The 288358-nt window shown below is 31.6% G+C and overlaps 13 protein-coding genes, 4 long non-coding RNA genes and 1 other non-coding gene across 39 annotated transcripts; 8 read left to right on the top strand and 10 right to left on the bottom strand.

The window, feature by feature from the left end:
• Window positions 1-2950: 2950 nt before the first annotated feature.
• LOC725093 (phosphofurin acidic cluster sorting protein 2) lies at window positions 2951-71293 on the bottom strand. 5 transcript variants are annotated; one of them, XM_026441005.1, is made up of 12 exons: window positions 71019-71293; window positions 18352-18655; window positions 16566-16850; window positions 15879-15981; window positions 15608-15787; window positions 13102-13203; window positions 8094-8362; window positions 7263-7468; window positions 6669-7007; window positions 5827-6224; window positions 5158-5274; window positions 2951-4798 (listed from the first exon to the last, which is right to left on the bottom strand). In XM_026441005.1, the coding sequence occupies exons 1-12, from the start codon at window positions 71120-71122 to the stop codon at window positions 4665-4667; spliced, it is 2541 nt and encodes an 846-aa protein (XP_026296790.1). In that variant the 5' UTR covers window positions 71123-71293; the 3' UTR covers window positions 2951-4664. The 5 variants fall into 5 exon arrangements, with proteins under 5 accessions (XP_026296790.1, XP_001120982.2, XP_006559851.1 ...); XM_001120982.5 differs by having other exon boundaries at window positions 13102-13206; window positions 71019-71288; XM_006559788.3 differs by having other exon boundaries at window positions 13102-13206; window positions 15608-15763; window positions 71019-71287.
• LOC107964483 lies at window positions 25416-33023 on the bottom strand. Its single transcript, XR_001703076.2, has 2 exons — window positions 32347-33023; window positions 25416-26031 (listed from the first exon to the last, which is right to left on the bottom strand). It is a non-coding gene; the product is annotated as an uncharacterized LOC107964483 (long non-coding RNA).
• Window positions 71294-71544: 251 nt separating the features above from the next.
• LOC551459 (protein YIF1B) lies at window positions 71545-73261 on the bottom strand. The gene is made up of 4 exons (XM_006559786.3): window positions 73058-73261; window positions 72673-72758; window positions 72259-72591; window positions 71545-72183 (listed from the first exon to the last, which is right to left on the bottom strand). Exons 1-4 carry the CDS (start codon window positions 73086-73088, stop codon window positions 71653-71655), a joined length of 981 nt encoding a protein of 326 aa, XP_006559849.1. The 5' UTR covers window positions 73089-73261; the 3' UTR covers window positions 71545-71652.
• Window positions 73262-74071: 810 nt separating this feature from the next.
• Window positions 74072-74143, bottom strand: TRNAC-GCA. Its single transcript has one exon. It is a non-coding gene; the product is annotated as a tRNA-Cys (tRNA).
• Window positions 74144-74509: 366 nt separating this feature from the next.
• LOC409678 (ankycorbin) lies at window positions 74510-88836 on the top strand. Of its 4 annotated transcripts, none has more exons than XM_026440861.1 (15): window positions 74510-74673; window positions 78511-78843; window positions 79117-79451; window positions 81138-81414; window positions 81730-81978; window positions 82763-83187; window positions 83598-83844; window positions 84025-85049; window positions 85455-86330; window positions 86386-86771; window positions 87040-87372; window positions 87470-87546; window positions 87616-87770; window positions 88064-88147; window positions 88289-88836. In XM_026440861.1, the coding sequence occupies exons 2-15, from the start codon at window positions 78638-78640 to the stop codon at window positions 88336-88338; spliced, it is 4725 nt and encodes a 1574-aa protein (XP_026296646.1). In that variant the 5' UTR covers window positions 74510-74673; window positions 78511-78637; the 3' UTR covers window positions 88339-88836. The 4 variants fall into 4 exon arrangements, with proteins under 4 accessions (XP_026296646.1, XP_016767946.2, XP_026296645.1 ...); XM_016912457.2 differs by having other exon boundaries at window positions 88077-88147; XM_026440860.1 differs by having other exon boundaries at window positions 86389-86771; window positions 88077-88147.
• Window positions 88837-89756: 920 nt separating this feature from the next.
• Window positions 89757-99404, top strand: LOC411507 (cyclin-dependent kinase-like 4). Of its 4 annotated transcripts, none has more exons than XM_394980.7 (6): window positions 89757-89991; window positions 96040-96229; window positions 97735-98082; window positions 98421-98687; window positions 98795-98953; window positions 99163-99404. In XM_394980.7, the coding sequence occupies exons 1-6, from the start codon at window positions 89924-89926 to the stop codon at window positions 99304-99306; spliced, it is 1176 nt and encodes a 391-aa protein (XP_394980.4). In that variant the 5' UTR covers window positions 89757-89923; the 3' UTR covers window positions 99307-99404. The 4 variants fall into 4 exon arrangements, with proteins under 4 accessions (XP_394980.4, XP_016767953.1, XP_006559848.1 ...); XM_016912464.2 differs by having other exon boundaries at window positions 89758-89999; XM_006559785.3 differs by lacking the exon at window positions 89757-89991 and adding an exon at window positions 92788-93021.
• LOC102656901 lies at window positions 99273-100325 on the bottom strand. Its single transcript, XR_408518.3, has 3 exons — window positions 100191-100325; window positions 99856-100113; window positions 99273-99289 (listed from the first exon to the last, which is right to left on the bottom strand). It is a non-coding gene; the product is annotated as an uncharacterized LOC102656901 (long non-coding RNA).
• Window positions 100326-100695: 370 nt separating this feature from the next.
• LOC724891 (DNA polymerase epsilon subunit 2) lies at window positions 100696-102656 on the top strand. 2 transcript variants are annotated; one of them, XM_006559781.3, is made up of 4 exons: window positions 100696-100808; window positions 100900-101443; window positions 101553-102236; window positions 102315-102656. In XM_006559781.3, the coding sequence occupies exons 1-4, from the start codon at window positions 100741-100743 to the stop codon at window positions 102588-102590; spliced, it is 1572 nt and encodes a 523-aa protein (XP_006559844.1). In that variant the 5' UTR covers window positions 100696-100740; the 3' UTR covers window positions 102591-102656. The 2 variants fall into 2 exon arrangements, with proteins under 2 accessions (XP_006559844.1, XP_006559845.1); XM_006559782.3 differs by having other exon boundaries at window positions 101562-102236.
• A 334-nt stretch (window positions 102657-102990) lies between these two features.
• On the bottom strand, window positions 102991-118561 carry LOC413929 (egl nine homolog 1). 2 transcript variants are annotated; one of them, XM_397368.6, is made up of 5 exons: window positions 118064-118561; window positions 117129-117829; window positions 106177-106296; window positions 104509-104719; window positions 102991-104125 (listed from the first exon to the last, which is right to left on the bottom strand). In XM_397368.6, exons 1-5 carry the CDS (start codon window positions 118458-118460, stop codon window positions 104094-104096), a joined length of 1461 nt encoding a protein of 486 aa, XP_397368.4. In that variant the 5' UTR covers window positions 118461-118561; the 3' UTR covers window positions 102991-104093. The 2 variants fall into 2 exon arrangements, with proteins under 2 accessions (XP_397368.4, XP_026296446.1); XM_026440661.1 differs by lacking the exons at window positions 102991-104125; window positions 104509-104719 and adding an exon at window positions 115573-115799.
• A 102-nt stretch (window positions 118562-118663) lies between these two features.
• LOC413930 (tetratricopeptide repeat protein 30A) lies at window positions 118664-123410 on the top strand. 3 transcript variants are annotated; one of them, XM_016912372.2, is made up of 9 exons: window positions 118664-118781; window positions 119699-119764; window positions 119839-120177; window positions 120242-120377; window positions 120448-120612; window positions 120686-120954; window positions 122266-122673; window positions 122761-123145; window positions 123228-123409. In XM_016912372.2, exons 3-9 carry the CDS (start codon window positions 119989-119991, stop codon window positions 123368-123370), a joined length of 1695 nt encoding a protein of 564 aa, XP_016767861.1. In that variant the 5' UTR covers window positions 118664-118781; window positions 119699-119764; window positions 119839-119988; the 3' UTR covers window positions 123371-123409. The 3 variants fall into 3 exon arrangements, with proteins under 3 accessions (XP_016767861.1, XP_026296445.1, XP_397369.4); XM_397369.6 differs by lacking the exon at window positions 118664-118781 and adding an exon at window positions 119257-119500 and having other exon boundaries at window positions 123228-123410; XM_026440660.1 differs by having other exon boundaries at window positions 119699-120177.
• LOC102656657 (nucleolar protein of 40 kDa) lies at window positions 121057-122154 on the bottom strand. Its single transcript, XM_006559780.3, has 2 exons — window positions 121862-122154; window positions 121057-121773 (listed from the first exon to the last, which is right to left on the bottom strand). The coding sequence occupies exons 1-2, from the start codon at window positions 121976-121978 to the stop codon at window positions 121093-121095; spliced, it is 798 nt and encodes a 265-aa protein (XP_006559843.1). The 5' UTR covers window positions 121979-122154; the 3' UTR covers window positions 121057-121092.
• Window positions 123411-123613: 203 nt separating the features above from the next.
• Window positions 123614-124637, top strand: LOC410128 (26S proteasome non-ATPase regulatory subunit 9). Its single transcript, XM_003249513.4, has 4 exons — window positions 123614-123754; window positions 123887-123986; window positions 124064-124248; window positions 124335-124637. Exons 1-4 carry the CDS (start codon window positions 123623-123625, stop codon window positions 124560-124562), a joined length of 645 nt encoding a protein of 214 aa, XP_003249561.2. The 5' UTR covers window positions 123614-123622; the 3' UTR covers window positions 124563-124637.
• A 107-nt stretch (window positions 124638-124744) lies between these two features.
• LOC113218789 lies at window positions 124745-125624 on the top strand. The gene is made up of 3 exons (XM_026440901.1): window positions 124745-124903; window positions 125000-125335; window positions 125419-125624. The coding sequence occupies exons 1-3, from the start codon at window positions 124886-124888 to the stop codon at window positions 125455-125457; spliced, it is 393 nt and encodes a 130-aa protein (XP_026296686.1). The 5' UTR covers window positions 124745-124885; the 3' UTR covers window positions 125458-125624.
• A 205-nt stretch (window positions 125625-125829) lies between these two features.
• On the top strand, window positions 125830-127788 carry LOC724742 (probable methyltransferase-like protein 15 homolog). Of its 3 annotated transcripts, none has more exons than XM_006559776.3 (3): window positions 125830-125990; window positions 126283-127197; window positions 127312-127788. In XM_006559776.3, the coding sequence occupies exons 2-3, from the start codon at window positions 126558-126560 to the stop codon at window positions 127716-127718; spliced, it is 1047 nt and encodes a 348-aa protein (XP_006559839.1). In that variant the 5' UTR covers window positions 125830-125990; window positions 126283-126557; the 3' UTR covers window positions 127719-127788. The 3 variants fall into 3 exon arrangements, with proteins under 3 accessions (XP_006559839.1, XP_006559840.1, XP_026296474.1); XM_006559777.3 differs by having other exon boundaries at window positions 126283-127413; window positions 127561-127747; XM_026440689.1 differs by having other exon boundaries at window positions 126283-127784.
• Window positions 127561-133718, bottom strand: LOC550749 (C-1-tetrahydrofolate synthase, cytoplasmic). 2 transcript variants are annotated; one of them, XM_026440687.1, is made up of 12 exons: window positions 133493-133718; window positions 132333-132668; window positions 131702-131794; window positions 131355-131496; window positions 131152-131263; window positions 130118-130683; window positions 129602-129905; window positions 129303-129520; window positions 128767-129230; window positions 128422-128674; window positions 128156-128341; window positions 127561-128090 (listed from the first exon to the last, which is right to left on the bottom strand). In XM_026440687.1, exons 1-12 carry the CDS (start codon window positions 133540-133542, stop codon window positions 128001-128003), a joined length of 2814 nt encoding a protein of 937 aa, XP_026296472.1. In that variant the 5' UTR covers window positions 133543-133718; the 3' UTR covers window positions 127561-128000. The 2 variants fall into 2 exon arrangements, with proteins under 2 accessions (XP_026296472.1, XP_026296473.1); XM_026440688.1 differs by lacking the exon at window positions 132333-132668 and having other exon boundaries at window positions 133493-133695.
• Window positions 133719-149004: 15286 nt separating this feature from the next.
• LOC113218770 lies at window positions 149005-154947 on the bottom strand. The gene is made up of 2 exons (XR_003304669.1): window positions 154531-154947; window positions 149005-153818 (listed from the first exon to the last, which is right to left on the bottom strand). It is a non-coding gene; the product is annotated as an uncharacterized LOC113218770 (long non-coding RNA).
• A 14702-nt stretch (window positions 154948-169649) lies between these two features.
• On the top strand, window positions 169650-187849 carry LOC100576603. Of its 5 annotated transcripts, XR_003304667.1 has the most exons (4): window positions 169650-170273; window positions 170508-171321; window positions 185707-185977; window positions 186872-187849. XR_003304667.1 is itself a non-coding variant. In XM_006559775.3 (3 exons), the coding sequence occupies exons 1-3, from the start codon at window positions 170021-170023 to the stop codon at window positions 185737-185739; spliced, it is 348 nt and encodes a 115-aa protein (XP_006559838.1). In that variant the 5' UTR covers window positions 169830-170020; the 3' UTR covers window positions 185740-186748. The 5 variants fall into 5 exon arrangements, 1 of the variants encoding a protein (XP_006559838.1); XR_003304665.1 differs by having other exon boundaries at window positions 169828-171321; XR_003304668.1 differs by having other exon boundaries at window positions 169830-171321; window positions 187048-187849.
• Window positions 187850-224220: 36371 nt separating this feature from the next.
• Window positions 224221-227192, bottom strand: LOC107964518. Its single transcript, XR_001703184.2, has 4 exons — window positions 226702-227192; window positions 225884-226624; window positions 225041-225432; window positions 224221-224959 (listed from the first exon to the last, which is right to left on the bottom strand). It is a non-coding gene; the product is annotated as an uncharacterized LOC107964518 (long non-coding RNA).
• Between the last annotated feature and the right edge of the window lie 61166 nt (window positions 227193-288358).

Below are 288358 nucleotides of genomic sequence, written 5' to 3' on the forward strand. Positions count from 1 at the left end.
GACGAGACATCAGCTAAGGAAAAGAAAAACGCAAGCGTTTATTGGCGAATGAATAAAATAACGATAAAAAGACAAAAAAAGGAAGAACCGAAATGAAACGAAGAGGAAAAAGGATCGAGGAACATTACGATATATAAAATCGTTTACAAGTTATCGTGGATTGAAAGAAATACCAGTTTGTCAACATACTTTGTTTCAATATAAATATGTTCGTAAGATATTATGTACAATAGATGGAAATAATATAGTGAGATTATAATTTAAAGGATTAATTGATGATACAGATTGACATAATTGTATTTAGAAAACATTTTATAAAAATGTCACAGAATATAACTTATTTATGAAGTATTAATTTAAAATTATGATGATTATAATGAAGAATAAAATTTTACTCGTGTATTTGATTTGTAAAAAAAATATTATAATCAATATTACAATCAAATATTACAAATTATAATGGCAATCTAAAATCTTGAAACAAATGTTATAATACAATGACAAATATATTATTAAAATATATTATTTTCGATTATTGTCCAAGTCAACAATATGTCAAATTACTCTTTTGACTTTTTTAAAATATGTTTGATTAACTTTTATAATCTCACTATATCATACAATCATACCACTATATGAACATTTAGTCTGCGTTTATAGTCACATTTCCGGTATTGTTCCGGAAGTGTTCTTTCCGCGCTTAATTCGTAACTGAATTTTCAATCATAGTCTCCACCAATACGTCTCAATTAATTCGGTGTTCAATTATTCGCTGTTTTATTAGCTTTAGTACGTTATTATTTTTGGCATTTGATCAAAACTATTGAAACTATCGAAACAACAAGGAACATTAATAAGAGACATCGTTTGAGGCGCTTGTGATAGAGAAATAACGGTATTGTGCAAAACTATGAAGCAATATTCTTAAATGCTTTTTTCAAATTGTGGGACGATACATATATAAGATGTTCCAAATTTTTTTTTTTGCAAAATATGCTAATGTTCCATGAGTAAAAAAGAAAGATATCTAAATATGAACTGATGAAATACTTTATTAAAAAATTATAAATAGATATATATCTATTTAATCATAACAATAACATCTTGATATCTTTTTTAATTAGAATTTTATCTAATGAACAAATAGACACAAATTTATATTATCGTATTTCAACATCTATTTTTTGTCATTTTAATAAATAAATGTATTTAAAAAAAAATCAATTCTTTGTTATTTAATATTTCTTGTTATAACCACTTAACAAAACATTTATGAGTTTACATTTACATGACATCTTTTTATTTTTACTCATAGAATATTCTATTACCTTTTTGAGAAAGAAATATAGGATATCTTGTATATACATACATGATATTTATATATATACATATACATTTATATGTATACGTATAGAAATATATACATACATCGTATGGCAGGTTCAATTACTGAATAACGATTCAGCATATGCTCTATGAAGCTGAGGCAGTTAATATCGTGTATACGTGTGCGCGTAACAACGTCTCTTTGTTGGCTTTTCATCGTCGCGTGCCCTGATAGCACAGTTTCGTTCAAACTTCTCACGTTTACCGCATTCTTATTTTTCCATGCGTACTCTGTACTAGAAAACTAGAACGGGTTAAAAAGTCTTTTTCAAGAATTGCGAATAAACGTTGATCGATTACCAGAGATCTCTTTTTGCTTGATTAACTTGCCTGTGTTCGATTATACAGTTAATTTTCCACCTTTATTTTTCATGACACAATTCAGAAATATTGATTTCTTTTTATTAAATAGAAAGAACTATCATAATATAACAATTATTATTCTAAAATTATACAAAAGTTACAAAAATATTGCAAAAAATAAACAAATATTCAATTAATCTTAACAATATACATGCAATATAACATTTTAATAATAATCTTATTAATATATACATGTTTTAATTAAATCAATCAAACATTAATTAAAATTTATAGAAATATATATATACAAATATAAAAAAAATAATAATAATTCATGGTTACCACAATTTCATTCAAAATTTTGTCAAATTGGAAATTTTTGCCATTTTTTTCTTTAAATTCTTTAACTTTTTCAATCATATCTCACAATATAATTGTTGCTAGCAATTTCTTTCTTTATCGCTCCCATTGTCACCTTTTTTTTCATTCTTTTTAAAAACAATTTAATCCACCTTGCGTTAAAGAATTAAATGAAAGCAATTCGGTCCAAACTCTATCTAGAACATTGTCACGTACACACGTTATCTCACAATATAACGCAAAGTACCTCATGCTATTTTTTAAGTTAACTATCTCGCGAGGAGTTTGCACAAAATGGGATATTGCTCTCAGGCATTAAAAGATGTAGGATTACGAGTTGTACAGTTCGATACTCGTTACAAACTAATTGCAGACTAGCAAAGAACAGGGATAAGGAAATATGTGTACTATGATTTGTATATGCAAATATGTATGCACGTGTGTATATGAATACAGGATAAATTTTACTGTTTTTACATTGGCAAAACGTAAAATCGCCACTGTTTGGTAAGGCGTTATTATCATATTTTTTTTTCTTTTTTTATATATATATTACATAGAATGCCTGCGTTCTAGAGTCTTTTTTTCTTTTTTAATTTATTAAAACAAATAATCGAGTAAACGATTCTTTCCTTTTTTTTTTCTATTTCTTCTTTCTGTATTTCTTTTTTCGTTTTTTCGATTTGGCATTAGGCAGTCAACGCGACGCATTTACATATATGTCGCTGAAATGATGAACTACAAATTGTTCTGTTGTTTTTTCTTCATTTCACAGTTAAATTAGAAAAAAGGAAGAAATCGAAAAGTTACGTGCAAATTATATTTAGTCACATATTTTCTTTTCAATTTTCCTAAGACAATATTAATTATTCGTTAGTTTCTATCGTTTCTCATGATATGACTCTTTTTTCTTTTTTTTTTTTTTTTTAAGAACAAGAAATATTATAAAATAATCGACTCATAACTCGCTTAGTGGATCATTGATTTATAACAGCGAATAAGAAGAAATAATTAATAAAAATAATAATAAAAAGAAAGAGGAAAACGCACCACGAATGTTTTGATTCTGTTTTTTTCACATACTTTTTCAGTTGTGTTCATCTTGATATTACGGGAGGGAAACATAGTCATTCGATACTTTTCTTTTTAATATCTTTGTTTATGTCTTTTTGAATAATTTCTATTATTTATTCACTTTCTCACACTTTCTCTTTCCCTAACTTCTAAATAATAATACGTAAATGAGTATATTACTGTATATTACATCGAAGAGTCAGGAGTCAGAAAATTGTCTCTAACGGGAATAAAATATTTAAATGATAAAGTCTGAAAATAGAGTATTTAAACTAGAGCAGCCTGGGGCTAAAAATCTATAAAATGGAATACAAAAAATATTTCGAAATCTTAAACGAGAAAAGGAGTATAATAACTATGAGCTATTCATCATTGTATATTATCATCGTCATCGTATTATTTTTTTTTTTTTCTTTTCCATTTCTCTTTTATTTCCCTTTATTTATTTTTAAAGAAGATATTTCCCTTCGATAATTCTCGTTTAAATCAGCGAAATTATACACAGTCATCTTTCTCTAAACAACATGTTTGTGCGCTAAGAGAAATGTTTGCCTGTATCACAGACTTTTTTTCAATAACGTCGCTCTATGCTCCATTGCTATATGCGATCGTATATATAATATATATATGTATATAGAATACACGTTAATTAAATAAATACATAATTTAACGCTTAATCTCTGCTCGCTACCTTGCGATTCAGACGAAGATCTATCTTAGCAAATATGTATATATCAGTTCGACTTGCAGCGAAACCGATCGATTTTTCTATTCTCGTCCTTTATAAAATCCTATATATACACGCGTCAACGGGAGGGAATTGGGAGAGATGGATCTGATTCGAACGAATCCTTTATATTAATCGCTACAATACGATTCATACATGTTTTCCCCTTTTAGAAAAATCGATTATTGTATCAGACGTGTATGCTTCTGCATTTTAAATATCATGTTCAAAAAGACATGTTTCCATTACTACGTTTGTGGCATTCCCATAACCAACGAAATCCATCATCAAATTATCTATATTAATTCTAATACGATATGTGTTAACCATGTCTACCATTGTTTCAATACACTTCAGTTTGAAGTAACAATTGCTACTCGCGTACTCTTGGCAATTTTTACGCAAGAAGAATTTTTTTTCTTTCTTTTTTCTTTTGGAGATTAAAACAAGAGATTTTTTTTTAGAAAAATAAATTCCAGATAATAAAAAAAAAACAGTAGTTAGAATGTAATTAAAGAATAAAGAGAAACAATAATTGAGGTAATTAAACTGAAACGAAAGGCAGCATTCAAATACTTGCCTGAATTAGCTCCAACGACTTCCGGTTTTAAAGTAGCAGATTGTCCACAGTATAAACTTGCATTCTATCGCGTACTATGTTTCTTTATTGTGATTTTTTTTTTTCAATTTCGAGGATTTGATGGTTATCGGGTATTGCACGATAAGCTAAGCTGATGATCCTAATTGGCAATATCCATGAACACAAACGAAATCTGGCAAAATGTCTGGCCTCTGACGGAAACGAGGAAAATATTTACGTGGTGTTGGGGGTTTGCTGCTGAGGACTGTATTCCAACATGGCTATCGGGAACGTCTTGATGTGCGTTTGCCACTGCGCCGACAGTTGGAAGAATTTCACACCGTACCATTCGGTACCATCGATACTCACTAAAAAAAAAATAAAAATTATTCATTTGATTTGAATGTTAAATACTGAATGATACATTTTTTTACGAATATTTTACATAATTTTCAAATTTTTATATTAATTAAAAAAAAAGAAATAAAAAGAAAATATTTAAAATAGATATTTAAAATAGAAATTAATAAATATATATTAAAAATTAATAATATTCGTTGTAAATATTTGTGAATATTTAATTAGAATTTGTATTATTATTTATATATATAAATAAATTAATAAAAAAGAAGAACACTTCAATTTATTTTATAATTTTTCACAATATGAAATTTTTAGACATTCTATACAATCGTAATAGCCTTAGAAAACTAGAATATCTTATTACCTCTTAATGGAATGTTGTGAGTCTTCGCAGAACATATAAGTCGTGTCACGCCTTCGACCGTTTGACTCTTTGGCTCATTTTCTTTTTCTTTTTCTTTCTTTTTACCCAATCTCATTACTGTAAATTAAATAAACAACATTTGTTAATAAATATTGTAATAATTATCAAAAAAGATTAAATATAATATATATAATTTAAATACTTTAATGAAGTTGACAAATCATAATGATAAGTTTATTTCTTTAATATAATACTAATCTGGACTATAAAACAAAAAGAAATTTCATTAAAAATAAATTATGTGCAATTATAAATTCAGATTTAATTTTTTTATATGAAATATAATATTTATTTAAATAAAATATAACAAAATTTCAATACAATGAAATTGCAAAATTAATATATGTATATGCTAAAATATGTATTATGCTATTATATTATATATTAGAAATAAAATATATTAGTACATAACAATATAAATGATTTATTTTAATAAAATTGGCCTTTTATAAAGTATACTAATATTTTTGTGAATTTTGTGGATGTTTTTCATTTCGACAAGAAGTTAATATATTCCTTTTTACCGTCAAATGTTAAAACTTTAAGCCAATACAAAGTAACTTTGAAAGGCTTCATTGAAATAAAGATTAAAGATAACTTTCCACATACTTTTTTGTTTTTTCTCCTTTGTTGTGTAATTCATGGATAAATAATGACCAGGAGTCTCTCCATGAGGCGGAAGTCTTTGAACGTGCAACGCCCTGAACGCCTGTCTCAATGTATTCTTGCCCTTTTCACCCTGTGTATGTTTGCTCCAATAATCGAGTTGTAACTCAACCGGTTCCCAGCCTTCCCTCGTCGGTTGACCAACGTTCGGGCTACTAGGTGGTGTTAACCTACCCGGAAGTGGAATAGGTAATCCAGGAGGTGGCAGAGAAGGCGGTGAGCCAGACATGGTCACATTGCTCTCTTCTAGATCGACCGATGCGGAGGAACTACTATCCGGACATCCCACGCGAACATCGTTTATGAATGGGATGAAGATTTGGCTGCTATCGTCTGTTTCTCTGTGAAATTAAAGCGAAACACCGTTTATTAACGTAACGAGACTGCGTCTCTTGTTTAAAATTAAAGCTTCCTGTTTCCTGTTTACACTATTTTGGTTTATTCTGGTCTTTCATGATGGCTATTAATGAAAAATAGAACTGGTCTTTTTAGCATTTGAAATTTTTATAAAGATAGAACAAAGAAAGAAGTTTTATTTTTTTCCTTGTGAAAAGATAATAATTTTCTTTTTTATCCCTTAATTTAAAATTTTAAGAATTAAAATAATTTTGATACGATAAAATGAATAATTTATTAATATACAAATGATAATTATTATTTTATTATTATATGATTGTGTTATAATAATAATTATATTATTAAATTGCTTTTAATTGTATTTAATTATTATATTGGAAATTTATTAGATAATAAAATCAAAATATATATTATGCGAAATATCGTACCTGTATGTAACCATGGCTTCTGCAATGGGTAGCAACAAGGTTGTACCAGCCGTTGCCAAATACTCCGAAACCCTAGCCGCACCCTCGCTTGCGCCACCACCCTCTCTTTCCAACAATTCTTTCCACTCGTCACCAAATAGCATCGAGTATTTTGCATCTATCGAGCTAAGGTACTTAGACAATGTATTCGAACCAAGAGGTACGACGAAGAATTTCAAATAATTCTGCGGTCGAAAACTTAACTGATCCACGTAATGGCGAAGCACTGCGTTTACGAAACTGTCTCCACCAGCGATCACCACTTTGATCGGTGCTGGTGGTTTAGCGGAACTGTTACAACTAAAAATAAAAAGATATTTTTTGGTTAATTTAAAAAAAAATGATGAAACTGCATGAAAATGAAGAGATTAAATAATTAAAATAATTTTTCATGATTCTATATAAAAAAAAGAAATTTAAATTGTTGTTGGTTAAAAAGACTGTAACTTTACAATGACATCTATAATGAATATGAACTATGATTCAATTGATTAGTTAAGATTTTCCTACATTTTCATGTAATTTTCTTTTTAAATAGAAAAAAACTACAATTACAATTTTTGTATTCGCGTGACTAAACATGTGAACGTGGCACGAATGTCTGCTGGAGAAGCAGTCGTCAGAACTCTGTGATTCCTTTCTTGAAGTCTCGTAGCTAAGACCGCCGCACCTGGATCAGCTAACGATACCAACGACACAGCATCCGGCAAACTGTCATCCGGTAAAACCCGGCTTAATTGCTCAACCAACGCTTTTCTTGGCTGGAAATGATATGCGTTCCACTTTAATATCCATCTTGATATACAAGCGATCTGTTTCAAGATCATTTTCAAGAGATCACATTCCATTATTTCTATATTAATGGAATATGAATTTAATATCGAAAAAAATAAAGTTAATAAATTGACTATTGCATATACTAAAATTATAATGAAATTCACATATATTCAAATTGGATTAAATTATTATACAAAATGATTAAGAAGAGAATTAAGTTAGGTCTAATAATATAAACAAAATGAAATATTCATGTTATAAGATACACAGGATATTAATATATTCATGAGATATCTTTGATCGGTTGATGTTAGAGGCGAGAATAAATAAAAATGTTGATTGAAGTTCATTTATTAAGTTACGAGCAATTAAAATTTGCATTAAATGAAGAAAAACATGCTTTATCTAACGCAAATTTAAATATAACTTTCAATGAATATATTAACATCTTGTATATTATAAATTCATTTAAAAAGATAGAATTATACATTATAAAATCAAAAAACTCATTATCCATTCAAACATCAAATCTATCTTAAGAAGATACTATCAAAAAATAATGAAGACTAGCCAAAGCAAAATTTCAACCAATTTGCAAAACTATCATACCTCGGAACTATTCAAGTCAGCCGGAGGTTTCAAATCCACGCTGAGGCTGTGCTTTTTAGACTTGTTGGTGCCTGGTGCACCTCTGTCGCGAGTAAAAAGCCTGCTCCTTTTATCGGAACTTTCGGTCTTGTTATGCTGTTCTGATTTCGGTGGGGAACCCGTCACGTAATTCGGAGGATCGTTCGCCTCGTGATCTGTCCAATTCTCCGGATGTGAATCGCTGTCCGCTCTTCGGGAACTATCGTCGCTTTGCCTATCCACTCCGCGCTCTGCAACGAAATTTCATTACTTCTCGTGTCGTTGTGTATCACATTTGGAGATCGTATGTATTACGATCGAGCGTAAATTTGAGACCATATATTTTGGTGAATTTCATTTTTAAAAAGCAACAATAAATACAACAATAATAGCAACATGTAAGTAAATCAATAATTAATAATTTAACTTCGATTAATCTTTAAATTCAATAATTCAGATTGTTAGGATATGTTAGGATATGTGTATATATATATGTACATATATATATATACATATATATATTTAGGAATTTCCAGAAATCGAATGTTATCGAAACGTATATTACAAATCAAAAGTTTGAAATCACTTTGTCTGTTTCAGAATATAATGAATTTAATTTTGTTATTAATTTACAATATCAATTTTGATATTCACAAAAATTTTCCTTAGATTGGTAAGAAATTTTAATTTTTTTTTCTTTTTCTTTAATTATTGGATTGTAATGAATGCACAATGATCCCAAACTTTTGACTAGCAGTATACATTCCAACTACCTGCGATTTCGGGAAATCCCGAAATAAATATACATCTTAATGCTAGGTAGGATCGATGAGATTTTGAGAGTTAAGTCACTTAATCTTAAAATATTTATATTTTTTATATGGAATATAAACTAAACAATATAATATAATATGATTAATCGATTGAATTTAAAGATCATCATCGTAATCAAAATAAAATTATTAAGTTAAATATGTTGTTATTATAAATGCAATTAATTAATACCTCTTGAATGATTGAACGATTTACTTTCCAATTATAAAGTAATGTATCAGAAAGATATATTAATTATTAATTTTAATATTGATAAAATTTTATTTAAATTTTAATAATATTCTCCATGAAAATTCTGTTTCATGTTTGAGAAATAATATAATAATTTAAATAAACCGATAATAGCATAAAAGTAAACAATTTATTAGAAGAATAATTTCTCTATAAAAAAGAAATAAATTGAAATAAAATTTAATCTTGTTATTTCAAAAAGGATAAAGTAAACATACTAATGAAATACGGAGTAGAAACTTCTGCAGTTAAAACTAGTGTTATTAAAAAGAAAAAATTGAAAAATGTAATTATCTTAATGTTTCTCTTTTTTATCGTCAAATCTATTTAACATTTAATTTACAATAATTGCATCATAATATTCATTTAAAAAAAATATTCTCTTCTTTAAAATAAAAAAATGACAGATAGACAGATAGATTAAATATAATATAAGCTATCGTTTATAAAACATTTTATGCGATTACGCTTTGCATTTTAATTATATTTTCAATCATAAATTATAACGATAATAATATCTTGCTATTATTATTTTTGTGATAAAATATTAGAATTTATAAATATCTATTAATTGTAAGAAATATATTTTAATATTATATTTTAATAAAAGAAATATATTTTAAATAATTATGTTTTTCGTTCTTTTAATACTTTAAATAATTCTAATACTTAAATATTTTAAATAATTATGATGATTATAATTTATCATTAGTTTTTAAATACATATACTTATGAACATATATCTAATGAAGATATGAAGTTATGGATCTTTTGATTAAAATTTAACAAAGTCATTTTTGTAATAAATTCTTCAATTATTAATTGAAAAAAATATATCATATTATCCATTATAAAATTCTATTTTGAAATTCTTTAATAAAATTATTATTCTTATCTTTAACACAGTCTTCTTTAAACACACATAATCTTACAAATTATAAATAAAAAAAAAAATTATGTTCAATCCATATTCTCTACCATTAACAACTGAATTTAAACAAATCAATTTGTTCTCAATTCAACAATTATGGTCTCAACTTTACAATCGATAATGTACGCAGCAATCGGGTGATCGATTAACTCGCAGAGAAATAAAGACACACAGAAAAAAAGATAGAGTGACAGAAAGAAAGAGAAAAAGAGATAGAGAAACGAAGTCTATAACGCGTTCAAATGAACGGTTATATATTAATGTACTCTATGCGTTTAATTGATCGACGCAATGGCTCGATTGAATACATTATATTATATGTATATAGGGTGTTCTAAAAGAAAATCAGATAGTTTTATCAGAATATTTTTTAAATCATTCAGAAAGATTATATGATATTTTGATTTATTGTTTTAATCTAAAAAAATAGAAATTCTATGTATAAATATAATTCAATAAATAATATAATTAGAATAATTAAAGTTACGATAAACAAAAAGAAGTAAAAAAATGAATTGAAAATATAAAATAAGATTTCTAAAATAAATTAGAAAAAGATTATTTCAAAAAAAAAAAAAGATCAATCAAAATCTATAATATATATAAACTTTGTGATTCAGATGATAAAATTATAAAACATTCTAATAAATTAATTCGATTCTTTTCATGGAATATATGCAAATACGTATAAGAATATATGAAAGAATTTATTAAAATGTACTAACATCAAAGGATACATTATATTGCGTACAAAATGCAATGGATAATAGATATTTGTGATCATGAATATGTTTATGAGTCGAGTATATTTTTACATTTTCATTTTTATATTAATAATATCAAAAGTCTCGAGAATAACTCGTATTCGCACTGATTAATCGAGACAGTGATCAGAGGAAATAAAAATAAAGACTTATTAAAAAGACAAATATATGTATTATAAAGTTTATAGTATAAAAAAGATAGATACGTACGTATAGGTAGATAGAGAGAGGCAGAAAGAGAGAGGCCAGCGGATTTTGATGTTAAGTTGCTTTTGATTTTATTCAAGTTTACTACGTATAAAAAGGCATATAACAGGCACACAAACACACGATATATATATATAAATATAATTCTTCTATAAATGTAGAACGATCGAGAGAAACTGAATTCCGTTCGAAAGTGTTGCAGAAGCAAAAATAAATACAAAAGAAATCAGATGCCAGATAAATATTTATTTTTATTGAATTTTACAAATATATTTCATCTTATTTATTTTAACATTTATATGAGATAGAAAGTATATTTTTTTTTTAATTTGATAGCTACATAAGGATAATAGAAATTTATAAAAATAGACATTAAAAATTTTATTCCAAAATTCATAATTAAACAAATCTTATCATTCATCTTGTTTTTATCATTCATCAATAATTTTTTATCGAAGTTCACATTTGAAATATATTACTATAAATCAAAAATTTATAACGAATAATTGTTTAGAAATAATTTATTTTTCTATTAAATTTCTTCATTTTGGAATCTATTTCCAAATATCTTTATTTTCAAATATTTATAATTTTATTTAAAATAATTATTTGTTTTTTTTTATTCTCTTTATCCTTTTTTTTTTCTATTCTTTTTAAAAATTACTTATTCCTTTTCAAATTCTATTAAGAAATAATTTCAATATATTTTATCCAACAAAATTTATTAAAAAATAAAAGAAAAATATAAAATACAATACAAAAATTGAAAGATGTCTCAACTTCGATTATCCTTGTTAGATAGCTCAAGTGTTATAAAGAGATCATAAAAGATGATCTATTTTTGATCATACTTACAATGAGAAATACATGAAATTGAACATTAAATCAAATTGAAAATTCATTATTAAGAACAATCTATCGTAAAACTATGAGGCATCTAATTACCAATTTTTATATCTTTGATCTCGAAACACCAAGCTTCTGCTGATTAGCAAGAGGTCATTCATGCGCTGGAGTTCCTTCTCCAATCTACAAAATTGCGTACATCGCGATATGTATTTCAGTCTCTTTCCTGGCTAAATTATTTAGTTAAATACTCGAGGGATTATCTAATTATTGTAATTATAAATAATCTTTTCTATTTTCTTTTATCTTCAAAACTCACGATATTAAGAAAAATGAATTTTCTATTGTTAGAATATTTCAAATGAATTTCTTGATGCTTGGAAATTCGTAGATACATTAAATAACAGAAATCTAATATATATTTTAATAAGATATTATTGAAGAAATATCAATTAATATTTATAATTGAATAAAGATAAAAAAAAAAATATTTTAATTAAAATAAATATATTATTTCATTAATTATTATTTAAAAGAATTCAAAAATATTCAAAAGAAAAAAAATATATATATTAATAAAATACAATAAATATACAAAAAAATATATTAATAAAATTCAAAAAATTAAATATTTATCAAATATTAAATATTATTAAAAATAAGAAGTATTTATATATATATAATAGAGTAGAAATTATTTATAATTATAAATATCAATTATTTAATTATATTATTATATAAAAATTTTTAATCAATTTTTAATTTAATTAATTTTTAATTAATTTTTTAATTAAAATAAAAAATATCCTTATATATTATTTCAATTTCCAAGCATCATTTTTAAAATCTTTTAGAATAAGATTTTAGAATTTTAATAAAAAAAAAGAAATAAAATAAATAAAAAATATACAATTAATTATTTCGAATCTATATATTTTCCAACAAGCAAAAAACCATCACAAGGAAGGGAAATCTCGATAAAAGAATAAAATATATCATGCTATAAATTCACGCAGCCATGCTTGTAGCGAAGAAGCAGATTCTTAAAAAAAAAAAAAATAATAATAAATAAATAAAAAAAAAAAATAGAAAAAAAGAAGTAAAAGAGAAAAAAAAATTATCTAAAGTTAACTTATCCTTTTAAATCATGATGATCTGGTAGTGTGCCTTTACATACCTGGAGTAGTGTGTCCGATACGATGTTTCTCTTTTGTTGGCTGACCTGCGCTCTGTTGACCTATGGCTGTCGCAGGAGTACTTCCGGTTTCCTCGTTGGTTACTACTACCGAATCGTAACATGCAACAATGCAAAGCCAACGCACCAGACTTTCACTTAGTTAAACAGATCTGAATCCATATTGGCAACGAAACGTTTATGTCTATATTTTATTTAACAGCTTATGTTATATTCTTTTATTTTCATTATTATCGTTATGTTATATTGTTATTATTGCGTTATCTATATAAAAAGAATTGCGAAGCATCGCAAATTTATGATAAATTTATAATAATGTTAATAAAAATCCTTTAACATTCAAATTTGAATTCAAATGCTCAAAGAAAAGAATTTATAAAAGTTTTGATATGTCCTTGATATTTTCATTTCACGTTAAATTGTAATCATAATTAATTGTATCATTAAATTAATAAGATAAATTAATTAGTGAGATATATTTTATTTAAAATTGTAATGTATAATGTATAATAAATTCTCGTGTATTTGATATTACAAATTTTTAGTTGAGATTTTTAAATAACTCCATTATATATTTGATTATGATCCAATATTTATGTAATTACTATAATAAAGAAACGAGAAATGTAAATTAAATAAATTTTGAAAATTTGGTAATATCGAAGAATATATTTAAATTTATTTGTAGACTAAATTAAATTCTATAAATTTTATAAATAAATTATAATTAAATGAAATTTTGCATAACAACTTTTACATTATGACATATATTTATTTTTATTTATATTTAGAATTTATTTCATTAGTAATAAAAAAAAAGTTCAGATTAAATTATAAAAGGAACTTTATTTTCTTCGAACAATACTTGGTCACTAGTTTTCATTTAATCCTACAAAAACTGGATGAGCTCAAGTGTAAAATCCTATTATATTCAACGGATTTATCTCCATATTCTCTACATTTTCCACTTTAACAATTTTCCATATAACCATATTTTTCTATTTAATAAGCAAATCGATATTACATTCAAATTTTAATAATTGCAGAAATTATAATATAAAAAAAATAAATGTTATTCTATTTTTTCAATCAATTAAATTATTTAATTTTTTCAAAAAATAAATATAGATATAAATTTTATTAATATTATATATAAAGTAAAATTATTATTATTATAAATTCTTTCAATAAAAGAAAATCATCTAAAAGAATAATGAATTGTATTATAATAAAATTTTTACTAGTCGTTCAAAAATTTCGTGATATCTTGAAATTCAATCATTAATCTTAAAAAAATTGACGTACATAGAAAGTATAATAGAAATCAGAATGCATAAGAATAAATTTCTGAGATATTTCTAGAAAACAAAGAGATTCAATATAACAGAGGAGTACGATTAAATCGTTTTAATCTTAAGTCATTGTATGCAGAACTAATCCAGATCAATACAGGATGAAAAATTTTTCTTTTTACTCTGTTTATTTTTTTTTAATATATAATTTCAATAGCGTGATATTCTTACTGAAAAAGAGGAAGATATACAATTTAAAATGCAATAAATATACATATAATAAAATAGCAAACGGCTATACAATGCTGCAAAATGTCAAATATGGCCAAATTATAAATGAAAAAAAAGAAAATTTTTGAACACACTTTCTACAAGTATCGAAAATATTTAATTTAGTTTAACTTTCATAATATTGACATGTCACATTATATTAAATTAATAATTACATATTCGTAATGTTGACATGTCTCGTTATATTAAATTAATGATTACATATTAATATACATAATACTAATATATAATAAAAATGATTATTATAAAAGTTAAATAACAATATTTCTTTAATTCTATAATATACAAGCAATGAATATCTAAATCTTGTGATAACTATGATATTAATTAAAAGTTTCTAATTTCACTAAAATATTTTCTACAAATTTTTCTATTTATTTAAACTAATATTACATATATTAATGATATATTCTAAAAATAAAATTAAAATAAAAATAATGGTATATTATTTTATGCAGATATCATTCTTATAAAAATTCTGAAAATACTTAACATATATAATAATAAAAAATCTACAAAGATATTTAAATTATGTATCAACAACTACAGTATTCTCGATGAAAATAAATAAATTTTCACTTTTGATTTGTAGAAAGTGTTTACTTTTTTCAATTGCACAAAATACCTCTTTTTCTTTCTAGCAAAAGCAAATTAAAAGATAATATTCATCAAATGACATGATAACGTTCCTTACCGTGTGCAATTTATTTCGACAGAAGGAATAATTAGACCGATTTTTAAAGTGGTCATAATGTTATTACACTTCTTTCATTCTTTCTTCCTCTTCGTTACATCGTAATAGTTACACCGTACGAAGCATTGCAAACATTCGTATTTGCCAATCAAGATTCACGTGTTACAAAATCTACGATACTCAACGATATAATAAAAGCAAGTTCACTTACCGGAATGAGGAGGAGCGAGGAGAGATCGACTAGAACTGAAGAAAGGTCGAAGGGATGGCTTGGGTGTGCTACTGACCGACATGGTGTCCAATTCTGGACCACTGTCGGACAAATCTTCCAGTTCATCGAACAGTTCTTCGATTTCCATCTCTGCGCCTTTAACAAATCCAGTTAACGACTCTATAAAATAATGAATAAGATGTTCGTGAAACGTGTGTATTATTTCTTTAGAATTTTTATATTTTTGGTGAAAGGATAATACGTGAATTACCTGAAAGCTTCTGCCCAATTTCCTCTTGATCTTGATCTAAATCCTCGGATACCCTGAACCGTCTTTTCAGCAGAGCTATGAATTTTTGCTTTAAATTTCTTTGCTGCAAGAATAAACACGAATTTATTGAACATTGAGTTAAAATTATTACAATTTTAATTTAATATAATAGTTAATCATTGCAAACTTGTGTTTCAAAAAATACATTTAAATTTCTTTTTTCTTATTATATATACTAATAAATTCTATAATAGTTTGGTGATGGACTATAACAGCAATAATTAAACCTATATTTTATTGTCATAATAATGTATGTCAAAAAAATACATATATTATCTCTTGTTAAATTTTTCAAAATTCTTTTCTTCTTTATTTTGAGACAGTAATGAAAATTATAATAAATAATATACATATGAGCTACAATTTCTGAACGCTTTCTAAACATTACAAATCTAATTATCTTATCATTTATCTCTCAATCTCCTTGATTCTTATTTTTATTAATCTAAAACTGATAATTATTAAAAAAAAAATATCTTCAAAAACAAATAGAATTAGCGACTCATTAATTAGCCAGTAAAGTACTACTACTATACGTGGTCTTTGCAACAATCAAGTATGAAAAGAAGCCACTCGATACAATAGGCAGTTACACTTAGCAAAGCGGAACTAATTCCTTTCACATACCCTGGCATTCGTCGGAATCTTTCCCCGACTCTTCCGCCTGTGCATCTCAAGAGTCGGCTCGCTGTCGCTGCCTTCCGCCTCACCTTCTGAGCTGAACTCTTCCTCCTCGTCGCTATATTCGGGACAGAGCCTCTCATTCGGGTCGTTCAGTCTTTTGTCCTGGTCGACCGGCTGAGAGCTGAGCGCGACGACGCTCACGCGAGCCAGCGCGACCGAATGTCCGCCATATTTCTCAGCCTTGTCCGACACCAGCTCCAACTCCAGGTCCATCTGCTTCTGGAGAACCTGTAAATACACGCAGGTGCAACAGAACGATGAGAAACGATTTCTTTCTTTCTTTTCTTTTTTTTTTTTTCTGCAAAGTGGTATGGTGCCGAATGGGTTTGATTAAGGTGAACGAACCTCTTTCGTGTAGATGATTAGGTAGGAAGGAAATAGGGATGCTGCAGAAATGAAGATTGAACGATTAGTCTCCTTAAACTTGAAAGATAAATCTGTATTTATGACAGTACTAAGTCATTAAATTAAAAACTCTTCTAGTTATTTTTTTTGTTCTTATTATTAATTTTTTAGAATATATTATTAAAAATATATTTATGTAGATGAATAAATAATAAATTATTTTTGTGAGTTAAAATTAATTAAGAAGATTAATAAGCAACATTTAATAATAATAATTTATTTAAATAATAAAATAAACAGATGAATCAAATGTGTATAAAATAAGATTGTTTTTAATGCCTTTTTATACATTTTAATAATGGAACATATTAAGCAAGAATATTAAATTAGATGCAACTCTTCTTTAACTCAAAATATTCATTCATATATAGTTCCTGTATGTCACAAGATATCCTGATTTAATCTAATGCATTGCATTTGCAATCCAATCTCTGGAGATTCAAACGCAGGTATAATAATAATGTAATCCTATATATGTACATCTCAAATTAAACGATAACCTTGTAGTAATGAATTAGAAGCAATAAATCAATCATTCAATCACAAATTATATTATTCCGTCATTAATTTTGATTAACTGTTATAATTTAATTTTTCATAATGAACTAAAAAAATTTAACATATTTATTTTTATTCAACAATTTTTATTTTCCACTTATTTCTAATATAATTTATTCCAAATTATTATTCATAACAGTATCTATTTTAACAAATTCATTGAATTGATTATATTTGGATAAAGAATATTTATTTTCTCAGAATAAAACATACAACTTATTTAATTTTATTATTAAAATTGGAAAATTAATATCAGCATGAACTTTATATTACATAATATTCTATTAACACAAAAAATTATTATACTATGTACAATTCCTTGAATTTAATTGAAAGTTTTTATTGCACGATCATAAAAATATAATGCATAAAAAAAAATAAAAAAATATAAAAGTCATATAATAACAATTTTTTTTATTATCATTAAATAATGAAATTTCATTAAATAATGTATAATTCAAATATAAACTTTTACATTTATTTTCAAATTTTAAATAAAAGATTCTTGAATTCCACTAAATTGAAAGACAAGTTTCACAAATTCCTTTTTTCTCCGTTATCACCTCATCCATCCCCTCACCAAACAAGCAGAATCTAACAAGACTCACCGCTGTGAGACTAACGACTAAACTAAATGTCAAGACCAACGACCAAATTGAGCGTTAACGCTACATAATCTGGTTTTAATCCTCATTTACCAAGAGGAAATGCATTCCTATATCGAACCCTATATCGAACAGTATGCTAGTAAAATCGATCCATTTACCTGAGCCATGTTGATCACTCCCTCAGCTAGAGTCTTGTATCCGAGCATGGTGCGATTTTTATAGCGTTTTCTCCTCTGAAGCTGTATCAGCAGTTTGTTGCCGTCCCTCTTGAGGAAATGTGGATACTGAAGAGCGAATTGGAGCTCGAGTTCAGTGTCCAGCATGCCACCGCTGGGGATGGCCATCTCATTTGAACGTAAAGTTCTCTTCGAGCTCTGCATCTTCACCGCGATGCTGATCGAGGTTAAATCAGAGCCTAATGGCCGTAAAATCACCAGACGGGTCAAGGTCAAGGAGCACAGCCTAAAGAAAATTTCAAAGATTTTTTCATTTTATTAGATTTAGATAATACATACGTTATTGATATGTGTGTTTTTTTAAAACTGTTTTTTAAATATATCAATTGTATAATTTTCAAGACAAAAGTGCAATATATAGTTTTACAATACAGAAATAGATTTCTCATATAAAAATTATTTATAGAATAGATAAGGAAAATTTAATCAATGATGAATGTTTTGAGTTGAAAGATTAAATACAAGAAAATTAGAAATTCTACTGAATTTTATGTATTTTTATCTTTTCTGCATAAGAAATATCAAAGTTTAATTAATTATATCTTTATCTATGGCAATTAATTATTGCAAGCCATAAATGATGGAACTTATTAGAAATATACGATGAATCATTACTTTTATTATCTTAATAATTAATTTTTTATTATTAACACTTTTAGAATAGATATAATTATTTAATGGATATTAAATAAAGTTAAAAATCTTAGAAATGTAAATATATCTTTTTTCTCTTTTAAGTATATCTCATCTGAATCATTCTCATCAATTATTTATTTAATATCAGTAATTTCATGCAGTATTTTTCTATTTTTATTATTTTATTTACTTTTTATTATTTTTAACATCATGCTTTTATTCAAATTTGATTGCACATGCTATACAAATAAATTTTTAAATTGTAAATTGCTATCATTTGACGTGAATAAATATAATAAATATAAATTGTATCTATACTATGTAAATATAGTTTTATATTATAAATTTATGATAATATTTTATTAAATATTATTAATGGCGAACATAACACGAATCCTATGAAAAACAGAATCACTTTTGAATATTCTGAATTCTATTCTATTCTCAATTCTAATTTATATTCATTTTGTGTAATAAAAATAATAAAAAGTCTTCATCATTAAAATAGGAAATAAGGATATGAAATAATATTAAATACTTCAAAATGAAATAATTCAAACTTGCAGTTGTAGCGACTAATCATTCAGCGATACAATAAACAAAGAGATGGAATGAATCATCAGAATTTATCGACTAACAAAGACATTCATCATGACGACAATGAGCCAAATCAGCAATACTTTATTGGAATATCGCATTGACGCGGGTTTGACGCTATTTGACGAGATTTATGGCGATTGACGGTGCTCGTTTTGAAGTGTTACAAGTGGACGTTTTATTGCCATTGGTAATCGAGGTCGTGTAGGATATTTAGAATGATTGATGCAAATTGTGAGTGAGATTTGAACAGAAAATGTAGGAAAAGAGGTTCTTTGTGAAATGAAAGTTTCACTGAACTTGTTCCTCTTTGTGACCGCGGGAACACACGAAATAATTGAAGTGTAAGATTTTAGTGAGACGTTATTATCGCAGCAGTATGTATATGAACTGGAGTTTTTATTTGACTTGAAAAAATATCATAAAATTAAAAAGTTGCAGACAATTGTAATTTTTTACTAAACTACTGTTAATTCAGAATTATATTATATCTACAATTTATTTATACTATATTTTGTACTTGTAAAATATATATCATATAATCAATCAGGATTAATACCTTAAATAAAATCAATTTTAATTTTAATTTATTTTGATTTGCAAAAATATTTATATTGAAAGTTTTTTTGAGTTTTTAAATAAAAGTTATTTTCTCAAATAAAATTGCAAATATTTTATATCATTCAATGTATCTTCTTATTGTCTAGAATTTAATTTTGCCAAATGAAATTTTTGTCAATCTCCTATCGTTTTAAAGAAATAGCTTGACCCAGTTATGTGAAACACCTCGTATACTGCGCAACTCCATTTATCTGAATCCGCCAGGGAACAAAGAGTAACACATAACACTGGAGTTCACATAACAAGAATTAACTGACTCTTCTAACCTTTGATTTCTCGTTTAACCTTTTCAGAGACAAATTAAGATCTTCAAACAAAGAAAATGAAAAAATAAACATTCTTTCAAAACCATTTTTTCGAAACCACATAAAATTTCAAATTCAAATTTTTCGAGAAAAAAAAAAATTAAATTTTATCTTATCTCTGTCAACTATACTGAAATTTCCTTAAAATAAATATTCAATATCAATAAACGTGTTTCCTGTTTCGATACATTTAAAATGAAATTTAATCCAATTGCCAAAATAAAATATTCTAACAATAAAAATGTTTATTCGCTTATTTTATTTTCTTTCTCAACTTTCATCCATTTTATTTCCACAATTGTTCAAAACCTCAATTGATCGATCGTCGAAAATTTATCGACAATTCGAAACCACATAATTTGGTGGTGGAACGAACGTCCGTCCAAAATTTCGCGAGTCGCTTCTGCTTTTCAGAAACAAGGACGTTCCGTTTCTGAAACAAGGTCGAATCGAAACTCAAAGCAAAAATGGTGGCGCACAATGGTATCGATCAGACTGTACGTAGACAACGATAATAATCATGTCCGTTTAAAGACGTCACCGCGTGTGCCGTGTACTATGAAATATGGATCCAATGTACATACACACGAGCGTGCATCGTATCCTTGCGGTATCTTCGTCATCAAAGACACGTTAGTCGTTACCCTTTGACACGAGCACGCCAGAGAACCACGTTTTAATCGCTTTTACTGCCAAGAATCAGGTTAAAGCAAAAACGTTCGCGTTAACGAGAGCAACGTTTCGATTAGGACAAACGAGAAGTTGCGAGTCCTTGGATGGAATATTCTTGATGAAAGACACAAGTTGGATTGTGCTGTCCATCAGTTAAATTAAATTGAAAGTGACTATTAATAGATATGTAATATGATTTAAATAAGAAATTATACGCATAAGCATTTTTCTTTTTTAAAAATTATTTTATGAATAAAATATATAGGATTTCTTAACAATCCTACATATATATGATATAATATGTCTTACGTTTTAATAAATTTAATAAAATTTTACTTAATAGAAAAATATTTGATATATATTTATAAATAATATTGTGAAATTTATAAAATTTAAACGAGCCATTTGTAGAATCTATGTAATATAATATTTATAAAATCTTTTTTAATTTTTTTCATTAAAAATGCACATAGATTTTTTTTTATATTCAAGCAATTTGTAAAACGCAGTAAAAAGAAATATTCATGGTATAAAACAATGATTAATGTGCAGTTCACGAAGGAATTTACTTAGATAATGTATGCATACATAAAAAATCTAAAATAGTATCATTTACTCGGACGTAATAGTTACAGTTATAGCTAAAAACTACCGGTCAATCGATATTCCATTTCTTGGCTTACCATTTGCAATTCTTTGCTATTTTTCCTCGTATTATGCGAATGCTTGATCTCTTTGTTTCTTCCATAATTCTGCAAATCAATAGCACTTCAAAACATTTATTCACTCCTCTTGTCACTAAGTGAAATTTTATTTTTCTTTTATGTTTTCACAATATAAATTATATCGAATAATTGCGGTTAAAAATGATGAAAAATAATCTGAATATTTATCAAAATAAAGAAAAATTTATCACTTATAAAAACATACGATAAAACTCACGATTATTTTTTTAAAAAAGCATGATTTGAGAAAATAGAATAACATTGAATTGATATAAACTTTAATAAAGTAACTCACTCTCTATGTTAAAATAAAAAATACAAAAAAAAAGTTATTTTAAAATCAAAGTCGAATCACTTTTTATCTTGCGTATGTGTTATAATTATTTTTTTCGATTCACATATACAATTTAATTCAAATCGAATTTCATCTTCACTCCCTATTCTCTTGACACAAGAAATTTATTTCTTCTCACAATTTCAATCCAATTTGAATAATAATCTCACACGATTCAAAATAAAATCACTTCTCAATGCCTCGATATTCTTTATTCCCCGAAAATACGAAAATAACAATCGAAAATACGATTAAATCTTCCATACGATATTTCAAATCGGACGCAACAACTTTAGTCGACTCGATTAGCCGCAGCTGACTGTGCAAACGACGAAAACCATAGGAAACGGGAGCGTAATTCTCGAGGAACCCCTTTGCTACACGCGAGGGAGGAAGGTAGTTATTTTTATTTATGGAAAGCTTCCCTCCACGGTTCGGGGGCGAAAGCGCTAACTATAGATCCACGGGTTTATAACTACAGGTGGTGTTTCAGTTTCTCTTTACGTCTTCGCCTAGCACGACCACTATACGAGCATGATTGTCGGTGAGTTGGACAGAGACACTGCGAACGATTTCTTCTTTTTTCCTTTTCTTTTCTTTTCTCTTCTTTTCTTTTTTTTTTATCTATCGACCAATCACGAATCGACGGGGGTGGAATAAATAGAAAGCAGACGTGGAACAGGAATGAGTGATGTGTGGAGAAGATCGATAAAGGAATGGCAATACTGAAGGTAAGAAAGTAAAATGATTGGAAAAAGGAAAAATTCCGTTCAACCGATGAGTATCTCCATTGAATTTTTATTATATCTATTATAGTTTTTGAGATATGCGTGTAGCATATGTAACGTGTAAAAAATGAAAAAAGAATATTATTATTCTGATATATCTATCTTTAGGAAGTTATTCATTTTTTTTATTTTTAATTTTTACGAATTATTGTAAATCTTTTGATCTTTTTGAATTTTTGAAGAATATAAATCAACATTTTTAGAAAGCTATTGTGAATTGCTGGTAATTTTTTACAATTTTTTATTCTCTTCCTATTGCGAGAGATAAAAATACGTTGAATAAAAGAGAAATGTGAAGATTGAGAAACAGATACGGTATTAAAGGACGGTAGATAATAAAGTAACGTCAAAATGAAATCGTTTGCTATACTTTTTTTTTTCTCTCCCTTTTGAAATATGTACATTTGTACGATAAAATATTATGAACAAATTATTGATGATGAGAGATATAATTTTTAAGATATTATTTTTTTCAAGATATAATTTTGAAACATGAAACTATGAAGGAAATAATATGTGTAATTTATAAATTCTTTGTTCTTAATAGAAAAATATAAACTGTAATAAATTGTAAATTATACTCAATTAATTTTAATTAATAGAAATCATTGCATCCAAAAATAATTAATCCCAAATTTAATTAAGGATTTTTATCACCCATATCGAAATCTAATTTCGAAAGGTCAAAAGTTGCACAGAAATAGTTTTAAGCTCCAGACAATACGTCTTCGTGCTTCATAGACAAATATAGAATAAGTAAAAATTAATTTTCGAACGTATAATAACAAATTTATGGTGATAGATTAACATGGTGTTCTATTGCAAAGGGGGTGCAATTCTACGAATCATGTCGTAGCACGAATGCATCGAATTCACCCTCTTTTGTCGCACGATGTCATTCATTATGCAATACACTTTCTTACCCCCGTTGGTAATTTTGTATTATTAACGCGAATTATTGATCCTGATCGCCTATCGCAACTTTGATGGAAAAAAAACGACGTATTCGTGCGATATCAAGAGTTTTCTGTCGAAGGGATATGTAAATGCACTATAATCCATAAGCATTTGGATATATTTCATAGATAAAAGAATTAGAAGATTTATATTGTGCTCTTATCTAAATATTTTTAAATAAAATAATTTTCAATTTATATTATTGATATATAGTACAATTTCTCGAGCCTATTTAAAGTTGAAAATTGATTATTTTGCATTATTTTTAAGATAAAATATTTATAAACGGTACATTACATAATTGTTACTACTGCCGTGATTTTTATCATACGATCTTTCATATTCTTCTTGTTTTTAAACTTTTAAAATAGATTTTTAATCTATAACCTGATTTTAAATAAATGTTTAACATAATCAAAGTTTTGTTGATATTTCGATGTTATAATTTAGTTATAATTTAGTATTATTACATTCCGTAAAAAGTTTTGTATTCAATTTAAATATTATTTATTTAATATTATGTATTATTCTAACTAATCATTTACATTACATTAATATTATATTTCAAGGTTTTTTTTTATATTGATAATAGTGCATGTTAAAGTATACTTGTTTCTTTAAAAAATTGCTCTTGATAAAACTACCATGAATCATCGATGATTCATAGTAACATGAAACAACATTGGTTGGAGTATATATCCTGCCGAGTGAGAAAAAAATGCGATAGAAAATCAAAGGAAAAATATTGAAGTATATTATTAATATATTTTGAAATTGTTTGAATATTACTGAAATATTATCATCGAATATAATATAATAAAAATATTGCGATACTCTAATGACATGCTAAAAATATAGTATAACAAATATTTTAATTTTTTTATTTTATATTACTATTTTATATACTTTTTTATTCATTTTATAATATTGATGAGTTTAAAATACAAGAAAAATAAATATTACTAAAAAAAGAATAAAAAATATATGAAATTAAAACTTCAAAATTCATCGCTTATATAAACTAATATTATCACTAACTATTTATACTGTTTTTTTTAATTAAAATATCTGATCGCCCGGAAAAGTTTGAGAAAACTAAAGTTTTATCTTTGAGTTATACACAAATAAATTAAACTTGATCTAGATCTTTACACAGTATAATCACAAGAGTCTGAATCCAATCCAGTTTTATTATTATTATTTTCACAAAGATAATCGAAAATCAGAAAGTGAAACTTTCTTCATTATTTTTCTTTCTAGCAATATTTCTTTGAAGTATCAAGAATCACGACCATACTATATTGAACGACATATCGCATCTATCTTACTTTCTCTAAACTCTAAACATGCATTTATTTTCCCCCTTTCGACTGCCTAGAATAGACTCAACTCGATCCTCCAAAATATCCAAAAAATCGAAATTATTATTAAAATCTTCATCTAAAAACCTGTAACAAGCTTAAAGATAATACAAACGAGAGTGTTCAAACGTGTGTACACGCGAAGAGAGGTCAGGCTTCTGCCAATATCTCGGTCGTAGGACAACTTTATGGAGGATCGATCGTATGGGATCGATTTGGAGCGCGTTGGCGTGCATCATTGCGGCGAAATCGGGCGTAAAACACGTTTCTCGTGGGCATCGACCGACGAGAGAAGCCGTGTATACACACACGCGGCTCGCGTGTGTCGCATGAATCACCGAACGTTGTCGACTGATGAATGAGCTCCACGTTAAGTGCCCCCGTGCACCCCTCCGCCCACCTTCGCTCGGCCATCCACCCCCGCCGCCTCCGAGCCAGAGGCGGACAGCCACGCGATTCGCGTACGCATCTTGACCTCGCTGCACCCTTCCTTTCTCAACGACGTCTCTAATCCCCGGGATTAACGATACTACACTTTTCCTCTCTCTTTCTCTTTGAAGATTTTTCGGTGCTGCGGCATTGCGGAGGATTATGAGGAGAACGTTCCTGGAATGTTTTTAACAAATGCTTAAGATAAAGTGACGCACTATTTTTAATTTTATTGCGATTGTGTGATTGCCAGTTGTTTGATTTTATGTTTATATATATATATATATATATATACATTGAATCTGCTGTAACAAGAATAATAATACTATATATCAATTTTTTTTATAATTCTAATTCAAGATACATGTGACGACTTGGTTTTCTCGGAATCAATTCTATTTTTGTATTTTATTACTTTAACAATCATTATTTCACTTTACTCGGATATATCTCAAAGTCCATCTTTTCCTTTTCTTTCAAATAAATTTAATTCTTCTTGTATTAGAATTATTTTTCTATTTTAAAAGTTTCCTTCTTTTGTTATATAAATTCCAATAGTATAATATTTATATATAAAAATAATTTTTTACAATTTTTTTCTTGATAAAAAATAAATTTACTTGTTCTTCAATGTATGCATATGTATACTTTGAAACGATGCATGAGATGATTAAAGTCTAATGCAGTTTATTATTTTCTCTGAAAGTTTATTTATTGCTTGTTTGCTTATTTTCCATTATGAACGCAATTTCAAAACTGTTGAATGTTTTAACATAATACATTTTCAAATCAAAATGTATTTTAACAAAAAGTAATAACATAATATAATATTTGCATAAAACTGATTGAACTTGTTTTCATTAGAATAATAAATAAAATAAATTTTTAAAAAATGAATAAACTATATATATATTATTCTATAAAATGATACAAAATCAAATTTAAATAAAAAAATTATTGAAAAAAATATTCTATATCTCTTCTATTTAACAATCTGCTAATCAATATATATATTTGCTTTTGAAAGAGTCAGTCAGCGTTTTATCTAAGTATTATAATATCTTTGCATGAATATTTATTATTCGTGATAAACAATGAACATTGTTAAGCCTAATGAATATTTTAAAATTTGAATATCGATATTAAAGGGCAAATACTTATATTTAAACTATGTTCAATGAATTTAATTATGCATAAATATTCGATAATAAATATTCATGAAAATTAACAACTATTCATTATGACAGGTATGGAGTTGGCGTGACGAGAGTTAAAATAAAATTTACAATTTGGCGACCTGATTTTTGAGGAAAAAGCTAGAAATTAACATCGACACGATCTGATTCAAATATTAAGAACTACATTTATTTTATTCTTAATGTAATTATTCTTCATGTTAAAAATAAATGTATTATGTAAAATTTGACTTTGTAATAAGTATCTGTTTGTCTATAATATACTATATATTCTCTATGATATATATGTATATCTTATAACATTGTTCACACATAAATATATGTTTATTATATACATCTACATGTATATTTTCTTTCAATAATAATTGTCAAAGAAGCTTTTAAGAAGCTTCATTATAGAAATAAAAATTATTATTTATATAAATACAATTTAAGATAAAGCAATAGTGCAAATAAAAAATGGAATAAAAATACTTAAATAATTATTTCTGCCTCGATGCCCAGTGTTCATAGCAAATTCAAATATAATACGACATTTAAATATTAATATACATAACTGTACATCAGAGCAAAAGAAAATTTCAAATAAGTTGAGAGAAATATCAAAATGAAATATTTGTTTAAGCAAAAAATATTTGTACAAGTTATAAATTTAAAATATCCGTATATTTGAAAGAATATTTTTTTATTTAAATTTTGAAAAAAAAATTATTTGCAAAGTTCAATATAGAATTAAAGAAAAAAAAATAAACATGTGTGAAGAATGAACTTAGCAATCTAGTGATGTTATGGTACATTGAAATAAATGAGATAGAGCGAGGAATACTTAAAAATGCATACAAAATGGATACACAGAGATAATCTCGGATATGTGATATACTTCGAAGAAGGGATTTCTGTTGATCATTGTTTCGCCTATAATTTAATTACCAAATGGTAATCAAATGCAGTGTTGACACAATTCTATTAGAATTGATCATTGTTCCGTGCATGCAAAATTCGATTATGACGTGGATAGTGATCTTTTGCACGCTAGACAGAGTTCTATGAATTCTGGCAAATTCTGATATGATAATCATATTCTCGTGTAGAATTCTATCGTGAAATTATAATAATATTTGTCACACAGCTATTCTATCTGTTCCATCAATATTGTACTAACCAGTTGGAAATAAATTTACTTTGAATTTTAATAAAGCTGAAAAAGTTTTCGTAAGTATTAAAATTTAACATATTCTACGATTTCAAAAGTTTCTTCGAATAAATTAAAATTAAAAATGATAAAGTTTAAATTTTGTCTGTTGAATAAAACTGAAATAAATTTTATAAATATTAAAATTTAGGAAATTCCATGATTTCAAATATGTAAATTTTGTCTGTGATATTATTTTTATGATCAAGTGTAATTATAATCTGATATCGTTTATAATTAATCTGTAAATAAGAAGAGAAATCAATATTATATTAACTATTTTAGCTAATATATTTTACTTTTACTATGTAATAAAAAAAATAATAATAATGTGTAGCATATGTTATCTCATCCTTTCATTTAATATCTAAACTTGGCAAGTTTCGCAAAGAAAATTGTGGATAAACTACTTACTTACGTTCAATATGAAGAAAAAAAAGAGCAAAGTAATAATTTTAGACTGCACGAGGATTTTCGTTAACGAAGTTCGTGTCCTATCTTTTTTATCGCCATATTCTGTTGATCGATGTTCTATAGAAACTCATAGTGCAACTTCAACGATAAATTTATCAATATTGGTTTTTCGTGAAAAGAAAAATAGAACCACAAGAAAAAACTCGTCGATACAATAGTTTTTTTAAATGAACAATTTTAAGTTTCCACATGATGCGTAATTTTGATATCGTTCGGATTCTATCATCTATCTGTGAATTCATTATCTATCTACCTCTCACAAGAGCATAATAATATTGGACTAGCATATTTTTTTTTTAAATTATTCTACAATTAATCCAATTAAATATTTACTCATTTTTTTTATAATTAAAATATGAAAGAACATGTATTATAAATTTTCTCTTTAATCTATTTAACATAAACTTTATACTCTATACGCAGAACCACGAAACATTTCACTCATTAGTATTCATTAATTTATCACAAAGTTTAAATTGGATACTGCAATTTTAATTGACGAATAAGTAAATATGTATTTTTATGAATCATAGAATGTAAAAAAAAAAAAAAAATGTTTCGCAGCAATTGATGATTTCATACACGTTTGATCTACCTTAATACCGTTACATCGGTAGGACCATGTTCCTATCTCGATTGCATGTTCCACTAATCTGCTTTGATATTGTCACAGATATTTCATGTACTTTTTAGTACCAGTAAAGATAACATAATTCTTTTATCGATTTCTCTTGACATTTTTATAATAGAATGTACTTCTAGGCAAATAACATAGGCAAAAACCTATTTTTAAATTAAATAGAAAATAATACTATGTTAGTAACTATTTTAATTTTAAATTCTATTAATTCTTTGTACGAATTTATAAATAAAAATTATTTTAATTAATTTTCACAAATTTGTTACTTTTTAAGAAATAGATTCTGTGCCAAATCAATTAATTAATATTTATCATTTTTAAATAAAGTATAAATAATTTGTAAAATAAATAATATTAAATAAATAAAGAAATTGTTACTTGTACGTGTCTAGTTTAATCAGATAATTATATTTTTACACACCAATCTTAAATCAATAATTACTTCCTCGTATATAAAATTCACTATAAAATTCAACTACCTACTACTACCTTATCACGACTAAAATTTTTAATACAACTTCTTAGTTACATTAAATAAATCTCCAATTTTCAACTTTCCAACTTTCTTCCATTTCCCCAAATACTACATCTCTTATTTTTCTTCCTCTCAATTCCTTCCTTCCTTCCTTCCTTCCAATCTGTTCGAAAATTCATACTTAATCCATGTTAATTACCTCAAATAATTCATGCAAATCCCAAATCACATATCCTCAAATCCATCGTATATCACCAATTATGGTCTAACGTGTTAAACTATTGTCCACTGATTTCCGGTTAATCAAAGGACAGAGTACACAGGAGGAATATGGATTTCCCTTGAATATTGAACAAATTTAAATGGTATAGGCTCGATTAGGCGATATGCCAACGAGATAATTATTAAGAGTAATGTAAATGCCTACTCGAATAAGTGACGAGGTTAGACTTAAACCGCGAATCCTGTTATTAAGGGGCCACTTAGGCGAGTGTGCGTCTGTTATGTAAATCGTTGATATAATTAAGGGATTTGGAAGCAAATTACTGTGAGTCATAGATTGTGTGGGCAGCATTATCGGATACGTCAGATACAGGCGCAATCAAATACATCGAATAGATAACGACGCATCGTGGAATGGAATCATACACTGGTCCGGGCAATACTTGTTTGATTGACAAATGTTTTAGCGCAGGAAAATCGTTTAAACGAGTAACAGACTTAGAGTTACGAAATTTCGAAGATAAAATAAAATAATTAAATAATTGGATAAAATTTGATTTATAATTGTTACTATAATAATTATTATTTGATATTTAATTTCTTATTCATTTCAAATGAAGCGAAAAAATTCCTATTTTCGATTAACTTTATCTGGATTTGATTCAAGTATCATTTTCAAATATCTTATCTTAAATCTCGTGGGAGAGAAATAAGGAGCAATGATGGATCAAGTAGCAATATATGTAGGAAAAAAATTTCTTGATGTGAGATATGAGAGGTATCATGATTGTGACTTTATATGTAGATACCATTTTTAATATATTATAGTATTTGATTAAATATTTCAGGCTAGATGTTCTGATCAGATAGATTTTATATTTTATTCTATCATCAATGAATAAAAAAAAAAGGCACAAAAAATTGAAATTAAATAACAAATAATAAATAATAATAAATAAAATGTTTCATTTAAACATCGTAATTAAATATTATCTATGTGATAACAAAATAAATTTATCTTGTTACAATCAAACATTTGTAACTTTCTGTTCAATCTCTTGTAGGTTTAATTACAAATCAACATACGTTAACAAATCAAAATACGAGCGTATTTTAACTCAACTTATTTATCACATATTTAATTTTATTTCTGTCGTACGAATTCAAAATAGTTCGGCCTTCACACGTGAAGTTTATCTGCTAATATAAGCCAAACTACTATCGTACTACAACTCGAACTAATTATATGTCGTGACCTGTTGGTAATCAACCATTTCATCTTACATGTTTCCTTTCCTTAAAATCGTATCGAATATTCGAAAACAAAATATACGATACATAAATCATTCGTTTCTTCGTTCATTAAACTTTCTTACTGGGAACAAAACATTTATAATTCTAAAATAAACGATTATAAATAACTTTGTTTGAACTATGTAATGTATAATTTCATTGCAAATATAATTCAGTATTCGTGTATTTCACCTTCGAAAATATATCGATCTTCTTCAAGGTCTGGTACATTATTTAGTACATTGGCATCTTTCCTCGAGAAAATCTATGCCAAAATATCGCTTAAAAGGAAAGTTGACATTGGTGTTGCACGTTTCTACTATCAGAAATAAACCAAATTTTCGTTATTAAATTGCGCAATACACCAATTTAATTAATTAAATTTCGACAAACTAACAAACTAAACCAAACTTAAATAACTTCAATCTTCGCCATCTATTCTGTGTAACATTTTTCATTATTTTCTCATTATTCGCATCCAAATTGCACTCGAAATAATTATTGTTCCCTTCTATTGTTTTCCCTCGTTTGATAATGTTGCTCATTCGCGTTAATTTCTCTGTTACGAAACAAGCAATTACCTCGGTTCGAAGGCGGTTTCTATTATCTGTGTTCGCATGTAATTTTCATTTAAACAGGAAATATAATTCCTTTGCACAAAAATACGAATTTTCTAAGAATATTGTAATTATAGTTTAAAATATATTTTATTTTGGCACCAGAATCTTTAAAGATTTGTTTCAAGATTTTACGTACACTTCATATTCAAAATATATTCATATACATATACAAAATCAATATTCGATAAATTAACATATGTTTGAAAATTACAAAATCTAACTTGTTCAAATCTTTTTCATTTAAATCCTTTTGCTAATATTTTGTTGTCAAATTTGATTGATAATTTGAAATAAATAAAATTTCAATTTTTCTTTTTAAGGACGACTTTAAGAAAAAGAATCGTAAGAATCTTGTAATAACCAAATATATATACACGTACCACAATTTGCACGTAGCATGATTTCAAAAGCAACTTCCACGCCTTCACACATACTTATCAGATCCATATTCTTTGACACCGTATACGTGACAGTAATGGCGAACGTGTCGCGCTACTCGTATATCTCCTGTTCGATCTCAAAGCTTTCAACCCTCGCGACACGCTAATACGCCATCTTCCTTTTCGTCTCGTTTTCGAGTGTCGTACGTGTCGTCTTTTGTTCCCTCGTCCTGGCGTGCAATCCACTCGTTAAAATAATCTACACAAGGATGCAAAGTCTGGAATCCGTGTCTCCCATTATGTCTCACATGAACATTAAATCTACGAACATTGAATTAATTCGAGCCGTGTACACGAATCATCAACGATCGAAATTGCAAAACCGCGCAAATTATCGTGAAAAAGATTGCCAGAACGGAAGTTTGCATGCGATTGATTGGAGGGATTGTACATACTGTATTCTATTATTTATCATTCACCAGATAAAAGAAAAAAGAAAAAGAGAAACAAAGAAAAATAAATGATGATGTTAATAACATAACAATGATGGTAATAACATAATAAGTTAATTTCGCGATGTCGCTACTTGTCTTGTTATTGTTTTGTTATTGATTTTCTTGATCAATATAATTTTAATAATAAGAGAGATTATATTTTTTTTATTTTTTAAATAATGTAAATGAAATTCTATGTAATCGAATAGAATATTAATGTATTTTTTCTATTTCGTCAATTTTTTTCTCCGTTATCTAGATTATACTTGTCATCATTAGATAAATTATATAATTTAAGACAAATATTATTACTGGAATAATAAGAGTCTCATTATTTTGTTTCGTTTGAATTATCGATTGCTTCTTGTTATAATTTGTATCTTTTTTTTCTGTATGATATTCTATAATGAAAAGTACGTACTTTTTTTTTTATTCACAAAAGATATCATAATTGAGATTAATTTTTGATCATTGTAATAATTTTATATAAAATATTAATTATTGGGATAATAAGAAGCAAAGAAATTGAAGACAAAAAAAAATGTCGATGAAACTTATTTGTTCTTTGATTTCTCTAAAAAATAAAATTTTTCTGATAGAATTACTTTCAAAAATCTCTACTGATTAATAAATTTCATCATGCGATAACAATCTTAATATCATATACTTATAAAAGTTCGTGATTCTATGTTTTATTTTCTGTTAGCTCGTAACCAATCTGTTTGCTCGTGAAATATATTATCGTATATTTTCTTCAAACGACTTTTCTCCGTGTAACGAGTCAATCCCATCGAGAATTAATTAAAATCGAAGATTTTTCAATTCTATATTCAGAGTTAATGCCCTCGATTTATCCTTTCCACTTTGCCTTCCGGTCTTTAAAATGCAGATTTATAACGAGATTAATAACAACTTCAGCTTCGTCGAATAAATTCAACTGAATGCAAATTGTGATTAAGCATTTTTATTAAGCGCGGTTTTTATTCTCTTTGTCGGGAATAATAATCGAAATAATAATATAAATAATTCACGTTTACGCTCAATTGCTTTGATTGAATTCGTGTAACTGAATAGGTTTCGATATACAAATTGAAATTAAGATTTAAATTACAATGTTGAATATTGTTTCTCTCGTTGCAGTTTATCGTTAACAGATGAAAATTTTACATTTAATTGAGAAACACGTTTTTTTTTTGTTAGACGTGAAGAGTTTATGAAAATATGTCGAGATACAATCGGCAAGTATTTATTCCGTTCATAATCAATACTGGCATGTATGATTAAATATAAATCATAATTAAGCAATTTTATTTCCGCCGCTAATTATTTCAAGTGTTTTATTTTCAATCAAGAATCTTGATTGAATGATCAAATTTTACGTTTCAATTTACTTTGTTTATTTCTCCCTACAACGATGATACTTATATCAGAATGTAGATATTTCCTCGAATAATTTTAATTCAAGATTAATGTTTGTATTGAAATCATAAGATACATATTTAAAATTTAAAGAAGAATTACTTCAAATAATTACATTGCAATTTGATCATTTTATTTCTTCAAGATTAAACTTTAGTTATAACATATATTTTTAAAACAAATTTTTATTCTGAATTGAAATTTACAATAATGCTAATATATATTAAGTTTCATAATATAATTATTTTTAAGAATCTCATCTTTATTTCATATTTCATTCCTAAAAAATAGAAATCTTTATTAAATATAAAATAATATTTCTTTCTTCTAAATTCTTATTTTTTATATTCTTCTCTAAAAAATATTCTTTAAGTATTGTTATAAAAAATATATCTTGCTTATAAATTCACAATGCAAATACAAAGATTCTTATATTAGTATCTATTATTATTTAAGAATTAGCCTCTCTGTATTTACTTTTATATATAATAATAAAAGTTGATAATAAATCATAATTTCAATATCTGTACAAATAGAATTCATTTAATCATTCACTTTTGAACTATATAATTTCTTTCTCCTTTGTTCTCTTCTTTTTCTTTCTTATACCACATCAAACAAATTGAAATTAATTTCCGATTACTCACACAACGAATCTATATTCCATTCTCAAAAACACGCTTATTTAAGCACGAAACAAAATACTATGCGGTACTATGTAGTAGTACACGTTGTGAAAGAGAATGAGACTCGTGTCGCAACAACGAATTTTCACAATGCACGTCGAAATGCTCGAGGTATGCAACGATGCACCTGTACATTCACGAAGCATATCACGAGGCATTGTGCATGCTCGTAAACAATACGCGGTTCGTTTCGTATAAAAGGTACGAAAATAGCTGCTTCATTGATGATTTCTGTCTATTTTTATTTTTTCTAGTTCTTACTTTTTTAAAGGCTAAATTATTTAAAGAATCCTATGAAAAATAATATGTTAAATATAAAATATAAAAAATATATTAAATGTAAAATATAAATTTATATTAGAATATTTAAATTAATTAAATTTATATAGAATACTTTGTTTTCTTACTTATTATTTTCAAAAGTTAAAAGTATTGGCATTGTCAGGTCATAAACAATGAAAAATTAAAGAATAGTATCAACTTTTTTTTTATCTTTCTTCTTTTTATCTCCATTTTTGTTAAGGAATAAAAATTCTATGAAAATTATATTTATATGAAATATAAAAGATCATATGCTATGAGCAAAAAATATATTTTATATATTTATACATATTTTATTTAAATGTTATTCCATTTGTTTTCCTTTTTTCCTTCTGAAATTGTGAAACTTCATATTTATTTAAATCTATAAAATTGGAATAATGAAATAAAATTCCTTTTAAATAAAGCATTAATATTATCGAAGTATCTCAACAATTCAGTCAGGAAAAGAAAATATACAAATGCGGAAAAACATATTAACATATTAAATACAACGTATGTTATACTTACAAGTCATATTGGTAATATATAACGTAAAAATACCTGTTCATTCATGGCTTCTGTTTGTTTTAGTTTACAAAGCCAGCAAAAATCCCTTTTACAAATTAATGTCTACAAATTAATAAGGCTTCTTACAGTATATAAATATAGTAGTTATTTTAAGCAGAAAGAAATTAATATATGAAAGTTCATTTTTTATATATAAAACTGACATAATTCCCTTTCTTTCTGCTATATAATTAAATTTTCTCAAATCGAAATATTAATTTATTTTAAATTAAATTATTTATAAAATTAGTTCTAAAAAAAAAAATAACAATGCTTGGAAGTTATTGTATTATGTCTCTAATTCTAACAAAATGTCTTTAAACAAAGAAAGATAAGTCAGAAAAATAGCTTTGAAAGTTGGTATTCACGAACTCTTTTTATATAAATATAAATAGAACAATTAAAATACAAAAATGAAGTTACGAAACTATTTTAATTAAAAGAAATTTCATTGTTTCCAGAAGCAAAGTAAACAAAGCTTTGATAACACACATAAAGCTAAGATATTATGCAAAAAAGCATTTTTGCATATAACTTTTACTCTAAAACAGAATTTCGTTCTCATATAGAATCTGCATAAATGAGTCATCTCGTTCATCCTCAACCTCTTTGTACGGAAGTACGATATACTTTTCCGATTCGCGTTCTCATTTGATTTGTTCTCGTTACATAAAGCAACGTATGCATGTACCGAAGCGTTAATATTGCGCAATGCTTTGTTCATGTGACACCTTGTTATACTGCGTTCTTCGATTTATCGTTGATTCAACTTTGGCTTTTGTCGTTTCTTTCTTTAACAGCCTTTGTGCTGGTAGCAGAATTTATTGCGCCATATTAAGATTTCAAAATTTTTATATTCAATTAGCATAAATGTGAAAATATAAAAATAAAAAGTAAATTGGATAAATTATATTTAAATATTAATCAATTTAAGAAAAGGGGATGACATGGTGTTTAAATGTTAATTAAAAAAAAATCCTATTAGCAATTTATACATCATAGAAGAATAAATATATATATATGCATATTTTTAATATTTATGATTTTTAATAACAAACAAAAATTATCTTCTATGGTAATAGCATGGTATAGCATAATTATTTCATTTCGATCGACAATATCTGTCATGCTTCATAACATAGTATATCAATGAAATGCATTCTTTAATGCATTAAAGCAGATCATGTTTCAACGGTATGAAATGATACCATGATCGATTTGCAAGTATGATTAACTCGCGTTTATATAAAAAAATTTATTAATTTATTATTGATCATTGCGGATAGCAAATGTTAACATAGAAATATATAATTGTTAATTATTTATTTTTGTTTTTTGTACGTAATTATTTTCTTTTTTTTTACATACAAATAAAATTTATAATTTATCGATATTTCATAATTTATACTACTTTACTTAAAAAAAAAAAAAACAAATCGATCCTAAAAAATTTTCAAAAACCGCGAAATATTTCATTTCCACATCCCTCTTTCACACAGAAACTTTCATTAAACTTTCACGAAATTTTGCACGCAATTTTGCGAATTACTTAGTTGAAAGGAATTCAAATTCACGCGAGTGAATTGAAAAGAGGAGTACTTGAAAAACCGTGAACAGAGGGAAATAAAGATAGAATACCGTGTAATGAGAATCGAGTTGCGCCGGTTCCTTCTTCCGTAAAATGTCGTGGAAGGAAAAAAATAAAAAAAATAAAAAAAAATTCGTGTCCGACAAGAGGCCAGCGTGTCTGAACTGTAATTACATCCATTTACAGCTACGAGTTTAAAACGGCGGCGAGGACGCGCAGCGTTTGGTTACTGTCACGCTTTCCGGATTGCGACATTTTAAAGCGTCGACCGCGAACGACATTTCCGTCAGGATTCGCGTGCAAGCTTGAGCGAACACGTGTGCGGCTTCAAGATATGTTTTCCACATCCCGGTGAATGTTCTTTCGCTAATTTATTTTGCTGAATGTTGATGGCCTTTCACGGAAATTTGTATATGCGAAATAGGAGCCGAAAGAACAGAGGACATACAGATAACTTGAAATCTGAAAGAGTATAATATAGTAATGTTACTTCCAATTCTTGTGTTTCATCACTTCGAAGAATGGGAAGGATGGAATGCATGGATATCTCAAATCTTAGAAGCTTATAAATTTAATATAATGTAATAAATAATGTAATGAATTTATTAAAGAATATTTCAAGATATCAAATTATAATATATAATTTATATATAATATAATTATACATAATTTATATATAATACATAATTTATGTAAAATATGCAAAATGTAATATGTAATATAAAAAAATATATATTTTTATAAAAATCTATAGTTTAAATATTATTAATATTTTATTATATCCCAAAAAGACGATTAGTTTATTAGATAAATGGTGTAGCATAATGATAGAAATCGATGAACTTTAAACTTCATCTTGATTTCTTTCATTATACATCGTAATTATGCCACGTCAGATGGATTCATGGCCTAAACAGGGATCTAGGATAGTAGAAAGTTTCAGGGCCATCGCGGTGAATCTGACTATACCGGAACGTCGATTTCACTTTCTGCTTCCGTTTCACCCCGATGGAACGGAATTCATTACTGGATGAAACTTTGAATAAATGTTCATGTTCGATTTAGCGAATCAACAAATTGATCCATCTTAAAAAAATATGAAAAATCTATCCTTATTATCCTAACATTTTTTTTATTATAATATAATATCATATGCATCTATAAGAAAATAATGGAATCATTATTTAATTTGAAATATATATTAACGTATATTTACTTTGTTTATAAAAAAAATTTATAGCATTATGACGTCACGATTTAATTAATTTATATTATAATTTATTTTATAAAATAGAATCTAATATATAAGATTTTAAGATAATCTAGTTTGAAATCTCATGTTGAAAAGACATTAGCATAAGGATATTGAACTCGTACGATTTTGTCAATTGACGATTATACACTACGTGCATAACCAATACTGCACAATTTCCCAATTAAAGATTTCCTCGTACAACTTTTAAAACTTAAAAGTTGTTCAATGTAAAAAAATTGTACGAGTCATCATTGTGTTCTCTTAATTTTCGATAAACTGTGACAAATCGAGTTTTTGCATATCGAAGAGAATGATCGATAATATCGTTGTTTATATCAAGTCAGGGCAAAATAAAATTCGATTTGAAAATTCATTTTCATGCGTCATCGTTTTTCAATGCTGTTTAGACAACTAGAATGTGCGATTATGGATCGATGCGGAAGGTTTAATGGATTGCAACGATGCGCGTTCGATATTTGCATTGCAAATGATGTACGCATTAATGCGGCTCGGAAATAGGACATCGACTGATTTCTACGACTTCGTTAGATATCGATTTCTCTGCAAATGTCGGAATCAAACGCGAAGAAAGTCGTCGTATGATAATTACATGATAATTACAATGTGAAGTACATTTTCCATTTAATTCCTTTATCCTTACAAAAAAAAAGAATGCCATTTTTCTTTTAATTTTGAATGAGAAAAGAAGATATTTTAATTGCAATTTTATATAACTTCTTTGTTTTTCATATAAATTTTACGAAATTCGAATAATAATCTTCTAAATTAATTTAGTTTTATTATAAATAGATTATTATTTTTCTATGAATGCATGCAATTCTTTGATTAAAAATTAAATTATTTTATTTAAAAAATAATCATTGAAATTTTTATTTGGAAACATTTTTTTTCGATATTTTAAATAATCAAATTATTTTGATCACTATATATTATAATTAATATGAAATTAAATTACGTATTAAAATATTAATTTTCTAGTTTTGTAATCAGATAAATTTATTATATGAAAATTAATTTCTTAATTGACTATTTAGTTATTAAATATTTTTAATTATTCGTTTCAATTTTCTTATCGCTTTTAAATATGTTAATATATATAATTAATATTTTTATAATAATTATTTCAATGTATTTATTTTCCCTTGAGACTTATGCAAATACAAATTTTCCACTATCGATATAGACAATTTTACACAGTGTAGCATAACCTGTTTGTACCTGCGATACTTTCCTTTCTTCCTAAAAATTAGAAGCAATATATAATACACGTTTTGAAAGTTGTTAGTAAGATCGTTGCTATATAAAAGATTTTCATATATTTCATATTTATATGTGATTATTTTAAAATTGTTATATTTTAAAGACATTATTAGAATTATAAATATCTATTATTGAAGATAAAATTTAATACATGTAATTTATTAATATATAAAGATTAATTTTTTTTCTATTTATTTAATCTAAACAAATTTGGATATCTTTTTAAAGAATTCTCACGAATAAAACTTTTTCCTAATTGATTATTATTATTAGTTTAACTTCCTATTAGAAAGATGGCCTATTGTGATATTAAGAAACCTTTTTAAAGACATTTACAATATTTACAATATTATTTTAGAAAATAATTTATTAAAATATTTTTTAAAAAAAGAAAAAAAATGACTTCTATTGATTCACATATAACAGACAGATCTAGCAAACAAATGTTACCTTCTTAGAAAGGAAAATAGGCCATATTCAACGAAACAATCTGTAAAAATAGCAGTAACAGTCACTAATTCTATTCAAATGTATCTCAAAAAAATGGGAGAGCCAACTATTAAACGTTTCACAGCATCTCCTTCTTCATTGTAATTTCATTCTAGGCAAGTGTATTACAACGTGGTGAAAGGAAATATAATTATAGTACATGAAATAATCGCGATTTCCTCGTAAATCTATTGATATACACAGATAATTATTACGTATAATCGACATTAGATATCGTAAATTAAAGAATTTTTATGATACATTTAGATATTTATACAATAGATATTATTCATAGACAAATTTAAAAAATAATATTGGAAAATGTTTGTCGTAATATATCGAAGAAAAAAAAAAAAAGAAAAGGAAGAGGAAAAATGGAAAAGAAACGACGTCAAATTACAGTAATTATCTTTCCAAACCCACGCGAAAGTCTTTAAGTTTAAAGATGGTTTTCATCGGTTTGCGAACGGCACAAGATTAAAGGATTACGAAACGAGCAACGCCGGTCGTGAACAGAACGTGCGATGCACACACAAGGCACGACGCATTTTAATAAAGGCCAGCTGGCGACGAGTTGATGAAGGCGGGAAAGCAAACGGTGAACCATCTTCGAGACATTCGCGTTTTTTTGTATATTTTTTTTTTTTTTTTGATAGATCGCAACGTGTCACATTGAGCAATCGACGATTGCATAATGATCACGATTCACCATGTCGTGCAATTATTACAGAAATGGATCGATCATGCTCGCCTTATGTTCAATTTCCATTCACGCTTTTTATAATTTGATTCTTCTCCCCCCTTTTCTTTTTAATAAATTATGCATCGTATCGAATAATTTAATCTTTCTTTAAATGAGCGTATTGAAAAAGGATTGAAATTTTTTTCGTTAAATTTTTTATTAGATATTGATCGTGTTTCTCTTTTGTTGTGTAAATAATTAATTTTTTATTTAAATGAATGTATAATAAGATATAGGAAAAATACAATGAAAATTACTTTTAAGTGAAAATTATACTATTACTTCTCGAAAAGAAAAATGAAGAAAATAAACAAATGAAATCGATATGATTAAAGTGATATATAAAAGTTTACACAGCAATTTACAATAATGTATGCAAACTGCATGTGTTATATGTCTATACTTCGCACTTGAAGCTTCACAAACTATTCTCGATATCCACAGCTATTGCTTAAAATAGAATAATTCTTATTTAAAATAATATTTAAAATATTTTTCCACTAAATTTTAATTTAATTTTCTCAAACCCTATGAATAAGCATCGATTCAATAACTAATTCAAAGTACGATGATCGAAATCGTTTTATCAAGAGCACGTTCGACTCAACGAAATTGTGGTTTATTATTTTCATCGCGTGAATGGAGACAGGTGAAATCGATTGCAAGTTACGTCAGCATCGATTTTGCGGGATAAATACATTTATTCTATGTGACGAGGAAAAGGAAGTTTATATATTGCTTCATAATAAATAAATTAATAGTAAATTTATTAATTTAATTAATTATGATGACATTTATGATACCACAATAACTTTCGTCATTTTGAATTTACAATCCTAATGATAACGTTCCACTTATAACAAGAATGTAATTAATTTCAAGAGAAAAGCGTATATTATATATTTTGTATGTATTCAATTTCTTTTCTAATTTTTTTTTTCTATCTATTTTTGATAAGTAACACATTACTTTTGTATTTTATTTGATTTACTCGTATAATATATTTTATGATATAGATATCTTTTATATTGAATAAACAATATACAACGAGAAACAAGTTTCTAGAAAAAATATCTATGTACAAATTATCCATAAAAATTACAATTAAATTAATACATGAATTTTAAAAGCATTAATTAACGATTAAAATAATCATCGAATGTATCACACGTCAAAACTTATCAGATGCATTAACAAAAACATAAAATTTCTTTCAGAACGATAATCATCGACAGAAAAATTTTTCTGGTATGATCAATATCTACGTACATATATATTAAATATTAATCTAAAAAACTTTCATTTCGTTGCGACAAGAATGATAAATGAACCCACTGTAATTGTACGTTCTTTTCTGAAAACGTGCTATGCCACTTTTTCGTGATGAAAATTCCATCTTTTCACTTTCGAAATCTTTTAATAAATGCTTCAAACCTTCTGCTCGCGGAGCAACGATCTTTAAAACTGAAATAAACGTTTATCATGGATCTTGAAGTATCAAAAGAAATGGTCACTGTCAAGGACAACTGTTGATCACATACATTACTACGTACTTTCCTGAGGAATTTCACGTTAATGCAAGTAATGAATTATCAGCTAATAATGATTAAAAAGCATAGAAGATAAATTTTTTGCATTAAAAAGTTTATACATATAAATAATATTTTATAAATATAAATAATTTCTTATTATAATGTTTTAAATTACAATTAAAATTGTAATTTATTTTTCAAAGAAATATTTACGAAAAAATAAAACTTTCAAAGACGAACAATAATTAATGATTTTAATCTTCAATATATATATATATGTTTCCAGCTTTCAAAATTATTTATATTTTTGTTGTACTATAATCATATTTGAACAGAGAGAAAAGGAAATTTGTAAAACCAATCATCCCCTTTCTAATTGTACCACTATTGCAGAGGCATCCTCCCTCTAATCGATCGGAAGTGATATTACTATCGAACTTGGGAGAAGTGGAGAAGTGGATGACTCAAATATACAGGATAGGAGAGAACTTTAGGAACATTGATTGCTATTCTGATGATTCAGCAACGAAATTCAATTGTTTCACTTGTTCCAATAACAAAGAATCTTCAAAGAAAGTTCTAGTATTAAAAAAAAAAAAAATATATATGCTGCTAGAAAAACATGGAAATTTTATGCATAACTGAATTCAAACTGCTCTAACAATTTATATTCTAATTTTCTGAATTAATAAATTTTAATAAAGCCAAGTAACAGAAATTGAAATTGATCGATAAATAATATATTACGCAATAAATAATAGTTATTATGATATTTAACTCATTAAACGAATACAGACAATATCAAAGAAAAAGAATATTAAATACACAGACTTTCACAGACTTCATTAATGATCGTAACGAACAAAAATTTTGTCAAGAATGTGAAAAAGATTTTTTATTTCGAATCGAGAAGTATTTTGAGCGAGAAGTAACAAAAAATTTCCGACCAAAACGAAACACGAATGGAAAAAGATGGTTCCGCGCGAGTAAGCGCGGGTAAAAGCGAGTAAACTTCCGAACGAGACCATGAAAAGTGTCTGTACCCGAGCAAGAGTTAGTATGCACATGCACATGGTGACTACAAACTGACTTGCGGCACATGGAAACTGGGGGATAAAGAATGTCCGACTCTTCCGTCGTTTATGACTCATCGTTTGACTATTTGGTTCGTCTAACGCCGACCAAGGAAGAAAACCAGACTGGATAAACGACGAGCTAGCCAGTCTTTTCCACGTTTCTTTTAAACTTTCCTTTTTCCCATGAAAATTGAATAGTTTGCTAGTGATAAAGAAAGTTCAAATATTCAAGGTGTTGGTATATTTGTGAGCAACTCCTTTTAAACATAATTATTTATTAAGTCATAAATAATTTTATTGAAAGCTCGAGTAAAAATCAAACATTCTAGTTAAGAAGAATAAAAACTGATTTCTAAATCTTCTTTATGCTTTCATTTATAAAGCTATCATATTATATTTAATGTGTAATTATAATACTTATGGCTAATCCTTCGTGTAATTTTATTTATCGAATCTTATATGGAAATAATTAATAAGAATTTTGCAAGCCACTTTTCAAATTAAAATTTAATTACGTCTATATGAATATATTTTCTGATCTCCTACTATGAAAAAATACAGAATTAAAAATCTTCAAACTCATAAAACTTAAGAAATATTCCCCTATAGGTATAAATCCTACAAATATTATACGTAACATTTTTGTTTCTTATTTGAAATATTCTAAGCAGGCAGAGTTATATATCATGAATTTATAAGCCATTTTATGAAAGGTCTTTACGAAGTCTAGGCTCAACAGCGAGACGTGTAAATTAAATTGTCGAGACGGAAAAAGAGGAATGCATGGCACGTGAGTAACTCACGTGACACGGTTTCACATCTTTCAAAGACACGGTAAAATTCATTTCTTTCGAATATTTCACGGTTGAACACGAGTAACACTTAGTAAAAGCTTACAAAGAAATTTGCTGTTTAACTCTTTTAGACAATTTAGTGATTTACAAAGACATTTCACACGTTTTTATTTCAATGTTTCGCGCCAGAAATACTTTCGTATAATTTTCACAGGTGAGAAAATATTCATATACATTATACATAATTATATTACATACTATTATTTTATATTTTTAATATAATGTTTTTTATTCTTATTATTCTTATCTTTTATTCTTATATATTAATAATATACCCCTTTTAACTGCTTCTTTTTACAAGTCCAATATATCATGAATAATTTGATAAATATTTGCTGGCAACACGATAATAAATATGTGCACTTTTGGTACATATTTACTTTCAATTTAAAAAAGTTTTAATAATTCAAATATTAACACAAATATTTTTCTGCCTGTTAAATAAAATTATATTAGTAACAAATATACTAATATAAATCGAAAATACGTATTAGAATGATTAAATAATTTTTTACAAATGTTCTTGAAATCTTAAGATAGAATCTTAAGTGAAAAGGTGATAAATCTTTGATAAATTTAACTTGTTAAAATTATTAATCATTATTTAGATAAGCACATTCTTCTAATACATAATTATTTGGAATCAATACACTCGTTAAAATATTTAAAAAATAGTAACAAAAAAATTTTTTTTTTAATTTACTTACCTAATAATCAAATACGTTTAATTTTATTTACTAAAAACTAAACTGAAACTAAAAATATATTATTATATTAAAAAATGCATTTTTATAGTTCTTTGATTTATATGGATGTAAATGATTAATTTATTTAGCTCATTTATTTAGCTTCTAACTGACGTTGAATACCTATCATGTCAGTTTCTAAAATTGATCATTCAATCTTATCTGACTAAAGTGGGTTAGAAAATAAGTATCAATATATCTTTTACATCAAGTGATAGTCATTTATAAATTGAAAAGATATTATACAATTATAGTTAAAAAGAATTATTTTTGAAAATTAAAGTGTAAAAATTAATTATAAAAAATTTAAATATTAATAAATGTACTTAAATATTTGACCACTATTCATTAATTAAAAATTGGTTATTTTAAATTAATAAATCTCTATCTATCATTCAACTGATTTCTGTTTAAAAAAATAAAAAATGACTTTAAAAAAATACAAGTGATAAAGAAAAAACATAATCATCTTCCAAAATTGTTTAATTTTTATCTGAAATATTTTTTATTAATATCATTATATTTAAAACAATTATATAACATATAATGATATAATTAAAAAAATACGCATAATATTATAATATTAAAAATTTACTGTAATATTTATAATATTATAATAGTATTTTTGTAATTTGAAACATTTATCATTTTTTTTTTTTTTTGCTACTTCGCATTTAAGTAGTGATAATAAATGATGCTAATTTTAAAAAATGTGCGAAGTAAATTTATGATAGATTTAAATTCACGTGTTTGTTCAGGTGTTTTATAATGCGTATTTTTTTATTTATCTTTTTAAGACAATTTTATCTTTTTGTGTATTTTAAACCATAATTTCATGTACTATCTACATATTTTTTTTTTATTTAAAGAAATTAAGATTCAAAAAAAAAAAAACAAAATAAAATTCACTATAAAAATATTATGCATTATTTCTTAAAAACATTTTCGTATTTCAATTAGATTCTACATCCAACAAATTAAATTAATAATAATTTCCAAACGTACCTAATATTGTATATTTTATGCCGCTTATTAAGCTGATGTCTGAAGCATATAAATACCTGCAACAAAAAATAATTAATGTTAATATAAATGAAAAAATGACACAAAAATATATCAAATAAAATATCCTCATTCTATTAACCAAGTTCGCACAAGTATAGTATTTAAATGTATAAACATTCGAATTCCCTTCAAAATCAAATAATCCAATTCGATTCGATTGCTCTTAATTTTTTAGAATTTTCTTAATCCCATTTCATAATCCAATTATGAATTACAATCTGTACATTCTGTATAACATTCGGCCACAACTCATAACCATTCAAATTGACTTTACGTATGAGTAGCCAAGTACATTAACAGCGAGAACAATGCAAGTGCACGAAGACGAGCGTGATAGGAAGTGGAGGAGCAAGTACAAGGTGAAATATTCAATGCAAATTACAGTGACCGTAGTGGAAGGAACGAGTCTATGTCGAAAGTCGATGGGCGGTCCTCGGCACTTGACCTTTCTGCTCCCACCTTTAAAGCCTTTCATCTTGAGAGAATGATCTTGATTACTTTCGACCCACTCAGACCTGGTGGTGTCTCTCTTCCAAAGATCTCTCTGCCAATGCCATAGATCGATCTCCCTTTCGAGTTTAATAGGGAAAACAATGGAAATATATATATATATATACACATTGTAATACACATCGATATTTCCACAGACAGATCACCCGTATATTTATCATTTCGTACTACCCTTATTTTCTGATACGACGTAACGATCGTGTTCGCGCCCTTCATCTTTTGTGGTTTCGGAATGGAGGTATCATCGAACACTGGCTTCGCACTTTTTATTCCCCCTCGACAATGATAGGGCTCTATGAATCAGGCTTGCTTTTGTTAAGGTCTTCTCCTTTTTCTCTTCTTCTTTTTTTTTTTGTTACACGAAAGAATAGCGGGTTGGCTGGTGGAACGTGATAAGTCGGAATCAAGAGTGTTCGGTGATAATGAAAGAACATTGTGACAGGAAATTGAAATGTTTCGTGCTTGTTTACCTTATATTCCCTCTTTTAGGAACGTGTGAAACATTTCACATTTCGTTTCGTTTGCGAGATGATAATTCTTTTTAACTTTTCAATTGTCGAATCTTCGTTTGGAAAAAATGCAAAGAAATATATACGTATATTTAATTTGAATTGCGTTTAAATAGAAAATATTTTTCTTTTAATTAGATTATATATATGTATGTATTTTTTTTTATTTTCCATGGAAAAATTTCTTTCGCAGCAACGTATTATCGATTTTCATTGTATTACACTTTCCTCCTCGGTTCTCAGCTCGCATATTCGTCCAAACGAATCTTCCGGTTTATCGATTTTTCCGGATCGTTTATTTCCTTTCTACGTCAAAGTCCACGTTGAATTTCCCACAAATTCCCTGCCAGTCGCTCCACCCATTCGCAATTCCTTATTACGTGAAATTTCCTTGAAATGAAATTCTTCTCTTGCTATGGAGCACAGGTGTGAAAACTTCTTTATTTGTAAGTGTGTAACGAGTGTGGCTTAATTGCGCGGGAACCTGCAGTCTCTGACTTTCTTGAAAGATTATTAAATGTCGAGAAATGCGGATTTTTAATTTTCAAAAAGAGAGAGAAGCGTAAATTTCGTTTAGATTTCATATAACAATGATTCAAGATATGATATATATATCTTTTCTTTTAATTAGCTTTAAAAATAACTTTTTACAAGATTCTCTATTTAAACATTTATAAATATTTCAATTATTATTGAGAAAATCTTTTATAATTAGTTTAAAAAAGTATTTGATAATCTAATGATGTGTTTTCAATGTGTTAAAGTTTATAACATATTTGTATATAATAATTATAATTAATTTTCTGATGAGGTTTCAAGATATTTCAATCAAAATTTTCAATTATAAAATGAGACGAAGTAAAACAAGACAATAGTGACAATTAAATCTCGCGCTTTATTACAAAGTATAATTTTTAATAAAAGTCGAGAACCTTGTAAATAGTTGCGCGCGAAAACGCATTTTAGAAATAATAAAATTAGAATCAACAGCGGAGCCAGCTCTTAAATAAATTTCGCACGCTAAAATTAAACCAAAATATATCGAAGAGGAAACAACAACAGTTATCTGCTGAAAGTTAAATACTCATTACTATGTTTGGCCATTTGCAAGGAGTAATTTCGATGTTTGGATATCTTGTAATTTTAAATCATTGCATAATTGTATCTCTGTTGGGCATAAACGAGATATTGATTTACATATTATGCTGATACGTGAATTTAACTCAAATATGAAATTCTGTTAATTGAGTCATTACTGTTTACTCTGAAGATCAATATTAATTTTGATCAATGTTATACGATAGATATTCAAATGTTTAATCAATATGCTCAATCTAGTAATATTAATTTGTATTTACAAGTAATAAGAAGAAGTTAATTTTAACTCCTTGAGCAATTTAAAAGAATGATATTGTAAAATATTATATTACTTCCAAAATAATTAAATTTAAAATGCTTATCACATATTACTAAATATTTTATTTCATTCACTCAATTATATTTTAATTTAAATTCCATATCATTTTATAACTACTTAAATCAATCATTCTTCATCCTCGATAAAAGAGCAAATACAATTAAACAATTTTCCTCTATCGTATAAATTCTTTATAAATATGCATTTAGATAACTCTATAGTTTACACGTAATTACAAGTTCCATAAATTTCATATTCAACATGACAAATTTCCATATTCAATATCCCGCATATCCCTAACGCTCTAACGATTCATTAAACGTGGTTTCATTATCGCTAAACGTTCATAAGCCGGCAATTTGCATCGTGTAAGCAACTTCATCTGTCGAAAGCGACAATTGTCTACGCGATACACGAAGCTCCTAATTATACAATAGCGCTTACAGTTGATGGCATTCGCCCCGTTCGTTCTTTTTATTCGAGTGTGCAAATCCAGATGCAACGATAACAAAAAGAAAACTCGTCATCCGCATACAAAGAATTGTACAAAAGTTTCAGATGTGTTCGAATCGATTAAAAAGTATGTGGATATTATATACTGTATCAAATTGTGAAACACAAAGATGAATATATATTTTTATAAACAATATTTTAAATTAATTTAATATTAAAATTTTTATTACTTTTTTCATCATAGACGAATCTTCGTTACTAATTGTTCATTGAATTTTATTTCAATAGATATTTATCTGTAGGCAGATATATTTGAGATAGAAAATATATTTATTGCAAAAAAAAATATTCTTGAAATATTTCAATTATTTATAAATATTAATCAGAATGTATGTATATACGTCCAATATGGAACAATATTAATAATTAACTATATTAATATAACATAATAATATCTATATATATTTGAAATATATATAAATAATATATATAAAATATATTTGAGAAGATTCGTTTAAAAATAGAAAAAAAAATGTTTTAGTTTGCTTTGAATTTCATTTTTTGATTTCTGAAGAATCGCGTTGGTCGATGAAAGAAAATGTGCATGAAGAGCTTTTCATCGAGAAAGGAAAGGAAATGGAAGAAATAGAAGAATTTGATTTTAAAATCCAAGAGAGATCAAAGATGTTAGACATACATAAGACAAGAGAGAAAATGGTATAGATTAAAATTTAATAAATCTTGAAAATAAAATCACGAAAAGAAATAAATAATAAAATAATATATTAAATTTTTATTATATTTAAGTTTCATACGTGATATTAAAAAAAAAAAAAGAAGATTCACATTGTATGTGAATGTTATTAAAATTTATTAAATTTACTATACGTGCATGTTCTTTTTATAATATCTTTAATAATTTTTTAAGTAAACAATTGATCATATAAATATCGCTCGTTGAAAGAGAGGAATGTACATGCCATTAGGATCAACGACCTGTCGTATACGACCATTCACGATCTCAATGATGTAACAGAGTGAACTTGAAAATATATCCCATAGACACTATAAAGGCCTATTGAAATCTTTTATTCAGATCTTCAATGTAGAAAATACAAATACAATATTTCAGAATATATTTTTCCTATTACTTTTCCCTATATATTTCTTATTCTTATTTTTCTCTTATTTTAATAATGTTCTTATACAATAGAATTTCCATTATACAAATACTTTAATATCTTTAAATTAGAATAAATATCTATCATTAATCGAAACAAAATCGTTCCATATATCTAAAATAAAATACGATGTCTATTTAAATCATTCTTAAAAAAATTTTATTTATCCAATCTTCAATTGGCAATTACGATTAAGTTTCAACTAATAAAAGAAATTTTAGAACAAATTTCTGATCTGATTGTTAACAATCCTTACATATCTGCTTATCATTCTGTAAAAAGTGCTCTATAATCTCATGTTTCAACTCTATTAGTAGATGACACTTCAAAGGAAGTGTCCTTCAAAGAATCGTGTACCAAGACCTTCCCTTATTATTAGAAATTTCATCGATTTGCCACGGTTCACAAGTTGTTTAATTTCCCGTTATCGGGGTCTTTGTACATACTTTGAGTGGGCTTTTTAAAAGTAAAGCATCGATTGAAAATTTAGAGCGTTATCTATACATCTCTTAAGATCACATTTTTTTAGGATACAGTTGAAAGTTTTGATAAGAATCGGTATCATGGATTAGAGGAAACAACATGAATGTGAATTGGAAAGATTATATTGTAATGTACTTAGGACAGTAGATTACTATATCTTAGGTTTATCTTATCTAGGATTTTGAACTTTCTGTTTGCAGTATCGTTTTCGATTTGCATAATATATCTAATACTTGAATAATTCAAGTTTTAAAATTTAATATATATATATATATAATTTGCAATTTTAGTAAATTTTACCGTTTGCTCATTTAACAATGAACAAATTCGAAGATTTCACATTTCTTTATAATATAAATACCTATATAATTCCAAAATTGAACATTAATGGAAAAAATAAATTTTAATATTGCGAAAAATTAAAATTTCTTTAATATTATATATGTATTTTTTTTTTTTTTGTAATACTTTTCAAGATTTTGAATATCAAAGACAACTTATGAATTATGATTCTTCAAAAATAGAGATTTACGAATCAACTTGTGTTTTCTATGTATACTATTTTCAATTCCAGGAAACTCGTGTGTGCAGCATATCTAAGAAATTCTGAGAAAAATAACAAACAGCAAGCAATTTCGGAATATGAATATTTTAACAGCTTTGAATCGTTATATCTTCACTTTATCTTAACTATACACAGAATATATGATGAATTTTAAGAAAAATTGTAAATTACTATATGTGATTTGTATTTTTAATAATGTTATTATTATTAAAATAATAATTTAACTGAATAAAACAATCGTGCAATCTCTTTTTTCTTACTTTTTTTCTTTATCATAATTTAAATTTTAAAAGTTAAATATCAATTTTTAAGAATTGAAAAAGATATAAAAAAGTTAAAGAAAAAATTAATTTCTGCAAAGTAAAGTACAACAAAAATATCAAGCTAAAATTTAACAAAAAATGAATATTTCAAGATCCACTTAACTTTATTTCCTTATCTAAAATTCATCAGAAAAATAACTCAATTTTTGATCAAATATTCTATGTATAGAGATAGAAATGGGAAGCAAAGATATCTGGATTCAAAAATATATATTTGTATAACAGATTCTTGGAATATAAAATGATATCATTTGGCGGGAAAATCTTAGAACATCTTATATTTTATTTCATCTATTTAATATGTAAAATGTTGAAAAATAAATCTATAATTTTATTGAAATATAATAAAATATTTTTAAACAGTTAATTTTACCTTCTAACTTTACTTAAAAACCAATTTTCTAAAAAATCTCTAAAAATTTCATTATAAAAAGAAAAAAAAAGATTAATTTATGCTAAATTTGTCACTAAATCACAATATCAATTCTTTATAATTCATTATAAAATTAAAAAATTCTAATTGAACATTACAATTACTAAAATAAAGTGAAAAATTGTTGAAAAATTATAGAATTTAATCAATGAAAAATGAAAAAAATTTATTCGTTTAATCAATTCCAATTACACACCACTATAATATTCTGTCTCATTTCCCAACATTTGCACTTGTACTTATGTATAATTTCGCGATGGAAGGGTACAAAACGAGGCGACGTAGTGTCTCATTGGCTCGAAACGCATACAATTGTATCCGCACGCAAAGCCTTTCAATGACTTTTTGCACACATCCTCCGGCAGTGCCAGATTAGGCATATTACGATAGAGATAGGTGAACGGTAGGCGTATCAGACTCATTTGCATAATAACGACGCAGCTGGTTCGGGCGAGAGTCCGCAAACTGTGTCTCGTTATTACTTGATCGAATGATAAGGCAAAACCACTATCAAAATTTAGCGGATGGACACAATTCGGAATGATTCTCAGGCACGAATAAACGTTGACAATCTCCGATTGTTAAAGCGGATCGTCAAACTCGTTAACGCGAAGACATTACCCTTTGAAACGACGAGCTTATGCGCTATGAGTATAATTGATTGGAAGCACGAGGAGCGATTTCTTTTCTTATTGAAAAATATAATATTTACTTTGATTTAATTATTTCTGAGATTTCATTTGTTTTAGAATTTCTTTTTACTTTTATTATCATATAATTTATGTATAACTCCTGCATTAAAGACTAAGCAATGAGATAAGATAAATATATATACATATACATATTTATATCGAACAATTCTATTCTATTTATAGGCCCTTTTTTCCAAAAATCTTGTAAGTAATTTCCATTACGATAGAGAAATTTCCATAAATTCGACGTGTTTTTAACAAAAGAAGATATCCACGTTCGCAGCCACCGCATTGCACCAGATCGGCGTTACGTCACTGTTTCACCCTTGCCAGCCAGTTAAGCTTGGTTCTCCTCTTTAAAACCGAATTTCCCAACACTGCGTCGCCGGCAACAGTTGCACGCCACGATTAAGAAAAACCTTAATTGCATCGAGCGAATAATTTTTTCGTCAATATAAATGCAAAGCGAAAATTAACGAGAACGAAATGTAATTTTATGCGCCGATGAAACCCGACTAATTTTCGTTCGTAGGTTTCGAATGATGCCATTACGAAAAGATAAAAATCGATGATAAAGCTTAGCTTGGCAATATGTTAGATAATTATCAAAAATGGCACGTCATTGCGTGTGGTTCGCCATTATTACAATTTATTAGATTGATAGGATGATAATAACGTCGATTTTATATATATAAAAATAAATCAATCTATAATGTCAATATCAGTTTTTATTAATGAGCTACGTATTAATAAATATTTTAAAGAGACATTTATTGAGAATTTATGTATATTTACTATAAAACTTTTGAGAGGTGAGTTTACTTGAATTTAGAAATTGAAAAATTTGTAATTAGAACTACATCTGTCTCTTATTAAAAAAGTTCTCTAAAATTATTAATTTTTATATATTTAAATTTGATATTCAGCAATCCTGGTTGCTATAAAACTAAAAAACTATTATGCATAAAAGAAAAATAATAGACTACGTATTGCTATTTCGGAAATTAAAAACGAATACGTAAAATATAATGGATTATCAGAAAGATTATTAAAAGTTCTTATAAATACAAAATTATATTTGCATAAAATCATTTAATTATTGTATAAAATATGCTATTCATATTTTATTTTGTAATAAATAATCCTCTTTAAATCCCCCTAAAATATTAACTACGAAAAATGTTACAATATTTTCGTATAATATATCGATCCAATTATTAAATATAATTATACATTAGTTATTTTTAAAAAACATGCTCACTCTTCTGAAAGAATGGACAGCTTCGTGCCGGTAGAGATCACAAAATAAAATTATTTCGCAATTGTTCTTCTGGAAGAACGATATGGCATATCTAGATTAAAATTAAAATCCATAAAATGCGAGATAAGTCTATCTTTTTTGTTGATTCTTTTATTTTTGTCAGTTAAAAAAAAATATTTCAATAAAAATACTACAAAAAAAAAAAGAATAACTTATTCCAAAGATTTTACAAAGAATCATGCACATTGTTAGTAAAAAGAAATAAATTTTTTGATGTTTTATATAATTTATCAAAATGATAAATTTTAAAACTAATTAAAATTTCAATAGAACAAATAAATTAAAAATTGTACTTTATAAGTAAATTTCACATTTATATTTACTTTTCAATTATATTAGATATTATAATGTGATATATATATATAATATCATCATTATAAAGCGAATAGTCTATAAAGATATTTCAGACTATTCATATATCGTAATTATAAATTGATGTAAAAAAATTATAAAATATATAATTTAATATTCTATGTAATGTATTTAATTTATTAAAAGTATCAGTTTCTAGGGTCTCAAATTATTGAAAGTGGCGTTTTCAATGGTCTTTAAAATCTTTAAAATATAATTTCCACTCGGAAACAATTATTTCGTATCTTTGTCAGAAATATACCAGGCAAGACGATAAAAAATGCTTTAACCAGTATAATACGACCTTGCATGTCCAAACGATTCGTGATTATCACGCTAATGTACTTTTTGCTAACAATGCGCATAATTCTTAATAACATGGAAATTTTCGCTTTATATTATTCGTCAATTATTATGCAAGAGATTTTCGTTATTCTATTTCATAAAAAATTATAAAATTTTGAAAGAAAAATTTCAATTTTAAAGATGAATTTCAATTGTACAGACTTCATCCACGGAATTATAAAGTTTCAGGTTTATTATTATAAATTAAAAATTTTTATATTTTCTCAAAATAAAACATATCATGTTTTTATTCTAAAGAGAAAATTAATTGAAAATTTAATTTTATATTCTTTTCTATCTTCAAATGACTTTTAAAAGTATAAAAATACACGAAAAACAATCGCTTCGATTATTTAAATGATTAATATAATAATGAACTCGTGTATTTTTTACACAATATTGATGAATAATAGATAATAACATATTTTAGGAAAGAAACGTTTAAATCAAGAATGAAACGAATCAAGAATAACAAATAGCAAAATTGACTATGAATCAAGCATAGCATAACTTAGATATTCAAGTTTTTCGTTCAACTCCTACAAGTACTAATCAATATGCATACATATAAATGCATGACATATCATAGAATAATTTAAAAGAATAACTGGATTGCCGGATTTAGCATCTATGACTATTTTCCTTTGTTATTTATTAATTAATAATATAAGAAAATTATTTGCTTGGAAAATGGTAAATTAACGAGATAAAATATAGATCCTTAACAATTTTCGAAATTAAAGGATGAAAATTAATTTCTTTGAAAATTTTCCCAAAATGTTTTGCATATTTTACATAGAATCGACTGAAATTTATTGTAATTTATTTATTTCACTTAAACGCTAAGATAGAATAAAAAACAATCGTATTTTTGAAACAATAATATGCATTTATTAACCTTATGGTTAATTAAATGATATTTACCAAAAGTATACACACGTAATAAATATTTCTTTCGTATATAAAATAATTAAATGTATATAATAAAAAAAATCGTAAATATTAATGAAAATTATCATTTTTAACTATTTTATATATACATATAAACAAAATATGTATTGCTTTTCGTAAATTGTATATTCCTTCGCTTTATAATATTCTAAAACTCTTTCAAAAAAATAAAACTGATTCACGGTTGTCGGGAATATCTGTGTGAAGAAAAATTTCAATGTTTCGTGCAGTTCATCGAGATTGACTAAAACGAACGTTTTGTGATACTTTCTATATCTGCATTCACGTGCTTCAAGAACAAAGAACGGAGAAAAATTCAGAGTTTTGTAAAATACCTTTGTAAAATATTCCATTGTTTCAATGCGTGGTATGAATCTTGTAAAAGTGTCCGAGCTTCCGTTAATATCGTACACTTTGCTCGATAAAAGGAAAAATGCGTGTAATATCTATTTCTTTGTGACTATTAATTCCACTTTAATAACGTTTCATCAATCCTTCTCATTAATATTTTTATCATTACGACAATGGAATAATGAAAGATGAAATTTTTCGAAGAAAAATACCCAAGGAAATTTGATAAATTTTTATAGGAAAAGATTTTTATATGAATGAAAAATAAGGTGAAAAATTTATGGAATGCGTTATATAATAAATATGCGTTGTTTCTCTTTAGACGTGAATTTTTATTAATTTGAAATTTTTTATAATTTCAAATTTGAATTAACAAACAAAAAAAAAATAATGAAAAAGAATTTAGATAGAAATGAATATTACTGTTTCGAAATCTTTTCTTGTTATTACAAATTATATAATTATTACTAAATATAAATGATAAACTCAGAAATACTTAGAAACTTATCTTATCGAGTTTATTGAATGAAATGATTCACGAAACATCATAAAAATATTTATATATAAAGTCGAAGATATATTAAAAAAGATTCTAATTATTTCTAAATATATATAATGAATATAATGATAATGATGAATATAAAATGAAATAACTGATCAATAAAATCATTTTACTCAACATTATCTCATGATAAAAATCATGTTTTAAATACGATTACATTAATTCTACAACAATAATAAAAGAAAAGAGAAAGAAAAATTTTATTTTTCAAGAAAATTTTTGTTCATGATTGATCATTTGTTGAAATCGCCATTAAATATTACACGATAATTATATAATTATATAATTATGTTTAATTATAATTATATTTATATTTTATTTTGCGTATTTTATATTTTTTTATTGATGAAACATTACCTATTAGAAGCATGAAATTGCGCACAAGATTATGTGATTTTTTTTTATCTTTTTATCAGCAAAAAAAAAGATAGCCTGAAGCTATAATGTATACAAACCGTTATGTTGATCTTGCACAAACTGTTTCCAGAAAAAATAAAAAAGATTAAATATTTGGACAAGCAAAGTGTCCGATTATCAATAAAAATGGATATTATTTACTATATTCAATTTCAGAAGAAACTAAAACAAATTGAAAATATCATTATAAAATTATCAATCATTATCAATATTTTTAACAATATTAATAATGTGTGTAATTAATAAAATCCATATCTACTTGTTAACAAATTGACTCAAAATTTATAATTTTTTATTTTTTGATATAAAAAAAATAATTTTTAATTTGTGCTTTTTACAATTTAATCTCTATAATGAATATCTATGCATGATTCAAATTCGTTTCTTTTAATTGTAATTTTTAAGTGATATTATTGCAAGTATATTCTGTTAAATACATAAATCTTTTCGTTCATTCTATTATTCGCGGATAATTCATGAAAAACCATACATGGAAAAATCAAATATTCTGGATAAAGAATATTTTCTATTTCTATGTACAATATTTTTTTCATTTTGTTAACGATTGGATAATAAACACTTTAAAAGGAAATTAAGTGAAGAAAAACTCTTCTGCAAAATCTTATCTGTTTGGATCGATATTCTTATGGAAATTCAAGTTTCGAGTTACTTCCGAGCTTCTTTTTGAAACGCGATCGATACACTGTTTATAAATACTTTGAATAAAAGCGTCTTGGAGAAAGAAATTTTACCTACTTGAAAAGTTTAGACGCTGCTACGAAAAAATGGCAAAACTTTTCAAGAGTTTTGAATGAGAGCTTCCGTTGGGATAATTATTGAGTGAGATATAAATAGAAGATGAAAAATTTTGATCAAGAAAAATAATTTGATTAAGAGAGAATAATAAAGATTAAGAGAGGTAAAATGAGATTGATAATTAAAAAGAAATAAATCTGAAATGCAAATTAGGAAGTAAAATTTGGGATTGAAAAAAATTGGATTTTAAAGACATTAAAGATTTCAGATTTATAAAGAAACTAATAATAAGAATTATTATAATTTTGACAGAATTTTTACAATCTATATTGCAATGTTGCAATATTTAACAAAGTCGTTCATAAGAAAAAAAATAAAAGAAAACGACGATGGAATTAATTTATTTACAAATATTATATTTTACTACTTTATTATATAACAAATATATATTTAATATCATAAGATAAATAATAATCGAAGCTTCAAATCGTACAATTATCATGTTTGCTCACTAGCAAACAACGTATCAAAATGAAAAATACATTTCCTCGTTTCTTTTCCACCTAAATTGCAACACGCAATTACTTGTTCACGAAATATGAAAACCGGAACAAGAGAAAAAGCGAAAAAAAAAAAGAGAACAGGAAGGAAAAAAAGGAACAAAAGGAACGAACGTTCGCTTAGTACGTTTTCACGATGAAATCAACGGGATGGACTTGTTAAAGCTGACAAAACTAATTTACCTCCACGAGGTGAGATTTTTAGTATCGCGCCCATCAACCGGAAATTCACTTTTGCCTCGGCGATAAAAATTTTTCTCTCGATTGTTTATCGGTTCATTCGTTTGACGAGAAATTTGGGTACATTTTTTTACACGAATAACTTCACAGATCAAATGGCGAAATGCGTCATTCCTGTAACGAACTGCACTAGTACGTACTGTAAATTCCAATACATGTGAATTTTGTATTAAGCGAATGTGTATTGAACGTCGTATATATTCTAGCTTTATTAAAAATAAAAATCAACAAGGATAACCTGGTGTAGATTATCTTGAAAATTTTTTCAAAAATATATCAGATAAAAAAAAGATATGGAAAAAATAAAAATTTGGTATAGCAAAAATTTTTTAAATTAGAATCGATCGATGGATTTTGTCGAGTAAAATATTACTTTTAATTTTAATATAATATATCAAAAAATTAATGATACATCTTTAAAAGTATATATCATTAATGTGCATATATTAATGAAATGTGATTATACAGATGAATATGAATATTGTTTATAATGACAATAAAAAAACATCAAAAGATCATTAAAAATTAATTATTATATTATTATATTATTGATGCACATATGCTAATGGAATGAATCTGTGAATATATTCGTATCATTTATATGATAATTCTCTACTAATTCATTGATAAACAATGGTTTCTAATTTCTAATATATTTTAAATGAGATATCAGTTGTTAATTAAATTTATATTTGCTGAAGTTTGATAGATTGAAGATTCTTTGATATTTCTCCTAATAACAATAAATCTTATCCTTACAATAATCTCTACTTTTAAAGATTTGAGATATTTATTTATTAGACTGAATAGTAAATCATAAAAATATAAAAAAAGATAGCTTGATTGACTCACAGAGACTTTTTACCTGATAGAACGCGGACAACTGAGGAAACGAGAAAAGTACACTCCGCATACTCACACTGTTCTCTTAGGACTGGATTATTTCTCGCAGAAGGAGAATTTGATTGAATATGACAACAAAAGGTAACAATTCATAACAAATCAGGACAAGGATTCACAGAAAACATTAAATATAACATTAAACATTAAATATAATTCTTAATTATTCATATTATCTTAGTTTCATTAAAAATCTATCAATTAATAGAAAAATAGATAAAAAATTTCTACTTTAAAGAAAAATTAATTTTCTCCTATCTACAATCCTTTCCAAAAAATCAAATTTTTTTAAAGAATATGAAAAAAATTCTTGTTTATCAATTATCAATAGTGGAAAAAGATTTTGTTTATATTTTTTATAAAGAATTTTTGAAATATTCGTTTAACTTTTTAATAACTTCGATAAATTTAACTCTCTCTTTCAAGTATTAAATAATTTTCATAATAACTTAATAACTACTTAAATCTTGCAAGTTTGAAGTTAAAATCTTTTTAGTCAACGTTCTTCTTTCTCAAAAAAAAAAAAAAAAAAAAAAAAAGAAAAAAAAAGAAACTTATCTAATCAGAGATTTTTCTACAATATATACAGAGGAGTATATGTCGTCAAACAAAAACTCATGTGGCTCATTCATTCTGACTCACAGTCACCCACTACGCGTAATCCAGACGCTCGTACCATGGTTCGACGACTTCAACTATCGCCGCGAGATAAAGAAACCATTCATTCGAGCGGAAAAAACTAAGCAAGTAAATCGACGGGATTAATCGATAAATCGGTGACCCGAATCGATCCCATTGGCGACGCGTTGATTTTTCATCGTTCGAGAAGCCAATGCGCAACGATATTGCTTTTCCGCTCGAAACTTTCGATCCTCGTCGTTTTTCCTTTACTCGATATACTCGACTTCGCCTGTACAATGACTAATGAGAATTTTTCCCAAAAAGTTTCTTAAAATACGCGTTGCTAAGAATAAGAATATTTATAAGCTTACTGATGATTGAATATAAATTGGAATTCGCTTCACGACTGCGATAAAATTTATGGGGAAAGTAAAGTTTCTATTTTTCGTAATAAATTGGATAAAAAGAAAGAATTGCTTATTAATACAATTCTTGAAACGATAAATATCGAGATAAAGAGATATTGATATGCTGATCGAATGTTGAAATTTTACGATTTATGATTAATGGAGATTAATGGAGATAGATTATGTGAAATTTAATTTAAATACGATTTATATATGATTTCTTTGAATTACTAATTGATATTATGAATAGGAGATAATTCAGAAATTGTTTAAATTTAAATTCTATTAGAATATTTTATTGATTAAAAATATGAAAACATTTATGGCAGATAAATTTTCCGGATGTTTACTTTTAATTTCGCCAACATAATCTTTCGTTTCACACAATGTGCCGCGCAATTACTTTTTTTAATTAAAAAAAAAAATAAAGTTATTAATATACCCACACAAGAATAATATACCCACTTAATCTGCCAATTTTATTTGGCTATTAAAAATCAAAAAAAAAAAAAAATAAAATAATTAAATTATTTAAGGCAGATTTTAATTTAGCATTATAATTAAAAATAACAAGATTTTCACAAAATTTTACTCAATTGAAAAATTAATTATCTAAAAGTAATTAAATAATCACTATGATTATTGATAATAATTCTATCATATCATATCGATTCGAATCACAGAAATTTATGTCAAAAAATATAATTAACATCAATATCCAATGTACCAAGCTATATCCACAATATCGTTTACAAAAATAATTCTTTAAAATTATCTTCAAACGACCCTGATCACCCATCCCTCTATGTTCTCCTATTCTCATCTCATCGTTTTATCCTCATCGATTGTAAAATATACAATCATCCTATTCATTTATTGTTTTAACATAGATTTTAATTTAATATCAAATAATTGGATATTTATTCGTTTTCATTATATATATATATAAATAACCATTATTTTTTAATAATAAATATAACATAATATTCTATGTGTCAATTAAAAAATTGATGAAATTCCTAATTCGAATTTCGAAAAATTGTAATCTTATAATATCTGACACAAAAAGAAATTTCTTTCAATAATTGAAAAACCTGAATTATATTAATCGAAGTACAATTACTTACTATATTTTAGAAAAGTTATTTTTATTAAAATAAACTATAAATATTATTGTATATATGTATCTAATGCCTTAATAATAAAATATCTATTAATTTTTTTTGGCATAAAATACAACAATAACATTTATAGCATTTTATTTTAATAAAATAATAATAATATTATAATGTTAATAATATTTTTAAAAAATTTTAATAATATATTATTGATTAAAATATTAATATCTTAATTCCCTTTTATAAAGCTATTAGGTGTAAGTTATTATATATATATATATATATTAGTCACCTTGAAAATTTCTGCAATTTTTAATGCGTTTACTATTTATACTATATGTTTAAAATTAATAGAATAATATCATTTAAATAACTTTCACGAAAGCCAATGAATTTGTCATGAAATTTTCCTACTATCGTTAAGATTTATGGAACTATAAGATTTTATTATGAATGAAATTATTTTAATTATTTTATAAATTACATTTATTACTTTATTTTATTTTCTGAATTTTATTTTATTATAATCTGTAAAATTATTGTGTAAGAAGAAATTTATATAACTTCAATATCTATCTTATATTTTCAATATTAGTTTCGAATAGTTTTTACTTTATTTAATTATTGAATCAAGAAATTCTCCTTTGAATTATTCCCTTCCCTAAGTTGATTTTATTTAACTATCATTTAAATCCTTTCAATATTATTTGTCATTTATTATCCATTTTTAAACATTGAAAAAAATGAAAAAAATCACCGATAACACTTTATTGTATCAAAATTTTTTCTTGTTTGAAAGATTAGATCGATATTTCAAAAAATAACTTTATTTTTAAAAAAAAAACACTGATCTAACTTCTAAATTTAATATTTTTAAAATAAATTAATAGAAAATTAAAGATATTGTTGAAAATTCAACAAATTTTATCCGTAACGATCCGATTGTAATATCGTAATTCAAAAATTTCCACGAGACATACAATGCAACAGAAGAATATAAAACATAGATCTATGTATGGACCGATACTTTTAAATGTTTGTTTTGAACGACAGCCAATACAATTCGATTATTGATTCTAGCAAAACCACGGGCTGTCACGTGCAAGAAGGCTCGAACACGCCAAAAACAAACGAGTTTACAATGTTCATCCGTGTTACACTATAATTTATTATTAGTATTTATCGTGTATCTCAATTTGGCCTACGTTTTAATACAAATTCGAAAATTCTTTAAGACGTATTAGCCTTCGTTTGACTATTTGCCAGGCTATCGAAAGAAATTGTTTCATCTTCAAAGAAACGTTATCTGACGACTCGAAACAATAAATCTCCTAGAAACGATTATAAACGCGCGACAGGCCGATAGTCTTTTTATGAAATATTGGCTATAAACGTTGCTATCAGGGGGCCACATTTTCAAGGAATATCATAGTGGTAGGTATTTATTACTATCGATAACGAGCATTTATCTCGTTAATGGTTTCTATATGAGAATCCAAAAATATCCCAGATTTTTCATATAATGAAATATAATACAAAGGAAAAAGTAATAATTATGTGAAGTGTGATTAGTCAAATATAAAAATATTATTGAATCAATTACCTGACGCATATTTATATTTATCGACACGAGTGTATCGAATGTATGAATTTCTCACGGATTTAATTACACATGAGGAATCCATGCGTGATGATAAATTCTAATAATAAACTCTATTAAATTCTATATATATATGCGCAATAATAGATTCATACCAATACAAATATTCAAAAATTTAAGGGATATTTTTTCAAATTAAAATAAAATGAAAATCAAAACAAATTAAGTTTTCGACATTATTTATTTCGTATTAAAATTTTTAATTTTTAAAAAATTTTACGTGGATTCAAACTGATGTCGAATTTGATGTCAACTGTATATTATAAATAATTTAAACGATGACGAAATTTATAAGTAACCTGGCGCCAAGCTATACGTAAATATATTTCCTTTGAAATCTATGTATATAAGTATATTGCGCACATATATATATATGTATATTTCAAAAATTAGCAACGATGATATACCGTTGAGATAAATTATAAAAATAAACCGCGCAGAAATTCGTTTAAGCATACCGTTCCACTGATATAAAGACTTTCGGCAACGTTATCAAAAAACGAATTGATGAAAATATAATTACTTTTGTTGTAATTGCATTTTGGGATCTGAATCATTTTATGATCAATTTATGGAAAAGAAAGAAATTTAAATCGATATATAATGTACATGAAATATCAATATTAATTTTGTGATTTTCACAAGATGTAAAAAATTATGACAAAAATTAATTGATAGTTTTAAATATTTACTTATTTATCATTTATATATTTCCAATAAAGTTCTCGAATTTTTCAATGAAATTTTCAATCAATATTTCAAAAAAAAAAAAAAATAACTATAAGTATGTGCAACAAAGTATAATATCTTAGATATTATGTATTTATAATATTACATGTATTACATTATAATTTTTAATAATAGAGAAAATGAAAATTTCATTCATAAAACTCTTGAGAAATTTTTTTGAGAATGCTTGAAAACTATAATTGAAAACAGAATGCGCAAAAATTTTATAATTTCAAGTGTGATCCACGGCAAACTCGATATTTCATGTTTCAATTTATGCAATTGTTTATTCTAGACATCGGATTAGATTTGATTAATTTTAACACAGCTTTCATTATTATAAAATTGATCCGATTAATCCCTCGATTCATCCCTCGTAAAATCAATAAACAGATACATCCCCCATTCACCCCATGCAAACAACAAATAACATCCAACTCAAATCCAATTCTCTAATCCAAACACCCTAAGAGTACTTCCTCCTCAATTTCCTCCACCCAGTTCCTAAAAAAAAGATTCAACCATTCTCCACGATACACACTTATTTAAAAGCCACCACTCCTTTGCACCCTTCCCATCTATCTCAATTCAGTTACCACTGTGCTTCCGCGTTTTCCTTCCAACTTCCTTCCAGGGGCAAAAACCTGTCATCCGCATGAAGAAGGGATTCGTGTCGCGAGTATTGACGTCAACCACTAGCAGGGAACAATAGAGGAAAGACGGAACGAGTCTGCACGTTCGCCGCCACAACGATGGCGAATCGATTCGGTCGCATCGAATCGTATCAAGCTGTTCCCATCGAAAAGGTCAAGTCACGTGTCTATTCGAGTAAAAGTATCGCAGATCACTCTCGAAAGTGTTCCTCGAGAGTGGACATTGCGTCTGAGAATGACTGAGGGCCGCTCTCAGACGTGGCTCTCTCCACTTGTGAGAAATATCATTGAGAGGAACTTGGAATAGTTTTAGTCGTCGATAGATTGAAAGAGTTTCGCGCTTTCTAAAGTTTAAATAAGAAATAAGAGCGATATGATAGCGGAAAATTATATGATCTTATTATTAAATTATCCTATATATTATATTAAAAAGTAGAAGAAAGAAAAGTTACTAGATCAAATCTTGGATGTGCAGTAGAAAAGAATTAAGAGTATAATGGACTATTTTAGAAAATGTTTTCAAAAATGGAAAAATTGTAGCAAAAACCGGACAATACAAATATTTATTCTCCTACAATTAATTCTAAACTAATTGTAAATAAAGTAAAAGACTGAAATTTGATGTAAAATATTTTTTGGCAAGCTTTCATTTGGTTCATTATACTAGATAAATTCAATTCAAGTGCACAAATCATTAATTTAGAAATTTAATTTATAATAAACACAATTGAATTAATAATTGTTTAAAAAGAAATTAAAAACAGCTATTTCTACTTAATAATTTTGTAAATATGAAATTAATCATATTGATCGTCTTATCCAAATAATCATTACACATTATCCTGTAAAAATTATTACTTATTTTTGTCTACCGTGTTCAATAGCAACAAATGTAAGTCGATATTTTATCTGATTATTATATATACGAAATCTTGTGCCGATCCAGGTGTTCATCCTATTATAATATGCTAAGAATATATAAAAGAATATCAAAGATATCTTAGAAGAATGGTAGTTGGAACATTTCTATACCCAATAGAAATCTGTATATAAAGAATCATTGAAAAACCTGTGATCGTGTCTTTTCCTTTAGAATCGTTTTAGAATCACTATAGTTATTGTTAATAATTTTAAAGAAAATCCTCAATATCATTTTCGAGTTATTCAAATAAGAATATTCTCGTGATAGATGGAAGATATTTCGAATCTAGAGATAGAAAAATTTATGATTATTTTTTTTTAAATCATATGAATCTATCCATCCAAGAGCAATTTAAAAAAACATTTAAAGAGTACTTTATAAGATTCTTTCATTCTGAAACGCAATGTATCCATTTGCGAAAAACACTATTGAGAGCAACTTGCGATACTTATACTCTCAAATGGATATCGTGGTCAGAAAGCAAGAAACAGGCCGTGCACTGATATTTCACAGGCGATCTGCATAACGGATATCGCGTATCCCCTATATCGTCGGATGGCGATTTGCGATTAGTACACTCGTCCGGTCTGGGTAAACGTAATCCAGAGGCGAGGTCGCAATGTATTCAATACGAATTGCTCTGTGCTCCGAATCGACACTTAGGGGGAAAAAGAGAGGGCGAAAAAGTTCCCAGGATGAAAGAAAACGCGCGATGCTTTATTATTTAAATGAACATAGATGTAGATTAAGGGTTGAACGTTCTTTTTTTTTTTTTTTTAGACCTTCTATTATATACGTGAAAATTTATGTACACTCTCGTATCGAAGAATTACAAAACAATGTACTGGTTGATTAGAATTCAGATGGAACATCAGATCCTAATAGCGCCGTTCGATCACGAAGAAGACGACCACGATATGTAAGCTCTTTAAAATTTCCATTAGAATTGTAAATATTTTTCAGAAGAACGTATGTGCCGCGTGAAAGCTGAAATCCGTGAATAATTCAATGAAAAAAACGACACAGAAGATCGATCTCACGAGGTTAAACGCGAGAAACTCGACGCGTGCACTTTCATGTTGGAAATCTTCAATCTTCCAAGTTTATACGCGACATTTATACGCGTGATTTCACGAATCTTTCACGGAGATACATCTCTGCCACAAAAGTGCAACTATTTGCAAGATAAGTTTAAGAGCAAATACATCGTTTCGTTTAAACACTCGCATCTGTTGTTGGAGAACAACAGGTGGACTCACATTCATTACGCCATTGGATACGGAAATGGAACGATGTTTCACGAGTCTTGCAAAATATTCATGAAACTTTGTATATCGATAATTCATTTGAACGAAGATAATTGTAGTGGACGTTCTCGAGTAATTTGCACCGCTATTAATTAAGACAAGACTTAAAAACATGTTTAAAACACATTATTTTATTATATAGTAACTTGAGAATTGTCTATCCACTCGAATAGGCTAATTAATATACTTGAAAATTTTATGCGTAGTTACACGAGACGTAAATGTAGCAAATAAAACAATAAATTAGTCATCCATTAAATAAAATCACCTAGAATAGACGAGATATCTTGATTCATTGTAATCGTGTCGCAATTTTTCTTTTCTTATGTACGGATGAGGTTTCTTTTATTATAAGACAAAATGAAATATTATAACTCAATTTCAACAATGTAATTTCTATTCGTTATCCATTATTTTTGAAAATTATATGTACTATTTATTGAATCAGAGATTTTTTATTTTTGTTGTAGATGATGTTTTATTATATTTGATACTTTCTTTAAAAATATTTTACTTGAAAAAGAATAAGAATGTTTCGTTATTATATTTCATTTATTACATATTACGTATTACATTTATTATTATCAACTTTAATTCCTTTCTACCAACAATGAAATATCTTATACATCTATAAATAAATTCTTTATTTCAAGTTTTCAGATGAAACATTTCTAATAAAAGATCTGAAATATCTCGTTTAATAACATTGGCATCATAGAGATATTTCGTGCATTGTATTTACGAAATCGAGATATCTTGTCTTCGATAGAGAATTGAATAGTGAAATAATAATAGAATAATAATACATTAATTATTATTAATTCGTTTTAATTATTATATATATTTAATATCGGGATAAAAATAATCGATTTCAGCGATTAAATGAAGAGTAATAATACATATATATATATATATGTGTGTGTGTGTGTGTGTGAAAGATTGTAAATTTTATAGGTATGAAGATACTTTGAAGAAATATAATAATATTTATATATTTTACAAGATATAATTCTAAGAATTTAGAACAATAATTATATAATTGAATCTTACCTCAAATCCTCTCAATGAATTGTTCAAATTCATAATGAATAAAATTTAATGCAAGAATATCACACTTGAGAAATATATTTGGCAAAGTCTCCTATTAGAATAACAACAAATAAAGTAGAATTGAGACGAAGTTTGTAAGAATCGTGGATCACATTCGAGAAACAAGCACGGATTATCTATAGGCGATATTTGGAATAACAACAGGAGATCAAATAATTCCCAATAAACGTAGGAATAATAATAGAAATAATTCGAATGATTTCCAAAAATATGTTTTTAGTTAGCTAAACTAGAATTTACAATGAAATTTTTATTAATTTATATTTTTTTTATAACAGTTAATTTCTTTATAAAATATTTTATTTTGAAAAAATCTATTTATATTCTATTAAATCCAAAAGAAATTTAAATTGAAGATTTTTATCCAATAAATGAAAATATTTTTCTTAATAAAAATTCAAGTAAAATATATAAAAGAAAAATATTTTTGTAACAACAATTTCTTTTTCTAATTTAACAAATTTATTCAAAAAATAAAGCAGAATAGTAAAGAAAGATCGAAGAATATCTCATACTTATCGATATGTGGATTCGCTTCAACATTGAAAAAATAAACTCGACGCAATTACGCAGATATAAATTACGTCTTAGCGAATTGCATATCTCACTAGTACGATACAATGATTGATACGCAATAAGAACTTTATTGGAAAGGGTTGGCAATAAGATCCGGAATAGCAGAATGTCGCGTAGTTAAATTACTAAGTTATTGGATATCTTCGATCGATTACCTTCACGTCCAAAATATTGGATAAAGCGAACTGTGTTTAAGATATATAGTATATACCTTGTAATTTTCGAAGAGAATTTTAAATTAAGAAATTTAAAGTACATTTGTAATCGTTGATTACAATGTACAAAAAAATATTTAATTACAATTAATAAAAATTTCTAATGAATATGCTTCTACATGAAATATTTAATTATGTGAAATATAAAACTATATATATATATATATTTCTTTTTGCTAATTGAGAGTAATTAGTATCTTATTATATTAAATTAATTAAATTATTGATAAAATTTTTGAAATATGTAAATATTTTCTATAATTTAATATTACATAATTTTATATTAATATCTAATAATCTAATAATAGATATATATATATATATATATATATATATATATATATATATATTACTTATTTAATTAATTATAAAATAATATAATCAAAATATCCAAATGTAAATTATGTAATTGATATAATTATGATTACACAACAATTAAAATTTTTAAAAAATTGATTTGAAATTTTAATTATTTCATATGTAATGATAGTTAAATATTATAATAATTTATATTTTGATGTAATATTTTCTTTTCATTATAAGTATTTCCACATATATTAAAAATTCAATGTTAAATTTCTAACAATTTTGGAAAAAATAAAATTAACATATAAATATTCTTATAAATAAAATATCTATATAAAGATTTGTAATTAAAGAAAAATATACTAAAAAATTGTTTCTAAAATGAAATTAAATTTTTAAATTAAAAAAATAAATTTAATTTCTTTTCAAATAATTTATTCTATTAACAAAATTTCTTTCTTGAATTATTAAGATAATTACTAAATTATCTTAAATAAATTAATCTATATAAAAAATGTATTTTCCATTGTCATAATTAAGATGCATTTTTTAAAATAAAAAATGTTTTTTTCGAAAGAATTAGACCGAATAAATGAATTTCCTCAGAATTAAACGTTTTTGGTAACAGAACGAAGGATTCATAACAAAATTTCTCTATATCGCGATAATTAAATTTTAATTAAAACCTCAACGCCAGCTGGAGCAAATAGAAAATTAAATTTCAAAGATAATCGTTTAAATTATATGTCACTGAAAGAATGAATTAATTAAATTAATGTAAATATATTACATGTTAATGAAAATTTCTGTTTATGTCTTTCGAATATTATGAAACAAACAAAAAATGAAGAAAGAAGTGATTCAACGCGATGTTATATTGCGATGTATGAAACACAAGCTAAGGTCGAATTAACGCGCCCATGAAAACGGACAACCATGACATTCGAACATGATACCCTATTGCACGAAAGCGAGAACTTCGGCGAAACGTATTCTAACCTAACGAACGTACACGCACAATCGACATACGATGTTTGACTTGTCGTTTTTTCGTTCGCGCCTAACCATCTACTATTATAACGTCGCAATAATTCTTTCATGATACAATACCGATAAATCCAGACCAAAATTTTTAATTATTCTTTCATCCTTCTCTTTCGAATTGTTTTTATTTACACATCAAGTTAAATTATCGAACATAAACAAATGAGAAAAAAGAGAAAATCGCAGGCATTAGAATGATATCGATTGAATACCGGCGAGATAAAACTACTGTGAACATTAAAATCAAGATTATGATGCACGTTCCGTGATCTGTCACATCCGATTGACAGGTAGCATCCTACAATAGACAGTGCGCGCCACGCAGCCCCAACCTGACACGCATCTCGAATAACCTATGATGCGTATGTTATAAAAGAAACACGTTAATCCGATACAAGGTCAAAACAGTACGCGAAGATTGATGGCCTTGAGGCAAGGGTGCGAAGAGAAAAATGCGAGTGATCGTGGAAAAAAGGGCGTGTGAATGTCCGTCGAGTGTCTGGCGTCCACAATGACACGAAGTAACAACGCCAATATCGTATGTAATACGAAAGTTATTCAAGAATCTAATATTATTTATTGGTTACCTGGGTATACAGTTCGGTGCAGTACAATCCACTTCCCAAGTGGCAAACAGCTTCATAGGAACGGGCCGGGTGGCCGGGGCTGTCGTCTTCGTACGCTCCGCCATTTTTGGCCCGTCGGCCCACAGAAACACTCACCACACCTTCAGTTCACCGCGGCTCGCGGCTGACTGACTGAGTAATCCCGCTCGTGGCGCCATACGAAGACAGTTTCGTGAGTCGACGAAGAATTACGGAAAAGTATGAAGACACCTTTCGGAAAGTAACGGAAGTAAACGAGCACGGATTATGTATCCGCTATGGAATCACATTCGCGAAGCAATGTGAATATAGTCGGTAATGTTTTTCGAATGCATTCTATAATTCTATAATATTTTAATCAATATAAAATTATATAAAATTAGTAAAAAACTAGTAAAAAATCTTGACACAATTATAGATTTTTTTGTTTATACATAGAAGTATATATACTATTAGAGTATAGTAAATACAAGAAAAAATAATAGGTTCATTTAATGAATAATGAATAATCTTTTGAAGAAATTTTTATTACAAAAATGCACATATGATGTGAATAATCAAATAAATATACACATTTCGTTTTCTTCAAACGTATTTCAATTTATGTAATTACCAATTAAAGCAAATGATATGATAACCACCACATTAGTATAGGTTGAATGCCTGCTACAAATAGTATAAAATAGAGTCTCCTTTTATTACCAGAAGCTGTGTATGCACCCTGGTTTTGTGGAATGACCTTCAATTTTAATGACCGTATAAGAAAAAATGCTAAAGATACACTGGTATATAGCCAAACTATATAATAACCAAATTTTCGAAATAATAATGAAACCAAAAGAGCTGCATTAATACCAACATACTTATAACCACAATAAGCTAATATATCTAAAGTTGAAAGACTTGTTTCGAGATTCATCACATAAAGGCTTACAATGTGTACAACTAATTCTATGACATCCCACGCAAGAGCAGAACTAGCCAAAATACTTAACTGTTCTGGATTAAAACGTTGCTGAGTTCCTGAAACTATTCCAGCCAGAACTATATATGTTAAGAATGCCATAGTTGGAATATATAGGTCTGGTGCATTCTTTTCGTAACGTGGTTGTTGTGGTACTTCTTGTTCGTACTTCACAGACCAGTCCTGTTAAAAATAATTAATTATTTATATTATTTGTTTAACAATAATTAAACTCATTTCCTATTTAACAAAACTTACTTTATGAGTAAAAGGAAAAAATAATAAAGACAGCTTTGACATAACATAATCTGTATCAACAGCAAAATAATATTTCAAAGCTGTAACTGGCACATATCTTTCAAAATGTTGTTTTCCAGAACCAACTAAAGTATTTCCATATTGTACAGCCATATTTGTAACTATTGGTTGTGCTAATAATTGTGTTGCAAATTGTGATGATGAATAATCATCACCATGACCTTCAGGAGATGAATAATGTTGCATTGGTACTGTATTAAATCCATATGGCGGAGGCTGTTGTTCTGGTACATTGAAACCATATTCTGGTATCATACCATTATCCATAGGAATCTATAAAATTCATAAAAACATTGATTTCTCATAACATATATTAATTTATTTTTGTTTTTTTTTATATTTATAAAATTTTACCTGTTGATTATACATATATGGATTCTGAGGTATTGATGGTGGTGGAGATAAACCAGCAGATGGATCAAGTAATCTTTTTGGTTTTCCTATTAAATGTTTTTCACTTAAACTATTTTATATAATAATATATTATAATAAAATATTATAACTTATATTCAATATGAAAATTAGAAATAATACTTATTAAATAAATTAATTTGTAACCTTAGAAATCATAACCTCTATATAATATTGCACGATATTACATACACGATATATTTTAATATATACCAGTAAGTACAAAATATGTTAACAAATATATTTCTTATCAAAGTAAATGATAAATATTAAATCTAGGCTATAATTGAGAAAGAAATTAAAAAATTATATTCATAGATTAACTTACCTCGTCGTGAACTGGAATTATTATAATTCATGATTTTCTAATTAAATTTTTTAAACTGTTTATTAGAAAACACAAAATAACAAAGGAAGTTTTATTGCTTTCGGGCTCAAACCCAATTATTTTCAAGAAGAATATCAAAAACAATTCATGTTACACGTCGCCATAGCCCATCAATCGTTGCGAATTCTCCCACTCCAAGAACTTCAATTAAATACGTTATGATGTTGTCATTTACTATTATACATCAAATTATCATAATTAATTTATTTTTCTATTATATTGATAATTATAATTTAATTATTTATTTACATTTTAAATTTTTATTTAATTTAAACTTATTATTTAAAAATTTTTTATAAAAATTCTTACTTTGAATTATTTAATTAATTCATTAATTGTATTTATTATGAAAATAAATTAAATAAAAAATATATAATGATATATATTATATTTTATAAAATATATAATAAAAATATAATTTATAATATAAATACATATGTTTATATGTATGTTTTTAATATGTATTCTCAAAAATAATTCCTGTAAATTAAAAAAACAATATACACGATATTTATATATTCATAAAATATTTTTAAAAAATTGATTTTAAACAATTTCAACAATTGATTTTAAAAATAATATATAAAAATATCGATTAAAATTTATTTATTAAATTATTAAATTATAAGCTGTTTAAATTCACAATAGACAAAAATAAAATAAATTTGTTCTACTTGTATTTTATTAATAAATAAGCCTTTTTTTACATCTTTCATTTTTTTATTGTACAAAATAGATTCTTTTCCAGAATAAATCTTCAAAAAATAAATATATTATTAACATTTGTATATATGTGTTATAATATATTTATAGTTATAGTATAATATAGTATAATAATTACATATTAAAATATATTTACATTCAACAAAATATAAAAATCAAAATATATTTGTGTGATATAAATATTAATACTTAAAAAAAATTAAATTTTGAATAAGAAAAAAAATTATGGTCAGGGGGCACCCGGGTTTGAACCGGGGACCTCTCGATCTGCAGTCGAATGCTCTACCACTGAGCTATACCCCCTGTTGAAGTCTAGTCTCTAGCAATAAAATTTAAATTAAATATTATATAGATATTTTTTATTTATTTATAAAATCTTTTAATAGATAACTTTTCTAAATATAATATTAAGTTATTTCTTATTAAATGCTTTAAAAATAAATTTATTTTTAATTTATGCTTTTATTTTATATTTTATTTATATCAAGTTTTTATCGTTATGTTTTCATCGTTAAAAATATTAATCAAAAATTAAAATAAGAAAAATATACTAAAATTAAAAAATATTAAGATTTACTATTTAATCGTGAAAAAATAAATATTTCTATTTTTGTTGATACGTTACTGAGAAAATGGTAACTAGGCAACACTTACATTAACTAGTTGCGGCATCAAAGAGATGTCAGTGCGCGTCCCACCCTCGTGTGGTGCACTTCATAATCCTTTACATATAAATATAAACTTCGTGCACAAGATTAGTAATAAATATATATTTCAAGAATATATCTCACGATGGAAGATATTCAAAAACTATCAGCACAATTTGTCAGAAAGTAAGCTTCAAATCAAATAACATTTTTCCATGTTATACACTTTTTCAGCACTATGTATCGAATTCAAATAATTAAAGCTTACAATAAAACGCACGTGTAATGCTTGCATTAAATATGATTGTCTCCTTTCTTGTTTTAATATATTATTTTAATAGGATAATTTTATAAATTTTCTCATACTGATTATGAAAATTTTTTTTTTTATAAATTAAAAAATAAAATAAAGACAATATACATAATTTGTAATGAAACAGTTGTTATTATATTAATAGACATAATTATTAATCTAAGGGACAACTATTTGCTATTTAATAAATACATATTTTAATATAAAATAACATTATGTACAAATAAAATTATGTAAATGATATTTAATGTAAAATAAGAATTTATATTAAAAAATTAACACAAAAATAATTATTTAATTATATCCAATTATAATATACAGTTATATTTAAGTCATGTATTTTTAATTTCATTATATCATACATTATACGAAAAAAATATGTCAATTTTCTCAAATATTTTTTTCAAAAATAATATTTCATTAATTATATAATCAAATTTTTTCCAAATCACAATACGTGTTAACCAAAACTTGAATAAGATTCATATTCATCAATGAAATACGCTTACGATACAACGCTTATCTCAAGAAGAGCTATTCAATTTACTTCAAACACGCTAATACTATTCACTCTCACGTCTAACTCACATTCATTAAATTTTCTTAAATGAGCATGAATATATGATGCACACAATGAAGGAAACGACCAGCATCATTAAAAGATAATTCGATCGTGGACTTTCCTTCTTATTTCAACTCGATTTTTATAGTTATTCGAATCACTGCGATTCCTTTCACGCTCTGCTTCTGATCGACGATGTGATCCGAATGATCGACTCGATCAACAATAAACATATATGTTTATATAACAATATATATAATAAATCAAACGTTCTCGCATTGTTACTGCGCAACACACGTAATCTCACGTGAAACCGGAGATGTTATCATTAAATATTAACGATGCGCCATCACGAAGGAACGAAGGCCTCCGCGAATTATTAACGGAGCAATAACGATCGACGTGCAGTACGGTGAATCAACGAAATAACGATTTTCAGTCATTGCTGCTTTACGGCAACACGTGCACGTGGGTTCGTTGTACGTGTGCATTATGCATAGATATCATTAAACGTTCATTAGATCACTTCATTAGATCATCATCATCATGTTGATTTATGAGTAGAAACATTCTTGGAATTTAATTTGGAATGCACTTTCTTTCAAATCTCAGCTATCGTTGTCATGAATGTCATGTTTCTTATATCTACTTCCTACATTTGCAACGATAATAACTATACTTCCGGTAAGACGATGCTTTGTGGCGATTTACTTTTTATAGATAGGAGAATCGTGTCGTGAAAAGCAAAGGAATTATTCTACGTCATGAACAATTATTATTATCGTTATAATTTAATTAAAAAGTTCGAGATATTACGATTAAAGCGTTATCGATATTTTTTATTTTCAGGAATATTTAAAAAAAGTTTTGTTTATAATTTCTTTATAATAGTTATAGATCAATTTAAATAGAAATACATTTTTTTCATTTTTTTCATTATTTTGAAAAATCAATATGTTGCAATTTATTCAATGTTAAATATTCAGGAGAGTAAAAAATCGTGACGATAATTATTCCAAGTTACAAGTTCTTACAGTTGACGTGCCATAAAGAATACATTATAATGTATGATAAATATGATATCCTATAGTATTATATTTTCAAATATATCAAGTAAGAAATGTTTTCTCGTAAATACTCAATCTTGAATTATCGGATTAATTCAAATTGAATCGCATTAAAATTGGTGCAAAATTTTAAGAAAAGATAGATCTTTAAAACGGTTTGAAAACCTCTATCGATTTTTCCATACTATTACATATATTATAAACTGGCTAGTTCCACGATAGCGTGACACGTGACGGGAAACAGTCTAAGAACGTAGACACTGCTGTTTAAGAACGATAGTAACACCGTTTACAGGTACAAAGAAAATTGTTTCGATGATGCATACATTATGGAACAATTTTCTGCATTTCAACAGATTTCAATTTGATCAAAATTGCGAGAGAACAAATCTGTTATAGCTAGAAATAATTTGACGAAAGTAAATAAGAGAGAATGTTAAAAATAAAGTTAAGAAATTTAAAATCTCATATATCATAAACTATGTGTTGAAGTTTCGATTTTCAATGACTCATACAAGAGTTGGATTATTAAGCCTGTGATTCTAATCACAGGTTCAGTAATTCGATCGCAATTTGTAATTTTCATAGTCCACTCGAATTAGACTCCCTTATTTCACGGTAAGTCTCAAGGACAGTTGTCGACACGGCCGATAGAAGTAATTTGGTTTGGTGCTACTGTGCCAGTGGCGTGCACATAGCTGTCCGCCTCTAATTTCTTATCAAACTTCTTTTCCCTTGAAAATCAATCGATTCATATCGCTCTATTTTCCGTGAGCACATATTCTCCCTCACCTCTACGCCAAACTTTCAAACTCGTCATCTCTTATTCATTGCTTCTTCGAATCTTATATCATTAAGAGAGAAAGAATTTCTTGTATCACATAATCATGAAGAAAATAAGCATTATTTACATCACGTTGGATATCGAACACTAAAAACACTAATTAAAATTTTAAATTTTAATATTGATTATAGTATTACTTTCTCGTATGATTACGATACGGTAAAGTGAGAGAAATTAAATTACTTTTTTTTCTCCCCTCATTTCTACATAATTTCACAAAAAATATTACGCTATAAATCTTGTAAAAAATAAAAACAAGATTATTTGAATTTTTCTTCATAATTTTTTATAAATAATACCAGATGTTTTATCAAATTTTTGATAACTTTTAGACTAGTTGTACAATTATCATGAGTTTCAATTTCATTAATCTTAAAGACAATGATACACGAAAATTAAAGATAAGTCGACCTTGCCATGAAACTCAGCATAATAGTTCTCGAAGAATGATAGGTGTTGTGGCGTTAGGTTTCTATGGCAGCGAGTGACCTGGTCAGTCCACCACGTGGTCAGTAACCGAGCTTTAAATTCGGGTCGAGTTTAGTGATAAACTTCTGATGGGATCTGCGATTGTATCAGTTCTTTCTCGTGGGAATGAGATCTCGGTGTTAATCAATTAATCATTATCCAAATTACACTTTATTTTTATTTATAATACAAAATTTGTACGGAAGTTTGCCCATAGTGATCAATATTGATGTAGTTTTAGAAATAATAAAAAGAAAAACGTATATACGTGTATAAATTTGCATGGCTTTAGAGATATACATTATTTGTAACTGTTGAATAGATATTTCTTATTTTACTTCTAGCTCTATCTGAAATAAAATAATTTTGTAAGTATTTGCCTCTTATTTTAATTAAAACTTTTTTATTTTTCTTGTTAATAATTTATACAAATTTTAAAATAAAGACAAATTGATTGTAATGAAATTTAATCATTTATTTTCAATTAATAAATTAGAATAAATTAGAAACAAATCAGGAAAAGAAATCCTTGATTGAAGACTAATTCTGTAAAAATCAAAACTTTGAACATAAAGCATTGAATCTCCATAAATTATATCTACACATATCAAAAGTCTTTAAAGCTTCATTTCTTCTATTCCATATTCTATCTTACATTATATTCAATTTTTTTAGAAAAAAGAAGAAGATAACAAAAAAGATTTACCGTACTCTTTTAAAATTAATATTTACGCCAACGAATAAAGTTTACATTCAATCTTTTTCGAAGGGGTGACCCAGTTCGCGGGTAAAGGAACCGGACATTCTCTTCGGCGCGATGAATTCGATCCGCCGAGAGGGCGAAAGATGTTTCCACGCGAGGTCAGACCAGTTGTGAACCGGTGCCAGAGACGGGCATGGACACTAAGACTCCACCGATCCCGTTGAAGGTCCAGGAGAAGCCAAAACCGAAGCACCAAGAAAGTGTGGCCGATGTGTCCTTGCCCCCGCTGACACCGTACAGGAATCATCGTCAGAAACAAAAAATCCCTGGAACACAATGGTCGCATAATGTACCAAGTGGTATACGTTATCAGGATCATCAGAAAAAAAGGCCTTACAGGTAACACTTTCTGGCTCGATCGATCCACGCATTCGTTTAACCATTGTTTAGAGTAGGGTCTCACTTCTTACGTGCAAGCTTTAAAAAATTACAACACGTTCGTATAAAATATATTGTGAAATCATAAAGCATCGAGGAAAGAAGAAAGTCGTCTTCGAAAAAAGTGTGATAAATTTTAATTAGTGAATTATGAAATAATATTATAAAATATATTTTTCAAAGTTAATGAAAACTTTATCTCGAGATCTGTAAAATATTGTTTCACTCTTCTAGAGTGCTTCAAATTGGCGCGACGCCTTTGATGCACGCTTGCCAACAGGGTGACAGAGCAAGAGTTTTGAGATTATTGAAAGAGCAAGAGGAGACTATTGGCTATAGAGATCGCACTCTAAGGAGCGCTTTACATTATTGCATGGATGCTGGAACCGGAGGTGCCGTCGCTGCGGCGGCACCGGAACTGGTGAATGCACCAGACGCAGAAGGACACACGCCTCTTCATCTGGCTGTCATCGCGGGTGACACTCAATTAGTGGCTGTCCTATTGGCGAATGGTGCTGATGTAAATGCCAAGGATCTGGAGGGACACAGTGTTCTTCATTGGGCTACCGGTATCTTTTCTCATTATTTCTAATTAACGAAAAACATTCATAAATATAATAAACGCATCTGTAATAATTTAAATTAAATATTCAAATATTACTTGTTTAAGTTTCTAAAATGAAAATTATATTTTTTAACAGCGTTGTATTTTATATAAATCGGATTTAGTCTAATCGGTTACTTTATCTTTTCCATTTTTGTTTTTGAATATTCGTAATTTACATTTAATGTATTTATCGCATGTTCTTTTCTATATACATAAAGATATTCTATAAGGCATTTCATTTTTATCGTCTAATAAAATATTTTATCATTTAATGAATCTAATAATCAAAATTTTATAAAAATATTTTCTAGAATAAAAGAACAATTGCATGATTTAGATATAAAGATCAATGGCAATAATTATTATTCATATCATTATATATAATATAGTAATATTATTATAACTATATAAATATATAAATACTATTTTTAAATGATTAAAAATTAAAAACTCAAAGATGCAAAAAGTATATAATGTTAATGAGGAATAGGAATAAATATCTGAAAATGTCAAACTGTTTCTAAAGCTAATACTTAGAAATTTCTTATTGCTGTTGATTTTTAACGCTGACGACATACTCTGCATGTAAATTCACTTTACAATAACTGCATTTCACATGAACGGTAATTTTACGGTTAGAGAATACCGCCCACAATCAAGATTAAACAAAGTATCGTTTAAGATCTCAAGAAAGAAAAGTGAGCGTAAATTGACTACTTATAAAAAAAGAAAAAAACCAGTTTTCCTGGATGAAAGGTCAAACCGTGCTCATAACGATTCCTTAGAAGCTGCGGAAACTGTGAATTAACGACCGTATCTTTTCTACCGATCTCCGATAAAATAAAGGTGTATTGGTCAAGTAAGGTTAGTGGGTCAGTTCTGATGACGTCATTCCGGTTCGTCAAGGAACACGCGATACCCATACTGAGATAATCCACAAGATTGACCATAGTCGTCCTTGGTATATTCAAATGACCGTAGATTTATTGTAGCGCACTCGCAATTGCCCGGTTCTTACATTCGTAAGTCGGATTTACGGTATGAAAAAGAAAGTTCCTTATCGACGAATCGTATTTAAAGTAAACAAGCAAAGACGAGAAAAGATACGATTCAACGAAGATCACTTGTTATCAAATAATATTTCGATAATATACTTCTTGTTCGATGTTATGTACTGAATCACGATGATATCTTAATTATTTGAGACATTCAAAACTTTGTTCGTGGGATATCTTTATTAAATCTAGATTTACATGATGACATTTAAACATGAAAAATAAAAAAAGAGAATTTTTCTTTTAATTATTATTGTTGGAAATTTTAATATTAATTTATTTTTAGTAATAGACTTGTGTTTTTTATTACTAATTTATTTACGAATTTTAAACAGCGTTCTCTATGAATATTAATAGCTAAGTGTGTAATAAATTTAAATATAAATATATGAATATGTATAACTTTCCAATTATATGGCATTATGAAAGATTAATAGTGTCTGAACTATTATCCTTTCCTCTCGACAAAATGTTATTAATTAATCATAACTTAAAAATAGTATCTGTACATGAATATTAAATATATTTAAACAATAATTTAAAAATCTATAAATATATAGATATAAGAACAATGATTTGTAATTTACATTTAGTGTGTGGGGAAGCAGAATGTGTTCGTCTGGTATTAGCAGCGGGTGCTCATCCATCGACACCCGATCTACGCGGAGGATCTCCTCTTCATTATGCCGCTCAATGTTGCGGTGCAGCTGCAACTGCTGAGCTTGCTGTACCTAAGAAAGTTGGTTTAAAAGTTCTTCAGACTCTCTTGGAATTCGGTGCCGATGTAAACGCGAAAGACGAGGATGGAAGGCAGCCAATTCTATGGGCAGCAAGTGCTGGAAGTGTGGAAGCTGTGTTGGCATTGGCTAGGTAAAGTTTGATTTTCGTTCGAATACATGTTCTTGACTGTTAATACGGAAAAGTAGTCTTGTTCGGGATAACTTTTTGTAGTATAAGTATCAATAAGTACTTTAGAAGTAAAAGATATTTAAAAAAATCAAAAGATAGAGGAATTTTTTTTTAAAATGAAACATTATAATGAAAAGTTTTAATACTTTCTTTTCATTATTTATAGATATATTTAGGAGTTAATTCTTTATTTTCACATTCAAGATTTATTCTTCCGAAACAGAAAAATTTCTAGAAAAAAAATGAATGAATCTAAAAACAATAATTAAAATACAGAGCCGGTGGTTCAGCTGCCGCAGGAGCTGCAGACAAAGATGGTCTGACAGCTCTTCATTGCGCTGCTTCAAGAGGTCATGCCAGATGTGTCGAGGCGTTAGTTAATCTCTGTGGTGCTCATCCTGATCACGTAGACGATAATGGATGTTCGGCTCTACATTATGCTGCCACTCTTGGCCACGCTGATGCTACAGCATTAATTTTAAAGCTAGGAGCTGATCCAAATCGTCAAGATCGAAAGGGTAGAACGTAAGTAATATAAAATTAATTTATTCAATTAAAATTATTCGATAGCAATATTCTTTTCCTGTTTTTTGTGAAAGTAGATTCGATTTTATGTCATTCAAATTTCTTAGATATTGATATTGATTATTCATAACTATAAATATTCGATATGATTTATTTCTTATTTATCTTCATATTATGTGATGAAAATAGTGATACAAATATTTTTATTTCTAAAACATCTTCGATATAATACCATATGTCTTATGTCTAACATTGATTTTATCACGTCGATAATAGAATTTGGAATCCATAGGTCAGGAGGTACATTGACACTATTATCTCCATGTATATACAGTGTCCATATATAGCTATATGATACTAGATATTTCATGTAGATGCTATAGACAGACTATCATTATCAATAATAATATGCATTTCTGATACAATGTAGATGTTGCCTATTCATAGACATAGTTGAAGAACAATAGTACAAATAATTCATACAAATAGTACAAATGTTAAGTCTAAGTAACTTAATTTTTTAAGAAAATAAATTGAAAATAAAATATTCGTATTAAAGTAACATTATGAATAAAATTAACAACTCATAATTCTTAAAATTCATGCCAAATATATGATTCCATTCATTTCTTTATATTAATATTTTTAATATTTCTTAAATATTCTTCCAGATCTGTCAGAAATTTCAATAATCATATACACGTAAAAATCCCATGAAAAATTTCCATTTCCACGAATATATGCATATAGAATATGAAATCTAAATTGAGTGAAAATATTTCAGACCAGCACTTTGCGCAGCAGCCAAGGGCCAATTGGAGACTCTGAAGATACTTGCTCAACACGGCGGCTCTCTTTACGCGAGGACGGTACGTGGTACTGGTGTTGCCCACGAAGCTGTCGCTTCCGGTAGAATCGAGTTGATCAAGTGGTTGGCGAAAAAACGTCCAAGCACTTTGGACGTGGCCACACACGATGGCAAAACACCGTTGCACGTGGCAGCTCTCCATGGACATTTGGACGTGTGTAAGGTCCTTCTGGACAATGGAGCGCGAATCAATGCCCTGCTTCGAACAAGCAAAGGCAATTTGATGACAGCCCTGGATACGGCACTTTACAGAGGGCACAGGGACTGCGCGAAATTGATCCAAATGCACGGTGGTACCACGGCACAGAAATTGAGGATGCAGAAAACTGTACCGAATAAAGGTCAGGTTAGGTATATACATATTTACAAAAATTTCTTTAAAACCTATAGTTTGATAGTGGAGAATGACAGGGAAGTAAATCTTTCGAATTTAAATTCCCATTTTTCATTAATTACTCTTTACAAATAGTTAATCTTATAAGTGTGTTGTCCAATAAAATTAAATATAAAGTATTTTGAAATTGACACTTTATGCATCATTTATCAAATAATGAAATTATATAATGAAATAATATTAAGTCTATCTCGTCCATGCTATTTTTTTATTTTTGTATTTAGAGAAAGAAATTTAGATAGAATTAGAATTACTAGTAAATGATGACTAAAAATAATAAAATAAAATTAAAATAATTCTTTATATTACATAGTGAAAATTCATTACAATTTTTAATATCTATCGAAATAATTTCAGTGTTTGCACAGAAATTACGAATGAGGCATATGGATAGCAGTACCGATACAGAAAGCAGTCCTCGTAGGCGAAGTCGTAGCTATAAACTTCCGGAATTATACTACGAGGAGCAATGGATTGAGAAGAGAACACGACGAAGAGGAAATTTGAGGAAATTGACACGTCAGGATAGCCGGAGTTTCAGCGAAGAGGAAGTTCGATCCTCGAAAAAAGATCATCAAAGAAGAACTCGTAGCGAATCAGCACGGTGATCACATTTAAAATTTAAACATCATGGAACTAAAATTTTAAGTTTCACGAAAATAATTTCTATACCATTTTATCTATAATCAATTATAATGATTATAATTTATTTTTCGATTCATTTGCATTACATTAAATATTCTTAGAGACATAAATCAAATAAGTAACTGAGAAAATATTGCAGGTACGAGGAGGAGGATACTGATCGAAAATTGAGAAGAAAAAGAAGTAAGAAACGATCAACAAAGTCCAGACACGATTCGAGCGAATCTTCTATAGAATCGGAGGACAATTCGAAAAAGAAATTTGATTCTCGAAAGGAAGAGAGTAAACTGGATAAGAGTAACGGAACGGAGAGCCGAGAAAATTTGAAAGGGGACGAGGATGACGAAAGTGTGAGTGACGACAGCCTAGAGGTGGTGGTGGTACGAAAATCTTTGGAGAAGAAATGCGAGAAGGTGATATCTGGAAGGAGATCAAAGACGCCGAGGGAAAGTTCGAAAGAGATGAAATTGACGAAGACTCACAGAAGTACCAGAAGAAGATTGAAATCCAACAGGTCAAGAGCATCTGACAACGGTGAGAGTACAACGGACAGAATGCATTCGTTCGAAAAAGAGCAAAAATCGAAAGAGGCCACGGTTCACAGCCGACAAACTCCTAGAACATCGATAGATGAAGATAAAGAGAATAATAGGGAGAATGTTATTGAATGTCGATATCGGAGGGACGTAACCGATAGCACTAGCCAAGAAACGGTTGAACGTGTCGTCGTGACAGCGATGGTCCACAAAGATCAAGGTCCAGACACGCCAAAATCCGTGGTCGAAACGTCGAAGGAAGTCACGTTTGACGATAGATTAAGAACAGAGGTGATTGAGATGGAGGAGGTGTCCAGGGAGGCTGGTTCGAGCAAAGTCGATGATATTTTAGAGCAGAGCGATGAATCGCGCAATAATCTAGTGCAAAAGGCTGCCAATTTGAAGAAAGATGTGGAAGAAATGAGACAGCAAGGCGCGCAGGAGAAGATCCAACAGGAGGACACGAAGCAAAGCCAAGAGGGGAAAAAGGAAGATGAAAAGGGCATTGTTCGAGATGTGAATAAAGAAGATGTAAAATCAGATCAAGATAAAGAAGGTTTGAAAGATGAGGAAGAAATTGAGACCTCTTTAATCGAAGGAAATCAAGAGAAAGATGAAAGTGAAAAAGGTAAAACTTTAAACAAAATAATAATTAGTGAATAATTTAAATAGAGAATTTAAAATTTTGATATACACGAGGTAGATACACATAATTTCGGAATATTAATTTTTACAGCATTTCTAAATATTCATTTAACGAAGTGATTCATATTTTCTGAGAAATATCAAAATATATTTAACTTCTCAAAAATTAAATGATTATCCTCTGAAATATAAACTTAAAAAAAAATAAATCTGGAATATAAACTTTAAAATACTTTTTAATTATTCTGAGATAAAAACAAAAGATTGTAAAACAAAATTGTCACATAACAACAATTCTTGATCTATTAAACACATTGGCGAAATTATGCGCGTCTACCTTACATTAAAGAATGTTTTCTGTCAATTTTCTGCAGAGATCTCTTTCCAGGCAGGTTAGACGCACACGAGACGACAGAATCTGAAAATTCTGCATTGGATTCTCAGAAGCAGCATGAACAGGAAAGCAAGTTCGTTTCCAAATCCGATGGAATATCATCAGAAGGAAAATCTGGCGAGAATCTCGATAAAGAAACTCATAGTGAGAAAACGGATGTATCTGAACGCACTTTGGAAAAAGATCACGAAGAATCCGACAAGACGAGCAAATCTGAGAGTCCAGTCAGTCAAAAGGATGTACGAAAGGAGACCACGCCGAGAACAGCTGTGGAAGATGTTTTGCCGTCGGAAGAGGAAGAGAAAAAGTCAACATCGGAGGAAGTCAGAAGTAAATCTAAAATCAAATCTGGAACTGTAAAGAGGAGACCATCATTCGACGACAGAAAATCGAAATCCTCGTCTTCGAAATCGGACGAAAGTCCTAAAAAGAGTGGAGGAACCCATAGAAGGAAAGAGTTCGCGAAAAAACGCGAATCATCCGCTAAAAGAGTTTCCATGAAAATTACAGAAAAAATGGACAAAGAAGTTGAAAAAGAAACGTCAGAGATGGAGGAAAAAACCGAAGAAACGGACGTACAAACGAAAGAAACGTCGAGTAAGACGTCAAGCAAAGAATCGCCAGATCGAAAGGGACAAACTCGTAGAAAATCGGTCGAGTTTTCATCGTCCAAAGACTCTGCGTTAATGGAGGATTCTGAGGATAAATCGTTAAGTACGGACACGTCAACTGCCGTGAAAAGAAAAATGACTGACGAGGAAGAAACCGTTCGAGACTTATCTCCGACGAAATCTAATTTGGAAGTTGAGAAGGAAGAGGATGAAACTAAAAAAGTGAAGAAACATCCTGGCCAGAGCGATCTGGCGACAGGTGAGTATTAAAAATCGGTGCACGAGTGTCTTTATGTTGTTTCACATGGTTTTAGAAGAGGAGAGCTTTCGATATATCGATGAAAGTTCCTCGAGCTCTCCGAAATCGTCGCATACCAGACGCTCGAGACCGTCGACGGGAAAAATTAAGAAAACTGGGCGATCGACGGTGAAAAAATGTTTGTTCGAAAGTTCAGAAGAGCGTTCTCCAGACAGGAGCGCCATAGTTGCGGTGATCGAGAGTCCGGAATGGGATGAAGAGGACGAAGAGGAAATCGACAAAGAGATCAGGAATGCTATCGGTGAAGACGAGGAGCACGAGACGGAACCTGACGACAATGAAATGGGTGTCATGAGGGTGCTGCCAAGTACGAGTGAGGAAGAGACATCTCGAATTGGCCACGAAGTTTGCAGAACTTCGGCGACTGACTCGTTACCTCAAGTGAGTAGATATTTTAAGAATGGTAGATGAAAGATAATAGATTAGAAAAAAATTTTATATTTTTTTTTGCTTTCTTATATCGTTTGTGAAATTAATATTTTGATATTATTGTATTTACATAGTTTTGCTATGTATGAATAAATATATATATATATATATATATATATATATATATATATATATGTTTATATAACATAATAAAATATTCATATCATTTATTTCCAAATTATTAAATAATATTCTTTTAAATAATATTCTTCTTACCTAGGTACCTACGCGAACTCGTCTGACACGAGTTCAAAGTCCTCAGGAAAGTCGAAGCAATCGATTGCAGGGGAAACAACGTCGCGACAGCGGTGGCAGAGATAGTGGGATAGAGCCTAGTCCTCGAGTATCAAGGATACCAAGAAGAAGGATTATGAAATGCTGCCCGAATACCGATAAGCAACAAACTCTTAACATGGACACCATAACCAGGGATGTACAGATCACTCTACGACGATATCATCTAGAAAGGAAGATATTTTTTCAATTAATGGAATTGAAAAGATTGCAAATACGCCATGGCAGAGCTAACGAACAAGTTTTGATTAAAAGACAAGTAACAATATTGGAAAATAATATTATAAAATATAATTATATTACTTATCTGTTATTTGATTGCATTAATTATGTTATGATAATATAATTTTCTTTAGGTGGATGCCTTCCATAAAGCGGGAATGTCTGGTCCAACGCTTGGCGTGGCGAAATACGATCAACCTTTAACATTCAGGTTTATTGTTTTTTAAAGTTTGAAAAATATTTCTTGCCAGAAAAGAAAATAATTAATATTTCTTACCAGACATTTTGAGGCTTTCTTGTACGATCAACTCAGGAAGCTTCAGAAAAGGCCAGCAACCCCAGATTTCTGCACGGAAGCGAAACAATGCACTCAAAAAACTCATCGCTGTCATCACGCTACAAGCGCTTACACCTCCTTCCCTGTGTACACATATCGTACGTTATTATAGTGCATTGCTATATAGGAAATAAATTTCAGAATTCCATTTCAATAAATTTGTTGCAATTGAATTTATTTTATCAAAGATATAGTGATATTGAATTGAAAGAAATTAAAAAATGATAGAGATAAATTTTTCATAAGAAATTTTTAACAATATGTGTCTATATTGAATGAAAATGAAAGCCAAAAAATTTTAGTGAATAAAAACTATGAAATGGTATTCTGAATAAGAAAATTCAATCCAAAAGATTTTCAAAAGGAATCAGTTTCCCTATTGTGATTGTAGATTATAATTGCAGTAGGTGGAGGCGGCCAAGAACAAACGGATCTTCTTCCGAAGATAGAGAGTCGTGGAAAGGGACAGATGACGGTAAAATGAAATTGTTTATATAATGTATTTAAATATAAATATAAAACAAAATTTTTGAAGTATTTATTTACTCAAAAATGTAATGTAATTAATTCTGTGTTGCAAAAATATACGTCTCTATAATTTTTACTTTAATTGCAGGTGGAGGTAACGCATGGAGAGGAAAAACAGATAATAGCTCTTCCAGCTGAAAGACTGGATCGTTCCAAAAAATATTATGTAACGTTTACTGTCAGAGGGGAGGCACAACAGGAAACCGAAAAGCCTAAATCATCGGTTGGTGTCCGAAGGAATGCCAAAAGTGTTTAGAAAGTCTTCGAATCACATTTGTTATATCTTTCCATTTTAACAATTCCGGCTACAATTTTCTATTTGGCGCAATATCAAAAATGTTTCTATACTTTTATATCTTCTATCAATCATATTTCATAGATATAATTGTTTTACACGTGGGGTTTTCTACATATTAAAAATGTATAATATGTTTTCTACGTATTAATTGTATAAATTAATTTCACGAGGAAACAATGATTCCCTATATATTGAATTAATAATTTTATGAGTAAAAACTGCCAGAGGAAACTGTTCACGTGTACAGGAAAAATATATTCTGTACAAATTCCATTAATATCACTGTAAAAATTAAATTATATTATATTATAAAAATGTAAAATTGTATAATGAATTGAATCAGAATGTATTTTATGTATGAAATTTAAATTTTATGACATATAAATTGTATTTAATTGATTCAATTATAAAATCAGATAAAAGAAATAATCTTTTATTAAATAATCTAATTTGATTCATTAAAAATCTTTTAATTTTATTTGATAAATCGATTTAATATCGATAAATTGTATTTATAAATTAAATTTTAAAGAAATACAAATTTAATGATAAAATATATTATGTTCTTGCAAAAGCAGAGATCACAATGCATAAATGTTCTGTATATTTGTGTAAAGAAAGCTAATATGTAATTCTGTGTAAAATAAAAAATCTTGAATCATATTATAGATTATATTGATTATATATCTAATTTAATATATTCAAAATGCTATTATGTTAATCATAACAAACTTGAAAGTTGAAAGAATAATTATTATTATATTTTTTTAAACAATGTTTATATAAATCATATAAAAAGGAAGGAAGGAAGTTTGTAGGAAGTTACTCTTTTGTACATCTGTTTTCTTTTTTCTTTTTTTCCAATTATACTATATTAAATTTTCTATCATTGCAAACAATAGTTTATATTTCTATTCGTTATATTATTAAAGAAAATTGAATCATTATTTTAAAACAACTAAATATTCCACTGCATATTCACATACACACAAGAAATTAATATTAATTTATAATAATTGGAAAATAATTATACTTAAATAAAAATCCTAAGATGATATCATAGTATCAAATAAATTATCAAATAAAAATTCTTCTCGAATATTCTTCAGTTTATAATATATATAAGTGGAAATATCACGTTGAAATATCGTTATTATAATATCATATAATAAATAAATAGATAAACATAAGTAAAATAGTTACAACAGATTCAACTAGCAACTCATAGGAATTATCGATCAGGCATAGTGACGTAGTTAAACAAATGGTAGTTGAACGTTTAATCAGTTCGGTTTACTGGTGAAACATACTGCTGCCAGTAAATACAGTGTTTTTATCAATAATGCCGACAATAAGAATCAGATCAACGACGATGTATCTTGAATATTCTATGGAACAAACAAGATTTCTTTGAGAAGCTTTCGCATGGACAAATGGCTCCAAGATAGGAAGCTTTGGCTTTTCGGTAGCACGCTACCTTTGCTACCAAGGAGGTAAATATGTATGTGTATTATCTTTTTATAAGTTTCTATGAAGATTTTTAAAATATAATCACGAAACGTAAGAAAATATTTTTTAATATGAAAAAAAAATTATTTTTTTCATGTAAAAGTTTTAAAAATTGAGTTCTATCGTTTTGTGATGAAAACTTTATTTGTTAGGAATTAAATAAAATTTCTTTTCCTTTATTTAATAATTGATATTTTACTTTTTTCAATAATAGAAACTTGTTTAAAAATTATAAGAAAAATATTATTGCAATATTTCTTTTTTTAACTTGTATTCCAGTCAATATATTTTTATCTTCTTTTTTATTTTGAATATATTTTAATATAACTTTATAATAATATTTTGTAATAATATTTTTAATCAAAAAAAAATTTTTTTCGATCAAAATTATATGTAGGAGAAATAAATTATGTTTGTTTTTATTCTTCAATTTTATTTTTGGTATTAAATTATTTTTTTCTCTTGAGAATGAAATTAAAATGAGTAAGAATATGTAGAATACCTAAGAAATACCGTAACCGGAAGATTCTTTTCAGGATACGTGACTTTGACATTGAATTGAATTGATCAATATTTCTTACATAGTTTAAACACGCAAGATATATTATATGCATGATATTGTAAACGAAATATAGAATAGATTTAATATTTATATTTTTTTTCCGAAAATTAGAATTTTAATGTTATTCTCAACAAAGAAATAAAATTATAAATAAAAAAAAAATATTCTACTATTGAATATTTAGATATATATAAAATATTATATTTTATATATAATTATATATATTAACTATTATGAAACAGTCCATGTTATTATATTTTTATTATTATTATATTTATATTATATTACATAGTATCGTTTTCCGATAAAATCAGTTCTTTAAAATTATTTCTTAATCCTTTTATTAAATCAAACTTCAGATTTTATTTAAATTCTTTTATTTATATTTTTTATATTCAAAATTAAAATATATCGCGGTTTTAAAAGAGAAATGATGGAAATATATTGAATTGGAATCTTATATTTTATCTGTGATTACGCTAAAAACAATATTAGTATTATAAATATGAAAAAACAAAAGTATATATGAAATATAAAACACAAAAATAGATAAAGAGAGCGAATAATAGAAGAAAGACAGAAATATGCTAAAAATTGAACAACTAACGCCATCTCTTTGTCGTAAATTAAACTAACTAAATAAGGAAAGCAAATAATAAGAGAAGAATAAAAATAATGTAAATGGTATCGGTGGCGCCATCTCTTCATCGTAAATAAAACTAACTAAATAAGGAAAGCAAATAATAAGAGAAAGATAAAAATAATGTAAATGGTATCGGTGGCGCCATCTCTTCATCGTAAATAAAACTAACTAAATAAGGAAAGCAAATAATAAGAGAAGGATAAAAATAATGTAAATGGTATCGGTGGCGCCATCTCTTCGTTATAAATGAAACTAACTAGATAAGGAAAGCAAATAATAAGAGAAGGATAAAAAATAATGTAAATGGTATTGGTGACGCCATCTCTTCGTCGTAAATGGAACTAACTAGATAAGGAAAGCAAATAATAAGAGAAGGATAAAAAATAATGTAAATGGTATTGGTGGCGCCATCTCTTCATCATAAATAGAACTAACTAGATAAGGAGAGCAAAAAATAGAGAAGGATAAAGATAATATAAAGAATATTACTGGCGCCATTTCTCGAGTATTAAAAATATTTCTTGAAAGATAAAGTAACATAAAGTAAGAATTGAATATGAGCTTCATCTCTTTTAAAAATTTTTAGAAAAATGTCTTTGATACTCGAAAGATGACGCTGATGCTTAATTCTTATTCTATTTCTATCTTTCTTTTATTATTTGCTCTCCTTGTCTATAAGTTTCATTTGCGGCACTCTGAAGATGGCGCTGATTTCCATATTTTTATTTTGTTTCTGTCCTTGTCTCGTACATATTTTGTGTCATTACATATTTCCTTCTCTTTCTTCTAACTCATTCTTTTTCTTAATCAGTATCTTACAAGTAATTTGATCATATGACATCATAAATCCGAAATTTCTATTATATTAATAACTCTTAATAATCATTTGATTCATCAATCATGTTAAATTCCATTTCTATAAAATCACTTCTAGATTTATTAGAAAAACTTTTACAATCCATAATTATTATAGATTTATTAATTCTTCTATTTTAAGATAAGTTTCTTATAAAAATTTATAATTCTGTTAAATATGTTTGGATTATATCAAATGATATCATGCATACGAAATATTATAGTTGATTTATTAATTAATAGTTGATTAAATAAAATTTAAAATAAATATTTATAAATTTATTGTCATTTTTATATTAATTTTATATAAGTTTTATTTTATCTTTTTAAACTAAAAACATAATTTTGATATACATAATTCTAATCAATATTAACCATGCAATTATATATAATTACAATAAATAATGAAATTTTATATTCTAATAGATAAGACTTTCATATGATTTAAATAATAAAATATTTTTTTTTTATTTTTAATCAAATATTTTCTATTGCTTGTTATTGCAATTAAATCATTAATTTATTTAAAGATTCTTTATTTCATGAATAAACTATTCATTAAAATACATCATCTTGTTATTAATTATAAATATCTTATAGATATTTTTATATTATAGATTTTTTTCTTGTATATGTGTATAATCAATCAATAGACGGAATTTCCTTTAACTATAAATTCTCTTTTCGTATCTTTAACGAAATTGTTAAAGTTCACTACACTCGAAGAAATATTACATAACTTTAGTCGTTTTGTTATTATGCTAAAAACAATCCAACCTGGTTCATGATCATTATTTAAACATAGACAATGTAGGAGTTTAATATCGATTGTCAATAATCAAGAGTTCAACAACAACGCAAAGTAATCTTTCATCAAGTTTAGTAGTGCTCGATATGTTCAACGACAAAGGTGCTTCGCCATCGAAATCTCATGAATGCTATTCTCGGATTCTTGTACGTATATAAAAATTAAAAATAAAAAATAATATAAAAAAAACATTACACAATTATAAATAATTCTTTATAATTTTGTTCTTCACAATTATGTATTTTATTTTCAAAATTATGTATTATTATGTATTAATTAATCAATCAATTAATTTTTATTTTATTACATTGCACAATTATTGCATTTAATTATTGCATACAATTATTGTAGCATTATACAATTTTTTGCACAAGAATTTGTTTCATATCAAATTCATTAATATTCATTTCATTGTTAAAACTTAATTATCATGAAGTTTAAATTATTAAATTGTTAATTAATTAATAATTTGAATTTCATTCTCATTATGATATTAGTTACTTTTAATAAAAAAAATACATAACATTTTCTATGAATTATTTTCATTGATTTTGAGAATGTTGAGATTATAGATTCGTAACAGACATTTAAAATATATAGAATTCAAAATATAGAATAAAATATATAGAATATATAGAAATCAATATATAGAATAAAATTTATATTTTATGTGGAAAAAATATAATTGGAAAATAAATGCGACATGAAAGAAAAGGTCAAAACAATCATGCACTTTTTCGAGAACTTAATTTTCAAATATTCCAGGCATTCTAAATCAATTCAATTATTTTTCACTCAATAATAACACGCAACTCATTTGATGAGAATAATGGCAATAGTATTCACTTTATTGTTTAAGTAGGCCATAGTTGACAACGTCATTGATATTGACGTAATTTGAAGGTAGAAATACTTCTTTGAAATAGAAGTTTGAAATAGTTTTGAAAATTATATTTAATAAAATTATTTGAAATAATTATAAAATCTAAAATTTTTATTTCAATTGCAAAATAAAATTTTTTCTGATTTAAAAAAAATATTTACGATTCTTCAATTTTTTTAATTTTATAAAATAATCTACAATACATATAATTAATAAATATAATTATATTCCATTGATTTGAAGTTGATAGATATTCGATTCGTGAATTCAGTTGCAGATGCAACTGAATGGATGCAATTGCAGAGCCGTTGAAACGTTTTTAATTAACACCTTAACCTTTCAATGGTAGCGATGCATTTTCTGCCGATTTAAAGTTGATACCGTTTTAAATGTTTAATGATAACGCTGCTAAATTAACAAATACCTGAAACCATTGATTTTGGTTATATTAAAAAAACACGAATATGCTGATGAAGTGCTTCCACTTGTCTCGATATGGTCAACGATTTAAGATTCGCAAATTATCGGCAGCATGTACCACTTTGGTAAGTTGCTTTATAAAATTTTAAATATTCTATCAATTTCAATTCTATAGTTTCAAATTCCTATCAACGATAAAGGTATAAAATGAAAAAATCTTCATTGAAAATTTATAGGACTTATATACAATATGTACAAAAATAACAACATAAATAGTGACTCTATCTAATATGAAAATGAGTTAAAAAAACAAAAAAATTTTTTCATTTTCGATTAAATTAGATTTTTAATTTTTCAAATAAATTTAACTAATTCTCAATATAATTAAATATATAAATAAATTATCGAATATTATTCTACATATGAAAATAAATGTAAAATAAAATATTTTTATTTAAAATTTATTTTTATATGAAATTAAATTTGAAAATTGTTTGAAATTTGAAAATTTTCTTGAATATACTTTTTAACTACTTATTTAAATTCAATCTTAATTGTCTTAAAAATAAAACTTTCTTAAATATCAATGTAATTAACATAAAAATAAAAAATATCAATTATTGTATAATATATGTATATAAGAAAGTAGAAAAATTTATTGAAATATTTATTCATTTTAAGAAATAATGAGAGAAGCTTTTAATATAAATACTGGGATTATAAAATTTATACGCAAAATAGCCGACATGAGATATTCTTTCTATTCTAAGAGCGCTTGCGCTGCAAGTTCCGATTCAAATAAAGGCGAAATAGGGGAGTTTGACCCTTGGTCATCGTCGAGAATACAGTGTGGTTTGCAACCTTTATAGTGATAGCATGCTCTTTACGCAGCAGTTCACCTCTTTGCCATGCCTTGCTAAGTATAAAAAGTGGGTACGAATCTAAAATTTCACTAGAAATTTTGGTTTTATTTACTTTCCTTCTCAGAAAATTTCAAATATCGCAAAATATATATATCCATCAACAATTATACAAAGTTATACATATCTTAGATTGCTTTTGCTTCTTTAAATTCAATTATATTTATAATTGAAATTATTCTTTTTTATTTAAAAAATTATTTTTACTTTTTTTTTCAATTTAAAGAAACATTACTAAATACTAAATATACAATTTGCGTTTTTTTCTAAAAATTTCTTTTACTTTATTCTACGATAACAATGAAATTATCATTAATCTCGTCTTTATTCTCATTCCAATATGAATTATTGGAACTGAAAATTAGCAATTATATTAGTCCATATTAATCCATGTGAAGGATGCATCCTATGAATCGCGATTGTCATTACATTTCAATGGGAACACGCGTGCATTCACGTGTCATAGTATATGAAGATAACATCCGTATCATACTTATAACTGTGTCACATATCATAATATAGAGCTGTTGATTTTTCGATATAAAAAATATCCACGATGTTTCAATACTTTTTGCTATTTCATAATTCTTTTGATAATGATGCATCGTGCAGTAAGCAGTATCTATACAATCTATATAATTAGTGACACATATGTATATCAAGTGAAATGTGTATTATGACAAAAAAAATGTGGATTTATGTACATTGTTTCCTAAAAATCGGTTTTGAATAGATATAATGAAATAATTATGTCATATTATATGTATAAATATATAGTCAGCAATTCTATTTGTTGCCTAATGTGACCAACATCATTATTGTAATTAATATTTAAGTACGATGTCATATTGAGTTATATATTTATATATCTATAAAATTATATTTCGTGATCAATTTCACAGAGTGATTATTATTTATAAAAGAAATTATTTTTCTCATAGGTCACGCGCGCCGAGCAAGGCGATGGAACGATACGAACGACTAGCGCGTCTTGGAGAGGGTAGCTACGGTGTAGTCTTCCAGTGTAGAGATCGGCAAACTGGAAAATTGGTAGCTGTAAAAAAGTTCCAACAAACAGAAGATGATCCTCTTATACGCAAAATTGCGCTACGTGAAATAAGACTTCTTAAGGTCAGTGATTACTTCGTAAATAAAAAAAAAAAATAAACTTACGCTTTATACAAATATTTATAATTGAAAAAAATCTAATTATATTTTAATAAAAATATATATCTATTATCACATTAAATATTTTCTTCTTGCAATCACTGAATATTAATAATCACTATTGTTTGATTTATTTATATCATAGTACATATATAAATTTAATATAGCTTTGAAATCTCTGTATCATATATAATATCTTTTATTGTAAGTATCATTTGAAAAAAGGAACATATTATTATTTATTGATATTTGATATATATAGAACATATTTATATGATATATTTAGATGATAAATAGATAGGAAATAATCGAAAATTGCATAATACAAAGTTTCAATATTTAACATTAAATTAGAAAAAGAGAGATTTCTTTTCTATCAAAAAAAATATATATATGTTTGATAAAAAAAAAATAAACAAAAAAAAGAAGAAAAGTTAGACATCATAAAGCTTTCTCATCTTATCTAACATGCCTTTAATTCCTTCTTCCTTTAGCATGACTCTAGCCCTCTCCTATATATTTCCTAGGTGAACGACCTTTTGCAGCTTAAAGATACTAAAGCTTCTATTCGTTATTCGTCTCGAGTTAAAAAAATTTTACTTTAAAAATATCGAGAATCTATCATATTATTGATCTTAATTATGATGTTTGTTAAATTTTTTAGACAAATAATTAGGCAGTTCATAGAAAGAAAACTTATAATTTTATATAACAAAGTAAAAGCATAAATTCCTTGGTGACTGCAAGAAATGGCCAACGGTCAATACCGTGGCGGTCAATATCTTAGCGTGTTCTGAGTAACCTAGCCTTATCGAAATAATCGGAAGGTTCTCTCCCAAACATATGCACATTCAAACGAGCCTCCATTCTGCTTTGACATTTCGTTTCAAGGATATTTTCCTTCGTGTACACAATAAATTCAGGACGTGATATTAATGATTTTCTTTCCATGCAACTTCTAATAGCAAAGAAAAATTACAGATATAGATTTTATTCATTTATTCTTATTAGGGTTACATTTTCATATATATTATCTTTATTAAAATTGCCTTGTAAAATATATTTTAACAAATAGCATTTTTGCAATTTTATATATATATATATATATATATATATATATATATATATATATATGTATTATATGTATAATTATATATATATATATATTTTATATATATATATTATTTTTTTGTATTATATATCAAATATTTCAATCTTTATAACTTATAATTTTTTGTATCTTAAATATTATTATATTAAAGTATTTTAAAAATATTACATAATCGAGTGAAATTGATTATTTCTAAAATAATTTTGTGATTTATTTGTATATTTCTTACATTTTATAATCATTTAATACAATAATGATTTTTTATTAATTATTCCATAATTTGATAATTCTAATTTCCAAGTTTTTTATACACTTTATAAACCTAAATTCTTTGATTGTAAAGATAAATGATTTGCAGAATCTTAAACATCCAAATCTGGTCAATCTTCTGGAGGTCTTCAGACGGAAACGGAAATTACACCTAGTCTTTGAATATTGCGAGTATACGTTATTAAATGAGATGGAGAGATATCCGAGTGGGTGTCCGGAAATCACTACAAAACAACTCACATGGCAAATACTGCAGGGCATCGCATATTGCCATCGATTGGGTTGTGTTCATAGAGATGTAAAGCCGGAAAATATTTTAATCACAGGCGATGGCGTGGTAAAATTGTGTGACTTCGGTTTCGCTCGAATGCTCAGTCCTGGTGAAAATTACACAGAATATGTTGCAACTAGATGGTACAGAGCACCTGAACTATTGGTAATTTTTTTTATATAATATTTCTACATTTACTTGTTAATAATTCATTAATTTTAATTATTAAATTTATTTGATTATATTTTATGTGAATAGCTGAATTAATTAAAATAAAATGAAATTAATATAGATATTAATTTAATAAAACACATTAATAAAATTATTATTCTACTCTTAAATTATTTTTCTAAATATACTTTATATAGAGCATATTTTTGTTTAGGTTTCATATATTTTTACATTTTAATAATAAATCATTTTTAATTAGAATAATAAAACAATAGATAAATATTTAATATTTAATATTTAATATTATATATTAAAAAAATACTTTTCAACAGGTTGGAGATACTCAATACGGTACACCAGTCGATGTATGGGCAATCGGTTGTGTTTTCGCAGAACTAATACGTGGAGAAGCACTATGGCCAGGAAAATCAGATGTGGATCAATTATACTTAATTCGAAGAACTATCGGTGACTTATTACCAAGACATTTAGCTATTTTTCAGCAAAACGAATTTTTCGCTGGTATCATTTTACCAACTCCTCAAACTCTCATCCCTCTCGAAATTGTTCTACCAAAGAGAGGCAATACAATTTTACAAGTAAATTTTTAAAATTTCTTTATTTTAATAATATTTTTTTATTTATAATAATTATATAATATGATTAAAAGTTTGAAGTAACAAATTTTATTTATTGAATTTAACAGCTTGACTTTCTAAAAAAGTGCTTGGATAAAGATCCTGATGAAAGATGGTCCTGTGAACAACTTTTACAACATCTTTATTTTGAGAATTTTCACTTCAAAATGCCTGAAGCAGAAATGGAGGAATTTGAAAAACTTAAAAAAAATCGGGATCGATCACAAGTATGTATAATTGCAAAATTACAATGATTAATTAATTAATTATGATTAAATTATATAAATATTTACTATAAGTTACTATATTTAATATTTTATATAAGTATAAATATATTATATAATATAATAAAAATATTTTAAGTATTATGATATAGTAAAAAATATAGTAAATTAACAAAATTATTAAACATATTCTAATATATCTTTTATTATAGAATAATAATAGCAATGAAATGGTATTACCACAACTTCCTAAAGCTGGTGCTTCGGTACACAGTCAAAATGAAAATCGGCCGAAAAGCTCCTCCATGAATTATCAACAGAATTTTGATCACCTGCCTACTATTAAAAGGTTCTAATTAAGCTCCTCTGTGATTGTAATATATTTATATGTATATATATACATATATATTTATTTATTTATTTATTTAAACTTTATAAACTTTCATTATAAATTAATAATTGTTAATATATTTTATTTTTATTTTGCACATTTGTCTTTCTAATTTCTGAAAAGATTTTATTTAATTAATGATTTCCATATATACATATTTATTGTATGTATGTTACATATTATATGTACATCTTAAAATAAAATTTTTTACAAAATGAATGTTGTATTATCATATTTAATATATATATATATATATTGTAATGTTTTATAAAATAATTATAATTTAATAATTAATGTAATTAGAAAGTATGTAATAAGTACGTAGTAAGTTTATAGGAAATGATTAATTTTATTAATTATTATTATTTGTAATTATTACTTCAAAAAATATTAATTTCAATTTCAAAACTATAAATTCTTCAATATTTATAACATTTATTATATATTATTACATTAATAAATATTTAATATAATTATAATAATGTTATAATTATAATATAATTATAATAATTACAATAATGTTTTATTTATTGTCATTTGAATTTATAAAATTATTGTATAATTCTATAAAAGGATGTTTACGTCGATCTTTTTCTGGTCTATATTCCTGTACCATATTCCAACCAACATGAATAGCAGTAATACCAGTAAGACATATTAATATATGAATATTATAATTCATTTTTGTAGTAATTTTACGTAAAATTTTATGTATTTTATTTACGTAAAAAAATATCCACTAATCCTTTGTATGCGATAAATGTGTTCTTTTCTTTAAAAAGTTATATAAAGAAGTTAAATAAATTATATATTTTATATTTTACGAAGGTATATTTCATTATCACTTACAAAATTTAATATCAATATAAAATTAATTACAAATATCACACTGGTCACAGATCACGATACAATCTATTACTTGGTTATGTTGTTTATATAGTATTTAATTTTGTACCAATAAATGTACTTTAAATTGATTGGTTAATCATATTTTATATGATATATCTGAATTTTCTATGAATTTAATTTATTATTGCATAATATTCTATTACATATTAATTCTATATCACTCTATAATTAAATAGTTATATTTATAATATAATTAAAATAAAAAAATTAATTTTCATGAATAGAATTTTTGGATGATTTTAAGAAAACATAAATTAGCTATATATAAGTAAGCTATAAATAATAAGAAGGCGGGAGATTTTTATGATAATATTCTTTAATAGTAAATATTAATATCAAGAAATGTAATTATATAATTTTGTATTTTTATTTTTATAACATTATTATATTTTTATATATTATAACATCTTATGATCTGAAATCAAAAAAATTTATTTCTATCTAGAATATATAATACGTGTGTTTATAATATAAATATCTATTTATAATTATGTCTGATGAAAAATTAATAAAAACAATACAAAGTACTTTCTCATTATATGGACTTGTACTTTCAAGGTATATTGAATTTTTATATATTAGACTTATAATATTGTATAAGTATATAACATTTTATCGTTTAATTTCATAAAAAAAATTTGTTATATAGAAAACTTAGTTTTGCACTTGCTAAAGAACTTTTAAATATAGAAGAAAATGAACAGGAAAATTGGCTTACACAAATAATAGAACATGTTTTGACTCAAAATTTAACTGATCCAAATGTAACTATTGCAACTCTAAAGTTAGCAATACAAGAATATATAAGACCAAATACATTAAAAGATACAGAAACAGTTTTAAATGTTATAGATGTATTTGATGTACCTAAAATCAAATATGACTTGTCTAAAAAAAAATTTATTTTGGAAAATATTTTACCAGATTTATATGCTGAAGCACAATATAAATCTACAATTTTTAAAGATAGATTTGAATTACTTTGGTATAGAACTTTAAGACATGAATTATTTATACCACCAAAACTTGGTGAAAAAAAAGAAAATTGGATTGAATTAACATCAATTGAATATCTATTGAGTGAAACTAAAAAAGGAAATGTTTATGTTATGGGTCTTTTAACTGAATTAACAGAGGGACAATATTATTTAGAAGATACAGGAGGTTTTATAAAACTTGATCTAAAAAAAGCAATATCCTTTTAAACTTATAAAATAATAATTATAAATATAATTTTTAATATATCATATATATTTATTATCATATGAGCATAATAAATATTAATCCTTAATACTTTTATACAATTTTCAAGATGGTTTAATTATGGAGTCTTCTATTGTAATAGTTAATGGAAATTTTCAAGAAGGTGTTTTACATGTAGAAAATATAGGTTTGCCACCAGCAGAATCATCTAACAATGCACGTGTAGATTTTGGTAATTCTAATACATTTGGTGGTTCTCATAATTTATCTTTGAAGTTTTCAGAAAAATTAAAAATTTTTGAAGAAAGTAATAAAGATGGAATGATTGTTTTTGTATCTGAAATATGGTTAGATGATGTAACTGTTTTACGCAAATTTAAAACTATGATAGAAGGATATTCTGAATGTCCTCCTATAGCTTTTGTATTATGTGGACATTTTTTAAGTTTTTCTACAAATATATCAAGCAAACATAAATTGAAAAAAGGACTTAAAAATCTTGCTGATATAATAATACAATATCCAGATATAAAACAAACTTCCAAATTTATTTTTGTACCTGCACCAGATGATATTGGATCACCAAAAATTTTACCAAGATCACCACTTCCAAAACATCTTACAGAAGACTTTAGAAAAAATATACCTGGTGCAATCTTTACTACTAATCCATGTAGAATTCAATATTGCACGAAAGAAATTGTGGTATTAAGAGAAGATATATTAACAAAAATGTGTAGAAATGCACTTCATTTTCCAAGTCAAGGCAATATCTATGATCATGTAAATTTTATTATATTATTAATTGTTTATGTATGTTATTTATAAATTATATAATTTTATTTTTTGTAAATGTTTCAGTATGCTAAATCAATCATCTGTCAATCTCATTTGTCTCCTTTAAGTCTGTCAATAATACCAATATATTGGAAATACAATCATTCTTTACAAATATATCCTACTCCAGATCTTATTGTGGCTGCAGATAGATTTGCAGAATATGAAACTAATTATTCTAATTGTCATGTAATTAATCCTGGATTGTTTCCAAAAAATGATTATTCGTTTAAAGTATATGTTCCAGCATTAAATTTAATTGAGCATTGTGCTATTCCTAAAGATAAGGATGATGTCTAATTATAAATTGTTTTTAATCTTTGAAAATAAATAAAATATTAACAAATAAAATATTAGTCCAAAATATTTTATAATGCAAATGTTTACAAATTCTATTCCTTTATGAATATTTATATATTTATTTTATTTATAATATTTATTTATATATAAATATTAATATAATATTTATTTTTATACTTTAATTCTCATCAATTTTATATAATAATTTTTTATAGTATTTCAAAATATGCATTTTTTAGTTCATAATTTAATCCATAAAAATGTTTATTATTAAAATAAAAGCATGTTAAATTAAGTTTGATTATTAGAAAATAATTTAATAACTCATGAAAATACTAAGTAATTTCTTTTTTATATTCAATATAACAAAAGAGAATTGAAAAATAATTTAATAACAACATCCTTATGAATATGTTTAATATTATCAACATAATATACCTCAGAAATTTAACACTTTTTTTACTTTTTTCTCCGATTAACTAACAAAGTTGATCGGATTTTCTATGTAGGACATAGGAAATACATGTTTATTTCATTTTTTTCGTGTTTTTTTTTTTTTCTTATCGATTTATATAAATAGATACATACAATATTAAACACATGTTTCTACCTCTTCGCAATGTACATAACAATATTACAGGTACAGACTGGGCCCCGGCATATCTCAATTCACTGCGCTGGAAGCATAAGTCAATTACTGGCCGTTTAATCAAACATCAATATAAGGATTATAACTTTATAGAACAACGCGTAATATATGAGATGCAATAATAAAACGTAATAGTACGATTCACAAATATTACAATTTCATATTAATAACAAGCTGAATTGTTACTAACAATATCAGCTATACAGAAGTTAAAGGGAACATATGTAGTTAATAATAAGACAGAATTTTTGTTTAGCAAATTTAAGATAGAAACATTAATTTCATTATTTAAATCAATCTCTTTCTTTAACATACAAACTTTCACTCTCATCCTACACATACATTTTATGTTCTCTCGTCCTTTCTGTACACTATATAACTTTAGCAGTCGTATACGAATTACGAATGCCGCAAAAAATTTTAATGCTTCAAATATTGAAGCTAAATATTATATTGATATAACGAACAAACTTACAATCGTGGCAAGCGAATGCTAAACTTTTACAAACGTTCGATTACAGTGTGAGCATTAGAGTGTTAGAAAAAACAGAGATTAATGATTAATATGTATAATAATGAACTGTAAAGGCTACGCGCATTTACTCATCGAAATATATTACAATGCCATCATATAAAAAAAGAACGCGCTTATATATTTATTGCACATCCTTAAATTTTATATACTCCGATGTCCGTACCTCCTACAATCTCAACTATATCATAATACAGAATAATACATAATAGTTTATATACCAGTGCTTTCTTCGTATAACTATGTACAGGTGTATAACTTTAACTAATAGAGTTACAATTTCAGTCGACGGACGGTGTAATGGTCCTTCAGACTCCATGTCTCACGAACTTTCATTCTTCACATGTAATTCTTCTGGAAAATAAATAATTAAATGAACTATTGTTCAAAATTATTAAAATTATTTCTCCAATATTTTAAATCTGATCATATTATATTTAATCATTTTTATTATTTGAAATATTGAAAAACAGCTAACAATATATAAAAAATAAAATTTTAATAATATGATTTTTAAATTTAGATTTATATACATATAAAATTGTAAATTGAAAAAATTCAAAATCACAATCTATACATCTTTTACTCTGTACATTATTTAATTTAATACTTTTTTTATTCAAAGTTTCTTTGTTTTTTGAGTAAATATATGCTGCATTTTTTAATAATAATATTAAAATGTGTTTTAATTAAAAATTTGCTATTAATTAAAACAAATTTTTTTGAATATTACGTACTTTCTTTTTGATATCTTCGGCAAGCTTGATTTCTTTCTTCTGCATCGAAATACCATAGAGTGATTGCATATCTTGTTTTATATGCTGGCTGAACCTCGTGCGGATTTCTCCTGTCTGACCAGAAAAACAGTATTCTGTCGAAAAGAGGCTCAATATCTGCTACTTGATCACGCCAGCCTTCTGGAAATATCCTCAAGAGACCACCGTTTTTCTAAAAATATAAAAATTAAATATAAATTATTATTAGAAATAAAAACTCATAATTTAAAATAGCATTAAATTATTTTTTTAATATAATGGATACAAGTGAAAGATAATGGATACAAATTTTATAAAAAACTTTATTTGAATAATATAAATATTGAATATACAAATTTTTTATCTTTTAAATCCTTAAAATTCTTAAGCTTGTTTTTTGTCTCCATTGATTTTCTATTTGTAAAAAATTTTTCAATTTCAAAAAAAATATAAGAATTAACATATATAACTTTTTAATATTCATTGTAATTTTAAAATATTCTTTTTAAGATATTAAAAATTTTATTTAAATTGATTATTGAAACAATGATGAGATTTAAAACAATAGTTGAAAGAATCGTCAATAATAATATTAAGTCTTCAATGATATTTGAATATATTTAAAGATAAAACAATTTCAATTTAAAACTTGTTCAAAAAGAGATCAATGAATGTAAATGTTATACAAGTTCTCTCATCAAATTTCTCTCTCTCTCTCTCATCAAGTTAAAGATATATTAATGCATGATTAAAAATAATAAATATAATGTATTTTATATTTTATATTATAAATATAAGACAACACGTGTTTAAATAAGCTTATTTTTTTATGTAAATTATGTAAATTTATGTAAATTTTAATGTAAATATTACTTATACGAAACAGAAGCGTTACATGGGACAACTCACGTAGGCTCTGAATGCCCTTCGTGTTCTTTGCCCTTTATGATACAATATCTTTACTTAAAATTCAAGCATTTATGGTCGCATATGCAGGATGAATGAGAGATAACAAGATAACTATGAAAAAAATTTACGATGAACATAGATAATGTAGAAATTGAGTATTTTTATTAGTATTTTTTATAATTTTTATTTCTTTATGTTGAGACTTAGAATATTTAATTTTTTGTATATTTTATAATTAATAAATGTAATAATATGCATCTAAAATTTAAATATATAGAATAAAAAATCACACATCAACAACAATTTAATAATAAGTTAAAATAAAAAATTTATTTTTAAATGAATTTATAAAGATTTATAAAGAGATTTTGCTAATAACTATATTTTAATGTCAAATAATCATTTCCTCACTAATCACTAAATATTTGTTTAGCAAATAAATATAATATGTATAGCAAATATAATTTAATATATCATTAGAACAATCATCAAAGCAGAATGACCCTGTAATGCGATTATGTCAGGAAACCAAGTTTCAAAGTATTACACGTATAAAATATGTGCGTGAAAATATTAATAACTATCATGAATTTAAAATAAAAACTCAGATTCAAAAAATTTTCATATATTAAAATTAAAAGTCTTCTTAATTCTTAATTTAGATAAAAGAATAGAATAAAAGTTTAATAAAAAAAAAATTGAAATGGAATATAAAAATGAGATGATTAAATTAATCTTTACCTTGATATCCCAATTTTGATTAAGATAATATATAGCCGTGATGCATCGTCCATCTCGATTAGGATTATCCACGTGTTTCACGTAATGCGAACCGTGACCAGGATAACAAGCCACCATCGCCTGAAAAATAATGCATCGTACTTTTAATCAAGGAAACCAATGTCCTAACAAACTGGTTTATTATGAATTCATGATCTTTAAACAATCATCGAGAATATTGACTTCATCGTATATCATATCAGAGAATTTTTAATATAATTCATTTTTTTCTTTTTTATTCTTTTTTTCAAATAAAAAAGATAATATAATATGATCGCCAATATAATATAATATAATATGTATGATAAACATTTTAAATAGATTTCCGTTCTTAAATATAAATTAATTTTTAACTACTTATCAACGATGGACACTTTTTTTTTTAAATTAACAACAAAAATGAGAAAGATAAATAGTCTTGGAGATGCAATAAAACAAATGTATGACATTGTAAGTAATAATCTGATAGTATCGCAAGTTAAATAAGTCGGTACCGTATTTATAAATATTCAATATGTACAAAATATTTGTTTCCGGTGTGTTATAAACGGATATGACTATATGGTCAAGTACTTTAGAATAATAGAATATTTTCTTATATATTAATTGATTAAAAAATCAATTGTATTAAATATTTAGTTAATTAAGTTTTTCAAGTTTTCAAATTAATGAATTAATAATCAATTAATTTGAAAATTAATTTAAATTTTACAATTTTGTTTATATTTCTATGTTGTATAGTAAGATATATAGAATAAATCCTACAATGTATTTTTTCGATAATAAAATTATCATACTAAGAATATCATAATCAAAATATAATGATACTTTAAGAATTTTAATCAGAATTGATTAACTAAACATAGATAATAACAATTTAAAAATATCACAATCGAAATCATATTATAATATCTATAATTCTAATCAGCTTTTACAATTATGCAAGTTTATATTATAAAAATAAATAAAATTATATGATGCAGTTTATCATAGTACTTATAATCTTTTTTATTTCCAATTATTAAACGTACCATGAAGTCGTTGGTCTGAATACTTATTCAGCATAATAACTTAAGACAATAATCAACGTGACATTAAATCAAAACGAAATGTTCATTCATTTTTACACATAAAATGTATGATTCATAAGTTGCATGCGATATTATCTTTCTGCGTAGATTCATATCTATCAATTAAAAAATTTTATATTTGCATGTATGCAGAGTTTTATTAATTATTGTAATAAAAATTAGGAACAATTTAAAATGTTTTATTTATTAATAATAATTGTCAATAAGAATAAAAAAGAATAAATATATAAAATTATAAAATTATATTAAAATTAAAATTATATATAAAATTTTATCAATTTTATATTTATATAAATTTTAAAGTTTGATATATAATTTTGTGCAAAAAAAAATGTATATTATCTACACTATCAATTTATGAAAGCCAATATATAATATTATTAAAGATACTAACTCAAGATTAAATCTTTCTTTGCAAAATTTTATTTTCAGTTTCTAAGGAAGAAAGCAATTGGAAATGCTTTCTTGTATAAAATTTTATAGACATATATCAAATCTCAAGAAGGTGAACAAGATTAAGAATTCTAAGAATTCTGTTACTTAATATTTTATTTTATTGTGTTATCATATAAAAATTATTTCAACAAAAATTTTAGAAAATTATTATGAGATATACTCTTTGACTTTTTTCTTGAATTTTGTTGAATGATTCTATATCAATTTTCCACTAAAATATTTAACAATATTTTAGTGGAAAAAATATCTTACATATTTCATCTTTAATATTTTATTTTATTCTTTTTTTCGAATTATGTGATAAAAAATTGGATCATAATATTTATATTTTTAAATATAAGAAAATTTAATTTTATAAACTATTTCAGACTTTAATAATCCTATTTTTATATACATTAGTATACATATTAATTATAGCTCACATTTTGTAATATTCTTCAAAAAATAACACAAATCAAATAATAAATAGACTTGTTAATAGATTACAATTATAATGTACTTTTTTTTTAAATATTGTTGTATTCGTTAAATTTTTGTGATAAAATTATAATAAAAAAATTTATTACATTTATTCAACTTAAAACATGTTCACTATAAGATATATAAGGTAATTATATAAATTATAAAGAAAAAGATAGGAATATGAGATAGGATAAAGTAGAAATATGAGCATCAAGGTATTTTTTTGATTTGTATAGCAAGAGCTTTAACAATGATTAAAATATAATTATAATAACTTTAACAATGATTATTCGCTATAAATTAATTCTTTTTATTTAATGAACATCTATTATTTCCGTTACAAGGATGTTTTTGCAAAATAATCATAGTTTCAGATAGAATATGGATATATTTAAAATACATTGTATCTAATGAGAAAATTAATATAATATATACTTGAAATACTTTATTTTACTTTATTTGAAACTTATTGATAAATAATAAAATTTATTCATTTTCATTTTCATTCATTTCAACAAAAAACAAACTTGATAAAAAAATAAAAAATTAAAACGTAATTATAGATCCAAACTTTTATCATGCTTATTATAAATCTATTATATAAAATGAAATTTATTTTTATAAAATATATATTAAAATATTATATTAAAAAAAAAAATTTTTTTCTTAACATTTAATCAAATTAAATATCATTTTTATCAAGATATTATCACTATAATTAAACAATAATGGAGTCAAAGATTCTTAACTATGCGCACATGCACAAGAAGGGTTCAGATATACGCAAAGGTTCCAGCGGTAAAATACATGAATAGGGATCACATTTTAGCCTTGACCCAATAGATCTCTAACCTTGGTACTACATTCGGCAGCGTGTGTATTATCACGTAATCCAATATATATTTTGAATGATTTCTTTTTCTTTTTTTATTTTGTAAATATCGATATAGAAAGACCTTTATGATTTAAGAAATTCACGAAATATATAATTTTATTATAAATGAAAACTGAAAAAATATATTTTCATTTATTCATATCTCTGAAATGTATCAACATATTCATAAATTTTTTGAATTTATAGTTTTTTTATATTTATATTTATATAAAAAAATATAATAATATAATAATATAATTAAAAAAAATATTATTATTAATTTTTATTATTAAGAATTTATTAAATTATTAAATTCTTATTAAAAGTATTGAATCTGATAAATAATTAATAAATTAAGTAAATTATATTTTTAAAAATTGGAAAGCATACTGTTAAAATTGTAGCTATAATTTTCAATTTCAATTCTCAAACAAATATAGCGATGAAATCATTAATACATTTTATAACAATCGAAATTTCTTATTTTTTTTCATTTGCAAAATTATCAATGAATAGAAATACAACTAACAAACGATACAAATCATTTGATAATTAATTAAAAAATTGTAAATTACAAAATAAAACTTTTTACAAACTACACTTTTACACACTATATCTATTGAGAGATTTGTCTCAAATTATACATAAATATGCGTTCTAATTCAAGTAAAACACTCGTGTTACAAGTTCTCTAACAACGATCCAGAATGGCAAATGCCTTTCACTGTGCTAGCTAAAAAGTAAATGATATCAATGAAAAACTATTTAATAAGAAGGAACAAGTTCCTACTACGTACATAATATGGTCCGAATAGAAATATTTTTTTTTCCTCAAAGCATATCGTACGATTTTACCACATTCAATATTGATATCGATAATATTCAATAACTATTGTGCACTATCGAATCAGCTTGAGAGACGGACAATTGATACTGAGCTCGACATCGAGCACGTCGTTTTGTTTTAACGCTAGACCAGCGAAGAAACATTCTGTATAATCAGTTAACTATTATCTTTCTCGATTTCCGTCGCGCCATACGACGACAGAAATTGTTCGAGCAAATTAAACGCGAAACATACTATTCTTTTCATTAAATCAATCACAACCGCATTATTCATTGCTTACAATTGTCCGATCTTCCGGACGTGTAAATCTTGAAAGGTATTTCATATCTTGTTTAAATCTGCTTTTCTTTTTATTCTTTTCCTGTGTGCTCGTTTATCTTTAAAGATAATTGAATTTATTATAACTGGCATCTACTGATACGATATAGATAGAATGCAACATCAAGACAAAACGTTCGATATCATACACATTACGTGCAGCTTGTCACGTTGCTAAGATAACAGATACGACTTGTCAAAAGTACATTATTAAAATAATAAGATTCATTACCACTGATTACGAACAGTCAAATAAAAAAAATTGCTTTTTTTGACGCAGAAAAAGATAAAATTCATTGATATAAATGTGAAATTCATATATGAATATTATCGTATCTATTAAGCCGGAAGTCGAGTGGCTATACCCAATTGATGTCCTTTTATTTAATATAAGATTGAAAGGAGAGAAAATGATATTTTTTAATTCTAAAAAGATAAACTTTGTGTAACTGGTTAACAAATTTTGGTTGATTTAAAGAGATCCGTTTCTTTTTTAGATTTTAAAATATTTTTTATCATTTTTTGTTTTGAATTATTATTTAGCCTGTGAGATAAAATAAATTTTTTGCTGAAATTTTTTAGATCTTTTGAATTGATTAACATATTTCATTTCAATTCATTCATATTTTTTTGTTTGTTCTTTCGTGTCTATTTTTTAATAAATTAATTTTGCTTTTTGTGATCAACTACCAATTAACAACTATTAATATTCAATATACAATAATTATTAATTACATTCAATTATTTTTGATCATTTTCGTAATATTTATAAGTGAATACAAAACAATCAAAATATCAGGAATAGAGAAATATTTTTCAATATTTTTTTTTTAATTATCGAATTATCTTGTTTTTAATTTGAATTAATAGTAATATAATAATGTAATGATCATAAATAAATTAGAAATTAAGAAATCTTATGTACATATGCTTTATATAATTTAATAAATGTACTGGAAATATATATATATATATCTATTTTTTATTTAATTTCTAAATATTGTGTGTAAATGCGAATGAAAAAAATTATAGAATTGAATTGTGAAGAATGGATTATCGATCGCTGCCAAATACATAAATCTGCCAAAGCCATATTATGAATGACGTAGCTCATATTTCTTGTAGATTAGTCATTGGAAGAGTCTTCTCTCAGATTCAATCAGTTTGTAATATAATAATTTTACACTTTTAAAAATATTATATCGTATCTTTCATTATGATTTGATTATAAAATTAAGAAATATTATATAAAATTAATAGAAATCAACTAAATCAAAAATTGAAAAATGTTAAAATTATCTTTTAAAATTATAAATATTAACTGTTGACATTTTAAATATTAATAGCTATTTATTTGAAAATAATCTAAGTTATATTATTTCTAAATCGTGCATTGATATATTATTACAAATGTAAATTCGAAACACATAAAAACTATATATAAACGAAATGTGCATATATAAATATGATAGTTGAACAGTTTGTATAATTGTTTTACGTAGATATTTCACACTTTTTTACATTACTCACTGTAATATTTATAGCTGATTTCGAATCTTTAATTATCTATATGCTATTTATATGCAAATTTTAATCTACGAATTGTTATATACATGAAATCTACAAAGTATTAATTTATAAAAGACAATTTTTAAATATTTTAAATTAATTTCATAACTATTTATACATGCTATGAGCATTGAGCAACATTTTACAGTATATCTAACTGATTCAGTGAAAGAAGCATAGCAACATCCAATCCTCCTCTGAATTCGCATTACTCACAATATACAGAGACTGCGTCACAATCGGATTTTTAGCATTTGAACAACGTCCAAGAATTATTTCAAAATCATATTTTATCAACGACTTTTATGCGTAATTCAATTAATTAACGACAAACGATGCAATGATAGAGAGAATGAGAAAACATCAGTACATTGATTACCTAAATGCAATAAGCGAGAATTACGCGATATTTCCGGGGGAAAACTGTTCTGCTAATGTTATTGCACGTGTTTCATAGAACGGAAAGCAAAACATATGCGTTTGTTACAATTGTTCGAATCTGAAAAATATTTCTGCAATATGAGTCATTGATTGGAACTATACAGTTGTTGTATATTAGATATTGGTACTTTGTTTTACAAATAAGTTATTGCATTTAATATAAATATTTGAAAAAAAGTTCTTTGACAATTCTCGAAATTGAAAAAAATGTAAAATTTATATTTTTTCGTGGAAGCTATTTATTTGAAAGATACATCGCATATTAAACAAGGAAAATTATTCTTATCTACGCTGAATTTATTTCATTCTCTTTCCTCTTTCTATATTAGCATTTTCACATATGTCAATGCATAAAATTTTTTAATTTTTCTAATAATTTTATGTATTAAATTTCCTTATTACAACGCTATTATAAACATAATAATCTTTTATGCTATGATCAATGATCATTTGTTTCAAAAGTGGCAATAAAATGTTCACTAATTCTATTGTTTGAAAGCAATAAATCGTGTAGTGAGGAAGCGATACTTTACTACATCATTTAAAGATAAGTATATTTATCGCAAAATTTTCTTATTTTTTTTACTAAAATTTATATAAAAATATATACATTCGCTTTTTTGAATTTATATCTATATATATAATTTCTTTAAAATAAACATTTTTAATTAATATAACAATCAAATTTTGAAATATAAAGGAAAATATCATAAAACATTATATGATCATTACAAATCGCACAAAAGATGTATCGAACCGATCAGAAAGTCAACAAGTCCCGGTAAATACCCTCATGGAAACATCACTATAAAATCGTCCCCAGACACGATTGGCACGCTCTCAGCCATCTGACTATATGCGTAAATGCATATGTATATGTATATATCGTACCTCGTCGATTCTTTCACCTTCACGAAGGTTAAAGAGCGAGATGCAGTTAGCCGTATGTAAGGATTTAATCGAAAGTGAACGGTCTGACACGACACATAAGCCACAATTATCAAAACATTTACTATACAAATGCACAATTTATCTTAAAAAAAAAAAAAAAAAAAAAAAAAAAAAGATAGTTTGTTGTATTTCTTCATACATATTCCTATAATATTTAATATTATTCCTCAATTGAGAAATTTCTCAATTTTATAAAAAATTATTGTATAATTTATGGATCTTTTAAATATCTTTAAATAATCATCTTTGAATAAAAATATATAATTAATTTAGTTAGTTATTAGTCTCAGTTTTCAGTTAGGTCATCTTGTTATGCCAATAACTTAAAGACATAAATAAAATTTAATTTCTATTAAATATATTTATATTTTGCACAAGAAAAATAATAATGACTATGTTTAACTTGATATCATACTTTTTTTATATTTCATAAAATATTATATTCCTATTAAATAATAATAATTTTAATTAAATCAAAATATTCTTAAGATATTAATTGAAATATATATTATTTCTGAATTTAAGTAAAAGATATTACAAAATTTTTAATAAATATAAAGATATGTTATTATATGATATTCATACAATATTTTTTATAAAATTTTATAAAAGGATTTCTAAGAATTTCTTTTCTAAGAATTTGTATTCTTTGTATTAGGAATTTAATAAAAATGACTTCATATTATATATTCATATTGTATTCAATAATATAAATATATAAATTTGATAATATTATTTAGAAAAACAAAAATATTGTTAAGATATATTATTTTAAAAGCTTTGATTTAAAACTTGTATAGCTTAAAAGAATAAAACTATTTCTGTATATTTAATTTTAATTTCAGTTAACTTAGTCAAACAAAATTGAGCTGTATTTTAAATTTTGTTACATAACATCACATAATTTTAACATATAATTATCTAACGAAATTCCTTTTAAGATGTTAAACTTTCTCATTTTACAAATAAAATATTAATAATAATCTTCTACGATAAGTTCAAAAAATGTTATTTTACCATCAACATATAATATTGTACATTTATTATCAATGAATCAGAATTCATCACAAATGTATGTGTTAAGAACATATTTGGTCATTGTCATAGTTTTCTTCTTTGTAGTTTATTTAGGAAAATATTATTACGAATATAACATTGAAATAATATAAAAATATGATTTAAAAAATTAAATTTTTTATTATCAAATAGCTTTTTCATTTTCTTCATTTTATTTTATTTATATAATTTCTGATAATTTCAATTTTGCTAAAAAGATACAATAATAAACAATAATATGTATTTTTTAAAATTAGGAAGAAAGATGAAAAAGAAATTTTAAACAGAATGGTATTGCGTGAATATTGTTAATTGAGCGTTCTAATTAGACAGTGAATGTTGGTACGGGACAATAAAAGAATTCGAAGCGTACTGAATATCTTTTCACGAACTATAAATGGCAGCAGTGACAGAACTGTGTGAGATTTGGTTCAAAAATATAGTTACAATTTGATTGTTCTTTTATTTTATATCGAAGAATAAAAATGTTGTTTAATCTAACAGAGGAATTAACTGAAATCAAACTATGATGAGATCAAACTTTTTCTTATAAATCTTATATAAGTTGTAAATTGTATAATTTCAAAATCACATTCTTCACTCTTTTTTTCAGTTTTTTTAATACATATATAAATTTCTACTATATTTCAATCTAAAAAATAATTCACTAATATGCTTCACTTCAAATAATATTTTATGATAAATTAATTTAAATAAATAATACTTAGAATATTCAATATATTTGTATATTAAAAAAGATCAATGAAAAAAAATGAAAACCACTATCATATTTTGAAAAAAAAAACATATATATGTATGTGTGTATGTGTATATATATATATATCATCAATATTTGTAATATCTTTAAAGATTTATTCAAGAGTGTATTTAAATTAAAATAATTTATTTTAAAAATATCTCTAAGAGTTATTCTTCAAGATTAATTCACTAAGTTGCATAATTTTATTAGAATAAAAAACAGGTTAAGATAACCTTAAAATCTTTATAACTAATAATCGTAAAAAAACCAATTCTATCGTTTTGTTTCTTTTAAGTAAGATTAAATTTATACAAATAAGGTTATACAAACAACTTTGTATCCTTTATTTAGCAAATTACCAAATATTTGAACTATATAACATGAATAAAATTTTTTCAATAGTTACACTTTTCAGTTGCAACTGACCATTGATACTAAATAAATAGTTTTCCTAACACATCGCTCTGTTTCATTCCGTAATTTATACGAATTTGTTTACGAGACGGGATACGTAATCGAGAAGAATACTTACATGCTGCCTACTTTCTGGCATAAGAGACGAAAGGGAGAGTCAGTGAAAGACAAGGAAAAAAAGATAACTAACAGCGCGCCAGCTATACGGCGTACGTGACCGACTGCACTTCGTGGGTTACCACTCTCGTTTTGGTTCTTAGTTTGGCGCCTGAGCCGAAAGATCGTTGCAATTTCGGGATCCTGACCTTCTCTGCCTACCATCACTTCTCTCTCTCTTTTGACCGCCTACGAGATTAAACACCGATGCTTGGAGAGATACAAGAAATCTTTTTTTTCACAACGCATATTATCGATATTATTTATAATTTACAATTATTATTTATACATTTGAAGTTTTATAATAAATCAGAAAAACTAGCATATTTGCAACTTGATGATAAATTCGATTAAATATTTGATTATAAATATTCGATTATAACTCGATTATAACTCGATTATAAATATCACGCGAGAAATCGATTTCTTTCAATATTATCGATATATATATATATATATATATATATATATATATATATATATTTATATTTTTTGACGGTATTCAAGAATAATTGGCTAATTTTTTTATAATAGTAATTCATTTTTTATAATATATAGATTATAATTGGAATTTATTTTGATATTTGTTTAAAATTAGAAAAGATCTATTATAATAATACTGTTACTTGATAATTTGAAAATTTAATTTAATAAATATATAAATACACAACACATGTAATGTTACGTATTTATTATATAAATAAAATATATATATAAATTTTATAAAATATATAATGTAAATATAATTTTTTAATAAAATTTTTAATTATATTGTTATTATATAAATTATTAAATTGTTAAAACGAACTATTTGTTTAAATATTTTAAATTACTAAAATATTGGAATTTCTATCAATATATATAGTTACATATTTATATACTATTGCAATTGAAAATGATTTAATTTTAATAAATATTTTATTAATTTGATTTTATGAAATATATTCAACATAAAACAATTCTTTATCAGACTCTATTCCAAATTAATAAACATTCAATTATGCGTTCGACGATTTAATATTTTACGCATAATTGCCAAATATTAAATAAATTTATCAAATTAAATAAATAAAAAAAAAACTTTTGTTCAAAAAATATTCTAGGATTAATTAATATCTTATTTCATGCATAAAAATAAAATATAAAAAAGAACATACAAAATTAATACAATCTTCAATGTATGTATATATTGTATATTAAAAAGATAGTATATATGTATATAATTTTATTAAGTCCTATTCTTTTATTTTTATAATATATTAACAGAATTTAATATATTAAATAATGAGATGTTAATATAAATCTTATTAAAAATATATATTATATTTTATAAAAAAATATATACATAATCAAATGAAATAAACATAAATTTTGATAAAATTAAATTAAATATAAAGAATAAATTAAACTAAATAAATATAACATGTTTTTATGTAATAATTAATAATTAATAATAAATAAACAATATTATATAAAATATGTAAATATATTTCAAATAATAAAAATATATATGCTTACCTTTGTCCTTCCATTGATTGTGTACTTTCCCATTTTTCCATTATTACACATTTTATTTGCCCTCATAATGACTGCATCAACTTGAGATATGAGCATCCCAATATTTTGACATTGTTTTTCTTTACCATCAAGCCACGTTATTTGATCACCACGAATTGTCTTTAAGTCATTTGCACCTGCTTTATTAGAAACCAATTGTCCATCCTTAAATAACCCAGCACTGTACATATTTAAAACTTCTTTTAACACTGCACCACCTTTTTCCGTTCCTAGAAAATTATCTACCACACACATACCATATTCATCCATGTCTCTAATCACATTTCTGCTTATATCGTCTATTAATTTTTCAAGATTATTTTTATTTTTATGGAGAAAAGGTGGTAGAAGTTCTTCTTCACGAGTTAAATGAACCTCTGGAAAGTTCTTCATACCGTTATGATGTTGAGTAGGCATATCTAGTTCATTGTCTTGTAGATTATCAAGAATTCTTGAATCTTGTAAAGCAGGATTCAATGATTCTGTTCTGGCACCTAAGATTGTATCTTCAGAACTTCCTTCATATGTTATTGGAGAAGTCCATCCATCTACTCTGTTAGTACGAGTACCTTTTGTTTTAATATTATTAGATTTTCTTTTGGAATTTTGGCTTTCCTTGTGATCTAATTGTCCTTTTATTTTTTCTGTCTGTTTGTTGATTCCTGTAAACAGTAGAATCATATAACAATCTTTAATTATTATAAAATTAAAGTTATATTTATTTTATGCTATTTACAGTATATAATGAATATTCATTACTAAAAATAATTTAATGATAAAATATCATTCCATTTTTTGTAGAATAAAATATACATTATTAAATGTTTACAGGAATATTCTAATATTAAACAGCTTTGTAAGAAAATCTGACGAAAACAAGATTTAGTTTCATGTACCTTCAAGATGTTTCACGTTATTATGTACATCTGGAACAGCGTTTGATCCTCGCGTTCTTCCTAACACTGATTTTTCGCTTAGGTTAGAAACCACTGGTGCAGTTGAAATCTGGCAGTTCTTTAAAGATGATTCTTTTTTATTAGATTTTAGAATGGAATTTTGACTAGTAGCCGAAACTGTATCTGATACGATCGATTCCATAGAATGAATCGCACAAAATTCTTTGTGACGTTTCCAGTCCCGTTTCTGGTGTTCTTTAGTACAATAAAAGACGGCCTTGCACCGTGAACACCTTAACAACTTGTCAGTCCTATTACAGACAACACAACCCACTGTTATACCTATTTGAACATCACCGCCGGGTGTCTGCGCACGACTGACTATCGGTCCGGACATGTTTCGTCGTTTATTTAGCAGCCACGAGTGCCGACGACATTTCTCCAATGAGGGAAGTCACACACGCACTCGATCTGCGTATGGTACTAGCGTGCTATTGAGACTCTGCAGTGCTTATACGTACGTTCGTCTTTAGATTACATACTACATATATGTTATCGAATCTGCAAAACACCTATTGGTGAAACGACGATCAAAACACCGATGCTTAATGTCCATTAGTTTTTACTATACATATATATAATTGCGCATACGTATACTTATGCATCGATATATCAAATCGCACTGCATCGAGTTCTTTCTTTGAAAATTCATTTAAAAGTAAGGTATACAATTACTATCTTGATTGTTCATCGCCCTTAAGAGAGCGCCACTTTATAACCATATTTTTGCAATCATAAAAATAATTCATTACATTTTATAATTCAAGAAAATACTTTTTAATTGTATATTTATGTTTTAAATATTCTTTTATTATATTATTCAATAACATATTATTTATAGTACAGGAAGTAAATTCAATTTTATATAATTCTATATAATTCTAAATAAAAAATTATTAATATAATTTTATATTAAGTTTGATTGCATAGAAATGATTATACAATAATTTGGTAGATTATTTTGACACAAATAAATATAATATGATTATATAATGTGATATTGTAATATAATATAAATTCAATGTACATGTAATAAAATGTATAAAATCTAATAAAATGTTTTCAAAACAACAAATATTTCTAAAACTTTATTTATTAAAAAAAAGCATGTTATAAATAATGTTAGATTTTTATATTTCATATCAAATATATGAAATTTTGTTTCTCTTCATAAAAAAGCAATGTTTCCATAGTTACGATATTCCTCTTGTATCATAACATTACATACTGTATGTATTGTATAGTTAAATAATTCAAATTTCAACAAAATATTTTAAATTTTATGAACAGAAAGAAACTTATTCTAAAAAAATGACTACTTTTATACCAAATGTGCATATTAAAGATGGAGAATATACAAAGACTATTTACTTAATGGTAGAATATATTTATATATTACAAATTATAATATTTTATCAATTAATGTTTAAATATAATTAAATTATTATAAAGAATTTTTTAAATTATATTAATATTAAATATTAATATTTACATAGTATATATATATTAAAATTTTTTCTTAATTTTAAAGATATATGAAAAAATTATATTTTAATATAAAAATCAATTTTTCAGATTAAAGAACAACGATATACAGAAACAATAAAAATATTACTTACACTTTTAGATTTTTATCCCATTGTACGTATGATTATATGACAAAATATTAATTTTTTTATCAATAAATAATTTTATGATAATAAATTATTTTACAGTCCAGACCCTGTTTGTCTCTTCTTGCTCATTGTTATTTTTATACACAAGATTTTATAGCTTCTGCACATTGCTATGAAAAATTAATTCAATTATGTCCTAATGAAAGTATATATAAATTATATCATGCTCAATCTTTGCATCAAGCATGTATGTATCAAGAAGCTTGGACAATATGTTCAAATATTATTAATCAAAGCAATTTAGAATATAAAGTAAAGAAACTACAGGCAGCCATAAAATATGGACAAGAAGATATTGTTGCTGCAAAAAATTTAATTGATCAATGTTCAATAGATGATATTGATACAGAGATTAATTTAGGATGTCTTTTATATAAGGTATGAAAAATATTAAAGAAATGTATATAAAGAAATATATATTTTTTTCTGTTTTTCTTTTTAGGAAGAACAATATGAACAAGCTTTAAAAAAATTTGCAAATGCATTACAAATTATAGGTTTTAAGCCTCATTTATCATACAATGTGGCACTTTGTTACTTTAAATTAAAAGAATATGCTGCATCATTAAAACATATTGGTAAAGATAATATTTATATTAAACTTTATATTTATTTTATATATAATATTTTAATAATTTATCATTTTAGCTGATATTATTGAGCAAGGAATAAGAGAACATCCAGAATTAGGAGTGGGTATGACAACAGAAGGTATAGAAGTACGCAGTGTTGGAAATACATTAACACTTCATGAAACAGCTTTAACAGAAGCATTTAACTTGAAAGCAGCTATAGAATATCAATTACAAAATTGTAATTATTTATATATTGTAAATTTAATTTCTCATAATTTATCTAATATATTTTACATTCTTTATTTATTCAGATGAATCAGCGAAAGAAGCATTAACAGATATGCCTCCTAGATCTGAAGAAGAACTTGATGCTGTTACTTTGCATAATCAAGCTTTAATAAATATGGATACAAAGCCAAGTGAGGGATTTGAGAAACTTCAATTTTTATTACAACAAAATCCATTTCCACCTGAAACTTTTGCAAATTTATTGTTACTATATTGTAAATACCAATATTATGATTTAGCTGCTGATGTTCTTGCTGAAAATGTACATTTGACTTATAAATATTTAACACCAGTAAGTATGATTTTTATTATTATATTGTTATATATATCTTTTGCAAATTGTGCATTAAAAATACTTTAATTATTTAAAAAAATATAAAATTAACACAAAAAATAATTTTGAATTTTAAAGCTTTTATATTTTATATTTTCACTTATCAGCATATTTAGTTTTTGAATGTTTACATTTCTTAGTACGTTTTTCTAAATTTTCTGAATGCTTTCGTTTATGAGCTTTCATATCATGACTAGAAACACTATCACTAGAACTTTCATCACTAGAAGAACTATCATATTTTTTCTTTTTTTTCTTTTGATCTTTAGAATATTTCTTCTTTTTCTTTTTAATTACACTTTCATCAGAATCACTATCAAGAATATCTTGTTTGATTCTTTTAGATTTTTTTTTCTTTTTTAATTTCTTTTGTTTATGTTTTTTTTCTTTCTTACTTATATTAGTTTCTGTTTGAACATCTTTTTGTTCTTCTTCTTTCTGTTCTTCCATTTCTGGAATTAGTTCATATTTTTTTCCATCAGGACTCATAAAACAATCATTAGATAAATGACCAGCAGTTCCACACTTTTTACATGTAGTATTAAGAACTGCTTCTAAATGTATAGTTTTGCGTTCGTGCTTTTCAATAATCTTTTTCTTTTGTATATCTCTTTGTAATTGTACTCCATTTGGATCTAAATCTGTACCATTTCCTTGATTTACATATTTCATAGATAATCCTATTTTTCCATCATCTCCAATAGAAATAATTTTACACCAAACACGTTCTCCTTTTTGCAAAACTTCTGTAACATTATCAACATGAACACAACTAATCTAGAATTATAAAAATTAAAATTAATTGCATCATAAAATATAAATAAATAATTTGTTTTATTATATGTTTTATATATGTAATTAATACTTGTGATCTATGTATTAATCCTTGCACAGAACAACCTGGGATTCTGATAAAAGCACCATAATTTTGTACAGATGCAATTTCTCCAAGAAATATTTGATTTAATTCACAATTAGCCATTTTTAAAACTTAACAAGACTATTTTATTATAAGTTATATGATTAACATATGTAAGCAGAAAATAACAATAAACAAACGTCAATCAAATTTCATATGAAGGTTAGGTTTATTCACGATATTAAATATAGGACTGTAGTAAGCAAATTAATTTGAGGGTGCAAGTAGTGAAAAATGAATTTACATTTATAAATTTATATTTTATTCAATAAAAATTTTAATTTATTAAAATTAAAAAAAAATAAAATATAAAGAATTTTATTGTAATTATAATAATATTTATTTCTCAGTATTTATATGACTTTTTGGATGCATTAATCACACAACAAACTTCACCAGAAGAAGCATATCGCAAATTTGATGATCTTGGTAATAAACATATGGAAATATTACGAAAAGCAACAAAACGAGTTCAAGAAGCACGATTAAATCATGATGACAGTGCTGTTAAAAAAGCTGTAAATGACTACGAAGAAGCTTTAGAAAGATATGTACCGGTTTTAATGGCACAAGCTAAAATTTATTGGGAACTTGGAAATTATACACAAGTTGAGAAAATTTTTAGAAAAAGCGTAGAATTTTGCAATGAACATGATATATGGAAATTAAATGTAGCACATACTCTTTTTATGCAAGAAAATAAATTCAAAGAAGCAACAGGATTTTATGAACCAATTGTTAGAAAAAAATATGATAATGTTAGTTTCATCTTTAATTTGCATTTTCAATTTATTTTGATCTGAATATATGTTAATACTTCAATTATTAAATATTAAAAATTTCAGATTTTAGATGTAAGTGCTATAGTACTCGCTAATTTATGTGTAAGTTATATCATGACATCGCAAAATGCAGAAGCTGAAGGATTAATGAAAAAAATAGAAAAAGAAGAGCAAGTAGTTTCACGCGAAGATCAAGATAAAAAATTATTTCATTTATGCATAGTAAATCTAGTAATTGGAACATTATATTGTTCTAAGGGAAATTACGAGTTTGGTATATCTAGAGTCATGAAAAGTTTGGAACCTTATAATAAAAAATTGGGAACAGATACTTGGTTTTATGCGAAAAGATGTTTTCTTTCTCTTTTAGAACAATTGGCTAAGCAATTAGTAGTTTTAAAAGATACTACTCTTCAGGAATGTATACAATTTTTAGAACATTGTGAAGGTATATATTTTATTTTTATAATATACACAATAATATTTATACACAATTGTTAAAATATTTATATTATTTTTTATTTTATTAGTTTATGGAAGAGACGTAATAACAGTAGTAGAACAATCTTTTGATATACAGGATATGCTTGCTATTACTCCACAAGGCAAGCAAACAGTTGTTTATGAAGCGCGATATTTAAAAGCTTTGTTTTTGAAATTGCAAATGTCTTAATATCTATTAACATATGTATATTTCTTTTATCTTATATATATTCATATATGAATATTATATATAAAACATAAAAAAATATTTATAAGTATTAATTAAAAAAATTTAAATGTATAATATTATTTTTAAACAATTAAATATATTTTTTATATGTATAAATATGTAATTTCACAACATTTTTAAAATACATTGGAAATTTAAAAATATTTTTTTTAATTATAATTTAATATATAAGTACACATTTTACGATTTACTATGTACGTCACTGTAGTGAAAATGGTGGTCGACATGGAGTTACAGGAAGCTAAAGATTATGTTCTTCAACTTATGAAAGATAAAGATAAAATTGAATCAGATTTGAAAGCTTTAAAAGAAATCTTAGATATTGTATGTATGTTAATATTTTAGACTTGCACAAAAAGTCTATTTAATTATATCATCCAAAATAAATATATTTATATAGAATGAACTGTCAAATTTTCGAAAAAATTATTCAATATTTACATATATAAATTGTAGAATCATGTCGGCATGGATGATCCGCTGGTGGACTGTGAAGGATATCCACGAAATGATATTGATGTTTATCAAGTGAGACATGTGAGACATAAAATAATATGTGCGTTTAATTACTATGCAATTTTCTCTATGTAATTTTATTAACTTTAACTTATTAGTAAATTATTAAGTGATTAGGTCTTAGAAATGATCATAAAGCATTGATGAATAAAATAGAAGAAGGTTTGCACAGAGTACATGCCTTAGCAGGAAATCAAGCAGAATGTTCTAGTACAACTGCAACTATTATTCAAGACAATGCACAATTAGATCCTTTCTTAAAGGTGAATTTAGTATCTCCAGGTTCTCCAGCAGAAATAGCAGTAAGAATTTCTTTGAATTTCCATAAATAGTTATAAATTCACAGTATAATTTATTTATAATTCATTTTGAATAATAAATTATATAGGGAATTCAAGTTGATGATCTTATCTTAGAATTTGGGTCTATTGATTGTCGGAATTTTAAATCATTAACAGATATTGGAACTCTGGTACAAAATAGTAGATATAAGACAATAAATATAAAAATTAAACGTGGATCTAATATCATTGCTTTGACTTTAATTCCACGTCCTTGGATTGGTAATGGTCTTCTGGGTTGCAATGTAATACCTATAGAGACAGTTGAAAGATAAAGTTTTTGAAATAAATTTTTATTTATATGTTGATTTTGTGTGTATATTATCAATAAAGGAATATTTATAAAAATATATGTTTATAATTATTATATTTATAATATATGTATATTTTTTTATATAATATACATATTTTTATGTAATAACCTTGAAATTGGCTTTAAATAAATATTAAAAAGTATAATCCTAAGACTCTTAGATTTTGAAATTCAATACATATAATCTTTCAATGTAAATTCTCATTTGAGTATTTAAAGTGATAGACTTGTTATAAATTCAAGCACATTCTAAGAAACAGCAGTTAGTACTGGAAAACTAACAAGATGCACTTCCCATTCATTGTAAGTTATAATTTATATTATAACTTATATAATTTATATTATATTTATATTTTATATATATTTATTTATTTGTTAGTAAAAATATTCTTTATGTAGATAGTATTCAGCTTAATTATTTGTGGATGTCAAGTACTAAGTCAAACTAATACTTATAAATATTCTGATCAACATCCATGGTCACTTGTTTATACCTTATATCCATTTTATAATTCTGAAACACTACTGGAAGTGTGGAAAGGAGACAAAACTGTTGATATTTCAACCAATGTAGTAACTTTAGCTCCACATGAACAAGAACAAACAGTTTTATTATCTGATGATATTCAACATAATAGTACAAATTTAAAATCACAAAACAATTTATCTTATTTTTTAAGTGAAACTAAAAATATAAATAATGAACAATTATCAAAAAACAGACTTTCCAATTATGTAAGTATTAAATCATGTTTTAAATTTTATTACAATAAATGTATGTTTATATTATTGTTTATAATATTTATTTTAATATATAGAGAAACAGACATAAAGATACAAATCTTCAAAATGAGTAACAAATTTGGATAATATAATAATATTTGGATTTCAACTGGATTTTATGATTTAAAGGATTCATATATGCATAAAAATATAATTTTAGATATTAGTATTGCTATATCTTGCATTACATTGTGAAACATGTGCTTGTAGAAAATTGTATTAAAATAATTTATATGCAGAATTTGAATATTTTTATTTCTACCCTTCTTAAATAATAACTTAATTCTTCTAAAGAATAACTTATTCGATTTTTGAAATTTATATTTTTTTAAATATCTTATTTAACCTATAAAAGATTAAATAATATATTATTTACGAAATTTTATATCAAATATGTATTAATTTTTATTATATTATTTTAATATATAAATAAATTCTGTGTAAAAAAATTACAATAAATTAAATAGTAACTTAATGAAATAATAATAATGATTTAGTGACTAAAGTTTTGTAAATTGGTATTTTTACATACTATTATCATGGGTACATATAAAAACTATATGAAATTATTGGAATCTTGGCCGTTAGATAATACAAAACCTGGCAGGTAATTTTATTAAATAAATCAAATTTAAATTTTTTTATATCTTAATATTTTTATTATAGATATAATCATATTTATGCTAATATTTTTTAATTTTGCTTATAATCAATATTGAGGTTAAATTAACGTTTTAAATATTTATGTTTTCGAATATTTTTATATTGTATAAAATTAATTATATATTTTATTATATCATATCATTATTATATTAATTTAATAATAATTTTATGCCTAATAATAATTATTATTAATTAATATGAAATATAATTTATAAAATAATTTATATGTATTTCAGAGATTTGGCTCAACATATTCGTGATCAAATAAAACTTGCATTTGCAAAAGGTGAAGCTAGTGAAATAAATCGTGAACAATGTGATCGTTATTATACTAGTTTAAAGAGAATTTGTTCTAATCATTATGGACAAATTTATATTCGAAAATTTCCAAGTACAGCTAGTGGATTAACAAAAGAACAGTGCAATTTAATTCTTACACCAGAAGCATTACAATTTTTTGAAGAAAAACAAGAAGGAATCTTTTCACGTACATTTTCAAGATTATTCAAGAATGTTATTAAAAAAAATGAATAATATGATTCATATATATAGATATTGTAGCATGAAATATTTAAGTAGAAATATATATTATTTATTTCGGAAACAAAATGATATAATATACTTAAAAAATAGTAGAAAATATAGTAAAATAATAAATGAAAATGATAACATTGAAAATACATCTCACATACCAGTAATGGTTAATGAAGTATTACATTATTTAGAACCATCACCAGGAAAAATTTTTGTGGATATGACATTTGGTGCTGGTGGACATTCTATGAAAATTTTGGAATCCTCACCTAATATAAAAATATTTGCATTGGATAGAGATCCTATTGCACATCAATTTGCATTAAAATTATCAGAAAAATATCCTGAACAAATAATACCATTATTAGGAAGATTTTCTGAATTACCACAGTTGCTTTGTAAATATAAGGTAAATGTAAATAGCATAGATGGTTTTTTATTTGATTTTGGTTGTTCATCTATGCAACTTGATATTGGTGAAAGAGGATTTTCTTTGTCAAAAGATGGACCTTTGGATATGAGAATGGATGGATTTAGATATCCACAAGAACCTACAGCTGCTGAAGTTTTAAAAGAAATAACAGAAGAAGATTTAGCTTTTATTTTAAAGATTTATGGTAATGAAAAATATGCTAAAAAAATTGCACGTGCCATTATAGAAACTCGATATACTTTTAGAAATTTAAAAACTACACAAGAATTAGCTCAACTCATTGAATCTGTGATTTCAGAAAAAAGATTTGATCAACTTGGTAGATTTACTCATTGTGCAACAAAAACATTTCAAGCATTAAGAATTTTTGTAAATAATGAATTAAATGAGATTAATTATGGTATTATTATTGCTGGATTTTATTTAAAAACCAATGGTCGTTTAATAACAATATCTTTTCATTCTCTGGAAGATACTATTGTTAAAAGACATATGTCTGCAAATATAACAGAAACTGTAGCTAATAAAATACCATTAAAATTTTCAGATTATGGCAAACATTATACTCTAACTGAAATGAAAGCTCTCAATCGAATTCCATGGAAAATGTTACATAAACATGTAATAACACCTACAGAAGAAGAAATAAATAAAAATCCAAGATCACGTTCTGCAAAATTTCGAGCAATTACTAAAGTGATTTAATTATTAATCAAATTATTAATCAAATTATCAAAGTTTATAAATATAAAATATAAACATTTTTTATCTCAAACATTTTTTTTTTTTAATTTTAATTTTTAATATAAAATAATATTTATTATATCCAAAGGTATGTGTCTCATATATATATATATATATATGTACATTTATTACATATAGAAGGAAATTAAAATTATTATAATGATTAATACTATGTAATTTAAATGTAGATAACATAGTATTATAAATCATAAAAATATTTATAACATTTGATGTTTAATATATTCAAAATAAGCCTTCTATTTCATTTGTTTCATTATTCCAATCCATGTCATAAATACTTGGCCTTGTAGATAGACCTGGCATCATCATTATCTAGAAATATAATATTATAATTACAAATTATATATATATAAATTTCTATAATTTAAAATACTTACCTCTCCTACCATAGGTACTATAAAACCTGCTCCTACAGATACAAATATATCAGTAATATTAAGTGTGAAATCAATAGGTGCACCTTTAATGGATGGATCACCAGTTAAAGAGTTTGATGTTTTTGCCATGCAAAGAGGTAATGTATCATAACCTAATTTATTATATTTTTCGATTTTTTTCTGAACCTATTAATAATTGTTAATTTTACATAATTATGCAAATTTTATATATGTATATATAATATATAAACTTATTGAAAGTTTACCTTATCTGCAAGAATAACTTGTCCAGCTCCATATATTTCTTTAGCAATGATATTTATTTTTTCTTCAATATTAATATTAAGATCATATAATACTTTAAAATTATAATTTTTATTTGTGGCAGCTATAACTGCATCTGCAAGTGCTGTAGCACCTGCACCACCTTCTGCCCAATGATTACATACAATTGCATCAATTGCACCACTTTTTATTGCAGCTTCTTTTATTAATTCTAATTCAGATTGGGTATCAGTACTAAAATAATTTTGAATTTATTTTCTTTTATATAGTAGTTTAAAAAGTTATAGTTTGCTTCAATTACGAGTTATATTTTATATAAAACTTACGTATGAACGTTAATGGCAACAATTACTGGAATGCCAAATTTAATTCCATTACTAATGTGCTTCTGAAGATTTGGAAGACCTTTTCTAATTAAATCAAGATTTTCTTCAAGATATTCTTTTCTTAATGGAGCACCAGTTGTTACTGGAGGCCCACCACCATGCATTTTTAATGCTCTAACAGTTGCAACCAGCACAATAGCATTTGGTACATGTCTAGATGCCCGACATTTAATATTAAAGAATTTTTCCATTCCAATATCAGAACCGAATCCAGCTTCGGTTACTACGATACCTTCGGGACCAACTAATTTTAATGCAATAGCATCCGCAATGATAGAACTACAACCGTGTGCGATATTTGCAAATGGCCCAGTATGAACCATTACTGGTGTTCCTTCTAAAGTTTGCATAAGCGTCGGTTCAATGGCATCTTTTAATAGAATTGCCATTGCTCCAGTCATACCCTAAATATATATTTAATATATTACTGAGAAAAATAAAATATTTGCGATTTCATAATTACTTAATATACTAACAAAATCTTCGGCAGTTAAGGGTTCTCCATTTTTGTTGAAAGCAACTACTATATTACCAAGTCTCTGTTTCATATCATCGACATTAGTTGATAATGCAAGTATTGCCATTATTTCTGAACCAACAGAAATGCAAAATGATGTTTGTCGTGTTTTACCTTTCTCAGTTGGATTTTCACCAATTGTAATTTTGCGTAAAAATCGATCATTTATATCAACCACTAAAATAAATATATTTTATTAATATTTTATTTATAAAAGATTTCTTTTATAAATTTTATATATGATAATTTTTGTATTACCTCGAGTCCAAGTGATATTTTCTGGATCGATATCTAATCTTGCAAATTTTCTTTTTTCTTCTTCAGTTAAACTATTTGGATCAGTTTTTGTAATACCTAGTTTTTTTAAACGTTTCAATTGTATTTTTGAAAATTTTCTTTCATTTTTAATTGTTGGTACAAGACGATTATAAAGAGCCTCATCGGTTTGAGTACACTCGTGAAAATATCGAGCATCGATTTGTGCTGCTAATAAATTATTGGCTGCAGTCACAGCATGAATATCACCAGTTAAATGTAAATTAAATTCTTCCATGGGAATGACCTAAACATATTATATATGTTTTTTTATTTAATAACACATAATAATATAATATTTTAATATAATAAAAAACTTATATAATGAAGAAGATGTTTCTTATAATATGTCATAATTTAGTTTCAATTTTTTATATTCTAATAATTTATGTAAATGATATTATGATTAAGCTTGTATATTTTTGAAATATTTTTTATAATAATTTCAATACATGATACCTGCGAGTATCCTCCACCTGCAGCTCCACCTTTCACTCCAAATGTAGGTCCTTGACTAGGTTGCCGTAAAGTTACAAATGAGTTTTTATCTCTGTGTGCAGTTAATGCTTGCACTAAACCTACTGATGTCGTACTTTTACCTTCACCAAAAGGTGTTGGTGTGATACCAGCAACCACTACGAGTTTTCCATTTGGTTGATGTTTCAATCGTTTTAAAACATTCAAGCTAATCTTTGCTTTTTTACTTCCATAAGGACTGATTTCATTAGGGAGCAAACCAATTTCTTCAGCTAAAATCGTGATTGGTTTAGGTTCTTGATTTCTTGAAATTGTTATGTCGCTAGGTACCGGTTTTTGAGGGTTGATTTTTAAAATTCTCAGTTTCCATTTTTTGTTTAATATTTTTTCAGCTGCTCTTTGTGCAGATATTACTGTATTTTTCATCAACATAGCTACAGTCATTGGACCAACGCCTCCAGGTACAGGCGTAATATATGAAGCTATTTTCACAGCTTCTTTGTAATCAACATCGCCCACTAAACGTTGTCCATTATTCTTTGTAGAGTCTAAAGAAATTCTTTAGATTATAATACTATTATTGACTATTATTATATAAATTTATTATGTTTTTTTATAATGAATTTGTTATTTATTACGCTAAATATTTTTTAGAATTTTATTGAAAATGAAAAAAAATTAAAGATAAAATTTGTGAGCTTGAAATTAAAGGATAATTAAAAATAAAATTTTGCTAAACAAAATGAAAACATTTAATAGATCATTTATCTTTTGTTTGTTATTTGTTTTATTATATTTACTATTTCGAAACTTTAGTTTTACATAATGAAAGAAAGAGCATATTAAACATAAATACTGATAACGAATGATGAAACTAATATTTTTCAGTTTTTCCAGTTGGAGAATCATAACATTAAGTTTAATAATTATTTTAACTGTTTAACTATTTATTTTAAATTGATAATGCGTAATTTAAAAACTAAAAACAAAAAATTAATATATAAAATTAAGATTACCTGGAATAGAATTAATTCCACAATCAATTACAACTGCGCCCGGTTTAATCCAATTTCCTTTAACCATCTGAGGTTGCCCTATACCAACTACTAAGATATCAGCTTGTGAGACCTTTAATTATAAATACAGTTACATTTATTTTATAATATTTTATATTTTATATGTAATTTCATAATATTTCAGTCATAGTTTTAATACTCACAATTTGTGGAAGATTTTTTGTTTTTGAATGGCACACTGTTACGGTTGCGTTATGCCATTTCAAAAGTTCAGATATAGGTGTACCAACGATTTTACTTCTACCTAAAACTACAGCTTGAGCTCCTGCGATTGGTACACCGCTCCTGGAAAATTTCAATTATTATATATATATATTATATATTATATATTTTATATAAATACAAATTATTCATTATTCCAAATACTCAAGAATTAATAGTTTCATTTTAAAAATTATTTCTTTTTTAGCATATCCTATTTTGCGTATTAATTTTCCAAAAATAATAAATTATATTATTATCTGAAAAATGTAAAAACATTTTCAATTACTTTTTGATTAATTCAATACACCCATTTGGTGTGCATGGTAAAAATCCCGACATATCACCAATTGCTACTCTTCCTTCATTAATTGTATTCAATCTAGAAAGATAATAAAATTTTATTTTAATATTTTAATTATAAATGCTTTAATTTATTCTTAATTATTTATTTTAAAAATAATTAGTAAAATAAAAATTAATGTTTTAAAATCTTTTAATAATGCTAATAAAAGAGGCGTCATTTTAATGAAAATATCAAAATATTTTAATGAAGAAATAAAAAATGATTATCATCAACTTTGCAAGTATTAATCGAAAAATGTTTGACTACATTCTTATCAATTAAATTGAGATATTTTGCATTAAAGGTCAATTCTATATGTTAATATACTTTTACATTATATTAATTTAAATAAAATTTTTAAAGTTATATTATTTCTTAATTAATTTTTATAAAACAATTCAATTAAACATATTTTTACTATTTGTATATTTTTATTTATTTTATATTTATGAAGATATATATTATGTATCTATATATAATAATGTAGAGAAATAATATATGTATATTATATATACATATATATATATATATATATATATATATATATATATTATATTTATTTCGCAAAACTTACCCATCTACATCTTTTTCGGGTAATACTAAATCAGTAATCATATTTGAATTAATTTTATTGACAGAATCAAGTGGCATTTGTACAATAATACCATGTATATTTGGATCTTGATTTAATTTATTCACTTTGTTTATTAATTCTATTTCTGTGATAGTATTTGGTAATTTCACATGATCTACAATAATTCCAATATCATTTGCTGCTTTTATTTTCATTCTTATGTAAACATTTGAATCTTCTCGACCGCCTACTTGAACGATCGCTAAATTAGGTACAAAGTTTGATATTTTTTCTTTCAATGCTTTCACATCTTTTGTTATGTTTTCACGAATTTTCCTAAGAAAAATAAATATATAAAGAAAATAATAATAGAAAATTCATTATATCGCTTTTTTTTCAAAAAATATTTTGTAAATTTAAAATATTATTATTATAAAATTATTTCTTTTAAAAAAAATAAGTTAATTAAATTTAATTAAATTTATTGAATTTATTAAATTATTAATTACATTACATTAATTAATTACATAATATATTTATTTTTATATTTTAAAAAATTGTTTATTTATTGTAATATTTTTTTTTTAATATTTTATTATTATATCTATAAATATTTATGTCAATATATATAGATATATTTCTGATATCATATCTTTCGAACATTTGAAATTGGCGCATTGTAACGAATATGTCATATGTTTTCTAAAAAGTAAATACATGAGTAAGTAAATACATATATTTAATCTTTTTAATAATCAAAAATTTTATTTTTAGGATATATTTGTACATTAACAAGTGTTCATGACTATATAATGTAATTTTAAAAAGTATACATAACCTCACTCAAAAAAAAATATATACTTTTATGATGATTTATAAGAATTTATGAAAAAAAAAAATGAAATCTTAAAAATTAAGTTTGATTTTAATAGATACTATCGACCTCTATAACTTTTAATCACAAAATTTGAATTGTAATTGATATTTGAAAAGTTTTAATTTTAAAATTTAATGAAATAGATATTGATTAAAAATCAATAATTTATTTTAAAAATTCATTTTAAAAAATCTAATACAATCAATTTGAAATCAATTGAAATAGTTTAATATATATATATTAAATTTGTTTCTTTTATATTTTAAAAAAAAATATAACTTACTTTGCTAATTCAGTGCCGGATAATACAATTCCTCGTACATCTGTCGACATAATTCTATGAAAAAATCTACAAACACAAGAAAAATAAATGATGTGTTTTTACTATTTTTATTAAATTTTTTTAAGATAATCAATTTTGAAGAATGTAAATTACAACGTATAAATCGATACGATCAATATGAATGAACAGTCTTAAATGAAGCATCCGGTTTTCAGGCAAGTAACTTGAAATATATATGTATATATGTATATGTGTGTATTTATTGAGATAGAATTATATGAACTGTTATTATGAAGAATAGTATTCCATCATTTAAACACTTATACTTATGCTCTTCTGAAACTTACACAAAATATTAATAAACAATCAATATTAATAAATAAATATATATTTCTAATTTACTTATATGTGATTTATCTTTTAATAAAATTTTTTCATGTTTTAAAAATTATCTATAATTAGATAATATCTTTAATGTTATAAATTATAAGAAATTTATATGTATTATATGGAATATAATTGGAAAATAATATATATATATAATATATGTGGTATAATTATTTGCAATATTTTCTTTAATTTTTTCTATTTATTATTGATATATCTCTGATGATTTTCAATTATTGAATAAATATTTCAATTATCAATAAAACAATGAAATTTGGAAATTTTGAATATTATAAAAAATATAAATCTTACTTGAAAGTTTGCAATATTCGTGTCATTTATATTATAAACTAAATTTCTTTTTAATCTTTTTGTAAAAAGATTACAAGAACAAATTCGTTCATTAACAAAGTTAATCTTTATGGGGGGTATACAAGAAAAATATACAAGAAAAATTTTTATTGACAATTCATGATGACATTTTTGATAGCCAAGATTGATAACCTTTGATATTTTAATTATTATGAATTTATTATGAAAATATTATTATACAAAATTATACAATATAAAATGCAAAATATTTGTGAATAAAATACACATAAATAAGTGCAAATTTATATATTTGTTATAAATTAATAATTATTTTTATATAAAAATTGAGTATTTAAATGAAATTAATTGAATTGCAACGTTAAATATGATTAAGATAAATAGTTTCGTTATCTATTGCGACATTACTTTTCTTGATAAGTAAATAAGTTTAAGTAATGCAAATATTGCTATACTTATTTTCAATGAATAACAGAAAAAATGAATAATTTTTAGTAATGAGACTTAATAAGTATATGAAAAATGAAAAAAAAAATAATTTATCAAATTTTATCTTATGTATGTTAAAACTTCGCAATTAGTTTTTCTAATATATTTCTTGATCAAACTACATAATAATTCATTTTTGTGTCACACAAATTTATTAAATAAAATGCACTTTGTGTAAAATTTTATAATATTTAAATTTTATAATAAAATTTTAGAATATATTAATAATTAATTATATAATTTTAATGATTTATGCTTTATTAATAATTTAATAAACAATTTTATAAATATGATAATTTTGTGAATTTATATAAATTTTAAAGAAAACATTATATATTTATCGATATATGTTCAAGGAATTTGAAGTGGTTCAAAGTTATTTATACTGAGTTTTGGAAATAGTTCTTATAATATTCTCTAAAACTCAAAAACAGTTTGTTTCCTCATTTTATGCTTTAGAATTCACAAGTCGATAAGCTCATTTAATTTATTTCTAGATATTTTCTAAAACTAAATAAAAATTGAATTTAAACTATTTTATAAATAATAATTAATTTTGCAATTGTAATATTTATATGATGAAGTTTTAAGAATTAAGTAAATAATAATAGTTAATACTCAAGAAATGGCGCCACCAATATTCTTTATATTATCTTTATTCTTTTCTATTATTTGCTCTCCTTATCTAGTTAGTTCTATTTATGACGAAGAGATGGTGCCACCAATACCATTTACATTATTTTTATCCTTCTCTTATTATTTGCTTTTCTTATCTAATTAGTTCCATTTACGATAAAGAGATGGCGCCACCGATACCATTTACATTATTTTTATCCTTCTCTTATTATTTGCTTTCCTTATCTAATTAGTTCCATTTACGACAAAGAGATGGCGCCACCGATACCATTTACATTATTTTTATCCTTCTCTTATTATTTGCTTTCCTTATCTAGTTCGTTTCATTTACGACAAAGAGATGGCGCCACCGATACCATTTATATTATTTTCATCCTTCTCTTATTATTTGCTTTTCTTATCTAGTTAGTTTCATTTACGACGAAGAGATGGCGCCACCGATACCATTTGCATTATTTTTTATCCTTCTCTTATTATTTGCTCTCCTTATCTAATTAGTTCTATTTACGACGAAGAGATGGCGCCACCAATACCATTTGCATTATTTTTATCCTTCTCTTATTATTTGCTTTCCTTATTTAGTTAGTTTCATTTACGACGAAGAGATGGCGCCACCGATACTATTTTCATTATCTTTATCTTTCTCTTATTATTTGCTCTCCTTGTCTAGTTAGTTTTATTTATGAGAGGGAGATGGCGCCACCGATACTCTTTACACTATCTTTATCCTTCTTTTACTATTTGCTCTCCTTGTTTAGTTAATTCTATTTAAAGAGATGGCATTAAGTGTTCAATTTTTATCATATTTTTATTTTTCTCCTATTATTTGCTTTTCTTATTTGCTTTTCTTTTATATTTTTATGTTTCGTTTCTCATATATATTTTTGTTTTTTATTTTTGTTTTTATTTTATACATATTTCGCATATATATTAATTATATATTAATATAAAATATATATTAATATATATTATATTAATATATAATATATATAATATATATTTTTATATATTAATATAAAAATATTAATATTTATATTAATATTTATATATTAATATAAAATATATATTAATATATATTATATTAATATATAATATATATTAATATAAAAATATTAATATATATATTAATATTTATATATTAATATAAAATATATATTAATATATATTATATTAATATATAATATATATTAATATAAAAATATTAATATATATATATTAATATTTTTTTATAAATTTCTTCAATTTCTTAGATTTATTTATCACAGAATTAAAGCGATATATATGTAAAAAATAAATATTGAACAGATAAGTAATTAGATACCAATAAATAATTAGATATAAGTAAAATGATGAATAATTAATTAAATATTTCCGAAATTATTAAATGAGTATATTATACTATGAGTATAGTATATACATATACATTTGAAATATTTTTCACTCATCGGAGAAAAATAATAAATTAATTTAATAATACCGGAAGAAATATAAAATATATATGACACGCAGAATCTCTAAGAAAAGCTTCTTAGAGGTTCTTTTAGAAAACCAACGACATTATTCTCTAAACAACAAACACATTTAACATGACTCTCAGTGAATAAGTTTCTTAGTATTCCGACAATTCGAAAAGACTTTACGTCCGCTTCAAACAGCTCAATGAAATTAAGCATAGCATGTTCCATGTCCTTTATCCGGTCTTCGCGCTGATTGGGGGATCTGTAATGTCGTTAGACCGTGGTTTTCAACCGGCCGTTCTGCCGTTTCGGCATTCGAGGTCGGAGCAACCGGCGAAGATTAGTAAGATTAACCAAGATCCTCCTTCTACGTGGCTTTCCGCGTTCTCAGAAGGACGGAAGTCCGACAAAGGAGCGCGATTCGTGGTCACATCTCTGATGCTCCAGATTCCCTTCCGTATTCCGACCAAATCCGTTTTGCTCCCTCTTTATTCCCCCCTTCTTATCGAGTTCAATTACGTTTCCTCCAAACCTAATTTCTATTGTGAGCTACTATGATATATCGTTAATTTTCTTAAATCTAGCGAGAAAATATCAGTAGCAAAAAGTTTGCTTGAATTTTTAATTTAAAATATTCATGATTTGTGAAAGATTTGTGAATGAAAAGAAAAAGAAACTAGTTCATTATTTTTCTCTTTTATAATACATTTATTAAAGTATGTTTATTCTGTATTATGTGAGCAATTTTTTAATTATGAATTCTAATCATCATATTACATTCTTTGAGTTGAAACGTTAATTTTTACTATCAATCAAAATAATTATTGGCAATTTCGTACATTTCCATGTACATAAATTGAAAAATTTATGTCAAGAAATTTATGTCAAAAAATAGAAATGATTTTGAATTCTTTCCTTTCCTTTCCCCCAAAATATCAATCGAAAGAATGGAGATCCATAAAATGACCCACTATTCTCATTTTAACAGGAACAAGAACACTATTTCTTCCCGTTAGTCGACAATATTCCATGGAACTTAGAAGCACGTAAACGTTCGGATCGCTAACTGTTTAAGTACACTTTCAAGGCAACTCCCGAAGGACCTATGCCCGCGCAAGGTCCAGAATCTCGCGGGTCTTCGTAGCTTAAAGTTAATTAATATTTGACCGACGGTAGCAAGGTCGAAGATCACGTGGAAATTGGCGGTCTCCGTGAAATTGCTGGATCGATGCAGCAATCGGCATCTATAATTTCTCCACGATGTAGATTTCCGCAATCCAAAATGCCCTTCCCATAAACTGCTTACTATCTTCGTCTATTCGATCAACTCCTCTTCTTCTTTCATAACCTAACCCGTTTCCCTTCTCGAATACTATTTCTACAAATCAATCTTCGATTCACAAGATATGCCTCGGGCAATCTTATACCGAATTATCGATATTACCCCAACTTTCATTTCATCCTTCATAAGGTAAGAAAATACATTTCATCTTATACATATACGACGTTTAATTTTATTTTTCAACGTCGAGTCTCTATATATGAAATTACAACTTATAAATATTAATTATTTACTTATTTTAGAATCCCGTCAAAATTAAACGATATAAACAATCAATTTTTATTTAAATATTCAAACTTTTGGAAACAAGCCAACCTTCTCTTCTCTTCTCCAATTAAAGATTCACCTTTAAATCATCGATTTAAAATAATAATAATAATAAATGGCGACAAGCATTATCTCTGAGACTCAATGAATCTCAGAATGAAACGATCCATTTCAATCTCTCTGTTTCACAATCTGTGCCGTGGTAAGTAAACGTTGTCGATGGATATGAGGTATCGATTAACCACCTCGCCCCTTCTTTCTCCAACAGTTAATACAGCTGGAACCGGTGCCCGATCGAGTTTTCAAGTCGAAACGAAGGGTGCCCGTTGATGGGAGTGGAGTGGAGGGGATGAGTTTGTAGCGCTCCGTCGTGGAATAGGTACGTACAGATTCCAACTTCTGCGGATAGTTAAGCTTAAGGGTTCTACGGAGAAACTAGCCTTGGGGGTGACTGGGGCCACGGATGATCAGGGCTGAAGTAAACTGGCGCGGGAGGGGGGAGAAAGGAGCGAGGCCGAAGGAAAGGGGGCTGGATTGGGTGTTATAGGGTGGAAGATTTCTCCATCTCGGATAGCAAAGCAACTTGGACCGCAAATTCCTTTACGCGGTTCGGCTTCGAAGTGCATCCACTGTTACAGTAGTCAAGGAACGAACTCGATTTCGTTAATAGGTCGCGTTTAACTTTGTGCATTTTATACGTCGGGGATAGTTGGGGAGCTTTTGGCTTGTTTCTCGGATAGAGACTGTTGGCGCGTAATTGAGGGAAGGAATGAAGTAAATTTGACTTTTTTTATAATATAATTTCGCGCGTGATGATCTGTTGTGAGTGAATTTTTTAGCAAGTTTTTATTTTTGTAGTTAAATAGGTATATTTGATTGTAAGATAATTGAATGTACTTATGTATGAAACATATTTTAATACGAACTTCATGCATTTCTTTATAGAAATTAATTAGATATATTCTATCAGATTATATTCAATTTTAAGTTATAGGAAATTAAAATTTGATCCAACTTTTTTTATCGCGAGTGAAAAATAAATTTTATTAATGCATTGTTACGTATGCATAATATAAATCTTATAAATTTTTTGAAATAACTTGAAATGATTTGATAAAAGACTAAAATAATAGAAAATTCGTGAAAGATTATTATAATTTTATTCAGAACGTAGGAAGTAATAAATTTATCGAAGGAAATCGCAGCTAAGATAGCGTTTAGGCATCCCTTAAAATGCAAACCAGTCAGAGACACAAATTACCCGATGAATCAAGTGACTTCGGGAGCCACTTGTAAACTGCCGCGGTCGTAAACCTACCATTACCTGCACTCTACATTTAGTGTCCCTCCATAAACATTTACATTTACATTTATATTACGCTATCCGAATGAACATGACTAAATTTCACCCAGTGTGTATCAAGTGTGTAATTGCATTTTTCTATCGACATGTCATAATTTTCATATTTATTAAAAATTCACGTTTTATACTCGCAACGTTTTGATGTTTGAAATTTTTTTTGTTTTAATATTTTAAAGTTATAATATCAAATTGGGGAAAAAGTTCTATATAAAGTATATAGAGCAAGATTATTTTAATTTTTATTCTGATAAGAGTATAATGAATATGTAGATATCATGGAATATGAAATTTCATTTATATTATCTATTTAATTTTTTTTTAAATGTAATTTTGAGACAAATGTTTAATACAAAAATTGATATAGCAATATATTCGCAAAATTTCTCGTTCAACAAACATTTTTCAAATTAATTTTAACATCTGTTATAAGGAAAAATAGAACAAAGTAGAATTCAGTAGTATATTTTTTCGTGTTAATAAAAACTAAAGGGCAAAAAGAACTCTAGAAAACACTACAACTTTTAAATGAATTTTATAATCATGGAATAAAAGTTTTTCTTTTAAGAAATCATTTAATTACGAAAAAAACGTAGTCACTTCACTTTTATTTTAATTTATTTCGATTCATTTAATTTATTCTAAACTATTTCAATCGAAATTTAATTTAATTTAACGCATTCTCATTTACATTAAATCATTTTAATTTATTCAAAAAATAAAAATATAAATAAAAGTGTATCTTCCTCTCAGTAGAACAGTATCTCTTCTACATCCAAAATTCCTCATTTTGCCCCATTGAATTTATTTTATTTATTAAATAATAAATATTTATATTTCTCAAGATCATTTATCCAGACAAAAATTTCTACTCTATTAAACAATCTCTACAATTGCAACGTTGTAACATTATTAATTTCACACAAATCATTTGTTCCATTTTATCTCGTGTTTTGCTTTGATTGAAAATCCTTTTTCAATCAAACAGGAGATATTGCTAATCCTGAACTATCGTGTGATTCGAGTACTTTCGCGTGTAAAGCTGGAGTACGTGTTCTAATACAGGTGTAGGGCGCAATCCTGCTTCCAATCAAGGATCCTTAGAAGAGACTAATCAAAATTAATAGCCAGTTGCCACTCCTTCGCATCTAGGCGATACCTCGTGGAGACGGCACGAGATTGGATATGTCGGCAATAAATAGACGATTGAACGTAGTCGTTCGTGTTGGATGGCGGAAGGGATATGAAATTAATACAACTCCATCCTGCAGGCCTGTCATGGAAGGCGCTTCTGCTTTCACATAGGTATTTCTGGCATCCTTAGGCTCCTCGACCGTAAGGACCCTTCGACGTGAATATCAAGGAAATTAGAGACGCTAGTAGATAGGCCTGAATTATCGACGGTCCAACGAATCACCGTTCCTTGGTCATCAAGATTTGGCCGTTTCAATGATTATATATGATATTAATGTCGTATGATTCAGACAAGGACTAATCTTCTGATTGAAATCTGAATTTTATTAATTATAATTATTTTTGTTAAGAAAAAAACGATGAAATAATTTAATTTTTACTTTCCAATTATAGTATTCTGTTATAATTAAACAAGTAATTGTGAAAAATAGTATAAGAAAGATCATTGGTATACATCACTCTCAAAATTGAAAGAATGTTTTACTTAAAGTTTTTCATTCATGATAAAATTAATATATCGATGATGATTCTTTACTTTAAAATTATGTAAGATATTAATTTGAAATTATATTCTCTACAGATTATTTTTAAATTTTTAAGATGATTAAATATATATATATATATATATTTTTAGTTTGGCAATATAAGATAGAAAACTTTACTTTGGTAACAAACAGTACAACAAAAGTTTTAAAGTTTAACGAGATTAATAAAATGTAGCATGGGTACATGGGAGTGAGGTAGAAGTTTATATGAGATAACTTTGCATTCGACTTCTGGAATGGGACCGGTATTATCGTTTCGAGCTTAGGTACTCTTGTTGATTAGCTGTGGAAATTCGACAGCTTCGTAATCGAAAGCATTACTCTAAAATTATATAAAAATATATAATACACATCTCATACTTGGATATTCATTTCTCGTTTCGTATTTTGTATATACTTAAATTCTATTTTTTAAACAGTTCAAAATATTTGACTGTTGTAAATTCTATTTTGAAAAAGTTTTCTTTATAAACTTTAAATTTTTTAAAGTATCGAACATCGTATTCCTCTGTTTGGACGACTAAAATCTCTTGCTCTCCCCCTCCAAGAACAAATATCTCATCGGTAATTCTAAATATCTAATCGGCGAAGAAGATTCAATCGAAACATGAAATTCATATTGCGCCTTTCTTAGCAGACCAAGTGCCGATTGATCGTGGCAATGGTCTCGAGTGGTTCGGTCAATAGTTGGGAATTTCGAGGGTGCTCTAACTCTGCTCAGGGCAGGGACAAGAAAGATAACTTTGTAGAGAGGGTAAGACGCGGCTTGCTGGGGGTTGATTGGGTGACCCCTCACCATCTCTGCTCACCGTTTCTAGCATCACCCTCCCTTCCCAGCATCTTGCTTTCTCTGCGATCAAAACGATTTCATCCCCCTCCCCACCGCCATAAAAATATGGCCGACCAGACGCGGTTTCAAGGGGTCTCAAATCCATCGTCCTAAGAGATTTGACGAGTTGACGAGTTGGAAGGGCGGTTGGCTTCTCTTACACGTGTTTACTATTTTGTAAAAAAACTTTTGTGAAACATCTTTTTGATCTAATTGATAACGAGGAAATAATGAAGTATTATTTTCCATGAAAATATTATATTTGTAGAGAGAATTGAAAATTGTCCAGATTTCTGCATGCTTCGTTATCATGAATGATGATAAATGATATTTATTAGCGTAATCAAGGTTTTTAAATTAATGTGTAACGCGGAGAAAATACATGTAATTTGATCGATTCATATTTATGTACGATGTAAAGAAATTGGTATGGGAATAGTGTGTTCAACAGACATTGATTGCCTTTGAATGAAAAAAATGAGGGAAAGGATTGACTACTTATTACGAGTTAAGAATTATAAAAGAGACTTGACGAGGTTTAACGATCCATAAGTGGAGAATTCATTGATTGGTGTACGCATCTCTGGTCTGTCGCTGAGAAAAGTATCAAGCTGTGCGTTGGTTTTTTTTCATGAATTTTTTGTAATATTATAAATATACAGCTGATATAATTTTATTTACTTAATAATTCTTTATATTATTTTTTATATTTATATTATTTTTAATTAAAAATGATTTTTATTACTTTTACATAGATATAGATATTTCATAAGTAAGAATTCAATTTTAATAAAAATATGATAAACTTGTGCTTATTATTAATCTATATTTTCCATTTTCAAAGCAGATATTTAATTTCCTTAAAAAAATATTGTATCTCAATTAATATTAAACATTAATATTAGAGAATTATAATAATAATTTATTCTTTTCTATCATTGGTTTTACTGCAATTGTTTATTTATTAAAATTGCATGCTATCTATTTAATTTTCATCATAACTTTGATAATTTTATATTAAAATGCATTACAATTATAATAAATCATTATATTTCTTTGCAAACGATTCTAGGATTGTAGAAGAATAAAGAATTAATATTGTTTACTTAAAAATCCTATTAATAAATAAATTATTTTTTTACAGTATTCTATTAAACAATTATAAAACAAACAATCCTTTCTTAAAATCTTTATATATGTAAAATCAATTTACATTCTTCTAAAAAAATGAGATGCGTATAATACAAAAGAATTAATCATTGGATATACGATTCATTGTAACAAGTAGCTGGGTAAAGTTTGTCTAAAGTTTAAGGAGTATCGGTGCATTGAGGCTGAAGCATCGAGATCTCTTGGCAGAGAACAATGGTACACCCCGGATTCTCTTCTTAGATAGCATCTGTATCGTAGACGCGGGGTACAGAAGAGAATGAGTAGGAAGGTCTTGCAACCCATTCCCAACCCCATAGAACTCCGCAGCCCAGACCGTTTCGAAGTGCCTACCATCTTAACAGCCATATTGAATTATGGTTATTACGACGTCCTGTCCTTACGATATTTCCTACCCTTTGAAGTTCACGGAAATTGGACCTTCGAAAGTTATACGTTCTTTTTATTTGAGATTCGATACTTATTGGCAAAAGCTATCATCAATAACGTGCAAGTTGTAATAGATAATATTCGATAATGTTAATTTAAACAAAGATTAAATCTGATGCAGTTGTAAAATAATCTATAATCAATCAAAATTTTGAATGCAAAACTTGAAGTTATAATTTGAAATTATAGTGTTCATTATGTAAAGTATTTAATAATGTAATTGAAAGATTGCATTAATGAATAATTTTAATATTTTAAATTTAATTAAAAGAAAGGATCTTGTAGTTAGATGTAAAATTTTTTCAGAATTTTTGTCTTGAACAAGGAAGAATAATAAGATTGAAAATTATGAGATGTTTTGTTTTGGTAAGCTATCGTAGTTTGATCAAAGGACACAGTTCTTGCTCCCTTATTAAATAAAAACAGGTTTTAGAGAAAAGAAAAACCTGTTTTACTTGCAGAAGAAGAAAAAAATTAATCGTTATCCTATAAAATAGTATTTCTATAACTTTGATATTTTATATTATTCAAAATTTACTGACATCCCTTTTTTCAACAATTTCCATTTTCTAAATAACATCTTTCTTTTGATAAACAAATATATCTGTACTCGTGACCAGCCAACAACGCGTTAACACAAAGGGTTAACGAGCAAAAGGGCGATCGTGCATCTTCGCGGTTCCAATTTATGAAAATCTCGGAGTAGTGGGGGAGGGCTCGCCTTGATCAGGAGGAATCTCGTGGGCACGATCACTCAACTGAGGATATCTTGATGCAGACGCCCACGATATCGACAGTGCATCCCTTAGGCCCGGAACTCTCTCCTTATCCACCTTCCTGCGTACCTCCGAATAACCTTAGTTACTTTGCTCGACTGTTAGGTTGCTGAAGCCAGCGCGCGCCCCGAAGTATGAAACTCTCGGCTCCTAGGAGAGTCCTAGGTAATCACCGAACTTCGCCTCTCCCTCAGGAACGGGCCACGCCGTATCACCCCTCCCTTCGTTCTCACCCCTCTCGTTTCACCCCGCGCCGCTAGTATGGAGCCGATATAACTTTGTTCCTGGGGGTGCAGTACCGTTCCACGAGCCAACGCTGCCTCGTAGTTATCGCATGACGTTGGCTTTCCTCGGCATGGAAACATTTGCGTTCTTGCGATGGCCGCGGTTCTCGTATAAGTATTTAAATTTATTTTTTATATTGCTTCGTTCGTTATTGAAGAGAGGGTTGGCAACGAGGTGTTGGATCGAGATTTTTTTCGTGTTTTTTGGGGTGATGGATATAGGGACGACGAAACAATTGATGTGATGATATTTTTTTTTTGGGATTCGTCGTTTTAACGAAGAAGTAAAGATAGAATTAAATTTTTACTTCTAACTATGAATAATAGTTCCAGTGAATCTATCTGGTTTTTATTCAATAGAGGATTTTTTATATTACGAAGATTATATAATTTTGATTGTGGAATAATTCATTGATAGAATAGAAATATAGAAATAAAAACAAATACATATATGTATTTGAATTATTCTATTTTGAAAATTATACGAATTCCCTCTAATTACTTTCTTCGCGATTTCAAAATTTGACATAGAATTTTATTCCATTACCTAAACTCCTGTCGCTATTGTTAGACATTTACAAGATTTAATGAGATCTCTTCGACGCGAGTTGATGCACGTTTAGTGCTTAATGTATAGCTCGCAAATCCACCTGGTCCTGAAAATCCTAAACAAGCCGCCCTCTGTCCGGCTTAATTGGGTTCCTAGAAAATCCTGTAATTGTACGTTAGTACGCGTTCAAGTCTATTGTCTCTGCGCTTTGGCGATACTGCTTGTACATGGATAATCGTGTCACTATGTAACCATCTATTGTATTGAAATACAAAAAAATATCAAGATGTATAAAAAAAACAATAATTTTTAAAGATATCTCTTTCTTCTTTTAAGTTTAAAATTATATCATTTCAAGGGAACTTAAAAAGAGTTCTTTTCTTCCATTTTTTTTTTTATCTATAATTTTTGTATCGTTTAATTTTTTTTCTAATTTTAATATAGTTTTTCTTTGTAATATAATTATATCTATTATAACAAGTTTGGATAGTTGCATTTTTGAATTTATATTTCTAGTTACTTTTAATTTGATCAATTAAATATCATCAATTAAATTTGATTAATAAATAATTTTTCATTTCTCAGATTATACTAAGAAATACACATTCTATTTTATATCTTTATTTTATACTTAAGACATGTCTATTTAATTTTAATATTTTTTTAATTAATCAATAAAATCCTTTAATCAGTTTTAAAAACTAATAATCCATATCATTATTATAATTATAATCTTTCAAAAGCAACAATTTTGAATGCATATATCCTGCAACATATTTCAAATATAATTGCAAAGATAATAGAACAAAGATATTATCCATATCGTACAAGAGTTCATCATTTTTCTATCAATCGATCAATGGTGAATGATCAGTTGACCTACAACTAAAATTTTTATATTCGACATGGTGGATAACAGCTTGAAAAACAATGGTCAGATCGAAGAGGACCGTTGGTCCACGATTCTGCGAGAATTTGACTCTTATCGCGAATATTCGAAGCAAAGCGGGTCGATGGACAATAAGGTCGTTGGACGGATCCACCTATCTCAACAATGGTGGCTTATTATCTCGAACAAAAGCAGAGTTCTAGCAGCATTGAGGGGGTGGTGATGGCCACCCTAGGAAAGATGCCGACGCCATAAGCCTACTAATGGATTCCTTCAGCAGCAGCTGTCGTCTTAAGATTGACCGACTTCAACTAAATTAATCTCGACGTCTATGCCATGCCACTTTCCCTGAATCAGGAGCCGAAGAAAATTTTCGCAGCACAGAAAACAATAATCGATATTAAGTCCTGCGATTTTAAGTGGATTATAAGTATATTTTTTTAAAATTTAGAAGACTTAAGATCTATAAGATCGATAATGATAATATAATAGAATGATTTTTATCAAATTTTGAAATATATTTTATATATGAATATTATTTATATTAAGAATTCATAAATAAATAATAAGAGATCATTAAGAAAAGATAAAATTATAAATTATAAATTATAGATTATAAAGTATAAACTATTTTATTTTACTAAATCATTTATAAAAAATATAATAAAATTGAAATATTATTTTTAATTATAAATATTTGATAAATAATGAAATAATTGATAATGAAATAAAATTTTCATAGTTTAAAAATTAACAAAAGTACTATGACTATTTTCGATGTATTATTTAGTTCTATTAATTACTTTCAAACGAGAATATTAAATTTTTTAAAATAGATATTTGAAAAATAATTGTTATTGTCTAAAAAATTTTTGTTATAATTTATATAAAGTGCAGTTGTTGGTTAAATCAGAGTAACGGAGTACATTGTCCAACGATTTTCTAAGAGATGGCGTACGCTGCCATTTTGTCAGTATATTCCATGTGGGGGTGAGTAAATTATTGATCAAACCAACCCCATGACTTACTAGAGCCACCTACGTGAGAACAGAGCAAGTTACTAGGTTTATTATTCCCAAAGGGATTGATCAATGAAGAAATTTGTCGGTAATTGATTCATACCTCTCTTATTTATATTAGAAATTAATTATTAATTAATTGCTCCGAACTATTCAAAAATTTTCTATTTCAATTATTCGATATAATCGATACGTTAAATTTAACGTGTATTTTATAAATATTTAATTAATATTTAATATTAATATCATTACTGTAAATAGACATGTGCTTCCTATATTCATAAATGAATTTCATCACTCTTTGCAATCGTACATAAATATGCAATCTAATCAATACATATTAATAACATATATACTATTTCATTTACATAAATACTTTGTATATTTTAATTCTTCAATTTCTAATCTAAAGTTTTAATAATTTATCAATCAATCTTCTAAACAATGAATTCTAGATTATCTTTTTCCTATTTTATTATAATATTTACACGAATAATATTTAAATATAATATAATAATATAATATATAATATAATATAATAAATCTTGATTCTTCAAATATCATAATGTATATCTATGTGTCTTATTATCTCATACAAGTACATTCAGCAGATAAATAATTAAATACCTAATATAAACATTCACAGTCTATCTCTCACTATGTAACACCTAATATAAACATTCACAGTCTATCTCTCACTATGTAACACCTAATATAAACATTCACAGTCTATCTCTCACGATATCAACATGCGTAAATCACTCAGGTTGGAAGAAAGAAATAAAATTTTCCAATTCTTTCACACCAAGAAAAAAAACAACAAGATTACTTACCTCATCCGACAATGTTCATCATCGTTCCCATTCACGAGCACAATGCAGACTGTTCACGTGGATCACGCGAAGACGCGACGACACTCAAAGATACGGTTTTTGAAAACCAGTTCTCTTCCTTTGTCGAAGAATGGTTGGACACGATCAAACCGGTACTGGGCGAACTGGTCAGAGAACGAATTCTTCCAGCATCCTGGTGGACCAGTCGTGGACCGGTCGTTGGCGAGCAAAAAGGAGAAAAAGAGATAGGCGATATTCGAAACTGGACATTACGCGAGATGACCAACCGGTCCGGCAGATGTTGGTCCAGCTGCAGTAGCCCGATTATCGAGTTTTTTAGAGAAAGAATACTATAGTTGGGAGGGTTGAATCTTGTGGATTCTTTGTGTTAGAATCAGTTAGATTATTTTTATGCGTCTTATACTACAAGTTAGATATTAGAATTTTTATTATTTAATTTGTGGAAAAGAATGGAATATTGAATGAGAAAGATTGTTGATCTTTCATGTTTTTACATTTTACAATTTACAATTACAAATTATTATACTAACTTTTTAAAAATTATATTACTTCATGAACAAAACATTTTTATAATTTGATATTTAATCATTAGACAATTATTGGAATATATGCTGCAACAATAGGCAATAGAAAATTGCTTTTTAATTTCAAGAAAAATAATTAAACAGTAAAAAATTACTGATATAAAAGGTTGAAAATGAATATTTCTTGTTTCCAAAAATCTTTATTGAATTTTTCTTCTTTGGTATAGTTGTTCCAATTTCGTTTGATATTGTGTTATTTTTATTGATTAATATTTGCCAAAACGTTATCGAAAATTCATATTTCGTAAAATATTAGAAAGCAAACTGAACCAAGTGCGGTTAATTTGTGCAAATTGTGCGCGTATAACGAATATTACAAAAATATGTGGAAATAGCGTATCGATAATATAAAAGGTGTTGAAATGAAACCAAAAGATTGTTGCACAAATAATTAGCTGCGCGTATGATCGGAAATAAATATTAATTTTTAATCAAATAATTTCTGTACAATGATACGGGTTTAACGCGTACGCCGCAAAATTTCGCATTTATTCGCAGCCACGAAATATTTTACCTTCCACTGAGGAGAACGACACGCTCATTAATGCTATTGAGTTTGTTTGAATGAACGAGATATTCGCGCTTCATAAAATTATTAAAACCGTCCCATCAATTAAAGCATTAATTTCCCTTTCGTTGACACAGCCACTTTTAATTATTTCCACTTTCATTCAATTGCCTCCCGCATCAAATTATCGAAAATAACAGCTCAGCGAATAATTTACATTCTTACCTTCAATTTTCCGATAGATTCACGCGGTATTAATATTCCGCTATATATTAATATCTACATAAAACAATTATTTAATAACAGTAATTATTTTATTAATAACGGGCGGATTTAATTCTCTCTTCTTTTTCACCGATTATTGTAATCTTGGCCGTGAAATTTGATTTCCACATTAATGAAATTATTTTTGGATAATTGATTCTTTATCGGCGAATATAATAATATACCAATTTTAACTGATGGGCATTGAACATTGACAAAAATACTGTTTCGAATATACTGTACTCTAACAGGTCAAATATAATAAATGTTTGCCAGATTTTTATGACAAAAATTGTGCTAACCAACGGAGTCCACATTTCATATTTCACAAGTTACTGGAAAATGGAATTACATAATTTCGCAACTTTTTTTTCACATCTATTTTACGATAAAAATTAAAATTTCCAAAGTACCAAAATTTTTAAGTTAATAACATACGACAAAATAAAAATTATTTCAAAAGTACAATATATTTCAGTATAGAAAGGTCTTAAGTTGAAACCCAGAAAACTGTAGCGATATTCAAAGTTGGAAATTAACATTGAATCGTAGTCGAACGTCGGCACAAAGCGAATTGCGCGCAGTGGTTTACAGAAATGTGGCGAATAGTCTGCGCATGAATAAAGTATGGCCGCGTGTCGCGGTGTCGTTTAAACTCGGCGGAAGTTGTTTAAAACCGTGGGTCCGCTGATTAGCGCGAAAAGGTCGGGCAGCAAAGGGCCGCTTAGTAAACAATTAGTCGGCCAGGTAGCCGGGCAATAGGCGGCATGCTAATAGGGCCGCGATAAAGAATGAAACTTGCCATGGGAGAGGGGAGGGGAGAAGTATAATCCGGCGGAATGAACTCGGTAAATAAATAATTAAATAATTAGCGGGCCGCATGCCGGAATTGTCGACGACTCCGCGCGTTTTCTCGGTTTCTCGCCGCTTAAGAGTCGCCGCCGTTGAAGAAAAGGGGAGAAAAACGAACTGGCGGCTGCGAGGGTGGCGGCCGCGAAACTTTTGACCGGTCGGCTATCCCTCCTGCGAACCGTGAGCCGAGACACTGTTTTTTCGACGTCTTCGTGGCGTGAATTTCTCGCGAAGGGTTAAAAATACCGAGCTCCTCCACCGCCGTGACTCTCAACCCTTCATTTTCCAGGGGAGAGAATGCGAATCTTTCGTTTCGAGACGAATTGATTTTTGCTAATAGTCTTTTTGAGTTGCCTTTTTTCACGAGATGAGACGAGATGATGGAAAAATGATTATGTGAATCGATCTATGGATATTTTGATATTTGTTTTTCTGTTCTTTGGTTCGATTAGTGTTGCCTTTGAATGAGTTAAAGTAATGATTGAATGTTTTTTGAATGGTTCTAAGAGAGAATGAGAACGATGTACGGTTTTTGTGTAGTTTCTTGTAAGAATTCTTCGAATTTTGATCATGGTCCATTTGATATCCAATTGTTTGATATGGCAAATTCTAATATTGCAATTTGTAATATTAAGATTTCTTTATTTTCGTTTCTTGAAATTTATTTTCTTTTTGGAATTGTAAATTTATTAAATATATTATTAGATTACGATATAACATCTCCAATTACATTAATTTTCTCGATCAAATCAAAAGTTCAACGACATCTCTACTACATTTTTAGATTACACAATTGTATCTCTTTTGCATTCCACATTCTAAAAATATATGTATCGTTTCATTCTTTCTCCTATCTTCATCTTATCGCATCAATGAGATACAAGAGATCTTCAAATAATGAATTCTATATTGTGAATCGAAGGTATCATCATAAGTCGAAGAAAGTATATTGTGAAACGGAGAGAAATTTTGAGAACCACCTGCAGTTAGTCGGCGAAGTGGCAGAGTGTCGGAGCAGCGCGAGGAGAGCATTATAAACTCTTCTTGGCCGTGTTTCTGCCGTTTCTACTTTACCGCTTTCTACCCTGCCGTGCGAGAAACTAAAATGAAAAAGAAGTGGCTGTATGTGTGGGTGATATACACGTGCCAGCGGCGTTTTATCGCGCGGTTTATGTTGCACACTCGCCACCCCCTAAAGCCGACATTTGCCTGCAGCGGCAGGAGTAAGAATGCTAATTGGAAAGCCGGGGCCATTTCTTTCTTTCGTCTTGCCTAGGGAAAGATATTTCCTTCTGCCGCCCTTTTTACACCGGAAATTTATAGCGTGCGCCTTTTCAAATCCTGCCAGAGATGAATTTCGATGCTTCCAACTGTAAACTCCTTCGCCGTGTTTAGAATTTTAATTGGGACCGTTTTTTAACTTTAGATTATGCAAAATGGATTACTTTTTGCAATGTTTGCGTTGTCGAATTTCTAGCTTTTTCGCACTCTCTTTTTATTTGTGTTTCGATTGAAATTTTTAGCATGCTTGTTTTTGTTCCCTGACCATGCTCAAAATTTTGTGTTGGTAATTTTGTTTGTTAGTTAGTTTAGAGTTTGATTTCTTATTGAATATTTTATAGTAATTGATGTTTAATAATTCTTTTCATGATTTTGAAGTATTTTTTGTAAAATCGAATAGATTCGAAACATGTTATTATTTTTATATATTTTCATTCTTAATTGTTACTTGAATTATTTATTGTTTAATAAATTTTCAATGTGAACGTGCTTCTTCCAAAAATTCATCCTCAGTGAATCAATTCTTCTTATCTTTATCTAAAATAACAAGATTTTGATACGATTAATAGATCAATTGAAAATTTTGATATCGAATATTGATATTTCGATTAAAAAATTTGTATTGTTCTCTACTATCGCTCTGTAGTTTCTTTTTTTGTTTGAGCTGCGAATAAATTCCAATTTGTTCAACGAATGTCTTCAAAAATTTATTCTCCAAAGTGTCGATTTTATTGCGAAAAACTTGAGAAAATTTAATGGAGAAGGCCGCAATGTGGTAATTTCGAGATGGCTCTGTTCCACGAAAGAAACTTTGTCAGGGATTGTACCAGAGCCAGTTTATGAAACGGAAAAAGTTCTGACCGTCAAAAGAACTTTGAACTTTGGACGACCCTGGATATAGGGGACGGGGGAAAGGAGGAGTATGCGATGCACATGGGAGCTTAAAGGGTTTATTATAGGTGGTGTCGGAAGTTAAGGTTGCAGCACAGGGGCGTGGCAATGCTGAAAGTAGCACAACCACATTTATGTAATGGCGTTGCGTCAAATAAAATTTTTCTCTTTTCAATAAATATCATCATGAATTTTGCGAAAGGTTTTACACGTTGTTGTTTCTTATTGTTTCGAAATAAAAATTTCAAGTTTTTCCTCAAATTCTTCTGTATATCTTATAATTCGAATCGCGTTTTGTAATTTAGAATAATTTTATTTCGTCGTTCATCATTTGTTCCAATGATTGGTTCGATGTAAAAAATCGTTTGTTAAGATTTTCCCTTAATTTTTATTCGAGGATAGATTTATTTTTCGTAACTTTTCTTTATTTCTTTATGAAAACTGCAACGGTACGTTGTAACACGTGTCTCTTTCAATCTTTTTGAATTTTATCATTTTCCAGTTTTATCCACAATTTAAAAGCTTTTGCTTCCTCTTCTATTTACTCGCATTCTCTATTTTTTCTTTTTTTAAATTTTGTACGAGGTTTTATGCTGACGAGACATGAAATGTATTATTTTCTTTCTATTACAATTGAATTTCTTTTTTTTTTAAAGAAAATACTTTCGGAAGATAAAATATTTTTCCTATTAAAATGGAAGACAAATTTTTTTCTTTTTTCATATTCTTAGCTCGATGAAATATTTTCAAAAGCAGATAATATCATGATAAAGAATGTCCAAGGGAACACGAATTATCTTATTTTCTCGTTACTATAATTTCTGTATCTTTTAAAGAAAATTTTCTCTCCACTATCGAAACTAAATAAACGTTTAATCGTCCCTCTCTTAACGTTTATCTCTCTTTACGGATCTATCTTCTTGACTTGACAAAATTTTTTCAAGAGTATAATATCGACAAAGAATGCTTCTCATCCCGTGTTAGGGTAGGACGTGTCTGGCCAGGTCGCCGTGGATAATTTTCGGAAGGGTTGGGCCGCAGAAAACGCTTGAAGTGGCTCCCACTTTTGCGCGGGTTTATGCTTTCCGGTTCCTCCGTCGCTATTATCCGGCCTCCTCTGTTCTCCGCTCGCGTTGTGCCTGAAACAATAAAACACGTTCATGAATGAAACCCTTCTCTGCACCCTCCCTCGCCCCTTCTGACACCCGCCTACAATTCCACACCCTCGCCGGCCTTCAGGAGTAGACTACCACCCTCTTTTAACGCGCTTTATCATCCTCCTTCCATTCATTCGTAGCTTCAGGTAATAAACTTGGGGTACGCTGAGGGAAGAACGGCGGAAGATCTTCGCTCGGTCACTTCGCCACGCGTACAAGCGTACCAGGAAGAGTTGCTTCCTCGTTTATTTTTAAAAACGGAAGGGTGGATATATCGTTATAATTACCGTGGGGAGTTCCTGTTTCGAAGGTCAGCCGTGATTTTCAAGGGCGAGCCCGTGAAACGGTTCGAAGGGTAAAGGGAGAAGGCGTTAATTCAGAGATTTGCATTTGTGTGATTTCGAAGTAGTCGAAGAATGTGGAGGTGAATTTTTCGTTTCGATCATTCTATATCTTTAAGATGAGTGATCTTTTTTAAATTTCCTTCAGTGAGTTTTACAAAAATTATATTTTATCGAATAAATAATTTGATCAATTATAGAAGAAATAAAAGTAATTTTTAAAAACAATCTTGAAAATTTATTTGAAGAAGATATAGGGGAAAAATCAAATATCATTTTGATGGTTCAATTTTATAATATAATGTTAGCTACGTAGATGACCGGTATAACGCAGTTATTTGCTAGTTGCTTACGTGTAGTTATAGCATGTTGTTTTGTTGTTATTTTGCCAAGCATTTTCCTATGTTTTCTTGTTCTACTTGCCGCTTCCTATAATAAACTCCTAGATGTAACGCAAACGGGAGCGTGAAGAAGTCTCTTGCTTGATTTTTTATACACATGAACGCCCGATCAAAGCTTACATAATCTGTTATTTATAACGAAGGCTGGCTACCTAGGATAAATAGAATGCCTGATCTAAAGGTCACTTTAGATCTTCTCCTTTCTCCTGTACACCATGGAACCGTGAGACGCTATCTAGCTTGTTTGGAGTATCTTTTTATTCTCTTGTGATAACATCGAATTAAAAATAGAAAATTTTCAAAGAAACATTCAATCGTGAAATTATTGCAGAGTATTTGCTTGTGTTTAATTAATATGAAAAGTCATCCAGAAATTTGTTTGTAATGAAGACATGAAAATGATATGTAGCAAGTATAAACTCAACCTTACAGCAATCAGATTTTCGATTTATTATCATCAAATTGCGGAACGATGTTTAAATTTTAATTCGATCAAATTGAACAAAGAAGAAACATTCAAGAAAAAGGAAGAGAAGAAGGAGAAAGATTATCCTTCTCGATTTAAATTAAAATCGTATAAAAAGGAATGGTATCTCGGAGGAAACGAACGTAAATGCATTTAATTGTTAAGTCAGTCTCGAGACGAGACGAGAGAGACCGAGTGAAATGGATCGGAGAAAGATAGAGAGTACATGCAGACAGATAGAAGAGACAGACTGAGAAGGCTCCTCATTCGTAGCACAGAGCTAGAGATCGCAGTGGGCATCCATTGGCCGGAACTATGGGGTGGGTTGGCAGCGCTATGGGCTACTATCGGCTCCTTGGGGATGTTTCCACCCCTATTTCTACCAACTACCCCCCTTACAGTGTACACCGAATACACTGGTATAGTTATACAGACTCGTATATGCCGGGCTGTTGGGGTATTGATCGTCGTTGGCTCCAGAACACCACGTTCTACCTACTTCTCCTTCACCTGCAATAGCACGTCCTTACACATCCTTGCCGCTCCTTCTATGACCGGAGGTGCATCCCCCTTGGTCCACGTCCGATTTCTATCTCGTTGCTGGTCACGGAGTTCGGACTGAACTCGGTATCAGGATTCGTTGAGGGATGATGCTGGTATATTCTCGTTATCACGAAATACTCTTTCGTCAAAGTGAAGTAAAAGTGGATCATTCGTTCGAAATGTATCTCTGGAGGAATTTTTTTTTCGTTTGTGTCGAGAAATAAAAAGATTTGGATAGTTAGAAGTAGACGCTTTTTCAGTCTTAATGGCATAAATTTTTATAGTATATTAATAATTTATAATATATTTTTTATAATTGTACTTTTTACATAGATATTTAACAAAAGAAACTCGTTCAATTTGTTATCTTCCTTATTAAGATGAGGAATTTAAAATATATTGTAAATTGTGATAGAAATATATCACATGAAATTTTAAAAATAATTTACCACAGAAAAAAATCTTTAATTGGTTTGTCAAAGTAGACAAATATTTAAAAAAGAAACTTATTATCCTAGGATTCAACGTATCACATTTTATAAATTAGATATTTACTTAATTGCGATTTCAAATTTTATATATATCTGTAACAAAAGATTCATTAAATTCTCGTAGACTTATCTGCGGTGAATACCTGTGGAATACAGAAAAACTGGAAAGAGACGGAGTCACGAAGCGGAAAGAGAGAACCCTATGGAGAAACGGAGGGCGCGAAAACCTCTGGTAATCGAAGACTCTTATCTTTATTGCTGAAATTCCACGTATCTTTGGGAGCGAAAGGACCGATGGAAATGAGGACATTCCGTTCCCCGGCCGGATTGGGTTTCGACGATTAAGGATCCTTCTTCTAATCCTTCCAACCTGACATTGTATTCCGCTACCACTATTCCTCCACTTTTCCTCTCTCACTCTGCCCCGTCCACGATCTTTCTTCATCCGTTCGTGCACATGGGAAAGTTGCTTACATTCGCAAATAAATTCAAATATGTGGTCGACACTGACGAGTTGCGAAACTATTTCGAGCTGTTCTTCGCTTATCCAAATGTAACTGAAGTTAATGTTTTTGTTAAATTATAGACATATTATTAACGTATATAAACTTGGAACTGCTATTGGAATTATAATCGACACCGCTATTTTAGAGTTTGAAAACGATTAATATTTATTTTTCTTTTCTATTCTGCAATTTCGAACGAATATATATATGAAATTTTATTATTGCTGGAAATATAATATTGATTTTTTGACACTTTCAATATTCTTCTTCGTTTGAATTATTATCTTTCGTGTATTTTTATTTAGAGATCAATTTGAATCGAATTTATTACGTATGATTAACGAAGGAAAATTCAAAAGCACGTTAATCATAAAAATTTTTAACGAATAAATACATGATAAATAGTCAGATAATTATAAATGAAATGCATGTGAAGTTTTAAAAATTAAGTATATTTTTTCAAATTTTAAATTTACTTATAAATTGGCTGATAATTTATACATATAATTATGATTAATATACGTATAAATTTATTAACGTATTAAATTTTTCGTTAAAAGCAATTTAATCATTGTCAAAAAGTCATAAAAATATTACATACATCCATTAAATATTACATCCAAACAATAGATCTATTTGAAAGAAGCTTTTATTGTAAATAGCTTAAGCAAAATTACGACATTTCGTATGGTATAAACGAAGCAAAGGGAAAAGAAAAAACGGAGAAACAGTACAACAACTAAAACGAACGCGAAGCTTTTAACGTAACATTCGAGAAAAGTTTCCGATACGGTACTGTTTACATTGAGCAGAGCGTATCGCGATTCGGTCGTCGGATCAGCGGCAGACCTTTTTCTACTTATTCGATTTTCGAGCCAAGCGATCGATCAGCACGACGAGACAATGCACATGAGATTTTATCGCCGTAGGTGATTTCAACGATGCCCGTATTTCCACGAGAGATTTTCTCAGAAAGGAAAATCCACTTTGCGATAAGTGTATGAAAAGTAATCAAAGGGAAGAGAGTTCGTTTCTAGTAATCGAGATACGAGACTTTACGAGATGAGTTAAATGGTAAAAGCTCGTTAACCTGTTGAAGGAGGAATTATTATTTTTTCCTTTTCGACAGAATTTTTATTTAATATTATATTTATGAATATTAAATTTGAAATTGAACAGATTCCAAATATATACTTGTATAATCGTTGCGCAATAATCTTATCTAATTGTTTCTTTATAAATATATTTTTGCTATTATTAGAACTTTTATTTGAGAGATAAAAGATACGAAGAATTTTAAACATTTTAATATATCTTAAAAAAAAAATGAACTAATCAAGGAAAGTATATAGTTAGTTAAATTAAGATATAATATTTGAATTAAATTATACACATACATTAGTGTATAAAAATTAAAAAAACTAAATAACACTTTCAATCCTCTAAGTAGTTAAGAAATAACTTATTAATTTACAATTATTAAAATTAAGAGAAAGAAGTTAATTACTTTTCCACTTTTTTAAATGATCAAGCGCTTTCTTTTCAACTTTGCTACCTTTTTAAATACTTAGCGCGTTTCCAATTCCTCTTTTAGCCGATTACATTTGATTCCAGACTCGTTTACGGAAAGTGCATTTCTTATCCTTAAGAGGGAAAGAAATTTACGAAGTGGTGATAATGCTTTTCCTTTGGGTGGAGGGGATAAGTCAGAATGGTGGATGCAGAGGGTGGGGCGAATGGTATGGGGAACCACGTTTTCCAGAGAGGGTAAGACGGGGCTAGCGGTGGTGGCGGTGATGGTGGTGGTAGTCTAACATTTGCAGGGGAATATGAAAGGGGTTTTGCAAGGAAAGGCGGGGTAACAAGATGGCCGCGACCACCGACGTAGGGGAAGTAAGACATTTATCTATAAACAAAACTGTGCTAGCTTTTGCTTCCACTACGCTGGAAAAGTAACTAACAAACATCGCTTAAGGGTTTATATCATCTTTCTTAATAATGTTGAAGTATATTTCGCGAGTTATATTAATTTAATTCGTTAATTGTATCACTACTTGTATACTGTAAAATGAAATTTTATTATTTCAAGTTAATGGGTTAATCACGTGTCATTAGAATTAAGAATTTTTAAGAAGATAAATAAAATTATTTTCTTGATATTTTTTAATAATTCTGTAAATTTTAGAAATATTATTTGAGACGTATCAATTGGTTAAAATATACTGAGTAATTATTTAAGATGTATATTTCAAGAAGAATGATAAAAATAATTTTTAAACAATCTTCTTAAAAATTTCAAACTATCTAATATTAAAACAAATATATATCATTATTTTAATTATTTGCAAGTCAATTTTGAAATATCCTATAGACATATAGGGCGCATCCCAGTTGTAAGTAACTCTGTGGTCAACCCGACACACGCTTCTGAATTAACTCCGGGGTCTATTCTATTAATTAATCTCATTACTTTAATATCTCTACGGATCTGTGCTTTGAAATTTATATCTTTTCCCTCCTAAATATCGAAAAATATCAAACAATTTATGATTAATCAGAAATGGAATTCCAGTCTATTGATTATAGTATATTTGCCAAAAATATAAATATATATATTATTATGTAAGAAATCATGAAGCAGTCTCTCAAATATTTGACCAAGTTTCCTTCAATTATTATCAATATATTAACCATTATATCAAATTGTACTTAATACTACCTGTTTGGAATCCTTTATTATGGAGTGAAGAATAATATTAACATAAAAACTATAATAATTTTGCTACTTTTAATACATTATTTATAATATTGTAAAGAAACTCCATATATCACAACCTCTTTGATATTTCATAAAGTTGTTTCTCATTATATTTTCAAATCTTTTTTGATTTTATTATCTGCAGATAGATTATCATTCGAAATATCATTTATAACCAATAATTTATTTCTACTAAGATAGATATAGATATTGATATAGAAATATATTAATCAATAAATTAATCATCTGCCTTTTTCGCCAGATAAGTAAAGCAGTCCCATTAACACTTCTCTATAAAAATAAAAAATACGGGATAAATAACCACAGCCATGACTCTTCCACGATGATCACGATGAGTACTCTCGCAGCACCGGTATCGCGACGGCATTCAATTTGCGTCGGTGCGAAGATTACGCGGCTCATTAGGCGATTACCGAGGCGACGAAAAGTCTGCTTAGAAGGTAACGAAAAGGAATCGGTCGGTCTCTCGCCTTCTTTTTTTTTCACCTTCGAAGCGAGCGATCGCAAAAGAGGCGGCTGGTCGGCACCACCGATCGATCGATCCAGTAGTAAAGTGCCACCCGGTACTCGGGCGGAAAATAGCGTTCGGTGGATGTTGACTACCACCGCTCCTACCCCTTCGACAACTCGAACGAGAATGCCCGTTGGTTGGATGTATATAGCTTTACAGGAAGTCACTCTGTACCTTCGTTGAATGACCAGTACACACGCTTTACGTACTGCTACAACCGTTCGCGAGCCATAAGTATATAACCCGATGTCGCTGTGTCTTTTGCGTGTACCCGTTGTCCCTGTGTATCCGAGGTCTGTGCTCGCGAGAGTACGCGTGTATGTCTGTGTACGTGTGTGTATGCGTATGATACGGACGTACGTAGGTACGGATGGACGGGCAGGCTGGACAGAGAGGGTGGTAGCTGCCCGGACAGAGAAATGAGAATAGTGTCGGTCTACGAGCTGAGTGGAGTTGGTGAGCAAATTGCTCAAAGTAATTAATCGCTTTTGCCGGGTTGGCTTGCCACGCTGCCGGCTGAAGCTCATCCAAGGGGTGGCACCAGGTACCCTAGGAAAAGCTATCGAGGGACTCGGCTAAAATGGCTGACTTAACGAGCCTGCTGTCTAGGTACACCTACAAAATTTTCGAATTACGATTATAGGGGGCCCAAGGTGTTTGTCGGCTGACACCCTCGAACGCTTCGCTTCCGGGATGCGGAAGAGTTCTTGTCGGCTATCTTTTCTTGTAAAATCGAGACGTTACTTTGTTTCAGTTCGATGGAACTTTTTCTTTGAACGATAAGAATATTTTTTACGAAATTATTTCGACAATTCAAGAGTTATCTTTTGCATCCTCCTAAAATTAAGAGAAGGTCTCGATATTAATTTGTTTCTCTTTAATTTTCTTTTTAATTCAGAAATGTTTCAAGATGAGATTATTTTAATAATTTTTAATATAGATATACGTTGGTTTACGCTGATATATCGAATATGTTATTTGTTATGTATTTATTTTAAGAGCATCGCGCTATTGCGAATGTTACGCGCAAATATTGAATCGTTATAATGTAAAATTGGTCGAACGTTATTACAAATTCACCGGAAAAGCGATTACACGCGACTGTGGAAATAAATTATGCGGCACGATTATTAAATCTATATACCGCGGGCGCACTGTACCGTACTTATAAACCATGTACTCGACAGAATACCATATTAAAATATTTCGCTTTCAAATGGTACTTCCGATCCGTACATTTTACACACTACTGTAGTTCGGTAATTGTTCGTTTTAATAAACTTCTGGATCATTGATTATTCTCTTTCGAAAATTTGTTACAAGAGAATTACATTAGTCCAGCTCTTCCATCCTTGAATAATGTTTCGAGCGTGCCTCAAAGATTTTTCGCCGATTAAATTCATTTTCATTTTCGTATCCCTCATAAGATCAAGTCAAAAATTCCCTCGAAGCAAAAGTTCCACGAGTGGACGATAGTTTTCAACAAGCAGATGTCGACACTCTTCGGAGGGAACATTCCATAAAACTATGCGCGTTCTCTGAATTACCATATCTCACGAGATTGTTTCTCGTGAGAGATTTTCGACGTTATATATGTGTATATTGCACCAGAAACTCAAAGAAATTGCAACTAGCGGCGCTTGCGCTCCGTTGCAACGAGAGAGAACTAGTGGAAAGGGAATGAAAGGCTTGAAAGAGAGGAGTGTAGTGGTACGGCGCGAACGGAGTATAAGACAGGTTGTTTGGATGGGGGAGAGGAGGGGAGGGGAGCGACGAGAAGGAGAATAGCTCGAACGAAGATACGAATTCCTCGTGCGAGAAGAGGGGAGGACAAAACCGTCTCGAAGGAAGAGGACAAGGACGGGTTTTTAAAACAGAAGCGTTGATGAAAGATGGATGGACAAACGTCTGTCGAACAAAGACGTGGCGCAGTCAGTGCGGAAAGATACGAATGGGGATAATAAGAGACAGACAAATTTGAAGGAGGAGCGCAAAAGAAGAGGACTGGGGAGGACAAGGACGAATTATTGGGGAGGGAAGATAGTGGAAAGCATGAACGGGAGAAAACAAAAGACGAAGGAGGAAGAGATAAAGTGATAGGGTGAGGCGGGGATGCAAGAAGGACAGGGGAGCGTTTAACGAGGACGATGCTGTTCTCGAGAGCAAGTGGTAGCAAAAGAGGAAGACGCTTTGGTGGAAGGGAGAAGGGTGGAGAGGATAAGACGCAGACAGATAGTCGAGACTAAAGGGTGAGGGTGGTCGATGAAAGGAAGACGCAAAATAGGTGCACGAGGGGGTGAGCGGGTTGAAATGGGACGCGAATAGCCAGGCTTAACGCGAGGACGAAGGGTAGGGAGACGGCGGAGAGGGGATGAGCACGATGTTTACGGCGAAAACGAGGAAAAGAGGGCCGAAAAGCTCCCCACCACTGGTGGAAAATCTCGGCCGTTCAGAAGGCAACCGTCAGGAGTCGACGCCGCGAGCTTTTACGGCCGCCTCGAAGAAGAAGAAGAAGAAGGAGACGAAGAAACGACTTTCCACCCCCAGAAGGCGACCGCCTCGGGTCACCACCACCACCACCACCCTGCCTAGAGCCTAGAAAAGGGGTGGGTGCCTTCATCCGCGGAACTGGGCGCGACTAACCTCTATTGATCGTAAGAAGACTTGCACACCTACGATCCTCACACTTTCATGCAGCGGTCTATACCGGGTGGCCCGTGTCCAAATAATTCGTTAATATTTTAAGACGTTAACGATTGTACACTTTATCACAAGTGTATCATGCATCCAATCAATACGTTTATCCTTTTATTAGTTTTATTACTTTTTTTACATTGCTTCATTAGATCATTGAATTTTATAGATACATCATCTTGTACGACATATCAATTTTCCAATCATAAAATTGAATTTCGAACTTTTTTTTAATTAAATTACACGTCCATTTCCTTTCAATCAACCACATTTCTCTTCGTCAAATTCTAAATTTTCTATATTATCGTTACTGCAAAGTCACCCGTTAGGTTCCGGATTCAGCCCGGCGGGGTTTTGCAGGCTCGTGGCTTCGTAAGAAGCGCAGCTTCGGCCGCGACATAAGAACATCGTTGGTGGTGGTGGTGGTGGTGGTGGTGATACAAAGGGGTTTCGTCGGAGGTTGCCAGAGGGGGTGCAAGGAGGGGGCGAGACGGGAAACTAAGTTGTATTGATCCTAGGCTCCAGGGGTGGAAAACCAGGCAGGGTTAGTACGTGTTCTTAATCGCCAAGTGACCACCCTCGCGCTTTCTCTCTCTCTCTCTCTCTCTTTCTCTCTCCGTTCCACTCTCTTCCATCGTGGCTCCGTCTCCTCTTCCTGTTTCTCCACCTTCCAACTCCCCCACTCCCCCCTGGAGCAGCACTAACATCCGACCAGCTAAAGGGGTCTCGGTTCTCACCCTCGAGAACCGTACCGTCCAACCACCTTCCGAAATCGCCGACGCCATTCGGCCGAGGCATTGTTTCAGGATTAGGTAAGGAACTGCGGCATTGTTCCCTCTTGTGTGATGCATCGTTGCCGACGATGAAAAATCATCCTCTTATCGGATCGTTCCGCCTTTCCGCATCTTTGTTCTCGGCTTCCTTAAATACGGAAATTGTTTAAGCGATTTGGGGTAACCGTGGAGGATTCTTTCTTCTCTTTTCTCTTTATCAACTCTTATCTTCGTTGTTATTAAATTGATTTCAATCTGTTCTTGTATTCGTTAAATCGTATTTATTTATTTATTTAGATTATTGTTTCCTTTAATCCGACAAATAATATTTTGGGTTAAAATAAAACCGGCATTCCCTTAACGTCTTTATCAACACAGGATCCGTTCACAACCTTTCGACAATTATCGTCTGTTCCATTCTATTTATATCACTTCGAGCTTGAAATTCTTGTGCGGGGGTGTGACGGGTAAGAAATTCGACGGCTAGTAGACAATTTCATTACAGTATCCCGAAACGATGCTCGGTTTTCCGTTTAAGGGTGGAAATAGTCGGTAGTTCGAGAGGCTGACAGAGCGTGTCTGGCAGCATATTATGTCGCTTAAAATTCAAAATGGTGAAAGACATCCAGTGAGGTGTCAGCATTAATTGGATTCTCTTGAAACTCGTATGTTACTGTCCGTGTCGACTGGAAACGTATGAAAGGAATGATGTGTACGGCCGAGGGTGACCAGTAGTGTCCGAACTACGGAGGGGGGAAGGAGGGGGGGGGAGGAGGCATGGGGTGGCGGAGAGGGGGCCGAAAACACGATTAACGAATACGCTGGCCGCTTTGCTTAAATTTCAAATTGGCGAGGTCAGATCGTAGGTGAAATTGTGTACAACCGCGGTCCGTTCGGTCGCCAGTCGGAGTTAATTATAGAATGAAAATTTGAATTATGGAACGTAATTAAGCTCCGCTTTTATTCGTGCACCGGGGGGAACACCGTGGACGATATCGTTATGGGTATTCATATTAATGGACACCGAAAATGAAACGATTGTGTTCGACCGAATAATCGTCGGGATAAAGACACTTCTAATGCCGAAACAGGGAATATTATCCTGTTAATATATAAATAATATTCAATCGGTATTGCCGAAATGTGCCGAATTTTCGAATCGGACGCGAACGAATATCCCAAGATATTCAAGACATTGGATGGACCAGTTCCCCGAAAAGGAATTCGTCCCACGACCTTCGAACCCTATGAAATTCTTCCCCTCTCGCTAAGAGGAGTTACCCTCTTCGAAATCCGGATTCTGCGGTCCAGGGATTCCGGTAGCAGAAGGTGTCCCGTGGGATTTTCGGATACGCGCGGGTAAGACCCGTCGATTTCTAGTTTTTGTGCACGCTCCTCGAGGATTCTGGTTTCTGGCATTTATCCATGAGTTGGAATCTTTGCCTGGAGCACGAGAGCCAAAGATATGCTCCATGTCGAAGAATTCTTAATGGCGTAGCTTGTCTCTATAAAATTATAATGAGATTATTTTCCCGCGTTTTTGAAATTCTGGAAATATAATTTGAATTTTTTGTTTTTATTTTACTGGATCAATGATTCCAGATATTAGACAAAGAAATCTTTCACTGATTTTAAGGAAAGAATGAATGTAAGGAAAAATTAATTTGATATTTCCTTCCGGATTCAATAAATTTATCATTTTGAAATAATTAATATTTTTAAATTGTCAGGATATGTTGCTAAATATATTAACGGAGAATTAATTAATTCTCTCCTGTCAAAGTAGAGAGAGAGACTATTCGAGATACTCATTTCATTAATTAAGCTTTCATTCTAAAGTTCTCTGTGATTATTGTTTCTGATTCCTCTGATGGCTTTACCGGGTAAACGAATCGTATGTATTGTGTTTGTCTTGTCATTATATATGTTTCTCCAAGTTGGCATTTCTAAACTTGTATTATATTAATTAATTATATTTCTAATTTTGATAAAGATTTTTGAACGTATGCATTAATTTGATGATATATTGTAGATTTCTTCAACAGCAGTTTCATTTAGACATTTTCATTTATTAATAATTGTCTAAAGAATAAAATTCATCAAATTTTATCATAATATTAAATCTTTCTTAAGTCAAGTTCTTGTACGAATACGTACACAATATTGTACCATAGATTTTGGAACAAGAATTGAGACGAAGAAATACACGTAGCTTAAAAAATCACTCTTAAAAGTAGAAAAAACAGGACGAATTGCAAACACTTATTGGATCAATTATTAAATTCTTAATCACTAATCAAATTTCAATTCTTCGTTCTTCTTCACTTCATTCTCAATACCCTATCTCGTAGCTCCTCTCTCGAAAATAATTCTCAAAAATTCTTGACGCTCTCGAATAGAGTCTTGCATCCTTGAAAATCTCGCGATAGTTGGAATTTTTGATTTGAGAAAGCCACGAGCCACTCTCCGCGTCGTTGGATTCGCAATTCGGTTCAACGTTACACGATCCGGCGGCGTTACAGTTACGCTGATTGTGTAATTTCTCGCGTTGCTGCGGTAATATTTCCGCGCTGGCTCATTGGGAGGCGCGGCCCAGCCGCAAACAAACCCCGAAACAACAATTGATTCCGGCAAACACGTCGCGTCGAGGACGCGTGCAAAATAGCGAACAAGGGATTTTCTTGCTCGGTATTGGACAGGGGGTTGGCCCGGCCGCGAAATTTACGGGATTGTATCCGTGCGAGAGGCTTTTTGCCCTGCCACGACACGACTTTGCTTCGTCGTTAATTACGCGCTGATAAGTTTCCGACCAGTGGCGACAAGTTTTTACCGGAGATCGCGGGCCAAACGGGTTCTTTGGCAAACTTGTTGACCTCCTATCGACTACGAGTCTTTTCTCTTCGCTTTTCTTAGTTTTACGATTCATGGGGATATTGAATATTCGAGAATATTCAAATGAGACGAATTTTTGGACGCTGGAATTATTTTAGGAATTCGAATTAATACTTTACGTGACCGGATTTTAACTCGTGCTCGAGTATGGTATGATTCATCGTAATTACATATTTTGAAGGAAGAAGAAAGGTAGATATAGAATAGGTATGAAAGAATTATTATTAGGGAGAATTATATGAATTCACTTTCTAGATAACAAATGAGTTTTAAGGAGAGATTTTGAAATTCGAAATATTATTCCTTATACAAAGATATTACGAATAATTAAATTTTTATATTGTAATTTCAAATACTATATAATCAAATATTAAATAAATCTATTATAATTGTAATCTCTCTTTTATTTTTTTGTTAAAAGAAGATTTTACAATTAGTTTTTTATGTTCTAAATTAAATTACTTAATGAATCAACGAAAAAAAGAAAAAACGATAAACATAATTCTTTGCACAATTTCTAACATTTTGATCGAGATGATGTTTTTAATTTTAATGATTGTAAAAGATTGCTTTCAATTAATCTTCTGCAATTTCTTTTTTTTTTAAGATGATTGTATTATTTTTATTGGAGTATAATTGGATTTATATTCTTTTCACGCAATCTAGAAGGACTACAGTGTAGTAATCCGATGGTCGTTTCGCAGGTAATAGGTTGAAAGAAAGCTTGCTCCGTTCGAGGATCGTTGAGCGTTAAGTAAAAGTGCAAATGTGCTTGCCGGAAACCAAGTAAAACGAGTTTCCCAGTAGGAAATCTTTTCTTCGCCGCGAGAAATTTTCTCTTTTCGCGATATTTAAACGCTTATCATCTTTAAAAAGCATTTGGATGTAAATTCATCTTTAATTTTACGACGTGCTCAAAATTAATTAACAGTTATTTATTTACCGAATCATTTTGAATATTTGCAGTGATACTTATTATTATTTTTGAAAAATTTATTATTCTTTAATATATTCCTGCAAATAAAGTTTTTATTTTTAATAAACAATAATAATATTTTATATTCAACAAATATATATATATAATTGATTTTGAATGTTTCTTTTTAATTTTTTCTATTTTCTAAATAGTTTTGATATAATAAAAAATACTCAAAATACTCAAAGTTTCGAATGTTATCGAATATTAATGAAAATGAAATTTGATGATAAATATTTAAGAAGAAACTTTAAAAATGTTCGATACAAATTATTTTCGAATCGTGTAATTGGTCATCTTGCATTATGTGAGCAATTGCCACTGTATCAAATAGAAAGGGACATGGCAATTCGCCTTTTACGTACCCATAACAATAAAAGCATCGCATTCACCGTTTAGATTGCAAATTGTACGAATGTACGTTTATGTGGTTCTTAATGTTAACACAAAGTACGAAATAGTTGCTTGAAAAAGACTATTTCCATGTAATACGTTTCCTGATTGTTATGTAATTTATGAAAAGCCGAAGAACTTTCGCTTTAACGATGTGATATCTGCATTTATGCGTTTGAAATTCTTCGAATTCATTCTCTCTAATAAATTCTTCCTACAATTTCATGCTTAAACGGCATGAAAGAGTTTTTAAATAGCCAAATACCTCCTTTCTCTTAAACGAACAAAACTATTTCTATATAATTTATCGTAAGACCTATATCTTGAAATAGATAGAAAGAAAAAGATTTTGACGAAGATTTATTAGCTTCTGCTATTACAAATTAATATTTCTTTAAATTAAGACAAATTTAATAAAATTCGTCTATAAATTTTTATGAAATTATAGTCTCAAGCAATTAAATTATCCATCGTTATAATGAATCCGCTTCCTTCGCTCCTAATCTCGACACACGTAAATCTCTGTCACCCCCTTACACCCTCTCCATTTCATTATCCCTAATCTAATTACAATTCGTCAAATTTACCATTTACCCATTTTTCCTCCCCTTCCTTCTGCTATTTCTCACCTCGTGTTCGACACCCGAAACCATGAGTGGGCTCCGGATTTCCAGAAAATCTCATTTTCCATCCGAGCGTCGGCCGAATCTTAATCGGTCGACGGAAATATGCTGCGAGATGTATAATGCTCCGTAGGAAATGACGTCATCACTCAGGGCAACGTTAGAGAGAGACAGGAAGAGGTGGACAGCGCGGAGGAACGGAGGGGGCGCGAGGAACCGAAGGGGTTCGGCACCACGAGGGAGAACGGCCACCGTCGAGGGGAGGAATGGGAGGGGGGGAGGTGGAGGAGTGTGCGGAGAATGAAATAGACAGAGATAAATAGAGGTGGAGATACGTGTACATACGTATTGCGCGAGGAGAGTGTACTGGATGGAGAAGAGGGAGAGAAAATGCGTGATGCGTGTCACAAGAGAGAGAGAGAGAGAGAGAGAGGAGAGGGGAGAGGACGGGGGTAGTAGTCGGAGAAACTACTAGCGTAGCTCCGACAGAGAGGGAGATTTTCGCGAAATCCCGGCAGGTAGCCTTGGTTGAGTTATGCTCGTATTTCCCGTCAACACATCCGATGATGTCTACGGTAATGTAACCGAAATGTATGAACGTTTCGTACTGCCACATTTGCACGTGTAAATGCCTATCGTTGCACGGACCCGTTCCCCCCTCCCTCCGCGATACCCTCTCGCTCTCTCTTTGCCCTCTTTCTCTCGCGCACGACACAAACACGTACGCGCTACGCCACGCACGATCAGAAGTCCGTGTCACGAATCGTACGATTTACATGTCGATAAGCTCGTTGATTACCTTCGTTGTACTAAAGTTTCCATAGGGGAACCGCGTGCGCTCTATGCTCGTTCGTATACGTTTTTTCCCCTGTTTGACGGGATCCGAGAGGCAATCAACGCGGATTCCTGTTTGCCAAGCGGTTTGGTCTCGTTGTTTGTGATCCATTTGTTCAACGGCACGGCACCGCCGTTATATACGGAGTTTTGTGGAACGATTTCGGCTTGTCGGGGGAGAGGGGGGAGGAAAAGGGAGGAAGGGGGAGGCATTTTAGCGATTAACCGTATGAAATGTTTATGGCGGTGTTTGAAAATAAACTGGGATCTGCTTGGGAAAATAGCTCGAGAACGAGAAGTTTCTTTTCTTCTTTCTGTCTCGTTTCTTTTTAGATATTTTCAGATTTAAGATGAATTTTTTCATAAATTGTTTCATTGTTTCGAATTGTAATGATCGTTGTATCTTGATCGTTGTATTTTTATTTTATAATTTCGTTATGAATTAAAAAGAAAGAAATCCTTCGATATCGGCGGAAAATTTTCTATAAAAATCCATTATCTTGAATCATTTAAAAGTAAACGATTTAAATTCATCCTTATTTGATACTTTCACGTTGTTCAGGAAACGTGAAACTTCGTTTAACGTGATTCTAGGTCACGTTTATTATTCCCTTTTTCCATGATTTAACGGCGGATCGATAACCGATCCGCGCCCTCGGAGTTCCTCGAAATAAAACCCGAATCGAGGCCGCGGGACGAAGGGTGGAAAACAAGCGGCTCTAGTTCGATTCTCTTTTCATCCCCACTTCGTTCCTGCTGAAACGCCCGCATGCGCCGTAAAAAAGCACGGCTGCCACGGGTTTTACTCTTCGAGCTTCGTCTACCGGTTAGCCGATAAAAAAGCTCCGCCGCGAGACTCGTCGTTGGACGGTGTTCCAGGCGCGTTGCCGTGTTGGTTTCTGTTCGTGCTGAATTTCATCGTGACCGCGTTCTCTTGGTGCGAGAAAATCCAGTTCAGTGGATGTACGAGAAGAGACGGACGAGGGGTCGAAGGTTGGAAAGGTTGGAGAAAGAAAGGAAGGATGAAGGGGAAAGAAGAAGAATTTCGACCGCCCGAAGAAGAGGCAACAAGACGAAGGGGAGAAAGGAAATTTTAAGGATATTGCCACGGTTATCTTCCACGATCTCGGCATCTGTTCTCGTGATCGTTCTAGTTGACGTCCATGGCCTCCAACGGTCGGCTATAAGGGTTGCTTCTCCGTGGAAACCCGGGGGTGAGAATAGGAACAGACCACGCCTCTTGTCTAAGGTTACCCCCACCTTGATCCTCGAGCAGTCTCCCTCCGCCACCGTGCGGGAAACCTAAGATTTTTCCACTTCACCCCCTTCCATACCACTTGCCGCCAGTATCCTCTTGGCTGCTACCCCCTCCTTCGCTACTCATTCACCCCTTACACCCGCCCCTTTCCTCTAGGAGAGTACCAACCCCCCTTCTTCTATTGATCCAGGTCTAAGGTCGTTTCTTGCGCTCTAGGAGCTGGCTACGCGAATCCCGCTGGACCGAAGGAAACCCCCGCCTTTCAACCCTTCCTTTTCTTTTTTCTTCTTTTCCCTCCTTTCTTTTTCTCTTTTTCTCGCGTAACCTTGAAAACTTCTTTTTCACTCGACCGCGAGATTTATGCCGGCCTTCAATGGAATTCCTCGCACACATTCGTTCCATGTATACGCGTGCTGTGCATGTGTAAGCAGCCACGCACGCCCCTTTGATAATTATCTTCAATCGTTATTTTTCCAATTAACAATGATTCGTTTATTTCGTTTGATATCTATGTTCCTTCTATTTTTATTTATTTTTAATTGTCTTTTTTTTATTATTTGCTCTTCATTGTGAAATCTTATTAAAGCTTATTTAAAGTTAAATACGTCTCTTTAATTACCGCAAAATAGAAAATTTTATATTCATTGGGAGCATTCTCTTTACAAATACAGTGAAAAAGCACGAGAAATCTCGCGTTTTCTAGCTAAACGAGAGAACTTTCACCGTTAAACCGCGACCATGTCGGTCGTTTCTGACGTCATAGCTGGAACAGTTTTATAGAATCTCCTTTAGTAGTTCTGTGCGTGTATAGAATGTAACACCCAGTCCACGTCCCATGGTGAATGAACGTGGTGGTTAAGAGAGCGCGGGGGTGAAGGAGCGGCGCTTTAGCCGGCGGCTGTTAAACACGCCGGGTCTTATCGGTAAAACTGTTCTGTACAGGGCTACCACGTTCAGCCATTGGCCACGAGAGTATCTGTAGCCTTATACTCGTTGTCTGCCAGGTATGCATGTCAGTACATTATACAACATTAATGCCGGCTCGCTAAAATCGTTCATGCAAGAAATCCATGGCGAATCGTTAGCGAATCGTTAACGACGTACACTTTACTTACTCGCTCCTCCACTATTCAGGTCTCGTTAATTTCTAAAAACTAATAATCGATTTAATTTTCCGTGAAATCATTTTTTTCTCCCTCTTTTTTTTTTTTTATATCACTACTTTATATCAACTTTCAGTTATCTCCAGCCGCTGTTTCTAATTTCATCGCTCTACTTCAATTATTCCAACTTCGTGTCGTCCATTGTCTGCCGCATCTATTCGATACTCGTTCGGTACATTCGACTTCGAGGGGAGTCTCTCGTCGAGGAGAATACAGTGCACGCGTTGAAGAAAGTTCAACAAGTTTCCGACGAATTGTTCCAGTTCGCTCGATTGTGTTTCACTTCGACCATCCGATGCTCGATACTTTGCCCAGTCCTACACCCATTGTTTCCCCCTTACCAACGAGTAATAAATTTTTTAAATTTTGTCTCCCTTCCTAAATTCTCTCTTCTCATGAGATTTCAATTCTCTTTAAGATATTATACTTAAAAGACAGAATTCTCTGTAAAACGTTAACAGTCTATTGTCGGATCTTTAGAGCGTAGCATCTCCAGGGAATAGAGAGATCATTTAATTTGCATCGATATTTGCTGCTTCCCGGTTCTGCCCGATAGATAGGCTGCACCGTATGAACAGATACATAGGAAGGATCACTTATAAGCCCGAAGTACATATGTATTCGCGGCAGCCTTTCTCGGCATTAGGTAGCAAGGGCCTTAGAGGTCTCCTGGCAACCAAGCCTATCAAACTATCTTACGGTCTAACCCTTACCAAAACCTTCCTCAACCCCTGGAATCTCACTTAGAGCCCTTAACGACTGACCCCGCGGGAGACACTGCGAAATTGAGAAAATTATCCAGGCTCCTCGCTATGTTGTGCGGAGACGATGATTGTACGGTTCTCACGTCCCCTGATTGTAACCCCGTGCGACGCCACCCTCGATTCCAGAACTTGTACGCATATATAAGAAATTCTGAAGGGGCAGTGAAATTAAATGGCCGACCGGCAGGCTGCCATCTTACTTGCGAATTAAGGAAAGGGTGGCTGGCCGACCCTAGCGGAAAGACCCCTGCGAACTGTCCATTGCAGGGGGGATGTTTCATTATGCTTAGTCTGGAGGCTTCGCCATGATGGAGGTTATAGTAACTTGGCGTATTTTTTTTCTTTATATTCAACGATATATAATGTGTTTTTTTTCTTTTATTGCTCGATTATTTGCGTAAAGATTTTGTTCTTTCTTCCTTTTCGCATATTTGTTGATTCATTGAATTATTTCAAATGCAAAAAAGATTGACTATTCCGAGATTTGTATAAAATAATAATCATTACTTTAGATATTTGTTATCCTTATCGTTGCAAATATATATTTAATATATATTTATTTAAATTTCCCATTTTGAATTTCAATTATGTATCTTGAAACAATTTAATACGTCTTCAATCATCCTGTATTTCCTTTCTCAACTCAGAATCTTCTCTTCGTCGAACGTTTTCGACTAGAATAGCCAAAGGTTATATTGTTCATCAATGATTCACGCAATTTGAGATTTTCAATCACAAATCGTTCATTTCGTCGATCCAAAGTCGTTCCTCGTATGCATATAAGCGCGTAAGTAAGGGTGCAGTGTGAGTTGACATAAGTGTGCGGATCGTAGAGGGACACCAACGACCAAAGGGTCGGTCTGTCGTCATTCTAGTACGGTTACAGCGGCCACGGAGCTTGACAGAAGTTGTAAACTTTATGGTAAACCGTGGCGGCGGCGCCGGCCACGTCCAGTAAATGGGGAAGGTGCCGGTGCAGCCGTGTGCTTAATCCAATCCGGAGTTTGTTCTTTCGACGATCGACGTAATCACCGGCCGCACGTAGTTTCCAACCTGGCTTGACCGACCTAACACTTCGTCTAAGGTTCAACCCCTCTCCACGTATGTATCTAATTTGTCGATGTTTGTCGATGCTCGCGCTTCCCGCGCGGCCTAATTGCATCTGATTCACGACTTTTCCAAAGTGTCGATTCAAGTTTCTTTCGTCGATGTGGCTTCGCGTCTTATTTGGCGGAGATCCACTCTCTTAAAGAGGATTATTCGTAGATAAAGGTGAAGCAATGATTGAAGCGTTATTAGATTTTTAATAATATTTGAAATATATCCAAAAAGAAAAGAAAGAATATATTATAAAATTTAATTTTTTATAATAACAACTTCCTTTATCAGACAGCAAGAAGAAAAAAGAATCTCTATCGTTTCTCATCATTCTATTTCTCTTCTCTTTCTCTCCCCAAAAAAGATAAATCTCAAGAAACTTAAATGTACTTCAAACGTTTCGAAGAAACTGACAATCATATTTCAAAGAAATATGATTTGATATACACGGTTTAACTATATATATGGGGAATCTATTTAACATGTAGTGACAGGCTACGTCTATTCGAGGGTGTTTCGCTTGGGACACGATTAATTATTGGGTTCCTTTTGGGGTTGCGAAGCTCGAGGCTTTGAGCTCAGTTGGGGGTGGTCGATGGTATGGGAAATATAAGATACGTTCACGGCCGACGTAGACACTCGGCTTAGCTTCCTCAGAGTATTAGATCAATAATTCTAACCTTAAACTGGCTCGGTCACGAGCATCGAACACGGTACTGCATGTAACGTGATATTGCTTTGCGTCGAATATTACTCTGAAGCACCTTTGCTCCGTTGGAATATAATGTTTCGATGGAAATTTCGATATTTCGTTTCAATGAAGTTGCCCGGCCAATTTCTACGCCAAAGTGGCGAATTCAATTCCCTGCAATTCCATTTCTTTCTTTCTTTTTTTTTCTCTTTCTTTTTATCTTTTAATTTCGTTCGATGGCTAACCTATATGGCTAAAGTTATTTCATTAGGATAAGTTATTTCATTTCGCGAAAAAAGTTTGCGGAGAAAGTACTTAAATTATACGCCTCAATTATGGTTTTTGCGGCTAATTACATTATCGGCCAAAAGTATGAGATTGTTTTAATTTGGTTAGTGGATTCAAAGTTATTCCTGTTTTACGAGAAAAGGAAGTTTCAATCGAAATTTAATCAGATTTGAAAAAATTAAATGATAAGCGCGATTATACGGATAATGTTACATAAATTAAAAAAAAAAATTAATTAAATGTTTAACTTAAGCGAGAAAAAAAATTATAATTAAAGAATATAATGACATTTTATATTACTTTATAGCGATATGAAAATTTTCATAAATTCTGTTATTAATAATAACAAAACCAACAGCTTTTTTTTGTTAAATCATTTCAAAAATATCATAATTTAAATCGATAATAGTTACATAATTTTTTAAATCACTTAAAAGAAGAATTTAAAGAATACTCACCGAAATATTACAAGAACGAAGACATGGAACGATCATTGAAGTCACTATTTTTCTACGAAAACGAACAGAGCCATAAAATTTTATTACACGTTATTTTACGACCGAACACGTTTGAGAAACGACTGATTTTTAATGCGAGACACATAGAGAGGCAATAAAATTATTTTACTGGCCGAGAAAGATACTTTGGAGCGCGACGGTCGAGAACTATTTCATTGGATCGTGAAAAATTACTTTACGAGATGAAGGGATGCTGCATGGAGCGCAGCATCCCCGATACTGACCGACAAACCCAGATTTTCGTCTCTTGAAATACGCGAAACCAGTTCTTTGCCGTTAAACGCGAACAATTAAGAAGTGGAATTTTCTTTTTCAAATTCTAAACATTCCCCACCACGTGGAGACTTGCTTCTTTATTTCTCCGGTGCACGGAGGATGACCATTGGTCCACGACATCGTGAGAACACAGGGTGGTCCAGCTCTTAGTTACCCTTAGTCGCAAGAACAGGTTATTTTCTATCTTGGAATCTGGTATATAATGGTATAGTATTGATGCTTCCTTTTCGAATTTCCGAAACAAATTGTGCGTTTTTATCCTTCTCTCTTCCATCTTCTTCTTTTTTGGTGGATAACGGGTAATGCAATTCATTCAGCTGTTCATGCGGACAAATGATCGAGAAATTTTGCAATGTTCGTGGTGGAGTTTTTGGTAGGGTTTTTTTTGGGAATTTATGAAAGCAGTTTTGTCAATGTTTTATTCATATCGACGAGTAATTTCAATTATAATTTTGGGATTATAAATCATAAGAGATTTATAATATCTGTTAGTGCGTCAATGTTGGATTTTATATTTGTTTAATTATTAATTTATTTTTAATAAAGTTTTATTATACATTTTATTTCTTATTATAATTCTTTTCTTATTATTTATATTTGAAATAAATATTTGACGTATAAATTATAATAAAGTATAAGATGATTCTCATAATTTTTATGTTTTATTAGTTATCAAAAATCTTAATTATTCATTTTATATCTTATACTTTTTATTATAATTTTTATTATAATTTTATACAAGCATTTCTATCAAATAACATTTTTAAATTATATAATAATTAATATCTCATTTAAATTAAATAAAATTATTCTAGTAGAATTTTTTTTACATATATTTCATTCTCTATGTATGCTTATATGTTTATAGATATTTAACAATTAATAATTATTAAAATGTTTTAAAAAATAATACAAATCAATATGACATAAGAAAAATGTATATACTATCATATGCAAAATTTTCTGAAGCTGTTAAATCTGCCCTGGCCAGTTTCATCCCTTCTAACTCGTCTAAGGGTGGATGTATTCCACGCATCTCTCGCGCATAAGATGACCAGTGGTCAAATGCCGTGAGAAAACAGCGCGGTCCAGAGCAGCTTTTCGATAGAACAGGTTTTCATCTTTTCATTCACATTTTCAAATCAGTTACTCTGTGAACAGATCTGTAGCTGTTTTCTCATCTTCTCATGAACTTGTTTTGTAAAATTTCTTTTATCTTGTATGCAATATATATAAATATTTTTGAATAATTTACAGTTATAACAATTTGCCATCACGTTCGTTAATTTTTCATTCATTTTTCTTAATTTATATCCAATCTTCGTTTCTATTTTTAAATTTTTAGAAATTTTATTATAAAGAATGAGTAAAAATAATTTGTAATTTTATTTCAAAATGATTTAAATAATTAAAATAATAATTTATTAAGTAAAAATTGATTCATGAAAGATATTTTTATTTTTCTTTTCTAAATTTGTATCTTTCTTGTATATTTAAAAGACTATCAATTATATTATTTTCACTTGCAAACGATAATTAAGATAAACAGCGTTTCTTCTGCAGATTCATCGATTAAACGATTACACGAAACACAAGGGGTTGCTTTGTCTTTCTCAACTTTTCACCTCCACCACTCTCTCTCTCGGTCACGATCCTTACGGATTATGCGGATCTATCGTTCGCAAAATCGCATAATACCACGATGGTGCTTAGGCATGTAAGGGTTGAGACATGGGTTTAGGGTGGGTGTGTGCCGTAATGTTCGTATCATTAATCGAGCGTCAAATAACTTCGTACAAAATGGACCCCTATATTCAATGGAATTTTCCCTACAGACGAGTAATTCTGTAGAAATGTTATTGAAATAGAGTCCTGCTCTTCATGTATATTTTATCTGATTGAATAAATTTCTTCTATGTCGCGTTACGTAAAATTTCAACGTTGACAATGAATATAAGAATATTAAAAATAAAAAGAAAAAAATTAACGAAAAAAATCGCAAAAATTTTCCACAATCATACACACGTTATAGAAAAAGTTTAATTTAATTTAAGTATACGTAATTTATTCGTTTAAGTAAGTAGGTACTAACGGTTTGAAGTTAGATTTCTATTTCAATATCAGGGGGTAAAAACACGTGCGTGTAATTGAATCCATCGCGACTCTTGAATTTCATTTTAAAATTAATTTCGACTTCGCTACCAATTGCCCGGTGGTCTGCGCGCTTAGCTTTTCATTAAATGTCTTATTCCACGATTATGGCGGTCTTCGTGATTGCATAACTTCAACTACGATTGCACACGAATTCCATTTCGAGTCGATTGCAGTCACGACGCAGTAGCAGCCATATTTGCATGGGTTAGGAATGGTAGTAGCAGAGTTCGTTGATTTTCCGAGAAATTCGCGCAGAGAGGGGATTGGTTGAAGACACAAACCGCAATTCCGTTTGTCGATATACGTTGTTTGACTTGAAGAATTCGATATCAATAACACGCTCTATGTTTCTTCTTTCGACAAACGGAAGTATGGTTCGTTGTTAAACGAATTCTTCGCAAGAATATTTCGATGTTTATTTTTATTTTCAAGAGTTTGTATTATCGATTGAATTTGGTTATAATTATTTTACAGAGAAGAATTTTATTAGAGATATTTTTACATTTCAGAAGAAAGACAGCGTACGAAATATTTTTAATTTTACATTACATAATTTTTAAATTGTTTTGTAATTTTATTTTTTATCCTTCCATACTTACAAAAGAATTTAAACGATATTAGACTTTTTACTTAACAATCCAATTTTTACAATTTTTAGAATTTAGTGATACTCAACTTTTTTTTCAATCATCATAATTCTCTTACATCTTATAACAATTATATATAATTATAATATTTATATATAATAATATTTATAATATTATATATAATTATAACAATTATATTTAAAATGCATTTAACAAGATTAAAATTTTTTTTAAACAAAGAACAAAGATAACTATTAGTCTTATAAGTACAAATTAACTTATAAGATGAAAAAAAAAATAGCAAAATAAAAAAAAATATACATTTACTTGTTGACCTTTCTTTCAAATCTAAAAAATTTGAAAAATATTATTGCTATAAGAGTTCTTCCTCCTAATTTCTTCCAAATCGTTAACATATCGTCCCTCGAAAATCATCGAAGTTCACAAAGAAGGTTCGATAAAGTCGTAGAAGGTAGCTCAGAGGTCAGAGGGGGGAGTAACAGTGGGGGCAACGATGTCGGCAGAGAAGACGGGAATGGAGGTGGTGTTGGAGGCCGTGGTGTTTGGAGGTTAGACCGCAGTTACAATATCGCTTGATTAGAAATGTACATAGCGTATATGCGCGCGGGCCGCATATCCAGATGGTAGGGTTGGGTCGATGCCTGGGCAACTCCATAGTTTAATGCACGAACCGTAGAACTTGCAATAAGGAAGGGTTGAACGGTGGAAGGGGGCTGAGGCGGAGGTGAATAAGGGGGGGAGGTAACTCCTGGGGGTGTAGGGGGTCTCTGCATGCACACGTACACACACGGTTAACGGGAGTTCCAGTCTGCAACATAACGCGATCGCACTACTTGCTCCTTGCTTGTTGGCCCTCCAGAGAGAATGCTCGTGGTCTCGTATACCTTCGTATACCTTCAAATTCCCACGAAATGCTTCCGTGGTACCGTTCTGACGTCAAACTCCCAGGGACGTTTCCTTCGAATGCGTTTGGGTCAACAATCTCTCTATCTCTCTCTTTCGCGATGTTTGATTGCATTCGATGGAATCATTCTAACTGGAATTGATCTAGAATGTGGATTCACTGTTCCATAGTTCTTCTCTCTCTTTCTCTCTTTGTTTTGGATTTATTTAATTAGATAGAGAGATGTTTTAATCTTGTCTATCTAATCAATTAATATTTTTTTTATCGTTGTTTCCTTTTTCTGGAATTAATAATATTGCAAAGTTTTTTAAAGAATCATTTATATATAGATAGTGATGTAATATAGATAGAAATGTTTTATAGATAATTATTTTTGTAATGTATTTATTTAATACATTACAACTTTTAAATTTTTGAAAGCAATACACATTTTTTTTCTTTTATTTGCATAAAATATAATGTTTAAAATATTTAGCAAAATTTTCATTATCATACAAAAAAAATTAACTTTTTGTATGAATGTACTTTATTCATTATGTATAAAATTAAAAGAAGAAACACCATACTTCTTTTTCTTACAATTATTATTTATTTCTTCCTGTTAAATAAACATCTTACATAAAATACAGTCAGAACTTATAAGGGCCAAAGAGACGTAAATAATTTCAATAAATACTCGCGTGTATATTCTGCGAAAGGCGCATTTATTACGTTTGTGTATGTACTCTGTGTGTTTGTGTGTGTATGTACGTAGCAAGATAGCTCTATATTAGCGTTATACCTTAGTTCCTAAATCAGCGTACGCTTAGACGTCCGTGTTACCAGCCACTGCAGCTCCGTCCTCGAGGAATATTCAGCCATTCCTCCTGCTTTGCCCTCAGCTTTCTCGTTGCTCTCGTTTCTCTTCGGTTGCCGGTTCTCTTCGTCTGTTGCTCTATCCTCGATTCGCCCAAAGTTTGGAGAGCTCGCGCTTGAGAGGAAACGCTGAACGTCACTGCAATATCGTCTAATGTTCTCGAAGAAGATGGCGGTTGTAACGTTTGATACGTTCCCCACGTACACGGAATAGACATGATTTTCCTTTTGATGACGGTTGGCTAAATTGAAACTGAACATCAACGAGAAATCGGAAAGATTTGATTTCCTTTAATTTTCTAATTTTCGAATTATATATGCTTAAGCCAACACTGGTTTTCAGCCAAACAGTAATTAACCGACGCTTGGTTTACTTGGATCCTTGTAATTTGTACCAGGAAACATCAAAGCATCGATCAACTAACTATCTTTCATCATATATTTACTTATCGATATTAGTTTGCACAAAACTTTACCGAAAATTTCCACTAACAAACTTTAGATTATAATACGATATCGTAATCATTATTTTGAAAAATATTATTGCAACAGAATTTTGTATACAAGATTAAATTTTACGTAAGAATGTTCGAATATACGTTGATAAAGAAAGTATTTGATTCGTAGCATATCCTCGATAAAATTTAAAGCGTGCAAATATCCTTGTCAATACTAGTGCAAAATTAAAATTAATATAGATTTAAATTATACAAGAATATTATAAACCAAAAATATTAATAGAAACAAAAATAAAAATCAACGAAAGTAAATAAAAAAAAAGAAAATGAACAAGTTTACGATCTTAATACTTTTTTTCTTCATCTTATTAAAAGTTCCACGAACAAAAAGATCCCGTTTACGACTCAACATATATTAAATATTAAACTTAAAGCAACACAATCACAATTTCCCGCAACTTAAACATTGCACGCGTTTCCCACGCGAAAGTTATTTCATTTGATACGCGAAACTTCAATATCAGTGAGCAGCGGTAACGCGGGCAAGTTGAATCGTGTAGATTCAACCGTGAAAGCTCTCCACTTCGTTCTTACCGGCGTCTAACTTATATACGCGGGCAACTGGAATAAGCCAGCCTTGAGCCTACAGATCCGGCAGACCGTAACGACGGCACAGTGTCTCAGAGCGGAGGCGCAAGACAAACGACGTTGTTTTCAGGGAGATACCGAAAACACCGGGAGAAGCGGTTCCTAGTAGTTAATTAGCTGAATAATGCAGCGTTAATCTAGTCAAAATTGCATGCATCCAGACCACGCACGTAGTTTCGTTCTGGCAAACTCACTGGGAGGGGGAGGGGAGAGGGGGGCTTCGCTGTTCGCACGCCAAAGTACACGTATGCACGTGTGCGAATGCACACCGACAAGTTGAGGAGGATGAGGGAGGGAGGGAGGGAGGGACGGAGTACACCAAGTTGGATTCGCTCTGGCCGGGTGCGAACAGCATCTTCCGGTGTATTGAATATTTTAAGGATACCATTTGCCGGCTATCTCGCCGGTTGTTTCAAGACACAACCGGCTCGATACATCAACCCCTACCCCCTCCACCTATCTCACCTCCCCTCCGTTCGGGATACAATATTTTGCTGTAGTTTGCATAGTCTTCATTATTCAAGTTCGGAGATTAGTGGACCGTTACCAGCAGGTGTTTGCCAGCTTTTGCATGCCGTGGTTAGTCTCTCGTTGTTGGAACGAAGTTTAAGGGAATTCGTGTTGTAACGTTGAAGATGTGTTGGGAAGTTGTTATTTTTTTATGGTCCGTTAGATTCCGGATTTGGTTTAGGTGTCGGTAGGTTTGCACAGTTTTGTGTATGAATGTATAGTTTCATCCTGTAATGTTTATTTTATATTTATTATAATTTATATTTTTCGAAACAAAAAAAAAATGTCAAGAAATATACAAGGAATATTAGAAATTAAAGAAAAATGTAAATTTGTAGAAAATTGTTTTAAATAAAAATTAAATTATGAATTTTTTTACTAAAAAATGCAATACATATATATATGTATTGTATATGAATAATTTTGTACAAATAAAATAATTTTTAAATTAAATTCAATCTTTTGTCATTAATTTAATTTTGTATACAAAATAATATTCTATGTGACAATGAAAATTATATATCAATAGTAATTTTTTTGTAATTAAAAACAATTCTCTAATTAAAAATAATCAGCTATTGTAGTAGTTTGGTGGGAAATAGAGGGAGGTCAGGGGTTCTATGCAATCTCCTTTATTCCATAGTCTCGAAATTCGTGGTAGAAGCAAAGCAGCTGCACTGTGATCGAAAGTAATTATATTAATTGCATTGCACATCCCCGCTGTTGCATGAGGTATTGGTTCATCGCCTCATCGGTTAACGCGCTCTCGTGTGCGTGTACCACCCACAATATTTGTGTGCCGAGGCTTGCGTGTCGGGCAAGTGTCGAAGGAAGCTAAGTGCGCAATTAAATGTTAACGAATTAACGTCTGCTCGAGACGTCGTTGCGGAGGAATGACTTGTTAAATAAATGCGTCCTCTCGCCTCGAGTGAAATTCGAAGACTGAAAGCAAAACAAATTTATACGAATCGAGTCAACGAAACGAATTAACCTTTTCGAAATTAATATATATTTATACTTATACTTTTCGAAATAATAGGACATTATGTTTCAAAATAAATATTATGTGAATTTTAGAACTGATTTATCGAGACGATATTAAAAGTGAGATTATTAATTTTATTTGCAAATTCAGATTTAATTTATTATTTTTAATTGTTATTATTTTTAATTAGTTATTTATTATATTTCGTGTTTTATTTATTATTTATTTATTATTTATTTATTACAAAAGTTCAAATAATTTTTGAATAATTTATTATTTATCATGGTTATTGTAATTTGTTGATGACCATCTGCATTATTGATGAAGAAATTTTAAAAAATATATAGCGTATGATCTTAAGCTTGATATTTTTATAATATATTTCCAAAATTATTCGATTGATAATTCGTATATATTTGTTTCTTAGAAAAAGTTTTTGTAAAATTCTAATTTTTATTAATTATTTAAAAAAAAAGTTCCTCTCAATATTTCTATATCGTTAATTTAACATTTTGTTTTCCCATAATTGGCATAGGAGTTTCTCCCACGTTCTCGATGCTCTATACGATATTGCAGTATTTCGATTCGCAAACAATGGGAAGGGAAACCGTGACCAAAGAGAACACGAATCCATGCACGGGTCTCAATGTTGGCCACCACACAGGCAACGCCCGTCATTTCCTTATAATTACTCTATTTCCTCCTGCGCCTATAGTTATGTCGTAGCAGCCAGTAGGGCGGAATCGATGGTAGAAAACGGCAGATATTGGAACGCAACGTACGATCGTGTGGGCGAAACCCGGAGGAGGGGCACGGCTCGTTCGTTTCAAGATATCGAGGAAATGAATGGGATTGGCTGCTGGGCAAAATTGCACTCTGATAATTACCTATTAGCTGCACTGTCCCTGGCATCGTTCTCTATCCTGAAGAACAATGCCTGTCATCCAATCGTGCGAATAATCACCGAGATCTTTCGTCCAAGACTTGTGATTCCAAATACTTACTAGATATTCATACATGTAGATATTTTATATGAGATAACGTAATTGCTTAGAACGTGCATAAGATAAGGTAATGTAGATTCGATATAAGATTCGTTTTAAACGATTATCTTAAAATTATTACTTATTAATTTATATGAAAATTTTATTATATCACTTCTCTTTTACAGTTTAGAAATTATATACAATTTTTCATTTAAATTAAATAAACATATATAAAATATCTATAATCGATATTAAAGAACAATTTCTTCTCGACTATATTTTAAATTCTAATAATTTCTCCTTTAATAAATCAAACTTTTTGTTTCTTGTAATTGACACAGAAATTTATCTCCTAGCATACAAATTATCATATATACACCTAATAACTTCTCTTCGCATGTCAAAAATTCGATCGTCCGAAAGATACATCGTTGCGACAAAGTAAATGGTCACGATCGATTCGAAAATCTCTGGAAAATCTCTCTCTCTCTACCCATTTGCAAAGAGTAACGGAGAACTGGGTCGTGGACATCCTTTCCTCCTTTCCATCTTCCATCCCGTGCGATGGAGATTCCGGTCGGTGGTCGATGTTTATGCGGCCCATCGGTGGGATGAGTGTGTGCAGCAACAGGGTTAGTTGGCGGCCGCTCGAGCCCGAGTCTTTCCAGATAGAGAGACATCTCTCTGAGGAGAGACTGGAAAGCCGCGATCCCTGGTGCGGACCGGTCGAAATGCCTGGGGGTTGATTGATTAGAGGGTACGTACGAGAGAGAGGCCGAGTCGAGGCAGAGTTATACGGTGCGGGTTAGTTCGGCAGGGAGCGTAGGTTATTTGGGCGGTGTGGAGACGCGGCGTTGGTTCGAGCCGGTTGGGCGAGGAGAGGGCGAGGGGAGGAGGGCGAGGAGGAAAAGTAGGTGGAGGAAACTGGTGGGCACCCCCGGGGGAGGAGGTCAGAGGGGAGGAAGAGAAGGAAGGAAGGCTGGAGGCGGTAGTTCGAGGTGCTACAGTTTATAATAGTTGCCACCGCCCTCGGGCCAACCGACCCTGTCCGCAACTTTCACAGAGTTGCTTAAACCTAACCTCCCCTCGGCCGTTGGACGATCAAGTCTCGTCCACCCACGATCCCAAAGAATCGAGGTTATTCGAGTTGCTCGTTGCTAACTCGTCCCCCGTTTGCGAAGATCCGTTTCGATTGTTCGGATGGGTTTCCTGTTTGGCCAGGCACGGCCGCGGATGGGGGTGTCTTCGCGCGATATTGGGGGCGCAAGTGTTCGGTTACAGCCAATAGAATAGCGGCCGAGTCGGGCACGTGTGCCGGAGATTAGTTTGTAGTTCGTGGTCGAAGAAAAAGCGGAGTTATTAGCTGCGGTTAAGGGTCACCTGGCGGAAAGATGACGAGGTCAGGTGGGCGAGGGTCTGACTCTCGCTCACCTTCTCCACTTTGACGTCTGTCGTTTTTGATCCTTGTTCTTTTGTGCTATTAATGGATAGATGGGAATTTTCTTGTTTTTTATTGAAGGAGGATTGATGAGATCAGTTTATTACACGTAATTTTTTAGGTATTATATAAAAATAGTATTTGTACGAATTTAAAGAATCAAAATTTAGAATATTGTTGCATAATTCATGTTTCATTTTCATTTTGCTTGCATATTATTTTATTTTATTCTTCTATATTTTTGTATATGAACGATTTACATAAATATTTTTTAATAATCTTGTAGTTTTCTTCTTTAAGATAATTTCTTAAAGATTTTCTTCTTTAAGATAAACTCATTCAGATTGATCGTTTGCTTCTTCTTCTTCTTTGCGATACAATTACGGCGAAAGAAGCAATTTATATGTTCGCATACTCGAAGCTGTATACCGTGCAGTTTCTCGGTCCCGTGACAGCGGCCTCCGTTATAATTCTCCGTTATCTATGGAAATTCTAAACCGTACTAAACAACAATATATATCCCAAAACTATGTAATTCTCCGTACGTGTATACACAATATGCAATATGCGCTAGCAAGAGCTGCGATTCGACTACGATCTCGTTCGCTTTCTTTTCCTCATTTCGTTTCTTTTCGATTCGTTGATGTTTATTTTTTTTTCCATTCCCTTTTGAAATATAATTTTTTCCATCGCAATTTCTCAATAATACAACTTTTTAATTTTCGTATATTTTTATATCAATTGTAAGAACAGAATATGCAAGTTAATTATCGAATTTTGAATTGAAAATTTAAATCTAAATTATTTTTTTTATTATCGACGAAGATTTTGTTTCATAAAAAAGAAAAAAAAATCAAAGAAAAATCCTAGAAAATCCCATCTCCTAAAATATTCTCATCGTCCATTCATTGCGAAATCTTTCCGTCCATTGAAGTTATCAATTTTCCAAGTCGGTTTCCTTCAAACGGTCGTGAAAGATTCATCGTGGATTTCTATTTATGCTGGAATGATGACATTATCGAATACACGATCTCTAATTAAATAGGTATCTAGAAACGGTGCATCGTGCATGCGCTAATCAGCCGCCCCGAAGAGTTTTCACGGTAACTGGAGCACGGTCGGTCGATCCGGCGCGAAGAGGGGCAAAAGAGGTGAAGCTCGCAGAGACAGGAAGATGGATCGTTGCTCAGGTCCCGCAGCAATGTCCTTGGACGCTGTCTGTGCCTTAGGACAGCACGTAATCATACCAGTCCGCTATTACTTCCTATAACGCTATCTACGCCAGGAAACGCCATTGCTCGCTCGTTCCTACGTAGGTACGTGGTCCAGGGACGCCGAGGATGATGAGATCTGCAGGCTTGCATCCTGATGAGACTATTAGGATGGCTTGATAAGTCCATAATATTCTGGTCGATGCCGGGCAGCGCCGTCGAGTCCACCCGGTGTCCTCGCCAAACCGCTGCACCCCCCCCCCCCCCAACCCCTGACAGCCCTGTACCACCGACACCACCCCACACTACAACCCTCTCCTCCCCTCCCCTCCCCTTTGAACCCCTCCTCCTCCACCACCCCTTTTACGCGGAGATATATACGTGGACTACCTTCGGTCAGATTGACGACGAGATAACTGATGCTTCCCATCGACTTTGTTAACCTCAAACTCCGATCATTCCTCGACCCAGGAATCGTAGCTTTTGGTCGATGAAGGATTTTCCGCCAGATTTCACGCCAATCGTTCCTTTGCTCCGATCCTACCTTAACCCCTGTGACATTCTACCTCTGCAACACGTTCTATTTGTGGTCCTTTGAGCTTTGGGGGATCAATGTATCTTGTTAACGACACGTGTTTTTTTTTTCTTTTTTTCTTTTTCATCGTTCTCGCATCGACGATCTCTAATAATCTCTGAGGTCGAGGTATTTTCCCAGTGAGGCGAAAATAGGTGACTGAGAAATTTGGAAGAGAAATTGATATCTCTTGTCTGAGTGAAGCAGTTTTAAAATTTGTTTAACAATGGCAATAGGGGTCATAATTAGTTTTATCGATGGTTTTCTCATATTATTAAGCTTTGTTTTTTTTTTCATCTATATTAAATTTATATGTATCAAATTATTCGTTTATTAAATAATTTATAAATTGAAATTGAATATAGAAATATAAATTCATCCAAGAAACGATGGTAACTATTTTTAATGAAAAATTGTTTTTTTAGATTTTTAGATCATCTCATCTTCTAGTATGAATAAGTAAGCATACTTAAAAATTCACAATTCCTTGGCTGATGTTCTCGATGAAGTACGATCATTCAAGGTGTTCCAATGTGTGGGAATAATTTTTTAATTAGAATAAAATTTACATTGACGATAATTTCTTGAAAAATTGTTTCAGAAGGATGAAACTTGAGGAAGTGACGGACTCTCTGTTCTATCCGTTGCGGACGAATGGTCTGTGTCACCCTCTCGAAGCGGTTGGAAATTAACTTTGAGTATTACAGATGTCGAGGCGCGCCGCGGCGAGAAGCTAGCACCTTGTTAGTCTGACAAATTCGGTCCGCTTCCCCTTCCTTCTGTCCTCCACTTTGCCGTATAAGCAGTTAGTTCCATTCCGCGGAGAAACACCGAGCCTGTTACTTACGGGACTATCTATTTGTAAATTATATTTTCCTTCTTTGATACAAGCACAGGGATCTTTGCTTGATCCGTTTAAACGAAGTCCTTATCTTGTCCTGTACAAATTCTGCTCCACGCTGAGTAAATTAGTTGGCAGCTTGATTAAATGTAAACTCGACTTAATATACCCTTTTTCCTCCTCTTTTTTTTCCCTCGTTTCGCGTTAAAGGGGGAAGTAATTTTAAAAAGAGTTTAATCTAAAAGAATGTATTAAATGTTTTTTCATAATTTAATATATTTTTTAACGTATATACTCGGTTTTTAATCCTCGGGATTAATATAATTTTATTGAATTAAAAAAGGATAAAGCGAAGAGCAGAATATTTTTCCAATCTTTCTCTTATTAAGATGGAAAGTGTGTAAAAATAATGAAATAACAGAACTTTCTTCTACTATAAAAATTAGATTTATAAAGATATTATTATATTATCGCTATAAAGTTTTCAATCTTCTTAATGAATTTGTTTCAATACATTCCATACTGAATTCGAATCTTGAAATAAAGAAAAACAAAAAAAAAAGGAAATATCTCAATCTTAACTCTCGATCAACGAACGATTATTCGTTAATTCAAACGCGTGGGGACCACCCCTTCGAAGGAAAAATCCCCTAATTTATTCGAATTGATGCGTTGGAGGTAGGTGTCGGAATGCCACAGGCAGCTGGTGTCCCGGCTGCCCGTTCGAAATTGGCGAGAATGGAATCTCGAGCAGTTCCAGAAGTCACCATCCTTGCGGAGGGTGTCGATGGTTGGCGGGACGGTGTTTGCTCGCTTAATCGGCCGACCCAGGGCGCCACCCCCTCCCCTCACACCCTATCCCTTTCCTCCCACGCTTTCCTGTCACGCCGAATGACTATCGGAAAGTGATATCGAGGATTTCCACGGGTACACTTCGGGTATTGCACGATTCCATGCCACTTGCTTTGTTTCGTGCCCACCTCGAAATCGAGCCTTTGCCACCCCGAGCCGCGAAAATGGGGTGACTGAGGAGCGGGATGAGGAACGGCCGACGACTCGATACCCCTCACCCTCCTCCTCCCCCGTGAGGGTAATAGAATTGCACGGCCGAGGAGTGCCAATATCCGGCACGGCCTTGTCGGCGGCGTTTAATTGCGTTAGTATTTCATCGCGGAACTCGATGGGAGCCGACCAGACTTTTCGATTTCGACATATCTGGATGGATGGATCTTTGGACTCTGGATGGAATTTCTGGTTGCCAGCGGGGATAAGATCTATCGATCTTGGATTGTCGTACCTTTTTTAATTTGTTAATAGTGAAATGTTTAATGGTGAAATGTTTTGGAAAATTAGTGGTTGAATTAGTACCTTTTTGATGAGTGCAAAATTTAAGATTTTGATTATATTTATTGTAACAGTATAGTTAGATAATATATATTGTTACAGGGTTTTTTAATTTGATTCCAAAATATTGAGACAAAGTTTATTTTATCATTAAAAAATTATATTAATTCTATCTTTGTTTTTTTTAAAATGTATAATATATATTATCGTTCAAGATGATTTTGTAATAATTAATTTTTTAGAATATAGTGAGATTTGCAGTTTTTTCAATTTGTAGTTAATGTAAAAAATATTCGCGTGAACTTTATATTTATATTTCAATAATTTTTATTTAGAATTCATTTGCAACGAAGCAAATTATTATTAAGGTACAAAGTACAATAGAAATAAATTTATTGGAAAACTTCCATCGACGTCTCTTGCGTTCAAATATAAATTTAAGCGATCGCAACGCTTGATTCACGTTCATCTTATCCGATCGGAGGGAAAATCAAGTTACGTTGGGCGAGATTCAAGGCTGTGCAGAAAGCATCAGCCGAGGGTTACAATCCAGAGAAAATGATGTGAAAGCTTATGAAATGGTGGTCTAGTTCGTCGAGATACCGATGTACACTGTGTTCCCAGCTAGCGTAGAGATAATAATAACCAGGGGGTAGTAACAGTCGGAGGTTTATCTTCTCAGAACCATAAAACTAACCCGTTCTCTACATTTGATGACCAGCGTACCGTAGATGCTCAAGTCTACAACTTGTTTCAAATCTCGTATAGAATACTCTTTTTTCTAATAATAGAAAATAGAGAAATCTTTAATATTACTTCGATTACCGCACTTTTATGCCTTGCAATTTGTTGAAGATTTTAATTTTCATGAAGGAAAACCCAGATGTTAAATGGTAAAATGTTAGATGACAATATATAAAGTAAGTATTTAAGGTAAGGATTTAATTTTTTTAAGAGATTCTTTTAAAACTTGTATAATGATGATTCGATCCCTTATTATTTGAAAATTTGTTTGAAAAATATTAGAAATTTCAATATGTATGTTTAAGTTATACTACTACGTTAAATTGGTTGTTATTAATTTGTAATTAATTATTGTTATATTATTAATTTGCATAAATTAAATTAAATTCATATTTATGTAAGAAAATAACGTTTTACATTTATTATCGTAGAATGTTCAATATACAATATGTATCTATATGTTTCGTGTTATGAAAACATGTCTCGGCAGAGAGGAAAGTTATAACGTAGTTAACTATGAAATTAAACGGATGATATGTTTAGAAGTTGAAAAACACATCTGTTATGTTATAATTATAATATATGAAATATAATTACATAATATAAAATTATTGGATTGTAATTAAAATTTTAATTTTTAACTCCAATATATTATTTCATTCATCAAAATTATTTTATTCTCATAAAACGTTAAAATTCTTCTTCGTTTTCCAAAAATTTCCAAAACTGTTCGTTTCACTTGTCATTTCATTTGTTGATTAGCTTCAAATTTATTCTAACGATTGTAAAAAAAAATATATTCTTTTATACAAAATTGATATTAATATCAATCATAATATTATTATGATATATTTAAATATATTTGAGGATACTTATGTATAACAGATTGGATTCGATTGATTCTAAAAGCGACAATAAGATGTCCAATAAGGCGGGATTCCTATTCCTATTGTCAATGGCGATGGCTGGCGAACCTTAGACAAGGTATCGAGTATCCTTTCGAGGCAGGTTGATATTTCAGGGGGTGCGTGTACAGGGCGATCGTAAATTGTAAAATCTATCAAGACCAACGCGGTCGACATAACTCAGGGGGTTGCTATCCTGGTGGTATGAAGCATGGCGGCCAGACTCGGCATAAATACCCGGTAGCAGAACAGAGCAGGAGCAGAGAGCAAGCCCAGACCCGTTGTGGCGTGGCAACATCATCTATCTCGAATAATTTATTATCGCGCGACTACCGCATCCTCGAAATCCGGACAAGAACGCAACTATAGGAACTGCGAACCGGAAACGAGTGTCGTGCATCGAGATCCTGGACGCGGCTGGCTTCGAGATCCACGAGATCTCGCGTGGAAAACCTTAACGGACTCGTCTTGGATGTTCTATTATCAACGATTCGAAGTGTTCCATTATTGTGTTTCGAAGAGATTATTGTCAGGTAGAAGAAAAGAATTTAAGAGGAAGAATTTGAGAATTTGTTGGTTACTTTTTATATTGATTACTTTGTGGATTTTGTTGGATTAAGAAATATTATATAATTATATATGTATTTATATATTTAAAGTAGTTATAGTGTAATTATAATGATTACTATAATAAATTATGGCAAAAAAGAAGAGGAGAAATTTTATATAGATTCCTCGAAACTATATAATAATATCTTCGTACTATCTGTCCTTTTTTTGTCTTTGTTGCATAAATGAATATCTATAAATATTAGAATTACGTAAGAATATAAACAAAATGTAATTTGCACGATGAAAAAGTTTAATTATAATTTAAGATTAATCTACCTCTTTAGAATTTAAATTATCCATAAATTGAAAAATACTTATTTTGATCAGGTATATTTAATAATTCAAGAGATTATCAGGTCCTTCTTCCTCTTTCCCTCTCTTCCTCTTTCCCTGTTTAAGCCATGAAATTGGGTATTAAACGGTGTTAGGAACCGAACAAGACCGAAATTTAGTAGGATTATAACCGACGCGAAAGATTGTGCAATAGCTTGGCCAGAGGAGCATCGGGATTTCGAGACGTTCATCGAATGTAAATTAATGGCAAAGGTCGTAGAGCTTCACATAGTAAGTAAAGAGACTATCGATGGTGAGTCGAAACTCAATTTGAATCTAGATAAAAAAAAAATGATATTTTATTTAAAAGATTTTGGAATATTAAATAAAGGAGACAAGATATTGTATAATTTTTTTGCGAAATATTAAAATTTATGTGAATAATATGTGTTTTAAATTACTATCCCAATCTCATAATTAAAATTTTTTTATTATTTTATAAATAAATAGTAAGTTATAAATAAGAATTGAAACATAATTGAAAATGAAATGAATTTTGTTAAAGATTAATAGTATTTTTTGTTTAAAATGAATATTTTAAATGATTATTTCATGATTACATTTGAAAAAATGAAAAAAATATAATAGAAATATAAAGCATTCTAAAATCTAAATGCATTAAAATCTAAAAACAACTTTATTGTTATTTACAGTTGTTCTTTAATTCTTTTATTTTTAATTTCTTTAAAGAAGATTATTATTTGTTATTCATCATCCATAATTATCTGGAAATTTTGCAAAATATAAAAACAAAATTGAAAAACAATTGGATAATTAATTATATTAAAATTTTAAAGTCTTCCCAATTTTAAGATACAATAATTCGAATTCTCATTAAAAAAAAAATATATAAAATTTCAGAATATTTTTGAAACACTTGTTATATCTATGTTTTATGTTTAATTACAAAATTTGAGTTTTTCGTATTAAAATTTCACTTAAAATTATTTTTAACGTCAATTCTATTTTTTTCAAGTTTTATTATTTATAAATTTTAATTTCATGTGTATCATACGATCTGTCTGATCGTTTACCGTCCCATACTACTGCCGTTTAATACCGTGTAGCATTGGAACAGCGTCACCATCTAGGAAATTCACAGAAGAGCAAGGGGCCGCACTAAAGTCCATCGTTACACGTTCATCGTAAAAGTTAGTTAAATGCCTTTCTCATTAAAACTTTGTTAATTTCGTTCGACATCGGTGCACAAAGCGTATCTAAACGACGACGTATAATTTTCGATAAAAAGTTATCTGTACGAAATTTAAATAGGCGGAATTTTTAAATATTTTTTCGAAAATATTTAAAAAAAAACCAAGTATTCAAAAAGATATTCAAATCTCGGGAATTTCAGGCTTTTATCATTTTTTCTCACGTCCGTGCTAAGTGCTGCCATCGCGCGGAAAATCTCGGAACCTTCATACACTTTTAGGGGTTGAAGAATGTCTCGTATGAAAAAATGTCGACAGATGGCGGTAACTTCCCTTTTCAAAGCCAAAGTTACTTCTTTCTTTTTTTTTTTTCTTTTCGTTTCTTCCAGCAGCCATGTTTTTTTCGCGGGGCGCGTAACTTTTAACTTTTCAAACTTTCCCATTCTATATCCCGCTTTTATCGGATCGTATCGTCAATCTGCTTTTTTTTAAAACTCATTTACTCATTCCACACCCTTTCTAATAGTTATATATTCGCGATTTCGTATATTTTTTTCAAAATTTGATACGTCGATAGTGAATAGGTTGCCCTCATTAGCTCAAAATTCACGGGGATTCATTGATTCGAGGAAAATGGCGTTGGCCGGGCTGGATCGAACGAATCCAGAGCAAAATGGTATATACATAGAGCATCGTTCCCCATCTTGGTATGCGGTTCAGGTGTAGATACGGCGTGCGAGGGGGTAGGAAGGAAGGGGCAATGCCACGTTGGCGGGTAGATTTTCAAAAAACTGTAGGGGCTGCGCGCGCTTCGCCTTCATTGATCGGAGGGTTGTGTCCGGCGGCCATCCTCTCCGCTGCGCCACGAATGCAAACTACCCTCTTGGTCGGCCAGCGGCCGAAGAGGGACTCGTTCGGCGTCGACTTTCAGGGCGGAGCCCAGGAATCTCCGAGGACCTCATTTTCGGTGGCAAAAAAAAAAAAAAAAAAGAAAAAAACGTGAAAAATCTCCTTTTTTTTAAAAATCACGAAAAAATTTTAAAGATAAAAAAAAAATAAACGAAGGAAAAAAAAAAGAAGGGAGCAAAAAAAAAAAAAGCGGAAAAATTCGTAAAATTTGAAAAACTCCGCCATTTTTTCCGCGACCCGCGGGATTTCAATTTTTATTGTCGACAAATTCCCTCATCGGAGGGAATTTAAATAATGATCGAAAGAATATTGATCTTCTCTTAAATCCACGATTATTTTTCATTCGATCGTAAAGACATTTAGAAAACACATTATAACGAATCGTCTTCTCTCGACTAACGTTCAATGAACGACATCGTTCAACCATTATTATTATCTTTTTTTCTCCCTCCTCCATCTCCATTCGCGGAGACAAACGGACAAAGGAAAAATAAACGGTCGCCGAGATCGCGCATGCTTGAAGACACTTGAAAAAAAATTGAAGCCTATTGAAGTCTCTGCCTCGAGCGGGACGTCGAGCTTCTCTCTACGCGTTTCACCCGTTGAACACAAACGACCCCATTGTTTTTCCTCGCCGCGCCGCCACCGTACATTTTTCAGTCTTCCTCCTGCAGGCAGGGAACCGTCAGGAAAATATCCTGCATAGAGCGAGGTGGCCGCGTTCGTCCAAATGGAATTACACGCGAGAGCCCCTTCAGAGAAGACGAATAAGGACGTTCTCCACGTTCCAACAACGCGTTGGAACACGTTGTACGTCCACGTACACACAAGTTGTTGTCGCGTGAGTTGGCGGCGTCGAGCGAGATCGGCCATCGAGTTTCTCATTACAGTTTCGGTAGGATTTCGAAAAGGACCCCCTCGTCCGGTAACGGAGCGGGTATACCGCAGCATTTTTCAGTCTAGGGGACCAAACCCTGACAGGTTCTCTGGGTTCACTCGAGGGAGAGGATCGTCCGGGAGAATGGATATGCCAAGGATCGAGTAAAAGAGAGAGGGGTGTGAGGAGCGGTGGTACACGTGGAACGAGACAGAGGTTGTGGAAGAACGAGGGAAGGAAGAGGAGGGACGATCGAAGCGGGAATATTTGAGACGGAGAGAAAGAGAGAGAGAAAGTGAAAGAGAGAGAGAGACTGGGAGGGAGGGATGGAGAGAGAAGAGCTCTAAAGAGAGGAATAGGAGGAGAAAGAGGGAGCAAGTGGAGGGAGGGAGACAGTGAACGCATTAGAGAGGGAAAGAGGGTTAGGAGAGGGAGAGAGGGCGAGTTAACCTAACCTCAAAATTCCAGCATCAATTCTGGAGCCCCTCTAGTGTCCCACCCAGCCGGTGCAATTAGGAACTACCCCTTCTATCCTATTCTGCCTCTATCCTCACTTCCCTTCGACCTCCCACCCTGGAGAGTGGCGGGACCACGTGATCCGGCAACTACACTCTTGTTTTTAGGGTGGCGGCCCAGGTGTCGGGGGGGGGGGTGGTGGAGGGGTGCCACAGTGCCGAGGAGGAGGTGGAGGTTTGGAGGAAGGGGACGAGTTGCCGGGTAGGAATACCACGTCCGCGTCGCTATGGCTACCGTAGGGGGTGGTTTATACTTGAAGGGTTACCCCCGCGGTACAGTCTCTGCAAAATCGTGAAAACTAACGACAAACGGCGGGCCTCAGAATCGGAAAAAGTGTCGGCTGCGGTCGCCGTACTTTTGCCCATGCTTTCACCCAGGGGCTTTCCCTTTCGCGACCTCCGCTGTTTACATCGCTTAAACGTCTAAGACAATTAATGACCGGGTTTTCGGGGCTTTCCCCTGGTTTTTCATCCCACCACCGTCATCTCTTCCTCTTTCTCTTACTTGCGTGCCCAACCTCGACGTCTGAGGTTCGGCATGGCGCGCAAACAAGCACGGTAATTTTCTTAATTTTTCTCTAATTATAATTGCAATTCTTTTTGAAAAGTTCGCGCTTAAGATTCGCACGTATTTAAACGATTCTTAAGAAGTTCGTGTAGGAGGAAGGATTTAAGAAATGTTCGTTCGCTTTTTCATTTATTTTTTTTTTTCTCTTTTCCTTTTCTCTCTGTTTTTGTTTTCGAAACGATTCAATTCCTCCTAGGAGAATTTCGCGGCGTATCTTTCCAGAGCAAAACCTCGGTTTTCCGCTTGATACGATTACGAAAACGATTATGTTTATTGCCCACGAAAGTAATAGTAAAAATGAACGATATCGCCCTCGGTGTCGACATTCGCGCGCAAATCGTACACACCGTGACGCCAATATTCATTCGAGATAAGGGAAACGTTGCTGAACTGAGAATAAAACGTATCTCTCTCTCTCTTTTTTTTTTTTTCTTTTCTTGACGTCCAAATATTACGATTGTGAACGAGCGCGGAACACATCTGTCTTTTATATCGTCGACGATATAAAGAAAATGAAGTGGCGGTAAAAATTTATTGCAGAATTGCTTGTTGTATATTATAAGAGATATTGTACACATATGAATATTTGATATGTACAAAGGAAAATCGTTTTTTTTTTCTTTCATTGAGATACACAGCATTCCAATTGAATTTTTAATCGAATCACGTGATCAAGTTTCTCTTGCAATTATTATGGATCAATATTATTTGAGAAAATTCATATTAAGAATATTTATATTTACAGATTAAAACTCGTTTCCCTATTTGAAAATAAAGGAAAGATAAAATTAAAAATTAAAAGTAATATTGTAAAAAAGAGAAGTTGATAATCTTTATCCTACTTATTAATATTTAAATTATTCTACAAGAAAAATTAGAAATAATCAATTATCGAAATAAAATAATTTCAGGACAGGGAAAATTTCAATTCCCAATTTTATCTTCCAAAAAGGACATCGATCCATTGCTGCGCTGAGACGTCATCAACAATTTACTCTTCTTCCATTAGGAACGCACTAATTATTCTAAAACTGACGGCGAGTCGTCTGTTTTATTCTGTCGGGCTGTAATTGCAACTTGCTCTTTTCCTACTTGTCTCTTTTACAACCACGCTGGAAATTGGGAAAATTTATCGGTCCTTTCCAATGTGAATTTCGAAGAAAAAAAAAGAAAAAACGAAAAAAGAAGAAGAAGAAGAAGAAGAAGAAGAGATGCACAGGCAAAGTGCTCGATATATTCTCCCGGGTAATCTCAACTGCTTCTAACAGTCGTCAATTATTAGCGAAGTCGGACTCTTGGTCCGCCCGCGTTTTTTAATCAAACTTTCGCGCCACGCTCCACCTCGCCTCTAATCGATTTTCATCGAACTTTTGGAAAGAGCTTTTTAAATACCCACTACCAATTACGGCTAAGTCGCCTGCTTAACTGAATTATCGATCGATTCGTTTGCCTCTGGCATTTTCTTCGTATCTAGCCCGTGTGTTGAAAAGTTCTTGATTTGATTTAATTTTTTGTTTCGTTTTCATCTTCCACAGAGAATGTAATTGTTAATCGTTAATTAATGAAATCGAATCGAAGAAAGATTTGTCAATTTTATTCCTTTTTTGTGCGAAGGATCATTTTTTTAAGATTTTGCGTACGATTGTTGTGAAAATTATTAATTTGCTTGTATATTCTTTTTTATTTTTTTTTTTATTTATTCAATTTGTTTAATTGTTCATTTCAAAAGGATAAACTAAACTTTCCAGATATTCCGTGAAACAAATTGCCCGTGTCATAGCAGGAATTAATTTGAGTATTTTTTATGCATTGCTATATAATATATTTTTTTAAATTTTCGATCTTCTTTTTCCCGGTTTATTTATATGTCAATTTAACGGTGAAACATGATGTTATTGATACATGATCGATATCGATATTTATCAAATGGTAATAAAAGAAACAGGATTAGATTTATTCTCAGAAAATTTCTCATCAATTTAATTTTAATGAAAAACAAAGATACATAATTTTAATCGCAAGTAAACGTACGTAATAATATAATTTTTATAGTTATTCTTTTTATACAGATATGTTTTCAAAATCAATCATTCATTACAATTCAGTAGTAAATTATAAATTCTTAATCACATTGTACACAAAATTTAAATATTCTATAATAGTTTATGAAATAAAATTTAATTTTTAAAAGCAGAAAATTTTTAATCTAGAGCATAAAAAATATTGATTTTCATTTATGTATTTTAATCCTCGTAATAGAATGTTTTTACAAAACTTTTTTGATGTTGTTAAACTACGCGGTACACTTTTTTTTTTAAATTTTGCACATATATTCAAAAAATATCTCTTTATATCTGGAACTGGAATTATGTCACTAGATATTTTTATTTTTATTTTTTTAGGATTAGTAATCAATGAAAAATATAATAAAAATTAAATATTTATATTTGAACTATTGTTATTCAGCTACTTTTAATAATAATAATAAATAAATAATTATATAATTCCAATTCCTATATATTATATCCACAAATATTTCAATAAAAGTAACATTGAATTTTGTAAAATCCGTAAAATCAATAAGAACAGGGAAATTATTATTTGAACAAAATAATTATAAAAAAAAAGTATATTACACGTTACAAAATATTTATATGCCACATATATACAAACATTTTCTTTAAACTGAATAACAAAATACCCCTATCTAAATTATTATATACAATTTCTTAAAAACAAACATTTAAATTAAAAATCCTCCTCTAAATATTTCCCAAGGTTTATCACCGAATAAAATAAAGAATTCTTGAAAAGAACAAGCTGAATTAATACATATTTTAATCAACCCTTTAATTTATCCTTACATCAACACCGTACAATTCCTCCCCCACCGCATTTCTCATTAACCACACCACTACTCGCTCGCATCGAAACGAGCCCTATCCCCCTCCCACACACACACACACATACACGAAACAAAAGAAACCCATGTATCCACAATTGAGTCGAGCGACAAAACGATTCAACCATCGATAATTCCACGCTTTAATCCCCACCGATCAATCCAACCGACTTTCCCTCTTTTTTCCACCGTCAAACATACACTTATATCCCTGGTATCAATCAACCAATCCCCAACCCATCTCGATCATCCCCAAAAGCAACGAAGGACGAGAAACGAAAAAACAAAAATGAAAAAAAAAAGGAAGAAAGAAAAAAAAAAAAGAAAAACACAAGCTGGCAAAACGTGGCGTGTTATAATCGGGCCGAGATCACAGGCCAATAATTCAATCTTCTCCCTCCCTTTCTCCTTCCCTCCCTCTCTCGTCCTGTCGCAAAATTCTAAACCGGCCACGATACGGGGTCGTATCGTTTACGCGCGTACCAGGTGCGCCAAATGGAAATCCATCGACGGTTCTGCTTGTTCCACCTACGCGGTGGGGCACTTCGGGTTTCGTATCGGCATTGGGAAACGTATACACACACCCGGGCCAAGAACGCCTCGCGGTTTCAGATAATGCAACCGGAGCGGAGAGGCTGCCCTAAGCTCGTTAGAGTTACACGGGCAACGCTAAAGGCGGGCCGGAGAGCAGGATGCGGACTTGTCAACACTCAACGGACCGAATTCGCTAACGTGCTGAACCTAGTCGGACGCCTCGAGCACAAGCCACAATCTAATCATGGCTCGCCGCATTCGCATCCCCCCATTTTGCCTACGGAATACCTTGTACAGCTTATTCCTTCCGCGTTTTATCCGCGAATCGGTCGGAGGGGAGGGGGAGGGGGAAGGGAGGGTAGGCGTCCTCGGTTTTATTATCGATCGGTGATCTTGGTTGGACAAGTAGAGATACCCCTTTGAATTTTTTTCAGTTTGATCGATTTGAGTGTCGATGAAGGGATTGCATTTTTGGTTTTGGGATGGATTTATTGTGTTGTTTGTATTAATAGTATTTTAGAAAGTGAAGAAGTAGATGAGGAGTGTTTTATGAGTAGAGATGGAGATCGGTGGTTGTTTACAATTTAAAATTAAATTGTAAATTGATAGTTGTATGGGGTAATATCTGAAAATTGAGGAAATATAACTTTTTGTTCCTTTTTTAATCTCGTTATTCTAGTAATATTCCTGACGCGCGACAGATTAAGGACATTTTGACATTTATAGCTTGATCTTTTGAAAAAAATGCTTGATTGATTAGTTATGAAATAATATTCTTTTGTAAATTATTGGGGCATCGTAGACATATTTCTTTTTTAATCTCATTATTCTAGTATTCGACTGATAAATTGATAAATGTAAATTTTACTATGACAGATCAAGACACTTTGATTTTTATATCTTTAGGAAAAATCATGGATTAGTTCTAAAGTGATGTTCTTTCATAAAATATTGATGAAATCTCGTAGGCATATATATATTTTTTTTATTAATTCTGTTAATAATGAATAAATTTGACGAATGTGACATTGACTGTGATCAATACACTTCGACATTTACATATCTTGAATTTGTAAAAAAAAGAAGTGTCTGTTTAACTAATTATAGAGTGATATAGTTTCACAAATTATCAAAGCTATCTCACAGACGTATTTCTTCTTTAATCTCGTTATTCTAATAGTATTCGTGAGTTATGAATGTAAATGATAGGTTGATAATGTAACAAACACGTAATTACCAATGCTTTGCAAATCTCTCATGTGTAATCAATATTTACCGTCAATAAATGGTGCCAATTTGTTCTTTCCTCTCAATGGATATTTATAGCCTATCAAAAGTTGTTGGTCAAACTGTACGTAACAATACTAATGGATGGATGTGATCTACGATGCTCCTCATTATAAATTTGTAATCATTGTTATTGGAACAAGTTTCAATACTGTTCTTTTAAATTGTAAGAAACCTTCAGATTGATAATATGACACGAATCAGATTTGATGCATACATGATAATATAAATATAAGGTAAGAAATTTTTTAATTATAGATTAATTTAAGAAAAATAAATTGTAAATTTTTCTAACGAAATTTGTTACATCCTAATTCTAATTCTCATTTTATAGACTGAAAGTTTCTAATAAATAAATATGATATATATATTTTATATTTAGTTATATTTTATAATAGTTTTGCATGAATAAATAGTTACTACAACTAATTTAAATATCTATCATCTGTATTGTAAAATCAGAAATAAAAAATATGTGGAATTATTCTTTGAATTAATATTTCCCATATCGATTTATATTACTCAGTTAATTATCATTATTTATATACTATCGTATTCTCAGAAATTTTTCATACAATATTCGTAAATATTATGAAAGGCTCTATTATAATCTTCCTTGACGAGAATAAATTTGTCTGATATTTATCAATATATGTGATATATATACTCTACAAGAAAATATTTACTAATTTCACGTATAAATATTTCAATGATAAGATTGAATATCGAATCTCTATTGTAGGTCAGATTACAATCAGGACAGAGAAAGGTAAAAATAAGACAAGGAAAAGAAAGAAAGCTGGAAAACACGCAATAAGAAACAAAAGCATAAATAAATAAAGGATAACAATTGTCTAGAATCGTTGAAACGGTATTCCTATCGAGCGATACCCCGCTTTATTCTCGATAGGAAGGCAGAAATGATGCACCCTGTCCGTGCACGCCGGGCCAGGCCGTCATCTACAGATGATCATCTGGCCGAGTGGAGCGTTGGTATCTAGGCGGCGATCAACCACCACTATAGCTAGTAGATGAAGGCGGAGTCTACCCCCGTAGTAACATAGCATTAGGTAAGCTTTTCGTTTTATTGATTTTTCGAAAAAGCGCGTGCGCGGCCGGAGCTGCCCTCCGCACTATCGCCTACTACGAGCTGCACCGTGCTCGTGAAAACCGCTCTACTCCCCTCTTTCCTACTCGAAGAGTCCTATCCGGTTGCGCAGCGCTCCCTTCTCCCTTCCCGCTTTCTCGTCTTCTACCCCCTTCCTCCCTCACCCACCCCTCGCGTTCCTGCCGCGTGTCTACGATTTTTGAATCCGGAAAAAAAACTCGTGGACGACTTTGGACAGGAAGCAACAGTTTCTTCTGAGGTGGATGAGTGGACCGGTGAGACTGGACCGGGTGGACACGTTTCGAAGGTCCCTCGAAAAAAGGGGTTGCGAGGAGTTTGGATACCTCTCCTTCTCTTCTGGAAATTTTCGCCCGGGATGAAAAGATTATTGATCCAAAGGATTATGTCGTCGATTTAAAGGAGAATTTTCCGAGAATGTTAGAACGAATGAAACGAAAATTTTTCGGAGCAAGGGATTCGTCAATTAGGACGTGACTGATGATCGTTCAAATCCAAGATGATTTAACTTTTTCTTTTTTACTAACTTTGATTTTCAAATTTGGGTTTTTAGAAAACAAACAAGACGGAGGAATCTTTAAGAACAAAGATCCACAACCTATTTTCATTTATCGACATCGGATAAGAAACTGGTCAAAACAATATCCGAGAAACGAAGAATAGAGTACTCGTATTACGCGATTCGAGGATGCGTGGAGCGATCGTCGAAATAAAAAGCAAAGGAGTAGGAGCGGGATACTAGCACAAACGAAGGCAAGTAACCGGGAACGCAAGTAAATACTGAATTAACGAAAGTAGGATGCATAATGGAGAAGGAGATAGAGGATGGTTCTATTGGACGGGGCAGACGAAGATCCATCCGCAGGTTGAAGCAGCGAAAATGAAGGCTTAGCCGCCGGCAACAAACATTCATTATTACTCGACGCAAACCCTGTCCGTTCTCTTCTCCACCCCCGTCATCCCACCCGGTCATTCTCTCGGCTCGTGTTCTCTCTGTCCCACCGATTTCGTCATCGCGTATTGCTGGTTGCCCGGCCGGCGAGTCGGCGTGCTGCCATTGGTCGACGCGGGCTGCCGTGTTTTCCGAAATCATCGCCTCTCTCGCGCGCGTACACACAGCCGGGCGCACGCATAAGCTCGCAAGTACGTGTGCCCACCTACGATGAGTATGCATAAGGCGTTGTTCCACGGACACGGGACCAACACATCCGGATCCCGGGTCTCAGTCCCCCACACTGACGCGCGCTCTCACGCATACACTCGTCCCGGCTCGTAGTTTGCCGTCGTCATCAATCATCGAATGCCACCGGCAGCGCTGACATTTTCCGCAAAAAGCACACGCACGCACGCAGCCACCGAACGCACACCGTGTCCTGCCGCCAGACGTTTCCTCGCCTCTCCGCCGTCAAGGGCCTCTCCTCTCCACCAAGGATTTCCACCACCTCTCTTTCTCTCTCTCTCTCTCCTTCTCTTTCTCTCTCTCTCTCTCTCCTTCTCTTTCTCTATCATCTTCGTTCCGTCGTCGTAGTCGTTGGAGAACTCGCGCGGCAACGACACGTCCACGTCCAATCGTGGCCTGGGATTATTGGGCGATCAAGTTTGTTCAAGAACTGTCCGAGACGCGTCTCAAGGATGACGATACATGATCGATAATTATTTTTCGCGAGGTTTCATGCGAAAACGCGTGGACACGGCCGTGGACGAAGAAAGAACGGGAACGCTGGTTACCGCGCCGCGTAAAAACGCAGAACTGAATCCGCGGCCTGGCCACGGGCACAGAGGGGTACGCCGTGGCAACGTATGATTGGCAACAATCGGCACTCTGATCGAACGTTTGTTTCAGAACACATATGCATTCGTCTCGCTCTCTTCGCCGTCCGTCCCTGTTCGCTCTCTCCCTCTCTATCACCCTCTCTTTTTCTCCTTCCATTTCTTCCCTCTCTTTCTCGCTTCCGCCAACCTTCCTCGTCTCGTCCTCCTGTATCTCGCTTCCGCTTTCCCCCTCCTTCTTTCTCTTTCAACGTTCGTGCATCTGTTCTTCTCCTCCTCTCGGAATCACCCTCTTCCTCTCTCTCTCTCTCTCTCTCTTGCGATCCCTCTTCTCTCCTCCATCGAATCCACCTTCCTCGTCCAACCAACAATCCGGTCAGCTCTCTCGCTACGTGCATCCCCTCGTTCCTTCTCTCTTCTTTTCATTCTATCTCTCTCTCTCTCTCTCTCTATTTCGTTCCGTCTCTCTTTCCCCGGGCTGGTCCACGCTCTTTTTTCATCCTTCTGCCCGGCTGGCCCATCGTTCCTTCTCTATCACTCCCCATCCCTCTCCCACCCCCCGCGGATTCTCTTTCGCCGATGTTTATATATCGCGACAGGTTGGTATGCAGGGGCGTACATCATACGCGGCCACGTGTGAGTGTGTACGTGCAAGAGTTGGCGCGCGGAACACAATTCCGCCCACGATGTATCTCTCTCTGTGGAGCCGCGTCCTTCCCTGGCTCGTCCCTCTTGGGAGTGCATACATTGGTAACATTGTGTGCACGTGTCAGGTTTGAGAGAGTGTGAGGCCGGTTCCGCTACGCGTGTACGAGGGAAATGCGAAAAAATGGGCGGATGTATCGCTGGGAGATGTCAGTGTGGCGGGACACCCACGTGTACACCCCTGTGTGCCGGCCATGTATCAAGCGTGCGCACGCGTGTGTAACACATACTGGGTCAGTGGAGGATCCTTCCTTCCTTTCTTCGTGCTTTCTTTTCGTATCGGTTAAAATATACCCCGATCGATTTTTATTGGAACCCACCGGTCGCGCTCTGTTGCGTTGCCTATTCATATGCTCGACTTTCTGGGCGATAGATCTTGAGATCTCAGCAAGGGATGTGTTATCATTATCGTGTTTGGTTTTGTTTTTCTCTTTTCTTTTTGATTCTAACTGATTTTTAATCTATCGAGATTTATTAATTATATTCTTATCCTCGAGGATAAAATAATTACGGTGATGGCCTATAAAAATTTTGTAGTAATTGTAATAATTTGTGTTTTCTATCGCGAGATTTATCGTACGTTTATGCACGTTAGTCAATAGAAAATTTCATATAACGAATAAAATTTGTTCCTTGAAGTATGATATAAAGATATTTCTTAATATCTATTAGATTCACGTACGTGAAATTATATATTATAATTAGAAAGAAATAGCTTAATTTACTTTGAAAAATTAAATAGCTCACCGTTTCCTTAAAAAACTTAATGTTATATCACGATTAATATTCTAATTGCTTCGTTAACCCTATAATTATAATTTAATCATGATTCGATTTAACTAACTCTTTCACGTACTTTTCCAAACCTAGAAAACACATTTTCTACTTTCCCCGTTATTTTAAAATTTTTATATTTCTTACCAAAAAAAAAAAAAAAAAAAAAAAGAAAGGAAAAAAAAGCATCTTAATTATTCGTTTCACGACCCTTAAAACGCGCCCGTCGATGGTGGCGACCCTTACGAAACCACGGCGAATCAGTATCCAACCCCCGTGGATTCCGGTAAGCCAGTTTTCTGCCCCTCCGTGGAAGCGGTCGGTAAGGATACACGCGAAAAAGGGGCGGAATCGGGCAGTGCGGTGATCGGGAAAACGAGATTTATCGTGGCCGCCAATTTATTGGGTTTTAAACGTTTAATTGCCGGATCGCGTATAGCCGCGGTTACCTTCCTCCGACCGAGTCATGTAACGCCGCAAAAATATTAGGTGTTGGCGGAAACAAGGACGGATAAAACACCGGTCAGGTCTTTTTCCGGGTGCCGGCCGGATCCTATTAAAGCTTCCGCGTCGAGACAAACCGCACGTCGATTATAAAATCGTTCAACGTTGTTCCGTCGGCTGAATTTCCACGCCGCGCCCGTTTTTTTCCCTACTTTTTAACCATGAGGTTAGCGGAAACCGTATAGTCAGCCGCGGAGAGCCATCATCATCAAATTTCGCTTCTCCCGCATTTTATGATTATGCGCCGCGGTCGGTGCATTAGCATCGCTCATGATCGCTGAAATAACGATTCGAGCCAGTTTCGATCACGTCATCGACGTGGCTCGACATGATTCTATGGGAGAGAGAGAGAGAGAGAAAGAAAGAAAAAAAGAAAGACGTGGAAATAGAGGAAGGAAGCAGCATCGATTGAAGGAAATGGAGGGTCCTCGTCTTATTACCTTGGCAATCGTACATCGCGATCGACAAGAGGTTTTTTCTTGTTTCTTTTATCTCTGCCCTCTCTTTGAGCTTTTTGTTCTTTTTTTCCTTTTTTTTTTTTGTTAGTCACGGTTCTGTCAATGGACGGTACAAATTTTATCGATTCTCGAATGTCACACGTTGTCGCTTTCATTGTTGAAGTTGAACGTTGCGTCGATAGCTGTAACAAAAAGCAAAACGAGTGCAATGAGACACTGTCACGGAAGCTTTTAATGTAATTTTATACGGCGAAATTTGACCACTAGTTCGGAATATTGAAATATCGATTTATTTATCTATAATCTCGTTTCGATTAGATAATATGATCATGGAATTGCAATAGTAACGTCGTTCAAGTATGATAAATTATCATTTTCTTCCGTATAAATAATAGATATATACTCGCCATCAAATTACATTTTCAAAATTTAACAAACTCTGCCTCTTAAAATTCCTCCGTCACAATCAGAGCGCCACTTTAAGAGATTTTCGATTATTCGCGCCGTTCAAAACGCGGACAAGGGACTTCTAAACCCTGAGATACGAAGCATGGCTTGGATCCAATGCTCTTTCCTGCGAAATAGGCACTCAGCCATCTCGGTGTATGCCTCATAAAGCCGCACGGCAAAATCATCCCTTAACGACGCGTGGTTAAAACGTAAAATGTTAGGATGTAAAATCGTCTCCCCTTTTTCTCCTTCCACGGACCGCCATCTCGTGGGCAGCTGCTTTTCAGGTTGAATAGGATGCCGCAACTCCGGCCAAATCGTTCTTTTGCCGTAGAAATGCCGCGGGACCTTAATGTTCTCACTTCTCATTCGGCGCAACGGGCAAATCCTCCGCGTTTCGGCCCCAAGTAATCACGAAATACGACGCCATTTTTGCCTTCGCTGTTTTTAATTATGAATAGGGAGGGAGGGAGGGCTAGGGCTGTTACGGTTCCGCATTATTACGCGGTATTCGAATGGATGGAAGATTTTAACGATGGGTAGGAGAATCGGGTTGAATGGAGGCAAATCTACGAATAGCTTCTGATAAACTTTTGATTTCAAGTTTGTGCTTTTCTCGATGGAATATTGTAGATAGTTAGATTACTGTACTCGTTTTATTATATCATTTTAATTTAATAATTTTTCCCTCTCATAATAACAGTTCTATCTTCTAAATTATAAAGAAGAAAAGTAAAATAGAAGATTTAATTTGTCAAAAAGTTTGGGTATGCAAACTAAATAATTTCTATTTCTAATTTTTCTCATTTTCAAACAACTCGTTTAATCAATTAGAAAAAAAAAAAAAAGAAAGAAATACTCTAAAAAATTTAGTAACGGTAGATTAATCGAATCGTTTTCAACGTATTTAAAAAAAGAAAAAAATATCTTCTTCAAGAGACCACTCGAATCTTCATTCCCGCGTGATACGATTTACTTGATCGCGAGTTATTTGCACGGTCTCGCGCGCGGCATGATCCCATCGCTAATCGATTTCCTCGATGTAGTCGCGTGCGACACAGAATTGCACTTTTTAGATCGGGTGTCGCGCGTAGCCGCGAACGTTATTTTTTTTTTGTTTTGTTTTTTTTTCCCCCGTTTTTTTTTCCTCTCTTTTTTTTTTTTCTGTTTCATCGGTTGGAACAAACAGTGGACGAGACACAGCGGAGCGACAGAACGGGAGAAAGAGCAAGAGGAGGCCGGAGAGGTGTAGCCGCAGAGGAAGAGAGAGATCGTCCAAAAAGAAAAAAAAAAAAAAAAAAAAAAATGCCGATGTCCATGATGGACGCGTGATCGCGGGGCCACTTTCTGAAATTATTCAAAAATCGCGTGTTTCGGGCTAACAATGCTCGAATGGAGTAAGCCCAGGCCCGGCCCGGTCATTGGTTCTCGATATTTCAACACCGGGCCACGGACATTGGAAGGACACAATCCTCGCGCCTGATTAAACAGCACGCTAATTCGGCAAACTCATACATCCTGAAGCGAACGCACGGTAAACTGACATCGTGTAAACAGGACACCCGTTGAATCCTACGAAAATATTGATTGGCGGTGCGGAGTTCCGCGGATATGCCTACGATTCCTTTGTACGTGTGACAAATACACCGTACGGTCCCGCCTATTTAGGATCATTTCCTAGATTAATCGAAAATTCGCGTCGAAACCGGTCAGATACAGGGGCGTAGCAGCAGGCGAAGTGGTTGGGATTTAAATGTGGGCGGGAATGAAAATTTCCGTGTTCGATCAGGAGTCAGGAGTTGAAAGAAAGAAAGGGAGGAGGGGAGGAGGATCGATGCGCGCTTTAATCAGCTGATGCTTTGCAAAATCGAAATTTAAGATTAAATCAATGCGCCCATCGGATCGCGTAAAAAGGCTTCCATACAGCTCTTCCAGGCCGGCTTCCTTTTGCACGATCGCGTTCCATCAATCCGAAATCATTCTGGGATTCTGGGTAATGATTTCGGATTTTTTGAACAAATCGGCCGGCGAACGATGATGAATAAATCTGGAAATCTGATCGGGCCTTCAATGGAAAATCTTTGCTTTATGATGATGTGGAAAATTAATTTTTCAAACGATTTTGAAAGGTTTTTGAAAAAGTTTTCTTTAATTGATCGTATGCATCCTGCTAAGGAGAAATATTATAATACAAACAAAAAAATTCGAAGATAATTTTGATCGTATTAGTAATATCGATTATTATTTTAAATTGGTCTTAATTGATTTGTGTTCAATAAATGGAGAAATAAAAAGGAGAAATTTTAAATGATTAAATGTTTGGTTTTCTAGTAAAAATTTACTAATAAATTTTCAATCAATTTCATTTCTCGTTAATAAAAGATGCATATAGATCATTATCCAAATGTATCATTAACAGATAATATTATATCTTTATATACAACACTTTATACATTCCAGTTTTGCGCGCACTAATGAAATATTTCAAATCGAATGCTTGTATTTGCACTACAACACAATTTCGAAAGTCAATAATACATAAATACTTTCTCAACTTGCTTAAACAAGCGCTACCCCCTGAAATTACATCAAATCTACTAAGTATTAACCAATGACGAAGCCCCGAAGTATGAAAAGCCAAAAAGCAAATTGTACGGTTTGACACGTACCCTCTATAACGCGAAATTTCAAAGTTCTTTTGCAATTCGATTTCAGCCGCACGCGTACGTGGAAATGAAAATTTAAATGGAACCAGGCTCGCGTGGCTCCCGCTGGCCGGGCATGATTAAAACGCGAAATCACGTTGCTGTAACGTTAGCAATCATAATCGTTATTCAGGTTGATATAAACGTCATTTGGTCTACAATTATCTGATGGATATGGTCCATTCTGTGGTTTACAACACCCGAGAACTCGAAGCTATCCCTATCCTATGACAAAGCGGAACTTACACGTTCCATCTTTTGTCCTCTGAGGGACAACGGAATTTCGATCCTCCGTCTCCATCTGTTTCCGTTTGTATGTGTGTGTATATGTGTAGCACTGAAGCAAACACGTTTCTTTGGTATTTTAGGAATTTCGATGGATAAATAGAAATAAATTTTCTAATCGGTTCAGAATAATGGAAACGGAAATGGAAAAGATTGTACACGATGATACGATGGAAACACGTTCCTTTGGTATTTTTAAGAATTTCGATCGATAGAAAATTTTTTAACGGTTTTATGTTAACTGGAACACGTTGTTTACGTAATTCGTAGAGCGTTAGGAATTGGGAAACAACCCGTTGTCCAACTAGAGCTAGACTGTCACGTCACAATTTTTAGTTACGTAGCTGTTCGATTGTTTCCCGCCTCTGCTAAACTTGTTTTCCATGTGCTTAAGTCTATACAAATATTTGCGATCGTTCGATTACTCGGTATATGGCCCGTGGATCGCCTCTATACCGCAAGCCACGTAATTTTCTATGAAAATATTATCAAGCTTTCCTAACGTCGAAAATTTAATAAAGCAAATCCGGCCGGGTTGCGTGCTGCTCTTTTGTTTCAGGCGATAACCACTGATTCAATTAATAATAATTGTTCATTACAAAATTTCCAGTTTGACGTGACATATTTTTTAGTCAGACTTAACTCTCAGGAATTATTTCTATATCCATGTTTCGTTTCTTCTTGATAGAATGTATAATTTTAATTATTTCGGATAAAGTTGTTTGTATGAAAGAATATCAATTGTTAATTTTATACAATATTTATTTAATCCAAATAATTTTATATAACATTAGAAAATAGAACATCGGAATTAATTTTTGATTTATTTCAAATTCAATTGTAAAGATGTCGTCTTATAATATCCTGTTGATTATCCTGAAGATTTGAATATAAAACATTATTCGTATATTTAAATTCAAAGTTCAACATGAAAAATTGGGAAATATAAATTTCTACAAGAAAAAATAACTTCAAAACTGAAAATGGTACTTCATCAAATAACCAGACGCTCATCTGGACTCATCTTACGAACTACGAACGAAATGGACTCATCGAGTGAAATCAAGCCGAGCGAGGCGGTAAATATACCCCGAAAAAAGGGGGACGTGCTCGTCGGTAAGAATCGACTGAAGCAGCAGAGTCTGGCCGCTTTGACGTTTCAGCAGAGGTCGGCGTTGCAAAGTGAAACTTGCTCGTCCCATTTCGAAAGTCCTCTTGCACCGACGTGAGTCAGGGCTTTCTCTCTTTCCCCACCGTCCGTTCGTCGGCCCCGTCCGCATACATGTTTGAGCAAACTGCAAACTGTCGGAACATTCTGCGCGAGGAGGGGCGGGAGGGAAGGTTGGTCGAGTGTGTTCCACCGCTGGACGTTCTTCAGCTTTGACTTTTGCATGGGAATGTTTTTCATTTCCATGTAACGTACAAGAACGCGGTACCACGCATACGAAAAAGTTGCCGCAGCACCCCCGCACTGTGAACAGTCGCAACCGTTATGCAAAGCGTGGCTCCGTGTGTGCATGTGCTAGCTGCAGTCCTCTGGCCCCCTCTTCCCCCCCTCTTCAGGGCCAATGTGTTCTCCAAATTAAAAAAATTGCAATTCCTTCTATTCATTACGAGTCTGGTTAAATGTACACATTTAATAGCCGAGAGAAAAAAAAGGAAAAGAAAGAAGGAAGGAAGGAAAGAAAGAATGAGAGAAAGAAAGAAAAAAGAGGGAGCGCAAAAAAGAAAAAGAAAAATAACAGAAGAGGAAAAATAATAGAAATAGTAGAACGATTGAACGAGTTGTGTGGCTCTGTGACACGCGAGGAAGTCGCGTCGAGGGTTGATACGTGCATTCCAGCCGGTTCGAAAGCGTATCGATACGCCCCACGTACTCCGTGACCTACAAGTGGCGAGTTCTCGATGTATCAATGGACAAAACAGAGCGGCTCGCATCGCTCATCCCCCGATCCGCATCCCCTTCCATCTCACTCTCACCCCCGGCCCGAACGGGGGTGCGTGTGTGAACCCATCTAACAGGCTAACAGGCACTGTTCCAACCGGGGAAAAAAATTCCGTCGTAACACACCGAAACATCCCACCGAATTCTGTCCTGCTCCCTGGCCAGAGGGGGGGGGAGGGGAAGGGACCGCCATTTTTCCTTCCGTCACGTGGAAGCGTGAGCGGTGTTACTACGGGGGTGAGGAAGAAAAAGCGTGTTAAGCGAGAAGAGAAGAGGAAAGATAGGTAGGGAGCGCTAAATGGAAGGAAAAAGGGTGAGAGAAGTGGAGGAGAATGTGGAGAGGGATGGAGAGGAGAGAGGGACGGTGGTTGGTGTACACGTGAGAAAAGAAGGATAGGGTGTGCGAGCGTGTATGAGCGAAACGGAAAGAGAGAGAGGGAGAGAGAGAAGGACATTAAAGAGGCGCGGGAAGAGAACAGGGATAGAGCAGGACGCGAAGGGTGAAACGAAAAAATACTCGCTGAAGAATAAGACAATTATAAGATAAAAAATATATAAATATATCTACACAAACTAAAAAAAAAAAGAAAAAAATACAGAGAAAAATTAAGAAAAGACGATGGACGAAAGGGAAAAAGGAGGGGGAGGATACAAAAAGAGGGTGAAAAAGATCAAAAAACAATCAGGGGAAAAGGGGGAATGAAAGGAGGAACACGACAACAGTGGGCAAAGCGAGAAGCAGCGAGGGAGGCTTAAGGCGGTTGGTGGAAAGGAGAAGGGCAACGAATTAGGGTTGTCTCCCCCAGCGAGGGAAAGAGCGTGGTGGTTTCCTCCGAATTCGGTCGGATCGACTCGGTTTTCCCTGCCTCTATATATTCGTGATACGTAACCTAGCATAATACCAACGCGGCTGGCGGCGCGTCGGCCGTGTCGGCGGCAGCGTCGGTGTCAGCAGGCGACGGGGGTGCGGCAGGCGTCGTCGTGGACGGGTTGCCGGTCGGTCGGCCGTCGCTGGCCCAGGCGTCTCTCATTGATTACGCGAGAAAGAGGGAAAATTCCGGCCGTTGCGTGCCTGGAAAGGTGGCGTAGGCGTGGCAACGCGTCGGCGTCACGGCGCCTTATTCGTTGAAAACTTCGCGCAAAAGCACCGCCCTCGCGCGCGCGGACGCCGCGTCCTCGGCACGTGTGCGTAGCCCCAGCTGGGGCTTTTCGAGGACCTCGTCTATCGTACGTACGGCTCGTACGCGTACGTATTGGAGGAAAGAAGAACGGCCAGGATGGATGCCACCCAACGACACCCTCTCGCGCGCTCCACCACCCTTCGCCGTGCCACGAAACTCTTCCACCCCTTGCCATCGAGCTTCTCTCGTCGACGGCGACGGCGCCATCATTCCCCGCCAATTTTTTTCAGATCCTGGCTCCCTCTGCGCGGCAAACCCTCGAAACTTCCATCTCTTTCCCTCTTCTTCCTTCCACAACCACCCTTCCCAACCTTTCTCACCCTTTCTCGTTCCTCCCGTTCGCGCGCTCGTTCCCGCTCCTCGTCCAGCTCACGTGCTTCTCCGTTCCGCTTTGCCACCTCGAGGAGGACGAAAACGGAAACAGGGAGAAGGGGTCGCCGTCTCCTCCGTTGGACGAGGAGCGCGAGAGGGTAGCGCGACAAAGAGGGAGGAACCCTCGAACGGCACGATAAGCGACGAGAGGAGTCTCCGCGTCGAGACGCGGGGTCGATTTCCTGCTGGTGGGAGTTTTTTCGGTGAGACAGGGGGTGGCGGGGGTATGCCATCGTGTCGTCTCTGCTTTTGCCCGCTTTTTCTTTTTGTTGCTCTGCAATTGACGACTCTATTACTTCTGCGAAAGAGAGCCGCGCAGGGGAGGAGAAAGAGAGAGGAGAGCGAACGCGAGGAGAGGGAGGATTCGAGAGATAAAGCGGCTTCGTCTTGCTGGTAACTGAGGACAGGGGTGAATGTCGAGGATGGAGGGAAATATTTTTCTTTCTTGTAAACGAGGGAACGCTACGTATAGACGATTACCAGGTTGGTTTTTCAGGTGTTTCTTTTACAGCTTTCCCTATATACCGATCGATGCCGCTTAAGAGGTTGATTAAATCGCCGTTCTTACTTCTTTCTCTTCCCTCTTCTTCGATCTATTATCGATGTATCAACGTTATTAAAAGTCCATTCGAGTTTCTGGAACGAAACGTGCTCCGAATTCCCTCAATTCTGATCATATTACGTCTCCTAATCACGTCTCCGGTTAATTCGCTTTCTTTTTTTTCCCAATTTCAATTTCGTGACAACCCCTTTCAGCCCGAATCAACGCGATTTAGCAAAAGCCTGGCTTCATATTTTTCCCTTTATTTTTATTTATTTACTTTTTTTTCATAAAACTCTCTGTGACACAAAGCGAATAAAAGATATTTCCGGCACGAGATTTCGTCAAGCATCCCCTTCGTCCCAATTACGCGATGAAACGCGTATTATCGCTCTTCCTAGAAAAGTTCGTTCCTCTCGAATTCTTGCGACTCGTCGACTTATCAATGGCGGGCGAACGTCTTGGCGGCAAAACGGAATCGAGTTACGTGGACCGCGGGGGGGCCACGCACGTGCTCGGATCCCGGAGAACGCGTGCGCGTATTGACACGCGCGAATCGAACACACACTGACACTGTCCATCACGCGAATAGCAGGGGAGCCAATACGACGGAATCCAGCTGTACGGGACCACGTGTACGGGCAGGTCCGGTATTCAGCCGACGACGACAGAGAGAGAGAGAGAGCCGGAACTTTGGTCGAGGAGAAGGGGAGGGGGAGGAGGAGGTTAATAAGTGGTCTCGGCGGTACGTGGTTCCCCGGTTTCGTGCTTCGAGCATTTGAGTTGAAAAATTAGCCTTCTTACAAAAAGCACGTCGAAAAGGGGGATTTTTCCAGGGGCGACGGCCTCGAAACGAGACAGCCTCGCCGCTTTTGCGCCCGTTGGACGAACGAAGGAACGGCGGTCGCCGGGTCGCTGGGTGTGGGGCAAACGGAATGAAAAAGTTAGCCGGGGACGAGGCGGGAAATCGAGCAACGTAAATACGGAGCACGTTGCTATGCGCCGTAAGCATCCCGCCCAGCCGGCCTTTTTACAAAGGGTGCCCTGAAAGTACGGTGTACGTGTTAGCCGGCGGAGTAAAAAAGGAACGAATGAATAAATTAGCCTCCGTCCAGCTTGGTGACGACGAAGAAGGTGGTGGAGGAAGGGAGGGGTATGCGAGCCGGGCGAAAGGAAGGGTCGGTCGGCAGGGTGGCGCCATTTTGGAGAACGCCATACCTGGGGATCCCCCTCGCCGAAAACGAGGGAAAGGGACAAGGGTAGCCGAACGAAGGTTTTTCTGCTCGTGCGTTGCATTTCACCTAGGTCACCCGTGTTTTTAATCGTTTTACATATCTTCCGTGGAATTATTGCGCGCGTACCCGTTGTTCCACGGGCCTGTTTAATTTCCGGTGACTCGTGTCGCACCCGGGGCGGGAACGGGAGGGGAGGGAGGAGGGAAGGGTGAATGGTCATTCAACTCGAATCTTGAGATTAATTTGGGAAACGGATCTGGCGGAGTTTTAATCCTCTGGGGAGAATATCCTTTCGGCTATTTTCGACCGAATTATCGAATATTCTATGTCCCCCGTTCCTCTATTCCTCCTCTCCCCCCGGTTTTTATCCTTTTCCTTTCCTCCTCCTCATCCCCCTTTTGTGTTACTCGAATACGATCCGTTCGAACAAGATTTAATAACAGTGTTCTTTCACAGGTGTTTCCTGTCGCTCACGTAGCCCGATATCACGGAATTCGCATAAGCAATTCGCGCGGAACATGGATGAATATCCGTAATCTTCACGTTCCTGTGGCCTGTTAAATATTACCGATTCGATCACCAGTAATGGCTCATCGTGAATTCGAAATGGTAAATAGCAATAATTAAATCGGAAGTTGAGCGAATTCTGCACGTTGCGCCGATGAATTCGACATAATCGCCGACAGATTAACCAATAGCGTCGCTAATCAGTGCCGGCCAGGACGAGCTGTGTTAGTTAGTTGCGTTTTAGCAATAAATCGTATACCTTCGCGCATACGCGTCCCCCGAGTTTTCTTCTCACCCCTGTTTGTTCCCTCTAAGAAGGGTCGAATCGTCGTTGTTTCGGGGGAGGAGAAAAAGAAAAGAAAAAAAAGTATTCTCTAGTCTATTCCATCCTTCGAGGATAGAGAGCTCCGATGCGAATTCGCGAATCCGAGATACAAAGGACGATCTTTATGCATTTATAGTCGGGTATGGAATTATTGGTGATTAAACGGATTTTATCTGGTTCCATTTAATCCTTTTATTAGATTGCGGATGTATCTTCGTTTATTTCAATCCGTTAATCTAATTTGATGGGGGACAAATATTGGACGAGTTGTTTGTTTCGACGTGTACTTATCGTAATATAATAATTCATTATTCAAATGTAATTTTGTACAAATGTTTATCAAGGGCGGTCTAGTAATTATTGCTATTTTGCGATGATATATTATATTCGAGGAAATGAAAATAATCTTTGCACATTGAATATTAATAGGATATTTTTATTATGGAAATAATCCTGTTTACGATTATTTTATAATTCAAACTATTATATATGTTGATAATTATAAGTAAATAAGTGATATTGATTTTAGCTAAAATTTGATATATTACGACTTGATTTCGATAACGTGGCTATCGACCCCGTGAAAAAACAATTCTAAATTGAAATAGACCGAAATATTTCGATTACGTGACAAGTAGAATTTATATTGACTGTGTAGCTGTTAATCCTATATAAAAAAAAAAAAATATTTCCAATTTAACTATAACTAAAATACCTGTCCTATTGAAGACAAACGTAATTCTTTTTTTATGATGCATGGCAAAAAGTTAATTATTATCTTTAAAAATCCAAATTATTTAATCTTAAATAATACTTACTCAAATTGGTAAAAGATATATACTTTTAAAATTTATATTGTCATACTTCTTTAACCATGTAATTAACATTTAATTTATAACATACAAATTAATTCTATCTCAAAACAGTTTAAACAAAATTCAGACGAATAGTCGCACGATCATCATTTCAAGAAAATCCTTAAAAAAACAATCACGAGAACGAATCGTTAGAAAACAATAAGGATCAATTGGTCGGAAATCGAGCCTGTATCAGCTGATTTAACGTGGCCAATTACAAAAACGTGCACTGACGTGGGCCGCAAACAACAGGCGGGCATTACATAAAGTAATTATAAAACGCTCCGTTATTAATATAATCGATCGGTTACCGGACTCCATTAAATAATTGTGTAGAATTGCAGCTGCGACGCGATTAATGCTGGCCCACCGTATAAGCTGGCCATCGATAAATAACGCTAATTACGTAACCGAGACAATTAACGTAACGCAGAATTCAAAATGCGACTCGACCAATCTTTTCTCTTCTCTTTCCTTTTTTCCCTCTTTTTTTCCTCCCGTCTCTTTCTCTTCTTCTTCTTCTTCTTCTTCCTTTCTTTCCTCCTCCACTTCCTCTTTTTTTCTCGATGAAAGAATACCGAAAAGAATACCGAATCTGCAATTGCTCTCCCCGCAATGGCAGGGGATGAAACTATAGCGATGACAAGAGCCGGAAGAGAAGAAGGCCTGGCGTACGTGTGTGTGTGTATGTTTAATATCCAATTTCCGAGACGTCAATCCCTTAACAAATTACCGGTCATCTCTACCGTGTTCCAGCATGGAGCCCATCTCATTTCCCGTCTTTTCCACACGGCCGCGAGGAAACGTGCGCTGTTGTCCGTCGTGCGTACACGCGTGCCCAAAATTCCGTGATACCGATCCATTCGGTGTACGGTACATTCTATGAATATCTTGTTACATAGGTGTGTTTAGTCGAAGAATATATATATATATATATATATATATATATATAGAGGGAATTGTTGGAACGTAAAGTGATATTTTTGAACTGTTTGATTATTTTCGCGGAAAATTTTTGAAATTTTTTTTTTCATAGGCTTTCTTTCCTATCAGCTAATATTGATTGTATTTAAAGATTACACGAGTTTATGTAAATTATCATAAAAATCTTTTAATAAGATACTTCTTGATACGTGGTATAATATTCTCTAATAATTTAAGAATCTTATTATTAATTTTCTGTTCAGTTTTTTTTTTTTAAGTAGTCGAAAAACACGTCAAGCTTTATGAATGACTTCTTTCTTTTTTTTGGGGGGTAAAAATTAAGGGTAATAATAGACACATTCTGTCCGCTGACGGTTGACGTTTCGTCGGTTTGGAGGCAGCCGATGAAAATTGCTTACTTAATGGAAGCTCGGGTCTGCCTTTATGGTCTCCCTTCGCCCGGTTCAAAATGATTTAATGAATCATTAATGCAGAATCGATATTATAATAACCGTAGGTGATGGATGCTTTTCGTTTAATATAATTTCTTTCCGCATAATTATCCGCTCGGTTGTATCGATCGATCGCCTCGTCGAGATCAGAGATCGCCTTTTTTCCCCCCCTTTGAACCAGGTCCACACAGGTCTCTTGAACAGGTCACTTCGAGGGAACTGTGATAATCGACAACTTTGTAACCAAAGATCCCGCTAATTATCTCGAATTTTTCCCGTTCCTTTGTGTATTTCTCTGAACCATGGGCCACACCCATAGACAGATCAGTGAGAAAGGTTGTAGTTGTGGATGACGTGGATAGTAGGGGATGAAAATCGCCCCGAGATAGTGAGCTCATTTATACCAGGCTACATGCTTGCGAAGTAAAACTGTTGAAAAATGATATCTGAATGCCCTCAGAGTCGACCGTCTACCTTCCACCATAACGCTTACCGCGTTACCATAGCCATCACCATCGTCCATGTCCATTCTTTCTCTCTCTCTCTCTCTCTCTCTCTCTCTCTTTCTCTCTCTCTCTTTCATCCGCTCGATTCTTTCATTTCAATCCTTTTCGCTCTTTCTTCTTCTCTTTCACCTCTTTCGCGACCTGGCCTCATACCGCATATAGGAAATTCTATCCCCGCGTCCTTCTCACCGCGGTACCAACTATTAAAATCTGGAATTCCATTTACCGGGCTACGACAAAGACCAAGGTATTTTAGCAGATGCGCTTGGACGGCATATTGAAATTGAACTTCAATTACGGCGAAACGCCGTTATTATGCGTTGCCCCATCCGATTGCTTTGCAATCGAAACTTTCTTATCAGAATCTCATCATCCCTGAATGATAATGGACAAGGAAAAATCTAGTTGATTTCTTGGAATTTCCATAAATCGTTAAAAAATTGGAAATTTTGTTTCAATTTGTCTTGTGATTTTTGTTAATTTGTACATATTTAAAGTTTGGTTAAATCGAATAGGAAATAATTATTTCAAATTTTCAGAACTTGTATATTCCATTTTAATTTATTTTTACTTTAATCTTGTTGGAAATAAAAAAAGATTGATTCCAGTGATTAAAAGAAATGTGATTAGGATTTTGGAATTACCTTTGGAATTATTGGAATGCTCAAAGCAAATTAATTATATCAAAATTATTTACGATATATCTAATTATATTTATAGAATTGCAAGTTTGTTAAGAAGAAATATCAATAAATAAATAATTTACGGTTGATTTCAGATTCTAGTATCCCAAATGTTTGATTTTGGATTCGTTACAGTGCAGTTAAAAACAAATTTCGTGTTAATACATATAAAGCAATTATTTCTCATTAAATTCATTATCCAGATTTACGCAAGAAATAATTCTATTTTCCGTAATTCATATCTCGTTTTGCGCTGTCATGCAACACACCTAACCCTTTACGACTCTCCAAAACGGATTCCTCTATGAATACCTTTGATGTCAAGTTCACCGCAGTATGATACTTTGTCCCGGCCTCATAAAAGATTAATGGATAACTTCCTCTTTGAATTATCTTTCGTTTGAACTGACACGAGTCCGACATACGAGTCCGAGAAATTATATCTCAACTTACAAATATTTCCCCGTGTCAACAGGTTAGATACCACCCCCTCGTCTCATCCATCTCTCAAAAAGTCATGCAAAGTCGAATATTAAAATATCCTGCACAAAAGTATCTGCACCAACTTGCAACAATAATAATAACAAATAAAAAAAAATTCTTTCCATCAAACACGTATCATCTATCCATCTTATTACCCTCCTTTGAAAACACCCCACAGCTTCCGATTTTTCTACCACTAGAGAAAGAGGGCAAGGAGGCAAGCCCTCTCGAACGTAAGGCCAGTCGGACTGTCCGCAAAAAAAGAGGCGGACGAAGGTTAGATTAATGGTTGAGAAATGCAAATTGTCCGGTAACCCCCTAGAGCGGGCCAGTCGGCCCTCCGGTGGGTGGATGGCGGAGCGTCTCACCCGCTTACCAATCAGCAAAAACCCCTTAGAAATATATCGTAGGTCATTTCCCTTGCTAAACTCGGAGGAAAAAAAATTACCAGCGAACCCCGGTGCCGAGCGTGCTACATCCACCAGCGTACCCATGCCACCGAGCAACCCCCCTCCCCTCCTCGTTGTTCAGGCCCCCATCCACCCACGTGTGCAACCACCCACCTGACCAACCGTCCACGTACACACAGTCCAGCCAGAGGTTGTCCAGAAAGCAGAACCAACCGAGCACGCCACGGCTGCCTCCCGGCGCCTTTTTCGCGGCGTGGAACACGCGCCTCCGCGGAGTAGAAGCGCGGAATATGTATATATATATATATGTACACATAATATATATATATAATATATATATGCGGGCCACGGAACAGAAAAATGGCCGCGAATTTGTTTTGCAAGAGGGGAGTCGGAGGGTTGAAGTGGGGGATGAAGAGGGCGGGTGCCAGGGATGAGGGTGAAGGCGACCAGGGGGAGCCGTCCACCGGGCGGAGGGGCGACGGGCGAGGAGGAACGTGGGGGAGGAGGGTGTGGATTCCGAGGGGAGGCGAGGAAGAGGCGCGTGTGTGCGGAATTCGTATCGCGCGTTGACCGAAGCCGGGTAATCGGCCATAGTTTATTTTTGCGGAGGGATTACGCGCGCTCGATTTATCGACTATATTCGATTGATTATACAAATCTCTCCGCCGCCGTCCTCCTTTCATTCGCTCCATTTTTCCCACGCGCCTGTCTTCGATCCAACCCAAGCTCGAGATGATCGGGGGTGTTGAGCGTTCGGGAATTTTGCTCTCCTCCGTTTGGTGGGGGAGAAGGAGGGAGGGAAGGGGGGATAGTTGTATTTTTGATACACAGCGGCGATGGATCGATCGCGGTAACGATCGGGCGGCGATAAAATTCACGCGATGGGCGGTTAATGCGAGCAATTTAAATTCCGGAGCGATCAATTTGACGCGTTTTATTCGCTCGGGCCCGGGTGCGACCGCATCCGGATTATTCGCGGATCCGCGACGCGGGATCGTTTATACTTGTATCAATTTATTTTGAGAATTAATTAATAGGCTTCCCCGATTTCCTTTCCGTGGCCGTTTTCGAATGTGGTATTCGATTTTAATTGGAAATCGACACGGCGGAGTAGCATCGTACTGTATGGATATTTCGATGGATCGAGATCTCGGTTTGGAGATTGTGAAGGGTGGAGTCGTTTTTTTAATCTCTTTGTACGTATGTATATTTATACAAATTCATTGAATTATTTGTAAATTGTATTAAGAAAATACATTATGTTTCAGAATTGTGATTTGTTTCAGATTTTATTGTATATATATATATTTTATGAGGATTGGGCACTGTTTATTATCCATTATAAATAACTATATTTCGATAATTTTATTATTATTATTATTAAAATTAAGAATAATGTTTAGAAACACTTTAATAATATATTTTTATAATAATAGATATAAATAATAAAAATTTCTTTCGTTTCGCGTAAAACGTTATTTTTCATTGTGTGACATGATAAAATGCACTGTCTCGTGTAATAAAAATTTTAAAAAAGTTACAAATAATATAATTAATTAATTGTTTGTTTGTCTTTAAAAAGCAGTTCTTTATATATATATATTTTTTAGTGCCATTAAATATCCTCTTTGTATTATGAACTTAAAAATATACTTGTGCAAATATTTATACTCGCGTTAATCTTAAAATAATATTATCAATGATATATACTTAATTATATCCATAATCATCAAATCTCCGATACGTCACTGTTTCACTTGTATCTGACAAATAAGAAATAAACCAAACAAATTGACAAAGTACAAAATTTTATATTTAATAACATCGTTTACGAATTACAATTTCCAAGGTACAATTTAAATTATTATATAACAAAATTTCAAAATTCCTTCGAAAGAAAAAAAGAAACGAGACGAGAAAAAAAATCATATAATTATTATAATCGAATGAATTGGTTTCAATCTACTACACTGTCGCGTTCGAATACACGGATCGAGGTCTCTGTATCGGGCTCAGAGACCGCGAGACCGATTTTCCCCCGGCGTCAACCTGTGGCATTCTTTCGCAGGACCGTCGACACAAATTCATTCCTCTCGATAGTTCGTGTCGCATCAATCGCACATCGGCCGCCCATATATACACACGCTCGTCTTCTTTCTTTTACACTTGTACACGCGCTCCTCGACCCCCTGCTCGCGCATGCACGCTGGCGGGCGGAAGCCACGCTTTCGTCCAATCAACAAAAGCCGACCACCACGTTCTACAGGCTTGCCCTGTTTCCCGCATAATAATGAAAAAAAAAAAAAAAAAAAAAAAAGAAAGACGCTGCTACAGTATTTTGCAGTTACTGGACTTCTTAATCCCTGGTAATAATCGAGAAAATATTTCCCCGCCGCCGTGTTCTTCTTTTGTTCCTCTTCCACGAAGGACCCCCCGCCGCCTCGCAACTGTTTACCAATTAGCCGTGTCGAGATTTTCATTTTACACTTTTTTTTTTCCGCCTTTTGAAACAACGTTGCTCGCTGCTTACATTATTATACCTTCCTGCACAGTTTTATTCATTATTTTATCGTTGATCGAGACCGCTTCTCTTACAGGGGTGGTTTTCGGTTATGGCCAAGGGGTTTCTTGATTTTGATTAATAATTGTTAAATTTTAATGTTGAAAAATTAAGATACACTGGCCGTAAAATGTAGTTTTTAAACGTTTTTTCTTCAATATATTTTTAGATCTCATTTTCATATTTATAAAAGATTATCAAATGATATGAAATGTAATATATTTGAATTTAATTAATTAATATTTAAATTTTGTAATAAATTCAATGGCGTGCAAGTTTTTGTAGAGCTAGTAGATAAAATATTTTGAGATAGTAGAAGATTTGAATAAATTTAAATTGATACATATAAATTATCCCTTTTAAATAATTCTTTTTTGAACCATGATCGAAATAACTTCCATATGATTCTATGCATTTTTTTTTAACTTATTAAAATTTATCAAATTGTAAAATAGAGTCCTTAAATTTTCTTTATTTAAAATAATTTAAATGCAGGATATTTCTAATTTTTTGTTGTCCCATTTTTACATGTGTTTCCAGTAATCTTTCTGATATTTTTTTTTATTAAATTTGAATACTCGGATTATTAACTTAATTAATGTATCGAATGTGTAGTTTTTCTTTAAAGCTTCTTCTCTAAAAGTTTTTTTTTAATGCTATAAAAATTGGCAAAATTTAAGGGATAGTATTAACACTATAACTTTCAAACTCTGATGAAACGATACTTCGTACGATACAATTTATAAATTTCTGTAAAAATTATGGTATATCTTATTGATAATTTTCAACATGAATTTTTTAAATTGCCAAATGAAACATTTAAATTTCTATTCTTTAAATATCCAATTTGCAATTGTTTAAACCAATAGAAAAATGATCTCGAATTTGTAACTTTCGAATCAACATCTTATACATTTTGTCTCACCTATACTATAAATTAGAACATAGAAACAATACCCCTAATACAAACATCATTACAAATCGTTCACACATCGAACACACGCCACGTGAAACAATTTCGATCGCAATTACAATATTTAACAAAGTCGAATATCGAACCGTGATGATAACGCATAGATAATTTTCAGGATCAAATGATTTTCTACGAGGATAGATCACGTTATCTAACAAGCCCACCTCTTTCCTACTCCTTTTTTCGACTACGCGACGTAAGTTCCGATTAATCAAGAGCGAGATTAAGGGATCGGCGTTGAGCAATTAAGCGGGGAAAATTACATTTCTGCTTAATAGACCGAAGCAGCCCACTATTTCGTAATTAACGCATTCCTTAATCCCGGCTAACTGCTAAATATTTCCACGTGGCCCCACGTTGTGTGCAGCTGGCGACACGCCACCTCGGTTCAGCGCTTGGAGACGATGCCTCCACGATGAAGGTTCTCCACACGCGCGCGCTAAATCTCCGTCACGGTTTCTCGGCTAAGCGGTGGCTCGTTTAAAAAACCGAGTCAACCAACCCAAGAGGGAGGAGGAGGGAAGGTTGGATAAGGGAGAAGGGGCTAGAAGTACGTGGGACGGAAAAGGGGGGTTGGCCGAGTTGAAGAAGCGAAAGAGAGGGTCGGCCGTGAGAGGGAACGAAGGAAAAAAAGGTATCTATGAGGCACACTTATTTTCATTCCACCTCAGTCGTAGGAGAGGTGTCCTACGGGAGGACCAGCCGGCCTCATTTGTTACCCTTAATGTCCTGCAGCCTGTGCAGGCGCCGCCATCTCCATCCCTCGCTTCGGGGATCTTAGGGGGATACGTATATTACATGCCTCTCGTAACCGCTCCTCTTCACGAATAATTCACGAATTATGGGGAATTCTATCGGCGCGATGGCCGGCTGCCCGTGTGATTTATGGCGTGAAAGTCGTAATGGAAGAACGTATCGTTTCTTCCTCGTCCTGCTGGGGATGCCCTGTGGACGGTGGAAATTATCGCGAACCCTCCTTTTCCTTTTCCTCCTTTTCTTCCGACCTTTCTTTCTTTTTTTTCTTCTTTTTTTTTCTCCTTTTTTTCCCCACGGATCCTCTCCTCGCGGTCCTTACCGCTCCCCGCCATTATCGGGTATTCTGACGGTTTCAATCGGCACTGGATGGTGTGAGAGAGGATCGCTTGACCGTTGGAGAACGTATCCTTCTTTTTCCGCTCCTCTTCCCTTCTTCGTTTTTCAACTACCTTTGCTATGCGGGTTCCCCGTGTTTCTCGTTTTCTGCTCGATTTTCTCGCGGTTGTTGGCGCGATTGTTTCGATCGGATTTCTTTCTTCGATTTTTCTATCGATGAGAGTAAGTAAGTAATCGATGAAATATATTTTTGTTTATGTTTAATAATTTATTCAATTCAATTCGATATATTTAAAATTTTTTCGAGTTTTTTTTATCTATTTGACGATGTTCCAAAAATTATCAATTTTTAAGGTTCGTTTAATTAATATATATATACTCAAGTCGTCGATCTCGAAGCCATCAAAAATATAAATTCTTCAATTTTTAAGGGAACCATTTACAGCACGGATAATAAAAATTCCAATCAATCTAGCGGTCAGTTTTTTTTTTTTTACAAAGAATAGAGCAGTTTAAAAGTCAGTAACCCTCAAAGTGGCTCAGAACTTTGATCGCGAGTAAAATATTCAGAGCCGATCGAAACATCTAATTAGCAAGCGTCGAGAAACTTCCTGCCCGAACTTTCCGCCCGTTTTAAATTCAGCCTCCAGATTTCTCATTAACTCCTTTTCAATTTTATCTTCTTACTTCTCTAATGAATCGTCGGAATCGCTCGAAACGAACCAATTCAAACACCCTTCCCCCCAGACTTTCGATCCATTAATTTAGCACCTTGTGCAAAAAGTTATCTCGATCGAAGATCAATATATATATATATACACCACTTTCAGGGGCGATTAAGCCAGATCAAGGCATATATCCACGCGTTACATGTACATACACGTCCATTAGCAAGGGATTCGTTTCGATGGGAACCTTCGGTCGCCATTCTTGCTCCAAATTCACCCTTCGTGCCTCTCATTGGCTCCCATCAGCCTCTCTGGATAGAGCCTCTCGAGCCCCTGAAGACTATAACTCGATCAATACGTTCTTGTCCACGATCCTCTCTCCCTCCCTTTTGACACCACTGACTGCTTTCCCCTCTCCCCCTGGTCACCGGCCAAGAGAATGGTGATATTTTATAATCGTCGAAACAGAGGGAGGGCTCCTTCCTCGAGGAAATTGTCTATGGGGTAATTAACGATTACCAATCAATGGGTTCCACGTTTTCACAGAAGTGGATGGAAGAGGATGGCTCGCTACGTACCGTTTTCATTGTGGCGGAAAAGAAAGAGCGGATGGCGTGTGTGGTCGTTCTCTAATATGAATGCCCTGTCAATAGCAGCAGCTCCTTGCCAAGAACGTGCCGCTTGCTAATATACCCGCTTCAAGAGAATATTTACGAGATTGGGAAGAAAAAAAAAAAAAGGGATAAAAATATATCATCGCCGTTCCCCCCTCTTCGAAAGTTTCTTCTGGCCCTCCTAGGAGCGCTGGCTTCGCGTGGATCCAGTCCGCCATGTTGATCCATAATTTCCTTCCTTTCGTAATTCTTGGTAATCAAAAGATATTCATTTCTTTATTTTTCTTTGAAAAGGTTGATGATCTTCTTTTTGTTCCGGTATTCCTGTTTTTTTGAATTGTTCTTTCGCGAGGAATCTGAAAAAGGAAAAGGAAAAGTCAGTACGAGGTACTGGTACCAATTGTCATCGAAATGATTAAATCAATTGATTTTAGATTTTTGTTAAAAATATTGTTTTTTTTATAAAGATTTAATTACTGTTATATTAATTACGTATGGTACGTATTTGGCAAGTTTAAAATTGGTATTGTTTATATGTGTTTAATTTATCATTTTTAATTTAAGATTTAAAAAGAATGTTATGTAGTGAATTTGTACATTAATAATATAACAGATATATATAAAATAAATTTTTTTGTATGAATAGTTTGATATGACTGTAAATAATTTCGTGATTTAGATGATTCTAAATCTAATCTATTATCCTGGTTTCTTTGATGTAGTGAAATATTGATTTTACTGACATTAGGGTATTTAATTAAGGGTATTTTATTAACAAGGCGAAAATTTAAAAAAATCGATAAGTACCTGTAATAAATTAATGCCTTCTCTTCTCATAAAATCGTTTCATTTGTACAGCAAAAGACGTGATGCTTATTACTTTCACTTATATAATAATAATTATATCTATCTTTGGTTTCACGCGTGTTTTTATCTCGATGAGCAATCCATAACTCCAATTTCGTGCCATTCTCGCTTCAAGTAAATTTGTCAATAATGTATCGGCAAAATGGATATAAAAATTGTTTGCAAGCGTTTCTTCGGGTGGAATATCACGTTACGTTTAAAACTGAAAAATTTTCTCGAAAATTTTGTTGAATAAATTTTTACGCTCAAACTACTCGCGATGATGTAATTAAAAAAGAAAAAAAAAATTAATCGAACAGTTTTGGTACGTGTTCTCGCTAAAAAAAAAAAGAAAAAAGGAAAAAGAGGGTAATGCTTTGCAATTAAAGCGTCAGAGACGCTGGGAAACAGTTGATACATCCACTGTGCCGTTTCAGAACACCCTGTATAACACGCTTCACCAGCGCCGTTTGCACAAGGGGTAGTTAAGGTATTAAAATTTCAAATTTTCTCAAATGAGAAACAAGAACAGAAAAAATCGTTTCGAATTCCGCTCCTCCTTCTATTAATTTTCATTTGCGACAATTTGCACGACAGGCGACGTGGATCGATTCTTTAATCTTTCCCAATGGGAAATTCCTCTTCTTTCTCCTTATAATCCATTATAAAATCATGCTGAGAGAATCGTGCTTCTCGTTCAACCTGAAAGTTAATATTTACCTGTATAAGCAAATTAATCATTGTTGCCAGACGAAACAACAACGGAATACATACTTTACCTGAATCAGTGGAAATTAAGAAATCAAAATCGATAAACCGATGTCCCAACAACAATGTGACAAGAAGCTAAATATTTATAATCACGAGAATTAAAAAGACGCGACGAGAGATAAATCTTCAGAAATGGATCATATTCTTCTGGAACGTGATAAAAAAAAAAGGGGAGGAGGGGAAAAAGAAGTAAACGGGGAAGGCATCAATATTGGCAAGATCCTGACGGTATATTGGCGCTAAAGACAAATACATTCTCGGCTGATAATGCCCGGGTCCGTATTTTACGACGGATATTAAGATTCTAATCGTTTTTAAAGTCCACCGGCGAACGTGACCTTTTACCATATTTTTTCCATTTCCTACACATAAATTACAGGTATTTCCCCGGCAGCGGGGAAACTCCCTTCGATTTACCCATTAAAAAACACAGGGGAAAAAAGGAAGGCGGGGAGGGAGGGGAGAAAAAAAAAGGGAAAAGAGAAAAAAGAGAAAAGAAAGAAAGGAAAGAAAGGGGGGAAGAGGGGGAAGGAGGGAAAAAAGAAGGAGAAACGCGGGAGGGAGGGAGAAGGAGGGAAAATAGAAGGAGAGAACGATTCGCATTGTCGAAGCTTTCGTTTCCCGAAAGCCACTGGGCGTTCCTTTTTTTCATGTAAATTTTACTGCGCAGCGGAAGGAGGCCTAATTTTTTTCGCAAGGGCGGTTCCCGCCGCCATTTTGTGCGGCTGGAAGGGTCGGCCGGGAGCCCCTGAATTTACTCTAATTACTTTCCCGGGATATTACGGCCTCTGCAAAAATGTTATTGATAACAACGGCTTGTCGAGGCTGAATTATACTTTTCCCTCCCCTCTCATCCCATCCTGTAAGGCCTACCATCGTTTCCGGATTATCCTTAAATCAGTTATTTATTCCTGATTTCACAGAAATTAGATAAATTAAAAGTCTCTTTGGTAAGTGGCGGCTAACGAGACGATTTTACTCGTTCATTCGTTGTTTAAATTTCTGTTCAAATTATTTAATACATCTATGTGTGATATATTCTTTTAGAGATCGATTATTTCTTTTCTTCTTCTTCTTTTTTTTCTTTATCTGGGATAGATAGATTTTTAGACGGATGATAGGATGATAATGATCTTGCAAATTTTCTCTCAGAGGATCGAACATTGTTCGGAGACTTTTGTTTTAGATTCTTTGTAGAAATTTTATCATAGTTTCGACCGATGTCCATTGAAGATTTATTTATTCAAAATGATGCAGAAGGACAAAGGGTGCATTCGCGTTTTGTGTGCACAGGCGTGCAAGCAATATGCTAAATTCGCCGTGCGATTATTGTTAATAATAAACATACTGTTTGTTCGAGTATTGTGGTGAAAAAAAAAAAAAACGATTCAGTACGATATTTTTGGCAGATTGGAAAATTTGTTATGCTATATAGAAACGTTGTATAGATTATGGAAAAACATGTAAAAATCTTCTTTTTGTAAATTACCAATGAGTGATCGATATGAATCTCTTTAATTTATTTAGAATTTTTGAAATAGATTAGTTTGGCGAATTTTTCGAACTAATTCGTGAGAATATTATTTATTATGTTTATAAAATATTTGGTTTTTATTTAAATGGTAAATAAATCTCTCATTTTTTGTTATTTCTCTGGATTAGATATATATTCCTTTATAAATTAATAAAAAAAACTCGTTTGCATTTTTTATATCTACAGATCGAATTATTTTATATTTTTTTCTAAAGGATCAAATTCTTTAATAAGAAATAAGAATTGACAAGTAATTAATAATCATATACTGTCCTAATATTATATATTTTTTGACAAATGAGCGCAATAATATTGAATTGGAAGAACGCGTGCCGTCGGATCGACGCCATTGATGCACAATTTTCGTTCTTATTCTTTCCAAGATATCTCATAAAGTTGAATCTTATTTTAAATTTGCATAAAATAATATCGAAGAAAGTAAGATAAAATATACATTCGAATAAAAAATAATTATTTCTTCGGTTCTTTTGAATCGTCATGGCGATAATTCTTTCCTAAATAATCCTTTCCTAAAAGATACAGGTTTTCCACGTGAAAATCGATCCAACATTCCTCCATATTCATAATCTAAAAAATACAATTATTTCCCCAACAGGAATATTTTTGAACCTATCGAATAAAGTTCTCCATTCCAACGCAGAAACATCAAATTTCTTCACGCTACAATGAAGTCAAAAAAAAAAAAAAAAAAAACAAAAAAAACAAAAAAAAATTTTACATATAAAATATCGTATCGTTTTCCATTTTATCAACGATATATGAATGTTCATAAACTTTTATTTATTTCTTTGTGTGTTTTTTTTTTTTGCCATAACAAGAAGTGTGTTCCACTTTCGCGTAACTTTTCGATTTTTTGTGTTTCAATCGGACTTCATGAACCCTTCTCCCCCTCGATGCGAGGTACGAGTTAAAAAAAAAAAGAAAAACCAAACAAAACAAAAAGAGGAGAAAAAAAAATAAAAAAAAAAAAGAAGAAAGGAAAAATAAAAGAAAAAAAAACACAGAGGAGGAAAAAACAGAAAAATCCCCGCGATATTTTATCGGCAGATTAATACACACGCGATCTCAAAGCCAGTGCATCGCGTTTATCCCGGGGAAGTTATTGGTCGTGCAATCCATTGACCGGCTGTTCGCGAGAATTCAAGGTCCCTTCTGCTAGGATTTCGCAGGTCTAGTAGAAATTGCCAGGAACTGGATATATCTTCATTAGGCCATCGATCGGTACATTAATATCGTCACACGTGCACCGACCTGATTCAATTCAACTCTATTTGCCCGTGACTACGGTTCTCCGATCGATTTCCATCGAGCAATCGTGTTTCGAACCCTTTTGCCTCGATCAACAGATTCTCAGACAGGTTATTTTTCTTTTCCTCGGATATTTGTCATTTGTTCTCCCGGTGTCGTTAATTTTACATTAGAGAAATTATTTCAGATTGGTTTTTGATTCCTTATTGTTGTAAATGACGACTGTGAGTGGTAAGTTATTTCTATTCTTTATTCTTTCCTTGCTTTCTTTTGATGCTTGGAAATAAATGCCGTTTGAAATTGTGTAAGATGAAATTTAGATTAATTAGTTGTACCAGTAATTGAAAATTATATTTAAATATTTAAAGTTTCATCTTATGATGGTTCTTCTTGTTCGAGTTGATTCATATTGTTTCTGTATTTTTTATGAATTATTTTTTAAAGAAATTTACTGTTATTATTAGATCCAATAAATTGAATTTTTAGATATTGTGTTTATGTTTTGATTATAAGTAATGATACAATGAGAAGATAAGAATTTTGTAAAAAAGAAATAAATATGATAACAAATTGAGGTCAAAAAATAATTTGAGTAGTCAAAAATTACGAATTCAAATCATATTCAAATACTTTATCTTATACTTTATTATGTAATAATAATTGTAAATTTTTTTTGTTCGATTTAATTTGAGATTAATGAACTTATATCGTGTTTTTTTTTCGAAAATTAATTTATTAAATTGTAAGAAATTTTAATATAATTTGTAAAATGTATAATATAATGGGAAAATGTATCTGTATGATAAAATGATTCATGTATAAATGTTTTTTATACCGAATAAGAAACATTAAATCTGTTAATGATTTTTACTGATGCGATTTGTTGGTCTTTTGAAGCAATTTCCAAATGAACTCATTGTTTTCCTTACGACCGAGTTTTCCTTATCGCGTGTGTCGTATTCATGCACCAGGGTTGTATAATTCTGGAATTCATTAAAATGCAACAGCCACGTACGACATAGCGGAAAATACTACATCCTCTGATTCGTTTAACATAATAGTTTTAAAAAACTCATACCAATGGGTGACGAAGAATTCTTAATTAAATTTCATTGTTAATTCTTTTGCTTTTTAGTAACGAAATATTGAAATATTAATATATAAATATTGAAATATTATAACAAGTACAAACTAACTTAATTTTAAAAATAGAAACTTTTGTGTGTGATGTTCAAGAATCGGTTTATCAATATTAGAACTGCGAAAGTAGAATAGAAAACGATTATTTTATTAAATCGTTTTGAACGAAAATTTATTTTCCATTTTTAAACGAGAAATATTTGAAATACTTGTATCAATTAATTTTTATTTCGAATAAAAATTATTCGAACGATAATTTATACCAATAATTTTAAATTCAATTCATCAATTCACAAAATGATCAATTTTTTGAACAATCTTCATATTTCTTATTTGCCAAAAATATTAAATTTAAATTTTATGAAAAAAAATTACGATTTCTAAAGTTTCTTTTTTCCTTTTTTTATAAAATATCCAAGAATTCTTCGATCGGTCCAAGAAAAATCATAATAAAAGATTTGATAAAAGAATTTTATATACACGCCAGGAACACTCGTTTATAAATATAGAGTATAAATTTTTTTGTATTATTTCTAACCAATTTATAGCTTCGTTGATAGATACATGTTAACGTGTCTGTATGGGAGGGAGAACAAATGAAATCGGCTTGTTACTTGTAACTGCGATATTCTGATCATACGTATCGAATAAATGCCAGGGGCTGCGGGTAGTTCAAGCTAATTCGAAAATAGCAATCGTTCGTAAAAGGAAATTATTCATCGAACGTATTTCGCGTCGACGGAAGAAAAATGAAAAAAAAAGAAGAAGAAGAAGGAAAAAAAAAAGAACGAAAAAAAGAAGAGGGGGAAAAAAAAAAGAAAAAAAAAAAGGATAATTGTCGAAAGGAATCGATACTGGCTCTCGCGCCTTTCGTCCTTTCTCCAATTAATATTTCAATAATGATTATTACTCGTTGTATTTGATTAAAAAGGGAGGAAAAAAAAAAAAAGGAATCGAAGAAGAAATAATAGCATTTGTACGCAAGCATTTTCACGTGCCGATATTCTTTAAATAAATCGATGCACTTTATCGGTCTTTTATAATGTTGTTAAATGTTTTTTTTTTTTTTTTTCCTTTCCCTTAACGATCACTTTATAATTGATCTAATACTGAATCCCTTTTGTTTTCAGTAACCGCACACGGTTTTCGAGCAATGAATGAAACGTAGTGGTTTGTGGACGTTTCCTTGTCCCCCTTTTTTTTCCCATTCTCTTTTCCTTCTTTTTTTTCTTTTTTATCCCTCTCCCTCTCTCTCTCTCTCTTTCTCTCTTTTTTTTTTAATTCGGTCAATGTACCAGGAATTCGAGGACACAAAACGTCTGACACCAAAAGATCGAAAAAAAAGTTTTCCGATCGATCGGTCCGTGTGTGTCGACACGTGTCACGTATGTAACGGGTTGAGTTAATCCGAGCCATTGTTCGTAACCAGAGTTCTCCAATCATACGGTGTAGAACTTGCTCGTAACCGTGCATCGCGAAACGTTCGAGTTAATTCACCGGCGATCATGATCAAAGTTGACCCAAAAATTTGACGAATTTTTTCATTTTTTTTCTTCTTTTCTTCTTTTTTTTTTTTTGCATGAAATATTATGATCAATTCTCCAAATTTGACGAATCAGTATTATATGTTATTTATTTATTTATTCATGAATGAAAAGGGGCTAGAAGTATTTACGTATATTTTGAATGATAAGAAGAAAATGTAAAAAAGTATTTAGAAGCCAATGATTTTAGACAAATTTTTACAAACAATATTTAATTGCCAAATATTTCATATCCATTTTCCTACTACAATTCTTCATTTATCATTTTTGCTGTTATATAATTTTCAATCGATGCAGAATAATTAGAATATCCAAATGAAATTAGAAGTTTTACCAATCAATTTTCTAAATTTATATTTCTGTTCCGCATCCCATCCAAAAAATATCCACATCCGAAATTAGATTATAATAATTTCATCCTCGCCATTAGGAAAAAAACAAATTTGGCATCGTGAAAATAAAATCGAAAGAGTCTTCGACTTTCGAGGAAATCGAACGGAAATGCTGCCCACACCCTCGAATTCCGGTCCTGTCTGCGATCGATCCGGCATTTTTGAAGGTGACGAAAGAAAGCGAAAGGAGCGCGGCGGTGATCGATGAAAAAGGGGGGGAAAAAATAAAGCGAGAAAGCGGAGGGAGAAATGTGGAGCGAAGAAAAACCATTTAAAACCGAGTGGAGGAAGTAGAAGGGGGCGTGCAATAATCGGTTTATACTCGAGGAGGCCGCGTATTGTTCGCGGGGAGTATTCATATTGGCGGAAGTACCGGAACCGTTTATACTGCATCGGCGGATAATACACATTATCCCTCCCGTTGTAATCATACGATCGGTTGGCTATCTGAGCCAGGGTTGTCACGAACATCGGTCCTTTATTCACGGAGATTCGATTCCTCCGAGGAGAAATAGGCGGACGCCTGTTTACGAAACAGTGCGTCACCGGTCGGGTGTCGATCTTGAAAAGCAGAAAGCGGAATATTCTCGTTAAATCTCGTCCAATTATTTAGAACAAAGCGTGGCAAGGATTCAATCTACGTAGCACTCTCTAGTCGTCACCCCTCTACGTTATGTGTGCGTATGCGTGATTTTGTTCTACCTCTCTTCTTTTTTTTCTTTGTTCTCTCTCTCTCTCTTTTTTCTTTTATTAAAATCACGTATCAACCAACTTTTGAATTCGTTCGTTTCTCCGGCCTTGTACGATTTCGAGGACTCAAGCCGTCCACACACACTGCGCTCGCGAACTTTTCGCGAAGGGGAGCTCCGATTTGTCGAAAAATCGACGATCTCGAATGGGGGGATGATAGGATCGAGCCTAAGGCTGTGTAACAGATTCGACGGCGAATGGCAATTTGTAGTCGTTTTTCGAATGCTTTCGTGCGCTGACCCCGAAGCGAATCGAGAATTCGTTCCGGCCAACGGGGTTCCCGAATAAGTGGGCCGGTTTTCACGGAAAGCTCGCAAAATACGCTTGTATCGATGTGCACGCGGCCTAGTCTGCGAGAAATACACATATTATTCTAGGTAGGAAAATTTTTCGAATTTTTCCTTGATATTATGATATCTCGTTTGCTTTCTTCTTTCCTTTTTTTTTTTCATTTTCTTCAAAGATTGTAACGAATGGATGGTCCATTTCTGTGAATGAAAATTTGTAAACGAGACTTTAGTCGAGGAAATTCGTAACAATTGTACTAATCGCGCTGTTAAATACGTTGAAAATATTACGAAGGAAGGAAGATTTGATGATGTTTAAAGTGCTGTCCCCGTAAATTGGAAGAGACAACGAAATTTTGATGCGGATTCACCTCTTCAAATTTAACTGAAGCTTTATATTCATCGAAATATAAAGAGAAATACGCGTGTACGGGGTATCTAATTAAAAGCGATGCGAGCCACTCTTTGCCGATACAAATTCAAGGAATTTCCTCCCATATTCTCCACCCTCCAATTAACTCTAATAAAAATAAATTTTTCGAAACTGTGAGAAAAACCTTGAAAAAAAATTTTGCTACCAATCCCTTAAACCATTAGACTTTCCATCAAAATCATTAAACGCCGCACTCCGCTCGAAGAATCGTTTCACGGGGACATGGAAACGGGACACTGGAACCAACTGCCCCCGGAAACTGTCACGGCCAGGGTGGATGGAGCGCGGTCGAGGGGGGGGGGAGGGAGGGGATCATCTCTGATCCCGGTTCCTTCGTTCCCGAACCGAAAAAACGAGGAACGAGCCATTAGCGTAAAATAGAAAACGGGCGAACGGGCGAAAGCCCCAAAAGACCGGCTAAAGGGAAATCGTGGTAGCCGGTTAATCCTTGAGGAAGGCGGTATCACGTTGTTCTCCGCCAGTATTCCCAGGAGGGATGGAATACGACAGAGGATGGCCGTGCTGCGGCGCATAATAAGCATTATCCCTGCCGTTATAATCGCGCGATCGGCCGCTTATCCAGGCCAGGCCTGTCTGCCGCAGCGCGGCCCTTTGTTTGCCGAGAGACTTGCTTTTTCCAAGTGAAACAGGGAAAAACGGCATTGCTTAGGGAGAACGAGAGACGCATTCCAACCGAAGGGATCGGGAGAGAGAGAGAGAGAGAGAGAGAGAGAGAAAGAGGGAGAGAGAGAATTAGGTAGCAACCGGAGGGAGAAAGAATTCGAGGGCGAGGAACATCATCGTCCACCCTTTCGGTTGTCTCCTCTTCTCGTTCCCTCTTCTCTCTTCTCGCTCGAGCTTTCCACCCTCGCCTCTCCTCCCCCTCTCCTACACGTCGCCCTTCGGAGAAACGAAAACGACGACGAATGCTAAACGATCCCTCAACCTCAGGCCAACCCTCGGCAACCCTCTTGTCCTCGTGTTTCTCCGCGTTGTACGGCCTCGCTGATAGGGTGGCACACGGGTCCACCGTTGATGCGGACCTCGTGGAAGATGGCTGCCTTCCATTGTCCCGCCCGTTTTCGGTTAGGCACTTTGAAATATTATACCGGGGCCGTATCGCAGCTAGCCGCTCTCTCGTAGCTCCAACCTAGCGTAGCACTGATAACAATAAAATGATATCACCTAATATGGATCCGAAAAGGATGCTCAAAGGAACGATGTTCGAAGAAAATGCGCCAATGTAATGTGACTGGTAGAGAGTTATAGATAGACTAGAAGAAGAATGAAATTTTTTTGTCCAGAATCTTGTTTGATGGATAATTTTTTAATCAATCCCCGCAAAACCAGAATTCGATTTTAGTCTCCGCCTCCTCCTCGCTGCTTTCCTTTATTCTCCCTCTTGGCGCCGTTTTGTCTCACCCTTTAGGGCGAGCCTCGCCACCTCGTTCCATCTCCCCACCCCGGGGGCCCTTTGCCGTGCAAAGTTCATCAGGACAGAAATGGCTCCTTCCGCAGGCTTGACAGGAGGCAAGGGCTCCCTTTTGCCACGAGGCTCGGCTCCTGCCGTTGATGGCCACGAATTGTACTTTGATGGTGACGAAACGCGATCGAGCAGGTAGAATGTTTTCCAGCCCCTTTTTCGAGAGCATCCCTTCTTGATTACCACCTCTTCCCCGGTGAAGGACCGGTAGGGTGGAGGCGGTTTTGTTCGATCAGGGCACGCCCGCGCGGACAGGAATCGCTGATTAATTTTCAGAAGCCTTTGTTAATACTTGGGACGGTCCAATTGCGGGCTTCGATGGAGGCGCGCGATTTCGTGTTTAGGGTTAATGGAAACAGCTCACGGTTGATGAAAAATTTAACGTGGATCTTGCCGGAGTTGGGGAAGCGTTACAGCATAATGCGGAAAAAGTTTTAAATTTATTTTAAAAATTCGATCAAGAGAGAAAAAAAGCAATTATTGTGGATTAATTTTCTTACTTTTTGTGTATCGTCGAGCGAAAGAAAGGAAGAATTAGAAGATTAAAATTATCCTTATTAGATCAACTTTAAAAAGCTAATAAATTTTTCAAAATTCGAATGAATTAAAATTAATCGACTCCCTCTCCTCTCGTCCCAAAAGGAGAAAAGAAAAGGGAAGAAAAGAATTAATAGAACCGAAAAACCTCGACGATAAATAATAAATATAAAATCGTTTAAAAATTTTTCCATTCGTTTTTTATCTCGTCCGCGATATCTTTATTCGAAACGTATAACAAATAATCTGTTTTTTTATCTGAAAGTTTCGAATTAATACGCGAGCCCGTAGCAGTAGGTCGAAAATCGGAGGAGGATCGCAAACACGCTGGGCCCTCTGTTCGATACAGAGAGGAGGGGGAGGGAAATTTCATTAAGCCTCCTGGAGGTAAATTGATTGGATAAAACGAAATGCCGTGGAAAAGTTCGTGAGCCAACTTCTCGAAATACGAGCGTTAATAATTTGCATTCCGATACCGAATGGTATCGCGCCGGGTATCACTTCTCTCGTTTGCCTGCCGATCGGTACGTTCCTTTTGCGTTACATTAATTCCTCTGCCATTCGAGCTTTCTCGCTTTCGCCAATCCCGATCGTCCATTTTCCCTTTCTGCCACGCGACAATAAACCGTCAACCTTCGACCCCTTCATTGAAATTGAACGGTAAGAAGATTAATCGGGAATCGTTGGAACATTTAGCGGTATCAGTTCCTCTCCATTTGATAGAATTCCGTGTCCGTGCATTTTTATCGATAAAAATTGGATAAGAAGATCGATTTCTTATTTCTTTCTTTCCTTCTCTTTCCGTTTTCCTTTTTTCCGATTATTGATGTTATTGTAGTCGAAAGATGAAGAGATGAAAAACGAAAATGAAAAATAGGAGAAGAGAGTGTATTTATATTATTATGTTGTGGAATATAAATCGTAGAATGGTATATTCGATGTCGATTGATTATTTGCAAAGAAGAAATATTAATCGTTGTACGGTAATTATTCAATGTAGTTTAATGAACCGAATACTTTATTGATAATACGTTCATTAACATTTCGGCCAAGAAATTATTATTCATAAGCGAATTCGAATCAATAATCAAATTCCATTTGTTGTTCAAAGAAGCTACGAATTATCTTTAATGAGGCGATTGAGATTATTGCGATTCGTTAAATTTTTCAAGTTTTGTCAAAGGTGAATCGATATCGAAGAGAATTTCTTCGAATGATTTTGTTAGAAATATTATTTTCATGTGTTCGAACGAATAATTATTTGTTATTTGCTTCTTAACACGATATAAAAATTTTGTGTCGTCTATAATGATACGTTAAAGTTGTTATAAAAATTAAATGAAAAAATTATATTATTTTTAATAATGTATTTAATAATATATTGTTAAATTGGTTTCCTTGAAAATGTATTTCGATTTTTAATTCAAATTTAGAATTTATATATAATTAATTAGTATATAGCAAATATAGATATATAATCGAAGATTTAAATCTTGTTTTAAACATTTTAATATAAACAAAGATCAATTTTAAATATTCTTAAAGCATTTTTTAATTAAATAGAAAAATTTCATGTAACTTTCAATAAAATATTCAAATTCATCATCTTGACATAATTTAAAAACATAATTTTCAATCATTTACATAATTAAATACTAAAAATAATATATTTAACATTAAACAATTTTTTAATTTTATTTTAAATCAGTTCAAAACAATCTATTTAAATATGGCATTATTATTAATTTATCCAATTAACATAATTAATCAGTTATAAGTAATCTTCGATTATTTATCTTTCTTGTTATCTCTTTTCAAAAATGCTTTCCCTATCAATTAAAAAAGAACGATGAGAAAATAAATAAAGTAAACGCTCTTTGCATAACGTTAAAGGAATATGGAAATTGATTATTGATTGATTCCGGCCAATGTCTCTTCGAGGTGACAATGTGCCGTCGATCGATCCATTTCCGGTTTCACTCTCACTTGCTATCAAATGTCTGTACATAGTCCGTGCCGGTATCGGTTATGTAGTTAATCTATATATGTGTATATATATGTATATACATATGTATATATGTATATATACATTGACGTACATGAATATGCAATCTTGTGGTTACACGTCGCCGTTCTCCAGAAATCGAAAGCGAAATAAGGAGATGGAGCCAGAAACCGAGAATAGGCGATAAATCAAGGGAAACGAGTTTGAAAAATAGCGTATCCCGGTTTTTTCCCGTTATCGTTATGGACGTTCACTTTCTTTTTTCTTTTCGATTGAAATACTTTCACTTAAACGGGGGGGAAAAATTGTGTCGAAAAAAAAAAAAAGAAAAAAAAAAAAATTTTTTTTCGATATCACGTCTGTATATGGATTTATATACGTCCACCATTTTGTCGTCGGTGTGGAGGAGAGTATAGTTACGTTAGCCTGTTGTATAACTGGTCGTTTTCACGTGTGTTGCTTATGGTTGTTTACGTTTATAAATTATCCGTGGCGAGCTGAGTATAGAAAAAAAATAAAATAAATAAATAAATAAAAAGAAGTAAAAAATAAAAAATAGAAAAAAGAAAGAAAAAGAGTGTAGGGGGAGTTTTTGCCGGGAAACCGATTGGCGGAAACAAGCCATTCGTATCTATTCGATGCACGTGGTCGATATATCATTCTCGATTAATATAAGTTTATATCTGGTGACCAATATAGCAATGTATGTTTCGCGACAAGATATTTATATGGATGGAGAATGGATAAGTTGAATAATGTATTCATGTTTATTAATATTTATCAACGCGAAGAAAGGGAAAACGGTGGAGAGAATAAATTTAGAAGTTGTTGTTGTTGTTGTAAGGAATTCAAAAGAAATTTATTAAATCTTGTTTATTTCTTTGATGTTTGCTTGTTAGTAATGAGGAAAAGTAGAGGGAAATTTAATAATAGATAAAAGTAAAAAAATATCCGTTTTATGATAAATTTTTAAGATTCTTCTGAAACAATCTTTAATATGAAATGTTAATTTAATGATGGAAATGTTTTACGAGATATATAATATGGGATGTTACTTGATTGTTTTTTAAATTTACAATTTCTTTTTGGAAAAAATTAAAAAAATATATATCTATGTTTATTGTTATAAAAGTTATTTTGATTCTGATTCGTTATTTTTTATTTGACACTTGAAATGGAATGAAATATTTTTAATTAGAAAATTATTTTTAAGTCTAATGAAAATGAAGTCTAATATGTAATACTATAAATAGATTCCTCGTTTATATTCGTATGAATTTATTTTAATATCTTAATGAAAATTTTTGAAGAATTTTTAATAGATTTGCGAAAGTTTTATGAATTATAAAGGAATTTATTAATGTTTCTTTAATAACGTGTAAATATATGATTAATCAGTTTATTAAATATATCATAAACTTCTATTCTTCTCCTAGCTATTTTAAAAATTATTTTAGAATACTATATAAGTACATAGATATATATTTCAATTTTTTTATAATTTTTTAATCAAAAGATATAATATCCATCAAATATTCCAATATTATAAATATTATAGAACCAGAAAACACAAAAGGATAATTTAAAAAATGATGAAAGCTTTCCGAAATTTCTTCAGTCTAGAGAAGTCTCAAGAAATGAGATGAATGAATCCTTTCTCCAGTAGAAAGAAAAAAAAAAAAAAGAAACGCAAATCCGTTCAATGACATTTCTTGTAACAAAGGATAGACTTCACGAAAACGGGGTCGATGTTCTCCGTGGATTGCGCGAAATAAATTTTCCGGCATTTTGAATTTATCCCAGCCGGATAGACGATGACGCGTGCGTGCGCAGCCACGTAAATTAATCAAACTCTAGAAAAATTGGAAGAGGAAGCTATTGACAGCTGGGATGGTATAAAAAATAAATGAAATTCAATGCCCAGGCTAGCGACGGGTGGTTAATAAGCAAAAATCTGTCAGCCGTCGCAACGATACACTTAATTATCCCTCACTCTGTGCAACATCTTCGAAATTTGTTTTTTTTTTTTTTTTTTTTCATACCAAATATATTATATCTCTTCTGTCATTAAATCTGAATGATTTCTATTTAGTTTCGTAAAATTAGATTGATTGATTCTTCTTTTAGATTTTATTAGGTGGCTGAATGATTTTGCATGATGGAGAATATATTTTTGTGAATTGATAAATTCATTGGATCGAGTCTGATGATAATTGTACTTTGTCAATATTTGAATGTACAGAAGTATGATATTATTTTTTGTATACTTTGAGACGTTAATATTTGATAATAATATTGATGTATTGTAGATTGTATTTTGTGTAATTGTTTTATTGCTTAGAAATTATTCAAGGAAATTTTTTTTTGAGACAGTGAAAATCTTTTTAAATTATTCTGTTTTAAGTTTTTTGCCAAAAGGAACAAGTGAATGAAATAATTAATATTGAATAAACCGTTGATCACTTTAAAGTAAATATGCTAATACACTTTTAGATCTTTTCTATTTATTTTAAAAATTTTCTTGAAATATTTTACTTAGAGATTTTGATATTTTTATAATTTTTGTTTGTAAAACATGTAATATGAGGGACAAATGAATAATTTTGGTCTTCTGACGTATGAAATGAACTTATTCATCATCACTTTTTCACGAAAGAAAATTAAAACAGATTCGTGATTGATCGGAGATTTGCAAAAATTTATTAAAAAATAGCTGGAATGAATACAGATAGTTATTCGATAAAGAAAATATTTCTTTTTGTTTCGTTGGAAATAATTCTTCAAAAATTTACATTAGTAATCTTTCTTTGCCCTTTGAATATTTTTTACAAATTTGTTCCATTTGTGATAATATTCTGCTTTAAAAAAATAGTATTCAAAAAAATCTTCCTCATCAATATTGTTTCTGTTCAAGATTTCTTTTTTTCAATGTATATTTGTCAAAGAAAATTTTAAAATCAAATGTTTAATTATACCAAATGATTCTCAAATTTTTTCAAAGATATTTTATTAAAATTTATGAAATTCTTCTTATATTTTTATCGGAAAAGGTCGATTCATTTATCTCATGCTTAATGTAAATTTGCAATTTCAATATGGTTTTGCCATTTGGAAAATACAACGAATAAGATAATAGCCAGAATTCTATTCGAACAATTTTTATATTGATCAAAATCAGGGTTGTTTTCATAGTACGAATGGATTATTGAAAAATATATTAAAGGATTAATATAAGATTTAGAAACTATATTTAAGAAAAACATCGTAAGCGTAACGAACATAGAAATGTAAAAAATGTTCTCAGAAAGAGTGCTTCATTTTGTTAGATTTTTTGGTCGAATTATAATAATTAAGAAGAAGTAGGCGCTTAATTCTCTTCGCGACGTCGTATAATTTTCCGGTATAATTTTTGCCCGAAAGTAAAACGTTTAAAATTCTTCATTAGAAATTATAACACTGTGAAACGAGCGTTGAACGAGAAATTATCGCAGTATTTAAGGTAAGAAATGACTTTCTCACGATACAGTTTGAAGAAAAAAGGGTTTCAGGAATTATCCGACGGATACTTTTCAATCCCTCACAATTTTTCTCTTTACTTTTGTAAATCTTTTTATTTATCATTTTCGACTAATTAGCTCTGTTCTCGTAGATATTCTCGTAGTTTACTCCCTTGTAAAAAATTCTCCCTTTACCAATTATATTGCAAAAGCAGTAAAATTCCATAAATCCACATATAAAAATGGTGTGCGAGTGACGATATTTACTTTTCGAATATTTTTTTTTCTCTCTTTTTTTCTTCCTTTTTTTTTTTTTTTTTTTTCGTTAAATATTCGATCACAAAAATATGTAACTGTTTGGCGAAAAAAAAAAAAAATAACGTCGACTATTTACCTTGGCAGAGTTGAAAATGGCAGATATTCACGATATTTACGTCAATTTCAATGCGTTTCACTTTCTTCTCCTTCGATGTGGAACGTTCGAATAAACTCATTTTATTCGAAAATGCGGCCGGGGATACGTTAATGTATTAAAACGACGATAGAAAATCATCGGGATTCGCGGGATGAATTTGCAAATTTTTAGGGTCACGGTTAAAGTTTAAACGCGGCGATCGGCACACGCTTTTGCTTTCAACGGAATTACGCGTAATTTTCCATCGATTTCACCTCGAAAAATGTTAATAATTCCGAAGAGCCGGCGCTCGGTTCAAATTTATTTGTTTAACGAATTACATTATCGGCCGATAATGACGGCTCATGAATTACAACGAAGTCGCGACAAAATTCACCTGGAAACGCTCGATTTCGTTTATTTACCGTTGTTAAAAATTAATCCCACCGATTGGAAATGCACGTAGCTTCGTTTTATCGCGGTCAATGGATAGATTTTGTTGCCCGAAAATTGATCGCGGGAGCGGAGAGCGTACGTACGCGTAAACGAGAACGAGTAAAATGTCGAACGGGCGTTCGTCCACCATTTTTACGCAGGGCTCGCGTCCGACGGAAGGCGCAGCCTTCGCCATCTCTAACTTTCACGATTACTCCACGCTTTCAAACACGTTTCCCCCCCGTTAAAAACGATATTTTCGTCGGTCACAATTTATTCTCTATCGTTCATTGTTCGTCCACACTCGTTTGTAAACGTTTATTTCACTGATCTCTTTCAAGATAATTTTTAAACTCACACTTTTCACACTTATCACTGAGTTTATCCATCTTGGAAGGAAAATGTTAAAAGTCACACACTTCACTATGGAACACTATGAACAGTTTTATCTTTTTATTTCGTCTGTTTATCGATATTTATTCGGAGAAAAGTAACGCTGTTTCGTCGATTCTTCGAATGTTTTTTCTTTTCGAGGCTTTTAATACGTATTTTCAATTCTTTCTCGGCGATATTTTTGTGGAATTATTCCAGTAGAAGTTTTAATAAATCGTTGGAATGAAGTTTGGATAATTTTGAGGTGAGATTTATGGCGATAAAGGTTCGAATTCGACGTGAGACTGGCCTGACCACCATAAAAATTCCGGAGATTTCAACCGACGGCGAGCGCAGGTTCGCCACTCGTTTCACTGTTTTTTTGCAACTTTTCGTGTTTTCTTAGATTTTCGAACGGCAATCAATGGAATTGCTTTCTCTAATTTTTATCTGTGACTGATAATGATCAAAAAGTGGTAGAAAAAATTTTTAAAGGGATAATATTCATTCGAATATTCTTCGATTCTCACGAGCATTATAAAATTTTTCTACAACGCTTTAAAAGAAGGAAATTATTGTTCTATTCTTGATAATTATTTTATATAGTTATTTTTCTTATTACTAGGATATAAAATTTCTTGAAAAAATGTTAATAATCTGATAAAAGATTCCTTTAAGAAGTGATAATATTTACAAGAAGATTTAGATATTAAATAATAGATACTAATAATAATTACAATTTATAAAGAAAATTTGAGAATTCTGTCAAAGTATAAAAGATTATTAGAATAATTTAGAACAAAAGATAAAAATATTATAGAGAAATAAAGAAGAAAGAATATGATTTTTTACACTAATAGATTTCTTTAATATTTCCTTTAATTTTAATTATATTACATATTAATCGGTTTTAAACTATAACTTTTTAATGAAGAATTCTTAAATAAATTAGAATTTTTCTGAAAATGCCCATAAAATTTTTGAAAATATAAATTTATATTAAGGATTATAAAATATAAAATGAATTAATATAGAAACTAATTGTAAGACTAAAAATAAAAACATCGTTATACTTATATTTTTGACGTATCGAGATAAAGATTATTTACAAATAAAAAAATAAGAAATGTCTTTAATTATAATTTTCTTTTCATTATAAAAATTTTCTAAAGAATGCCCATAATAAATTTTTAAAAATACAAATAGTTATAGACAACTTTATAGGATATAAAGGAAAGATATAATAAAGTAAGAATATCTTCAAGTGGAGGAAGATTACAGGCACAGACATGTCTGTATCTACTTCAACGAAATAATATACGAATAATATAATTCAACATCAAACTTTTTACATTCTCTAGCAATAGATAATATCCATAAATTTCTTAAGAATAAATAAAATACCAAGATATACAAAATAAAAATAATTTAATACAAGAAAGTGGCAAAACTAAGGATAGAATAGTAGAACCGCTTCGTTTCCATATCGTAAAATAAAATAGAATAAGATAGATAAATAATTCTTTCTAAAGAATATACAAGTAAATAAAAATAAAATCGAAGAAACATAAATAGCATCAAAAAAAAACATACTAAATAGAAGATAAACTATAAGAAAGAATTTTTTCAAGATTACATAAATAAACCACTAATCCACCAAGAAGATTAACCTTAAAAAAGATCTCCTCGAATGATACGACACATACGATTTCAATCATCATAAAATCAAAGTAAAAATGCTCGCGAAATGATCGAAGAATTTCCATCTATCCTCTCTATTTCCTCATTATCGCCAGGAAATTCCGATATAATAAATGCAATCCGCGTATTTTCCCTCTTTCTTTCTCTCTCTCTTTTTTTTTTCTTTCTTTCAAAAGGATCAAGCTCTTGGTATTTGCTCGAATTGGAACGCGGGGGTGGATGGAAAGGTAACGCGGATCGATTGGAAGAAAAGAGAGGGGCACCCGGGGCAATTCCTTCGATTCGATACCGGAAATGGAAAGTGATCTGAGGGGGGCAGTTTTGGTTTCATCGTGCAAATGGGTCGGTCGAAAGAAAACAAAAGTGGTTCCACGCTCCGTTTTTCGCATTTTCATCCCAATTGACCGGAATTAATCGGCGCTGTTTTACATGCAGTTTGAATTATCCGTAATAACAGCCGGGATACGGTTGGCGATCGTTTTCATTGAGGCTGTCAACGAAACCGACACCATTTTATAATCGCGTTGCTCGACAAATTTCCTACCTGTTTTACGGACTGATCTCGATATTATGAGGGTACAATTGTTGTTCGATGTTTGGATTAAAGGAGCTGTCTCGCGTGAAGTTTTTCGATCGAAATATTTCGTTTGCAGTAATTAGGGGGTTGGTCTTGATTCGTATCAACTTGAAATATTTACGCAGCGTTGTCATTTGATGATATTTTTTTTCATTTGAGATATTTGTGCCGGAAGTAATAAAATTTATTGTATTGTATTTGTATCATCGAAATATAAGATAGGTCGATAAATGAAACGTAAATTTAATAATTAATTAATTATTTTTTTAAAACTATTGTTTGCTTCTTTTTTGTTTTCTAATGTTATTCACAATTATGTATTTTATTATATGTAAAAATTTGGCGATAAATTATTTTTTCTAAATAATAAAATACAATACAATAAAATTGTATTTATTAGTAATATATTTTCAATAATTTGAACATTTGAATCTGATGTAAAAGTAAGATGTTTGTTGAATATGTAAATTTAAAATCATTCCCCTTTTTGCGTTATTGTTTGATTAAAGAAAATTTTATCTTATTGTTTCGAAATCGATTGAATATTTGTACAATTTTTTTAAAAAGTTTTCTAATTTATTGAAAAATAATTAATTATGTTTTATCGTTTAACGTATTATTAAATGTGATTCGAAATTTCCTAATTTATGATTTCGAAACATGTAAATATCTATATACGAAATATAAATAATTAAACAAGAAGAATTTATCTACAAAATACGATAGTCATTAAATATTAATATATTAAACAACAATATTTAAATTAGTTATTATTTGTTCAAATATTCAATGAAAAAAGAGTAATGCATCGAATGTAATTTCTTTTTTTTTCTTCATTTTCAAAATCTGGACCGTTCTCTTAATCACTCAAGAACGAGATTTTCTCAATTGTTTCGAACAAAGTATATCCATGAAATGTTCGATAACTAAAGGGTTCAGTCACACAGAAAATTCTTTTTAAACGCGTAATTTTGAAATAATCACACATTTGGATCCAACACTGCGTGAATTTTTCCTTTCACCTGCCACTTCTATCGGTGGAATTTTTTTTTTTTTTATTTTTCGGGCCTGCCAAAAGGGCTACAAATATTACATAATTCCCTTCCAATTTTATTAGTCTGAAATCTCTCGGTGAATAATTTCTACCGACAGAAAAGCTGGCAGATGTACATTGTTCTCAGCTTTCTTTTTCTTTTTTTTTTTTTTTCACGTTTCAGAAGAATTCTCATAATTCGAACAGATCGATGACCGGCACAGGCCGAGTTTCTTCATCATTTTTAACGTGAACCGAATTGTTTTGCATCCACGTATCAAGTAGATCCCCTAATTACGTTCCACAAAAATTTCGTCCTCAATGAAATTTCATTCTGATCTCTTTCCTCATTTAATTACATTTCGAAGGATAATTTTGCCAACTCGTCTGCTTTAAAATTCCCTCTCCTTCTCCATCTTCCTTCTTCCACTCCATCTATCATTCTCTCCCTCTCCCTCTCTCCTTCTCTCCCTCTCTCTTTCTCTCTCTCTCCCCCCCACCCTCAGTTTTCGACGTTAAAAGCCATTATGACGCGAAGCAGAGAAACTCAATTATCGAATAGGCTTCGATCCATAAACATTTCGAAACCTATCGCTCGATTTTTTTTCCCACCGGTAAACTCTTCAATTTTCTACCCGTGATCTCGTTCGTGAAATCGTCGGGAAACGGATCACGTTGAAACGGAAAAATTAACACCAAAAAGATGAACATAATGTTTGGAAAAACTTTGACACCGCGAAGATTCGAAATAAAACACACTGTTTCTTGTGACGATCGATCTTTTCGAGGTTGTTGTCCCATCACCGCAAATACCGAGCCTCGAAGCGGACTTCATGACGATTTCATTGGCCAATAACCGCGATTCATTCGATCCCCGACCGCACCAACATGATTCGATAAGGTATGGAAACGTAATATCGGGACGTTCCTTCTGGGCAACTTTTTAAAGGTGTCCTCGTGTCCTATCGCGAATTCGTTTACCGTTCTGTCCACAAATTCTCGAAACCTCAATTCGAAGTGTTCCACTTGATTTTTCGTTTGATCGATTGATATCCAAATCTTGTACAAGATACACTGCATGTTTGAAAGGATTCTTTGGACAATAATTATTTGAGATAATGATTTTAGCATCCGATGTGAATTATTAATTTTTATTAGATCGCATTTTTTAATCCAATTCTTAATATTATATATAAAATATTAGACGTATATTTTTATATATAATATTATATCTGTGTAGATATTTTAAACATATATGATATGTAAAAATTGTATGTAAAAAATGCAATTAGTAAAAATTAATAATAAGCATCTTGTATTGGTTTTAGATTAAAATTCTGTATGATATTAAATTTTCAATTAATAGTATTAATATAATTAATATTTATTAATTGTTATTATAAATTTTTGAGTATAAATAAAATTATCCTAAGAGTTTCAAACGTGAGCGTATCTTCTACGATTTTCAATGATAATCGAAAGAAAAATTGGTACAAAATTGGTACAAAAAAATGACAAAATTTTTAATTCGAGAAAATCTTAAAATCTTTAAATCGAGAGGATAAACTATGATTAAAAAAAAGAATTATATACGTTCCCAAATATTAATTCTTTGTCATATGTTGAACTGAATTTCAAATTATTTTTTACTGGATTCAGTTTTTGAAATATAAAATATATTCGTCTGTGTTATAAAGTAATCTATAAAAATATTTTGTGAAACTCAAAAATTACTAAATAAAAGTTAAGAAATATTACTAGAATATGCCAATATATTATTTTGACGAAGAAATTTCGAAAATAACTCATATAACTCATAAGAATGGATTAAATTAAAATTAAAATATGTCATTTTTTTCACAAATTAAAACACAATTGATTAAAACATTAGTTACAACTTTTTGCAATTATTAACAGAAACAACGTGTGTCTTGTTTTCTTTTAAATGAATTAATTAAGATTTTTTTTCGTTTCTTTAAAAGATTATTCACACACACTTATTATTATAACATATATATTTTCTTCTAGTTTCTTTTTATTCTTTCTCCTTTGTTTAACATTTAAATATCTGATTGTTAATGGTCTAATCATTGTAATATGAGTTTTATGTTTCCTAAAAATTAATAGTAATTGAAAATATAAAGGATCAACAATTGAAATTTTCTTTTAAAGCAATTTTTTTTAAGAATTTACGAAAACAGTTTGATTAAAATTCATTAATGACACGGACACGAACGTGAATTTTTATCAATCGAACCATTTTGCAATTTTGTTCAAACGTCCACGATTGTTAATTTTGTAACAAATTTTGTAACAAATTTTACATTTCCAATGCTCAATTACGTCTTTCGATGTTATTTCGAATTTCACCTTTTTTCTCGATCGAGGTGTCTAATTTATTTCGATCTCCTTTTTTTTTTTTCGAAATTGTAATCACCACGATGGATGGAATCGTAATTGATCAACGATGAAAATATATCAATAATTTCGTATTCGGATTGGCATGTAAATTAGAAGACTAAGTCGCGTGTATTGGCTGGTTACAAGGCATTACATAAACGCGATCGTGTAACGTGAATTCACCCTGCTAACAACGCCCATCAACGTCCACGCCGATGGTAGATATTTATTGAATAAAACAGCAAACCGACGCACTATTCCACCCCTGTATATGTCTACATCGAATGAACAACCGAATTAGCTTTTCAAGGACCGTGCAATAATGTTTCTACGTTTTTTTTTTAAATCGTTCACACATTTTTGGGTCTCAATCAATTTTAAGATGAAGTTTCGATGCAGGGGATGGTTATGATTTACCGAATAATTTTGATTTTCCATATTTGTAATTATATAAAAATGTAAAAATATTGAATGTAATTTGGTTTATAAATTTGAGAATTTTTAATATTTTTTTAAAGCAGAATTTTGAGATAATTTTGAATTTGTATATGAAAAATGTCAATCAAAATGAAAGATTTTGAATTTTACTTCATATTCCTGTCTTTTTTTTTTTTACAAATTGAGAATGTTTCGTGATCATTTAATTTGATGGAATTTTATGGAATTGTAGAATTTTATGGCTATTATATTTTAAGATAATTTTGAATTGATACGTGAAAATGATCAAACCGAAATGATATTTTGAATTATTACAAGTTTCTATCTCTGAAAATGAAGAGAATTTAGTGTCTATTTGATTTTAAAACAAAATTTTAGATTGATATACGAAAATGGTCAGAGGTAGAAGAGAATAATTTTTAGTTAGTTGCTATAAGTTCTATTTTTTCCAAATCAGCAGAATTTCGTGGATATTTGATTTTAAAAGTTACACGATCAAAATGAATAATTTTGATCGACTACACATCCTTTTTTTTTTTTTGAAATAAGAAGAATGTTATAGCTATTTGATTTTGAGAGAAATCAGTAGAATTTTAAATTGAAGTAGAAAAAAAAGCGATCAAGTCGCACCAGTTTTTGAATTGCTAAAGTGTTTCCATATTTTTCTTCACACTTCTCAGAATTCTCGCTTCTTTGATTTAGAAATCGTTGAAATTTCCAGATAATACAGGAAGGTAGCCAAGCAGGAAAAATGAATAATTTCGAGTTTGCTAAAAGTTTAAGCCATCGTGGTACCCTGTTTTTCTTACGGAATGGAACGAGTTACGAAGGCAATTTCGAACTCGAGGACAAATTTCGTAATTATGAAACTTGTTCAGTGCTCGCGTTGCGACTCGTATTGATCACCGGGAGCATCGAAAGTTTTCTATGCTTTAATATCCAACGTCAAATTTCTGCAAAACTAAACTACAAAATTAAACCGTAAAATTTCCTTCCATCCCTGTAACTTTAAATACCAAAAAAAAAAAAAAAAAAAAAAGAAGAAGAAAAATCTAAAAAAGAAATGCTTTAAAAAATACAACTCTTTCCAAAGAAACCAAATGTTAATCGTCTCGATTACTATCCAACGTTCCCTAATTCGTATCCCGAATTTTCCAATTTTCAACAATTCCAAATACTTTCCAATCTTCACGTTTCCACGAAGAATTTCTCGATATTCTCGAAACACTCTCGGTTACACGATCAATCACAAATCACTTTTTCAAAAAACGCGTTACTCGATTCGGATTCAGAAGATGTTGAACACTGAAGACTGAGTGGATCGCGGATGGGACCGAGGCCCGCCGCCGAGATCGGCGAACCGTCTGACCCTGTGGACAGATAGCGCGGGCCTTAAGTTTCGTGGGACCGTAGGACAGCTCTGCACGGGCAGCCAATGAGGGATCGCGGCGGGAACGGGTTCGAGGTGGTTCGTGGGGGACCATAAAGGCCGCCACTCAGCTCGAGCTACCTGCACCTCCAGCCATATTATTTATGCGTATCTCTCCTGCGAAGAATGAGAATTTGCTAGCTGGTTCGAACCGATTAAAGGAAAGGGCTAGATAGCTCGTTGCTGGAGCAAGGGATGCTGCATGAGAAAATTCGTAGCTGAGATTGTTGTTTAACAAATTGTGTACGGTGGGAAGATTCGGCGAAAGAAAAGGATTTCGTTGGATTTCGACGAGGTGAGGATAGAGAGAGAAATAGAGAGAGAGAGAGAGAGATTGAAATTTGAGAATTGTAATTGTAATATCGTGGGAAGCATTCTATGTAGAAAAATTGGAATTATTTTAGCGAAGATTATGGTAGAAAGCTTTTATCTAGTAGAAATAGAAAATAAGTGAAAATATTCTAAATCTTTTTTGTGCTAATAAATAAAAAATCGTTATAAAATATTGGACTTGGATTTTAACATTTATTATTTGTTGTATTATTTGTTGTATTATCAATAATTTATTGTTGATTAAACATATATAATATGCGAATATTTATTTATGAAAGGTATAACATTGTAACATTAATTTCTTTATTATAAGCTTTAAAAAATAAATTTGATCGCATTATAATTAATTTCCCCCCTTCCTCCCTTTTTTTTTTTACATTAAATCAAACTTTTGCAACGGAAAGTTTGTTATCCGTGATTTTTACGTGAAAATCGAAAAACCTATCGGCGTTTCGGAAATTTTAAACGAAAATAAAACAAAAGGTGGCTCTTTTTATACGAAACATAGGCAATTTTTTTATGTGAAATTTACCTCCAAATGAACCTGTTTATTTTTTGTTATTTCCTCCTTTCCTCTTCCCCGAATAGGAAACAACGCATTCAATTTTCAAAGTCGATTTCGCCAGTTCAACCTGCGTGAAGTATTTTTTTTTTTTATTTTTTTTATTTTTTTTTTTTATTTTTATTTTATTATTAGCTTTCGAGCACTTGGAGTATTATTGATCTTGTCAGCTCAATATACTGCAAAAATATTTGGTCAGTTAACGATGTGGGGGCATTCACGTACACGTGTACGTGAATGTGTATTTTATAATATAAATATTGCGCAATATTAAATGACCCAACAGCTTTCCGATATATCGGTCTTTATAGTAGTACGGAGCATGTTTCTTTCGTTACACGAGTTACCAGTCCAGAAATTTGTTTAAAATCCAACGTTTTTGAAAACAGAGACCAGTGTGTACAACCACAATCTTCCGGCCAGCGTCATAAAACATTCAACGCACAATACCATAATTAATAACTCGCCTGCACTCGAGTTTTCGCTATAATAGTTAACAAGGCAGGCATCAAGTCGTTCCCCTTTCATCCACTTCATTCGTTTTATTAATTATCCGAAAGGATTAATAGTTTCGCGATTAATTTTAATTGCTGCTGATCGATAAATGATCAATAAAAACAATGCCAATGAAATTTCTTTAAAGAACATTTTCCATTGGATATTTCCGTATAATATAATATTTATTACATCATTCTTTTATTATAAACTCGATAAAGTTTAACTGTTAAAATACCTTCTCAATATCTACATTTTATAGAAATCTATAATAATGCAAAATTTAAAAAAAAATTTAATAATTCGATTTTCTATATTTCCTTTCACTCTTTAAACATTTCTCAAAATTTTTAATAAGAATCATTATTGTACGTAATAATAACACGGTATATAACTTAACGTTGCATCAATCGGTCCAGAATTACAGAGAATCAACAGAACGAATTACTATCGACAGGTCGGAGGGAAGGTGGAACGAAACTGGAAAAGGATATAAAGCAAAACCGAAAGTCATCGAGCCGGATGGTGTAGGAATGGAAGGGGATGCATTTTTCCAAGCGTGTCGGGATAAAATGAGGAAAGGCACGCGGCGTTTCGTCTCACCTGTGCCCGTGGGCGCACGCATTCGGAAGATATTACGTTTTATTAATATTTGTACTGCACGGCCGGCAAACATTTCCAAATCCATATGGACCATGCGACCGTGTGTACCTTTCAGACGAGCACGACGGTACCGTGGACAAACAACGCGAGAGCCACGCGATTCTTCTTTCTTCTCTCTCTCTCTCTCTCCCTTCCTTTTCCACGACACTTTTCTCCAGGGATAGTAGCCTCGCGTGTAAAAAGTAGAAACAACGAGAAAGAGGAAAGAGGAGGAAGGATGAGATGGGAAGGAGGGAAAGGGAGAAGAGCAAATGAGGGAGAAAAAAAGAAGAAGAAGAGAAAAAAAAGAAAAATAATCGAGAGAGCCAGTCTTCCCGTATCCTCTCTCTCTCTCTCTCTCTCTCTCTTTCCCTGCAATTCTGTTCCCGCCTCGCGTTTCGAAAACTACCTTGGAGCGAACCGCGCCTGCTGCAAGCCTCCTCTTTTCCTCCTCGCGATCTCCCTCCCCGCCCCATCTTCCTCCACGTTCCGTTCTCGTTTCGTCCCTCTCCGTCTCCTCCGCGCCACAGCCCCTCCTCCCCCTGTTCATCTTTTTTTCTCGAGCTGTCTTCCCTTCGGGTTCCACGGCGCGGTGTACGTGCGCCAACCAAGGGCTTTGCTCCGCCGTAATACGTGCGTGCAATTACTCATTTTTGTTTTCTTTCACCGCGCACGTACGGAAATATTTAAGGGTAGGTACGTCTCTCGCGATGGACACGGGCTTTTCGCGCGCGAATTGCGCGACGAATGGAGGAACAGGGGAGGGAGAGGGGAGGGATAGGTGGTAGGTGGTGCCCTTTTCATTATTGCGCCGGTGAAAGAGCGAGAGAGAGAGAGGGAGACACGCGTGTGCACTCGCGAGAATATGGTAATTTCGGAAATCCGCGTGATTTCGCGGTGGAGAATCCCGCTGGAAAATGAAGAGACGCCGCGTGCACGCTAATGGACCGGGGTGGGGGAGAGAGAAAAAAAAAAATTCCGCGTCATCAGCAGAGAGAAGAGATGATTTCGAATTGTTTACGCGAATGCAGGGTAATTCGGGATTGAATTTCAGCATCCTTTTTCGTTTTGCCGAATCGTACGAGCTTGGTTTTCTTTCCTTCTTTTTCTTCCGTTTTCTTGTATCTCGAAAGGACGAGGAAACGGGAAAAATTAATTGGATGTAATTGTGTATCTAGGAAAATTAGTCCAAGTAGAGTCTCTGAAACTGATTTTTCATGAAAATGAAATAAGATGAAAAATGAAGAGATTTTATATTTCTGCATTATCATTTCACCCCTTCCCCATTAATTTAAGAGAAATACATGTTATAATGGATTGAGGCAAATAGTGTAATCAGCTTTAATGCCTTTAGCAAATGTTTCATGTTTATGAAAATGCAGAATTAATGGTTTCATTAAGTAAAAATAAGAGTCACGTACAAAGTAGATGTTTAAAACTGGTACATCTAATTCATTCTCTCTCTTTCTTTCTCTCTCTTGACAAGAAAGAATTCCCAATTTTATTTCTCGATGGATGAAATCGAATAAAAATAGAAATCTATAATTGTAAATAGAAGGAAATACAAGTAGAATGATTTATTTTAAAATTAGTAATTAGAAGAGAAGACAGAAGAACAATAATATTTTAATTCGTTGCAGAATTTTTTGTTTATCATATGATATAATTTGCAGGAGAATAAGTTTTTGCAACAATTTACACGCCATTTTGACTTGTACAAATATTTTCAATTTAGAAACTTTTATAAATGCAGCATGATGTATTACAGCATCTAAGCGCCAAACAGACAACAGGATGCTTGTTTACTATTCTTATTTAATACCTTTTACCGATTAACTTTCTTTGTAAATATTCAAGCAATTTGAGGCGGAAAGAGTTTGAGGAATCCTATTTACTCTACAGCAACCACTTACGGAAACAACTTTATTCCAGCGAAAGGAACATTTTCCGACCTTCGTGCGTAATTTAATTCTTCGGAAAACAACCGCAAATCTTAAATATAGTCGCAAAATTTAGTTAATGCAACTAATTAAATCTTCTTTGAATATCATTATACGCCAGAAATATTTCACATTATTATATTTAAGTTATTCTTATAACTTAACATTTGTACACGTACATTTCTAATTGCTGTTTCTAATAAATAAACAAATTATTCTTCTCTGATTATTATTCATTCAATAACGATGAATATAAATCGTTCACTCTTTACTAATTTTATTTGCTAAGAAAACAAGATTGTACTCACGTTTTATTAAAAACAATTATTACATCCCTTGAATATTTTATCGTGAAAAGTAGCAGGAAATCTACTATTATTTAAAACAAATATTGTTTCTATCAAAACACATCATTTATTATTCACATAAACTACTCTGTACTACTACAATATAATCTAACAATTTCTTTTTTATTAATTAATAACTATTGAAATAAAAAAAAATATCAAAGCCTAAGTATATTTAAAAAAACACATAAATAAAAATAATTGACAAACTTTTTTATTTTATTTTAACATCTTTATTCTATTATTATTTCTAATTTCTTTACAATAAAAAAAATGCGTCTTCGAGACATCTAGATATAAATATTTGTCCAATTGTAGAACGAGACACGCTGGATACAACCGGTAATATCCGAATGGTCGAATCGACGTCGGACGCCTCTTTATTAGTCGTCTGTTTTGCAACGAGTCAAACAAGTTATTCAGCGGCGAGTGGTCCAACTAGCACGCGGTCGTAAATAGTGGAAGCGCCGCGTGTAACGACCGTATAAATTCCGCGGAATTGCCCGATGCTCGTGCGTTATGTGTGCCACGAGCGAGAAGGGAACGGCGCGAAGTTTGGTTGGCTTGAGGGAGAGATCGAACAACCACGGAATCGTTGCTGAGGTGGCGAGAGAGTGAGTGGGAGGGGGTGGTTGGAAAGTTGAAGAAAAACCGTGGCGGTGTTTACTGGAAGCCGTTGGTTGGAAAAACTTTTCAGACGGTGGCTTTTGAATGGTCGTCGATCGTTCGACGAACTCCGCTGCCCCGTTTCACGATGCTCGGATTTATTGGACACACGCATGCTCCTCGTTCCTCTCTTGCCCTCTCTTTTCCTCCTTTTTTTTTTTTTTTTGCTTCCTCCTTCTCCTCTTTTTCCGTCTTTCTCTCTGCTCCCGTTTTAAATTTCCTTTTATTTCTTTCTTTCTTTCTTTCTTTTTTCTTTTCTTTTTATCCAATTCATCGTAAATTTATCGAGCACCATTTCCCCGCGACGTTTCCTACAACGAAAGTGTAACCGCGCAATAAAACTTTGTTTTTCCGCGAACTTCGCCCATCCAAGTCCCCTGTTTTAAATTCAGACAATGTAAATTGCGAACGATTGGTAATTGCCGTAGGTTAATTACAGCTGGCTGACTTCATCGAAAAATATATCATCTTAATTTTGGTTAATCTTCTTTGAGAGTTAGAGTTTCAACCGAGAAAGAATTTAATTCGACTTGGTAGATCGTAGATTAGAATATTTCTTCTCTCTAGAATAGATGTTTCTGCAATTAAAAGGATCTTAGAGTTTGGTATTCTTCTATATATTAATTAAATTCTATAATAATAATTTAACTCAAAGAAATTTTCCATACGTATCTATTTTAATTCTTTTCCAGATGCTAATACATTACGTTCAAAAGTAAATTAACAGATTCCTAAAAGTATATAAAAATACTCTCGTTTCTGTAAAATAAGCAACATGATATTAAGTGTAATTTCAAGTAAAATTTATTTAATATATTACAAAATGACGAATAAATTAATTCAATAAATTAAACAATAAGCAATTTTTTTTATATTTTTCAAATACAAATATATAATCTTCATTTTCACCTCGTGCTGAATAATGCTTTTAAATTCGACTCGTTGCAACATACTCTAAAAAAAAAAAAAAAAAGAAAGAAAGAAAGATAAAGAAGGCATTAACAAACGCACCAATACTTTCAAAATATTTGAATCCATCCTCTCCTAGAATTACCCCCATTATACCTCCCATGCAGGAAGATTTTTGAGCGTCGACAAACGATCCGGAAGCTGCCACGTTGCTCCAAAAGCCGGAAGCTCTTCTGATAGGTCGAAGCGCCCCGTTTTCATGCGTATCGGGTTGCCCGATGCATTTTTTTCGCGCTACACACTGCTTTATCCGATCCGGAAGTTTGTACATACGCCAACGTTATAATTACCTCGATTCTCGAATCATGATACGCGGCGCTACTAATTAGCAATTAGCCGTAGTAGTTGTCAATCAAGTCGTAGCCCTCCTGAGCTGCTTGCTTCCAGCTTATCCTGGAGAGGGTTGGGACAGGGAGAGAAAGAGAGAGAGAGAGAGGAGAGGTGAGGAGAAGGAAAAAAAAAAGTTCATCGATCCGGTGTATTCGTCTCGTTAACCTGATTTAGGGAAACCATCCGTTTCGTTGGTTGCGCCAATTTAGCCTATTGTGCTGGGCCAGAACGTTTGTTGACTGTAACCGACGAAACAATTTCATTCATCGGTTAAGCCGCATGTAAAAGCCTCAGCTGATTCTGCAACTCGTTCCCAGCAGCAGTGTGTGCTCGTTTTCGAGCCTGATTCTCAGGATATTTGGATATTTGGTGTATAAAGTGTATTAGGATAGAGGAAGAGGAGGAAGATGATGAAAAAAAAAGAAAGGATGGAAGAAGATGAGATAATTATTTTGAAAAATATTACATTTAACTGAGAATCGAAAGTTCTATGGTTTTGAGAATTTTTGGAAAATACATGGATCAAATATTTCTTTGAGAATTTTCTCTATTAGATTATAGTTACAATCAATCATCAATCATATGTTGTTAAATATTAATACGTTTAAGTTAATTATTAAAAGAGGAGTGAAATTATGAAATAAAATTGGCATTTATTAATCATTTTTATTAGGAAATTAAATATAAATTTATTCCTTTTGAAAAATTAATTATGAATATATTTCGATAAATATTTCTAAAGATCTTTTAATTCTGAATATTAAAAATACAAAGATATTTAAATCGATATATATATCGGACCATTCTATATTTATCGGCGAAAGTATGGGGATCATTGATGTACTTGAAGTAAAAATATACCACCCTTCATCCATTTTACATAATTTTACATAGTAATAGCTTATGTATACACCTCATTGATATTTTGTACGGTATGCAAAATATTGTGCTCTCAATATAATGACAATAGCGAATCGCACATTGTCTATAGAAAATTCATCATATTTTCAGAATATTTAGTACTCAAAGGATTAACGATTGCTTGTGAAGTTTTCGATATGAACATCAACCCGAACATTTTAATTATTATACATTGTACGAAATTCGTTTGAATTGCACGTAAATTTAACGTCTCAACTATTATACAAAGGGAAGACCTTATTATCATTATTTGTTCGTAACTTATTAACAATTAATTGATATATTTAAAATGATCGAAATACGTATCAAAGTATTATTAAACTGTTCAACAAATTAAGGATTAGAATTTATTCGTAAATATTCAATTAGATTAATTATCGTCTTAGAATGCATTTTTAACCACCTTCTTAAGCGTAACCACTAATGAAGTGCAGTTGCTGTTACGGTAAACGTGGCTAAGTGACCGTGTCGAGTGACTCTACGTAGTTAGATCATTATTGTACGAGATCATTACGCGCCAGATTCAATCGACTGTTCCGCGTAGTACATTACCGTCGAGTATAATCTGTATCCGTATTAATTGTAGCTGGCTCAGAGCTTTCGTGTAGAAGATACAGTAGGATTACTTCCATGTTAGAAACCATGAGATATCAATTCATTGATAGATTAAACGCTTATAGTATGATCCTTTGATGTACCGAAAGCAATATATAATCGATGTTTCAATCACGCGTTAATAATTTAATTTACACTTTATACACCGATATACACCTTTCCCTATCTGTCTAATTATTAACGTCTAAATGTTAAATTATAAAGATGAATATTTAAAATCTCTTCAGTAAATTCGTACATGTAATATATCACGAATAAATTCCAAAATCATCTTTTCTTAAATTCTAGAAGAGAATTTATTTATTAATTTATCCCTATTATTAAATAAATAAATATATATCTATAATAAAAAATTTAAATTTACAAATTGTAATCATGCTTAACACAATTGATAAATAACCATATATTTTACATATTATTTTATATCATTTCATGATACATGATAGATTATTTATAGAGAATTATAAAATAACCTAATGTTCTATGATAATCTGGTCACATTTAAGAAACATCAAATAACCTTTTCACACCGTAAACTCTCTCACGTATCAAATGCTCCGTCAAACAACACCGATCACCGCCTCCACTCTCTCCATTATCACCAGGGACCTAAATGAACCCTGCTTTCCATTAATCCGAGTGGATCGGATGCTCGCATCGCCTAATATCAATCTCATTAGCCCTGGTCGTTCTTATCTCACGGACACGGGTTGCATTTGGGTGCGGATGCACTCGGCCATCCCTCGTCCTCTCGACGAAACGAAAGCGGCGAGAGGCGCGGCCCACGAGACGGCGGCGTTTGAGTTTTCGATCGGCGGCCAGGGCGGGATAATGCGATTAACGCCATGCAAAATTGGACCTCTTTGAGCAGCGTGTCGTTCGGCCGGCGATGCAACGCAGTTACCACGGAAAAGGGCGCTGCTCCATGCAATAACCTGCACCCGCCATAGTGTGCACGTGTAACGGTGAATACGTGTGCACGAGGAGGAGGATCCTCTCCTCCGGTTGGTCAAAGTGTGTGCAGGTTTTTTCGGGGAATTCGCAACGAGCAAATTTACCTTTACCGCGCGAGCCGCCAGACCTGATTTGCTGTTTCCGTCTGGCCGACGATTAAAGGAACGGCCAACTTTTTGTTTGTCGCGATTTCGAAGAATTTATTTGGTCGTATAAACAGCTGCGAGATCATCGGCGAAACCCTCCCCTCCGATTCGTCGAAATTGCGAATCGAAGGTTTAATTTCTGATTGCCTGTGCCCTGTGCCGCGTATTTTTGTTGATAAAATTTATATAGTATGTACAGTGGTGCTGTTCAGTATGGATTTAAATAATTTAGGAACAGGATCTTCTCTTGAAGAAATATTAAATATTGAAAATAAATTTTGAATTTTCTCAAAAATTTTCATTTCTCAAATGAGATAATAACTTTTTTAAATTTATATTTCTGAAAATAAATAAAGAAGGAAATGTCATATTCAATCCCAAAGAAAAGAAAGATACAATCATTCTTTCTTAAAGAAATTCGATAAAGAGGCGTAATTTTTCAGAAACGACACCCTGATAAAAATCACTGTGGTAATATCATCGATGTTCGTTTACTGTCGCAGTGGTAAACATCGTTATTATGCGGACAGACGTAAATACGGAGTCAGAAATCGCTTCCTTTTTCACGAGTAATGAGAAGACACGGGACACAGACGACTGGAAATTAACGTGGCGATCGCCTAATATTTGTCCCGGTTCTTCTACTTCGTATTTCGACCGCTGATTACTGATACTGTTTGTGCAGAAACGTTTATTCTGCGGTAATTGGTACTCTGGCGTATCGAAGCTCGATGAACTTGGAGATCGTCAATCGACCTTTCGTTTCGACTTGCTTGATCGGACAACTTAACACTTTAAATGGCTTCGATCAATCGTTTCTAAAAAAAATTGCACAAAAATTTTTCCATTAATTGTATATTTATTCGAATTAAGAAATTATAGATTGAATAAAGATATGATTTTTTTACACGGAATAAAATGTCATGTCATTTTTCTTCTAAATGATGAGATTTTTAGATTTAGAGAAGAAATTATCGAGGAAAAAATTTCGTAAGTTATATTTATTACATTTTCTTATATGACAAAATAAAAGAATTAAGTTTAGAAATGTTTAATAACGGCAGTTTAAAAAGTAAGGGGATCTGTTTCATTTTTGTACACACGCCACACAAACTCTTCTTGTATCGCGGTTCCGTATATCTCACACGTATACTTTTCTTTTGAACAAAAATTTATAGCAACAACAAGCAGACATAAATCATACTTTTTCGCCTTCTATTCTAATAAGGAAGCAAGAAATCATATTTTTCTTCGCGCTCTGTGAATAAATAGCGCGATTCATCAAGTATAATTTTCATCGGTAAAAAGTTCACTCGAGAGGTAATTACATTCAGAAACGAAACTTAAAAAGAAGTATGATGAAACGAACAACTAATTTACAAATTTTCTTGTAACAAGTATGTTATATATTATCATTTAAAAAAAAGAAAAATCTAAAAGAAAAGAAGTGAAAGAAACGAACCAAATATATCTTCCACGATAATCGGATCGATTAAAACAAACTTAATTCGTCAACGGCCTTTGATCGCTTCAATAACCGGTCCACCCATCAACGCAGATCCAATCCACGATGGAGAACGAGCAATTCCTCCGAACAATCGTTATCTTGCGCGAAAGATCAGCGAAGAAAAGCCGGGGGCAAGGGGGCGAAACGGGGGTTGAGGTTGGATACTCGAACACAGGCAGTAATTTCGCATAGACTCGGCGATCGCGGTCGGCCGAATGGAACCCTTAATACGCGGCATTGTACGTTAGATTGGAATCGCTGAGAGCGATTCTCAGCCTCGTGGATTTGTTGCATCGTTCAGACAGAGGAATCTGGCGGACAAACAGACAGACAAACGTATACACACACACACACACACACACAAAACAAAAAGAGGCATATAGATTGAAAGCACCGGCTACCATAACCACGTTCGATGGAGACGATCGGGGTGACCCATTGCTGCGATTTACCTACTATACACATTGGATGGCCGGGGGAGGGGAGAGGGAGAGTAGAGGGAGGGGGAAGTTAACGCGCGGAAGAGGTATGGCCTACAAAAATACAGATTTCCAATAACCGATACCCCTCTCTCTCGCTCTCTCTTCCCTCGACCTTTCTCCTTTTCTTCCAACTATCTGTCTCTGTTCACAAAGAGGGATACAGAAACAATACCATAGCAATATGAGAAGGTACGCTTTCTCTCTCTCTCTTTCTCTCTCCGCCTTTGTCCCTCTTTGTCCGTCGTTATTCTCTCCATCTCCCTCCCTCGATACGTCATTCTTTTTCACTCACCCCTGACCATCGTGCCCCTACCTATCCTTTTTCTATCTCTCTACCTCGGTCGCTTCCAACCGATGCTCGCCTCTCTCCCTTTTTTTGCTTCCTCTTTCTCTCTCTTCCTCTCTCTCTTTTTTTTTGCGAGTATACCACATGCATGTGTACCACACGGGACCACGTGTTAAGGTCCACCGTCCAAACAAACCGCGAACCGACCGGCTAGCCCTTCAACCCCCTCCAACCCCTGTTTTCCCTTCTCACTGTTCGCCTGTCGATTCTCTGCGATCCTCTTCGCGATACAATGCTCACCGTGTCTCTTTCTCTCTCTCTCTTCCTCTTTTTCTGTACTTCTGTTCGACGATGTTGTCTTCATCCCACTTGTCCGCTGGCTGCCTTCGTCGTTCGCACGTCGGTTAATAAACCATTGATTGGATTGACACCGATATAAGGAAACCTGTCCGAGTTGAACGAGCATCTTTTCTTCTCTTTCTTTCTTTCTTTCTTTTTTTTTTCACCCCTCCGTTTCCTGTCTCTGTTGGGACAAGTTTCTCTCTTTTTTTTTTAGCCCTTTTGTCATTCCTTGGACGCCTATATCCTATTATTGGGGACGGTATCGTTTTTTCGTTTTCTGCGTGTTCATTTCACTATTTCTTTTCTTTCCTTTTTTTTTTTTGGATAGGATATTCAACTTGATCCTTGATATCTTCGTTTGATTTGAGAAATTCTCTCAAGAGGTGGTTGTTGAAAATTGAAATCGTGTTTTGTGATCGGAAGTTGGATGATTAAAATTTTGTTTGGATTGTTCCGATTCGAATTGATGAGTTTAAGACAGCAATTTTAATAATATTTAATAAAGAATTTTACGTTGTAATTAATCTTTTTAATCTAATATGGAATTATTTAAATAATCGGTGAAGAAACAAGATGGAAATGATTTATTTAATTCAATCTTTATAATATGCGAATGAGAATACTTATATTTTCATTAAAATTCATAAAAATCTAGGATACATAGATACATCTTTAAATACTCATATCATATCAAGAATAAGTGTCATAAATTAAATCTCCTGTTATTTTTTTTATCAAATTTTTCCTTTATCCCAATCTTTACTCAACGAAAATCAATTGTAAATCTCTAAGAGCACCAATGCTTTCCTTTATCTAAAAATTTAAATGAAATCCGCGTGCACAGGATTTCAAATTTCTCGATCTTCCCCTTTTCTTTGTCTAATCTAGATCTACTAAGTCACTGTGTTCACGGCCGGCTGCGATAATACGGGATTTCCCCGCGAACAGTAATTTCACAGGTGCACGGTCCTTGAAATGGGCCACGCCACGTTACCATAGGGGATTCACAGAAGCCAACGGGACGTACGGCCGTGCGTAATATCGGTCATTGACAGCGATAGTGTTCCGCAATGTTCCGGAGAATGTGCGTTCACGGTCACGCACATACCGGGTGGCGGTGGCGCCGACCCACTAATGAAGACAGGGCGTGTAATCAGTTGAAATGACCGACGATGAATTGACTTTCCATATGCTTGAACGGCACCCCTCGATACCGTTCCCTTTGCACTGGCAAATTCTGCAAACAGATTATATCGGCTTCTTGATTCGAGGCCTAGCGTTGTAATCCCTTTGCCTTAAGAATCGATAAATCAGTTAAATGAAATTGATCAAGGTAGAATATTTATTTCCAGTTTCTCTTCAATGAAAATTGAATGGTTAAATGATATTCGTATGAAATGCTCGTTTACTCTATGAATGATAAATTTGTGAAATGAGTAAAAAGATGAGCTAAGAAAATTAATTCTTTAGATCTTTTAGAATTGGAATATTTTTAAGTTGTTGTATTGAAATGGAAGTGAAGTGAATTGAATTTTATAGATATATATATTACAATGGAATTTCATAATCGTGTTTAATAAATATAGAATTGTAGAATGTATTTGATTTTTGAGAATATGAAATATTTCCTCATTACTTTTGTAATCGATGAATACTTTCATCGTTTCTCATATAAAAAATTCAACAGATTCAATTTTAAAACAGTTTTATCGCGAGTCTAGAACAATATTAAATTTAGAAAATTTATTTACAAGATATTATGTATGATCTTACATATAATACATATATCATCATGATCTTACATATTACATATATAAGAATAATGAATCTATGTAACAGTGACATCAATAGAAATATAATTAGAAAAATGAATCCTGCTTTAGAATAACTAAAATCTTTTCTCTTACAATTATTATTTTTCTAATTCTTCGATTCGTTTTCAAACGAACAATGGACAAAATTAAAATTGTCGAATGAATAAAGGAAAAAACATAGTTTTCGCATGGTCGATGGAATTATGCCAAGATCGTCGGGGGCCGCGTGCCATTGATTTAGAACATCAACGTTCATTCAGAACTGCTTTGCCATATAATCATGAAATTGCATACCAACCGGTACGATCCACCCAGTATACAACCCAGTCTCGTGTATGTGGCTGTTAACCTGGCACATGTATGTACAGTAGCATTGGACCACAGATTGGGGGTGGTAAAGGGATAGGGGGACACGAAGGGGGTTGGTGCGCGTTAATTGGTCCAATGTCAAGGTCAAACCTCTCCGGCGCGTCATCGCATTATCATCGATTATTGGACATATCTCGTGGTCAGTTCGAGACCGACACATTTGGCAAATCGATTACAGAGCAATGATAAGACGGCCGTTCCAGTCGTCATATCTGTTATCCGAGGATTGGACCGAAGATTAAATTTCGATTCTAAAATTTGTCATTCTAAAATAGAGAGACGTACATTCCTTTCTTACAAAATATTCTGAAACGTGATTTCGATGTCACAGGATTTTTTTGCGCAATTGAAATAATATTATTGAAATTTTACAATACTTGCATTTGTAAGAAAAATCAGTTAATAATTGTGTACAGTATATATAAAACAATATATAATAAATGAGAAATAATCTCTTAAGGGTTACAAGAAGCTATCTTCCTTTTATCTCCCTTAAAATCGATATTAATTAAAAATTTTCTGATAAATTTCTATAATTAATTTTTAAATGCATTAAAAATTATTTTATCTGAACACGTTTATCGCAATAAACAATAAGAATACAAATAAATGATAATAACGTGAATGGTATATTGTTATTGAAAAAAAAAAAGAAAATAAATTTTTGAATTTCGATGCATCAAATCCACGTGGTCAATTTGTCAAATCCACGTGGACGATCGCGCGTCTTGGTCGCGACCTCTGTCGCGGATTAAACGCGGGGGACAGGCGGAAAAAGGGAAGAAAAAGAAAAAGCTGCGCCGGTGGACGCGGCAATAAATCGGTCAGACCGCCCCGTCTGACTGTGCGCGTTTCTTTTTTGCTCTCGTTCAATTTTTTCCGTGGTCAGCTGCAGCATTGATCGAAAAACGAACCGAACGCCACGTTCCATCTGTCCGCCGACGCGCTGTGACGAAATGTTTACGTCTTCTCTCGCGTAGAAACGAAGACGATCGATCCGTTTGGACACGTGTTACGTATGCTCGTACTTTCGTTTATTGGAATTTTTGTGTTACAACAGACGTATGCATTTTTTATTTAGAGTAGGTGTTAAAACACTCGCTTGTTCTCTTCATAAAATAAGTCAAATTTTATTGGGAAATGATTTAATTATTTTCCAATCTTCCTCATTTCTTTTTTGTAATCGTAGTAATAAATGTGTACTTCTGATTTGAAATGTGATTTGATCTAACAAAAGTGTGATAGATTTATTATTCAACTACTTAAGAGTTATTTACAATTCTAGATGATCATTGATTACTTTGAATAATTTAATGACACTCTGATTTTGTAAAAAATTCATAAAATGTATAATATTAATAAGGAGGAATATAAAATTAGATTAAATCAATTTCTAGAATTTTTTGAACTAATTACTTTATATTATTTTTAAACAATTATGAAGCAAGATAGTAATTGCAAAGAAATTGTAATAACAATAAGTACCAATAAAACATTTACAAATTCAAAAAAAAAGTATTTTATAATTGTATTAAAATCATGTCAAAACTTCAATAGATTTTCCAGAAATGATTTCATCATTCGTGATTACACTATATCCATCAAAGAGATCATTGATCCTCCTGATGATCCTAAAAGATTACATTCATAATTCAAGAATCTTTCAGACTAAATAACTCGAGACCGAAGACAAGGCTTCACCACATTCTCGACTTCTTCCCTTTCTTCCAAACCAAACCAAAAACCCGAAGGAAACAGTTCCCGGGTCCTTCATCCTCGCCTGGGTCCATCCTCCTCGAAAGCGAAAGTAGATGACACGGGTGGATACGGGCGGCAGATGGACAATAACCAATCATGTGCAATTAACCTGTGACACCATGACACCTAAATACTACGAGTACCTACATAGCGGTTATGTTCCCATTATGTGGCCGTATCGACATGTGTTCCGTGCCATGCCACGCCGGCGTGCGCTACGCCACGCTGGACGCCGCGCTATACCCCTTGCACACGGGCCGCGCATTGTCCGATATACCCGTTCACGGGATAGGAAGCATAGACGTGGCTGCATATGTACACCGGACATATTGATACACAGCACGATACACACCGATTACATAATAGGCCTATGTCGCGTGGATCGGCCCTCGAACTGGCCTTCCTATCCGACGTCGCTCGATCCGATCGACGATAACCCGGTTTAACACGGATGATTCCGGCGTTCAAATCGAACTTCCGCTCGATTGGTCGCAAGTGGAGGGATTCCACGACCGAGGAAGGCTTCTCAGATCTGTTGAACCTCGTTTCTTCGACGTTTCTGCGATTGTTCGTAGAGTATTTGAACCGGTTGCGATTGGATCAGATTGGGTTTCGAGAGAGGATCGTGGTTATGGGGAATGAATGAGACTGTGTGTTCGAAGTTTGAAAATTTAAGGATTTTCTCTGATTTATGATGAAATTGTTTTGTATAAATAATATTGTGAAAGAATATTGTTAAATTATAATGGTAACATAAGGGAAATTAAAATTAATTTAAACTAGGAGCATTTTTCATAATATAAATTTTTCAGCATCGATATTATTCAATATATATTGATACAGGCTGTCCTTTGTGAAAATATAAATCAACTTGATTTGAAAATTAAAACAATGACGTTGATTAAAATTACAAAGGGTAATTGTAGTATAACACGATGTTAATGGCGGGAAAAATGTAAATTATTGGTATACAATATCCGGAAACGTAGATGGAGGGTTAACAGTAGGGGAAAGATACGATGAGAACGACTATTCGCGACCGGCCCGCTACGCTCCAACGAGAATACAATCAAGGATATATTTTCTATTTTCCAAATGCTTGTGTGTATGTGTATGTATATATGTGTGTGCATGCATGTTCCAATCACGTTCGCCGATATGGTTACACAATTTATATTTATGTCTATTCTAACCTATGTATTTTTTATTTGCTCACCGATTCTACGCGCAATTTAATAGTTCCAGAGTTCACAAATTGACGATCTATCAATTTAGAATTTCAACAAAAACTAATATTCGTTATGAGGCACGTGGCCAATCGTTGCGAATCGTTTCTAAATATGTTTGTTGGTCAACCATAAACGTATAAATCCTTCACACGGTTATTAATTTATTCCACACTTTATTTTCATAATTGACAAATTTTTGTATAATTTATTAAACGGATTTCTTTCTCTAGGAACGGGAACAAAATTCATCAAATTTATCCGTTCGTAGGATTTAAATTGTGAATTTCACTTTGGAAATATTATAATTATGGAATGAACGATTAATTACAATTGGATATAATTTTAAGAATTGTTTCTGCATTGAATAAATATTTTTGTTATTTTCATTTCATGATATTTCAAGAAAGTAATTTATTAAACAATTATTGATGAAATTATTGATGTGATTAATTATGTTTATTCAAAGATATGAGTTATCAGATACCTTTTAAATTCCATATTTGAATAATAATAATAATAAGATTATTGAACAAAGATTTGCATTAATATCTCTTATATTTTTAGAGACAAATTGTGACGATTTTATTCTAATATTTTTATTAAAAAATAACTACATAAATATTGCTGAATATATAAAGCTATATAAATAATTATTATAATAATGATATATAAATGAAAAAATATATTTAAAATAATAATAAATTACCTAATTATTGATCATTAAATCTATAGAAAATATATTAAAAAATTATATTATTATAAAAGCACCTAATAAATTATTTCTACCATGAATTTTTACAATTAACCATCAACAATTTACCAAAAAATAATTTTTTAAATACCATATAGCACCATATCTGTGTACAAAGTATTCTAAAATATATTTTTCAGCAGCTTTTTAGTGAATATATTTTAAAAATCGTCTCTTAAAAAAGTTACACGAGAATACCTGCATAGGGTCATAGGTGATACCTTTAGGGTCGAGACCTCGTACCCTATAGTCTCGTGAAGCAACCTGTTATCCCTGTCTTCTCGTTGTTCCCTTCACAAACCTTCACGAACCAGTTTTTTGACCCTCAGTCGTTTTTTAATACAATTCTCGACGATGTGGCGATATTACACGATACGTGTGCAACAACCAGTTCTTCGCTGGGGGTCCTCGTGGATCATCTTCGAGGAAAAATCACTCGAATCGTTCGAATGCCCAGCTTTATTCATTAGGACGATATTCTCACGAAAGGGTGATAGCTCGAGATAGCTCGAGACATTATTGTTCGAGTGATCGGGTTTAGAGAGTAGATCTTTGAACTTTTAGAATTCTGTGACAATGAGAATATTCCTCGATGGATTGGTTAATAGGGCAATATTCTCTTTGCATACGAAATTATGAGACGTACAGTTGGTTTGAGAAGAACAGGAATTAAATTAATCGTTGCTTTATGCAGGAGTTTATTAAATAAAAGATATTTTATGGGGATACAAAAAATCGTGGAGAAAGGAGTTTCGTGAGAATTTTCATGGTGTTATGTTGTAAACGCTTGTCCAAAAAAAAAAATATATTTATTTGCTCAATATGATGACAGTTGAATATGAATGACAATTGATGATAAAGTTCTTTCTTTACGTAATTTTTAAATCATTATTAAACTGGAACATTTTATATGGATTTCTGAAAAGTTAATTTTAAATTTCAACGATGAAAGAGAAAAGATTTTTTCTGGAAAATGAAGTGGAATAATTAGAGTTTTGAATAATTAAGATTAATAATATTAATAAATTCATAAGCATTTTAGATTTTCTCTTTTAGAATTTTATAATTGAAATGGAATTGGATGATCAGATGATCGAGTTTGTAAAATTTCATTCGTTTTATTATCAGACTTGTTATCATTATACAAAAGAATAGAGATATTAAAACTATATAACTTGTAAAATTTCACTAATAATATTAATTCAATTGCGCAAGAGAGCTCTTTAAACTTGTGAATTAATTATTTCCGGCATAAACTGGTACCGTGGTTTTATTATAAATTAATGACACGTAATGGTTGCCCATTTTGGGCGTGGCGTAGGGTAGTACAATGTCGGTGGAAATTTGTTAATTTCTATTTGCGCAAGTATTTTCCGCGAAATTCATTCCAGCCATTTTCCAACACGACCTGGAAGGACTGATATGAGGGGGAACTTTGTGCAAGTTGAAAGCATGGCATACTGAACCGCAAATAGTTCGAGGCGCAAGCACGAAAAGTTCTCACAGACGTATCATGAGACGTTCTGAAACGGAGCTTGATAACGTCGTTGTTTGTTTGAACGTGGAACAGAGGCGTGTTTCCTCAAGAACTTTTAGTTAAACGACATGGTTTGCAAGAAGTAGGAAAAAATAAAAAATATTTTATTAAAATAAATATTAGTACTCACTTGGGAATAATTATTCAAATTTATTATGGAAGAAAGTATTTATTGAAGTGTATTCCATCGAATTTAATTCCATGATAGCTTAAGAATTAAAGAAATGATTTTACTTCGTATTCTTGAATAAATAAAACAAAGGAAGAAGATATTCGAAATTATTAGAATATTTTTAGAAAGGTAGTTGTATCTTCATTAAAGAAATAATAAATTCTTTAAATGTTTGCAAATTAAATATTTAATATTAAATACTTTACATTAGAAAGAAATTATATTTTATATGTACTTACACTTCTTGTCTTGATGATTGGAGAAAATTTTTTTGTAATAAAGAACGATTAAAATATTTTAATATAGGAGAGAAAATTTTCATGAGTAACAATAACGAATAATTATTGATCTTTATCTTATATTCAATCACTTATTTACATAGAAATAATTTGTTTGGAAGAATTTTTAAATTAAAAAATTTTCCACGCGTATTAAATATTATTGTATATTTTCTGCATTATGAATAGATATTAAAATGTAGAACGAACTTCTTGTTAACTTATTTTGTTTTTGCGCGATTAAAATAGACAAAAATTATATATATATTTTTAAAAGGAAGGAATATTAAATTGCAAATAAATAAAAAAAAAAATTTCACGGGATTACGTGGTTTCGAGATAAGTTTGTAGAAATAATATTAAAAATGTATGTCATTATGAACGTCGTCGGAGATATTTATTTCAAGTTTAAAAAAATTTTAAGAGAGGAAGGAAAACATTAGCTTAAATTGCAATTAAGAAGAAACGGGCGCATAAATCGGCATATAAGGCGTGTTATATTACGACTTATGTCTACTTCCATTTAATTCTTTTGCAGCTGCACTTTCTCTCGCGCGAAAGTCTTAATTACATCCCCTGCGATATTTCTTCCATATGTTTAAGCCATTAAAAACTTACTTACATTCTTCTAAAGTACAACAAAACTTACTTCATCTAGGTATTTAAGTTTTTTTCCTCGTTTCATTTATTTATTTATTTATTCCTTTTTTTTTATATTTTTAACGAACTTTAGTTTCTTAACGAGCAGCATAAATTATAATGGAACAAGAATAGTATTTATATTAAACGGTTATTATTCTTAATTAGAAAATTATTCTTTTTAAGTTTATTATTACCATTTTGTCAAGTAAATTACATAAATTAGATATGCACGTAATTCTTTTTAATATTTATGAGGATATATATATAGAGTATAATATCACGAAATTGGGACAGATTTTGAATTAGATAAAAAAAATAAAAGAATAGAAATATAGAAGAAAATATAAAGTTGAATGGTACGATAATTTCTATTTTCGATTTCATAAGATTTCATCGTGCAACGATGCGTCAAAAAATTTAAAAAATGGAGATTTATATATTACTTTTTTATTTAAATTATATGCTCATAATACTTGTATGAAAAAATAGCAAGATTTAAAAAACCAATATTTCATATTTTACCTTTTTGGTAATTAAATATTTATTATGTATATGGAATAAAAAAAGGGAAAGAAGATTTATTTCTGAATTGTTCTTATTAATTATTATGATTTTCAAAAAGTAAATGATAAACATTCAATAGAATTGCATTAAGAAAAATCATAAATTAATCAATAAACTTTGTAAATACAATTAATAGATTATATTCCCTTTTCTATTTATTTCTCTATCTTTGATCAATTTCGTATTTTAATTCATTAAAGAATTCTCTATATGTAGAATCTCAATAACCCAATTTATATAATTAGCCTATCAATCATTTTAACGAAAAATCATAAATTATATACCTATAATAATTTCGTGAATCCTATTATCCTTAATTCACTTCTCTCTTCCAAGAATCTCAAGTCATCAACAAATCCAACAAGCTTTTCTCTTATCAACTCTTTCAAAAAATAACAATAAACTATCTTTGTTAATAAATATTAAAATTTATTTACAGATATTCAGACATCGACATTCTTCATTTGTTGCATCTTTCATCCTTTCTTAATTTTATTTTATTTTTTTTTTAACCTAAATCCTCCATCGACCCTAAAGCGTCAACAGTTCCACCAAGTGGAGAACTCGCGAACTTCTGCAGGCCCCCTGCAGACGTCTGCAAGATTTGCAAGCGTAACACGGGGCACCGTGGAGGGGGTTGAGCTGCAGCTCCACCGGGGGTCCAACAATGGTCTGTCGCTCCACCATAAAAGATCGTACCCGTTCAACCGCGCCATGCCTCCCTTTCCAGCCCGATCTCGTTCCGGTTCCTCGCCAGCTCTATGCAAATCGTTCGGTGGCGATGCTCCAGATCGAGGAACGCGCCGTGTCTCCCGATCAGTTGAAAATCGGCCGTCGAGAGCCTCGGTCCTCATAAACGGTGACGAGCTCGCGGAGATCTCATTGCTGCTCGAGAGGAGCAGCGACGTAGCAGCCATGTCGTGGAAGAGCTAGTGTCGTAGGAGAAAAATGGCGGGAAAAATCGGAGCGTGCGTGGGCGCAGGATCGATGAAGAGCGCAAAATGGCGACAGGAGCGAGGAAGGAGACAGGGTGAATCGACGGAGAAGGGAGAGAGGCCGTCGAGGAAGGGGATGAAGGAGCAATCGAAGGGAGCGGGAGGACGACTAGGAGGAAGGTGAGTATCGGAGGTACAAAAAAAAAAGGAGGGAAAAAAAAGGGAGGAAAAAAAGGAGAGAAAAGGGAAAGAAGGGAAGGAGGGAAAAAATTGAAGCCGCCGTTGGAATCGAATCGCTTTCTGGGTCAAGGATGCCGAGAGTGAAAATCAAAGAGCGCCTCGCTAGACGGTCGTGTTATAGTTCTCGTTTTTTTCCCCCTCCTTTTTTTTTCCTTTGTCCCACGAATGAAATTCCATTGTATTGAATTCTGCCCAGGTGTACATATATCCTTGGCCGACTATCGTTGATATCGTTATTGCGATATCAATTTATCGATGGAACCTCTTTGATTGTATAGAAATGGAAATAAGTTTAAAAGTGATTCGATTCGTTATGCAAAATTGTTCTTTTTGTAAGAAATAAAAAAAAAGTGATAGATATATCGATGTTTGCCTGCGTGTACACGTATAAATATTTAGCGACTCGGACTGTTAATTTCTTTTCTTTTCTTTTCTATTTGAAACTTGCGATTGGATTTTCGCGCACGGTATTTTTTCGAAAGTTTTGGAATAGTTGAAGTTTAGAAAGTTTTTTTTTTTTTTTTTAGTTGAATTCTCGAATTCCGAAGGAATATTTTAGATTCAGAAGATTATTTTCCAACTTCTAACTTTTGAAATTTTAAAATATTTGGCATATAAAATTTTTTAAAGGAAGAGTAATATCATTTTATATTCAAATTTTGTCGATTGACTGTTCCAAATATTCCATCAATTTATTCCAAATTTAAATACAATCATCTAATCAATTTACTTTTAATATATATGTACATATAATGCAGAATTCTTAATAATTCACATCCTATGCAACAAAATGCTTTTATGTAGAAATTTTTCAACATAAATCTCGATCTTTAAGCCAATCATCGTACATTTAAAATTTTCAATTCTAATAAATCTCTAAGAAAATTTATAGAAATTCTAACAATTACGATAACAATTACGATCAAGCTTTTTCTAAACAATATTCAAAATTTATCAAAAATCAATCTTTCAGTATTCAGTAAAAATTCGAGGATGTTATCAATTGAAAAGGAAGGGACGGTTGGAAATCTTTTTACCGACTTATTCCTCTTCGGCTTGCTCCTTTATCTCTTGTAGAAAACGAGCAACCCTTGGCGCGCGCGCGTTTCCTTGGCTCGGCCGGATATCGGACCACCTTGTGTCCCGACGTGAGATTCATTAACTTACACGAACCCGTTCAGCAGCCAGCTCCAACTCCACGGAAAAGTGTAATCGACAAAGTTTATCGAATGGCAGGAGGGTCGTGGACGAAAAGGGTCGTGGACGTGGTTGGACGAGTACCGGTGGCCAGCGATTTTCCCTCGTTCCTCTGGAGAGTAGCCGCGCCGCCCGTGGTTGGTTACCGCTGCTCGTTTCCACGACAGCTCGTAAAATAGGAACGGTACGCCCACGAGACTAGGCGAGAACCATAGACTCCGAAGGCCTCGGTTAATTAGACACCGAATCGATCCTTCCTGCCGCGACGGGATATTTATTAAAAGGCGACGATGCCTCCGCCGGTTGATGGTTAACGTTGATTATGACGGCCTTTGTCCTCGAGATCGAATTATCGTCGTATCATCTCGTTCGAAGTTATACGAATTATATCCCGTTGAATCGAAAAATGTTGAGGATTTAATATCGTTAAATGATCCGAGCGTGACGAAATATTGAATTATAAAAAATAGTTTCAGAAGAAACTGCATACATGAATCCGTTGAGATAAATTAAATTTTGGCTAAATAATAATTCTTTTTCGATCGAAGAAATAGTGAATTAATTTTTTTTTTTTAAATTAAAATATTATAGATATTTTAGACTGAATGAATAAATATGTATTCACGAAATATGATGACAGAAGAATTAATATTAATATAAATCGTCGATCCTAATTCTTCAAAATTCAAAATCAAATTTCTTAATAATTTTAATAATAGGATCATAAATTAACTATTATATCTAACTTAATTTTTAACAGATTATTGCCCAAGTAATTTTCGTATCCATTTTTCATAAAATTTAAATTTTTATATGCCAAAAAGTAGCTGTACTTTTCTTTATATTATAAAATAATCAAAATTTATATTTATTTAAATAGTTAAAAATAATATTTTTATTTATCCTACGATCAAGTATATACCATCGACTAAAGTTATCGATATAACAATCTTCAACTTCATATTTTAATTAAACAGCTACTATATCCCCAAACATATTAACTTTCTATAGACGTTTCTATTGTATATATATCTACAAAAAAAAAGTAAAAGAAGAGTCCCCATTCTTCTTTCGTTCCCTCTGGCACGAGTTCCGTTCACAGAATCGAAAGAAAAGAAAGGAAAATTAAAAACGTGGACGCGCAAGAGAGCAGAGGTGGCCGAGTCGAAGGTGGTCGCCGTTTAAATCATCGTGAATTCAATTACGATCGCGAGCGACGTTTCCCAAGGCTGTGCTTTTTAATAACTTTGATCGTGGCGCATTGTGCCGTGCCGTGGGTGTCGCTCAATTACGCTCCACCTATCTTATTTACACCTCTTTCTTCCGTTTGTCCCCTTTTTATCTCCCCTCTTCAAGAATGCTCGGCGAGATAACGACGACGTATTTCGCGGGGAGAAAGAAAGAAAAAAAAGACGAAACAAAAAAAAAGGAGAAACGCATACGGAAACACCCGCGAGACCTTGCCTTAATTAGATATTGAATTAATATTTCTAGGAGATGGCTCGAATATCACGCCTTTCCGCCAATCCTCTTTCACCCTCTCGGCCCTCACGGCCCTCACGCCCTTCTAGATCGGCCTCTTCTTCACGAGGATTTTAATTACCGGCGTATCCTTACTCTTAATTAATTATCGGCCCGTGCAACGCCTCTAAATAATTTTAATTAAAGTCGTTGAACGAGGCCCGAGCCGATTACGAAATTTAATTACCCGCTCGGTGTTAAGTGGTTCGATGCCTTCGCAGCTCCCGAGATAAGAACGCCAAACCAACCACCACCGGGGGTGTTTCAATCTCGATACTCCGTTTTCCGTTTGTTCTTCTATTTATTTCAATCTTTTTCTCGGTGGCTTAAAAGATTTCCCTCATCGTGATTTTAAAATTTTAAAATAAATAAATCTTTCTAAGCAACAGAATTTTAATTTTTATTCGTCGATTGTTTGGTATCATTTTTGGTAATTCAAAAAAATCATTTGTTGATATTCTTAATTGTTGAATTATATCCAATCGAGTTACATATTGGAAACGAATGTTTCGATAAAAAAATAACAATGTTGAACAAGAAATTACTACTGAAGGTTCATCCCACTTATAATTCTGAGACGTAGATATTCTTCGTCGATGATGGATCAGAAAATATATTTCGTTCATTCAATTTCACCTTTCCAAATACTCGTTCAAAAAATTTTTCTCAAATTCTAGATCGATCAATCTTTCTCTAGTTCATAAAAACCAGTCAAGAAATATATCGCACGAAAAGATGTCCGATTCAACGGATCATTACACTTTTTATCGGACAGTTTAGAAAGATAATGGATGGAACGAAACCAATAATCCGTTATTTAGGAATCCTCGGTATTAAATTTTCTACTTTGCATTAAATTCACCTATCATCTCCAATTTGTTAAAAATCAGGTTATCCGATAAAACCGGCGAGCTGTTCGATAATTTCCACCCTTGCACACGTTCGAGCAGTGGAGCATCCATATTATCCAGTAACCTTCATACACTGCCGCACTAACTTGCTTCATTTCTCACTGCAAATTACGGCCGCGCTCTTTCCAGTTAGTACGCATATTTTGTTAATTCAACTAAAAACCCCTGATCTCATTAACCCGTCCCACGTTACGTTCCGCGGCGCAGTTACCTTCAGAACAGTTCCAGCTTATTTTTTTTCCCCCCTCTCTCTCTCTCTCTCTCTCTTCCTCATCCCACCACCTTCCCACGACCTCAACTCTTTTTAATACCGAGTACCAATTAGGACAACGGCGGAGTAAGTTCTGGTGCCCCTCTTGAGCCGCCATAAAGCTGGATAGTTGGCTGCGGTGGTGGGAGGGGAGGGCCCCTTTTTCCCGACTCCAGATGGGGGCTTCTCCCGAGGGTGGCGGCGGTGTTGGTCGAGCCAAAATGGTGGCTCTGTAGCGGGGTGACCTCCGTGCACGGCACTTCGTAATGGCGAAGTTTACTTTGGCCATTTGTATCGAGGAGAACGAGCGAGACGGATGAAGGCTGTCTAGAGGACGGAACGACACGTGGTTGGGAAAGGGAGAAAGAGATGGAGTGCGGGGGAGGAAGACAATAAAACGAGAGAGAGAAAAAGAGAGAGAGAGAGAGAGAAAAGGAAGGAAAGGGGGATGAACGGAGCAGGTCGAATCCTCCTCGGCCTCCGAAAAGGAGCGAAGAGGGGGAGGCGGGAAGGGGTTGAAGCCAGGCTGGCCATAATAATTCACGATATAAAGCTAAAGTACCTTGGCCGGAGGAAAGTTTCGGGGTGGCGTCCGACGTCGATAAATTAGCTTACACTTTTTACATAATGCGACGACGAAGGCCTAGGAGGAGGCCTTCGCACACAGTCGACGCCTTTCTCTCTCTCTCTCTTTTCCTCTCTTCTCCTCCTCTCCTCCTCCTCTTCTCCTCTAGAGGAGAAGCTGGTGGAGGAGTCGGTGGTTGGATCAACGAACGGTAAGGGGGAGAATGGGGGGAGGGGGTGGCTGACGGTCCTCATCCTCGCATAGGTGTACCTAACTACCTCAAACTCGTCTGCCTCCTCGGGTCAAATTAATTCCGGTATTAAAATTTGGCTTGCAAATATTCCCGACCCGCGGCCATACGCCGTGTGCCAGGACACACGCACCGTCCGGTCGAGCGTGTGCACTCTTCTGCCGTTCGACAGCGTGCGCATTCATCTACCGGTTCCGGTTTTCTCTGCCCACGCACACGACCGTTAACCCTCTCCCTCCTCCCCCCCCGTTCCATAGTCGCCACGCGTACCTATCCATGTACGCACGTAATTTACATCTGTTATTATGGAAGAGAGGCCTCGGCCTCTCGTTCCACTCGCTCGCTTGCTCGACCGCGTTTCGATGTTTCAACTGTCCTGCAGAAAATGGTGGAAAACGCCTCCGGGCCTGGGAATTTCAGTCGACAATGAGCGGTACCTCTCCCCTCTCCCCCTATTTTATCCTCTTTGTCTCTTTTTCTAGTCTCTTTTTCCCTCCCGCCTCTCCCCCCCTCCCCTTTTTTCTTCTTCTCTTTCGCGAATAATTTCCTCTCTACGCAGTAAGTTTCCTCGATGGGTTAATCGAGTTCGAATTCGTATCAATTTTCCGGGATTCTTTATCTTTTCGAACGATTCGAACGAGGGGAGGGAAGGGAGTGAGAAGGGGTGGATTTGTGTTTCTGTTTCCGCGCGTTTCTCTCCCGGCGTTGTTACGTTAATAAACAAATACTTTTGTCTTTAGGCCGGACACTCCACTCGTGCCCGGGGTTTGTTCCTGGGAGAGAGGGGGGAAAAAAGAGAAAGGAAAAAGAAGAAAAAGCGGGTATTTTTTTCGATTTTTGTGGAAATATCCGTTCGTTTCCCCCGTGTTTCCCCGCGCTTTTCGCGTATTTTGCGATAAGACAATGTCGTTCGCGGAATCGTGGAAATATTAAAAATTTCGGGTATTATAAAATCATAAAGCATTAATTCAGTGATGAGAAAAATTGTACATTATTATTCGAATTATTTTATTTTCAACGTGAAACAACGTACGAGGTCTTTTTTTTTTTTTTTTTAACAGATTTTTAACTTTAAGATACAATAATTAAAATTCGTCAAATATCTAGTTAGAAATGCATAAAATAGACGAGGATAATGCGAAAAACTCTGTTCGATTTTAACATAAAAATTGGATTAAAACTTTAACTTGGACAAATATATCCACATTTCTCCTTACTTTTTAAATTAATTACTAAATCATTAGCTAACAAATAAAACGCAGCTTTATATAACTTTTCGAAAATCGAATATAAATATACTCTTTCAAATTAAATCCAAATCTTCTAAATCAAAAAAAAAAAAAAGAAAAGATCTTCGATCACAACCATTCTCTCCTCACATCCATCCCAAAAAAAAAAAATTCACCAGCGATCGAAAGAATTATAATTCCAACCTGTATCCATAAATATATCCGTCGATCATATAATTCCTGCTCCGATTCGAAAATGCGTGCCCCGATAATATACTCGAGACTCGTACGCGCGTTAAAACCGCGGCGTGCTGGCGATCGAATCGGCCGATCGATCGATCCCGATACGAGGCGTGCGTGCTAATATAATCGCGACATTGAGAACACCCGTCGCCGTGGATATACGGCGGGCGAATTCTCATGGAAATTTTCATATTCATGTATTCATTGTTTATTGGCGTGTCGGGCCACGTCGGCGGTCGTTCCGCGGATGGAGGAGAGGCAATGTAAGAACAACAGGGAGCAGTTCCACAAGGGAACACCACCACTGCTACGCGTAGCGTGACGATCGAGTAGCGTCAACACGCCCCATCTGCGATCGCTTGATCGACCGGAAATATCGGATGCGCGATTGCAGTTCCAGATCCCCTCCACTCCCCTCCACTTTATCGTTGTGTATCTTGCTCGAGAATCTGGAAATTAGGATCGCGTGTCTTATTTTCCTCCGTGTCCACGGCGATCTATCGATCCGTTGAGGGGAGGGAGGGAGGGAGCGCATTGTTGCGTCGAGGGAGAAGGGGGGGACATGGTTTTGTTGGGTCGTTTGATGGGACGATGGTTTTGAAGGGATGGCTTTTGCCTCCATTTTTTTTTTCTCTCGTTTTTTTTTTGTGCTGTTTGGATGTAGATGTTACACGGATTTCGAGGATTTACCGTATATGGACTTTGTACAGTCGGACATTTGGATTTGTTCATGAAATGTCCGGTTTGTTAAAGCGTTGCATGATTTAGATCACCGCTGCTTCTTCGCGTTTTTTCCCCGCCTCCCCCTCATTCCTCATATCGTTGTAATACGGATTTGAAAAGGGAAAAATTTCGATTAATCTACTTTTAATTTTCTTGGTAATTTGTCCGATTGAAATTGTTTCGATTATTTGATTGGAAATATTTTCATTAATGATAATCAAAGTCATGATTTATATTTTTTTGTAATAAGATAAAGATATATTGTCAAATATTCTAAAAGGAGAATTGTATTAATTACAGTTTGTCATTTGATAACACAATATGTAATATATATGTATATTATATAATGATATAATTACATATAATACAAATAATATCGAGTATATTATTGTATTATGTAATAAATATAATAAATATGTATAATACGTGCAAATATTATACATATTATTATATTACATATTTTACGCATGTTACATATGATTAATTCCATTAAAAATTTAATTTCAAAAAAAAAAAAAAAAGAAAAAAAATTGCTAATAGAGTCTAAACCCCAATATGTATGTATTTCGAAATTTTTCAATCGAAAGTCGAGTATCGTGTTTTAATACCTTTTTAAAGCAAGTGAAACAGCAGCGGCGCATGAGGAAATATTTCAAAGTGTCTCCCGAACACCGATAAAACAATTTATTCCCCTCCTCCCCCCTCCGCTAGATCGATAACGATAGAAAGCTGATTATTTGACACGCGGGTTCGATTAGACGGTCCTCTCTTTCGTTCGATCGTTTTCCAACGCACGCGTGAGAGGGAAAAAAAAAAAAAAAAAAAGAAAAAAAGGAAAAAAAAAACTATCGATCCCGGGGATTGAAATTATTCGAAAAAAATATGTATTCGCGGGACGAATCCACGCCGCTTTGTCGTACATTTTAATACAGGAATTTTCATGCCGCTTAATGTAAGCCCCCGGCTTTAAGCCGAGCGCGATCTGCGCGTTCTTTCATCGGCCGGATATTTATTATTTTTGCACCGCCACAGCAAAAACCATTCCGTTTTTAAACCGCGTCACCGGTTCGAAATGCGGGTCCAGGTCTTGAAATTCTTCCGGGGAATGGATCGTCGCACACCCACGCCACGAAAGATCAAACGAGAATTTCCTCCCTTCGAATCGAATAGTTTCGTTTAAACAACCCACACACGGTGGTAATTTTGCGTACAAACATTTCGTGCCAAGACTAGTTTATTTCGCAATCTCTCTCGGTTCTTATCTTTCCTACTTAATGCTTGTTTGGCCGCGGACGACAGTTTTCCGATGGTCCCCTTATCCACGCGACCAAGTCGCCGTCCTCGTCGTCGTCGTCGTCGTCGTAGTCGTCGTCGTAGTCGTCGTCGTAGTCGTCGTCGTCGTCGTCGTCCTTCTGTCGCTTGGCACGTGACAGTACTTTGTTTCGAGGGATTACGAGGTATTCTCAGGATCCATTATGCCTCCAAGTCCTTTGACTCTTTTCTGCTGATAAACGCGTCAGTCTCCGTCCTCTCGGCTCCGATCTCTCGCTCCTTTCACCGGAAATTTCTTTCAGAGACCACTTAGCGCATGAAACGATTACTCCTGCCCCGCCCCCGCAGTTTTTATGATTGAATTCCCGCGACGTTATCGTGCCCTTTTGCATCGCCAACTTTATGCCCAGGCCACTTTATTGTCCCCGAGCAACGGGGATTTTCGTTGATATCCTCGGCTGCGGGGATTAATGTAACAAGCCCGAAACTTGCACTGAAACGTTGCAAGATTAATGAAAATATTGTTTGGTAATATATATACATATATTTGCAAAAAGGAAACGATTAAAATAAATTTGAAGAATTTTCGAATAAAGGAATAAGAAAGATTTTATAATAATTGTTTCGAAAGTATTAGAAGATTTTCCACAAATATTCCTATTATTTCAAAATATCTCTTTTATTTTTGAATAACAAGTATTTCTCTTTATATCGTCTGCGATCCTCCAATCCTTATCTTTTCTTTCAAAAATTATTTTTTCCCCTCACATCGAAAGATAACGTCCCTAAAACAAAGAATTACGCGGATAAAAATAATTTCTTATTTTCGAAAATAAAATAAAATCTTGAACGAAATCGAGATAATAATTCGCGATGAATAATGTATATCGCTCGGAACGGTTATGAAGATGTGCAAAAATGTATCATCGCCTGTCCCCGAATTAAACACCGGGGAAACAACCGAAAAAAAGCGCCACTAAATCTCGTCAGTTTGCAAAAAGAAAGGGAAAAAAGGGGGAAAAAAGAAGAAAACAGGGCTCGAAGCTGAGCGAAATGCTTAACGGGGAGGTGGACGCGCGATGCAACAGATCTTTTTTCCGCGGTTCTCAGTCATAAGACATATATCTCACGGCGGCGACAAATGTAAAGGGTCGTTTGTAAACGTCGACTTACATACTCACACGCGCGCGTAGATTTCCTCTTGGCCATTTTTAACGAACTTTTTCCGAAACTTCAATCTATATAACTCATTCCGGCGCAGACGGCACATTCATTTTTCCACGGTAGTTGAGCGTTTACATCGCCCGCGTCTCTTCACCGCCCACCGGCCACCCTGCATAAGTAATTTTCTACCCCTGCATAGGTAATTTTCATGACGACCCCCGTAGTTGTCGGCGTTGTTCAAGCTAATGTCTAGCATCTGAATAAACGTGTTTATCCCGGAGGGAATTGCAGGAAATACACATACAGGTTACAGTGCACTGGCGTGCTGGCGCGGGCGGAAACGCTTGGCCGCTTGGCATTTTAGCAATCGATAAAAGGCGTTATTCTCCAAACCCTTGCCGTCTCGCCCTTCTTCCATATTACGCGTTTCCGCGTGAAATTAACGGTGGAGCATAATTCGTTCTGAGACGCGTAACAATGGCGCAACGTGATTGAATTTTATGTTTTCCGCGACGGTATGAAACGAGATTCTCGTTCGACTTGGAGGGAGTTTAAAAAAACGTGAAACGTCTGGTGGAATGGATGGTGTATTAAGCGATGTATTGACTGGGTAGGGAGGGGGAAGGGGAGAGGTGAAGCGTTAAAGGGGATACTTGTTGCTGATATAAATCGAATCGGTTTACGATTCATTCCGAGTTGATTGATTTTTCTTGATTATTCGCTTCGTCGTGTTCCTTCCATTCGACGAAGCGTGTTCGAATTTGTGCAACCTCGAGGGAAGGAGATAAGGATATTTTTAGGGGGAGAATTAAAAAAATGAAACATGATTATGAAACAAAGTATTATTGGAAAGGAAATTCTGTTTATAATAATCTCATTACAAAATGTTTCTCGATATAGCAAAATGAATTTTGATTGTAGTTTTTAATAAAAGTGAAAGATAAGAAAGATCAACTTTTCTAGAGGAAAGAATACATTCATCCTTTTGAAAATAAAAGCAAGTATTCCACTCTACGTTTATATCATTATTAAGATTCTTGTGTATTTCATCGTATCTTGTTTCATTAAGTATTTAATTGCGTATACTACTAATTATCTTTTACGAATTAAATTACGAAATTACTCATATTTGTTTCTTACTTGTATAAAGAATTTATTTGTTTGAAATATGATACGATAAATTATATATTGTACAAATGACTTAAAAGAAAAGAATAGTACAAATTCATTGAATCTTCCAATTAGATACACTTACAAGATCTATGCTACAAAATTATTTTCACTTCAAGCTTTATCTAGAAAATATATTTTCATTAATTAATTTCTATATATTTATTCCATCTTCTTTTGTTTCTACAATCTATTCCCCACCACCGATAGATTAACGATAAACGTTGATTATTCAATCGCAACTGCGCATTAATTTTTCCATAAAATCCACAAAAGATTCCCTGACCAATACTCATGCATACTCATTGTGTGTAAAAACAACTTCATCGTGCATATCAATTACGAACATCTCGGAGTGTGCACCGAGTTGTCCGCAGATCGTCAAAGACTGTCCTAAACGTAAAAATCCCACCGTAAAAAAAAAAAAAAAAAAAAGAAAGAAAAAAAGAAAAAAAAAAAGAACTCTTCGTTTGTTCCACGCTTTTAAAGCGCGCTTAAAGCATAACGCGGCGAAATTACAAAATGTCGAGCTGAGCTACAATTTCTCGAAAGCGTGTCGGGGAATTAGCCGTCTATCCGTGGCCCGCGCGACGAGAGATATCGGATACCCTTTCCAGAAACGCGGTATCCAACACAAAGGAAACGATTCGAAGCGTTTCGCCGTTGCCGCGCGCTTTTTTTCCACCCCCGCGTTGTATCGGCCGCGGCCGCGCGCTTCAACGATCAGAGCCGCCCCGTTTTAAAAGCGGTGGGACAGAAAGAGCGCGTGATAAACGCGCGTGGCGTTGAGAGGGCATAGAAGGTGAACAGAGGAGAAAAGACCCCGGTGTCGCCGTATTTCCGATCGGTCGAGCCACCGATTGTTGAAACAAAATCGAGAATGGGGGGGAGGAAGCACAATCGATGCCGATCTGAAAGGGAAGGAAAGAAGGAAGGAAGGAAGGAAGGAAGGAAAGCGTGCACCCTCTTACGAGGGAGGGAAACGAATTTACCGCCGGGGATAACAGCCTCGTTCCCAATTGATCCAAGCCGCTCTTCTGGGTCGTGATCAAAACTCCGCCACGCCACCGAATTTGATCTGCTGAAAGCTTCTTGTAATTGGACGTAATGCCCCCCCTCGTCCCGGTCCTCCTCGCCCGGAGAAGAGAGGAGGAGGAGGAGAAGGGAAGGGATTTCCAGTCGGGAGGAAAGCGAATCGTAGGAAAAGCGCTCGAAGGAAAAGGGCCGAAGAACGGGGTTGAGACGGGGTGGCCGCCGGGGGAATTGGGAGAAAATAAGAGCGGAGGGCTGTTGCGACGAGCCGTCCGAGACGGCTGTTACGAATTCGATTGTCCTCCGGCTGGACCGGTCTCTCTCTCTCTCCCCTCGTCTCTCCTGCCATCTTCCACCCCCGTTTCTCCGTGTCCCTCTATCCTCGCCTTCGGAATATCTCACCCCCCCGTTTCTCCAACCCCTCGCGGGCACCAGGAGGAGCTCGCTGGCAGCGCGAAACCTCTCCAAATAAAGTCGAGCGGAGAGCTCGAGGTTGGGGAGGATGGGTGGCATCAATTTTTCGCTCGTTGCACCTGCGGCTTTCGGGGACGACCCAGGTCGTCGCGCGTGGGGAAAACCTGTTCGACGACCGATCACAGACCGGCCCGCTCGCTTTAAGGGCGATGCACCGTTATGCCGGCCGAATAAAGGAGATAGGTGACACGCGACCCCGACAACACGATCCGTGACACAATGCCGGATCGATACGTGGTTGTGAACGGACCGTTTGAACTTCGACCGGTTTAACACGTTTATTGTCCGTATCATCGTCGAGTTGACGGGTGCTTGCTTAATGCGATCGGTGTGAAAATGACGATGTGTAGAAATTATGAAAAATTTTTATCCAGATTATTATTTTATAACGAGGATATAATGCTTTTTCTTTTTTCGAGATGTTGGGTCTAAATTAATTTAGGAAATTGTATGTGATTTGGGTTGAATGAAGCTGAATGATTAAATATTTGTTTAAATATTGGAAACATTGGAAAGTGATTATGTTTGATTTTGAATCAATGAGAATTAAATAAAAGGAAAAATGAGAAAAGTTAAGTATCAATTGAGGATAAAAGGAATCAATCATAGATAAATGATATTTAAATATATTCATTTTTATAGATAATTTAAAATTAATTAAAGATTAAAATTTAGAGAAATAAAGAATTTATCTTTATCTTGGCTGTTATTGCAAAAAATAATTGAAATTTTTATTTCTAAATTATATCCACGTGTAATTTGAATAAAAAAAAAAAGAATTGATTTTCCTTTCAGTTGATATCGATAAATATTTATCGATACATGAGCGTATGGAAAGAATATCGAAATCGAAAGTGACCTATCCTTGATGGAATTGGTAGACTTTATCGAATTATCTTATTTTTTGGACGATTTTTATCGGCAAAAATAGTATCGGAAAAAATTTGTGCCACGTGTAAAATATTTGATGTCGAAACTAAAAGCTTGCCATGTTTGAACGAGTTGATAGATTTGATTGAATCGATTGACCTTGCATTCAATATTCTAAGAGAAAAAAAACTATCTCAAAAGAAATTACAATATTAAAATTTAATTTTCCTACCAACAAAACGATCTAAATCTTAAAATGAATTCGATATTTAATGAAACAACGTACATCTTTTACTCCAAGTGAATTGAATCCATGAAATTCAAAATAATTCAAAAATCCATGAAATCAATTGCTCGAACGATAAAACTATTTGACGTATAATACCATAACAAAACCACTAATTATCCAGAAAAATTCGTACTTCATAAATCTCCCCGAGAACGTGCTCACGATGCTCATGAATAACTGCTAACCAAATCCAATAAAAAAAAAGAAAAAAATCAAATCAATCGTTCCATAAACCAATATTCTAATAAAACTGGCCCATCCTCCGACCGCAAAGGTGTAAAAAAGAGCAGAAAAGACAAAAAAAAAAAATCCCTCCCCTCAAAAAAAAAAAAAAGTGTACATCGATTCGATTCCAATTCGAATTCGATTTCAAGATTAAAATCAATCGAACCCTCCGGTCCGGCTACTCTGCACGAGTGGAGGGGAGTTCGGACGGGGACACATGATCGAAGGCACTGTGTGTCGGTCGACAACGGAGCGAGCGTCGTGAAAAATGGCACGGGACAAGCGCGAGCGGGACAACGCGAAAAGCAAAAACGCGCCACGTGTTGCGTGTACGAAATAAATAGCCCGGGCAACGGAGGTAATAATGTAAACAGTATAACAATCATCGGCATTACGTAATTATATCGGGGCGGGCGGGCTATATAGCGGCCGATAAAGCGGCCAATACCCGTAATTTGTCGGGGGTGTCAAAGTTTTCGGGGGAAAATATCGAAAAATCAGCAAACGCGCGCGCCGCGCGAGATATATCGGCCGCTTCTCGCGTGGCTCGTTGGATTATTATCAGATGGAGTATTGCCAACAGGTGATTCCGAAAATAACAATAATTTAATTTCCCGGCTATATGTGGGTCACGGGGACTTTCGATTTCACGCGCGACGCGTTAATTAAGTAATATCGCGTGATGCGATACCACGCGATACTGCTCTCTCGTTCCGAAACGTCTAAACGTTTCAGAAATCGGGTTACACTCTCGAATTATTATCGTAGAAGGGCTGACCCCCCTTCTCGCCCCTCCTCGAGTTATGTTTCTACGGCAGCGAGGAAGGGAATCGGGAGAGGTGAAGACGCGGGCACGCTCGTTACCAGAGACGGATAATATACGGTGTTTGATATACCTTTCGGTTGTTATTTCGATAATCCGATAATCACCGTGAGGATCGATCGTTTTGGATACGGGTAATGATTGAACCGAGCTCTACCCCGTAATTTCTACCGCGGGGGAATATTTTTAAGTCGATTATGAAACAACGGAACGGTAAATTCGTGGTGCGGTTTAAAGGTAATTTCCAATAACCGAAAACGTTACCGATATATCTATATATATTTATATATATATATGTATACATATGAAACCATATTCATTCTTTCTTTCGAAACGAACCAAACGAAAAAGAAAAATGAGGGAAAAAGAAGAAGAAAGAAGAGAGAGAGAGAGAGAAAGAAAATAAAGGGGAACAATTCTCGTTTAACCCTCCATCTAACCGAGATGCATCCTCCAGAAGACAATCAACCCCTGTGGAAAAGCCCGAGAGGCTCGTACGGTAGCCGGAGATCTCTCTCTCCCAAACACGAATGTATTTTTAAAGTAAAACGTTAGTGCCTAATGTTCGTCCACATTTTGCGCTTAATACAGGATCGTAGGGGGAATCAAGGGAATAAGAGCGGCTGAGAGACCTATGAATGTGTGCGCCTGTACGTGCTGTGCACGTCCCCTTCCCTCCCCTCCCCCTCATCCGTCGAGGGGGTTGACGTAGTTCCGCGAAGGGTAGAGAGAAACTCGAGGGAGAAAGAGTAAGGGCGTGAACGAAGGGGTGGCAGGGGGTTGGAAGGATTGCGGGATCGGTGGCAGGAACCCCCTTCGCGCTATCTCGTGGTAGGGCTGTTTTTCGCGGCTCGCAAAATGGCCGCCACCCCCACCACCGTCCGCCCGCTCCGGTTAGAGGGTGTAGAGGGCTCGAATTTTCTCCGTCCTGCTCTCTTTCTATCCGCGGCGCGTACGTTCGTTCGTTCGTTCGTTCGTTCGTTCGTTCGTTCGTTCGTTCGCCGTTCGTTCGTCGTTCGTTAGTGCACCCCCTCCCCACCGGCGGCGGAGCTTCTCTTTCAACCCTCTCCTATCGGTCCCCCGGCTACAATATTCCCCTCTACTTTCCACCACCACCATTCTTGCGAACCTCCCCACCCCGGCTCGAGCTTACTCGGCACCACTGGCGGGAACTGGAAACAGGCCTCTCCTCGACCTTCTCTCTCTCTCTCTCAACCCCTTCGAGCACGTCCTCGTCGCACGTCCGACTTCGCTCTTTCCGTCCTTCCGCCACCCTCTTTCTCCGTCTCCTTTTTTCGCAAACTCCGCTTTTCCACCACCTCGACCACCCTTTCCACCACCATCCACTCTCTCTCTCTCTGTCCGTCACGTCTCTATCCACAGCTTGCTTTCTCGCTCCTCCACACTCTCGCCCCTCCGTGCCTGCTCTCCGTCCCTTTTTCCTTTTCTCTCGACCCTCCCCTCCCCTCTTCCTTCCTCACGTGCACACATTGGTACACGATGTTCCAGGGACGGTCGCGCACGAATATTGTTACGTAGAACGCGAATGAAATTTATAACTAATTACGGGAAAAGTTTAGATGACCGTCGGGCCATTCGGCGGCCGGGAAAGGGGGTGAACCCGATGGTCGGGTTGGAATATACAGAAGAGACGGTGCAAAGACGGAAGGAGTGACTCTGGGGGAGGGGAGGAGGGGTGTAGGTGATGCTGAGGAGAGGAGAGGGTGGGAAATGGGCGGCGGGGGAGGGGAGGGAGGAGTATGGAACGGTTTCGGTCGGACAGTTGGGAGTTGTGTCGGTATAGAAACCAAATTACATTAATTAGGGTATTAAGCGTCCTCGGTCGCGGGAGAAAAAAGGACGCGGCTTGGAGGAGGCGGAGGATCGTGGGGGGTGGCCGCTGTGAACGTGGCTTAAGACGGATTCCACGGTTTTCATGTGACAGAGAATTTAAAAGCAACCAACCCCCCCCCTTCTAATT

Source organism: Apis mellifera, linkage group LG5 (genome assembly GCF_003254395.2).
Source record: "Apis mellifera strain DH4 linkage group LG5, Amel_HAv3.1, whole genome shotgun sequence".
Taxonomy (NCBI): Eukaryota; Metazoa; Arthropoda; class Insecta; order Hymenoptera; family Apidae; genus Apis; species Apis mellifera.

What these genes read in the sequence shown, in the direction of transcription:
- LOC725093 (XM_001120982.5), bottom strand. Translation starts at nt 71,122, where the DNA reads ATGGCGGAGCGTACGAAGACGACAGCCCCGGCCACCCGGCCCGTTCCT. An exon ending in GCACCGAACTGTATACCCAG is followed by an intron (nt 18,656 to 71,018) that starts GTAACCAATAAA and finishes AATTTTCTTTAG; the next exon opens with GCTGTGCTCCTTGACCTTGA. An exon ending in AGATTCCGACGAATGCCAGG is followed by an intron (nt 15,982 to 16,565) that starts GTATGTGAAAGG and finishes TTATTCTTGCAG; the next exon opens with CAAAGAAATTTAAAGCAAAA.
- LOC551459 (XM_006559786.3), bottom strand. Translation starts at nt 73,088, where the DNA reads ATGAATTATAATAATTCCAGTTCACGACGAG. An exon ending in CATATATGTATAATCAACAG is followed by an intron (nt 72,592 to 72,672) that starts GTAAAATTTTAT and finishes TGAATTTTATAG; the next exon opens with ATTCCTATGGATAATGGTAT. An exon ending in TTTTTCCTTTTACTCATAAA is followed by an intron (nt 72,184 to 72,258) that starts GTAAGTTTTGTT and finishes TATTTTTAACAG; the next exon opens with GACTGGTCTGTGAAGTACGA.
- LOC409678 (XM_016912457.2), top strand. Translation starts at nt 78,638, where the DNA reads ATGGACACTAAGACTCCACCGATCCCGTTGAAGGTCCAGGAGAAGCCA. An exon ending in CAAGATCGAAAGGGTAGAAC is followed by an intron (nt 81,979 to 82,762) that starts GTAAGTAATATA and finishes AAAATATTTCAG; the next exon opens with ACCAGCACTTTGCGCAGCAG. An exon ending in CTTCCCTGTGTACACATATC is followed by an intron (nt 87,771 to 88,076) that starts GTACGTTATTAT and finishes TTATAATTGCAG; the next exon opens with TAGGTGGAGGCGGCCAAGAA.
- LOC411507 (XM_394980.7), top strand. Translation starts at nt 89,924, where the DNA reads ATGGACAAATGGCTCCAAGATAGGAAGCTTTGGCTTTTCGGTAGCACG. An exon ending in ACAGAGCACCTGAACTATTG is followed by an intron (nt 98,083 to 98,420) that starts GTAATTTTTTTT and finishes ACTTTTCAACAG; the next exon opens with GTTGGAGATACTCAATACGG. An exon ending in GAGGCAATACAATTTTACAA is followed by an intron (nt 98,688 to 98,794) that starts GTAAATTTTTAA and finishes TGAATTTAACAG; the next exon opens with CTTGACTTTCTAAAAAAGTG.
- LOC724891 (XM_006559781.3), top strand. Translation starts at nt 100,741, where the DNA reads ATGTCTGATGAAAAATTAATAAAAACAATACAAAGTACTTTCTCATTA. An exon ending in AACTTGATCTAAAAAAAGCA is followed by an intron (nt 101,444 to 101,552) that starts ATATCCTTTTAA and finishes ATACTTTTATAC; the next exon opens with AATTTTCAAGATGGTTTAAT. An exon ending in AAGGCAATATCTATGATCAT is followed by an intron (nt 102,237 to 102,314) that starts GTAAATTTTATT and finishes TAAATGTTTCAG; the next exon opens with TATGCTAAATCAATCATCTG.
- LOC413929 (XM_397368.6), bottom strand. Translation starts at nt 118,460, where the DNA reads ATGTCCGGACCGATAGTCAGTCGTGCGCAGACACCCGGCGGTGATGTT. An exon ending in CAATCAATGGAAGGACAAAG is followed by an intron (nt 106,297 to 117,128) that starts GTAAGCATATAT and finishes ATTATTTTTCAG; the next exon opens with GCGATGGTGGCTTGTTATCC. An exon ending in CCGAAGATATCAAAAAGAAA is followed by an intron (nt 104,126 to 104,508) that starts GTACGTAATATT and finishes TTTATTTTCCAG; the next exon opens with AAGAATTACATGTGAAGAAT.
- LOC413930 (XM_397369.6), top strand. Translation starts at nt 119,435, where the DNA reads ATGACTACTTTTATACCAAATGTGCATATTAAAGATGGAGAATATACA. An exon ending in TAGGATGTCTTTTATATAAG is followed by an intron (nt 120,178 to 120,241) that starts GTATGAAAAATA and finishes TTTTCTTTTTAG; the next exon opens with GAAGAACAATATGAACAAGC. An exon ending in AGAATATCAATTACAAAATT is followed by an intron (nt 120,613 to 120,685) that starts GTAATTATTTAT and finishes TTATTTATTCAG; the next exon opens with ATGAATCAGCGAAAGAAGCA.
- LOC102656657 (XM_006559780.3), bottom strand. Translation starts at nt 121,978, where the DNA reads ATGGCTAATTGTGAATTAAATCAAATATTTCTTGGAGAAATTGCATCT. An exon ending in GATTAATACATAGATCACAA is followed by an intron (nt 121,774 to 121,861) that starts GTATTAATTACA and finishes TTATAATTCTAG; the next exon opens with ATTAGTTGTGTTCATGTTGA.
- LOC410128 (XM_003249513.4), top strand. Translation starts at nt 123,623, where the DNA reads ATGTACGTCACTGTAGTGAAAATGGTGGTCGACATGGAGTTACAGGAA. An exon ending in TAAAAGAAATCTTAGATATT is followed by an intron (nt 123,755 to 123,886) that starts GTATGTATGTTA and finishes TATAAATTGTAG; the next exon opens with AATCATGTCGGCATGGATGA. An exon ending in TGTGAGACATAAAATAATAT is followed by an intron (nt 123,987 to 124,063) that starts GTGCGTTTAATT and finishes TTAAGTGATTAG; the next exon opens with GTCTTAGAAATGATCATAAA.
- LOC113218789 (XM_026440901.1), top strand. An exon ending in AAAACAGACTTTCCAATTAT is followed by an intron (nt 125,336 to 125,418) that starts GTAAGTATTAAA and finishes TTTAATATATAG; the next exon opens with AGAAACAGACATAAAGATAC.
- LOC724742 (XM_026440689.1), top strand. Translation starts at nt 126,558, where the DNA reads ATGTTATTAAAAAAAATGAATAATATGATTCATATATATAGATATTGT.
- LOC550749 (XM_026440687.1), bottom strand. Translation starts at nt 133,542, where the DNA reads ATGTCGACAGATGTACGAGGAATTGTATTATCCGGCACTGAATTAGCA. An exon ending in TCCGGCACTGAATTAGCAAA is followed by an intron (nt 132,669 to 133,492) that starts GTAAGTTATATT and finishes TATTTTTCTTAG; the next exon opens with GAAAATTCGTGAAAACATAA. An exon ending in GTTGCCATTAACGTTCATAC is followed by an intron (nt 128,675 to 128,766) that starts GTAAGTTTTATA and finishes AAATTATTTTAG; the next exon opens with TACTGATACCCAATCTGAAT.
- LOC100576603 (XM_006559775.3), top strand. Translation starts at nt 170,021, where the DNA reads ATGTACGAGAAGAGACGGACGAGGGGTCGAAGGTTGGAAAGGTTGGAG. An exon ending in TTCTCCGTGGAAACCCGGGG is followed by an intron (nt 170,274 to 171,259) that starts GTGAGAATAGGA and finishes TGTTCTGTACAG; the next exon opens with GGCTACCACGTTCAGCCATT. An exon ending in TTATACTCGTTGTCTGCCAG is followed by an intron (nt 171,322 to 185,706) that starts GTATGCATGTCA and finishes CTAATTAAATAG; the next exon opens with GTATCTAGAAACGGTGCATC.